General features: G+C 40.7%; 2 protein-coding genes and 2 long non-coding RNA genes across 6 annotated transcripts; 2 read left to right on the top strand and 2 right to left on the bottom strand.

Moving 5' to 3' along the window:
• Positions 1 to 25,779: 25,779 nt before the first annotated feature.
• ntng1a (netrin g1a) lies at positions 25,780 to 158,015 on the bottom strand. Of its 3 annotated transcripts, XM_080865753.1 has the most exons (9): positions 157,882 to 158,015; positions 142,491 to 143,162; positions 91,232 to 91,875; positions 61,564 to 61,736; positions 46,431 to 46,457; positions 42,141 to 42,185; positions 39,325 to 39,492; positions 35,665 to 35,799; positions 25,780 to 27,553 (listed from the first exon to the last, which is right to left on the bottom strand). In XM_080865753.1, the coding sequence occupies exons 2-9, from the start codon at positions 142,740 to 142,742 to the stop codon at positions 27,297 to 27,299; spliced, it is 1,701 nt and encodes a 566-aa protein (XP_080721879.1). In that variant the 5' UTR covers positions 142,743 to 143,162; positions 157,882 to 158,015; the 3' UTR covers positions 25,780 to 27,296. The 3 variants fall into 3 exon arrangements, with proteins under 3 accessions (XP_080721879.1, XP_080721877.1, XP_080721878.1); XM_080865751.1 differs by lacking the exons at positions 39,325 to 39,492; positions 157,882 to 158,015 and adding an exon at positions 155,331 to 156,053; XM_080865752.1 differs by lacking the exons at positions 35,665 to 35,799; positions 39,325 to 39,492.
• LOC308385535 lies at positions 114,560 to 120,253 on the top strand. Its single transcript, XR_013969542.1, has 5 exons — positions 114,560 to 114,611; positions 115,939 to 116,201; positions 116,295 to 116,466; positions 116,851 to 116,971; positions 117,276 to 120,253. It is a non-coding gene; the product is annotated as an uncharacterized lncRNA (long non-coding RNA).
• Positions 158,016 to 167,477: 9,462 nt separating the features above from the next.
• On the bottom strand, positions 167,478 to 172,973 carry prmt6 (protein arginine methyltransferase 6). Its single transcript, XM_080864313.1, has one exon. It carries the CDS (start codon positions 171,973 to 171,975, stop codon positions 170,920 to 170,922), a length of 1,056 nt encoding a protein of 351 aa, XP_080720439.1. The 5' UTR covers positions 171,976 to 172,973; the 3' UTR covers positions 167,478 to 170,919.
• Positions 172,974 to 221,331: 48,358 nt separating this feature from the next.
• Positions 221,332 to 223,427, top strand: LOC308386154. Its single transcript, XR_013969736.1, has 3 exons — positions 221,332 to 221,404; positions 221,571 to 221,747; positions 222,560 to 223,427. It is a non-coding gene; the product is annotated as an uncharacterized lncRNA (long non-coding RNA).
• Positions 223,428 to 229,833: the final 6,406 nt, after the last annotated feature.

Raw genomic sequence — 229,833 nt, 5'->3', positions numbered from 1 at the left:
GTTGGAAGCAGCCATGAAAGCTCATGTAACATCATATTTAGGAGCTATTACTATCTGTGTGATGCACTCATACAGTCTGGATGCACATATCTATTGACGCTTGCTAGCACTAGCTGATAACTTAGCACTCCACCTTTTTTTTGGCTCCAAAGAAACAACATGACGCTGGCAAAACTTAAGTCTTCAACACAGGAGTTCACAGAGCGACGGGTGACATCACACTAGCTTTGCCCATCCTTTGTACACAGTCTGCTTAGCAGTCTGCCTAATTTAGCAACATAAGTCACAGCCGTGTTGAAAAAGTGTTAAAAGTTGTAAGTTCCTACATGATTCTCAATCATACTGCTGCACTGGAACTGAAGTATTTTTACTGAAGTATTTCCATCGAAAATAATATACACAAATCAAACCTTCTGTATATTACCACTTCTACTAATGCAAGCTTTTTTGGCGGACTTTCTCTTGTTTTCCATCGTGATATTTGTACATTAACAGGCAACCTCATGGCCACATACAAGCAAATAAAAGCAAAGAAGGCTGAGCAAACATAAAACCTGCATGAGTTATATTTATTAAATGAAAAAAGTGAATCATGTTGGTTGAATATATTTTTATCATACCTAAGAAGCACAATTATAGACATAACTTTTAATGAAGACTTGGATGAATAATTTGGAGTTGGTGAATTTTCAGATAAATTGGACCCTGAAAAAAATATTCAAGGTTAAGGCACACATTACAATTGTGAATATTGGTGTTATTAGTGGGAAACTGCTTAACTACGTGCTGGGTCACACTGTGCTCATTAGCTGACACGTTTAACTCTTTTAATCTTGCAAAATAATGAATAAACGAGGACATGAAACATCCTGTGAACTTCACTATGGTCAGTTTCATCTTTGTTAACTCAGTCAGCCTGGAAGTGACTTTTTTCTTGAAATTAGGAGCTTAAATTGCGCAGCTCCCATGCTGTCACTGACGCATTCTGTTGCTGTTTCCTCCACAGGACTTAAATAACCTGCAGCCAGTGGGGTGCTGTTTCTCACCAGCGTATTGGCTAATAAGTGTGAATGAATGTGGGGATAAACAGTGGGTCTTGTTGCTGTGATCATGCTGATAATTATGAACCGACTTCTAAAGCCTCTACTTCTAAAAATAGTAATAAATGAATACAAAAAAGGTAAACACTACCAGTACTGTGACTGTGCAAAAACACGCAGTGAATAGTTGTATTGGTGTCAAAAACAAAAAAAAAAAATGTGTACAAAAGTTGTGTGTACAAGCCACAGACCATATGCTTGCTGTGGCTTCTATGTAAAAGTGATCTGAATCAGGTCTTGTTTATTTGGTTGTGCATATGTGGGTGCCCGTGTGTGGGCGGTGGTCTCTTTGGCCATCTGGTGCCTGGTTACCTGCCACTGCTGCTCGGTCTCCAAATGGATCAATAGTGGCGGGCTGTAACAGCCAGTGCCCTTGGCACTGCAGGGGTAGAGAGTGAAGCTGTACTAAATGCCCACCAGGTGGGCTTCGCCTTGGCTGGGCCAGTCTGGATCACGCCGGTCCACTTCCAGCTGAGGTTTAGACCACCAGTGTGACAGATGGCTGCATGACATCACCCTTCTTCGCCACTCTGAAAGAATGTTAGGCCCAACTCTTGGACTGCTGTAGTCGTGCTTGATATGATATTTTAAAGATGAGCAAATATTTGTTTTATGTGCTGCAGGAAACAGGGTGGACTCATTTCTGTCAAAGATAAGACCCAAAGATGCCTGCTCAGTGGAAGTCCATCTTATCCTTTAGAGAGAAATGTTACTTCTCATTTATAATATTAATCCTTTTTGCTGTGTTAGGTTAACACAATGAGGACCAGCCATTCAAAACTCTGCTCAACTACCTGAACTGGTTTCACTTTAGCACTGCAGCCATTTTTCTTTTCTTTTCTTTTTTCAAATCCTTCATAAGAGCTGCCGTGTTTTGACTTCTTCGACTGCACTCCACATATCCCGCTCTATTTCTCACTCTGCCTCGCTCATGCTTTCTCTGGGTTTATTGCTGTCTTTTGGGGCCATGAGGGAGCCATCATCATTGCCAGACGGTATGGCTGCTGTGTATAAATATCAAGCAGCACTCTTTCCCCAATGTTTTCCTGGAGACTATCAGCACTGCATAAACATTGAGGTGCTGTCTACAGAACACACTCAGACAGCTCATCACCATAAAACCACACATACACCTGTCCATTCAGAAAAAAACAGAGCCACACAAACACACGCATGCTTGCTTTCCTTACTGGTTGGAGCCAGTACATTATTGTAGCCTCTAGCTTATTTTCTTACAAATGTTATGTATGCAGTGTTTTTTAAGGAAACACTGCATACATATGTCTGCTGTAGCCCTGCTTGCATGTTAACATGGCTCGGCATTGCTCAGAAACAAAAGCGATTGCATTTATTCCATCTGACACCTGCACGAAATACACTCATGCATACTGTAGTGCACTTTTCAGAGCCTCACTTCTCAGTCTTCGCTGTTATTCACACATGCAATCACAAACAATCTATAGCGCGTGTCCCCCAACGCACACGGCGGTGACAGATGGTAGCGAAAAACTGCCTTTAATAATAACCGCCGTTACAAAACGGTTAAAAATGTATCCTTTCGTCAGCTCAGAGACTCCCTCCAAAATGTATTCGCCACATTACACTTGCTGCATTTAACAGGTTCAGCTCTTTTCTTCTCCGAGCCTCCTTAGAGTCGTAGAGGTGTTTGTCCTTCCAGATCTACGTTCAAGGTCAACCTGAAAGCTTCCCGCGTAGCCGGGAGTGTGGATGTAAATGTACTGAAACACAAATACGAACCTGATAATAAGAATCTTAAGCTGATGCATGCCGTTATATTCTAATACATGTGTCATCACACTCAAGTATTTACAGTGTGATGACGCCCTTTAGTTCGTTCTCCAACATTTCTTTTTCATTGCAAGAAAAACAAGATGAAAACAAGAAAAGCCTGGGATGATTGTGTGTTTGTGTCTGCATGTGCACATGCATCACACCTGTGACCTATTCATGCTGTCTGGAGGTTGCTGTAATACAGAGGCAGAAGGTTATATATGATTATATATAGTCGCCTTGAGGTGACTGCTGTCATTGTTGGTCTTGTGCTGTATAAACAAACCTGAACTCAGTTGAATATTGGCCTTCTGTATTATTACAGTTAAAGTTATACTAACTCATTCCAGTGTGTTACCATGGCTACATGACAGCAAATTACCACAGAAAAGCACAATGCTTTTAAAAATATATAAATGAAAAATAAATAATACATGCATGCACTATGCATTTGTGTAAAATGTACTCGTGCACATTCTTGCAGAATACAATCGTTCTCGCCTCAGATCAGAGCAGATTCAGATACAGTCGTGAAAAAGTTTGGAGACTCTCAGCAACAGTACCCTGACTATTGTCAGTGGTCAGAATGTGTAGACACTTCCTGCAAAAAGAAGACATTGATGCCATTGACCGGCCCTTACATTCTCAGACCTGAATCCAATTGCGAACCTCTGGGACATTGCATATAACTGCATTTGACATCCCCTAATAGCACCACAGACTGTCCAGCAGCTCACTAATGATCTGATCTAGATCTGAGAGGAGATTCCTTCATCTACTTCCCTACTGTTTCATGCTATTAGTAGTAATAAGGACACTAGCAAAAAAAAAGCAAAACTCGAGAAAAATCGGTCTGGTGGGATAAGTAGAATTCAATTCAATGTATTTATATAGCACCAAATCACGACAACAGTTGCCTCAAGGCACTTGCTACTGTACAGTAAAGACCCTACAATAATACAGAGAAAACCCCAACAATCAAATGACCTGCTGTGAGGAAGCACTTGGCAATAAAGGGAAGAAAAAACTTCTTTTTAACAGGAAGAAACGTCCAGCAGAATCAGGCTCAGGGAGGGGCGGCAATCTGTCGCAACTGGCTGGGGCTGAGGGCAAGAAGAGGGGATGGTCTGTGGTCACCACCTGCAAAACCATTCAGTTATGAGGCTTTATGTGGCCTGCTGTCACTTTATTTAACGCTGAAGCCGATAATATAATTTCACAATGGTTTATGCTTCCTAACTGGACTGAATGATATCCCTGAAGTTTCACTGATTGTGCTAAACTGTGATGATCAAGTCATGTTTTAATGGGTTTTTTGAGCAGTGGATTACATTTTTCTCAGAAAAAGGCGAGCACATCCTGGATGAGCTGTAACACAGAGGACGTCAAGAAGTACAGTTTGGTGTCTTAAGAAGAAATTAGCTATAGAGAAATTAAATGTTTTTATGCCACGGTGTAAACGTGTAAATTTCACTATCAGAAATGGGTATTTTAGCATCTTTAAGGGTTGACTCAATTTGGAGGAAGCCTCTAGTGGCCATTTGTGTCCCTGCAGTTTTTGGAAGCGCTTTGCAACCTGACATCATTTCTTTCAATCATATAGTGCAACCTAACGTGTATGCAGAAAAATTGAGAATAAAATTGTAGTTTGGGTGGATTATATTCATGAAATTCCATTTTAATTATATATTTACAGTGACTGACTCATTTTTATTTGTACGTGATTTTAGAATTTTCTCATGCGATCACCTTTTGACCTTAGCACTTTCACTTACAACAATATAAGATCCCCTAAAACCGAAAACTTTCAATAATTTAGATGAGTAAGAACTTTATTTAAACTTTTATTAGGCTTTCAAAAGTTTTCAAAAATATCAAATAAAAATGTGGATTAAAGGGCAAATATAATTCAGTGCCTCATGCAGTGGCACTGACATAAAAAAAAACATGGGTGTCTTAGATTGGAATATTTACCTCACTACAAATGTGCTATTGCTTCAAGGCACCGCTGGGACACGCAGATACAGAATATATATGTGATGTTAGTTAACAGGCTAGAAAGGGTTGAAGCCGCCTCAGGGCGAATATAAGAGAAATATTAGGAACATTAATTTTAAAGTGTGTAAATGAACTCCAAGTAGCCTTTTATTTTCACTCCAGCGGATTTAAATTTTAAATCAGTGTTTTGACTCATGCACAAGTGCAAGTTCATCACAGCAGAGGTCTCCGGGAGATCCTGGAATTCTTCCGTCCCCTGTGATTTGTACCGGGAGGCTGGAGCTCACAATGATCCACTCCAATTTGGCAGAGGAGATGAGGGAAGGTCTCACTCTGCGTGGTAAGCTACTGTCTCGGTTACATTTCATTTGCCCCTGTCTTCCAACTGCATTAGCCCATCACGCCTTGTAATATTGAAGTGGGACTGGAAGGATTTTCCGGCAGCGTATAACTTGAGTTACAGGATCCTCACCGCTGTAATGAACGCTGCAGACGGGCAGTATGACATGCCATTTGCCTGACATCAATTATCTACATGACTATCACATTTCTAATTTGACATGTTAACCACTTGATTGCATTTACTCCACCGAGATGTTTGGTTCTGAGCAAGTGTGCTGTTTTAATGTGGGGACATTATGGCAGTATCATGAATAAATGTTCAGTTTTTTCCCCCTCCCTATGATTTAGATGCTGCAGAGACACAATTTACTGCTACACTTAGCTAATACCTTAATTCTGTAATGTACTTCTTCAATTACAGGGAAGAAGAAAGAGGATGAATTCAGCTATTTATAGTTGTGTTGTTTTTTTTTAATATGAAAAGCACAGAGCCCCGGAGGCCAAAACACTGTTAAAAACATGCTGGTTAACACTTGACACACAAACGCAGCACAAAGCCATCTGTTTCAAGTCACAGATATTTCAATCAACGCTTAAGAATAAGACGATGGGGAAAAAAAGTGATATGGGAGCAAAAAAGAAGTTTTCTGTACTTGAGATCCTCATACTGCAGCCGGTGCACCCAGTTCGATCTCTGATAACAAGAAGTCCCTGTTAGGGCTTTACTTTAGCAACGTTTCACATCTGTGCTGCTGCAAATAATGAAAGGACTCAAAAGCCAGGGAAGAAGGAGAAAAATCGTTTATTGAAAACAAATGTGGCTAATCAGCTAACATTAGAGAGCCGCTTTACATCAATCCATCAGATCATCTTATAACATCATACCAATCAAAGCCTACTTCTAGTGTCCGTTTAAACAGGAGTCACTGTTGAGAAGAAGGGATTGGCTGCTGGGCTTGCACATGCAGCTCTTTGCTTTGCTAGACGTTCATGAATGCAGCGTCAATACTGCTAATAAAATATTAAAAAGACATATAAACCCTTATTAAAGTTTTTAATTTGGTAAAACAGAAAAAAAAACCTTTAAATATACATCTTAGTTTTGTTTACGTGTATTTTGGCTTATATGACACAGCAGATAGTGAATATATTATAGCATATCTCTCTCAGATTGACTTCTCTTTTTATTGGCTCACTGTTATATCCAGAATTGAATTTAAAATTCTTCTTCTCACATACCAGGGCTTGAGTAATCAGACCACATTTCTTCTTAAACACCTCATAGTCACAGTTCCTATGGTTTAAAAGTAGAATTGGAGGCCGAGTCTTCAGCTTTTAGGCCCCTTTTCTGAGAAACAAGCTCCCAGTTTAGATTTAGGAGACAGACTACTTTTCTACTCATAAGATTAGCTCTAAAACTTTCCTTTTTGATAAAGTCTGTCGCTGGGGCTGGATCAGGTGACTCTGAATCCTCCCTCAGTTATGCTGCAATAGCTTTCTGGGAGGTGCTGCGCCCCCGCTACCCGGCCCTGGATAAGCGGAAGAAGATGGATGTATGGTGTTTATACACCACTCTGCATTTCATCATTAGTTATTATTAATCTCTGGCTCTCTCTCCCACAGTGTATTTTGTCTTGTCTCCCTCCCTTCACCCCCAGCTGGTTGTGACAGATGGCCGCCCTGGAACAGGAAAAAGAAAAACTCCCTCTTCCTGTCAAAAGGGAGTTTTTCCTTCACATTGTCGCCAAGGGCTTGCTCAGAAGGAATGTTGAATTGAACTATAGCATAAAGAAACATGAAAGTCTGAGGATCCTTGATGTTAGATGTAACTTTTAAATGCTCTTTGAGAATCAGTGAGGATGCGTCTTGTCTGACACGCGACTGTGGTTCAGGGTTGTTGATATGATGCACTTACACTTGGTAAGTATATATGTATGCAGACCCCTACCCCCACCTCCCCCACCCCCAAGCCCGTGTGGCAGAGGGATGATGGAGATGTGAGAGGCAGCGCTTCTATTTTGGGGTCTTTGAGTCTAGCTCACGCTTCGCTCTGCCTCTCTCCTTCCCCCCAAACCTCAACTGGCAATTGTGCCATTCACAGCGCACCCATTCCCCAGTGTCCCCTGAAGCACCTCCAGTTGTATTCAGCTCCCATTTGTCATTCCTGGGAATGTGGTGGCGTCAGCAGTTATGCCCCAACCTCAACTGACGGTACCACACCAACAGAACGGGAAAATTTCAGCCCCTGCCTAAGGTCACCCTACTCCCTTATTACAGTTTTATATCTTCAGAGTGATGGATAATGATGATGTTGTTGCCCTATTTCGTCTGCTGTGGTAACCAAGCTCACGCGTGAATTGCTCATTCAGTTGCATTTCATTTATGCGCTGGCTCACTGCTCACAGATGTGTTAGCTCCAGCGGTGCATTTAAAAGCAGACCCAAACTCTGCTTCATACCAATGTGGTTCTGCTAATTGTATGCAAATGTCAGGGCTACCGTCCGTGCATAATTTAAGACGTTTTGTGCACTACAGAGTTTTTAGCAGAAGACTTCTGAGTTAAAAATAGTACAGGTGTAATTAATAACAAGCTGTTTTAGTGAGGCAGCTAAATGGACACCCTACTCATTCAGTTTCTTTCTTCTTGAACTGAGACATGCATTCATTTGTTACTATAAAAATAAAAATGTTGATTAGATTAGGGGTAGACACATTGTAGTATATAATGTGCTTTGATATTGTATGTGTTTATTGTACAAGCTCTGATTGTAACAGGGGTGCAAGAACAGGAGGAAAAGCCAGTTAAGAAAAAATAAAAACAACAACTGCAGCAAAAAATGAGTCCAGACTAGAACAAAGAAAACAAAGTGGCTTTAGTTTAAATTAGAAAAACTATCTTCCTAATTACAAATATATAATAAGCAAAGCACTTAAAGAAAACACAGTTTAAAAGATCTGACAGCGGGCACTGCTTTGTGTACCAACACGGAGCCTCATGCGGCAAACTAAAGAGCTGTGGGAAAAAAAAGCTTAATATCTCAACATTTAGATATTGTTGTTGTAAGCAGGGAGCAGAAAATGGAAAAGCGGCTCAGATGGTCTGTGATAGGCTGCGCGATCCCAGATTCACCTGCCAACTGCATGAGGTAGGAGGATGACCTATAACTAGTGCCCACAGAGCCTGAGCAAGCACAGAGGAACAGAGCAGGGCGATGAAGTCGTTTTGGCCTGTTGTAGCCACACATGGTATACGCCGTTTGCTCACCATTTTCTTTCTTTTTTTTCACCCCCTATTTTTTGCCAAGCATTTGCCTCACTACACTAAATCCTCTTAAACACAACAGTGGGCGAGCGTGCCATCATTCATAACGCCCAGCCCTGATTCAGAGCGTTTCGAGCCCAAGCTGCCACATTTAGTTGAACTGTACGAAAACAGCCTATTAAAGAGCTGAAGCTCACAAGTTTGGCTGCAGATTTGGATGATAATTCTCTTGGTCCATCACAATGAGAGGCCCAAATTAGCATCTAATAAACAACAATCCTCCATCCATCTTTTCTATTTATCCAGGTCAGGGTCACAGGCGGGCTGGAGCCTGTCATATGGTGGTATAACCTGGACAGGTCACCAGTCTGTTGCAGGCTAAGATGGAAATGCAGACAATCATGCCTAACTCATTATGATTAAAGGAGGAACCCAGAGTTCCTGGAGAGAATTCAGTTACTTTTTATTGTCTCTATATTGTGCTAGATCACAGCAACAGTTGCCTCAATACTTTAAATATGGTAAGGTAAAGACTCTACAGCATTACAGAGAAAACACCAGCAATCAGACAGCACCCTATGAGCAAGCACTTGGCGACATGGAGGAGGAAAAACTCCCTTTTAACAGGAAGAACCCTCCAGCATCACAGATAGGTGTCCATCTTCTGTGATGGGTTGGGGGTGAGGGGAGGGAAGTAAGACCAAAGACACGATGTGGGGAAGAGCGAGAGATTAATAATAATAAATAATTAAAATGCACACAATATCTGCACAGGCTATTTAAACCCAGGTACTTCTTGCTGTGAGGCAGCGGCACTAATTGGCTCACCACCCTAAGCAACAACCAGATATGTTAAAAATTCACACACGAGAAGACGTTTTCCTTAACTGATTAGATTCTGCACACAAACAGTTAGACGTGAGGATCTCTGAATAATGGATCACGGTGGCTACAGAGACAAGATGCTGAGGCCTCCAGTAACTTGTTGAGCAGCTAACGGCGGCCCTCATTTAAAAGGTTGACAGCTCTGCTCTCATCCCTCGCAGCTACAGCGTTCACCTACAGAAACACAAAGGCCCAGCAGCAGCAGCACACACTGTCGACAATCTAATAAATTAAACTCAATTAATTACCGTATTTAGCATAACTCTGGAGTTTAACAAAGGTCTTTGTGGTAGATGTATACATTATAACAATTGTTCATTTTGATGAGCAGGGATTATAAATGAGGCAATTAACGTGCTGTCAGATCGGAGGGGAAAGGGCCTCGCTGCTCATTCTCTGAATCCTTCATTTTTTTTGCATGTAAACTTCAGCCTAGAGTGCAGCGGCGCCAGGCTGTCAGATGGGGGGGCAAGGTGGGGCGAGGGGTCAGCCGGGCGCTGGAGTGACTGGGACAGCAGTGGACGGTTGACCCCATCAGCTGAGATGCTTCGTCCTTCCATCTTCTCATGTTAACCTGATTTAACTGAACGACGCGCACACACTCGCACACACACTCGCACACACACACGCGCGCGCGCGCATGCAGGCTGCCAGCGAGTTAGGTCCCCAGGCGAGAACTGGGGCTGCAGAGAGGGGGAATACATTAGCCTAATAAGGGCCATCTGGTGGCCATTCATTAACTTGACCATCCTTGAAGTCCCCGACCCAAAATGTCATTTTTCACTTTGCAGAGAAATCCGTTAGGTGACAAGAAAGAACTTGGGCCAAATTACCGGAGATGGAAAACGGTAAGACAGAGAGCAGAAAAAGAGGTGGGACTGAGGAAGAGCGGCGGAGCCAGCCAGAGTTTGTGGGTAAAAAGAGAGTGACGGGGAGTGGGAGCTCAAGTGAGGCCAGAAAGGGAGGTTAATTAGCAGATACTGTGTACACTGTGGACTCATCCAAAGCATAGCATTAGTGGCACAGTGAAACACTTTCACACCATTAGCCGACTCTTTATTTTTATACATCCATTCAACTGTGCGGGTCTGAGCGGTCGACTTTTTTCTATACAAAAACACAGCGAAATGTACCAGTGAAAATAACACCATGTGAGATCCTGTGAAAAACAGCTTCTGGTGGAAATGTGTCTTTTTGTGGAAGGATTAATGTAAAGACACTGTGACAGATGACTTTGTAGTGTATCTCAGACCTTGACTGACACTCATTTGATATGATAAGTGATTTTTAAATGAGTGTACGCTCGCACTCGCGAGACGCAACGCCCTCGTGCAACGGGGGGTCTGCGCGGGTTTAATCAAGCTGTCTGAGTCGATGCCTGCGCGGAGAAGCGCCATTCATTCTCAAAGCAAAACATTCTGCAAGGTCATATGCAAATGCTCTTATTATTTCTCACATCTTAAAATGTTTTCAAGTGGTAACGTGAGTCATCTGTATCTTTTTTTTCTTTCCTTTTTAATCCACGGCGTTAGGCGGTCATTTCTTTTCTCTGCATTTCCCAGAGCAGATGCGTGTATTTATGTTCAAGGTTGTTGTTGGTCCTGCAGGTAATATTATGTTTGTAGTGGGACAGTTTCATTAGAGCACACCGAGAGCCTTATTGGAGTAAAGTGTTACACATCTCTTCTCTGAGACCTTCCCAGCATGCAAGGACACACAATCTGTCTGTTCAAAATGTCCTTACTGAATCATAATCTCAACACAACTGATGTTTACAGTAACAAATGGTGGGGAGGATAACATTACCCATCCCCGCTCAGCGCTGCTGTCAATACTCTATTATTACATTGTTGTGTACTTGAATGGTTGCTTGAGAGTCAGCTCTTTCTCTTGGCGATCATTATCTAACATTTCTTTAGTTCATGTTCTCAGTAACAGTCGAGCCTTCGCCCTTTTCCTCTGTGCATGTGTAGTGCACTTGTGGCTCCTCCTGGCTGCTTGAAATCCTCCACAGTTTCTGTATGAGTTTTGCTGAGGTCTGTATGGACTAGAGTTGCTACGGGCATCAATTAGCTTGTTAACAAGATCAGAACCACAACTTTCTTGACAATATAAAAGCAAATCAAGAAAGTTATCACAATGTGTCAGTAAGGAGGCATCAATGTGTGGTATTGCCAAATACAAAGACAGTGGGAAAGTATGTAAAATTAATTTAAAGGTCTGCGACAGCCTGGCAGCCCATCCAGCCCGCCTCTCGCCCTGTGACAGCTGGGATACGCTGCAGCCCTCTGCACTGGATAAACAGAATAAAATGAATGCATAGTTTAAAGTTTTGGAAACTCCAGGACAGTGCGTTGTCAGAAACAAAGTAACACATTACTGTAATCACATTACATTTTCCAGTGATGTGGTAATGTAACACATTACTGTACTGAATTCAGTAACAGTGTCCAACAAACATGTTTTTCCCCACACGTCACACACTGATAATCAGCTGATTTCAGTTCCAGTTTGGGAGGAGGAAAATGGTGGAGCGATACAGATTTAGAGGAGGGACATATGGACGTTACTTTTATTTTTTTTATTTTTTTATTTTTACTACACAAAAGGACAAGAGCACAATCAGGACAGAAACAGTTGCATTTCTCTGCTAACACAACTTCAGGTCTTTGAAAGCATCTGCACAGACAGCATGCTAACATAGTGAATTACTTTTAGGAAAAGTAATTTCTCTGTGAATTTCATATTCCCGTGGCAGCATGCTAGGTGCTTGCTCAGATTTTTATGTTTAATTTTTGACTATAGAAACAAGTTTTCGTCCCACACAGAGTGTTCAGCGGATGCTAATGTTTTTGTCACTTTTTAGGGACTCAAACTCAAAGTAATGTCAGTACTTCCAAGCTTTAAACCAGGGGTGGGGAACTCCAGGCCTCAAGGGCCGGTGTCCTGCAAGGTTTTAGATCTCACTCTGGGTCAACACACCTGAATCAAATGCTTAATTGGTTGCCAGGCCTCTGGAGAACTTCAAGACATTTTGAGACGGTAATTTAGGCATTTAAATCAGCTGTGTTGGATCAAGGACACATCTAAAACCTGCAGCACACCGGCCCTTGAGCCATGGAGTTCCCTCACCCCCGCTTTAAACGCTGCACGGTCGCACTCTCTCCCTCACTCCATATTATCCATTGTTGATCAACACACGTCTGTTGCTACCACGGACATCACATGCTTGTATGTCATTGTCATGAGACACTCTCACAACCAAAATCGCATTTAGTAACGTAGCAAGATAGTGTACTAACAGGAAAGGAACAGTAATCTAATTACATTTTTTGCAACAGTAATCCCTTACTTTACTTGTTACCAGAGATGGGCAGTAACACGTGACTTGTAACGTGATACTGCCCATCTCTGGTAATGTCCCCAGCACTAAATATGATAAACACAGCTAGTATGTTAGCAGTTTAAAGGTCTAGCAACCCATCCAGGGTGCAGCCCGTCTTGTGCCATATGACGACATGACATTGGTACCTGATTGGTGAGTAGTCGGGGTTAGTTGATTATATAGTAATAAGTAGGGGTGCAACGATACACAAAATTCACGGTTCGGTTCGGTTCGATACTTTGGTGTCACGGTTCGATATTTTTTCGATACAAAACAAAAATGTTCATGCCTAAAAAGGCATTTATTAAAATTATAAATATATATTTTGACTCAAAAGTACAGTTTTTAAATTTAATGTTGCTGAAACAACAAAGTAATAAAAATAAATAAATCTATCTGATCGAGAAATCGCTCATCTTTGGAAAAGAGAGTTTATTACAGAGGAATGGCTCTTTCCAAAATAAAAGCTATACTATCCGCTTCTTCTGGGCTATATTCTCAGCAGCATATTAAACATATCAGGTCCCCATGAGGAGAATCATGTGCTAACGGCTGTCTAAATGACTCGGGTAAAGTTTGTAGCATGCGTGCTTGTTGTTTTTGTCTGCTTCCACTTGTCTTTGCACTAGGATGATGTCGGCGTAAATGTGCAGTCATATTCGTTGTGTTCCCACTAGTGCTGTCAGCGTTAATCTCGTTGAAATGACGTTAACGCCACAACACGGCAAATCTCCGTTAATGAGCTACTGCGGATCGCCCCGTGCGTAGGGCTGGACGGCATCAACACATTAACGAGCTAACTGCGCTAATGCACTAGTTCCCACCAATGTAATTGAGCATTGAGTGGGACATCCGACATACTATTTTACTTTAGTCCATGACGCGCTTACCTTCAGGGTCATACGTCACATGAAAACCAAAATAGTTCCAAACGCCAGATCTGAATGAGGGTGGGGGAGGTTCAATTTGCAATTTGTTGCAAAGAGAGCTTAACTTCTGTCTCGCTAGCTTGCCCTGCGCTCAGTGAATCTGCGTTCGACTACTCCGCCTAGGCTGCACTGTCGAGCGCAGATCCACTGAGCGCTCAACACAGACAGCATCGTCAGAAGGAAAGTTGATAAAATAAATTAAAAATGTTGTATTGTTCGATACATATGCGTACCGAACCGAAAGCACTGTATCGAACGGTTCAATATCGATACGAGTATCGTTGCACCCCTAGTAATAAGGTATAGTTTGACTAGTCAAACTATACCCATATATATATACAGAGATGGGCAGTAACGCGTTACTTGTAACGCGTTACTGTAATCCGATTACTTTTTTCAAGTAACGAGTAAAGTAAGGGATTACTATTGCAAAAACGGTAATTAGATTACCGTTACTTTCCCGTAGGAACGCTGCGTTACTGCGTTACTAAAACCGTGATTTTTTTTGCGAGAATGTCTCACGACAGTGACGTAAGCGAGTGCGCTGTTAGTGACAACAGCTGTCTGCAGATCAACAATGGATCACAGAGTATGAGCGTGCAGTGTTTAAAGCGTGGAAGTACTGACCTTACTTTAAGTTTGATTCCATAAAAAGTGACAAAAACATTAGTGTCCATTGTGCGTGGGAAGAAAACTTCTTTTTACAGCGAAAAAAACCCCCTAAACTTCCAAGCAAGCACCGAGTGCGCAACGACGTAATGGGAAACTCACAGAGAAAGTCGCGGATTCTTCAACTGACCGCGGCACACCTGCACCAGGGTAAACCTCCGCCTACCCCCAGTCCTGCTTTACAGGTGAAAATAGAGCAACAGGACCGTTGAGTCTTTGACTTTATTTATTTTCTGCTGTGTTTTACTTGCATCTATTTGAAAGAGTGAGTGTAAACACAAAAAATATTTTATTTTATGTGCTGGAATGTGCAGAAAATAGCTTTAAATGTTAAACTAATTTATTCAAGTCAGAGAATGTTGCATATAATTAAACTTTTGCTTGATGCATAAAGTTAAAAGATTAAAACTGATAAAACAAGTTAAAAAAAGAGACTTTTCCATTTGATTACATTTTGTATGATGGAGTATGTAGAAAAAAGTAGAATTGGGCTGAAAAAGCTATCACTTTATCACCTCTTCAGGTTGTAAATCGTGTTTTTAAAAAGTAACTAAGTAACTGAGTAACTAAGTAATTAATTGCTTTTGAAAATAAGTAATCAGTAAAGTAACGGGATTACAAGTAATCAGTAATTAGTTACTGATTACTTTTTTCAAGTAACTTGACCAACACTGTATATATACATATATATATATATATATATATATATATATATATATATATATATATATAAACAATTTCCCCGCTCGCCCCTGTGGGCGGTCAATCCTCTACCAGAGGCCTGGGAGCTTGAGGGTCCTGCGCAGTATCTTAGCTGTTCCCAGGACTGCGCTCTTCTGGACAGAGATCTCCAATGTTGTTCCCGGGATCTGCTGGAGCCACTCGCCTAGCTTGGGAGTCACTGCACCTGGTGCTCCGATTACCACTGGGACCACCGTTACCTTCACCCTCCACATCTTCTCGAGCTCTTCTCTGAGCCCTCGGTATTTCTCGAGCTTCTTGTGTTCCTGATGTTGCTGTCATTCCGAACCGCTACATCGATCACTACGGCCGTCTTCCTCTGTTTGTCTACCACCAGTATGTCCGGTTGGTTAGCCACCACCATTTTGTCTGTATCTGGAAGTCCCACAGGATCTTAGCACCACGACCCTTGGGGGCAGCTTTTGGGCATGTTTTGTTTTTCAGCAGGGCACTAATGTCATACCAAAAAGGGAAGACTTCAGTGCAAACTTGCCATGTGTGCCATTATTTCACTCATATGTTTGTGTCCTTGGGGATAAAAAACAGGAAAAAGGTATGTTCTGTTGCTTGCTAATGAAGCTCTTCCTAGGCAACAATCTCAGTTACTGAGTGCATTTGCTCATCAGTGAAACTTGACAAAGGAAAGATTCTCAGCTGGCTGGACACAACTTTTAGGTAACTGCAAGAAAAGGAAGCAAGTAAGATATTTTCCATGAACTTTAAATGAATTTTAAAGATCACAGTGTCCCTCTTATTCATGCTTCTCTGTCACCCGCCTAAACCTTTCAGTTTTCACCACCTACAACCTGCATTCATGGAAACATTTATCTCATATTTTTGCAGAAGTGTCCTGACTTTATTTTGAGCTGCACAGCCTAGTCCGTCATGTGAACACAGAGCAGATCCACTAAGGTTAGTGGGTTGCTCAAGGGCACTTTAATTCCAGTGGATGTGAAGCAGAGAGGGATGTTTTCATTTACTTTCCCTGGTTGTAGCAGCTGAGCTGCCAAATAACACACTGTACTATCCAAACCCTGGAGGTTGCCCAGCAGTCCAGTTGCCAGGCCAAGGGACCTTTAGCTATGTTTGTGTCTTTACCATCCAATAACCTGATTTTGTTTGTTTCATTGCCAGAACCTTTGCACGGATACTCCCATCTGTAATGCTGGACCACAATACAGATGATTATGCCATCCTTATTAAAGCTGCAGGGATGCCGACGGTGGAGCAAACTGTATTTACAGCCTCAGAGATGCTATTTTGCTCTCCCAGTAAAAAGAGGATACAGAAATGTTGCCTAATGATGGCACAGATGACCATCTTGGCCCTTATTTATGGTTATCAAGCTCCATGAGGCAACAATCTCTCCCTCAGATCGTTACCTTTTTACTCCCATCTTCCACTACATGGTGTACCTGCAGGAACATCAAAGATAGCTGGAATTAGCCCGCCTCTTTGAAGGCGAACAATACTACAGTCATGTTAATTCTCCTACCCCTGTCTCTTCTCTTTAAAGTGAAAGAAACTTCAGATAGAAATATCAGGATCTGTCAAGCATGGCCTCATTTTTCTCAGGTGCCAGAGAGGAGATAACTGAGCAAGCATGAACTTACATAAGGCATGAAAACATCAAGCCATGGCTGACAATTTCATTCACAAATTGAAACAAACTAAGAAGCAAACAAACAAACCCCCCCACAAAAACAAATAGCCGGTTCCGACACTTCTTTCTTTTCCCCAGCCAGTTTTCTCTTTCCCACTGTGGGATGTTAAAGCCAAAGCTGTGAGTCTCACATGTCTCAGTGTCTGCACATCAGGTGTCTTGCCATGAGCATGGCGCCGAATCAGTTCTATTTCTGATGAGACAGATGTCTCTGATCTTATTAGTGTGACACAGACAACACAGAACTCTGACATAACTGGCTTTAAGAGAAGACATGTGAATAATGCCGGTTGCACTGACAAATTACTGTCAAAACAAACCCACACTGAGTGACAGTATGACAAATGGCTTTTCACTTACATCTCTGATTCATTTACTTAGTTAGCTATTACACCCAACGATTCTTCTTCGTACGTATCGAGACAAAGATAAAAAAAATACAAACCGGCATGTGGGCTTTGTGACTTTCTGTTTGACCCCGCATTTGTTCAGTCTATCAGTATACATATATAGTGTTGATGCAGTGGTCGCACTTGCGACCACTTGTTTATCCACGGCACACACTACATCTGTGGAAAACAGCCAGTGTGTACTCAGGTTGATACTATACACACTGCAGGGAAGAGCATGACACAGAAAACAAACACAATCTGTTACGTCAAATCTCCGCACTTCTGTATTCAGTCATGTGCTTTATTTTTGACTTTGACACGAGGATACAGCTTAGTGAAGTGGGATGTGAGACTTTGCGCTCAAAAGACCTTATGTATTTGTAGGGGAGTTGTACGACTCCTAAAAACATACAGTGATAATGACGCGTGCTTCTCTCAGTATGGCTGAAGAAATGTAATGTTTTTCAAAAAACATTCACAGGACAAACGTCTGTTTTATTTTATTTTTTTCTTTTATTGCAGTGGGTTGGGACAGTATTCACAGTGGTCACAACTGAAGAAAGAGTCAAGCTAAGAATCTAGGTGAAAAATAATAAAAATAACTGGGAATATCAAACTAACCTTCATATTTGCGGAAACATCGCTGCACTGGGCTATACCCTATTTTAGTTTGGCCCCTGGCAATACAGCTAGCTTAGCCTGCGTTTCATTGTGTTGCCCAAAACACAGTGAAACTTCAAAAGAGCTGCAGCTGCTGCCCAGAGTCAGTTGCTCCTTACACTACAGGAAACAACAATTAAGCACTAAAGTGATTTACAGCAATCCATAGTATTTTACTCCAAAGACAACGATAACAACAGAAAAGACAGTGAACTTGATCTCAAACAGTTTACAATCAGCACACTCTCCAAACATCAGAAAAAAGTCCCCATCCTTCATACCACACTTGGTACATCCCCCCAGGAACTGAGCTATAAAAGGAGCCCAAAATGGCCTGGACTGGTCTGGCACTTCCTGTGTCCAAACCAAAAAAAGGCTGTGGGTCCAACTGAAAAGCCGCTGTTTCCCAAGCTTCCTTTAACTTGACATGAATGGAAAATGTATTTAATTTAAGGAAATTTGTGAAAGAGATTTTTACAAGGTGAATTGTGACTGTGGGTATTTGCTGTATCGAAAACTCCATACCCCTGGATGCAGAAACGATACCAATAAATACTAAAACTACCATGACAGACATAATGATTGCAAGCTGAATCATGGTCAACTTTGATCGTTAAATCTTTTTTTAAGTTTTTACAAAACCCAACACCTTAACAAGAAGCAGATTTTATCACAGCAGCCTAACCTTCACTGCTCAGCTGAGGATTTACTCTAACAAAGCCTGTTGTTGAAGATTCAAAGCATATCAGCAGGTTGTGTCATCAAATGAGACACTCATTAATGAATATTCACATGCACTTTGTTGATTGTTTTCAATGACGCCTGGATATCATAGTTCTTTCCTCGTCGCTTCTCCTTTGATAAAGGATGGTCTTATTACAGCTGTCTCACTGATACACTATATGAAGAAAGATGCAAATATTCGTGACAGAATGGGTCGCTCTGAAGAGTTCCACGAGTTCCAGCACCAGGCTGTAACCGACTGTAATTGCTGCTTCAAGTCATTGTACTGAAAAGTGGAAGCGATCATTTAAAGTTAGAAAGCAAATTCACAGAGTGCAAAAAAAGTCACCAGTGACTCAAAATGTGCAGAGCAAACCTCCTCTGGCATTAACATCAGCACAGCACTGTGTGCCAGGAGCGTCATGGCACTGTTTTTAATGGCTGAGCACCTCCTGTAGTTGTAATGTGTAGTGGCCCAGTACTTTTGTCTGTATCCACGTACTTCTGAGTCACTTCACTTAGTTGTGAACCATCCTAAACAAGTGTGACTGTTCGACCGCACCCTAAGAGCAGTCACTACATCTCTACTAAGAGATAACAAGCACAGACAATGTATAGGTGTCTGCAGCACTGCCTACTCTACCTTTATTTCCATTCATGCCCAAGGTGCCGAAATGACATAAACAGCCTCAGTGTGCGTAAAATAAAGTCCTTCTTGTGTTTTTTTTAATGTACAACTAATATGCAGAAAAAATTACACATTACTGTGATTTGGATTTTTGTGTCTCCTCTCATCATAATGTGTACGTGTACTTTAGAATTATTGGTTTCTAGAAATTGAACCGCATTTACCATAATACTCCAGTCTTCATTAATATTCATTTAAAATGAGCCCCAGGCATTCTGTGTTGCCCTCTGATTTTTTTTTTTTTTTTTTTTTTTTTGCCTGTCCCGTTTGGCTCTTTTGCCATCAGAATTGTTGTCTAAAGGCAAAGAAAGATGCCCAACGGATTTACTTTACCAAATTGACCATCCCAGCCTTGCCGTAATGGTCCATTTGATTCACCTTTTATTGTTTATTTTATTTTCACTTGCTGAATACGGGACAGACTTGACTGGGGGAAAGAAGGGGAGAAAGAAAGAGGGAAAGAGAAACAGCTGAGAAGAGGGACGGGGGAGAAGGGCAAAAGACAAAAACCAACAGAACGGGCAGAGAAAAAAAATGCATATATCAATCACCTGGATCACCTGCTGAGAAAGAAAAAAGAAAACAAGCAGAAGAGAACAAGAGTAATAGAATAAACAGCATCACAATGATATATGGGAATATGACAGTAAATACTAAATATTAAACATTATTGTGCAGCACATAAGATCAACAGAACACAGTGTGCTTTGAGGTAGGAGCCAAAAAGGGTGTAGTTTGTGGGTGTGAGCACCCGTGTGTACACCTGTGAGCATGGACACGCTTGTTTTTTTAAAAGGTTCCTTCATGTAATGATCTGCTAGAGGGTGTGGGGGGGGCCACAGCCCCGTCCTCCAGGGCATGAAGCAGGTATGGAGGAGATCAAAACTCCAGACATCCAGAGGCCCCCAGAACACAACAGACCAAGGAAGACCAACAGAGGGGCAGCCGCGCCACTGTCCCGGAAAGAGCTGAGGAGAGTCCCAGATGAGGGCTCACTCAGCAGCCGCGGAGCAGAAGCCAGGGGGAGTTGCAGTGACGCGCCCGTGAGCTCCGCCGGCAGCCAGCTGTGCCTGAGTGACCGAGCCCCAGGCCGAGAGGCCGGGGGCACCCCACCTCCGAAGTGGCCCGAGCGAGCCCCAGGCTCCAGGCCCCGATAAGCGGCCGCCAAGGAGTGAGCCGGTGTGCACCTGGACGCCCATCCCAGGACACAAAGAACCACCAACGCACCCTCTGATATTTGTATATGCACCCATAACATTAGCGAGGCATTTCCGGCAGATCCGGGTACATACAGACGATTATTCCTTAGGTGTATTGGAATTCCATTCATGGAATCCCAAGCTATATCTGGCTGTGGTTTCCATTTCCAGGTGCAACCATTCACAGTGCAGAAGAAGCCTGTCACTGCAACATCAAACCTGCTCTAACCATGTGATGGTGGCTTGTGTCACTTCCCCTTCACTCCAGACTCTCCCTGCCATTAGAGCCGTATTTGACATCCATCAACTGTGTTGAGCCACAATGGGAATTCACTCTTTACATTTCAAACACTTCCCCGCGAAAACACATCAGGGGTGTCAAGAATTTTAAAGTTGTGGGAAAAAGTATGAAAAAATAAAAAGTTCCAACCCCGATGGCTTTTCTCCATGCAAAATTCTCACTGCAAGTCGCAATCTCACTTCTCAGTGACTTTGTGTAACATGTGCTGTGTCCCTTTCACAATGAGGGGCCCAAACTAAATTAACTGAGTGGACTGACTGCATATAATTCACAAGACAATGAAGTGAATAACTTTCTTTTTTAGAAGTGCAAAGTGACTTAGTTGTGTTCCTATTGTAGCAAGGGATAAAAATCAGTAAAGCACAATACCACAGATACTAAGACTATACTAATTCAAAACCAGGCTTTTGGTACTGCTGGTTGCACTGGTTCAAAAATATCACTGAATGTGTCGTTCCTCAATCTCTGGCACTCTTCCACAGTGTGTCTTTGACCTGTCTTCCCCCAACTGGTTGTGGCAGATGGCTTCCACTTCCTAAGCTTGGTTTGGTCAGAGGTTTTTCCTGTTAAAAGGGAGTTTTTCCTTCACTGTCACCAAGGCGCTTGCTCAAAGGGGTAAGTTGACTGTTGGGGTTTTGCCTGTTTGTATCTGGGTCTTCAGCTTGCAATATAAAGCACGTCGAGACAACTCTCGTTATGATTTGGTGATATATCAATAAAATTGAATTGAATGGAATTATGACAGTAAAACATTTCCCCGAAGAAAAAAATGGACACAACACTAATACACTGCAGCTATTAAAAATCCTAGATGTGTAACACTTAATCACCAGAAGGGAGACATATTGCTGTGGTAACATCACCGTGGAAACTCTCAGGTGCCCTGGCCTCCAAAGGCATCTGTAGCTTTGAAAAATGGAGCCTTGAAAGTATTCATTAGTCAGCCAAGCAGTGAGATTACCCTGCTAATGCCAGTGTGATTCAGAAATAAATTAAAAAAAAAGATGTGGGACAAAGAAAAAAAAGTTTTCAGCTGTTCAAAAGAATTATTTCTAAAGGAAAATATGGGTATGGAAGACTTTCAGTCCCGTTCTGCAAAGGCCTCCAGCTGAGTAGCAGCTTAGTATCCATTAATGGTCTCACTGTGGAGAAAACCGGGCAATGGAAAAAAAGCAGCGGCCACTCAGCACCCACACTGTAGAAAAAAGAAACACTGATCAATAAGTGCTGCGTGCGGTTCGATAAGTGCATTGATCATCGCGCAAACAAACACATCACAACCATAGCGGGAATAATAGTGCTGGGGCAAAGTAAATTCTTTTCAGCCCGACCTAATGTGAGTGTACTTAGGCTTGTGTTCACCCGCCCTCCAAGCATCAGTCAATGAACATTTGAAGTACAGACACTGATGCTAAAATACACTGAAAAGAAACCAGTTTGACATGTGTGATGTTTCTGTTGATGCCTGCAGGTACTATTCTTTTATCTTAAACAATGTCACGATGCAGTGTTTTTTCTTTTACTGTTAGAAGTCTGCTAGCTAGAGAAACATGCACAGTGCAGTAGTCTCTATGATTATTGTCTAAATATGAATGAATACAAGGTTCTCAGACCTGAGCAACACTTTTTGCTCATTATCTTGGCTCGGCCTTCAGCTTTGGTTTTGTTCAGTCTTACTGCTCTGCAGTTTGCAGCTTTGCATTTCTAAAAACTGACTGTAGGCTGTACTGCTTATCCAACTCCAAACAGCAGAGAAGTTAACAACTAGCTTTAAAACATTGCAAAGCTTTTAGGATTTAATGCATTTTCCTGAAGAATTGGGCCAAAATCCAAAGGAAAACAGCATTTTTTTCTGGCCACATGCTACTTTATGAATGGATGTTCAAAGCTACAAGCTATGGCTTGCTGCAGCTCGGGAGGACAAGCGGGTTATCTGCTAATTTGGAGGCTGGCAGTTTGATTCTTCGTTACTCCAGTTGCATGCCAAAGGAACCCCCAAGTTGCTCCCCGATGCATCCAATGGAGGGTGAATATGTGCAAATGTTAGATAAAAAAGTGCATGGGTGAATCAGACATGTTGTATAAAGTGCATTGAGTGCTCCAGTAGTGTAGAAAAGTGCTGTATAAGAACCAGTAAATTTATAATGTTTGCTGTATTGTTTTAAAAGGAGTAGTATGGTTGTACAGGAAATACAGTTAAATGCATAATTATCTGGACAATTTTCAGAGGTTTTAAAGAAAAGACAACATAGGATTTGATTTTCAAACTGATATATATTATGATGTAATCAATGCAACGGTGTGGTGTTTACTAAAACTCTCGGATGAGTTTGAAGCTTTGTGATTTACACCTCAAGGTCAAGGTCAGAGGTCAGAAGTCAAGTTTTCTGAAAATCGTGTGAATGCAATAACTTGAGGATGAAGTCACCTAGGATTTTCAAGTTGATACCAAAATCTCAGATTAGTTTAAAAGTCTGTGACATTGACTGCAAGGCCAGAAGTCAGAGTTCAAGTTTTCTGAAAATACATTTTTTTCAGAGGATCAAAGGTACTTGGACACACTTTCTGTAATTTCAAATATATATATAAATCGTTTTTAATACATTAAAATCTTTTGTTAGTTAGCTATTGAGATGCTCGGCCTGGGCTTTACTTCTACCTTCAGGTGCTGCTTGTGTGGGGCTCTCTCTGCATTTGGTTTTACTTTACTGGGTTGAGATCAGAGACTAAGGCACTGAAGAATATCTGATTTCTTTGAGTCTGCCTTGTTGCACCGAGACACCTTGAAAAGTCCTTGAAGTTTTGATTTGACACTCACCTTTTTATCTTCGAAAATGTGACAAAAAGGCTCGTCCCCTCTGAGCGTCGGTGGCCTGTGAGTGACACCAGTGGATGTTATATGACAGGAGAATTCTACCTAATTACAGCACTTTCAAAGACATCTATTGCCGTTGCAGCTGAAATGCCTTCGCTGAGTCACAGATTCCCCATAGATAAATTCCACGCTGTTTTTGCTACAGGGCAGAAATAAAAAAAATAACACACCCGTGGCCCCTTTAAACACGTTTTACCAGTCGTTTCCACAAAGCACGTTACAGGGGGAGATAATCCAGTGGCGGTAGATGGCTCGCTTCGAGGTATTTCGGCGATGCTTCATGGTTGGGTCAGGCAACAGCTGCTGGAGGTGAGATATCTAGGATGAAGTCCTCTCCCCAAACGACATCAACTCTATTTTAATTCTCCACGCAGCATGGTGCATTGACACCTGGGCTGAACACATGGTTAAAATTAGGGCCGCTGTAGGAGACCTTGACAAACAAGTGACTTTGACTGAATTCATCAGGGCATCCCTGGAGTCACAAAAGTGTTTTAGGAAAGTTGTATTAGTTTTAATTGTCCATATGGCCTTATTTCAGTTTTTCAGATTTCCCTAAAATGGTCTTCCTCATTGTCACATATTGTGCCATCTATAGCGTATTTTATGGTAGCGTCATTGTCTCTAATGTGTTAAACTGAGCTAGATTTGTCTGTGTCTGGAAGGAGCTCAGTGTTTTTAAAAATTCATGCTTTGGAAAAGTAAAATATCACAGCTTAAATAGTGTCTTTTTTATTATATTTTCACAAAGAAATCCCAGCACCCGAACGTAAAAGTTAAAAAAGGCATAAAAGGCTTCACTTTTTCATTTCACTAGATAAAACCACGTTTCGCAGAATAAAAGGTTGTGAATGGAATTTATTCTTGGGATTTGGATGTGAGTTGGTGGCTGTGAGCAAAATCGGAATCAATTAATCGGGCATATACGAGCCAACTTGCCAGGAAGCAAGTATCTGTTGTTTTTGTTATTGATGCATTAGCAGAACAATCAGTGGCCCTAAGTTCTTTTCCTCCCTTTGAGTTAAACTTGGAAAAGAAAAGGAAAGCAAAAAAAAAAAAAAAAGCTGGAGCAATGGCTTGAATATTTTAGGTTATGGATGAACTGTCGAGTGTCTGACAAGACCCACTATATAAACTTTGAACACAGGCTCTCCGGGACACATCGATAGTTGTAAATATTTAATTTGGTGCCTCCGACAATGCATGCCCACTGAAACAAATCTTTACCAGATTGAATTCAAGATAAATAGCACGGAAATATCGCAAAAGCTGATACACAGACTTTTATGCTATCATTTTGTCAGGTTTGCCTCTTTGGGGCTTTCGCTTCACGTATCGCATATTAATTTATTTGAAGTGTCAGCAATTTTAAGAAGTAACAGAAGCTGCGTGCCCCTTTATACTGCGTGTGCAGTTCTAATTAAGATGGGAATGCATTCATGGACATCATAAACACATATTTCTAGTGGTTAAGTTTGACTTTATTTGTATATTACAAAAAGGCAGATTAGTGCGAGACTGTGAATGCATGGATTATAAAAGCAGCCATTATAAAGTACATGAAAGCTTTAAGTGAAAGGCATGATCTATTGTCATGATATCTTTTTGGATTATAAGGCATTTGTGCATGAATAGGTTCTAATCGAACAGCTGCTTTTGTGAAAAAGCAGAACTACACAATATTACTATGTATGCTATATGTACACATCCACACAAACATGTCTCTGTGCAGATTATTATACAGTTGTTCTATGCAGGCTGTGCTCTCTTGCAGTCTGGACTGAAATGACTTTACTGCATTTTATTGAAATGTTAATGTAGTCTCAGTATGATTTTTCCAGCTATAATAGAAATTGTGTTTTCTAAAGACCTTCTTTTTAATATATACAGACATCATTTATAGCGAAAAAATAAGAAAACTTGCATATTCCATTTGTCACTTTGATAAAGTCATTAAAGCTAAAATTGTTGTGTTTGTTTGCTGATATTTCTACAATGTGGTTAATTGTCATTATTTCAATTTCCAAACAGCTACTAAATTTGAATGGATGATTTCTGCAGCGATGCTCTTATGATGTGGAAAAAAACAGCGATCGCATCTTTTCTTTCTTAGCATGAACAAAAGATCAACACGGGCTTAATTTTTTAACCTTTTATTCATTTAAATTCTCAAGTGTTAAAGCAAGAACAAAACATTTATAATGTCCTTTGGTGGGATTTTATTACACTTTATTAATACTGTATATGTAAACTGATATTCTTTGATGCCAGCACGTTGCCAATACAAAGGAAAATCAACTGCACAACGAAAAGTAATAAACAGAAAAGGTGAAAAAGGAAGTGAAAATAAAAGAGAAAGAGAGAGAAAAAACAACCCAACTGCTTCTGCATTTGAATGACTTAAATAGATACAGGTTGCCTTTTTTTCAATCACAGTTCGGCAAAGATACAAAAGGACTACATGACTCTCTTTTTTTGTTGTTTTTTTGTTGTTTTGTTTGATCTGTTGAGAAAAGAACTTGCAAATACACTGATGGTTTTCTATGCACTTCTCGTCTGCTCAGGTGAATACTATCCCCTGACCATGACAGTAGGGAGAGTGGTGGCTCTAAGATAGAAAAAGAATCAGACAGCTTCACTGGAGTATCTTTTCGGAAGAGAGGAAAGGGGGACGAGGGATGGGACGGGGGATTCTTACATGTGCATCACTAACATTGGACAAAAGAATCTTTCAACCAACAAGGGTTTTACAGAGTAACGTTCACGAAAGCACAGGTCAGTGGCGGCGTCTGGGGGTGGAACTAGGATCGGAGGGAAGGGAGGGGGATGAACGAGAGGATGAGGCCGAGCTCGAAGGAGAGACAGAAAGATAGAGACAGAGAGGGATCAACGTGGGCAAGGTTTTGTGTCACAATGTGGCAGTCCGGACAGATTTCCTTCTATCCACAATGCACTGACAGCAAAGAATGCGTCCTGGGGTTTTTCACCTCTTTCTGTTTGTTATCACGCTGAAGTGTAACGGGTTTGTTTCTGAGGCCAGTCTTTGCCATTCAGCGGGGACAAGTTTGCTTTTTTTTGTTGTTGTTGTTTGTTTTTTTTTTCTTCGGCATCAGTCCAGCCAACATTAACAACGCACAGAAGCATCCCAAAGGGGTCGGCGGCCACCGTCGGCTTGTGCGAGAGCTGATTGGTCGCAGCTGTTGTTGCCGTGGCAATATGAGAAGAAGTGAACGAGTCTGTCATCTTTAGTTATCTCCTCTCAAAATCGAAGGGGGCTCGTGTACTGTACCTGGTATGGCTTTTGGGGGGAGGGAGAGAGGTAGGGTAGGGGTCGGGGTGGGACTCACCATTCTCTGCTCATTTTACTTTTGTTAGGCAAACCCTCAGTTACTCATATTTCTAATAATATCTGTATTTTTTTTAGAAGTATAGTTTTTCTTTTTAATTATTTCTATATATTCTTTGAAATTAAATGAAAAGCTTCTGCACTCATTTGACTGGCACATTCCCTTTATTGTCAGTGCGAGTGTCCATTGAGTCTGGAGGCGGAGAAGCTCAGAACATTACAGTCCAGAAAGCTCATGGTTGTTCTTTTTTAAATGGTTGTTGATTATCTGAAAGGGGAGGGGGATGAGCTTGGGTTAAGGTGGAGAAGGTGGGAAGTGTGCGACTCCCACCAGGTAATGGGTCACTTTAGAGCACAGCGGGCCGGCAGGAGACCCCTCTCAGCAGAACCGAGCCTAGCAGCAGGAGCAGCAGCAGCCTGGAGGTGGATGGAGGTGTCAGGTGAGCCTGGCCTGAATCTGGGCCCCCACAGCCTCCCAGCTCTGACTCGCAGCGGCGCTTCTCACACAGCAAACCCGTATAGCCCGTTGGACAGCTGCAGCGGACGTTGCTGATACACGTCCCACCATTTTGGCAGCGCAGGAGTTCGTTGTCACACACCCGGGCTGCGGTGGAAGCAATGTAAAGACAGGAAAGACGTGTGAGAATTTAACACACAAACACGTGTTTGGGTGACACTTTACTTGAAGTGTGTTCTGGTGCATGAAGGAGATTCTCTTCTCATTAGCTCCCATTATCAAACATCACAGCAGAAGCTTTAAAGATGGCCAATTATGGAATCAAAGACTGACAAAAAGTGTTCTTCAAGTAAAGCGTTGCCACATTTTATTCCATTTTTGATGTCTATGAAATCTTAAATTTGAAAATATGCTTATTTATGGTCTTGATAGTTACAGTACAGTAAATATGGAGACAAGGCTTAGCCCAAAGACTGGGAATTGGGTTATACTGTCCTAATTGTGTAGTCTATAATTTCATGGGTGGTTATTTGCCCATAATCTATACACCAACACATGCTGCCATTAAATTACAGTAAAGTAAATGTAGTTAGATTCGGTAGCCTAAAACCATTAATCTTCCATGTAGCTAGCATGATCTACAACAGTGTACCTATATGAAACTGCATTCCTCATGAGGGGCTTGGTCTTTATAGCCTCACATATCTAACCCACATTTAAGTTCTTGTTTTATACGGGAACGCTGCCGTATTAAGCATTTTGAGAACCATGCTAGCTGCTGTGCTGGTGGCTACTGCACGGCTAAAACTCATCACTGTTCTTGACAACAAAAACAAGTCTAAAAGCAACCTAACAGAATTTACAATCAGTACACTGCTGAATTAATCACTAACTCATCAACATCCCCTCAAGTCTTTGCATAAGAGAAACTACTGACAATCTGTGCAACCAAATAGTTTTTAAGCTAACTGCGTACTAAATGAAGTAGGGCAACATAACTTCCCTTAATGAATTGTGGGTCGACTCAAGCAAAAGAGTCAGATTTCTTCCACTATGGCCACTCAGACACTAAACATCTCTCACAATGGCCTCCATCTACATTTGCATGTACCAAATCCTGACACTACATGACCCCACACTGGCAAAGCGTGTAGTTTTAGGGAAATGGCTTCTATAACAACTGAAATGCATAATAATTTTAAGTTGTAACATCACCCCTTAATAAGTAAGTTTCATGGGTGCTGGTGGGCAATGCTCTTTGTCTTTGAAACCTTTGAGCACATTCAGATTAGCTGGCACAGCCTGGTTTTGATCTATTTAATGTGCAGAGGCTTAGATCTCTTAATAAACTCAAGAAATCAAATAAGCATATTTTCCAACATGTTCAAGTATTGCTTCAACATTTGGCACATTTTGGATTGTAAAATGCATGAAATATAGATTATATGTCATATCTAATAATTAAATCTAGTAAAATTATAAAATTAAATTAAAGTATTAAATGAAATTGACTATTTTATATAGGAAAATAATTAAATGTGATGTAAAATTTGAACAAAACACGTTTGTAAGACAGCGAAAATGTTGTGTAATGTTGTTGCTTCGAGCTGTGGTAAAGATGTACTGTACACAGAGGCTGAGATTAATCTTAGGCGCTATACAAGTGCTATTAAACTCTAATGAATATATACACATGTAATTAAAAGGTGGTGAACACTGGCTTTATCTTTTAATCACCTCTTAAAGAGTATAATGCCACTCGAAATTAATTTCACAGTCTTTTTTCATCATTATTACTTAAATGACTCTGAAACATTTCATATATTCCCCATCAGTTTAACTTTACAGCCTCTAATCTTTAAATAACACCAAATTTCAGATTTCAGGACATTTTTTCAGCATCTAAAAAGACGCGTCTATTTGTTTAATACCAAAACCTTATTCAAGCCCCATCAAATCAGCTACGTTACAGCACAGAAATCCACACTTTCCTCAAAGCCTGCGAGGCTTTCCCCAAACACCACTGACTTTAGACAAACTGAACGTCAGGTGAAAATTGGTGTATATTTAGAGCTGGGACACCGAGGCCACTCTATTCCCAGCGGAGGCAAGCTGTCAAACAAGCTGGAGGCAAACAAAGCTGCGCTGCACAAACTAATAAACCAACAGAGACAAATAAACACTGATAAACACAGGGGCCACTTCTGCCCATTTCAGTCCTTTATAGGAGTGGAAAACAATGCGGTGAGCAATCTATGAACTCTATGGGACATAAATATCACAAACAAATATAAGACCTCTCTCCTAATAATCAGGATTGGATGCATGCTGTCTCACAGGAATAGCCAAATAGAGCTTTGATGGGAGCCTTGTTAAGAAACATTGACTGTGCGAATCCTATTTGTGTTTCGTGGGAGAAAAGAGAGCTGCTGTTTGGCTCAGTAAGTTTCGCTCCAGGCCACAGCTCACCAATTACTATGCACAACTACATCCAAATAAGACATCTGAACTCTATCTTTGTTCCCCCTGTTTTGTTTTTTTCATCTGACATATCAATTGCATGACCACCTCAACCACTCAGGAGAAACTACAGTAATGAGTCAATATGAGACTGCAAAACAGACTCTATGGAAAGCCTTTGTTCACTTTGATTGCTCTCTGTGATGAGGCAGCGGCTAAACTTGGTAATTAGATTGTCTCCTCGAGATGACAAGGAAGAGCGATCAAATGTATTAATTAAAGAATCATGAGGCCTTGATATGATCAGTACACAGGAGAGACTCCTTTAATTAGACAATAACCTTTCGTCTCGTCTATCTTATCCTTCCTTGCTGTCACAATAGAATGATAACGTGAATTTCTAAGAATATTCAGACTGGCTTTTATTCAGAATGTGCTCTAAATTGATTAGAAAAATAATTGGAAAAAAGACATCGGACACGGTTGTGAATGCCCACTTTTTTGGACTAAAAATCTCAAACTATCCTAGTCTGATAAGATATGATCACGTCTTTAAAAAGGCACATCTTTAAGGCCAAATCAGACTTGCTATTTGATATAAGCAACGTCGGATTTAGTCTATGTTCAGGAAAGTAATCCATACTTACAGACAACCACTTCCTAACTTGTTGATTAAAGCTTGGAACATTTTGAAGGTGAGATTCGATTAATTTGTCTAAATTTGAGGTAAAAACTACATTTTCAGCAATTTGATTGGTTGTTGATAGGTTAGGCTTCAGTCACACTGGACTTTAGACTAGTCAGTGACCCCCATTGGAAAAATGTGTATCCCTGCTCCAATCAACATGTTTGAAAACATACAGCGTTTACTTACTAAGACAAATAGTCTCTGATTTCACTGTTTCAATTCAGTGTAATTCAGTTGTATTTTTATAGCTTCAAATCACAACAGCAGTTACCTCAAGGTGCTTTATATTGTAAGGAAAAGACCCTATCACCATATAGAGAAAGCCCCCAAAATCAGATGATCGCCCATGAGCAAGGTGACAGTGGGAAGGAAACATTCCCAGGCTCAAGGATGGGAAGTCATCTGCAGCTGCCAGCTGGGGGTGAATGGAAAGGAGGACAGCAGAAAGACTGCTTAGCAAGAAGCTGGCAAGTGTTTGCAGACACCTTTCTCACTCATGTGTTAATAGACCTCTCTGCATTGAATTGTACTTGTTATTAATCTCTGGCTCTCTTCCACAGCTTGTCTTTATCCTGTCTCATGTCTTCCTTCTCTCACCCCAACCGGTTGCGGCAGATGGCCCCACCCTTTCCTGAGCCTGGTTCTTCTGGAGGTTTCTTCCTGTTAAAAGGGAGTTTTTCCTTCCCACTGTCGCCAAAGTGCTTGCTCATAGGGGGTCATGTGATTGGATTGTTGTTTTTTTCTCTGGATGCATTATTGTAGATTCTACCTTACAATATAAAGCGCTTTGAGGCGACTGTTGTTGTGATTGAAAAATTGAATCCAAAACTGAAAATATCATATAGAAGTGCAGCACTGTATACCTCTTTGTGACTGATTTGCGACAGCCAGCAACCTCCCTCACCAACAGGCTGACAAATACATATTGTTGCCTAGCAACCAGCTGGGTACAGAGGGGGAGGCCTGCCTGAATGGGGTTTTTTACAGCAACTACCACCAACCTCCAGCAACCACAAATTTCTCCATAGTGACTGGTGGTTGCTAAGTGTTTTTTTTCTTATTTTCAGAATAATCCCATTAAAATAATTTTAAGAATCTTTCTGTTCAAAGGAAATTTTAGTTCATTCTAAAGGAAATTTTAGGTCATGGCTATTCCCTGGAAGCAGAGTGATTCATCAGCTGAAGGGACTATAAAGACAAATAGATAGTGATGACTTAAAAAAAAACAAAAAAAGGAAAAAAGATCAATAAAATCATCAAGATATAAAAAAAATAATGACAAACAAGAACGATCACGTTCAGTGTTGTAAGATTGAAAACACAGCAGAAGTAGGAACTTCTTGTCCCGCACCTTTATCTGATTTCATTTTCTCACATTAACCATTTTGCATTACTGCACATAAACAGAGCCGGCACAGGCAGTAAAAGACAAGATTTGTTGTGTTTGCTTTTGATATGAGTGATAATATTTAGAGAAGGGGCCGCTGAACTAGGTGCGCCTGTCTGGGAAAGTGATGTGTTTGACGAGAGATTTAAGTTTTAATTGCATTTTTTTCCCCGCTCTGCATGCAGACAGCGTCTCGTCAACGCACAGAACTCCTGCAGCAGCAGCGGGGATGCAGAAGAAGGTCGAGTTTTCCCATTTCAGCCATAGAATCACTCAGTGGTTTTGGACTGACATTATTCTGGGGGTTTCTCGTTCTCTTTCCTACTTTAGAGGACATTTTGTGAAGTGAAAGCACTGCTATGGGTGCTTTTGTGGCTCATTTGTTGTTGGGGCGATGAATCAAACTCCAGTGAAAAACTTCACATTTGTGTTACTGCCAGAGCAGAAGAGCCTGGAATTTTTTTCAGTGACCAAACAAACAAACAAACAAACAAACAAACAAACAAACAAACAAACAAACAAACAAACAAACAAACAAACAAACAAACAAACAAACAAACAAACAAACAAACAAACAAACAAACAAACAAAACAAAACAAACAACCCAAAAAAGAAGAAGAAGAAGAAGAAAAATCAATCTCTAGGGGAAAAAATCTGTAGTCAGGAATATAGCAATACTATGCTATTCTTTTTCTCGATATGAGCATACTAATACAGCCTCTATGACATTTACAGCTAAAAGATCCCCCTTCTTTGGATGTTGCATTCTTTGAAATGCCACCAATACTTTGATCAATGTAGAAAAGTCAGTGCACAAGCAGTAAATTACAACCTCAATACAAAGGAACCTCTTTGCCTTTTATTTGTAGGCAAAAGATATTAAAGCAATCAAAGTATGTTTGTGCTGAAAACATTGAGATATTTGACCTTTTCGGAGACTGTCTTCAAATTCATGTGATGAGAATGTCTCTGAGCTGTTGTTTGAGTGATGTAGGAGAAATTTTATACCAAGTAGTTAAATCTTAAAGACCAAAAAATATTTACATGTTAAGACATTCTGGATTTTTTTGTGTTACTATTTTAATCAGGGAGAAGGTGTAGATGTAATTGAACTTCTTTTCAGACCCACATTACTATGCAAATCCCAGTATTATACCTTTCATCGTGTCTGGAGCGGATCTTTAACTTTAGCAGCTTTTTAAGTGAAGTATTACTCAGACCTCTTGGATATAGAGTTTGAAGTTTTGAGAGCATACAAACACTTCAAACAGTAATGTTTGTGGATTTTCTGATCACTGCTTCATCTGACAAATACAAACTGATCTGCTCCGTGCTCACTCCCGCTGTGTGTGGCTTCCCATCTGTTTACCTTGGCGCCGCCTCTCTACGAAAAACATTCTTCCGCCGTTTTAAACATTTTCACGTTAATTGCTTTTTTCTGCTTTTGTACCACTCAGCGTTCTCGGTACATCATTAGGTTCGGGTTGTGCGCCTCACGTTGCAGGTCATGCTAGGACGCCTGTCTCTCACCTTTTGTTTGAAGCAGATTTTTTCATGCTGACAGTGCCTTTGCGCTGTACACACAGAATATATTAGTACAGTCACAAAAAACAGCGAATTTTAATGAATGTCTTTCTGTGTCGAGAACTACTAAAAAAAGCAAGTGACTCATTTTACACTGAATTTAAATCACAATGCAGCAGACTTTAAAGCATTCGTTTTCTTAAGTTGGACGCTAACAAACACAGTATAAGCAGCGGGGGTGTCGCTAATTCGCTGTATACTCAATGGGAAACGCTTCTATCTGCTCGTGTTGTATTGATACAGTTCGCATAATGAAATCGTGAAACTTAGTGCATCTCAGAAAGTCGTGACGAGTGCTGTACGTGGCTCCTTCGGTGAAGCCCTTTACTTTAACCAATCTCATCTCCGTCCACAGCACCACAGATAAAACGGAACATACTGAGCGCACATTGCCTGCCTTGCATGTTGAGTTTGCTGTTGTGAAAAAAGTGATACTTTTCCTTATATGGAATCGATTTTTCTCTGTGCTGTTTCAGTTACTCTAACATTATTGTAGGGTCTTTACTTTAAAATATGAAGCACCTTGAGGTAACTGTTGTTGTAACGTGAATATTAAGCCATGTGTTTTAAACATGTTCACAATGATATACCTTCTTTTGTTTTTTCACAAAGTTTACACTGTTTATTTATTGGGTGTTTCCCAATAAATTCACTAATTGATAACACGAGATTACACTCTACTTATGCCGATGATCACTTAATATCCACATGAAGAAGCACAGGAATCAGCTTCAGGTCATAAATGTTTTTTTTCCCTGCACTTTAATGTTTTAGAATGATATATATTCAGAGATTGACACTTAAACTTTCTAAAATAGTGAAACTATAGTTTCTTATATTTTTCTCTCCAGTCAGTAAAACTCAGACATCAGCCAATCCTAGTCCAAATATTTCGGATACACGAGAATGATGTTGAAACCTGAAGCAAACAGTGGCAATGTAATTCACAGAATTAATATCTAGCGATCAAACTTGTCTAAAAAAGAAAGCTAGAATAAATTACACTACCAAAAATTAATTCTTTAAATTAAAATTTTCCCTTTTTTTGGCTTTTCTGTAGGATGTAATAAAAGTGTGGAGTCGCTGTTTAATCTCAAAATCACGTCCTCGTACTCTATTGAAGTGCCTCGTTTAGGACGCCTTTGTTAGTCGGGACAGAGATTAATGTTGAGCTGCAGGAGGCGGGCAAATAGATGTCACTGTCGTGTTGAAAAGGCCTATTAATCTGAGGTAACTTGATACAAAGATGGGTCGCGGTGGGAGAGCGCCAATTAGAAGCAATTATCACCTGTTCTGACAAAAAAAATTGACGCGAGCCTTTTTAAACCAGCGCTCGACTAGTCAGATAGATCCAAAGAGGCCTAGTAATGCGTGCCTGGAGCATAAACAGTGTTAGCAATGATGTTTTCAGTCTTTAAAGTTCTTTGTCAGAGAGTTAAAATCCATCATCCTGAAGTGTTTACTCTATTTTGTCTACCTCTTGCAGGTTTGTCACTGAGATTTGACTTGAAGGAAACTATGAAAAATTGGTGACATTTGAAAAAAAAAAAAATACATAGGGCATGCACTGCAAAATGAGCAGGGGAAATATAAAGTGTAGACAGTAATAAATGGGCTGGAACTCAAAACGAGAAAATGTTGATGTTGGATGACATTGTCCTGTTGTGGACTGTGAAGGGGTGATGGCTACTCAAACAGATCACAGGCAGCCTGTCAAGCAGTCAATATTGACTCAGCTGTTGTGTTGCTGGTGTGCGACACGCCTGAATAACTGAGTTACCGAGCAGCATGCATCCCGTCATTCCACTGCTTTCTCTCTATTTGAGCCATAAACGGCGCCTGCTGATTCGACGCTGGTAATGCAGCCACAGCGAGTGTGAAATGCAGGTGCAGGCTATGAAAGGAATGGCTTCGTATATATCGGGTTAGGTGGTGTTATGTGTTAGCTCTGTGTTTGTCAAGGCAGCTGGGCAGTCTTGCACGTGTGCAGTGTTTTTTTTTTTGTTTCTTTTTCTTCCAGCCAAAGCTTCAGGAATCACGCAGAGAGAAAAGACATCAGAGAGAGAATAGAAGAGAAAGACACAGCTGAGGGGGAGAACAGTCAGGAGCTGCACGGGGAGGGTTACGGTTCTACTTACATTTGCAGCCATTGTCCCACAAATAGCCGGGCAGACACTCCTGACACTTAGGCCCTGTAGTGCCCTCCTTACATATACAAAATCCTGTGCCATTACAGCGATCATTGACTGAGCCATAGGGATTACAATTACATTCTGGAAAAACAAAACACACATACACACACAGGCTGGAGAAAAAAAGGGTAGTGCTTTGACTTCCCAGCACAAGTCTAGGATTTTCACAGCGTGGTCTGCGGTCCTCGAGCTCTAGCTTAAGAAGGTGCTTGATTATTATAACTGGTAAAAGAATGGGAATAGATTTAAAGACTCATACAGGGAAAAATGCTACCATTTCAACTGTAATGGAGACAGAATGAGTGAGAATGAAGCTGGCTCTAGATACATGAACATTTTCTATTCATTACAACATACTTGTAATTAATATAGCATTAATTAAGGCTGTTTTAAAGAACACAGCGTGCAATGAGCAGATATGCAAAGCACTATCAGTAGCTTTGATTTTTTCTTTTTAGATGGACAAAGTGAGCCTATCTGAACATGCTCTTCCAAAATCTGAGTCATTCAAACAGGTAGAGGTAGCAAAAGATGGCAAGAGAAGACAGGAAATGTGATGAGAAGGTAGAGATGGATAATGATATGAAACAAAGATAAAGACTGAATGTTCCAGAGGAATGAGAGAGTACATTGAAATGGGCATTGTAGTAATATGTTCTTTAATTCCCTCTAATTTTTAAATGGCTCTGTAGACTTATTGTTATCCTTTGATAAGAATTTGGCTTCATCTTTAATTGCCTATTACAAACAGAAGACAGCGGTGCTCTGGCTGCAATTTGAACATAAAGCGCTTCATGAAAGCAACACGCCCAGTCTCTAGTGCCTCACACTCAACTGACCTTCCCACTTTTCAGAGCACCTGGAACACTCTGCAGTCAAAGTGACACTTATTTTGACAGTCCCTGACCATCACATTGCACCTTCTGTGTCTGTGCTGGCTGCACGCGGCTGCGCCTGAGTGACATCCAAGGGTCAGGCAAGAGGAGAGAGGTTACAGCAAGTGACAAAGTGGGGGGTCAGCGAGAGAGAGGCAGGGTGACGGCGAGTTTGGCACGCAGTAACGCCTCGGCGACTTTTAATGCCTTGTGACAGGTTTCAGCTGCTGCTCCTGAGGCCATTTCATGTATATGACATATGCACTTGTGTGGCACCTCTGACTGGTGGTGTGACTTCGCTGCAACATTTCCCTCAGAACTCTTGTTGCTTGTCAGAATCCCCCCTCAGGACTCACAAATGCACCTGGCACTGAGCGCTGTGAATTCACACTACATGTGCTAGCTAAAAAATTCAATGGGGAACCGAGATACTGCCCTAGGAACCGTAGGAAACGCAATTTTTACACATAGACAAAGTAGATAATGCATTTTATGAATGCCTGCGTAAAAGTCATGAACAAAATAACAGGAACACCAAGTGGAAATGGCCTTTTACCTCAGACATAACCATAAAGGTGGCATTTGCTTCACCAGCAAGTATTTTGGCAATACTGAATACATTTGCTTGTAAGTTCCACCACCAATTTTATGTAGCCTACAGTACTGTGCGAAAGTCACAAGTCACCTCCAAATTTTTTTAATATTTTGCTAGGAAAATGGAGAATAGGTGCAGTGATTATTCAAACATGTAATCATACATGGGAATGAGTATATGGTATAACCATCTTTATTCTTCAACACAGCCTGAACTCTGTTCAGCAATAGTTCTCCAGACTTCCTGAAGGAAATTCAAAGCTCTTCTTTGGAAGTTTGCTAACTTCTATTTCCTTCTCTGTCAAGATGATCCCACGCTGCTTCAATAATGTTGACGTCCGGGGAGGCCAATCCATGACTGATAGCCTCCCACTGCGTGCTTTTTCTATCCAGGCATGCTGTCAGTGTGTTTGGGATCATTGTCATGCTGGAAATTCTTTCTTTCCAGATGCTATTGCATGATGGATCAAAATCTGCTGGAACTTTTCTGCAATTTTTTCAAGATCCCAGACACCACTGGCTGAAATGCAGCTCCAAACCACGACAGAGCTTCTACCATGTTCACAGATGGCTGTAGACATTCAATTTTGTACCACACTCCTGGCCTCCTTCATACATATTGATGATGTCCAAAATTTTTAATTTGGATTCAAGACTGCATCCAACCTGTAGCCACTGATTTTCCGTCCAGTTCTTGTATAATTTGGCAGAACCTCAGCTCCCCCCTTATTATTTACCTTGCTTGATAATGACTTGTTGACAGCCACTTTTCCACTAAGACAAGTTGCGGGTTTGGTCATCAGCAGATCAACTAAAGAGCCAAATCTATCTCTCAGGTCCTGTGTCAGGTGTTTGCTGGAATTGTTTCTTATTTCCTAAGGACATGACTTTCAGATACTGTTCATCTGCTGCAAATAGTTTTTTTGTAAGTTCTGCCGCTTCTTATATTGTCCTGCTTTCCTAAGATTTTATAAGGGTACACATGATGCACAGACATGCCAAGCTTTTAGCTAATAGCTCTTTGAGAATCTACCTGTTGGTGCAAAAATACTATTTGATATCTGTTAAATTATGTTGTCCTTGGCATTTTATTTTATTTTTTTGTAGATTCCACAACTGGCATCTACTAAGAAAGTGCCTAAAACACAATTTAAATTTGGTTCTTTCCCATTTGTCTGTAATGTTGGACACAACAGTGATTCATCCTGTAGGTTAGGTGCCTTTGAGTGATTCACATGTGTTAAGTGGCTTAACAAAAAAACACTCCTGCGTTTTGCTCACTATTGCTCAAGACCACTTTAAACATAAGAAAATCTGACTCCTGGGAAGCAAAATATTAAAAAATGAGGGGTCACTCAACACTTTGTGGTCTATATGTCATGTCATACAAGGTTTCGAAGGTTACCTTTGGACAAAGCAAGACTAAATGTTATCCTTAATCTATAATGTCCTAAGCTAAGGCAACATGCTTCTGTCTGTACCTTAATAATAAACATAAAGACATAACAGTGCTCTCAGTTTTCTTATCTAACTCAGCTATATCCTAACATTTGAACTGTTTCTCCTTAATGACAGAATTTGTACAGAAAATTGTGACAAGGCACAAACCTGCTAACGTTTCAGATGTAGCTGTTGTGACCATTTCACACTAACCAATTTCTAATCACCATGCAGCTATTCAGGAGGACATTTATTCCTCAAATTATAGTTTTCTCACCTCGCCCACATGCTAAACCTTGAGAATAGGATCATTTTGGCTTCAATATACACCTTTCAAATAAAACCTAGCTAGCAGCAAGAGATTACAATAAAACACAATATATGAGAGCTAGTAGGTAAAAATAAAGGTATATTTAATAAATGGTAAACTGCTAATTTTAATATGATGCTAAAGACTCCCTTAAGCATCACCTGCTAACACCCAGGCTAACAAGGAGATTTATGAGCAACAACCTTGTGTGAAAGCAGAAGAAGCAAAAGAGGAAGATGACTGGACATGGAAACAGGAGAGTGTATGAGTGATGACGTGTTGGGGATGAAACTGACAATTTCTCTAATGAGGAGTCAGAGACAGGAGGTGAGGTGAAGAGAGTGTGAAAGCGTGGTGGTGGTGAAGGGGCCCGGATGGGGGACTGACCTATGCACACATTTTCATCGTCCAGTTCTGCTGAGGCATTGCGGTAGTAGCCCAGCTTGCATAGCTGGCAGTGCTGGCCCCTAGTGTTGTGCTTACAGCTCACGCAAATGACGGTGTTTAGCAGCTCGATATAGCTGCATCGGTTGGAGTGGCCGAAGCATTCGCAGTCTTGCAAAGAGAGAGCAAGTGTGAAGTGAGGAGAGGGGAGGAGGAGAGAAAAGAAGGAGAAAGAGACGCGGGCGAGAGCGTTGGAATTGTTGCTTTTGCAGCGAGTGCTACGGCGGTGGGGTTAGCAAGTCTGATGGAGGCTCCGTGGCATGCGAGGTTAAAAATGGAGATGGTTTGAGGAGAAGATGTTGGGGGGAATGACAGGTAAGGTTGGTCGTGATTAGTCTCGCATGGGCATGGCCAGAGTTAGAAAAAAACAGAAGTTTCACATAAAACACCACGGCGTTAGTAGAGAGGTCACATCACTTCAAGCACACCACAGCACGAGGCGACAAAGGCTCTGAAATGACAGCACAGAGACACGATCACATCAGGAGCACCGCGCAGCATGAGGCAGGTCAAACCATGAATGAAATGGATGTCTCAGCCGCTGAGAATGGCGTGTGAGGGAATTTAGAGGTTTTTGTGTAAGTCTTAATGTCAGCGGTTATCTGGTCTGAAGAGAGGATGAGATGAAACCTTTGTGTTTTCTTTTAAAACCCTTTGCAATGACTGATGTATTACTTATCTTTAAAACCCTTAATTCATCCAACAAACATTTCTTTAGTTGTTTTTTAGTCCGACCCAACTGAGTTTTCAACAAGCAATCAGCGAGGCAAGTGAGTGTGTGGTGAATTGCAGCTGGGTGGGAAAGTGACATTGCCTACTATGCAGTCATGCTTAATTAGATAAAGCTATATTGAGTCGAAGCTGCTACAATCCATGATACTCACTGGCAGTCCTGCCCTAAGGCTTGCAGGATGGGGCGTGTCCGGCCCCAGCTCTGTTCCAGTGAGGATCAGCCCGTCACTCCGAGTGACCACTGACACCATGTGTCACAGCACAGACAGATGTGACCCTTAAGCCACACTGGCAGCTGCTTGGACAGAATGCCCACTCACAGCTCCACGATAAAGTGGTTAGTGCAGGAGGCTTTTGTCCAAGGGATTGTGTTTATTAAGAATCTGTATTGAGGTCAGTTCTCTCTGTCCAGACACTAATAAACTCGGCACGTCTCGGAAACGAAGGTACAGCAAGTCCAGTTCACACTACCTTTCACCTAAATCAGCAAGTCTTATCCAAATGTAAGCTAAGGTCCTCTACGTTAGATGCCTCCCTCTTGCAGGCATACTCTCAGAAGACAAATAATCTCTCCTTTCTAGAAATAGGCTAAGGTTATAAATCATGCACGGCGCGCACAGGGAATAAAAAGTCTCAGGTACATGTTCCCCCCCAAAATAGTTGTGGCCTCAAACACCCACTTTATTTTCAGTGAAAAAAGAAATGATTCCAAGGGACTTTTATAGTGTTTAGAATACGATTCCATAGATGAATGAGTCGTCCAGTGAAAGCCATCAGTCTAGCTCTGAGCTGGAGATACGGATACAGAGTGCTCTAGCACTGGGGTAGTGTCACAAGGGTTGGGGAGGGTTGGCGGGGGGGGGGGGGGGGGGGGGGGGGGTAGCTCACAGGTTAGCAGAAACATCAGTTCATACAGGAAGAAGGCTTTGGGTGTCATCTGGGATTGGGTGGGGACAATGTGGGAATTCCAGAGCTCCTACCTCGCTTGCTGTTTGCAACGTGGACAGAAGGGGCAGTGGACAATGCAACTTGAGGAGCTACTAGACAAATTAAAAGAAACAAACAAACAAACAAACAAACAAAAAAACCCCATGATATTGCAATTCAACATAACACATGTAATGCCAGAGAATTAAGGATACCAAGCATCACGCCTAATAAAAATATAACAATAAAAAAAAAGAAAAGAAAGGAAACATACGCAATAAAGATGAATGATGGCATTGAGAAATAAGGAGTGACATTGCCAAGTGAAGCTGGCTGCGTGTAGCAGCATCTGTTACAAATGCCTTCGATTCAACAATTCAAATATTATGGACCCTCTTTTACGCTTCATTTCATTAACAAGTGCTTAGTATAATTCAAAACTGTCTGTGTATGTTTCCCCAGACAGAAACTATACCCTGACAAACTACTCTCCACCTCGGTGGAGGCCAGCCAAGAATTTTCACACTATAAATTTGTGCACAGCTGCGTGGGTAAGGAAACTGGCTAGCAGTGAACACATCAATCCCTCCATTCTTTTACGGCTATAAAGCAAACAGTGGGGAAAAGGAAATAATGGGCCCGGCCTCTGCCATTGTACCAGGTGACATAAGCCCTTGCCACATACATTGTGAGCGCTTGGCTGCAGTCATGGAAACACAGAGCTGAGCGGTTGTGCGCTAGTTGTGAGGTGGCTGAACACGGCATCTACATGATGGATTAAGCTAAGTTGAGCCCAACACTTTCAAAAAAAGACAAAAGTGAAACCTCTCCTGCTTTTCTATCTAATGAGCTAACACGGTCCTGAGAGCTGAGCACCTAACTGAAACAGTGTTAATGTATAAATCAGAGCTGCAGCAACCTCTTGAGCCTCCAGGGTGCGACAGGCTGACTTATAATGTTTTTGGGCTTTTCAAGAAGCCAGGAAAAAGGGAAGGATAGTTTGGGCTACCAAAGAGTCATTTTTGACAACTATACAAACACCTGAAGTAAATGAATCTGCAAAACAAAAACATAATTGTTGCATAATCTTAGATGCCTACCTTCTTTTCGGTTAGCGACACCTAGGGATGACACATTCGGCCGAACTGCGTGCAATTGAGAGAAATCAGGAGTTAATGATGTGTCCTCGTGGGATGCACTTTACAGATCATCTAAAGAGGGGAGACTATGTGGTAGTGGACACAGACAACTGGAGATATGAACATGTCCAGCATGACTCAGATCTGTAAATCAGGAAACAGCACGATGGGGCAGGGCTGACATGGACGGGCAGAGAATGCATCCAAAGAGCCATTAAAAGGACGTCGGAGAGACGTTGTATGTAATTTGTGTGACGTCCATTACCTTGCTGTGCAACTGTATGTTTATGGCAATGGCAATGATGAGTGGGAAAAAAAACTGAAGACAAAAGATCAAGAAAAAAACCCAAACTCAGTTAAACTTAGTATTTAGCTCATGATTTATGCAAGGGACTCTATGTATAGCAAATGAAGACGTTAGGGGGCATTTTGTTTAATTCATCACATTGACTGAGTAATCAATATCTAATTACAGTGTATTTCTGGTGGAGGAATAACAATGAATAAATAATGGCAGGTGTTGGGACTTGGAATGACGGACTGCTGTGGGTAGCATAACCTCATAATTACATACAAGTCAGTATTTCCGTGTCAGGGAAATACTTTGCGGTTGGAAATGGAGAGGACTCAAGCAAAGGGAGGAATACGGATAAGTTTCCTCATCGTGCCCCTTCATCTCTTCACTTGATCTTTCTGTCCTTTCGCTATTGACTCCATGAATCATGCAATCTTGGGTAATTAACATCCAGCGGTGTCTTGGCAAGAAGCCACTTACTCTAACTATGTGTGAATAGAGAATATGACTGCTGTTCACCAAGTGCAATCTTTTAAATAATGACTTTTTTCCCTTGTGAAATAATGGTTTCGAATCTTTTTTCTTTTTTTTTGTAAGTGGGCTGGATTTCAATAAAACATTAGTTTTGAGGTTTGTATGTCTTTACAGAGTGACAGTCGCTTTAAATACCCTCAGTGCTGATTTCAAAACTGCTCGAACAAAAGAAGAATTTGATTCTTCGTGGGGATTCTGGCATCGGTGACGACTTTGACGTCTCCGCTGGGTCTGAGTCACACGAGTCACAGAATGAAATGCTGTTTGAAAATGAGATATTAACAAATAAAGAGCTTTTAAAAAAAAGCTCTTTTTTGAAATCTACTTTGAAATACTTTGTTCGTGTGATAATCACTTAGCAGTGAAACCGTTTGGTCAAAACAGCTGCAAAAAAAAAAGGCTCTGCCAGGAACATTTGGAGGGGAAAAAAGGTGAGAACGCTGCACTGTCTAGATCTGTCGAACAGCTGATCTAATTGCTAAAGTATGATGATATTTAATCACAACCTGTTTCCAAAAAAAGTTGTGGTGCTGTGTGAAATGTGTTTCAACATAAAGCACAATCCTTGTCAAATCGTTTACCTGAAAACGGCACAAAGACATTAAAAAAAAATCCAGGTTTGATCATTTTAAATTTGCTGCCAGCATCAAGTAAAGAAGGCTGAGTAAACAAAAGCCTGGAACCTGTGTAGCATCAAAAATAAAACAAAGTAAGACAAAAATATTAAACAACTGTTGAAACATCTCCTAACTAATTGGTTATATTAGCATAAGGTCAGTAACACGACCGATTATCAAAAAGAGCAAGAAAGCCTCTCAGAGGTAGCGATGGAGAGGCGTCTGCTCCTCTGTGTATTACTGGGTGTGCAAACAGTTCAACAACGATTCTCTGTGCTAAATTTGAAAGGGATTTAATAATACACGGTACATAATATCATCAGTAGATTCAGAGAATATTGAGACATCTCTTTACATAATGAACAAGGCTGCGATCTTCTTGGGCCTTCGAACGGCACATTTGGTTCTGGAAATCACTGCATGAGCTCAGGAACACTCAGCAAACACAGTTCAAAGCTGCAAATACAAAAGAGCCACGCTAAAGGAGAAGACAACAAGAAGTAAAGAAAACTGCCCTTTTCTGAACCTGAGCTCATTTAAGATGAGCTGAGGTCAGGCATTTAATGTTATCTGTGCACAGTCCAAAATCCAGCCTTCATGCTGGTAAATGGCTGCTTTGGTGTACACTGGGTACTTTGCAAATTTATAAAGTAATGCTATAAATGTTAAACAATACATATAGGTTCTTAAGCAACAATGCTGGCATTTTTTTTTCTTTAGAGACGGTTTTGCTCATTTCATGAAGGTAATACAGCTGCAGAAAGTCTCAATGTATTGTCTTTGTACCACTTTCAGTGAAATACAGTTTCAAATCATAACAATAATTTTATTTTCATTTTACACATTTCCCAAACTTGCATTCTTTTGGAAACAGGGTTTCTGTGTTGGCAACTGACGGGATGTAATGCACATCTAGGTTCCATTAATTATTTTGTTATGGGGAATATTCAGGAGTGAAATGAGTGGTGACGGATTTTAATCAATGCCATACTTATAATGAAATGCAATCTTGCAGAGCCAGAATTGTTTTTTAAAATATTAATTTCACTTTAATGGTCTGCATTAGGCAATTCTGCCTGGCTTAATAAACTTGAAATAGAATTGAGGAAAGTCAATAAGGAATTCAATTACCTTCAAAAAACAACATAAAAAGTGCAGGGCTTTGTTTTTTCTCCCCCAAACAGTAGCTTTGTTTCCAATCCTTAAAAAAACAAACCTCAAGGACATCATAACCTTTTCCCCCCTTAGCCTGTTCTTACTTTATTAATAATGCGACTTAACGTTGGTTTGTGTTTGCGCTGAAAATGGCCTCATCCTCTTCAGTGTGCTTAAAAAATAAGACAGTCAGCATGTTTCATTTTTTTGTGTTTTGTTGGTTCTGTGGAAGGCTGCTGCAACAAGACAGCCACTCGTGAGAAATCTAAATCCCCGTGGGCCAATCTGGATGAGAAACGAAGACTTTGGTTTGTCAGAGTGTCCTTTCTACATCGCCCATCCTCCCTCCCCAAAACACACACACGTACACACACACGCACTTATCAGCATGCACACCCGCCCTGTAAAGGATTTGAGGACAGCCGTTGGACATGGTCTGGCCTGGCATTTTGGAAGGGACGGAGAGGATGGATGTGCAGCAGTGAATATGTACGTGTACACAGCATGTATGAAGAGCATGCCCACACACACTAAGCACTAATAATGCCGTGCATGAAGACGAAGCACAATTCGGAGGCAAGCAGTGGAAGACTGTAGTTGGGTTAGGGGGGGGGGTGAAATTGGTCGTCTTGGCCACATGTCCATTTCTGACTCATGACGTCATAGCATCAGACTTTATAACAAGTGTTCACTTACTGAGTAAGCTACCACACTAAAGCCTGATTAATAACCACCCGGGAACAATCCCTACGTCGCTCGCAGCACGTTTTAGGAAACTTGCCCAGAAGTCGTCTTAGCCTTTAAATGATAAAAACAAGACAAGCACGCATGTGTCCTTTGGGGAACCTTGGGTTGGCTTGAGCACACAATTGGATATTAAATGAAAACAATTTACTACTGAGCTTAAAAAGAGCTCACAAATAATTGGAAATATTGAAAAATGCTGTTGATCTTAATTTAACAGGTAACTTCATCAGGAGGAAGCAATTTATTAATCGATCCACTGCCCCGGGAATAGAGGATACTCATGAAGAACAGGGCGATGGGGAAAAAAAAGAAAAAAGATTAAGGCGAACTGAGCCAGGCTGTGAATGCACTTTGACTTGTTCAATACAGTCCTATGTTTCCTGCATCACACAGCCTTCCAGGCAGCGGTAACTTGAGACATGGCACCTCTCTTCCTCCTCCTCCTCCTCCTGAGGGGCTACTGTTTGACGAAGATAATACCAGCCGAGGCGCTTGCGGCTTATATTAAAATGACCTCCTGTGACATTACACTGTCAGAGAGGTCTTGGCACTTTAATAAAGTCTAGATGCCATTTATTTATAATGCATGGGAGAGAAGGAGGGGGGAAAAAAAACAAATGACATTTGCCATGCAGAGCCAGGCAAGTATTATCTGGTCGAGTTGAATCAGGATAAAGTAAATTAATATGCCCACATTATGACAATATAGCCCCCAGCTATGGCTTATCCCTCCCCCTAACCAAAAAAAAAAGGTTAGTCGACAATTGCTGAGTGATTTTTCATAAGATTGGAATCAGAAATGAACACCTGGCAATGGGTTTAGGGGTGTACGGTGAAGAGTGGGACAGTAGGCAAAGCAAAGCATCAAGCAGTCATATTGTTTACTTGTAACTGTTTACTTACTAACTGGACCAATGTTACTAGGAATACCTGCAAGAGAGGAAGAGAAAACAACAATGAATATTAAGGCACATAACACAGACATTAGAAAAAGTTACTTTTGCCATCCGTCCTCACGGGGGACTGACTTCCAGCAGCAACATCCGTGATTCATGCTGCTGAACTCTACCCCTGAAACCATGACATCTAAAGCAATGCCAGCAGTGTGCACCGTGATTTAACGGCATTGCCTGTACCCGTTTATCCTTACGTCTGCTTGGTGTCTCGTGGTTTTCCTCTGTTATTTGTCTTTTGATGTCTTCTGCTGTTGGCAGTGTCAGATAAGGTCACTGCTGCCCTCTCCCACAGCTAAAGGTGCACACCCCTAAATGTCACAAAAATCACTGGAAAACTCATGTCAGGCTCATGACAGTCATGGGATACTTTTGTGATTAGTGAACAGTGCCTGTTTTCATGAGAATTAAGTTGTCAGCACGTATTCCAACACACGCAAATATCAAATGGCATCAACTCAGTCTCTGACACCAAAGGAGGACATATCTTATCCTGTTGCCTAACTGCCCATCCCTCCGCCGAGCAATCTCTTGAGCCAGGCGGCCGCTGAGCAGATAATACAGTCTGTCTCATGCCCACGGTGACCAGATCTCTCCCACACCAGGACACTGGCTGGCTGTGGATCTGAGCACGCTAAGACGTTCACAGGCTTCTTCCGCCGAACCAGCCGCTATCATCTTGGTTTGGGTTTTAATTAGGACCTCAGGACCGAGTGACGCACATTTGTGGCCGCATCAGACAGCACGAAGCAAAGATGATGTCAGACAAAGTGCCGAGGACTCTGCCACGTTTCTCAGTTTGCATCGGTATTCCTCAAAGGCACGTGAATGCACCGGCTGTGTATTTTTGGTCAGCGTTTGTCTTCAGAGGAATTTGCTCTCAACTCTACTTTTTCTAATCATCCCTTTAAGGCGAGGCCCTCCCTCCCATTCGCTCTACCCCCTGCCCTCATTAAGGCAGTCTATCCACCAAAACAAACAACCTGCTCGCCATGAAAAGAGAAGCATGCTGTGCAAGAGTACCCATACTTCTTCTAAACAGTAGAAACAGAAATGAAATAAGAAGAGATCTCACTCTCCCTCCAGCTCACATCTCTCCTATTAAAGAAACTGATGGACATTATGGACAATGCCAGGCATCCTCTGCACACGGCCATTAACAACCAGAAGAGTCTGTTCAGTGACAGGTTGCTTCTCCCAAAGACAAGAACTAACAGACTTAAAAACTCCTTTGTCCCACACGCCATCAGACTGTTTAACTCCTCTCTGGAGGGGAGAGGGAGGGGAAACAGGAGGACAAAGGAGGGAACAACTAAGCTGTAGTGCCTCTTCACCTCACTGTGCAATACCTTTGTAAATAGTCAACGGTGCAATAGACTCAATACTTGAAATATGCAATTCACTTGTATTTTTATTTTTATTCCTATTTATTCTATTTATCCCCTTCGTATATTTTATTTATATTGTCTCTGTATTTATATATATGTGTGTGTGTATAACTCTGTAACTTCTGTCGGTGCTGTGCTTTTTTGGAAATCGAATTTCCCAGAGGAACCCACCCGAGGGATTAATAAAGTTCTATCTTATCTTATCTTATCTTATCATTCGCTCGCTATCACACCTGCTGCTGAAGAAGCTGAGAAGGCACATGTGCAGGATTTTTGGTGGGGTCTTTCATCTAATGGAGCCGTCACGAAATATCTCCAAGTACTCAGGGGAAACGAGGGTTTCCCGAGTGTGTGTGTTTGTGTTCGTGCACTTTGATCAAACTGCTGTCATTCAATCACTCTTCCTCTGATCTCTGCCTGCCGGTTGTATTTAGGAGCCAAAGCTATGACCTGCTTGATAACCGTGAAGTACAAAAGTCTATGCTGACACATGGAGACAGAGTGTAATGGGTGTCAGACCTCAAGGGGGTGGACAGATGCTAACCCTGAGACAGGAAGGATGAGGCAGAAACCATCAGGATCCCAGTCATTTTCATTGTCACACTCGGATTTGGGAAGTTGGGCTGGATATAATCATTTGCAAATGAAAGCTGCCACCTCACAAAACAGTGCAACAGAAAAAAATAGTTTTTTTTGTTTTTGTTTTTCCTAAATAGAGGCCAACAAGTATGAAAAAATTGTTGGGAGACGGGCATGCCAGAGGCAGTGTTTCATTAGTCTTCTTTTCACACAGGTCCTGGTTGATCGCTAATCAAAGCCACAGAGAGCAACAGATATGCTGCACATATGTTCATGATACCTAATGTGCAGTGCATGAACAGAGAGCATCACAATGAAGTTATCATATTTTTTTGTACATAGAGATATCCATTAAAATCCACTGCCCCTGTGAAATAAATGTGCATGTAATGAAACCGGATATTCACGAAGAATTTTAGGTCCTTAACTGAACTGTAAAAAAAAAAAAAAAAGGGGGGGGGGGGGCTGGTTAAGTAGCTGACAGAGCAATAATACACAAACGTTATCTGCATCTAGTGTGAAAGATTAGCAGGGGGACCCACTGTTTAATGGAAAAGGATATAAATAAAGAAGCAGAGCTGGTGTGTGTGTGTGTGTGTGTGTGTGTGTGTGTGTGTGTGTGTGTGTGTGTGTGTGTGTGTGTGTGAGAGAGAGAGAGAGAGAGAGAGAGAGATCACTAGGTCTTGTTATTACTGTACAGACTTTCATTAGAGTGCACCACAGAAAGTTTACAATTTAAGTAGAGATATTCTTCATAACAGAGAAAATATTCACTATGAGCTCCACTGTACCAGCTACACAAATGCCAAACAGATCACAGCGGTCTAAAAGCCATGTGTTCATTATGCAGCGCGGTCTCTCCTCCACCCATCCTCAGGTTAAATGTATCTATAAAAACTGTATAAATCATGTTTCGTACAAAGACGTGGTTCACAGTGATCACTCATTTGACAAATTACACTTTGCCACTTCACTGGGCTCAAGGCCATAGAACTTTTTCTCTCAGGTCATAATCTCAGACACCAGTGGCCCGTCATTACAATTATTCAGTGCTTTAGGCACAGCCTGTGGGGTCCTAGCAGATCCATGGATCTGAAGTCAGGTCACTGAAATGATTTTTAACCGCCATCGTTTCCAATTCCCCTTCACCTGCCTGGCCTCGCCATTATGGGCCACTGGCTCCAATCTAATTTTGTCTTATCGCACAGGAAGAGCATTAGGAGCCGCATTTGTTGACTCCATTGATTTTTATGTGTTGCGCAGAGATCGCAGTTCTGAGCTGCTAGGCTGGTGAACATGATCTCCTCGGGCCGTGTGATTCACCGCACATTTGGGGTCAGCACATATGACGCATGTGCAGATCGGTGCATTACAATACAGTGCAGGCCGACTCATGTGGGGCATCAACCGATTTGCAACAAATCTCACTTCACAGTGTGGTTAGAAGTCTCATTGCTTGATGTTTACTCTATATCGGATGGTTTCCAGCTATGCTGTCAAGCATCCAAGATCTCACTAATGGATTATCAGAAACCCATAATAAAATGTTCTCCCATGGATATTCAGCCTTTAAATCTTTGGCATGCATTCTGTTGCATCACTGAACTGGCTCGTCTGTCATTTATTCAGTGTGTCTGCACATGTGCAGAAAGGGCACTCATCTTAGGAAAATTTCTGCATGCTTTCTAGATTTTACTGTCAAGAGCGTTCGTTAGCATGGGGCTCAGCTGGTGTGTGCTTGCGCGTGTATGACCGTGCGTGTCGCTGTGTTGTTTCTGTCTGTATCACTTCTGTTCTGACCTTCAATGTGTCTCACCTGTTTGCTTTGGCAATACCTGGACTTCCCTGGAAAGGCGCTTATCAGCTGAATTTCCACCGCAGGCAAAGTTGGTAATTACTTTCCGAGGCTGCCATCGTTTTATAGCAATCCATCATCATCTAGAGCTCTTTGGCTATATAGAGCTCAGTGGTGGTGACAGGCATTGCTAACTGGTTAGCAGCGGAAAGACTGCCAAAACACAAGCATACAGCATGCAAGCTGATTGAATTCTTCAGGAGCAAAATTACGTCTTGCTCGGCTTCCCTGCTACGTCTTAAAGCCTTGAAGTCCCCAAGAGCCAAGATGGACAAAGCACAGTTAAGATTTCAGGGATGGAACGAGGTGTGCATCAGTGGCAGCACGAAAAGTGAGAAGGAGGGGGGGAAATCTGGAGATGGAAGAAACAAATATTTGAAAGAAAGATTACCGTCACAGCTGCACAGAGCCGAGATGTGGAAAAGACAGAGTAAACAAGCTTGGTCTCTGGGGTGGTTGGGGGTGTTGTGGGGGAGAAAAAGAAAGAAAGGGAGAAAGACAGAGTGAGCATGAAACAAAAGAAAGAGATGGAGCGAGCACAGGCAGAGGCAAGAAGAAGAAGGAGGAGAGAAAAAGGTAGCGGGGAAGATGGGCAGCAGGAGAAGCAGAATGACAGGATGCAAAACAACAGCCAATAAGTTTTAAAGAGAACAAAGAAGGAGAATGGGGGTAAAATGAAAATTCAAATGAGTGGGTGTTATACATGAGAGCAAAGCTCCTGAATGAATGTGTGTAGATGCATAAACATATGACACTAATTGAAATCACAGTAGAGCTCAGAGATGATGAAAAACCCACATTTAAAACATTTATTGGACCTCACTTAAATTCAAAAGGAAATGACAGACCTTCCTTTTTATCGAGCCACGAAGCTAAACAAAAGAAGAAAACACTAAGCGCTAATTTTCTTTAAATGATATCTTTAACAAATGTACTGTGTGGATTGGTTAGTAAAGCAAAGTCTTACTACTGCAGTTGGTAAAACATCACACAGGATTCATTTTAATGCTTTTTGCAAAAGAACCATTTTTTAAGACGGGTGTTTATATCTGCCCAAATCTGCCCAAGTACAGTAATTGTAAGAAAGAGTGAGCTTTATTCCACGGTGGCACCATCAGTTCCTGAGGGATTTGGTCTTGCTGCTGAAACACATAAATCTCACAAAAGGAGGAAGATCGATCAGGCAACCTAAATATGTGTGTGCGCGTGTGTGTGTTTGTTCACATTCCTATGATCAGCTCCCTCAAGTTGGCACTCATTATAGAAAAACCACACAAGGAAAAAATTAACATGCTATGTGTAAGTCCAATGAAATAATACTTGATATTGTCACTGCCGGCTCCAGATATCACAGCGCTTCTCATCATGCTAATGTGGAACGTGGGAGAGGCAAGGTGTTCTGCGTGAGTGGGATGCTGAGGGTTGGGGGTGGATCTTCTCTTCCAGCTGGGGGTGGGGAATGAATCCTGCTGGAGAAATCCACTGCATGTTCGCGCCTTTCACTGCTTTGATCAAAGGGGATCCATAAACTCCGAGGCTGGCTTTAGCTAAATCTGAACAAGTGCCTCTTAATCCTTCTCTGATAAGCCAATCTATTCATTCATTCATTCAGAGAGCAGAATGAACAAATCGGGACTTAATTAATCTGAACGTTAGGCGTCGTTGGATGAAAATAACATTCTCTGAGTGCAAGGAAGTTGCAAAAGTTTAAAAGAAAAGAAGAAAAACTATATCATTTCCTCCTTAATACGGCCATTAAAATGTCTAGACACTCGCACCAAAGACTTTCAATTAGCAGTGTCAGTCAAACACATCACACGATGAAAAACCTGCACGCCGGCCCCTCGATAAACCAAAGCATACATGTGTGCCGTGCAACAGTGTGATCGTCATAAAAAGGTAATAGCTACAGGTGACTGGTAGGATATGTTATTATGGCTGCCATAACAGCTATCATCAAACTCAATGACTGAACTTTTACAAGGCTGTCACAGTGCAGCAGAGCCATGCTCCCCTCATAACTTCACTGCTTACATCCCCGTGCTGACACTGGTCACAACCTTCAAAAGCCTTTCTCTTTCCTGTCCCACCAGCTTGTCTTTCACTGGTGATGTTCATCGTTTCTTCCATCTGCATTCGATGAAGACAGAATACACCTATACATGCATGAGTGCATATACTGTAAGGAGATATGAAAGCAATTTGAAATGGATTTGAAGGCAGTGTGAGTAGTGACGCACAAGTACAAAGCTGGTCTTATTTTAAATCTTAAGGAAATTCATATTTGTTTGTGCGACTTCACAGACTACCCGCTTCCTATTGTTCTACTTCCCCATGCTGTCTGCAACAGCTCATTCACTGCTGAACATGTAGCAGCTAAGGATGTATGCTTTTATTTTTAAAAGTGGTTTAGTAATATCCTAAAACAGGTCAGCACTGCAGCCTATCCCAGCTCGTATGTTGTTTCTCTCCAAGTTAAAACTGAGATTAAAACATCTCTTTTTCCAAGCGTGACCTGACCAAGAGAGCAGAAAATATTTTTTTACAGATACAGACACAAACAATATAAGGAGACAAATACAAAACTCACAGCTGCCAGAACTTCCTTCCTGTTAAAAGGGAGTTTTTCCTTCCCACATTCACCATGTGCTTGCTCATAGAGGGTCGTGTTACTGTTGGGGCTTTAACTTAGAATAGAAAATTTGGCGCTATATAAATAAAAATGAATTGAACTGATTTGGAGTATAAATGAGTGTTTAGGTGTTAGTTTAGCTACTGAGAAGAAAATATTGATCACTAAACATATTAACTCAGTTTCTCTTAACTTTCTTTTCACACATGCACAGCTTTGTTTTAATCTAACCACATATATGGATATGTGAGCTTCATGTTAGTTACTTTTAAAAAGTCAGGTCAACAAGCAGTCTTACTAGGTTGGACCTACAGCATGCAGAGTGCACCCAGCCCCATTAGGGTAGACAGAAGGTGACTACTGCACATTTCTCTCATGTGTCTTTGTGAGTTGCTTAGCTCACCGAAAGGGACGGATGTACTGAAGAAATTGCTCAATTATGCATTTTTGCAAATGAGATCGCTCCTTCTCTCCCACTTTGTGCCTATGTGTGATGGGTGGGGGCAGCTGTCTTTCTCACCGTGCAGCACACTTGCACACAGAGAAGCCGTGCTCTTAGCGACATCGGTAGAGTGAACTAAATGTTCAAAAGTGCGATTACACTTCGCTAAAGCTGACGTGCAAGAAGTGCTTTACACATATGGTAAAAGTCACATGTGCACCATGGATCTCTCCATCACTGCTGTGGGTGCGTCTGAATGAAGTGCTGAGGAGCATTAACTGAAAAGTGAGTTACATCAGAATAACAGACTGCTGCCACTTTAACAGACTGATGAAGTCAGGAATGTTACCTACAGATGACCCTGAAACCCTGAAAGTATTTTTTAAACAGAGCAAGGTATTTTCAACATAGAAGTTCTAAACATGCCAATTTCCTTTAGAGATCATAAATCATATCATAAAATTCGCACACAATAACAGAATAATAAAAACAATTGACCAGGTTCGATGTTATTAGCCTACTGAAAACAGATCTTTTTGTAGACCGATAGCACAAACCAGTGCTGTGAAAACATGTGTTTTAACTTTGTAATGCTTGAAGCTGGTAAAACTGAGGGTTATCTTCCCATTTACATACAGTACAAAAACTTAAGCAGGGGTTTGAGCTGACACTGTCACTGAGAAAGCATTATGCCAATAACTAAAGTTGGGAATTGTAGTCTCAAAGAAGACAGTCACTGGGACCCTGCACGGGAATGAACTGCGAGGTTGCAGACCAAGAAAAACTTCACCTCTGCAGAAAAGTTGCCTTCAAGCCAGACTCAAGCAAGCTAATGACAACCTGCAGACAGATTATGCATACTGAGATGAAACCGTTTGGAGAAAGAAGGGAGAGGCATACAACCCAAAGAACATACCCACAGTGAAGCATGGTGGTGGGAGTATTTTGCTGTGGGGATGCTTCAGTATATCTGGAACTGGGAATCATCAAGACCGAAGAAATTACAAAAAAGAATATGTGAAGATTTTGAAAGGAAACCTCAAGCACTCAACAGCAAAATGGTTCTGTCTCATCACTTCCAATGCGACAGCGACCCAAAACATAGATCGGTCCTGGCAAAGTACTACCTTCAGAAGACCAAAGCAAACATTATTGACTGGCCTCCCAAAACCCTGACTTGAATCACAATGAAAATCTTTGGGGTGAACTGTAGGCCAAGATCCAAGCCAGAAGACCATCAAATCTGAGGGAGATTAAGAGATTTGCCAGAGAAGAAAGGGCTGAGGTTGCTCAGGAGACGTGTGTGAGACTTACCGAAGTCTGCAACAATGACTGCAGGCTGCTATCCAGCAAACAGGATACACAGTTTACTATTAACATCAGGGAGGCTAATAATTCTATCCATCTGTATTCCATGTGTGAAAAGAAGTTATCAGGTTTATGTGTTTCTTTCAAAAAAAATTCGAAAAACTTGTATTTTTGACTTCTCAAGTTTATCTTAGATGCATGTACTTTCTCACTGTTTCCCAATATTGTACATACTCTGTATCATACGTTCTCTAAATCAAGAGATCCAGTCTGTAAAGTGACAACAAAATGTGAAGAGTTTTGAAGAAGATGATGCTTCATGAGCATAGAACCATATCACCCCATGAGAGCACTTCGCTCTCACATGCACTAAAGCATATAGTTAGGGCTGGATCAGGTGACCCTGAATCCTCCCTTAGTTATGCTGCAATAGGTGTAGGCTGCTGGGCGATTGCCATGATGCATTGAGTTTTTCCTTTTCAGTCACCTTTCTCACTCACTATGTGTTAATAGACCTCTGCACTGAATCACACGCTCTCTTCCACAGCATGTGTTTATCCTGTCTTCCTTCTCAAACCCCAGCCAGTCTTGGCAGATGGCCCCGTCCCTTCCTGATCCTGGTTCTGCCGGAGGTTTCTTCCTGTTTAAAGAGAGTTTTTCCTTCCCACTGTTGCCAAAGTGCTTCCTCATAGGGGGGTCATGTGATTGTTGGGTTTTTCTCTGTATGTATTATTGTAGGCTCTACCTTACAATATAAAGCGCTCTGAGGCAACTGTTGTTGTGATTTGGCGCTGTATCATTTTTTTTATTGAACCGAATTGAAATTGAATGAATGGATCTTTGCATACTGACATCATACACATGCAGTACTTGAACTAACTCATTTCTTTAGCACACAAACTGCACAGAGAAACATGGGTTCTCTAAATCAAGTCATCCATTTGAAGTGCATACACAGATTCTGGGTTTAATATAACACAGAGGATATATTTTTACAATCTGAATTCAACTTTTCAGAGGCCACCAGTTTTCTGCCCCCTCCACCGCCAGCTTCTATTTCCCTCAGTGTCCTCAGCCCTACAGTGAAATGAACTGCCATGGTTAATTCTCCAACTGATCTCTCTCCTTCTGTCTCCACAGAGGAAGGAAGCAAGAATGAGTGAGGATGAGAGAAGCATGGGTGGGGTGGCTGGGTGGGTGGGTGTGTGTGAGGGGCTGAGGGGGTGAGAGACGCAGATGAAAAGAGCGAGAAAGACAGAGCCACCCCAGAAGGCTGAGTTAGCTGTGACAGAGAGCGATGCCCACTTCCCCTCCTTCTATCCTTGCCATTCCTTTTTTCATCACTTTCTAAATCCCGCTCTTCTTCTGCGCTCTCAACACAGAGCCATTGTAAGACGACATATCAACGACCCCCCAACCCCACCACCCACACACACACTGCACCCCTCCCCACACCCAGACTCCACACCCTCTCTGAATGATGATTCATCGAGCTCCTTATCGCATCAGACTACTTGATGGGCATAGTAAAAAGAAATTAAATCTTAATTAAATTTTCATCTTTGACAAATTTGTCTCTGCAGAGCTGCCATATGCTCGCTGGGTTTGGGGGAAAACATTGAGAGGGAAGGAGACTTTTGGAATTGGTGTTGAATGGGCTTGAAAATTACAAAACAGCACAAGGTGCATTTTTCTGTCAGCCTTGAGCATTTTCTTTTCTATTCAGGAGGGATAACCTTGCATTCCTATAGATTTTTCACAGCGTTATTACATTATGGATTTTTCTTCCTCCAAAGTATAATAACGCACTTTATACTCGGACTGTTTTTCATCACTTGCAGGGCAAAGGGAGCATGTGTGCGTGAGTGTGTCCTTGTGTAGTTATGAATGTGTGTATGTTTGTGTGCATGCAGGTCTGGATGATCACCTGTGTGTGTGTGAGTGTCACCTTTTTTAATAATGTGCTGTCAATCTGGGCTCTGGGAATGGGCATTTCACTAACCCTCCCTAAGTCTCATAACGTGGATCCTCTGGGAGGTAGAATAAGTCATCAGTGGCCGGCGGCCGGGAGCCCTCGAGCGCCGCAAAGAAAGGCAGAAATCACAGCGGATGCAATAAGGAGACAGGGTGGAATAAAAGTTGGGCTTTCATATTAATGCCACGGCACTCAAAGTTATAGCCCTGCTGCTCATCACTCTTTCTGGAAATGATGTAAGGGAGTAGTAGTGGCTGCTCTGGAGCCTGTGTTCACGAGGGGCAGTTGATACTCACTGTTTTTGTGCTAATTGTTTTGTTAAATACACTCACAGATCCATCGCCTATTTACACACTGAAGTCTGCTAACAGCAGAAAGTCTAAAGGTGAGACGCAGTACCCGGATCATCTCCCAGCCCCTCATTTCAATGACACTAAACTGCTGTATGAACAGAGTACTTCCCATATTGTGTGTGTACCCCAGGAAGAACACATATTCCTGCCTTTCAGTTTAGGAACAAAATAAACAGCGAGCAGTAAAAGTCTGGGGGGAAAGAGGCCATGAAATGATAATATATTCCATATTTCTCAAGCTCATAGACTGCTGTATTTCTCCTTCTTGGCAAGGGAAGTTTTACTGTAAATTCCAATATTACAAACAGTTGCCTTCATGCAGTTGTATACTTCTTTCCCTGAGGTTTGCTCAGGGCTGCAAGTGAGATTCAACAAACTTTCTTAAACTCACATTTTTAAAATCAATTAATTATGATTAATGTGATGAAGGTGATGATGATCATTTGGCTGCTGGGGGGCAGCGGGAGCAAGCTGAGAACAAAGCATTTTCATTTCATCACCTTACACAGCAAGGAGAGCTTTCAAATGAAGTCATGACTCTGGCCACCTGGTGAACCCAGGACTAATTTTCACTCCTCATTGTTATTTTGTTCCCTTGTCTGCACTGTGGTTTGTTACCAACTGCCGAGGTTTGATGTCAGTTCACTAGTTGAACTCTCTCTGCTTGGTTCATCCACAAAACTGCATTTGAAAAGCAAAACAAAAAGTATTCAAAAGTGTAAAACAAAGAATTCCTTGTTGTCCTTGCATTAAGTCAGATATAAAACATGGGTCCACACCAGCAAATGTTCTTCAGGCTCTGTGAGAAGAAGATGTGATGTGACGTCATGCCAACGCATTAGACAAAAGGAGGTTGGCCCACTTACTTCAGCTCGAGCAGGAGTAATTGCCTCTGTTCTACATTAGCATCGCAGCTGCAGCTTAACAACATTATTTATTAACTGTAATCTGTGTCGTTTATTAGTGGAAAGCTCGAGCCCACTTCAAAATATAACAATATGAGATTATGCAGTCTGGATGCACAATTTCCCCATTGGCGACATTTGTTAGCATTCTACTTTTTAATTGTGACATTCCTTTGTGTTTCCGAAAACACCTCGGGATCAAAAGTAGAGAAGCCTTCTGCTAAATGCGCATTTCAAAATCGCAGAGAGCCGCCCCAACCTTCGTCCCCCTGATCAACGCCTCCAGCGCTTCCGGTGGATAGCGAGGTTTTCCCAACCCGTTTGAGAGTCACAGTCTCTCCAGCGTATCCTCAGTCTGCTCAAAACATCTCACCTTTGAGACGCCCAGGAGGCATCCCTAGCGAGACGCATTAAAAGTAGCCAGTGGCTACCCCATTGGCTACTTTTAATGCAGAGCAGCAGCGGCTTTACTCTGAGCTCCCCATGAATGACTAAGCTCCTCATCCAATCTCCAAAAATTCCTACCTTACAATGGTGAAGAGGTCTGTATGCCTGAGTGATCCCAGGAGCTGTGCTGTCAGGTCCAACTGGGCCCTACAGTCCTGGTTAAAGGGCCAAACTAATGCGGTCCTACTGACCACTATGAACTCCTTGCATCTTTTGAGCAGGACTGAACAACACAATGCAGCCAAGATGTAATTTTTCAAAAGCATGAAAAAGTAAAGGAGCACACGTGTGTGTTGGTTTGTATTTAGCCTAACGTTACATAACTTTGTAAGCAGCCTGTTCTATTGCAACTTCTCGAAATTCCTGTTTAGTAGAAATAAAAGTTTATAACTAATAAAGTTGTAATGCAGTTTAGAATTTTAAGCAAAATAATCATGTGGTTGCTGAACCTCCCACAGATTTATATAATCAAGAAAAATTAATTTTGCCTGAAGGATGGAAAGAAGTATGAAAAAGGGCACACACTGTTAACGGGAAAACTACAGGCCCGTAAGTCTGACATCTACAGAGGCGATGCAAAACCTCATCAGTACCTTTATTGTTGACAATGCGCCACGTAGAATTTCATCAGCGAGCAGGTGCATTTAGTTTCTTAGGTACACCTGTTTACCTGACAGTAAATCTCTAATTAGCCAATCACATGGTAGCAATTGAGTGCAAGCAGACATGGTCAAATATCAAACTGAGCGTTGGGAATATTGAAGAAAGGTGATTTAAGTGTCTCTGAAAGTGACAGGTTTTTTACTTACCGCCCTGGGCTGGTTGCTAGTTTAGTTTCGTTCTTAAATTAAAGCAAAAAAAGTGATAGAAAACGAGTTTACACAAGAGCTACTAAACTAATCCAAGTGTCAAAGGGCTGTCACCTGTGGACAGGTTAAGAAAGGTTCACAGATACCAGATGATACCACAGTTAAACCTGTGATCCTCTTTTGGAACAACATAGAAGATTTAACATCCTTTAAATAAATTCCACTAATATTGTCCAGTAGTACTTAATAATATGGCCCACGACTAAGAGTGCTGTAATTACATGAAATTTCAATGTATTTTATTGGAAATTACATTGTAATTAATTTACGCGTGGATAGTTAAAGGTAGGCACACTAGAATAAGGAGATAATAAGAAATAATTGCACTGTTAATATTTTATTAGTAATTTTAGGTAGTGCATGAGTAGTTTTAAGTACTGGAACTTCAAGTTTTTTGGGGGGGTTGTTTTTTTGTTTTGTTTTGTTTTTGTTTTTGTTTTTTACTTTTTGTAAAAAAGTAGGAGACACAAATTACTCTATAAGTAATTTTAAGTGCTGCATAATTTGTTTGGAGTGACTTAACTTTGCTTAAACTTCCAGGTATTTTACAGGAAAGCAGACAATACTTCCCTCAACACTGCTTTTCAAAGTTATGCTTGGACAGTGATGATAAAAGACAACAAAGTTGACTCCATCATTTAAAGATCACACAGTCCTGCAAAGTCTGTTTGTTGTTGCTTTCTTTTTCTTGTAAGTTAGTAAGGGAAAACGGCCCTTATCACATTTATGTGGTAAAATACAAGTTAAATAATAGAGCACCATCATGCATAATGAATATTATATAAAGATGTATACATATTCAAAAAACATACTTGTTAAGTGTTGAGTGTGCTTGCAATATAAGCTGGAGAAATACTGTTTGTTTCTCTGCAAAATTACCAAGAAACTACACAGTACTTCAATTTACTTAAGCAGTAGTTAAACAGTATTATTTGTGTCTCCTGTGAAGCTGGCAGAATTATTGGAACAAGTCTGCCAGAGATCAGTAATATCTTCCCCACTCGCTGTCTGAGGAGGGTGCACAGTATCCTGCGGGACCAACATCACCCTGCGCGCCACCTTTTCCATCTGCTGCCCTCAGGGAGAAGGTACAGGTCTATACAGGCCAGAACATCCAGACTGGCCAACAGCCTGTATCCACAGGCTGTGAGGCTCCTGAACTCTCTGCCCCCCTCTCACGGACAATAACCATATCCAACTTCTTAATAGCAATGAACTGGTCTGCATTGGTGCATCATATCTTTATTCTCTTCCCCCTCCTGCCCCCCCCCCCCCCCTCTTTCTTAAATAGATAACTATCATATCTGATATCATATCTCACAGTACAATAATATTGAATGGGTTGCATTGTTGTATTTTGTCATGTTTCTCAGGTCTTTGTCTGAATTTCTACGAACATTATTGCTAAGGATTGTCTTATTGCATTGGAGTCACACTGGGTTAAATATGTACACTTGGGTTTTAAGGGGTATTTATTATTTTCTTCTTTTTTTTGGGTTGTATGGAAGCCCCAAACGCAATTTCATTGTTCTTGACAATGACAATAAATAAATAAATACTTAAATACTTAAATACTCCTTTCCTGTAAAATACCTAAAGTTACACACTACTTATATTTACCTACAGTATAATTATTTCTTTGTTTCCTGTAAAAACCTGACTTATTATTCCCTTGTTCTAATGTACCTAGCTTTAAATATCTGTAGGTAACTAAAATTACATTGTAATTTCAAGTGTTAATTACAGGGGACTTACACTAGTTTGCTAAAGTGCTACCCACGTTTCTCTAAAAAAAGGGAGAAAAATGATTCTTTTTTTGCACAGGCTGCATCAGCGTATAACGAGCTTCCAGAGGACGTAGTGCAGGTTCTTTCACTTCACTCTAATTAGAGTGGTCGAGAAAAGGACATTTTCTAGAATACAGAGCTGTAGAAGAGAGAACAACATCCTATTTACACTGTGGTCTTTTAACTAGACTGCACTCTGGTCTGGAAACATTTGCTTCAACATAACATCACTAATCATACACACATCTTTTTTGCATGCTGTTAATTGCTTCACTTTGCTTTGAAACGCCACAGCTCAGCATCTCTGAATGCAACGACCGTCTGAACTCTCTAAAAGGACACACAGGATACTGATAATTAGGACTGGACTTTTATCACTTGTCGCTGTAGATGCATTTTTTTAAAAAACAAATTCAACAAATTTTCCATTATTTTGTTGAGATCTATAAGACCTCCTGAAAGTCCTACACTGCCATGTCATCCATCTTTTTAATTAGCCAACACGTCAGAGGTGTGCTTGTGTTCGAGTGTGCGTGTACTCACAGATATTTGCGGTGCCCTTGGGTATGGGCAGGTATGAGCCAGCACTCCACGCTCGCCCCTGGTAGTTCCTCTTACAGCGGCCGCAGTCGGGCCCAGTGGTGTTGTGTTCACACTCACAGCTCAACTTCTCTTTGTCATACACGCAGCTGTTGGCGTGAAGATTGCACTTGCACCTGTCAAAGCAGAGGAGGGGCAGGGTTGAAAGAGGACAGGCACGTCAACATGAGTGAATTTTCCGGTGCTGAATAGAGAACAGACGGCTTTTATTTTGTTGGACAATGCTGCTGAAGGGCAGCGTGTCCTTGAATAGCAGTAGCACTGGAACACAGGCAGAGCTGCTAAAACAGTCGCCTTCTCAACTTCAAGAACTGCTAGTTCAAAGAAGGCAGGCGACTGCACGAATGAATCCGGCATCATTATTTCCTCCGCTTTTTTTCTCCCCCTCTCCACTCGGGAAGGTAGCTCGGTTTTAATTGTCCCACTGGAGGATGCGTAATTGTTGTAAGGTCACAGCTGATGGACACGAGAAGATCGAGAGGGAGAGGGGGACAAAGAGGTGCAGGGAGGGCCGAGGAAAACAAGCTAAGTTAAATTGCGAAACAAGCACTTGGAGATTGAAGACGTCGAAAGGCTCACAGCTCCGAAAGATGACGAATACCGAGGAGTTAGCCAGAGGGCGGCGTGGAGCAACAGTATGACTACCTTCTCCATGACAAATTAATATGAGATGAGATCTCAGAAGCACATTTTCAGTTTGGAAAGAGGGACTCCCTCAAGGTGCACTAAATCCTCACTCACATCCTGCTCACTAGAACATCCATTTAACAATAAACTCAGCAGATTCATTTTCTGCTGTGGCTAGATGAGTATTGGGGGGGGGGTATCTGTTAATTTAATTTATGAGCTGCAGACAACAACATGACTGAATGTTTCCACATTTCTCAGAGATGAACTGTGAAAATTTGGTGACAATGCATTCTAACATAGTCTGATTTAAACATGAAGTAGGAGTAGGAGAATATTCCCTGCCCACAAGTAGATTAAAGGATTAAAAAAAAATCTTTTATACTCAATGGCTGTCTACATTTCTACTTTCAGGTTCCGCCAGTGTTATGTCGGTTGTTTTGTTATTTTGTCCATTTTCTTTATAGAATCACTACTTTTATTTTGACAGCTAATGCTGAAAAAGGTGGCGCGACACACTCCCCAAAATCATCACCGTCAAGCATAACCGTGTTGTTTTTAAAGAGTACCTGCCATAATCCCGAGCCACTGCCTGCACTGGCTGAAACAGGCATGACTCACCATAGATTAATGGTGTTGTATTTGTTTAGTTTGAGAGAGGAGGAAAAATGCTGAGAGTCAGGTAAAATGCCACTGTTCAAGCCTGTCTCAATCATTTTAAAGTGCAGTTTCATTCAGCATACTGGGAGTGCCTTACAAATGTCTTTTCTTTCTTCTTAAATCAAAGGAAATGTACACAAAAAGAAAGAAAATTTGTGTTTGGTCGATTATTCCTTTGTTGTAAGAACGCTTCTTGGTAATCAATCTTTTACTGTTGGAAAGCCTATTTATTGCTGTGAATGACCACAGCAGACCCGGTGACATCAACATGCTTTGCAGCATTCTTTATTAGCACACACGGTTGCTGTTCACAATGCACACAGTGCTGCAGCTCTCCCGCTGCTCAACATTACCACAACAACCCCAACCACAGGAGACAGTACAATATTTAAGTCGACGGGGCGTGATTGCAGATGCCGTACAGGTGCGTCCGCCTTCCCTGCACGGTACCGCAGGCCCTGCCCGACACAATTGCCCTTTACATGTTATCACATTTGTAAGGAAAATGCATTTGTGGGTTGAGCAACAGAGTTGAGTCGATGAGTTGTACCCATGAAAAACTTGCAAAATCTTCTCTGTCAATGCCAAACAACTTATTCTGATGTAGATGCTTGTTTGGTGTCATTTATTGGATGTCTGGATGATTGAAAGCTGATGAAACAGAGTGGCAGTTTAACAGCTTACTCATTTAATAAAGAGGGGCCTCAGTAACATGTGGAAGAACCACTAAATGCCCACAACAGCCTGGCGCCTCCTCTGCATGCTGGTCACACATTGCTGTGCGGTGGCCAGTGTTGGGAAGGTTACTTTTAAAATGTATTCCATTACAGATTACAGAATATATGCCCCAAAATGTATTCTGTAACGTATTCCGTTACGTTACTCAATGACAGTAACGTATTCTGAATACTTTGGATTACTTAATATATTATCATGCTTTTTACAACAACGTGAATGTACTATTGCTGTGATTTATTACTATTACTGAAGGTCCGCGACTCCGAACTGTAGTAAAGGGACCTCTGACTAATACGGCGGGGTCCCTGTCGGCTCGTAGTCGAAAAATAGCTTTACTTTGTTGTGTGGGTCAACTTTTCTTGCGAGAGACAGAGAGAGGCGTTGAAAGGCTGCTCCAACGGAACTTATTGTTTTCGGAGGAAAACACGAACACGGTGTACAGTCGAGTCTTAATAGCTTACTTACAACTGGGCTCGTCAGGCACTCTTCTTGGCTGCAGTGGTTATTATTATATTTACATGCTTCCAGCTCCCGTTTTTCCTCGATGACAACTCGTACCTTTCCACTCCCCTTTTTCTCCCTCCTCGCGCTCACAGACCCATAACGTGTATGGCAGTCCATTCTCCCTGCAACACGGACTACACTGCCCATGATGCTACATTCTTTAGAGCTATGCTTGTAGCATTCTGCCTGTTAGCTTAGCACAACAACAACAACAACAACGAAAAGGCGCTCTCTCACCCAGGAAACACAGTTGCAGAGAGAGAGAGAGAGAGAGTCACCCTGTAACCATGGCAACCGTAACGCTGCCGCCTGGAACAACAGAACGTAGCTGTCAAACAAAACCCAAACAGTCCTGACCCGTGACAATCCGGTTGTTCAGTCTGACGTCACTAGCTGTGTCTGGGTCTAAACTCCGCTGCCGGTCCATATATCAAACGATCACTATGGCATTACTGAGAGTTGAAAAACTGTCTAAAGTCTTTCATCTTTAATAAAATTATCAGCGTTCTGCTCTACCAGGTGTAACAATTGAGTTTAACATCCAGGCATCCATGAAAACGGAATTTATGACATTAAACGGAGTTAGAAGTTAGCAGGGAGTTAGCTCGCTAGCTTCTATCTAAATACAATATAGCATGTCCTGACTGCAGGGTTTTGGAAACAAATTAAAACGTACAGCTCTGCTATCACTTCCAGCATAAATGAAGACAGAAAACTAAACAGCAGTGACGTTTGTAGGGTTACTGAAGTTGGGCTAGCTGGTATATAATGATGTGCTACGTGACCGCTAGCGACACAGCTATGTTAGCATAATATAAACAAGCTAACTTTTTTTCCACTCGATAAAAGTTAACGTGAGTGTTCTCGGTGGTCAGAAACAAATGTAATCGCATGGCAGGATGCTGTAAAAGGACCAAACTTCAGCTAGGAGAACAACTGAGATAATCCATCCACAATACGAGGTTAGTCATTCATATACTGCTGCATGGGCTGGGCTGTAGTTACATCCTAAGGTTTTAAAAACTGAGCTTAAATAAATGATTAGCGGTAATAAAAGCCGAGGAGGTCAACAGGGATCACTGACTGTTTTAGGAGCTTTTTGAGATCAAATAGAAGAAAAATACATAACATTAAACATGTTAACAACACAAAAGCCATATTAAACGCAGACTACTTTAGACCCGGAAGTAGGATTCGTCGCGTCATCACTGAACAACCGGATATGAAACAGGAAAGTACCGCAGTGTAATCCATTTATTTCAACAAAGTAACTGTATTCTGAAGACCACCTTTTTAAATGGTAACTGTAACGGAATACAGTTATTCATATTTTGTATTTTAAATACATAACGGCGGTACATGTATTCCGTTACTCCCCAACACTGGCGGTGGCATTACATTCTTCAACCAGCATTTGTTGCAAGTGATGTGGTTGTGTTGGTCACACAATAAGCTGTTTGGCATTGGCAGAGAAGATCTAGCATGTTTTTTAATGGGTACCACTCATCGACTCAACTCTGCTGCTCAACATACTAAAACATTTTCCTTACAAATGTGGCAAAATTTAAGGGGAAATAAACTGGCCTTTTATCTGTTAGTGAGAAACGTCAGTACCAGCTGGCCTCTCTCACCCTGCCCATCCTGCTTTGCCACATCATGACTCATAAATAAACACAATAACTCCTAAAAGTTTTAAATCACACACTGTCTCTGACCCTGGAAATACACCAACCTGCTGTTCACACCCCTAAATGAAATGCTGCAGAGCTAATGAAGGTATTTAAGACAAACTGCCAAGAACCCCGCGTTTCACTTATAAATGTCACCAGCTGCAAATTATATCATTTACAGCTAATTACCATGAAGTCTGTAAATAATAAGCCAGCATTGTTATTTGGCTATTTTGTTTTTTTGGGGGTTTTTTGTGGCTAGCTCGCTTCACTTTTTAACACCATTCCAAGAACACGAGGAGCACACTGTGTGCTTTTGTAATTTAGCAACACTAGCGTAGTCACATTCATTTCAAATATTCCATGCATATCGTATCATTTTAAATCACACAAAAGTTCTGATGTGGGACATCTGTTGTTTTGAGCAAGTGGCACAGAAACTAAAAGGTGTGAAAAAGCTTTCTCGATAAGTAATGCTACGGCTTTTATTTCTCGTGATGTCAGGCATATTTTTAATAAGCCGCTGCTACCTTATGCTGGTTGTCTCATTTTCAGGTTACACTGTAGCAAAAGGCTGTGCATAATAATTAGGCTGACACCTACAACTTTAGTGTTTCTAAGACAACAAAAGCTTATTTCATGGATCTCCCTATACTTTTTTTTAAACTACAAATGTGAAAGCTCATCCAAAATGGATATGATTAACTGGAAGCATTCAGATCTGACATGCATTACAACCACGTGAAATGAGTCTATTTATTTCCGCCTGATAAATGGGTGCACAATACTATTAATGCTATTAACCCAGGAGTCACCCCTACTGGTGTGCCTAATATAAACCTTCTCGACTTTACTTTCAATCCAGAGGAGTGGTGGCTTCACTCTGACCTTTTCTGGAAAAACTAAGCTCCTCATCATGTCTCCAAAATCATGACCACACAATGATGGAGGTGAAAGGACTATCGAGTCAGGAAAAAGTAAATAAGATATCCAGCTAACTCACCACGAGCAGTGATACCAAACTCCTCAATGCATTTAGAGCCCCAGTGGGGAATAAGCTGCATGAGGAACAGTGGGGGTCTATTGCTTTGTGGACTGGGAAACAATGGCTTGGTGTTGGCACGCTTTTCTTAGTTTTTGTGATATTTTCCTGAATTTTTACTCATGCAATGCATCTGTCAGAAAGCTTTCTGTTGTCTCGGTTCTGTGTTACAGATTAAAAAAGCGTTAAAAAAGAAATAAGAGCAGAAACTCTGTCATTTCACAGTCACCATGTGAGGCCCGTCTAAGAGTCCACTTTGAGCTTTGAGCTTTGAGCTTGACTGGGAAATTCTTTTGTTACACTGGCTTAAACGTATCACAGCGTTACCCGGTCGACACTGAGACGTAGCAAAATTGATTGAGAAAAAGTGCCTCGAGTTGAGTTGACGTGCACGCGCAGCTAAAAATCAAGACAAGATCAGAATCGGGTCCCACGGAGTGTTGCTCAGCGCAGCTGCTCCCCACTCTGTTATAAAAATCTGATTTTTACAGTGCGTGTATGTGGAGTGGATAGGCAATGTGGTGTGAAATGACTTCACACAGAGCCCTTTGCGGTTTAACCTTCAGCTTCTTTTAACATCTGCAACATTTTAATCAGCATCCAGAAGTGATAGTGCCGTCGGCATAATGATGGAGGCCGCCAGTGAGGCCCGCAGGGCCTCATACCCGCCAGTGCTGTTGTGCTTCCAATCAACATCGGCTCCTGAATGTGAACACCAGGGGACTCTCCCTCACTGCTGCACTAGCAACAACATCTTCAGAGAAAGAGCCAAGTAAAATTGTATTTAACAGCAATTTAATAGCAAATCTCCTCCAGGGTTTCCCACGAGTTCGATGTTGTGTCTTCGTTTCCTGTTGGCCCCGCTTTACTTTGAAAGCTCTGTGGCATGTTTTCTCCTACCTTATCATTCTCCTCATTTCTCTCTCCTCCCTCCACCTATTAGTCTGTCATTTTTTTACTTAGCTCCAGTCTCCCCCAATAATAAATATTCATGGACCTAAGGCATCTTTGTTTTTGTGTGGTGCTCTCGAAGTGATATTGCTCAAGGCATTATTGAGTGTACCAGCCACCTGTGAGCTAAAGGTCCTGATATGTATTCACGAAATAACCCATGAGGCTGTGAGCTCAAATTGCTGGACTGGCAAAAAAGAAGAAGAAAAAAAAACAGGATGGAAAAAAACTTTGAAGTTTTGATTCCATTTTGTCCAAGAGAAAGGAGCGAGCATATATTCTATCTGAGCAGGGTTTAAAGTTTTCCTTGAAATGTTGGAAATAGAAGATACTGTTGGGCACAAATGTATTTTTTCCCCTTTATTCCGGTGCAGCAGAGCAGCCCGCTGAGACTTAACTTTCCTGCAGCAGCTTGTCCATGACCTCTGCAGTAATGGGATTCTGATTGACACTGGGGGTGCCGACGACATATTGGAGCCTTTCCATTGATGACAGCAGCAACAACAAACATAAACAAGGCGAAAAACACCCTTATCCCTTCCATTGGTTCAGCCACTATCCGCGTAATTCCTTTTAGCCGAGTTCATTCCCAGCCATCGCTCCATTTTGCTCGTTGCGGCATCAAAGCCAAAAGTATCAGCCACTAATTAATAGTAATTATCCACAATCCAAGCAACAACATCCCTGATGCACAAAGCTGCTGATCCCAACAAATTGAGCAGACTAAACTCAACACGGCCCTTAAGTGGGTTAACTAAGTGAAGCAATTAAATTTCAATCAAACGGCCAGGTGTTTTCATACTCAAGCCAACTGGGTCAAATGCTCGGTTAATAAATGCTTCTTTTAGCGCGTCTGCATTCAGTGTCTGCTGTACATGAGCGACAACACACCAGGGGTCGTAGGGGGGCAGGCGATAGGGTGAGGGGCAGCTGGATCAGAGAACAGTACAGCTTAATGATGTGTGATCAGAATGGAATTGAAAAACAGGAATGGCTGGGAGAAAAGGTCTTGGGGTGTGTGCTTAAGTGTGATTGGTAAATTGTACAATATATTTGTCCCGCATGATCTCATCCCACACACACACACACACACACACACACACACACACACACACACACACACACACACACACACACACACACACACACACACACACACACGTGCATCTATCGTAATATCCTGCATTGACATGTAAGCTTGCAGCTGCTGTCTGTAGCAAGTTAAAATGGATCAGCCTGCCTGCTAACGTGTTACCTGCTAATTGCCTCTTCTACCTCTTGCCCCCCTGTTCCCGGCCTGCGGTGCATTGTGGGAAGTGGAAGAAGTGAGATTTCAGCAACAGCTCTCCTGGGATGGACCTCAGCCCCCAACCTCCCCCCTAATTATATCCGCCTTCCCCATCGCTCCCTCTCTTCTCACTAGAAAGCAGACGGTTAGAGAAAAGTGCAGGCTGTGAGAAAAATCACGGCAGATTCACCGAACTCCTCGCCTCTTTCGGGTTTAACTTGCACGAGAGAATACATTTACACAGCCGATGAACGAGCAGACCTTACAGATCTGTTAAGTGAATACGTTCGCAGTTTAACCTTACAGGAGCGATGCTGAACATAAAATGCCTTCACACGTCGATTTGAATTCCTCAACACAATACCCAGCTTTAAACAACCCGAGTGCTTGTGACCTCCACGTTTCGATTTGGTGGAAATCTTTTTATTCTTATTTTCTAACATATTAAACATTTATTTCTGTTACCTTCTAGTCTGCTTTTAATTTATTCGCACAGCTGGCAGCAGGAGAGAGCAGGAGACAAAATATCAGTTTCAGAAAATGATGTGAGGCCAGAACGGGCAGTGCAAGCTACAGTCATAACAGCGAGTTGCACTGGCTGGCTGCGCGCCTTACGATAATAAATACTGGACAAGTGATACGCTTAAGGAGGCAATTAAGTCTTGAAGTGGCACACACAGTGGGGAGCCTGTGAACTTAAAATTTGCAGGACTTTTAATTATTTCAGTGCTTGTTTTGGTGAGTGGATGAGCAACTCTTGCTTTCTGTTGCGTAATACTCTCAACATTATTCACTCTAAATATGAAAAAACAACAAGATCTTGCCAGACTAACATAACCTTGACAATAAATACTTCTTTAAACCACTCAATCTATTACAATCCATATGACGCCTAGAAAACTTTACAGTATATTTTACAATTGCTGTGCAAACGTGGTTCTCCTTTTGTCTCATCCACTGAAAATGCAGAAAAGTGTAAATGCGGAGCCTGCCTGCATCAATCAGCCCGAGTCATCCATCTATCGAATCCTCAGCATTACTAATGTATGGGGTTGGACATGCTATCCAAGCAGGAGTCAATCAAGAGGTCTTTACTGCCTGTGACACGCCAGGCCAGTTCAATAGAATCGACATGCTGGGCCTCAGTGATACTGCGCTCAGCTAAAGACTACTGGCTGTGGACCCAGCGACAGCAAACGCACCGCAGAGGCATGAGAAAGCTCCATCATAGGGAAGACACACAGTTTGAGGTGAGGCCAGGTGGAGAAGCGACATTAGCTGATCCTATCATTTCATTGGAGACATTGAAGCCCTGGACAGAAGTAACTCCCTAAAGACGCTGCAGCATTGATCAGTTTGGGTCCGCAGACTGCGAGGGGTGACTGCTTTTGTTTGTGTGTGTGTGTGTGTGTGTCAGAGAGAGAGAAAGAGAGAGACAGAGAGGAAGCAAGCATTTGTAACGATGATTTGTAGTGATATAGAGTCAATCTGCAACCATACAACTAAAAAAAAAGCATCAAAAAATAATAAAACACCCCACTTTTCCTTGTTTAGTCTTATCTCACTGCTTCCTACTAACATCACTATCCATTAAACTTTGGCAACACTCTTCTTTGTTATTTAATCCCGGTGTCTGGAGCAGACACTTCACACGGCTACACCCACTAGGGGCCATAATCTGAAACCAGGGTAAGACCCAAAGAGCAGGTGTAATTACAGAAAATGTTGACAGTTTTCCAGAGGGGTTAAGTCTTAGTACACTTTGCTCCTTATCCGGGGTGAGGGTCATTAGTAGCTCAGGTGGTTACTATGTTCGCTTCTTAAAAAAGAAAATCCCCTGAAAGACCTGTAGCGCAATCATCTACAGTGAGCGAAATGAGGGATCGCAGGGCTTCCCGAATGAGCCGGAAGTATAAGAACAAAGTGGGTGTGAGGAGGAGATAATTTGAGCCATACATCAAAATATAACTATCTGACTGACTCTGCTTTGTGATTGCAAATCTACACACAAGGACACTGTATTAGAAGGTATTTCTAGATAAAACTAAAAAAGAAATGAAAGTAGAAAGGGACATTTTTACAAACAACAGCTGAACAGCACAAGCAAAATGCTATTAGGATCACTTTATGGGAGCTGTCCGTTCAGCACCACAGACACACAACCAATGACAACATGAGCTGAAATCTGTAATCGCTCTTTGGTCAGTGGAAATCATGCCAAAGTCGGACTCGAAAAAAATACTCAGAATATTCACAAAAATCTTGCACAATATTATTGTTATAACTATTAGTATTTATTTATTTATTTAGGATTTTTTTTTCTGATAATAATTAATTTACATGGAAAAAATGTGCAGAAATGTATAAAATTAGATCCAAAAGTAAAAAAACAACAACACCTTTTTTTTTGTCATTTTGCCTCTGTACATTGCACTTGGAATTGTGAGCTGTTTCTCTCCTTCTCCATACTTTATTCTTTCCATCATTCCCATCAACCAGGTTCATCTAGGTTTCATATGTCCAAAGAATCTTTCTCAGAGCTGTGGAGGCTCTTTTAGGTGTCGAACCTTGAGTGTAACCACTGGTCTCCACCTTGTTGTAAACCATCTGTACAGTATTTACATTCATGAAGAAATCGCTTGATACACCTACCACATGAAGGACGTTGATTGCATTGGTGTGGTCTGACCTTCTTTTTTATTTGGGAGGCATGGTGTGGCTAGTACACCTTCCCACTGTGTGCTGTCCACACTTCCATGTGTGTGCGTGCAGAGTTGGAAGTGGGGAAAGCAGCCACAAACCCCAGCACGGAACAGATTCGGCACCATTGACAATAGATAGGGCATCTATTAAGCCAGACATGATTGAAAAAGCTAGAATGGAAGTGGGTTGCAAAGTGGCTTGTAGATGTGTTGACACTGTGGGCAGTCTAATGTAGCTTAAACAGCTATTGGTTTGCCAATGGTGTACTTGCTGGTGTGGGCTGGCACTGATATAAGAGACCTGCTGGGACTTGGACTACTTGAACTATCTATTAACTACAGTAGCAATCTTGGTTTTCTTTAATTCTGTTATATTTGAAATCTATAAATGGTTTTCACATTCAGATATCCAATCAACCAGTTCTTAAACACACACAATAAATACAGTATATGTTTATAACTTTAAACAGAGTGTTAATTATTATTCATTTCCAAATTATCTCAACTGCTCTAAAAGCGAAATCATTTACCAGAGATAAAAGAATATTTATGCTGCCATGGTGGTAATCAGCTGAGAAATAAAATATAAAATATGCTTTGTCTCTAACCCCCATCACCTAACATCACAGTCACCTTCAATCACAGCTGTTAGCCCAAACCATCACTCAGTCATTACCTTGCAAAAAGTTACAGTACCTTCCTAAAGAACTGAAATCTGGAACTTTCCATATGACACTTTTTCTTTGTTTGAATGCATTCTCCTCCTCCTTTGTTAGTTGCAGCTCTATTGTGCATTCCCATTCTGCTTGAAGGCTAAAGCACCATCAGATGGCAATACATAATGAGCACCTACATTCACTGGCCTCCGCAAAAGATAACTCGCTCAGAATGGCTTTTCATGTTTCAATGATCCCATTATCAGGCAGTTTTTATTCATCACTCCCTGTCGTCTTCAGATCAGAATCAAATATCTTGCTTGGGGAGGTTTTGGATCTTACCACAGAAATGCACACGCCGCTGTTGCTGTGTGTATTTATTTGCGATCGAGGTGATTTTGACAAACAGAAACAGTATGACGACGCTTGTGAGGGGGAAATACAGCCATATGGTGTTTTCTTCACTGACGAGGCTCTCTTCTCATGTCGCCTATGCCGATATGGCTAGCTCGGTGGGAGGTCTGACTGATAAAATGAAGCAAAACTCTTTTTGCTATTTCAGATTATGTACCACTGTAGAACTAATCATCACATTCTTTCAATGAGGTCATAATGAGCGTCTCAGTCGCCTTTAAGTTCTTAGTTTATTAGCATGTTTGTTGCATAGTCTCACATTTGCTATTTTCAAGTCAGAAAGTCATTATAACAATAACTCTGAGAGACTATTTGGGACTGTCATGTAGCTGTAAGTAGGCGCTGTCTTACAATGATGTGTGGATACTGTTTAAAAGTGCTGCTTTGTGAGCCAACCCTACCAGACAAAACAGTATCTTAGTCCATCCACTTACACCCTGAAAAAAATGTTTTTTGAAATACTTTATTTTTTTAATGTCTTCTGGAAGGATTTTAAAATTCAATACATGCTGCCACTGCATGCATGCGGCATCCCTGCTGCTTGGCCAATCACGCACTAAACATTACTGTTGAGCAGCAACTCAGGTAACGCATCGAGTCGATATGAATGTATTTCCTAGAGATATGGGGATAAACTGAGATGGGGACGGGGATAAATGGAAACAGGGTGAATTTAATTCAGTGCCAATGAAATTAATTTTTGCAGAGTCGCTTGCAGATAGTGGGAGGAATGGCATAAAAAATAACCTCTAACACATTCACGTTAAAGCAACACAGTGAGTGTTACGAAGCACAAACGGTCAAGGGCTGTGGTTTTAAGTTTTAGACTTGATGGCCCAGCACAGGCCTTTATAACACATAAAATCTGGTCACATCAAATCTAAATTAATTTTTTAAACCATCTAACACAACTACATTTTCTGCACATGCCTGCATGATGATTTACAGTTAAACACAGAAGTGTATTTAAACTTGCCCTTTATTTTTTTCCGAATGTTTTTCCTGATGCAAGTGTCAATAACTGCCCTGTCAATAGCTTCAAAGCGGTTACTGAATCATCAGTGTGGTGGAGGTGGCTGCGAGTGAACGAGAGGTCAATGAGCAGATTAGTCATGAAACCCCGACAGGAGGGCCGATTATGAGGACGACTGCAGCCGAAGAAGAAGGGGAGGAGACATGGTGAAAAAGGCTCTCTCCATTAATGAAATGGGTCACCGCATGAATGTTGAATGCGCTCGGTGGACGGTGTGGAAGAGAAAAATGTCTCTGATATGCCTGGTTTCTGCACTAAGATCCCTTTTCTAGGAAAAAAAAACCTGGCTTGAGGATAAGATGGTTTTATGAGAAATCAGATTGAAAAATGTCTGACTGCACACTCAATGACAGTGTCGAGATTTTAATGTAACGCCCGTAAACCCTTTGAGTTTATCATCTGTATGGGAGTATTTATATTTATTCATCAGGCTGGGATTAAAAAATGACTGCATTATCTCTCTTGATATGTGTGCGTGTGTGTATGTGTGTGAATTAGGTAAAATTCCCATTGAACTAGATTTGGATTTACGCAGAACAATAACGGAGAGCTATTGCCTGGCACATTTGCTCACACAAATGCACACGCATATGTATGAAAGACACACCTGGTCTTAATAGTAGAAATCCTGCAAGTGCTGCAATATAAAGAGTACACTATTTGTAAAGACATATATTTTTCAGTCAAAAAAAATCAGTTTTATATATACGCACGGAAATTAACACACGATCCATTTTGTATGACGTGTTAATGTCATCTTTCAAAGTAAAAAAATGAATGTGGCTGCATCCCTGAGAACGAGAAAAGGATTTGTCGAGGCGAGGTGCCTCCTGTCCTCTGTTCTGCTGATATAATCTTTCATGTCACTTGTCGCTTTGCTCCTCATATCTGTGGACTTGGTTGATTTCTCTGGCCTGTGATAAAAAGAACGGATTGGCTCGTGCACCTTCTGTGGGTTCAGTGTCAGTGAAACGGTGGCTTAGCTCTTGATTTTTTTGTGCAAGAAGCTTTGAGTGTACTTCATCCTGTAGTTGGACAGAACTGTGCTCTGCTATTAAATCCGTTGTTTCTACAATTTGTTTTGGTATGCATATAGTAAATATGAGCATCAGCTGTTTTTAGTAAGAAAGAGAATATGTTGATATACACTCACGGGACAATTCATTAAGTGCACCATGCTAAAAGGGGATGGACCCCCTTTTGCTTCATGGCAAACAGATTGAACAAAGTCCTGGAAACAATGAGAGATTTTGGTCCATACTGACTGAAATGAGCACAGAGGTTGCACTGATCATGTCTACATGACTAAATGAACTGACTTGCTGCCATGTGATTGGCTGGTAAGAAATTCATATTAATGAGTGGTCGGACACGTGTACCTAATGAAGTGGTCATTGTGCATATGTTCTAATTCTGACCACTGTGGAAGCTAAATAAGCTAAAAGCTGACTTGACTAAAATGAAATATAATTATCATAAGAAACTGTTTTGCAAAAGTAATGCACTCCCCATGACTGTTCAGAGGTTTGAATGATGTCCTTTGTAGTTTGTTTAAAACCTGAATTACATTTTATGCTTGTGTATTTTATGTATGTCACTACCAGCTGACCCGGGAAAGATTTTTTCATTATAGCAATCCGCTTCAAACATCAGCAATAATTTGAAAGCACTATCTCAAAAGCAAAGATTGCACTTTCACCTGACTGACTCTCCTCACACAAACTACACCTACAGAGATTTCTATAGGCTGCCCTCTTTTTAAATTCTGCTTAAGCTGCAACAACTTCAGATGGGGAACAACAGAAGGCAAACACTTTGCTGTTTGTGTTATTAAAAAAATAAAATAAAAAAGGGGTCTTATGAAAGTCCAGTACAATAGGTTTAAGCTGGATTGTCTTTGGAAAGGGGCTATTCAGCAAACAGAGACTAAGCAGTCAAAATCCATCCTTCTTTCATCCAGTTATTTGTATGTGCAAGTGGTAGGCACTGAAGGGAGAAGACAGAGGAGGTTTGAAAGGGAGTGAAAAGAAGCTGTACTTGGTAAAAGACACTTTACACGTGGAAATGTTGTGGTCCCACCTGTGCTCCTGATGTCCCAGTGTTTCTGCGGTTTTACCTTTCACTGTGTTTCTTCTCGGTCGCCCGTTTGTCCGCTCTCTCACGGCCCCCCATTTCTCTCCTGCTCCCGACTCACCTGCACACCTGTGACTCATCTACCAGTCAGGCTCCTGCAGTACATATATCACAACTCCACACTCTATTTTCCACCCCATTGTTCAATCGTCCACGTGTTCCTAATGGCCAAACTGTGACTTTTGTTCAGTCTCGCCTCAGATTGTTTAAGCTATGCTGTGCTTACATGTGCTGTATGCCCAGTCTCCCAGTGTTCCCCGTGTCCTGTCTCAACCTGTGAGCTCTAGGCTTCCCCATACCACCCTCCTTTCATTCACAAACAAAACTGTATTAAAGTGTTTTCAAATTTTGCCCGAATGCTGCTTTTAACCCCAAAAGTGTACATACACACAATAGATACAGTTTTTCCTTTTTTCACTTTTCAAGGTCTTTGTAACTGATGTGATTTTTCTGGACTAAGGGATCCAGCAAAAAAATTAAAAAAAAAAATATATATATAGAAAGAAAACCAGTAACTGCTTCAGTAAGGTGATACAGTGGGGCAAAAAAGTATTTAGTCAGCCACCGATTGTGCAAGTTCCCCCACTTAAAATAATGACAGAGGTCAGTAATTTGCACCAGAGGTACACTTCAACTGTGAGAGACAGAATGTGAAAAAAAAATCCATGAATTCACATGGTAGGATTTGTAAAGAATTTATTCGTAAATCAGGGTGGAAAATAAGTATTTGGTCACCTCAAACATGGAAAATCTCTGGCTCTCACAGACCTGTAACGTCTTCTGTAAGAAGCTTTTCTGTCCCCCACTCGTTACCTGTATGAATGGCACCTGTTTGAACTCATCATCTGTATAAAAGACACCTGTCCACAGCCTCAAACAGTCAGACTCCAAACTCCGCCATGGCCAAGACCAAGGAGCTTTCGAAGGACACCAGGAAAAGTATTGTAGACCTGCACCAGACTGGGAAGAGTGAATCTACAATAGGCAAGCAGCTTGGTGTGAAAAAATCAACTGTGGGAGCAATCATCAGAAAATGGAAGACATACAAGACCACTGATAATCTCCCTTGATCTGGGGCTCCACGCAAGATCTCATCCCGTGGGGTCAAAATGATCATGAGAACGGTGAGCAAAGATCCCAGAACCACACGGGGGGACCTGGTGAATGACCTGCAGAGAGCTGGGACCAAAGTAACAAAGGTCACCATCAGTAACACACTACAACGGCAGGGAATCAAATCCCGCAGTGCCAGACGTGTTCCGCTGCTGAAGCCAGTGCATGTCCAGGCCCATCTGAAGTTTGCCAGAGAGCACATGGATGATACAGCAGAGGATTGGGAGAATGTCATGTGGTCAGATGAAACCAAAGTAGAACTTTTTGGTATAAACTCAACTCGTCGTGTTTGGAGGAAGAAGAATACTGAGTTGCATCCCAAGAACACCATACCTACTGTGAAGCATGGGGGTGGAAACATCATGCTATGGGGCTGTTTTTCTGCCAAGGGGACAGGACGACTGATCCGTGTTAAGGACAGAATGAATGGGGCCATGTATCGTGAGATTTTGAGCCAAAACCTCCTTCCATCAGTGAGAACTTTGAAGATGAAACGAGGCTGGGTCTTCCAACATGACAATGATCCAAAACACACCGCCCGGGCAACAAAGGAGTGGCTCCGTAAGAAGCATTTGAAAGTCCTGGAGTGGCCTAGCCAGTCTCCAGACCTCAACCCCATAGAAAATCTGTGGCGGGAGTTGAAAGTCCGTGTTGCTCGGCGACAGCCCCAAAACATCACTGCTCTCGAGAAGATCTGCATGGAGGAATGGGCCAAAATACCAGCTACTGTGTGTGCAAACCTGGTAAAGACCTATGGTAAACGTTTGACCTCTGTTATTGCCAACAAAGGTTATGTTACAAAGTATTGAGTTGTATTTTTGTTATTGACCAAATACTAATTTTCCAGCCTGATTTACGAATAAATTCTTTACAAATCCTACCATGTGAATTCATGGATTTTTTTTTCACATTCTGTCTCTCACAGTTGAAGTGTACCTCTGGTGCAAATTACTGACCTCTGTCATCATTTTAGGTGGGGGAACTTGCACAATCGGTGGCTGACTAAATACTTTTTTGCCCCACTGTATGGTGGTATTCAGGGTGGGGCATCTTACTAGCATGGTTTAAAGGAATGACAGCTGTAAATCATTAGAAAGATCACCTTTTTGGAGGACGACAAAGCCCCTGTCCTCAGGGCACTGAATGGTTTGATGAGTATGAAAATTATATGGATATGGCCTTCATACTCACCATCGGTCCCTGGGTGGACAGCTCAAACACTTGGTGCCTGCATAATGTAAAACCTTACTGCTCGGTGTGTTTATCAGAGTGTGTGGAGCCTGTGCCAGTGTTGATCCTTTTTTAAATCTAGTGTTTCATTGGAGGACTGTATTCGTGATTTGATCTCTTTGTTACTCAAATAGTAAATCTGGTGATCTGTGTTGTTGTTGAGTTTTTCCTCCCTGTGTGCTTTGACATTGGTCTGCAGTCTAATCCTCAGTCTGTCCTCTCCTGAGGGGTGTAGCATGAGCTTTAGTGAGAGATACTGAGTCTAAGAGTGTGCAGTGTTATAAAGGTGCCCCCTCATTTTTAATTTGTAATTTTTAAGTTGGATGGAAGAGTCATCTTTTCACTTCACTGTCATCTTTATTTACAGCCCACTTCAAGTTCACCATTTAGGAAATTTGTATGAACCAAATCTATATAAACATATCTAGGTTTATCTAGGTAACTTATTAAGCTGTACATCAGCTCTAAAATTACAACAGCATAAAATGCATGTAGTGCATTGTCACTGGAATTTGCACTCAGCTGATTGTGTAAGAAATGTAAAAATGTCATCTTGCTTATTTCTAATCTGCTCTAAATACTTTTTTTTCACACTGCTGGTATTGCAGCTACATGGACACAGATTAGAAAATTGATCAGCTACATTTCTCTGCTATTTATCACTGAGAATACCTCGTCAATCAATAAAATTAATTCCACTTTGATCTCGTGACAACCTAAAGCGATTCCCGCGCCTCCTTCGTTACTCTGTGGGGCAGTGTCAGAGCTGAACATTGTGTCTAACCTTTAACATATCAGGACAAGGATACAGGGCTGTGTGCACCTGTCATGTTAGAAATGCACTGAAATAAATCTGTGAATATGAGTTAGGGTATTTATTTTTCTCCTTTTGAAGGCAGACTCTCAAGATTCGGTGGTCAGTTGAATCATTTTGTGCTGAAAGAAAAGACTCAAAAGATGTCAAATCCCCCCTTTTGCGTAAGTGTGCAGTGATCCTGCAGCAGAAAGCCCGAGTTCACAGGAAGTTAATAACCACTGTTTTGATACCTGTTATCTCAGAATTGGGGGTTTCGGTGGTTTTAGGTTACATCCTAAACGTCTTAAATAGGTGAATATGAATGGAATGAGCATGTAATGCTAAAGGTTTTATTCATGGGAAAAATGACTGCTTTGGTAGAGACAAGGTGTTTCATTAAATGCTGCGCTATAGTTCAGATAACATGACATTACTCTCATTAGAAAAATGTATTTTTTAATAATTACATTTACCTTGTAACTGTTATATTGTTACACTTGTTACATTGTAACTGACGTCTTTATTGTAAAGGCAGCAGCTTCCTTTGTCGCCTCCAGAGTTCTGTGACTTGCAGTAATCATCCATCCTTGCTCTCACTAACAGTAACTACAGGTGTCAACAAATCAACCAGGAATGAATTCCTTAAAAAAAACTGAAAATAAGTTAAAATAAAAAAGAATAAAAATGAAAAATGTACCAAGTGCCTTTTATAGCAGTTAATTAAGGCAGCCTTGATTGACGGGGTACATTACTCCTCACAACACTTTGGTCTCACCATCCAAGAATAATCTCCATTTTTGTCCACTGTCACAGAGAACACAGATGTGGTGACACTTTGCCACTAGCTGTATACAGATGACTTCACACAGCTGTGGCCTCTAAATACGATGCACTATGCTCTGCTGTTGCTACCGCGATATGTTTTCTTCCTGTGGCCTGTGCACTGCCGAATCCTTCAAACTTGCTCTTTCCCTTCTCTGTTTTACCTTCACGGTTCATATGTGTAGTGTTTGGGCAAGTTTTTGCATTTGGGAATATCAGATTAATTGGATGGGAGGTAACTTTCTATATTAATAGTGCTCACAGGGGAACACACCAACGACAGCTGGCTTCAGACTGGTACATGTTAGGTACTGGACCGTCAATACTAAATGCTCCACTCAAGTAGTATTGCTTTCATTACTGACGTTAACAAGAGGTTTAAAAATGGAGATGTCACAGCATGAGCTGCAAGAGAAGAAGACGAGGAATCTGTTGAGTTTTTAAATACTTTACAGGGACAGGTGGCGCTAATAAATCATACCAGGATTTAGTTTGTGCAGGCGTATGTGAGTGTTTGCCTGCTTGCCTCCACCTCTCTGCAGCTGCAGGTTGGTACCAAAGACTCAGATGCTCTTGTCCAAACAACCTTACATCTAGTATGCACAATTTTCAAAGCTCTTACAGCCTTCTGAAGCAGATTCTTCCAGCACAGTAAAGTTTCTGCTCCAACTGATAAAAATTTCTTTTGAGCTCCTCAACCTGGCAATCTCAAGCTGGGAGGGTGTCAGCTAGAGATGAACTAAAGGAGGAGGATCAAAGACACGGAGGTAAAGAAATGGCTAAGACATGAAGTCTGGAGCAACAGGTGATTTGGTGTTGATGGACGGAGGAAGCGAGAGACATAAAGAGGCAACGGCGGCTGTGTGGTAGCTAGCTGAGGGAACACAGATGCGAGATAATAATGTGAGCGAAAGAGGCTTTCTGAGATAAATGAAGGCCCATCAAAAGCATAGCATTTCCTCATGGCTGTCAACCAAGATGTCAATATCTATTTTCCTTTAAGCTATGAAGTGGATCTCAGTCCTCACACCAGAAGTAAACTGTCATGGTCCTGGGTCGTGCGACCCAGTGTTTTGTGTTTTAGCCTATTTTGATGTTTATTCTTTGTTTAGGGTCACTAAGGCAGTCCAGCCATTTGTACATACTACCCGTGTATTAAGTCTCCCTTGCCCTTCGTGTGGTTATGTCATCTCCCCTGTACTACGTCTCCCCGGTTCATGTGTCTTGTCTAATCTCCATGTTTCCTGTTTTACTTTGAAAGTCTGTATTCACGGTCAGTGTATTCAGTTTCACTCCTTCTGTCCTGTCGTTAAGTTCATGTGTGTCAGCTGTGTTCCCATGTGTGGCCACTTCCCCTGATCATCCCTCATGTGTATTTAGTCTCTGTGTTTCATACAGTCTGTCTCGCGTCGTCTGTGTTATCTCCCCTACCCCTTGTCATAGTATCCCAGCCATAGTTTGTATTTTGCAGTCTAAATCTCATTAGAGTCATAGTTTCCCAGTCTATGTTCAGGTTTTCCCTCAGTTACTTTGTTGTTCTTTTCCATGAGTTTTTCAGCCATAATAAAAGGCTCGTTTTGGTTGGAATCCACTCCCGCATCCTCGTTTGTGTTCGCACCTGGGTCCACCACACACCTTTCCGCACGGTCTGCCTCCGCAGACCTTGACATAAACTCGTTGTACTGTAGAGCCATTTAAAGCAGGCTAAAGCTGGGCCAAATAGAAAAAACAAAAATGTCTCCAGAGTGGTGACTATGAACTATCGAGAAGAGGTATGAGTTCATCTGAAAACTTGGGGTCAGTAGGTCAATATTTTACTAGTTACTTTTCAGATTATTTCGATCCCTTAACTCTGTTAAAATAAACCATCTCATAAGTCATTACTTTTTTGTGCTGTCTCCTCCCTTCACCCTCAGCCAGTTGCATCTGGTTTTGTCAGAGGTTTCTTCCTGGTAAAAGGGAGTTTTTTCCTTCCCACTGTCACCAAGTGCTTGCTTAAAGGTCATCTGATTGTTGGGGTTTTCTCCATATTATTGTACCGTCTCTAACTTACATATAAAGCACCTTGAGGTGACTGTTGTTGTGATATGTTGTTTGATAAATCAAACCTAATTTAACTGAATTCTATTGAACTTTTCCTATAATGTGTTTATTCATCATATAAGGAATTCGCCAGTGTGTGGGATAAAAAAATCTGTGGCATGCTTGGTTTCCTAGCAACATGTATCTGTTATACACATTTTTATTATGTAGTGTGCCACAGCTAGGGAGGTGCGATTGGTAGATGAATATATAGGAGACTGCAGTTAGATAAAAAAATGAATAATTACTGCAGGGCTGAGTGGGTCATGGATGGATGTTGTGGGTCAGGGTGGGTCAGTGTGTGATGGAAGGTGTGGAGAACTGGTGTGTTGCTGGCTGTGTTGTTGGCACAGGAAGTGTAGCTGAACTGAACACAGAGTCCAGAGTGTGGTGAACAAATGAAGAGTGAAATCTGGAGCAGAGTAGCCAGATTTTACAGTATTTCAGGCGTGAGGAGCAGAGGAGGTGGAGGGCTGGAGACTGAGGCAGGGCAGTGTGGACGGTGGATGAGAGAGACTGCAGGTCTTCTACAATAATTAAATTATTACAATGCGTTGTGCTCTCTTGTATCGTTCTACCCATTGTTTATTAGTGTATTTTAAAATATATTTTACCTTTACAATGAACAATGAAAATATCTAAGTTATTTGTAGGACTAATAAAACCACTAATGCCTCATCTTTAATGCTTACTTTGTTAAATCTTTCTTTCAAAATGCCCCCAACTATTAAAGATTTTTTTTTCTGATAAAAAAATATTTTTCTCTCATGCCTTGATGAAGGTCAATAGGACATGTTTGTTGTTAACATGGTTGCAATAAATTGATGAACCTGAGATGTGTCAATTTTTTCTGAATGTGTTTTTTGTGTGCTATTTATTTACTTTTGTGTATTTAACAATAAAAATGAGGCTTCTTCCAAAAACTCTTCTTCTTTGTTTCCTTTATTCTGCTTCTTTTTTATTTCAGATTAAATCGAAACACCTCAAATGTATCTTGTGAGTACAACACTGTATATGAAACAGTTAAACTGAGCCGCATCCCAAGCTGCTGCAAGAGTCTGCATTAATATGCTGCAGATTAGTTGAAAATAAAAATAATCAATAGCTTGGAATGAATGAGATGGGCCTATATGTGGAAATAATTTAAATTTAGACACCACAGTATCTTGTAAATGTAACTGAATTGGGTCTATGATTACACTATTTTCTCAGCTCTGGCCTTTGAGTGACAGCCACATCATACTTCCCTTGTCTCTCTTTGATGAGTCTCCCTCCACCGTCATGGACAGAGACATACTCGTACACTAGATATTTTGTCTTACAGCCTCATTACCTCTTGAAATGGCTCACTTAACACATCGTTCTCAACCAACAAAAGGCCGTTGGGTCATTTGATTGCAGCCATCAAACTAACATGTGGTGTGATTTTTTAACAGATGGTGCAAAGTTATCTGGTCCAGTCTCTTGGCCTGTCCTACAAACATGGCATTCTCCCACACAGTGACTAATGTAGAATGCTGGTAAAAAAAAAAAATGGATGAAATGCAGAGCACAGCTAGATGTAAATAGATGCTCATGGCGGCAGAGAGTGAGGAAAAGAGACAGAGAGAGACTAAAGAGGGTAGACAAGTGAAATGACTTATTTAAGGGGGAAGTGGGCAGTAAGAAACATGAAATTAGCACAAATAGATTATCTGTCGACTACAGGCAGGCCTAAGAGCAAGCCAAGCACTGTGGAGGGAGAAGGAGCGAGAGAGAGAGCGAAAAAAAAAAAAGCAGATCGACTTCTTGTTTATTCCTGCCTCAGGGGAGTTTCGATGGAGCCATCACTCACCAAATTGCTGATCTGTAGTTGGAACAGCTGTATCCATAGCACACACGGACTGAACTATACTGCAATTATAATGCAGCAATAGTGCGACCTATGGTCTGTAGGAGAGATGAAGTGTTTAATCCCTTACAGATGGTGTGTTTCTGCATTCCACAGATGAAAAGCTTTCCTTTCATTGCCATTTTTTTGTAGTATTGTGGATTTGAGCCAAAAAGATAATACAGTAATGACACCGCTATAGCAGCGACAACTCACTCTAAGTGATGTACAATTATTGCAAAACGTGCAGCAATGCAGATTTACAGTGGTTTCAAAGCAATTCATCAAACACAAACAATGCCAAAAACACACACATATTCCTTTGGGTGGGTGGGAATGAAGACTAAATTGTGAAGGCATGATGACGTGATTATATTCTGTGGGCAGTGAGAATGGGCACAGTAATACGATTGCTACAGATCAATTTCATGCCAGTTTTGTTAAAAAAAAAATCAATTTTCAGATATGATTTAATATAAGATCAGAAATGATTATAATCCAAATTTTCTTTATTTGGAGTGGAGTGTATTCTTTGCTTATTAATGTAAACTTAAGAATGAACAACCTATTTTTTTAACCCAGGTAAATGAAATGAGAAAATAGCACAAGTGTAAAGGACACAGTATACATTAGCCTAATGACTCATACACAGAGCTGAAATGAGACTGTGCTGTTATTTTACAAAGTTTGGATCTGTAATTAATGTCGGCAGACACCCAAAACAATAATATCAATATTGTGTTGAAGCTAAAAGTTGGATCATTGCATCACAAGAAATAATCTTTATCAAAAATATCTTCAGTAGACTTAGTTTATGCAGTATTTGTTTTGAATAGCACTATGTAAATTAGTATACTCACTTACTTATTCACTGATTGTTTACTTGTTACCTTTATTACATGGTGACAGTGTAAGATGGCAGGTGAATTTCAAACTGCAGCATGTATTTGATGTGGTCATGTGGTTTGTTCATCAACAGTACCGCACGGCTATCAGTTTGCTCGTTGTACTGATTTATTCAAATTGAATGACTCACTGCAGTAAAATCTAACTATTTCCCAAATGCTGCTTAATTTTGGAGAGAGAAGAGAGAGAAGGATCTACTCCGGCTTCCTCCCACAGTCCAAAGACATGCAGTTAGTGGGGATAGGGTAATTGGTTACTCTAAATTGCCCATAGGTGTGAATGTGAGTGTGAATGGTTGCCTGTCTCTATGTATTAGCCCTGCGGCAGACTGGCGACCTGTCCAGGGTGTACTCTGCCTAATCGCCCTAAGACAGCTGGGATAGGCTATAGCCCCCTCGCAACTCTGACAAGGATAAGTGGAAGAGAATGGATGGATGGATGTTTAATTTTGGACACCGAAACCAAATGTTGGTTGTCCAAACTATTGGTCCGTCCCCTGAGCAATCCCACCCAATTCTTCCCAGGTGAATCTCTCAAGGTCTTTCAGAGTTGATGATCTTCTGGCGTGAAATCCTGGTCCTCAGTTCACTTCACAGAATTTCATTGTGATTTAAGTGAGGGCTCCGTGCAGGTCAGTCATGTTTGGTCTTTTGGAGGTAGTTCTTCACCAGGAATGATGTGTGTTTTGGTTCGCTGTAGTGTTGGGAGACTCAGGATGACCTGGATCCAGTGTTGTTGCTGACTGCTTGAGGTTTACTTTTAATATCTTCCCATATCCTTCTTCCTTTGGTGATTCCTTCCATCTTGACGAGATTCCCAGTTCCAGACGTCATGAAGCATAATACTCCCACCACCATGTTTTACGAGGCGGTGTTTTCTGGGTTGTATGCCTCTCCTGTGTCTCTCCAAACAGCATCTCTGTGGCTATAGAGTTTTAGTTTAGTCTCATCTATTCTAAGGATGCACTTCCCTCACCATACCTCACTGTGGCCTGAAGTCATGTCTTCTGCAGAAGAGGAGTTTTTCTTGTTCCACAGCCCGGCAGTCCATTCCTGTGCAGACTTCTGGGCCTGTCATCTTTGAGACTACAGTTCTAGACTTGGATAAGCCATTCATTCGTGTCTTGGCAGTTGTTCAGTGGTCATTAGACACACCTCTCACTAATTTATTTTTAAAGTCTTTTGCTTTCTACCACTGTCAGATTTGTTCTGGACGGTGGTGCTCTCTTTATAATTCTTGATAATACTTCAGTCCTGTTGATGACACTGTGACATCTGAAAAGCTGTAATAAATTTATATATCCATGTCCTGCTTTATGAGCATCAAAACTGATTTCTTTAGTTTTTAGCTTGATCCCTTCTTAAGTGACAACTCAAAGCCTAAGCCAATTTATTTATAGTGTGTAAATTAGAAGATAAACCTCACTTTTGGTGCGATTTTACAAGCTTTGAACAAGTTAAAGCAGGTCATTGCACAGGAGTGGTTTGTGCTATGGGTCACTGAAAAATATCAGATTTTCAGTAAGCTAATAATATTGACCCCGCGTTTTTTTTTTCCTTAATTAATTCTGAATAATGAATGATTTGTAAAGAAAACTAAACTAATATGTTTAAAAATTCAAGGTTCTACTGTTAAAAAATCCTTTTGTCCTTATTTTAACTGAACATATTCATCAATAAGTGTACAATGAAAATGATTTTTAGGTAATTCATAGTTTAGGGTCATATGTTAAATGGTTTAAAAAGTAAAAACAAATATATTAAAAATGTAAAAAATCCAATGATCCATGATATTTCCATTTCTGCACATATATGCCAGGGCTCTAGACTAACTTTTTGACATGGGCGCACCGGTACGCCTAACTTTAAAAATTTAGGCGTACCGGCACAAAAGTTAGGCGCACTCAAATTTTTCAACCGCATCGCTTAACACCGCAGTTTTACATGTGCACTTTCTTTGGGGGGGGAAGTCCATACAGACAATATTAATTTCTAAATTATTAACTAACAAACTTGTGCTTAAAGTGCTTTGTCAATATTGTAGAAAATGTTAAAAACGTAATCATCATCTTGGCCTCCTCTGACGACCTGTTTGCTGCTGTCTGCTGCTGAAAGGCCGTGGGGAGAGGGGACACTTGGGCAGTGCATTTACTGCAGCATATAATGTGTTTTCTGGATACACTGTGCTTTTTCAGCATTCAAATATTGATGGCACCGTGTCAGAGCACTGGCTATGAATTTCAGACAGATCAGGCCTTAACTTAACAAAAAAGTTATCAATCGTTCTTTTCATCTTTTCTTATTACCCACAGCTACATCCACTTCTCTCAGGCCTAGGCTGCTCACTAGGGCTGAGTATCATCACTGATTTCTATAATCCATTCAATTCCGGTTCTCAAAGTCCTGATTTGATTCAATTTAGCCTCAGACAGTCAGAAATATTATAATTCTGATCATTTATCAGTACTGATACACATGAGACTTCATCAGAATTGTGAAAATCACAGCAGATGCCTTTGTGTGAAAGTAACTGAGAATAAAACACAGGAAAACATGAAGGAGATTTTCCTGGTCTGGCTTTTTATAGCAGATAACCTTAAAAATATTCTGCAATTTTGCATAATTTTAAGAAATTTAAATTTCTTCAGTATTGAACAGCAGAAATTAGGCTTTCTTGTCCGAGGTCATTTAAGTGAAAAAAGAAAAAGCGCTGTAAACAACGCTAGACTGGTGGGTAATAAGCGAATGAATAATGCAGAAAACAGATTTGAGACGGGAAACTGTTCCTGAAGTACAGAGAGAGAGAGAGCTGTGCAGGAAGTGTGATTTTTATCGTGGTGGAAGCAAAACAGCAAAAGTCAGAGGGAATTCATGACGACATTGATCAAATGTGAAGCGCAGTTTGCGGCTTCTTTTGCTGCAGGCTCGGTGAATTTTGGTTGGAGAGAGGCAAAACCTGCAGCTCAGAATCAGCGCAAAAAGACGTAAACACAGCGCGGACCCGAAGAATCGCTAAGCTCCGACAGCGTGTCCGTGTTCAGGCCGTCGGGTGAGAAAGCCGAGAAAGACGAAGCTGATTCTGATGTGTTGGGTCCGCTCCGTGTTTAGGTCTTTGTGTGGAATCCGTTAATGAATTGATATCGCTTTATTCAAGCTACTCACCTCTCTCTTCCACCTGCACTTTCAACTGGACCACGGCCAATCAGAGAGGTCCCGCCCCTGACTATCTCTGATTGGTTTAGTCCACGATAGGGGCATTATGTGTGTCTGTTGTTGACCACACGGAGAGTTACAGAGATTTTTTTTTTGTTACCGGAACAGTTGGTCGCACCTGTGCGACCAAATATTTATTTTTAGTCACACCACTGAAAAATTTGGTCGCATTTGCGACCAAATTGGTCGCACTCTAGAGCCCTGTATGCTCTGGAAATTGAATCACAACTTCCAGGCAGAGGGATAAATTGTTAAAACAAACTTTCTCTTCACTTATCAAATCATTTGCTTAACACAAGCAGGTTGGAAACAGGCTGGAAAAGTAGTTCATGATGGTTCTTAAATGATATTTTATGCACTGACAGTGGGAAAAAGGTTTGTAACAATCTGTTGCCAGATTGGGAGGTTATTTAAATCTCTGGCCTAAAAGGATTGTCCTGGTAGATTTTGGCAATTAAAAACCGTGACGGTGATTAAAAAGAGAAGTGCCAGAAATCCCACCTACAGTTCTTCCTATTAGCTGTATTTTTCTTGATTTGATAGTGGGAAGTGCTTTTGTGGGTATGTGATTGGCACACACACACAAACACACACAAATATATATAAAACTGTTTGATGTATACAGGCCTGAAACAGAAAAACCGATAGCCAGAAAGAGATCTTTTAGTAGCCTGAATCTTCTCCAGCTTTAATTACACTATATTGATCAGAAGCAGGAGGAAGGAAAAGGAAGGGGAGATCGAGTGAAGAGAGGGAGACAGTTGGTGAAACTGTCTCTCTGGCTACGGCTGTAGTTACTGTAAAGCTTGTAAAAAAAGGAGGGGGGCAGGGTGTTTGAGCAATTACTCCAAAGTCATACAGTAGATAATTAGAAAATTCCCCCTAACCCACCACAGTGTCTCTCTGCATACATCCATTTAGCTTAGCTGATACAATGAAACAGTGAGGGTGTCAAATTCATTTAAGTCACCAGCCAAAATGCATTGTTCACATCCATCTCGCAGCTTCATGCTTGGTTTGATTTGAAATTCTCAGCATTGATTTTTCGGTCCCTTGTGCCTTTGGTCTGTTTCTTTCTTGTAATCAGCTATAATAGAATGGTCATGCATGACACTCCTGGCTTCCCTGTAACAACTTTAGCTATATGTTAAAGATGCAAAGAGGACTGCTTCTGCAAAACTGCGCTTCTTCTCTCATTTTTAGGTTGACCTACTTTGGCAAAGAGCTTAGGTTCCTTCCTTTGTTTCTCGCACTGTTGTGGCAAGGGCAGAAAATCTGCAAACTCTCCTACTGTATTTTCCTCCACACCCACTCCTGCTTCTGATCCAGGCGGATGGTAGATGAGTCCAGCACAGTAAAATATGCCAGATTCAACCTCACTGCCCCAGCGAAAACTTTCCTGGCGCGTCTCACAGAACTGTATTCTGGGGGTTAAGGAGCTTATGTCTAGTATACGGCGCATGGAGAAAGGAGCTGAGCAGTGATTCGCCATGGGGGGGGGGGCGAGCAGAGTGAAGCCTCTCTGTGTAGAGTGTATCTCATTATGGCTGAACTGTGTGTTACCTTTGGTAAACAGTGGGGAATATTTCTTAGTCGAGCGTCACTCTAAAAGCAGCAGGCTGGTAAACGACCACGGCCCAACGGTGCCGCAATGCCATTGCTCAAATATACAGCCCCATAGCGATGTATGAGTTCGGTCATGATTAGTCAGATAGAATAAATAATCTGCTCTTATGACAGCCCTCTTCATTTCACCGTGTGTTAAATGGATGCCACGTCCAACTCTTTTGTGTTAGTAAATTCCCTCCAGTTATTTTTGCTGAATGACCTTCTCAATCACGAGAAAAGTCAAAAATTCAATTTCTGAGAGAAGCATTCATTATCATAGCCTTTGTGCTGAAGGGTACCTGCCCATTTACTGTGCATTAGAGCGATCCATAGTATATTTGTAGGCAATTTCAATAGCATATTAAGCAAATCAACAAATTAGAGAATCATAAGGCATTTGGCAATATAACGTGAATACTATCAGAGCCACACAAACATGCAATGCCACGAGTATGATGAGAATGACGCCATTTCTAAATTCCTATCAAGTGTTGATGCTCATATTCAGAACTTTTGATTTACTTTTCCCCAACAACTACACTGGCTCAAACAATTATTTGATGAGACTGAACAGGACACTGCTGATGTTTATATTTCTAGTCCTCTTTCCAAGTCTGTCTTGAGGCTGAGAAAAGCTGCAACACACGCACTGCTGTGTGCCAGCCCGACTTCAACACTTCCACATATTTCCTCTAATTGTTGTGACGTTCTGCACACTGTGCTTCTGTACAGCTGAGTCTCTCACATGTGAAGAGCAAAACATGAGTAATTAAATCTTCATTCCTCCACCCACACTACCGCATTCACGTCTGTTAAATTGAAAAACTACACGGTGTAAAACAGATCCACTTAAGTCGACGCCTCACTGACTCTTGTAGTATAGCGTCACGAAGCGGGGGAAGCTTTCGTTAACCTTTGCGCTAACACTACAGCGGAGTCTTGTTTTGATGTTATATGACCCTCCAGAGACTTTGTAAATCAAACACTAATTACAGCGTACAGTGACCTGATGGCTGAAATGTTACATCTGATGTGCTCCGTGGGCTAAAAGACAGCTGAGTGAATTCTTGTCTAAAGTAGAGTGCTTCAGCAAACTGTAAGCTGCTTGGTTAATTAAGACATGCTGACAACTGGTGAACTCTGCACAACATTATAGATCCACTGCCTAATTGGAAAGAATGGACAACAGTCAACACATTTTCTTCACTTCTTGGCAGCTGCACTGTAGTTGTAATAATGAATATAGAAAATATAGAAAAAAAATGAAACAGTCGATTCTAAAAGGATCCTTACAATGAATGAGTCAACTCATTGTTAGATTAACCTATATGGGCACCTTTTTTGTTACGCCCCTGCTGGCCGATAACTGATTCACTGCCAATTTATATGAAAATTTGAACTGACTCACTTATCAAAGTTAAGACAAACACTGGACCTAGCTTTTTTAAAGTCCCTTGCAGTCTGAGGCTCATGGGTTGGAACCCCCTTTTCGTTTTTGGTAATCCAGCCTTGAATCCATCAAACAGTATTTGTACAGATTATTTTATGTCTTACCTGCCCTGAACTTTGATGTCAGAAATGGCATAGAAGTATCTGGACAGGTTGTTCTCGTCCACCATCGTTGCTCCTGTGGCAGGCCGGAGCAGGCGGATTCTCAGATCAGTAATGGTAAAGAAGTCCCTCAGCTTCTTGGTCGTGTCTAGCTGGCCGTAAAGTGAGGCCATGTTGTGGAGCCGGGGTCCAGCAAACAGTGCAAATCGGTCCTTGATCTCAAAGCGTACAGTTTTGTCGTTCTTCCACACGTACCCTCGTGAGTAGTCCTCGGTGCAGATAATGTCCAGCAGGGTATGCTGAGTTAGGTCTTGTACCGTCTTGGGCTCCATGGTGAAGGCGTCCAAGCAATCAGTGGCGTAGAACTGGTAGGGCTGCCAGGTTCGTCCATAATCTAGTGATTTTTCTAGGACCATCTGTTCGGGTCGGCCTGACTCAAAGGTGAGGACAATGTCTTCAGTCAGCTCAATGGTTTTGTTCCAAGATAGAGTGATGTTGACCAGTAGGGGTTTTGGGTACTTCTTCCAGGAGGTGGACTGCCAGAAGGTTGTGGGGTTGCGGCCCTCAGTGTCGAACATCAGCCCTGGGGGGTGGGCGAGCTCTTCAGTGGTGGCGTCACATTCATTGTTACACATGTAAGGGTTTTCCTACATAAGGGGAACAGAGGAAACAAAGAGCAGAAGAGAAAGCAATAAAAATGTTGCTCACAACAACAACTAACAAGAACAAATCAGGCCATTGTCAGAGTTGATTATTCAGAAAACTTTATATAATAGTTGAATTGTAAATGTCATGCAACACCAAGATATTTGGCGATTTTTGAAGACATGAGCTATTCATGAAAGGCAAGCAGGAAAAGAGTGAGGTTGTCTCAGTAGTGGGCATACAATTAGAAGCAGTCAAAGACACACTGATTTGTGTTGCACATTTATCATTTAAGAGTCTGCCAACAACCTATTGCCAGGTGGAACAAAGAGGTGGCCACTAAAATTTGATCACTTGGCAAACCAAATTGTGAAGCTTGTGTAAATAATTAGGTGCATCAAGTAACTACTATTTTTCTCACTGAACCCTTACTATGGCCATTGTTCCCACACAAATATTTAAACATTAAAAAAACACATCCCTTTAATGACATTATGGGCAAAAACAAAAACTATAGCAAGGATTCTAGACTATTTTCCTCAAATAAGGATTTAAGTCCCTGAAGCATGCTTATCAGGGGTTAAAGCAACCCGATATCATGCAAAGTGTATAACAGGCACGCTGGTCCACCGTGTCCATCACGCTATGCCTCTACAAAACGTGAAATGTCCCGCTTGCAGAAGTTGCAGTAAGGTGCAGTAACAGCAGAGGGAAATATTTTAATTCAAGCCAACACGAAAATAATCAAAGGAAAGCATTTAAACAGACATTACATGTATATATATGTATATATTAGGGGTGCAACGATATTCGTATCGATATTGAACCGTTCGATACAGTGCTTTCGGTTCGGTATGCATATGTATCGAACAATACAAAATTTGTAATTTATTTTATCAACTTTCCTTCTGACGATGCTGTCTGTGTTGAGCGCTCAGTGAATCTGCGTTCGACTACTCCGCCTAGGCTGCACTGTCGAGCGCAGATCCACTGAGCGCTCAACACAGACAGCATAGTCAGAAGGAAGAGCGCAGGGCAAGCTAGCGAGACAGAAGTTAAGCTCTCCTTGCAACATGGCAAATTGAACCTCCCCCACCCTCATTCAGATGTGGCGTTTGGAACTATTTTGGTTTTCATGTGACGTATGACCCTGAAGGTAAGCGAGTCATGGACAAAAGTAAAACAGTATGTTGGATGTGCCATGCAATGCTCAATTACATGGGTGGGAACTAGTGTGTTAGCGCAGTTAGATCGTTAACGTGTTGGCCGTCTAGCCCCATGCACGGGGCGATCAGGGGTAGCTCGTTAATGGAGATTTGCCGTGTTGTGGCGTTAAGGTCATTTCAACGAGATTAACCTGAAAGCACTAGTGGGAACACAACGAATATGACTGCACATTTACGCCGACATCATCCTAGTGCAAAGACAAGTGGAAGCAGACAAAAACGACAAGCATGCTACAAACTTTACCCGAGTCATTTAGACAGCCGTTAGCACATGATTCTCCTTATGGGGACCTGATATGTTTAATATGCTGCTGAGAATATAGCCCAGAAGAAGCGTATAGTATAGCTTTTATTTTGGAAAGAGCCATTTCTCTGTAATAAACTCTCTTTTCCAAAGATGAGTGATTCCTCAATCAGATACAGGGCTCGCAATATCGCTAGCCCGACGTCCTGGGGATAGCGATTTTTCCAGTCGGGCTACCAAAATCTATCTCTGCCCTGCCCTTCGGGCTATTGTAGGAAGGAAAAATATATGTCAATGCTTTTGCATTCTTTCGGAAATGTAGCTGGGTAATTATGTCATTGGCATCGGTGAGCCACTGTCAATATGTGGCATATTGAAATCGCGTTTGAATTTGCGCTTGTTTTTTGCTTTCACTTTGCAATAGCGCGAACTGTGTATAGAGAGCGACAGCACTGATTGGTGAGTGATGATAATTTGTGCACCAATTCCTCTGACATCGTCTTATCAATCGTTAGCTTACTATGCAAACATGACAAGTGAAATCTCCCGCAGCAAGCTTAAACATGTAAGAGGATGCAGAGAATCGCTGAGCGTTATGTGAGTGCGTGTGTAAAAGCAGCAGGATATATATTTGACTACGATGACCTGGATGACTGAGAACCTTCACAGACAGATATATATTTTTGTTCTGCTGAGCCAAATAAGACGGGTCAGGGTGAAGAAGTGACAGCCAAAGAAAAGCTTACCACAAAACGGAAAAGTTATGACAAATCAGACTATAAGGCAAAAAGAAAGTGCAGCTTTATGGTTTCATGGACAAAAGAATTTCTGTGGCTGCGATATGATGAGCTAAATAACCAGGGCTGCACATAAGTGGTCCGCAGGTGCGCATTCGCTGTCAAAATAAAAAACACGCACAAGGGTTAGGGTTAAATTTAAAAACTGTACTTTTGAGTTAAAATATATATTTATAATTTTAATAAATGACAAATTAAAAAGGTATGAACATTTTTTTTTGTATCGAAAAAATATCGAACCGTGACACCAAAGTATCGAACCGAACCGTGAATTTTGTGTATCGTTGCACCCCTAGTATATATATATATATATATATATATATATATATATATATATATATATATATATATATATATATATATATATATATATATATATATATATGCCTAGCCTGCCTAGCTTAATCGTTTCCAGCAATTAAGGACCCTGCAATGTATTTCATACATTTTCTGCACTTCAGCTTCTTGGCTTTAAATATATTATCTCCTTCTGCCGGTAATGCAACTTCTGCATGGGTGTACATTTCAAATTTTGAATAGCCAAATGGACAAGTGACATGAACACGGTGGACTGGCGTGTCTATACACATCTGTACACAGTATGTTGTGATACTGGGTTGGTTAATGTGGACCAGAATTATCCAGAACAGCACCTTTGATTAATTGGTAACAAAATTTCATTAAGCTAGCTAACCTAGCTTAATACATAGTACTGTAAAGAGAGTTCATTTTTTGAGTGCTGCTGTCTGGCATTGTTTCCAGTTGATGTCATGGAGATACTTGCATAGTACTAAGTATGACAACCCATGCTTTTCTTTTGTTTTTGTTTTTTTTGTCACTGTGATTTCATGATTTCATGTCAATAAAGTTGTACTTGTGGAACTTTGTCCTTTAGCTGAGGGCTTTGGCTAACACTAGATCAGCAAGCATATCTGAGAAACATTTAAATTGGCAGGTAACTATAAATTTTTCAAACAACTCAACAAATACTTCTAAACACCAAATGTTTCTGTGCAGTCTGGACCACAGTGTGTCTGCAAACACTGTATTTCCCAGGGAGAAAACAAAATAACAATGTGTGATCAGTTCAGTCTAAGAGATGGAGAAAGACGTCAGTAAGAGAGGACAGGAGAGGAAGAAGAGATTATTTTCAAAGATAAAAACAGCACAGTGACATTTGATAAGTCAGACAGCGTCTATGATGTTTTGCAGAAGTTATATTTTTTTACATTCTGAAAAAACTTGAAAGATAAATTGAAGGGTCCTTGAGTACTCCTTGATGGAGGCTAAATTAATTCGTTTGCAGTACTGTGTAAGGTTTACAATGCTGGGTTGGAGTGGTGCAGAGCAGGCTGTGGTGTTCATGGTCAATGTTATGTTATATTGAAAGCAGCAGACATTTAAGTTTGATCTGATTGGGCTGCTTATATATGTCATTTAATTCAATTAAATCTACAAGAAGCAGGAGACTTTAGAGCAGCAGCATCCAAGGTCAGCTGATCACATCCTGTATGCAAAGAAAACAAATCTACTTGGAGTTCACTATGCAAATTTGCATTTTTATGTGATTCTTTTCCCTGTGCTGCACCACCACATGGCTATAGCAGATCTTAGGATTCTCCCTGGCAAATGCCACTTTAACCCCTGCTTATATATGGCAGCCATGCCTGGATAAGCTAATGATAAGCTGGGCCATGAAAAATTATTCTTCAGTCTGTAGTGATATGTGGGGAAAATGATCTTGTTCTGTTTTTAACATATAAGAGTTTATGTAAAGATAACAAAATTATATGATAAAAGAAATATCTCCTAAAAAGTGACTTTCTTTTCAGTTTCCTTTGGCCTTCATATTTGTCTGACTTTATTTTTCATTTTCTTTAAAAGATTCATTAAAATCTTGTGGGCAGTTGAATCACTTTTATCAACTTCATTCAAAAAAAAAAAAATTATGCACACATAACATATAATTTTCACATCAGAAATTTCTCTTGAGGTTTCCAGAGTTTCTTCACATTCTTTAAATTCATCAAGCTCCTTGCTTGAAAGAGGTCTCTCCAAAAACATTTGTCCGATTTACCACAAATCATTACCAGGCAATGTTCTCTCTCCTTGCTCCCTGGGGGCTCGATCTAGCTGTCAGGGGGAGGAGGCACTCTTCCAAGAGGACCTTTCAAGTGTTACAAGCTCCAATTTATCAGGACAAGATAATCCACTACTTGATTAGGTGGGAGATGTCACCCTGTGTGTGTGAGTGCGTGTGGAAGTGAGTGTGGCGATGTGGTGAGGAAACAGGGACAGGAGCGGGTCTCTGATGTAAGACAGTCTAATGAAGCGGCGAGGCAGAGATCGAGTAAGTTAGAGTGAGAAACAGCTCTATTCACCTAATAAGCTTTGCAAGTTTTCCTCGTCCTCCAAGGCAAGGTGACAATGAAACAGGGCTCTGTCAGGCCTTCTGACTTTTGGAGGGACCCATTAATATCCTGTCTGGGCTATCCCCTACAGGCTTCTCCCAGTACTGGACAGCGGTGACAGAGGAAGGCAGGCTGGCAGTGGAAAATTCCACTTGGGTTTTATTATACCGACTTAATGGCGGAAGGTTAGGTGTGGCATTAACTGCAGCATCTGGTGCACCGTGCAGCCACAGACAGATGTGTAATAAGTCACATGTGACAGTTATGCATGATTAGGGGGTGGGGGAAGTCTCTAAAAACATACTTGGCATGCAGAATAGTTGTGTTTCTATGGCTTGTTGGGAATGTGTATTTATTGAGAGAGACCTAAAACTGAGCTCATATAAGATTCAAGAAGGAAGAAAATTTGGATTTATTGTTGTAGATTTTCCCGCTGTTTCTAACATAGCAACTAAACTATTTATGCTATTTCCTATTAAATTATGTTTTTAGTTATAATGAATGCTGCTGTTGACATCATACTATGCATTCTTACACTGAGTCATTATCTACTTGCTTTCCTGCAGAATTTAGTTTTGTAATTAGCTCATTGTAGTAAATAGACTCCATCAGACGTGAATGTCATTCTGAACCGAATTCAACACATCAGTCAAGTAAAGACATATTATCAGCAGGATTTTGTACTGAATCTCATCCACACTACGTCACTTTTTAAACCTTTCACATTGACATTACCTTATAGCCAATCCTTTCTCCTTTTTTCTAAGTGCTCACATAAATAATAATGAATTAATTTGAATTGAATCTATGTAGATATGAGGGTGAAGTGTTCAGCACGGTGGATCTCCAGACACTATGGTGGTCTGGACACTAGAAAAGACCTGAGCATAGACTTCTTGGATGGTCTGTTAGCAAAATTAAGTATGAAGCAAGCCATCATGACTAATCAGTGACTCAAGTCAACTTAGATGAATTGTGTGGCTCATTGCGACCACCCAGTAACAATGGTTATATTTGAGTGTTAGTGGAGATCAAACAGCTATAGAGACCAAAAATGCTGGTTGGCTGTGAATTTGTTCATTTCTGGCATCTGCTCAGTAATGAACTCTGGCTTTGGCACTTTTACATTGGAGTTTGAGGTTTTTGGGGGTGTTTTTCAGCCCCAAAGCTGCCAGTTGATCTTCCCTAGTGTACCAAAATGGCTAGAGCAGGATTTGGCTTTAATACGTCTGAAGAAGCAAATTTCTCATGAATGCCCATCAGCTTATAGTATGCCATGCTATACAAAGTTGAAAGGCACTTGTTTTGGGGTCACATCTGTGACTTACTTGCTTAGGCCAGTGGCTGAAGTAAACAGTCTTAGGATGTCTCTGTGGGAGCAACTATATCATCTCTGAGGTCAACCCTATTTATTCCTTTAAGTCTAAATAATGCTGATCCAATGATCAGCTATTACTGTAACATCCAAACACACACACACCCAGGCTACTCACACAAAGTGCCGGTACATCACAGTAATCAGACAAAGATGTATCCCTATCGATCCCTGTGGCCGTGCAGCTGAAAATCTGCTGCATGTAGCACCTTGCAGCCCTGACCAGTGGTCCTGCGATCCCCTGAACACGCAGGTTAAAAACCTTTCATTACTGTCTCCTCCGCTTCTCGCCTAACGACAAAATACTGCCTTTATGAAGCTCAATAACCACACTGGTCTACCAGAGAAGAGCAAGGAGATAAAATGCTGAGTATACGCCTTTATGAAGATCAATACTAGATTTCTGTGTTTTACTGTGGGGTAGTGCTAAGGCCTTTACTAGTGAATTAATGGTTTGGCACGCGTTTAACCATCTGACAGGACCCGGCACGACAACAGCAGCATTTTTGTAATTACAAAAGATGTTTCTATTAATCCCAGTGTGATGATAAGTGGCCAAGATGGGGGGCAGCCAGCGGAGATTACAAAGCCAGCGCTGAGATAGCAAGAGCGGAAAGGTCATGCCAAATTGGCACTAATAGAGATGCAGTCAACCCACCCAAAACACACTGGATTATTAGCACTGTGATGCAGTGATATAGTGTGAGAGAGCAGTGGTGTGCATGTGAGTGTGTTTGTGTTTGCAGGTGGGTGTTCATATACCACCAAGTATGTGGTTGTGGGTGGATAATATCAGGAAGCTGCTCTAAATTCCTTTGGTGTTGTCCCCATTATAGTCAAACTGTTCAGGCTAATTTAACCAACCGGCTAGAGGAATAAAAATCAGCAGTGCTGCAACACAGTGGGTAATGAATTAGACTCATCTCATTCAGCTGCACTCAACAGACCAGCGTTATTTGTAGCGTTTAGGTCACAGGGAAGTGTTTGCCTATTTGTTTACAGGCAAAAGGCTTTTAGATATGTTTAAGCAATTTGCCTGTTGTACTCACAGAAGTAACACAAGACACCATTTTGGCTTCAAATTACAGATCCTGGATCTTTTATTGTGACTCAGTAACTGCTACGATTTAGTGAACAATCATCAGGAATTTAAGCAGCTGCAGTTAAAACGTCCTATTAAACTTAACAAAACCAATTATCCTAGAAAAAATAAATATATTCTTACTTTTATGCAAATTCTCCATGTGTATCTATGCTGTACTATAGTGGAAAAAACAGCATGCTGTTATGATCTCCTGTTAGCATTTTCTCATCACCTGTACAACAAAGGGTCGCATTAACCTTATTTCAAAGGGATCTTTGACCCAAACAGTTGGATACAGAGGCTTCAGCGGATGCATGATGAGCAGACGGGCGAATTCATACACAAAAGAAGAGAAGAGCAGATAAGTTACTGAGGTTTAAAATAAGATATGACCATGCTGGCTGACAGCCTTGGCCTGGCCACACAGTAACCACTGATGGAGGATGGGACCTGAGGGAATATAAATTTACTAACTGCAGACAAGCCATCTTGATAGATGGGCTCACACCAATCAAACCAATCCGCTTGTGTGACAGATGTCTTGGACGTGGAACCCAGATAGCAAATTGAATTCACACTCCATCGATTCGTCTTTCTAACTCGCTCCCTTTTTCTTTTGCTTCCTGTTCTTTGTTTCATGTTCTAAGAAATCTCATTTCAGAGTGGGATCAGTGTTTAAATATAAGAGAAATAAATCAATTTTAATATGTGGCCTGATCTTTTTTTTCTTACTCTTTTAAGAGGAACTTACTGGAGCAGGACCTGTACTACTTCTAATGAAGTAGTACAGAAAAATAAAGCATATTAAATCGATGGGGGGACTTTTCATCAGGTGATCACTGCATATCAGTGTTATTAATCAGTGAATATCTTACAGTTTAGGCGGTACACCTCCAGTGACCTTGCTGATGAAATCACTCCACTCTGAAACCATGCTCTGGTGTGGATACTGTGTCACAGACTTCACGCATCATATCAGTGTAATATCCATGTGTAATTTAGTGTTATAGATGATGGCAGATATGGCAGACATCTATCTAACCAAAACACACGAGCAATCCTTCCTTGCGGGTTCTTGTAACAAACAACAGAGACAAAGACAGATGATGAGTGGCTGCAGTTTATCACTAAGCACACATCAATACCACATCTTCAGAACGCCTGTTTATTTCACTGACCCGCCCTCCAGCCTCTGCAGATTTGATCAAAGGAACCAAAAATGATTTGAAACATTTCTGGACATTAACCATCCATCTGTGGTTTGTATTAGAAAACAGGATATTATATAGCAACGGGATAGTCAAAAACAGTATTGGTGTGGTTGTACTGCCATTTTTCAAGGAATCTAAACATTGTTCTTCTGCATATTCTGCAAAAAATCATGCAGAAATGGAAAAGATGCACCATCATTCTGTATGTGGCAATAAATCTACAATAAAACAAGTAGAGTGGGGCATCAGTTTTACATGAATCAAGAAGCTCCTGTGATTTCTGTGTTAAATGTCTCTAACTTTGTACCATTTGTGGAAATCTTTTTTTTTGTTGTTGACAGTGTAGAATTCCTCCCACCTCCGCTGCAGAAATCTATAATCCCTTCCTTATATATATATAAATCTATTTCTCTTCCATGTTTGTACCTCTCTCTCCTCAGCCAGGTGTGTGTATAAGTGTGTATGTGCATGTGTGTAGGATGTGGGGGTTGGGGGTTAAAGCTATCCCTGCTGCATTAATGAGACCTTGTGTTCCACAATAGATTTCTTCACCCCAACCCAGTGGCTTGATTGAAGCATTGCTCTCTCAATTTCAGTCTCTTTCGCTCTCTCTCTCTCGCTTTCTCTCGCTCTCTCTAGTCATGCCAACACCTTCAGTGGATCCCTCCTCTCCCTCTCCCCGTCTCCCATGGTGATGGGTGGTGCAGACAGAAAGAGGAGCTTAACCTGGACGTGGAATGAATATTGGATGCCAGTGTGACAGATTACAGTGGTAATAGACACCCTGGTCAAATCCTCACAAGGATTACAATCATATTTTCAAATGGCTCAGGGTCGGCCGGAGGTCGTCCAGCCTGGACTGTGGTCAACAACCCAGAGGGAGCCCTAAAATCCCACACTTACACATGCTGAGACAGGTTCCTCTGCCAATTGTGTGTGTAAAGCATGGTTTTGCATATAATGTTAGCTCTGATGTTAATATAAACACTTTTTACTAAACCAGTGCAGCTACTGGTCATTAATCATGCAAAACAAGGAAGATGAAGGCCTTAAACTCTGGAACAATTAAGGAAAATAAAATAATACATCATAAAGTTTTAGAATAATATATCAAAGCAATAATAGTCAATACACTTCTCGCTTATTTGCTCTTTTTGCTGAGACACTTTTTGGAGTTGGAGCTAGCCGCCGGTTAGCTAAGTTGACCGTAAAGACTGTCAAAATGTGTCTATATGAACCACTAACCTGTATGTGACTATCATATACAACCATCATATACCAGCATACTGAGCTTAGACTCAGCATGAAATGTGCTGAAGCCCTACACAAGCACTGACTGCAGACCACCAGCTCAAAGGGTCCGATAGATGAAATGTGCTGTTTTGTAGCACCACTGGGGGAAATCCAATAGTGATCCAAAAGGCAGTGAGCTGCACCATTCAGCCACCTTAAGCACCACAGCATGGGCCGTCCAGTCGACTGTGGAGGGGTTATGAGGTGAGACGATGTGTAAATGTTCTCCTGTTTCATTCATCGTGATCACTGGCAGCGATTTAGAAGATTCATGAGCCTTAAAACAATAGCGGGGAAAGCCTTCAGCATGCGGCCTCTGCACATTCAGAGGATATAAAAACAATTTTATATTCCATTATCTTTTATATGGCAATGCGGGCCCTACAGGGTGCCACTGCGATATGGTTTGGAGGACAGGACAACACCTCCTGCTTAAAAGATGTTATATTTGTGAGAGCGAGGTAAGTACACCCATTGAGAGCAAGAGCCAAGGAGTGTTTGATGGCTGTAGGTGTACCTTTAACAGAGACAGGTTAATGGCCCGCTACAGTGTATTGGCATTGTATTCTGGCACATTTAACACCAAATTAAGAAAATTTATTCATGCAGCACATGAATGTATAGTTCACTGCTTCCTTCCTGTACAGTGAACATGCATTTGAGGAAATTAAGAAGTTGTGCAACATGCAAAAACCAGTTTGCATGTTGCAAAGACAGTTTGTCTCCAGTGCACACGAGGTTACCCCAGGAGTAGCCAACAGTTGCTCCAGCAGGAAACCACTTATGTAGAAGACTTTTAGAATAATTACATATCTGTGAGGTCTTTTCAAAGAGGACCCAGTGGTAACGGCTGTGTGCTGAAATGTAAAAAGAAAAAAGTATGCATCATTTCAAAGCCTAAGCCTTTTCCCCCCAAGTCTATAAAGTGTAATGGAGCATTAATAATGCACAAGTAACTTAACCAAAAATAAGTTTCAAACTTTTTCTGTTTAACTTCTGTCTGGAGCTGGTTAGATTTTATAGATTATATATTATTCCTGGCATATCAAAGTGTGGCTCATGGAGGGAAAACTCTATACAGTGCTGTAGATTTGGTTCTTTTGTAGTAAAAAACTACTAAAAAAATGTTTTGGATGACTGCATTGCTGCCTGCACCAAATCGCAAATGGAGGAAGGTTATTTTTCACTGTCATTCTCGTCTCTTCTTTCATTAAGATGACATTTCTGCAGTGAACTAATACACGAGGGTATAATCGATCCGCTGGCTGCTGCAGTGCTACATCTCTCAATCAAACTGTCTTGTCAGATAAAACGAAGACTTTGGAATTTTTCACGACACATTAGGACCAGAAACCTGTAGACATGATCACCCCTTAACTTCTAGCTGTGAAATCCCTCACGGCTTGACAACACGAAGCTGAGGCTACATCAAAAGCTGTCTACCCCACTCCATCGCCTGTCGCCATTCTTTCTCTCTTGCCATCTCTCAATCTACTGGTATTTTTAGTGTTATAATAGTGCTACACATCCTACATGGAGGCCCTCCAGAGAGACATGGATCACTGTCACCTTGACCAAGCTAAGAGTCTAAAGCCCAGCACAGGGAGCTGCCCTGGCTTCCTCCCCGTGGACACGAACCCTGCCTGACTGCAACAATAAGCCTACCTTACAAATTAATTCCAGATCATTTGCCAAAGGCGAATGAGTGGAAAACACAAAGGAATATTTGAGCTATATAGAAAGGCACTGACGTCAGTTACTATTGGTATGGCAAAGAAAAGCATGGGAATTTAGTTTTTGCATCAGCAAATTGTATCACAATGTGTGCTTTAAGTGCATTATTTTAAAGTACACAGAGCTTTTACAGCCATGGAGAAAGTTTAGTAGGATGTGCTACGACGTGATAAGATGAAGTAATTCTTTCATCTTATCGATAAATTGTAGCAGAATTTAGACAACAAACAGAGCACATATAGGTAAAATCCACTCAGAACCAGGAGGTTAAAGAGACGTAAAGCCTCACATCAGGGCCTCGTGTGCACAGTGCGGCCAATTCAATTAACAGGAAATAAAAACCTCACGCAAGCTCTGATCTTCCTCCACCACTGCTGCTGTGGCGCTCCTGCTCAGTCCCCGGTCGAGGTGTGTTGCGTGGGTTGCAGCTTAATGCTGTTGCTTTGTTTGCCCATCCAGATTGCAGACTTTTAAATACATTTCAGACCAATGCTTTCCGCCTGCTCCCCTGCTGCTCTGTTAATATGCCCTCAGAGGAAGCTTAAAGGTACAGAAGCTGGTGGGTGACATTGCTGTTTGAAGCAAGTTTCCTGCTGGAGATAATCACTGTGTAATTTCGGAACAGTCCCTGCCAAGCCAGAACACTCACACAAGATTGTGTGAACGTTTGGGGCTCTCAAGGTATCCTCTTTACGAGAGTTGACTTAATATTGTTAGAAAAAAATGTGACAACCGTAGCCGGTCCTTTTATGGAAGAGATTTCCTTTGCTGCTTTGTTAGCCTGTCATTCAGTTTTCTCTCAGTTTTATTGTGCTACATAGTGTTTTTGTCGCTACTCCCACGTTACTCTTTGACACTAAGTTGGTTGCGTCTGTAATTCTTAATTACTGTGTAATTACTAACCGGGAGGTGCTATTTACACAATATCATTGTAATCTACTGTAGTTCTTGTTTTCAGTTCACTTTCAGTACAATTCTCGATGTTTTTCGTTCATATATTTTACTTCTGTCCTTTAAGTTTTTTTCATGTAGACAATTTATGGTTTCATTTCCCTTTTTTAACATCAAATTAAGTGAAGCTTTACGCTTGTTTGGTTTCTCTTGCCTGTGTTGGGGGAACCCTCCTGTGTGTTTTTGTGTGGTTGCTTGGTTGATTGTAAGACCTGCAAAACGACCTGGTCAAGCCCTTTTGCCAGCAAAGTCGCACAATTATTAGCAATAAAATGGAGCAGAAAAAAGGTTATCAGAGCAATACGATCACAGTTGTGGTCAGAAGTTTACATACACTCATCATGGAGATGAATGTCACTGTAATTTGGGGCTTTTAATTAATTCTTTGTTCTTTTGTAAGGTGGGATGATTGCACAGGATACATCTTTAACAGCTACTTCACAAGTTAATCTTTTAATAAGTAGTGCTTAAGGTTCTATAATGTGTTTTAAATTGACAAGACTCAACTTATGAACTTCTCAGTCATGATCATGATCAACTGGTACATATAGGATTTGTCTGATAGCACGCATTGGATTGATCAGTACTTAAAAATTGAAAAAGTGCAATATCGCTTTAAGCTTCTGGAATGACCTTCCTGACCTCAACCCTGTTGAGAACTTGTGGTCTATGTTTAAAAGGCCGGTTTGTGATAAGATAACAAGAAATTTAAATAAACTTTGTCTGTTTTGTCAAGAAAAGTGGTCAAATACAGTGGGGCAAAAAAGTATTTAGTCAGCCACCGATTGTGCAAGTTCCCCCACTTAAAATGATGACAGAGGTCAGTAATTTGCACCAGAGGTACACTTCAACTGTGAGAGACAGAATGTGAAAAAAAAATCCATGAATTCACATGCTAGGATTTGTAAAGAATTTATTCGTAAATTAGGGTGGAAAATAAGTATTTGGTCACCTCAAACAAGGAAAATCTCTGGCTCTCACAGACCTGTAACGTCTTCTGGAAGAAGCTTTTCTGTCCCCCACTTGTATGAATGGCACCTGTTTGAACTCATCATCTGTATAAAAGACACCTGTCCACAGCCTCAAACAGTCAGACTCCAAACTCCGCCATGGCCAAGACCAAAGAGCTTTGGAAGGACACCAGGAAAAGTATTGTAGACCTGCACCAGACTGGGAAGAGTGAATCTACAATAGGCAAGCAGCTTGGTGTGAAAAAATCAACTGTGGGAGCAATCATCAGAAAATGGAAGACATACAAGACCACTGATAATCTCCCTCGATCTGGGGCTCCACGCAAGATCTCATCCCGTGGGGTCAAAATGATCATGAGAACGGTGAGCAAAGATCCCAGAACCACACGGGGGGACCTGGTGAATGACCTGCAGAGAGCTGGGACCAAAGTAACAAAGGTCACCATCAGTAACACACTACAACGGCAGGGAATCAAATCCCGCAGTGCCAGACGTGTTCCGCTGCTGAAGCCAGTGCATGTCCAGGCCCGTCTGAAGTTTGCCAGAGAGCACATGGATGATACAGCAGAGGATTGGGAGAATGTCATGTGGTCAGATGAAACCAAAGTAGAACTTTTTGGTATAAACTCAACTCGTCGTGTTTGGAGGAAGAAGAATACTGAGTTGCATCCCAAGAACACCATACCTACTGTGAAGCATGGGGGTGGAAACATCATGCTATGGGGCTGTTTTTCTGCCAAGGGGACAGGACGACTGATCCGTGTTAAGGACAGAATGAATGGGGCCATGTATCGTGAGATTTTGAGCCAAAACCTCCTTCCATCAGTGAGAACTTTGAAGATGAAACGAGGCTGGGTCTTCCAACATGACAATGATCCAAAACACACCGCCCGGGCAACAAAGGAGTGGCTCCGTAAGAAGCATTTGAAAGTCCTGGAGTGGCCTAGCCAGTCTCCAGACCTCAACCCCATAGAAAATCTGTGGCGGGAGTTGAAAGTCCGTGTTGCTCGGCGACAGCCCCAAAACATCACTGCTCTCGAGAAGATCTGCATGGAGGAATGGGCCAAAATACCAGCTACTGTGTGTGCAAACCTGGTAAAGACCTATGGTAAACGTTTGACCTCTGTTATTGCCAACAAAGGTTATGTTACAAAGTATTGAGTTGTATTTTTGTTATTGACCAAATACTGATTTTCCACCCTGATTTACGAATAAATTCTTTACAAATCCTACCATGTGGATTCATGGATTTTTTTTTCACATTCTGTCTCTCACAGTTGAAGTGTACCTCTGGTGCAAATTACTGACCTCTGTCATCATTTTAGGTGGGGGAACTTGCACAATCGGTGGCTGACTAAATACTTTTTTGCCCCACTGTATCCACCCAGAATCATGCCAGAATCTTGTTGATGGATATCAAAATGTGTGGTCGAAGTGCAAATCTGCTAAAAGACATTTAAGAAAACAATAGTGGGGTGTATATATACATATCTGAGCCATTAGAGAAAATTAACCAAATTCTTGCTTTTTAAAGCCATTAAAGAAGTTTGCTGTACAGTCATTCTTCAATAAAAAAATTCAAAGAAATGATTAAAAGCCCAAAATCACGGTGACATCACGCTGATAACAAGGTATGAAAACTTCTGACCACAGCGTGTGCGTGTGCTTTTTTCTCCCATTGAGTATAAATGTTGTAGAACAAATGTTTACTGTTCTATCATGTGATTAAAAATGACCAGGCTATTGTGTTTACATCGCTATATTTATTTTACCTTTATAGTTCATTCATGCTATCACTGATTTCTACCACTTTAGTCCAGCATAAAATATTTCCACAACTCCTAAATGAAAGGTCACGACACTGTGGCCAGTTGTGACCTTCATATGATGATGGATGCCTAATGGCTATAGGCCGATCTCTGACTTTTGCATCCAGCATCACTATTTATTTTCTTTCACTTATCCAGTAAAAATATGTCCACCTCGACTAGACAGACTGCTACAAACATACATTTGCAGTTACTAGATTATGAATTTGGAGCAGCCCATGTTTTCCTCTGGTGACATTTGAGTCAATGACCTTTGGAAAATTTTGTACCGACACAGATGTGTATGTCAGGATAACCTTTTTGATCTCTGCTTTGAAAATTTGTGTTTACTGTTTCACCGTATTTGTGCAAGGAAATATTTAAGCATAACATATACAGTTGTGGTCAAAAGTTTACATACACTTGTAAAGAATATAATATAATGGCTCTACCGAGTGTCCCGTTATTTCTAAAACTCTAATTTTTCTCTGATAGAGTGATTGGAACAGATACTTCTTTGTCACAAAAAACATTCATGAAGTTTGGTTCTTTTATGACTTTATTATGGGTTAACAGAAAAAAGTGATCACATCTGCTGGGTCAAAAATATACATACAGCAGTGCTAATATTTGGTTACATGTCCCTTAGCCATTTTCACTTCAATTAGGCGCTTTTGGTAGCCATCCACAAGCTTCTGGTTGAATCTTTGACCACTCCTCTTGACAGAATTAGTGCAGTTCAGTTAAATTTGATGGCTTTCTGACATGGACTTGTTTCTTCAGCATTGTCCACATGTTTTCAATGGGGTTTAAGTCAGGACTTTGGGAAGGCCATTCTAAAACCCTTATTCTAGCCTGACTTAGCCATTCCTTTACCACTTTTGATGTGTGTTTGGGATCATTGTCCTGTTGGAACACCCAACTGTGCCCAAGACCCAACCTTCGTGCTGATGATTTTAGGTTATGTTGAAGAATGTGAAGGTAATCCTCCTTCTTCATTGTCCCATTTACTCTCTGTAAAGCACCAGTTCCATTGGCAGCAAAACAGCCCCACAGCATAATACTCCCACCACCATGCTTGATTGTAGGCATGGTGTTCTTGGGGTTAAAGGCCTCACCTTTTCTCCTCCAAACATATCGCTGGGCATTGTGGCCAAAAAGCTCAATTTTTGTTTCGTCTGACCACAGAACTTTCCTCCAGAAGGTCTTATCTTTGTCCATGTGATCAGCAGCAAACTTCAGTCGAACCTTAAGGTGCCGCTTTTGGAACTAGGGCTTCCTTCTTGCACGGCAGCCTCTCAGTCCATGGAGATGCAAAACACGTATGACTGTGGACAATAACACCTGTGTTCCAGCAGCTTCTAATTCTTGGCAGATCTGCTTTTTGGTGATTCTTGGTTGACTCTTCACCCTCCTGACCAATTTTCTCTCAGCAGCAGGTGATAGCTTGCATTCTCTTCCTGATCTTGGCAGTGACGAAACAGTGCCATGCACTTTATACTTACAAACAATTGTTTGCACTGTTGCTCTTGGGACATGCAGCTGCTTTGAAATGGCCCCAAGTGACTTTCCTGACTTGTTCAAGTTAATAATTCGCTTTTTCAGATCCATGCTAAGCTCCTTTGACTTTCCCATTGTAGCGTTTGTGGGCGTTTGTATCCAATGAGCCCTATTTAACTGGCCTAAGAGAAGTCAGCAGCTGTAGTCACTCATAATCACTCACAAGAAGTTAAGAGGCCATGCTATGAAGCTCAGTTCACTGACAACTTTGTAAGTCACCAAAATTGCTAATTCATGTTGCTGTATGTATATTTTTGACCCAGCAAATGTGATCACTTTTTTCTGTTAACCCATAATAAAGTCATTAAAGAACCAAACTTCATGAATGTTTTTTGTGACAAAGAAGTATCTGTTCCAATCACTCTATCAGAGAAAAATCAGAGTTTTAGAAATAACGGGACACTCGGTAGAGCCATTATATTATATTCTTTACAAGTGTATGTAAACTTTTGACCACAACTGTATTTGGTGAGAGTATTTCCTTATATTTTTCTTGTCACGGCGTGTGACTTGCTTCCAGATGTGGCAAATGGAGAGGTAGAATTTTAACGTGAAGTGTTTACATGATGTTACATACACATGTTTCTTAATGTTTCTGAGCTGACTCAACCAGTAATACAGAGTCGTGTGAACCTTACAGTAAGCTAAGCTAATTTATTAAAGAGTTACTGAGAATAAGTCATTTGTTGTAACGACCTGCCCCTTGGCTGTACCGACTAATTTACGAGGCTTTAACAAGGTTAAAATCATGGCTATCTGATAGATCATGATTGTTTACACAAAAGCTACCAACATATTTTAGCAAATCATTGGGCAGTTCATAATCGTCTCTAATGGAATTAATAGCTCACTGTTTAATGAGTGCAGATAAACTCTGATCCAAACACTGAGTGACACAAATCAGTAACTTCTAATCAATTACTGATTACTTACCCTGTAGTTGCTTTCCCTTTAACTTTAGGATCACGTCACCATTCACTACTGCGTCTGTGTCCAATCAAGTAAAGTAAACCATCAAAACCGCTATTTGCTCAGTAGCTCCTTTTAAGCATATTGATACTTTGCTATTGCTTACCATTAATAATGTCCTGGATGAGTAATTATTAGTTTCTGATAAATGACTCATTAACTGTTCGGCTGCTTCTGATTTATTTTACATTAATTTTCTATTAGCCAAGCAAGTCCCTGTGTCTGTAAGTGTAAGGTATTGTAAAGTCACATTGGTTATGGATAGAAATAAGTTATGATAATGTAAATGATATGAGTTATTAACATGTTAGCATTGTTTTTAGTCTATTAAGAGGTTTGGAGTCTTGTGTGGCATACAGAGGTTTTTCACTGACACACCTCGTGACGTTGGGTTAAAAGACTGTAAGAAAATCAGGGTTTGGAGTGTTTTCAATTAATTGATATTTGATTCCCCTGCAAATGGCTGCTCTGACCCTCAGACCAAAAACGAGATATTGGCTCTTGGATATATGCCAGAGTTCCCCCCCCCCCCCAGTTCTGTTTTGGAAGTGTTGAAAAAAAAACATTTTCTCCTTATAAAGCTCAAAAACACGAGCGGTGATGAAAACGAACACTGTCAGGGGAAATAGCTTCGCGTCTGGCTTGCTGCCATCGAAGAATAAGCAGAGCAGCGTATTGTCCGTCACATGATTTTTGCTCTGAAAGCTCTTACAGTCGTATAAGTGCCATCACATTTCACTTCTAGTGGAGGCTTTTCAATCAAGCTTCACCCCTCATTAGTGGCTCTACAGACAGCCACGAGAACGTCAAGAATCTATTCCCCTTAATGAGCACTTCTGTGACTCGGTCAGCAGCAGCCAGAGCAGGAGGTAAATTTAGGTCCTTATAATTATCTCAAAAGTGGTCTGAGAATGTTCGAGATGTCAAAAATATTTCAATCAGTCATCATCTTACGGATTCACAAGATCTCTTTTCCATTTCTTTCTTTTTTTGCTCAGGCCTTTAGGGTCTCCTATTTTATTTATTTCTTAAAAGTCTGAGCTTTTAAAAGGATGATTAAAATCAATAGCGTGGTAAAGCTCAGCATTCCCAGCGCGGATATTTAACTGTGCAGAGCAGAGCGTAGTTGGGATGCAGCTCCAGGCCTGTGTGTCAGATCACTGAAGGTCTATTTAGTCATTCTACGGGGATACTTTCTTCTTTTTCTTTTCCCCCTTTATTCTCCTTTCTCAGTCTCTTACCCTTCCCGCCATTTTTTTTCTTACCGCAGAATCTCAGAAAATGATTGGCAGATGACTCTTGGGAAAAAGAACTTGGGCCTTTTCCTCTCTCACGGCTCACAGGATCACGACACTCAAACGCACTGACAGGCAAAGTGCGTACACACACACACATGCGCGCGCACACACACAAACGCGCTCTTTTTGAAGGCAAGTCACACAGAACATTGCAGAAAAAAGTAGTGACACACATAAGCACACAGTGGAATTGACTTGGCACTATTCCTATGATCTTTGACAGCTTAGGATATTTGCAAATATGAAAGAAAGTCTTACACTAGACTAAGAATTAATATTTCTGGACAAATCATTTTTATCCTTAATCACAAATTAGTGTGAGCAGTTGTAACCACTAAAAATGTCCGTGCCCCTTTGTAGTCAGCACTTTCAACTTTTGCCATGGGGCTGTTTTTGTAGATGTGGTCTCAGTAGTATGCTATCATGACAAATTCCTCTTTCACAACTATAGAAAACAGCTGTGAACTGTCAACAATAAAAAAGACAGCCACCAGAAACCCCATAAATAACAAATCAAACACCAAAACATGTAGTTGTCCATCATCATACATCATTAAAACAAAATTAAAAGAACCCTTCAGTACTACAAGCAGCAGTGCACCCATGCAAAAGGATCAAGTCTCTAGAAACTTTGCCATACAGAAGTATGGCTCCCTCATCACCATATGAGCTAATAAAAGGCAGCAGTCCATAAAATAAATACATTTAAAAAGTTGAAGGAGAAATGTGAAGGCGTGCAGCCAGCAACAATGAAACACGAGTGTATCCACTTAATTCCACGACCGCAACTTCAAGCACCCATCGCCATTGTAATCACAACCATCAAAAAGGAGTCAAGGGTGCTCTGCCTGCTGATTGTCTCTGAGCTCCTGATGAGCTGCCATTATAAAAGATGAGAGAGACGCTGCAGTGGGTGGAGGGTAGCAGGGTAAGAAAAAAAATCAGAAAAGGAAATCAAAAACTTGAGGGAAATACTACACTAATCAACTCCACTCTGCTGAAATTATAGATGAATTAAGCTCTCTACTAGTGATTAATTAAACCAAGAGATTCAAACTAATGAGACCATACAGAGATATGGGTGTGCTGCATGCATGCTTGTGTGTCTGTAACTGGTGGTATGGCTGGGTGAGGGGGGGGGGGGTGGCCTGTTAAATTTTCTTGTGTACATTTCTGGTACCAAACACTGCAGAAGCACACAGGTTTCAGGCTGCAACCCACTTTGAAGAGGGATTAGCTGCAGTGGCTGATCTTGTGATCGCTGCACACAGGGTGTGCTCATTAAGTAGCCAAAAAACAGGCTTAGAAATATCTGAGAGAAAGGGATATCTGCAAGTAGTGTTTGGGCTTCAGGGAGGAGAAACTCTTTGTTTACACTCAGAGGACATTAAAATGTAAATCTGCTGTATTTTAACAAAAGATTCCTCATAAACGCAAATATTTACTGTTCATGTTGTCCCTAAAAAAGGAAAGAGATTTGATTGAAGAGTAAATTATGTGGTTAGCAGAAGGGGCAATTTCATTTTTTTATGTGAATTGATGGGAAAGCTTTTATATTGATGGCATTTCTTGCATTACATGATAAAAATGTTAAATACTAAACGCACATTTGGGGTGTAATGCAATCCTTCTAGTGGTTAAGTAAATTTAGCAATTATGCATAAACTTATGCGACAGTATCTAACTTCAGCTCATTAGTTTCTCATTTGCTGTCAAGTCCTAGATTAAGGGAGGATAAGTAAATGGAAAAAAAAAACACCTTTGCAAAACAGCTCAGGCTTAAACCCCCGCTGCCCATCAAATCAATGATCCATAATGACCTCCACAAAAGTCTGAGTGTTAAATTTAATGGTTTTTTTCTGATCTCTCGTCTAAAAAAATGTAAAAATCGGAAAAAAACTTTACCATCTGTAGGTGTTGATGTCCAAATAACGTATTCGTATTCATTTAAATATCAAAAAGTTAAAACTGAACATTGACAGGCGTTTTGCTTCTGCTTCTTCTGAGGTGCTTTTTTAAACTTAGCACAAGTGGAGTATAAGCAGCTTCTCCGCTAATGAGCTGCTTCTCTGATTGGCAGCCCTACAGGGGAAGAGTCACACTAAGTTAGAGCTGATTGGTAGACTTCAGACAAGTCTACTGTCTGACAGATGCTAGAACAAAGTCAAAGTATGTGTATTTATTTAGTACGTGTGTGTGTCTGTCTGTGTGTGCATGTGTTTTAATATAATCCCTAACTCTGTGGGAATTGTGTAACAAACACCATTCAGATTTTCACTAACTGTCCTGGGAATCTGTCACCATCAGCTTTTAGTCCATTTCTTTAGCTCTTTTAAATACAGTAACTGCTAAATTCTTACAGTGTACAATCTGATCTGGGACATAGAATAAAGTAATCTCCCCCAGCTCTACCGTTCCTTGTTTGTAAAGGTGTTAGAAGCAGGTTTTTGTAGACTGGGGTTGTAATATGAAAGAACAGTGCTGACTGCAGGCTCCCATGCCCTATTTTGGTCCTTGACTATTTATGAAATCCTACAGAAATGTAAGCAATCAAAACTGCATTTGTGCAACCACAGACAGATTTCAACGTATATTTTTAAATTCTGAGGATGCCCATTAAAGAAGATGCCGAGGAAATATTTGTGCTGGAGGAATATTTCTTTACTTGGGTTAGAAACACATATGTTGATGTTAAGAAGTTGGATTCCTACATGCACAATATGGCATTTTACCCAAAGCACCACACGTGTGCATTTGCAAGTGACTCATAAATTACTAGGTACAGCCACAAAGAGGGTCATTAATTAATGAAATCAAGCGTATGTGAATGACAGCCTCGAACCTCACATATAATTCATGTGCGCAATTACTTCTAGCATGGGCTTTGATTTATACATTTCTCCTGTGCGTCACAGTGTGTGTACACCAACAAACCCTGGTGGTGCACAGGTGTAATCACAGGTAACACAGAACACCCCAAACCCTTTCTCTCCAAACAAAATAAGCCCTCGATTAACTGCATAACTGAACACCTGTAGCTACAAGTAAAAGATCAAGAGGATCTGTAAATGACTTTCAAATTCTAATAAAGGTTCATTGTATTGTTCTGTCGAGTTAAGTCACACACGAATATTTTGCTATGCTTAATTAAAAAGCTAATTTGTATTTTATGAGCTACACTTGACAGATTGTGTGCCCGGTGTCTATGACTTGACTGTCACTAGAATGAAATCCCAATACAGTGATGATCTCCAGGTCTCAGCTACTGACCATATATTACCATCTGTGGTGTTCTATGTGTAAATGAGGCTGTCTGTGTAGAATAACATGGATGGTGAGATGAACAGGTGAGGTTTATTTTGATAAATACTACAAAACTATCAAATATAGGCGTGCTTCAATGCTGAAATCCTCTTGCTCATCATGGGGAGAAGTAGATTTTCAGAATCAATGTTCTACTTCAGCCCACAGGCTCTATGCTTCCTTATTTTTCTCTGTTCTCCAAAGAAGCCAGGATGGAGACAAATATATGTGGTCTTTGTGGGAACCGACTGCAAGGCATTCTACACAGCAAAAATGCCAGTGTTGATTTTTCAGTGTTAGTAGATTTCAACAGAGTTCCGAGTTAGTTCAACACTTAATCGAGTTAAAATAACACATCGGGAGTTGATTCCTGAAAAGTGTAAGTGTAGATTTTAGTCGTTACTGCATTTTAACACTGTGGGTGTTAAATTAGACCACACCTTCATTTCCTGTGGAGCTTCAAAATCCAGAATCTTCGGTCGCCATTTTTTCTTGCTGATGCGGTAAGTTTTATTTGGTTAAATATTAAGTTTTAGATTGATGTTAGAACAAGTAACATGATAACTAGTAAAAGAAATAGTATTTATATCAAAATACATCATCTTTAAGTGTCATATTTGAATTTTAACTGTTTTTGTTAAGCTGGGCTACTGCTAGCTAGAACTCTGCAAAGTACCAGTTTCTTTCCTAATATTCATTTAGCATAATCTGGCTATTGGCAGACTGTAATGAATATTACATGTTAATATATTTCAGTTTTTATTAAATGCCTTTTATTTATTTTCGAATTAAACTGCCAAAGCCTTAGGGTCAGTGGTCTCAAACTCGCGGCCCAGAGGCCACTCGTGGCCCAAAGGCCACTTGCGGCCCACGTCAGGTGAGGTGAAGAAGTATAATGCAATTTGGCCCTTAAAGTGACTTTTTTTTGTCATTAGCCAAAAATGATTTAATATAAAGGCAATGAGGGCAGAGTGTTACCGGCCCTCATGGGTAGTGTAGTCCGTGCTGCGGGGAGAACGTGTGGAACTGCCCCTCCCATTGTGTGTTTGAGCGCGAGAGAGGGAGAAAGTAAGAGCTGTTACCGATGAGAAATGGAAGAAGAGAGCATGTAAATATAATAATAACCACTGCCGCCAAAATGAGTGCCTGGTTGTAAGAAAGCTGTTAAGATTCGACTGTACACTGTGTTCGCTGACAGTAAAGCTACAAGCCCGACAACCCAGCGTATTGGCCAGAGGTGTCATTACCACGGTTCAGAGCCGCGGACCTGGCCGAGGTAACAAGAGAGTACAAACATGTGGAGGGATTGGCTTTGTTAGTTCAGTGAGAGTCAAAAACTAATGTGTACACTTATTTCTGCATTTTTATTTTGTTAAATATGAATAAAATTACAGCAGAAGTGCTGCAAAGTGTCTGACCAGAAAGAGAGGACCATTGTGTTAATTTGGTAGTTCAATTAAAGGCATCGGTTAGTTAAGAGGGAGAGGGGGGGATGCGTTCATATTTGCAGTTTTGTCTTGTTATACAATATTTGAAATTTAAAAACGAACAAACCAAACGCTACATTGTCAGGAATATTTGTGGGGAGGGTTTTTATCGCTTAAAATATATAAAAAATAATAAAATAGAAATATGGTTCCTACTAACCCCTGTGATAGTTGAGAGAATACTGTATTGCAGTCATGTTACACAGCTTGTACTACTTAAAAAATGGATCAAGGATGTTTTTCTTAACAAAATTAATTTTAACTCAGTCTAAAGGGACTAGACATGCTAGATATTTTGCAAAGAAATGGTGTTATATGCTGGACCTTATTTTACTCTTGGCAGGTGGTGATATGCTGGTTCCCGAGAAGAGATGAACTAATCAAAGTCAGCTTTTCAAGACAGCCCCAAGACTCTTCGCAACTTGTGTTCAAATGTGAGGCCGTTGTCAGGTGATAAATGCAAGGAAGAGGCACTCAACTGACATGAAACATGTCAAAGACAACATGAAGGTGACATTTCAACATAGGCAAAAAGTGGTTCAAGAACCTGCCATAGCTTCTACTGTCCTGGACCTTTTCCCAAGATTTCTGGATACACCTGGCTTGGTAAGGCATAAAATAATTTAATGACTGCTTTGTGGTTCCTTTGTTTGTTTTCTTGTTAATGTGTTGTTTCTGTTGTTACACTTTGTGTTTAAGATTGACCAAGACTTCACAATGCTGTTTTTTGGGGAGGAAGTGTCTGGTAAGTTCCTTGCAAAGTGGCCAACATTCTTCAAGCCAAGGATCATCAAAGATGGCAAAAATCTGTCCCAGAGTACAGAATTGGATGAGCTGCTCATTTCTGCACAGCGTTACTCTAACGAGGCTGGTAAGTGTAAGTTGGAAATGGTAGATTTTGCATGCCTTTACAGCATTTGCTTAATTCCCACAACACAATATATCACTCATTTCTGTATGGTATGAAAACAAGCTTACAAACATGTTAAACCTGAAATGACATTTAATGTAGTTTGAACACAAAAAAAGTTACATAATCTTACTATTGTTATGACTCGATATCTACTTCACTTGGTGGCCAGAAGATTTTAAGTCTCTAGAAATGAATTTTTATACCAAGGCGCTGGAAAACTGCCTTATTAGAAAAATTATCAGGTGTCTAAAATGTCATCATGGTATTACATAACGTGGAAAAATGACTGCTGTGGTCCTTTAAATGACAGTAATTGTGATGATCTTAATTTCTATTCTGTAGTTTGGGACTGCGAGGCGGCTGCCATCTTTTGCTGCTTCACTTCACTCCAACATCTAAGGGAAGGACGTCTTCAAAGATTAGCACATCAGATGCTGCTCACCACCTAATGAAATTCATCAAGGTATGCTTTTTAGAATTGTATATTTCTCTTTTGATGAGAACAGATGCAAATTATCAACGGCTGATATTTTAAGATGGCAAGGTGATCCAACCTGCAGCAGATGTATCTATCCCAGACAAGCTTGGTGTTGCAGGACTGACATGTCATTGTTTCTATTAAAACTAAATGTACACATTGAAACAAAAATAATTGTGCGCGCGGAGTGAAACATTTTAATATTGTCATAATTTCAAACAGCAATGCCTCAACATCAGATTATCAATTTTGTTTAATGTGAATCACTTGGTTTCTTTCTCTCCCTCAGGTGGGAGGTAGCACAGAGGCTTTTCTTAAGGCTGGCCCCACTCAGCCATTCGTCCTGTGGGTTGGAGAAAGAAAGAACATCATCCAAAGTTTCTACCCAAAGTTTCTACATTGTCCTAGATCAAAAGGTCATTCCCTGTGTGACACAGATGGGAGATGCAGGTTTTGACAAGGCAAAACTTTTCAAGGCACATTTTTTAATTTGCCGTGTCCTTTGATAAGGCATTGGACAACTTCTACACATTCATCCAGACCATCAAGTGTATGGCATTGATGTTGGCAGCGTGAAGGACAGTCCTCGGGTCAATGAAACAAGAGGAAGTCTTCACTGTACGGTTTAAAGATATCCACTATTCAGCACTTTGACTGGAAATGTTCATCTGTTACATTTGCAAGATACACCACACAAGTTGCTCAGTGTTATTTAGACATTTGAAGTTCCAGCATGGTTTGTACCCAGGAAAGTTTTTACGTTTGACCTGTGGAGAGCCTGGATGTTCATTTATCTTTCACACGTACTCTGGTTACAAGCGGCAATTATTCCGAGCACATGGAGACTGCGTTCACTCTGAGGTCATCAACAATTTTGAGCCTGTACCTAACGATGGAACCTCTGTTTCACAGCCTGTAAATGTGGCTCATCCCATGACAATAACTACACCGGTTCCAGTTGAAAAAAGGCAAATACTGAACATGTGCAGCTCTGTTATTGCTCAAGTACAATCATCAGGAGTTCCTGAAAGTACTGTACAGTGTTTAGTTGGTTCATTGGAGGAACTGGTTAATGACATCCATGCACATGCAAAACAATCTGTTGTCGACTGTTTGTCAACTGATACATCAAGAGAAACCTTAGAAAAAGTTGAGGATTGCTTTGATCAGCTTGAAAATCCATTTTCATGTCTTAACACAGAATCTAAAAGGATAAGATATTTTGAGCAAAAATGGAAAATAGTTGAACCCATAGAGCATGTTCTTGGTGTGCGTTTTGATGTACGCAAAGATAGAACAACAGGGACATACAGGCAAGTTCCTGTCAATGATAAATTCATGTACGTTCCTATCATGGGATCCCTTTCATCTATGTTTCGAAACAGTGAACTTTGTAGCAGTTTCCAGAAAAAAAAACTAAACATGGAGGGATTGTACAGAGATTTAAATGACGGCTCCTACTTCAAAAATCACAGTTTATTCTCACAACAAGAACATGCTCTCCAGATCCAGCTCTACTATGACGATTTTGAAACTGCTAATCCTTTAGGCTCAAAAAAGGGGGTGCACAAACTTGGTTGTATTTATTTTGTTTTGAGAAATTTGCCACCAGAGTTAAATTCTGTGTTGATGAACATTCATCTTGTAGCCCTTTTTCATTCAGAAGACTTAAAAAAATATGGGTTTGATCCTATCCTAAAGCCACTTGTTGATGATCTAAAGATTTTAGAGACTGAAGGAATGCAAGTGCCCTTTTCAGCCACACCTGTGAGAGGTTCGCTTTTTCAGATTACAGGTGACAACTTGGCTTTACATAGCATTTTTGGTTTTGTTGAATCATTTAGTGCAAACTATTGTTGTAGATTTTGTTTAACTGATAAGACAGAGTTGCAGTCAGTTTTTAGTGAAGATCATGTAGGCTTAACACTGCGTTCCAAAGAACTTCATTACAAACACTGTGGTGCCATTCAACAAAATCCTGCTTTGGCCTCAACATTTGGTGTAAAAAGAAATTGTTTACTCAATTCACTTCGGCTGTTCCATATTTCAGACAACTATGCTGTAGACATAATGCATGATCTACTAGAGGGAGTGGTGCAGTATGAGTTAAAGCTTGTGTTTCAGTACTTGATTAAGACCTCTTTGATATCCTTGAATTCATTGTCACAGAGAATTATAAGCTTTAACTACGGATATGCACAGAGAAGGAACAGGCCAGGTGGGCTAAAACTGGATGACAACAGCAAAGATCTTGGGCTTAATGCTGTGCAGTCATGGTGTCTTTTGCGGAATAGCCCATTGATTTTTGGAGATATCGTTTGCAGAAATGATGGACATTGGAACTTGCTACTTTTGTTAGTTCAAATTGTGAACATTGTTTTTTCACCCATTATAACTCATGGCATGACTTGCTATTTGAAACATCTGATTGCCGATCATCACAAGGCTTTCAAATCTCTCTTTCCAGAACGGAATTTGATTCCAAAGCACCACCTAATGATCCATTACCCACGCTGCATTAGAAAAATTGGGCCACTCATACATATGTGGTGCATGAGATTTGAAGCAAAGCACAAGTTCTTCAAAAGATCTGTAAAGAACTTTAAAAATATCACAAAAACACTAGTAAAAAAACATCAGAATCAATTAGCCTTTCATTTTGAAAATTTTTATTTTAAAAGATTACAGTTCGGCCCCATTAATGAAGTCTTGGCCAGCAGCTTAAAAGGCAGTGAAGCACTGAATAAAATGTTTGATGTTTCTTCTATTGTTTCTACAACTTCCTGGGTCAAAAGTTATGGTACAGAATATCAAGTTGGGATGTATGTTTGTTCTGGTGTTGAAAATGAGATGCCTTTGTTCAGTAAGATTGTCAGTATAATTGTTAGCGATTTCAATACTTCTAACTTGTAAGGTCTCAACAGTATATTTCAATGATCACTTAAATGCATTTGTTATTGAGGATGGATTAGATGTCTTTGCACTGATCTCTGTAGATGATCTGGTGTACTATAGACCTTATGATAGGCAATTTTCAAATGGCACTGATGACAAAATGTACATTGTCCCATACTGTAATTTTGTATGACTTGTTTACTTGTGGTGTATCTGAATACAAAGTATTTTGGAACGTTAATGTCTTGTATTTCTTTGTAATGGGTGGATGTTGGGGGTTAATTGTAGCAGTAGAGATATCAGAGATTAATGGGAGTTTATTGTAATCTGGTGGTATTAATGATTTGACTGACACTAGTGTTAGTGTTAGAAAATTAACACTATTCAGAGTTGAATTTTTTAACACCAGGGCTAGTGTAAAGTACCACCAACACTATTCGGTGTTAATTTTTAACACTTAACACCAGTGTAGAATATTTTTGACACTGGTCAGTGTTACTCAGTGTTAATTTTTAACTCTGTGCAGTGTTAAAATAACACTAGCTCGTTGTTAAAAATATAACACTTTGAAAAGTGTTAATTTAACACTCACAGTGTCAATTTAACACTGGCGATTTTGCTGTGTAGTTGGGGGATTTTTCTCCTTTTGAGCAATAAAGGCTAACAAAGTCCTTTTCCTCTGTTTTTGCTGTTTACCTGTTTTAACAATAACTGTGCATTTCCAGCACACAGACAGCAAACTTTTGTAACACACCTCAGTGGTCTGCTATTTTCATTCAGGACAGTATCTATAAACACCGTGGTTGTTTAATTCCCATGCACTTAACGCACAACCACCGTTTCCCTTCTCAGTGTGCTTTTCCTGTTTATTCTCACCCTTGGATTCCTGTTCAGGTATTCTGCACTTCCCTCCACGTCCACACACACCCGGGGCACAAGTAAGATTTTATTTTATTTTTTGCTTGTGACTGACAACAATAATAATACATAGTGAAACTGGGGTGCAGTGTTTTCATCGCCAGCATCTCCTCGCTAAGCAGAAAAATATCCTGCTCTGACTCCTCTATGTGCCTCCTCCCCTTCCCTCCTCCACCACCTCTTCTTTTACCTCTCTCCTCTCTGAAAGTTGATTTCATCTGACGTGACAGAGTTGTGGAAGCCATGGGCGGAGGTGTTACAAATGCTCTGTCACAACGCTAAACATGGCAGGAAGCGAACGCCTCGACAGCTCTCGGATGCAACTTGGGAAACAAGCGACGATGCTCTGCCTTGCCACCGCCTGTTTGACTTCAGCCTTTATCTCTCATTTCAACTACACCGGCAAACTGCTCTGTGCCTACTCTCTTCGGCTGGCCTAGTTTTGTTACTGGCGAGGGAGAACATGCTGGCAGGGAAGAGGTGGCAATGAAAAAGGCAATGGATGCCGAAGGGAAAAATTCCTAGTTCAAATGATGCATACAAGAAGTAAACATAGTTTACTATTAGGCTGAACAGACTATTTGAATGTTTGAAACAATGTTTGTACTAAAACACCATCGACAATTAAGACACATTATCGGATGCAGTGTGCAGAGCAAAGCAAATAACAGCAGATTTTTTATGAGAGAGGGGGGATTGACAGTGTCAACACCACTCAACCTGGCATTTCTTTCAACATAAACAAGGTGTCAGTGGTGCAGTGCAAAACAGAAGATAATGTATATCACGAAGGAAGATCAAACTTCAAGCTTTCCTCTGACTCAACAGTATTGATGGGAATGAGCGCTGGCTGTAATTCAGCCTTCCCTATGGATTTAATCTCTTGGGCGCTGTCATCCCACTGCCTGGATGTGTGGGTTTGTAGATTTGGTGTACTGTGTGTACTCACATCAATAATGAGTCAGATTTGGTGATACTGATGATGATATGTAAGTTCCTATTATATCACATTATCATCAGCTGGGGCTAGTGTAAAACCTTTACACACATTTGTATGTGGACATATGATGTTAATGTCCATATGGTCATATATATATATGGAGAAATCTTTTGGCTGGATTTACTAAACAGGGCAAATTAGCATGTGGGTACAATCTTGCTGATTACAGGTGACTAACAAATATTTTGCTGTTTTTTAAACAAAGGTGCAGTCAGTTCATTTCAATGTCACGAGTCCAACCTGCCAACAGTTATGCAATTTTGAGCAAGGTCACAGAGTAAGCGGTGGTGCCTCCAGAAATTTTTCATATGGGTGGCCATATGGGAACTACTGAAAATATTGGGGTGACACACCAACAGAACAAAAACAGAATTTTTTCTTTTATTGTGCTGTTGTCAAATATAGATTACTTGAAAAATATGTCAAAAAGAAAGAGAGAAAAGAATTATATGTCTAAATAATTCCCTGCTAGTTAATATCACTGAAAATAGGTACATATGAAAACCAAATACATTTTGAAATCCATAATAATCTGTTTTAAGCAGGAATAAATATCAAGTTTGTGTTTCAACTCGATGCCTTCCACAGTCTTGTGCTCACATCTATTTGGATTATTTCCAACATAGGACAGTCTTGTTGGGGGGAGGGCCAGAGGGCCAGTGCCCCCTCTGGCCCTCCCCTTGGTGGAATATCAAAGATGATATTCAGCTGTTGTTTTTTTAAGGTATGCTAACAGGATAGGCACAGTGTGAATTATAATTAGAAAAGCATAAAAATGTAGGCCATAGATGTATATGTTAAATGTAGTCCTGTGGCAGTGACAGACAGAGTAGTTATAATGAAAACAGGCTTCAGTAATTAACAGCCTCTGATCTACGTCTGACTGTGAACCATGCAGAGTCTGTAGCAGTCTTGTATTAAGACAACTATAATCCCTTTAAGGGGAAAAAACAGAAACAAAACATACATGCCTGATTGACAAAAGTTTATTTCTACACTCTGCGGCTGGTGGTGTTAACAGTGTGTGTGTGTGTGTGTGTGTGTGTGTGTGTGTGTGTGTGTGTGTGTGTGTGTGTGTGTGATCTAACATACTGCTGAATATGTGTAGGTCCACCAGTTGAAACCTGTTATGTGCTACAGCACAACTCATGGCATCACAATGAAACCCACATGCTCTGTCCATGGTCCTGAAACTATAACAGTCTAATTAGTTCAATATTTCACAGTTAATTTGAGTGTAATAGAATGTTATGAAGGAAAAAAATATGCACTCAACTATAAGAAAGCCTTTTTTTTCTTCTTTCAACCAGACAGTGACACTCTGCTCAAAGTAAGGGCCACAAAGGCATTTCTCTCCAGTGGAGAATCATCTGGCAGAGTTAGGCCTAAAGCTCTGATCACATATCAGACCTTTAGGCCTATCACATGTGATGCTCTGTTCTGATCCGCACAACCCTGCATGCAAGCTGACAGGTTGCTGCTTTGCAGTAGGATAATGTGACATATTTTGGACAGTGTGTTTCACTATTCCCACAGGCACGCTAATAAAATCTCCTCAGTCAAACATGAACAAAGGTAACCTGTGGCCTTCAAACCTACAGGGGCAAACTGAACACTCAGTGAAATAATAATAATAATACTAATAAAAAAAAAATGTTTCATTTCAATTTTCTTAGGGAAGTTTACACACATCAAAATACTTTGAGCATTTGGTGACATTTACATAGAAGCTTCCAAAGCCAACACCCAGACCTTCTCATTTTAGGCACGTTATCATTGCCAACAGGTTTTCAGTATTATGTAAACTCAGTGACTGTGGAGCACAAAATCAAATTTGTCTTGTAGCATTTGGATGAAGATACAAAATAACAAAAAACAAATCACTGACAGCTAGCAGAAATCTTGGTGTTTTCATATATTACTTAATCCACAAAAAGAAGCCACAGCACACGAGGCTACTTGCACTGACACGCACACTGAAAGCTGTTTCGTTTCACTGGCTCTGCACTGTGTTTCAGTGTGTGTGTCTGCCTGCAGTTCCAGACTGAAACCCTTGGAGAGAGTCTGTTGGCAGCTAGAATGAACGGCCAAGCCAAACCTCCTCCCAAATTTAACTTCTTAATAGGAACGTGGCAGCCAATCTATGTGAATTAATAAATCTCCCAAATATCAAGAAAGTCTTGAAAATTAGCCGTGGCACGTGGAAAGAAATGAAAACTGAACTGTTCATGTTCTGGCAGGGGACGTCAACGCATACTGTAGGATCTCCAAGTGGGCAACACAGTTTTCCATAGATCCAACTTTCTCCCAACAATGAAACCCTTTATTTACACTGAATGACCAAAGAATTATCAAATAAAAACATACAAATTTCAAGTCTGATATTTTTGGATTGTAAACTTTCAAAAACTCAAACACTTGGTGACGTTTTTACACTTTACAGGTTCATGAATTGGATGTTTTAAGTGTAAGAGTTTATTCTGATGCTTAACAGACTAGAAGATGGAAAACTATGCTGAGCTGTGCAGAAGCATAGAAAGCAGGCATGCAAAGGATGCTCTATAGAAGTGGTGTGCAGTCCATATATAATACACAGTCAGTGCCATTTACAAAAAGCTTAATGTGCAGTCTCCACACAGATCTATGTGTATGCTAAGTGCTGCCTTTTTTGTTGGATTTTTGTGTATTTTCAGATTAGAAACAAGCTTTTTTTAATAAACCAAAATCAAAGACAATTGGGAAACACACTTTTTTCATTTGCAGGACGTGTAATACACATTTATTGCCACAAAAATAAATCTAAAATCTAATCCTAAAATATGATCAGTTTAATGACAAGACATACAGTTAGCAATGCAGACAATGCATATGACAATACAAAATGTTGATAATTTTGTTCTTTCTTTTTGTTTTCCTCAGTGATGCTGACACAAGCTGGAGAGACCGGACAGATGGCCTGATTCTTAACCCTCGCTCTCCTGCGAGGGATGCTGAGTTATTCATCCAGATATTCAGATGTGGAGTAAAAAAAGAAAGACTTGTGGCTTTATTTTGTGAATTCTGTTACTAAAGGTTTGCAGTTTGTACATCACAGCCTTGATTCAGACATATGTGAGGCTGCATTAAATGAGCTGGAAGCATAGACTCCATTGTAAATCAGGTAAGGAAGAGAAAAAAATGTTTTGTAAAGCAGATGTTTGCAAGAAAAAAGAAAAAGATTAAAATTGTGAATAAAATCAAAAGAGTCTAACAGCTTTATTAAGGAAAGACGAACCAGTGAACAAAAACGACACAGTGAAAGAGAGCGATGAAGAGGAGCGCTACAGAGAAATCCTGGTGTTTTTACCCAAACCTGTAGCTCCTCACAGCAGGATCTCTCTACCAGGGGAGTAGGAAGGGTGTGATCAGCAGCCAGGCTGGCTGTCAATAATTCAGGGTAGTCTGCTCCTCACCTCAGCGTGCTTCACACGAGCCAACTCACATCCAGATCTCAGCTTTAGATCTCTACCTTCAAGAGACTCTGTGAAATTGAGTACATCTATTTAGCCCTCAGCACAGGACCTCTGCACACATCCAAAACACAAGGCACAGGTCACGAACACTGGTTCATCTCCTGCAGGTATGGTCTATGGCTAATGGGAGAGTCCAGTGTTTACAGGTTGGTCTGCCTCAGCCCTCCACGTCTTTCAGCAGAATAAAATATTACTGTTTGGCTGTTTCAGAACATTAGCTGATAACTCCACAGGCTCCACTTACGCTGCGTTTTATGGCCAACAATGAGCCTAAATCACTGCCGTAATGCTGGTGTGATTTAACATAATGATTCTTTTGCTATTTTGCATGCAGCTGAGGTCTACAAGCGTTTTGATGCTTAACAGAAATTGATATGACACCCAGCAGCTATGCTGACAGCTCAACTAAGTCCAAATTACTGCATAGTTGTCTTCGCCTTTTTTTAAACTCTGAGATTAAGCACTGTTCATACGCAGCAAATCCAAACCGAAATACTCAGAACTTTGTTAATGGTGGCAGTAAACTGCTGCAAATGTCAAATCAAACTGCCTGTCAATTTTCAGCAACGCGAACACAACTCGCGCCATGCCTGGCTGCATTCCCTCAGGGTGTACTTTTTTCTTTTTCAGCAGAGGAAAAACAAAGACCATTGTGAGAATATCCACTCGCTAATTTAAAAAGCGAACTAAACAGTGAACATGGCTGACTTGATGACAGCTGTCAGCACGACAAGAGGTATTATCAGGTGGGATTTAAATTGTTGTGCTGGAGGCAGCCAGGCGGTGTCCAGAAGGGATTTGTTTGGGGTGTTTAGTGGCTGTCACTCAAACCTATATCATACTTCTACTAGCCCTTCAAGTAAAAGTTTCTCTTCTGAATATTCATAAAAAAATTATTTTATCATCCATCAAAACTGCTAAAGAAAACACAAAAACCATGCTACAACAAAGTCAACACTGGATTGGTGAAAACTAGCCAAAAATAGAGTAAAGTTTAGTTTTCATGTGTACTGTAATTCTTTCAGGTAGCATTCATGGTGGTCACAGAGGGTTAACTAGATTTGTTATGTTAGTTTAACATGTTAAAGTGTAAAGGCGACAACTGGGATCCTCTACCCATAGCACCAAAAAGTGTTGTTTTTAAGTGGAACTAGCAGTTAGAAAGGTGTGCTGTAGCAACATTTGGACAAAGTGATGAAAAATAAAAACCACTAAGGAGTATGTGAGTAGCTGCGGGGCTGCTGCACACTGCTGGAGTAGCTTCAGTGTGCTGGCAGTGAGTCTAAGGCTCTCCTGGTTGAGACATCATGCCGCCAAAACAACATTCCCTTATTTGGTGTTTTGATGATGGTTGTGAAGAGCTCTGGAAACCCCAGCATATGGGTTACATCATTTTCACACTTCATAATTCAGCGACTTAGGAAATTTGGCATCTAAAATCTAAAAGGCAAAGACACCAAAACGCAGACAAGACTGCACTAAATCACATAAAGGCAACATTTCCTGTTAACCAATCACCCCTTTTCTTCAATTAGACAGCTCCTCCTTTTCTCCAGCTATATCCAGATACACCCATTAATCCAGCTGGTAACCCTTAATATAGAAGAAGTCTATATTTAGCAAATGAAAGATTAGTCTAAAAATATTGGAATTAATTGCTGGATAATTTTGGTAAATGACTGGCATGACACTGCGTGCTCACTGACCCTGCTGCCTAACAATATAAGAACCTGAAAATTATCTCAGTTCTGCACACACGAAACAAGCTAAAAAGGCGGCCTAACAAGGGTAAGCACTGGTGAGCACCATCAACCATATGCCAGCTTCCACCTCCACTTCCCAGCAGGCACTCCCCTCTTGTTGCCGACCCGTTTGCTGACTGCTGCCAACATTTCACTGGCAGAAATCTTCTGCAAGGCATGCATCCAGTCAGCACAACAGTCTAACACCTTTACTTCAGGAGCCAGTCTCCCCCTTTTTTCCCCTCTCTGTACTGATCTAAAATAACAGATTAAACAGTATCTATCACACGGCCGAGCTGGAATGAAATAAGGTGCTTAGGTTTAAAGTACTTTCATAATTAAAACAATTAGACCTACCTATTACACGCTAATATCCCAAACCGCCATGTGAAGCTGTCCTCGATGCACAATGATTTAACAACCCTACCATTTCTTGCCATGGCAGGATTTAACTGCTTTTTTAACTGCTCTCAAGTGCTTTGTCATTGATAATGTATTTCAAATAGCTTCTTGCGCTGAACATATACAGTACATAAAGTCAATATGGCACTCTGCAAGAACTGTCACATTAGAAATAGAGCAGCCCTACAACTTCCAACAAAGAAGATTCAGAGGTGAAATCCAGTAGGCTGGCGCAGCGAGCAGCTTACCCTGTGTTCTTATCTCTTGGCAGAGCAAAGCCGAGTCGCTCAGTGCCACATGGCACCCGGATACACAGTGAGACGCAGCCACACACATCAACAAACACACAAACACACGTTGGCTTTTATGATCTATTCCCCCAAAGCACTTCCGCAGGTTCAAAAGCATCGCTAGCAATAAATCAGGAGCTTGAGCCAGGTTTTGCTTAGTTATATCATTAACATGAGGAGAAAAGCTGTAAATATGGATGTCTTGGTTTTTTGTTTCACCATCAGTTGTGCTTCTTCTTTGTGAGGATCATTTTGATACTTCCTCAACTTAATCATTATTCTATTTCTAGCTCAGACTTAAGACAATGAAGTACTATGATGGATTTAATTTCTCACGACAGCTGCTAAAATTTGGCAACAATAATGTTGCAGAAGAATTCTTGGGCAAAGCTCAAAATACAGGAACCCATACTCACGGCCAATCTTCCATACACTGCCTGATACCGATCCTGATTATAAATCAAATGTTTGCTGTTTAGGAAATTTGGCATCTAAAATCTAAAATGTAAGCAATATTCTCCTAAGGGTTAACGGCTATTAATACCTTGTCTCCAATAATCAAGCAAAAACTGCTTGGTCTTAAACTGGTTTGGGTTAGACTACTTAAGGATGATAAAATACCAACAACAGAATGTAAAATCCTGTATGGTTATCATGTAATATTTGCTAGTTATTGATAAGCACAAAGTCTGGTGGAATTACATGTATTTGCATGTATTTTTCCAGAAACCAAAAATACTGATAAAGTTTTTTTTAAAACTAAAAGATCAATACACTCTTTCAGTTTTTCATTATGGACCTGAATAGATGCACCACATTATCCACAAATTAATATAGTAGTTATAGTATTAGTAGTATATAGAAGAGAATTAAGTCACAACCACAAACCTCCAAATCGCATGGTGGCACCAGATCACAGGTACGGCCTGCAGAACATGCATGCCAGAGGGGCGAGTTAGGCTGCCCACCGTTTGGCAGTGCAAAATGTGAAAAGTAATTATTATTACTAAATATAAAATATCTGGATACATTTTTATAATCATACAATGTAAGTTGTTTACTTATAAAAATGTTACATTTGCTGTTTGTCAAAATTGCAAGATATCTCATGCAGTTCATCATCTGGTTTGTAAACAGGTTAAATTAAATGCTACTTTTCACACAGTTTATTACACCATAGATTTACTGGTCCAGCCTGTCTGAGATCAATTTGAGCTGTACGTCTCCCATGAGCTATGAGTTTCACAACTCTGCACAACACAAGAAGTCAAAGGTTCACCAATATCACTTTCCTCTGCTGCAAACTATTGTGGTGCAGCTCTAACTCAAGGCAATCCATCAAGGCAAACTAAAGTCACACAGCATTTCTGCAAGTGCATATTTACTGTTCACAAACATAATATAATAATAAACGGTAAAACTATATCTCATTTTGTGAGGTAAAATAAGGTTATAAAGTTCTTATTGTGCTAAATACGAGTTTCAACAGCAACACTTTTACCTCTTGTAGTGGCTGAAACTCTTCATCAGGCAGACAGATTAGAGGTAGTGGCTGAATAGGTTCCAACCTCAATTGCACACCAGAGGGAGTATTTAGAGGAGTGTGTAGGGTGGGCGGGGGTACATTAGGGGAGCTAATTAGGATTATTAGCACGGACGTATTTTATTCAGCTGGGACTAAAACAAATTGCTCAGTCGTTGCAGAGCTAAATTGAAAATGACTTCAGAATTACTGACAGCCAAAGTGCACACTCAATTTTTAGAAAAAGAGGGGGGAAAAGCCACAGTGTGAGACACAATGTTGCTACACGCCTGACATGGTGGGAATCGGTGACACTAGCGATGCCATGTGTTAGTCAAAGTGACTGTTATGAAGTCTAGTCAGCAGCTCTAACATGAAAAACAATGATCTTCCAATGAATAAAACATTTTGTGGGACTCCACTAGTGTCGCCCTTATTTAACTTAAACTGACCTCACAATTCATCCACCATCTGAAATGAGCTGTTGTAACTCCTCTCCCTTTCCAAGTCCAGTTTCTACTGACCGGTTTCCAGTTTTTAAGCTAAGCTAAGCTAACCTATGTAGAGCTGTGGAAGTTAAGCACACAGATATGGGAGGTTTCATTCTTATCTATCATGAAATGTAGAGTTTAATCAAAGTTGTCATTTGGCTCAAGCAGTTTATGAAGACATTGTTCAATTAAAATTCTCTAGGATCAGAAAAGGCAAATATGCATGTATGCTAACTCAGTGACGCTAGAGTTAGCATACAGTCAGCAATGCAGTAACGTAAGAAGGAAAACAGATCTTGTAACTACATAGAAAAAAAATATTAATGTACTGAAAACTAATTTGTAATTGTCTACTTCTCAGTATCTTTTTACTCTCTAAAGTGACAATGGTGATGGCAAGCCAGAAAGCCAGCTAATAATACAGGTAGAAGAAAACCCTTGATGAAATCCAAGGGAATTCAGGCAAGGAGGGGTACTGCAGTCATATCAAACACCAATGCGCCCCGCCACTGTGTTTGCAGCTTGGCGTATTGCCCTCGTGTTTACGGTGGGGGAATAATCTGAAGGGGCGCTGACTGTCGTTGAAAGAGAGCCTTCAATGTGACAACAATGTGTGTCCCAGAGTAACAGTTAATGGCTGGCACCTCTAACTGAATCATTTCATTTAGAGCCTCTGATGTGCAGACAGAGGGGATGTAAAATGCATTTCCATGCCAGCCACTCAATCGCTCACTATCCTTGTGAACATAATGAACAGATTACCGTTTGCACCCTTGTCACATCATGCCTCTGTGACAAGTGTCTGACACCTTGAGGGAGATGCTTTGAATGCATGTCCTCGCAATGCAGATGGCAAGGCCTGAAAAAAAAAAAAGTCAGGAAACTAGTTTGGTAGCCACAGGAAATAAAACAACTTGCTAATTAGAGGAGCAATGGACTGAGGCAGACGGTATTGCCTAAGTTTGAGATGGCTTGGGAGATGGATAGGGTGAAATACCAAGTGTCTATATCCCAGCACCCTTAGGCCAAAGTCCTAGAGACAGCGCAAGTCTACACCCAATTTACCACTTGCTCTCTCTGTCCTGACTCGGGTTAATAAAATGCTAACCATCTCAATATCCGTGACGACATTTTGCTAACTACGTCCCCTCTAGTTAAATTCAGCCTCTCTTGTCCTTTTCTCTCCCACAGAAATATACTCCTGCCTGGGCTTAATCAGGAGGATTGCTTATTAAGGAAAAGCTCTCGGGTACTTCCTAAATTGGGGAGAGAACAGTCTCGCCAGTGCGATAACTGCAGATTTATGTCAGAATTAGGTGTAAATAGCTGCACTGGTTATTCCCCTTCTTTAATTAAGCAAGCACATTTTCCAGGTCTTTGTCTTGTGCGCTGACCACTCCAGTTCCCTCTGCGGGGCAGATGCTAGCTTACAAAGCAACTCGGTCATGTGTAGGAGAGTGCACAGACAAGCCATTATAATGTGCTCCCAAAAGTTCAAATGGCTAAAAACTCCATGACAGCTCATATAGTTTCTTTTTTGGTATTTTTTTTATCATTCTTATATATGTGCTTTTATGGGTCTGATAAGAGAGTTCATAGCCCAGTCGTCACTTCATGTTTCTTACTTTGTTCTCTGTCGTGGTTTCGAACTAGTACTCCAGCCTGATTGAAACTACCAACGGGTAGTTATCCAAAATGATACATGGCGGTAACTGTCAAATTACTTTTCGGAGTCAGATCAAGCTGAGTGCACAAGAAAATAAGGTGAGTGGAATAACACTTTAAAAGACTGCCGACTCTGTACTTTGAAAACAATTCCATCCATTTCTGCTCATCTCTCTGAGTTCTATCTTTATGCTCCACTCTTAATATATGTTCCAACAACCTTTACACTTTCTCTTAGCTGCGACTGTGCTCACATCTGCCAGTGAGAAATATAACTGAGACGAGCACTGGAAAAATGCTCTTATGCAGTTCATGAGGGGGTACTCATCGTTCAGATTCCGCATTCAATTTCCATCACTGATAGTGTTGCTATTGATCTAGAGTTTGCCCTGTGCTCAGTGCGGGCCAGACATAACAGATTTTATGGTTTGGGATCTGTCACTCAATGTAATCCAGGGGTCTTTTTCAAAGCCTGTCCAGGGTGAAGTGCACCGACTCACATTTCCCTCGAACAAGGAGAATGACACTGTTGGCCTAAAAGCTGTCTGAGAAGAGAGAAGTGTTTCATAGGGCGAGTCTAAACAAGCAAGTAGAACTTTGAAAGTGCATAAAATATATCCCCCTTCTTTTTTCTGAGTTAAACAATAACGAATTCTCTTTAATGCATTTTGACTAGATGATGTTATATCAGCCCCTTGTGTTAGCAGATGACTCGGCTTCAATATGCTTTACAACTCCTTATTGCATGTGTTTATACTACAGCTACACTTTGCATGGTTTCTATCCCCATCCATCCATCCATCCATCCATCCATCCATCCATCCATCCATCCATCCATCCATCCATTTCCTTCTTGTATCATAAGGAAATTATTGAGAGTTAAGTTTTCAGAATGAATGAGTGACCTGTATTATTTCAGATGTGCATCTCTTATATTACATTTCCATTAAAATAAACCGTGACACCAAATACAGGACATTGCACCTCAATTTCATTTTTGTGTTAACACAGCGAGAAAACGTTAATCCCCATCTTTTCACCAGTCATTAGTCCAATTAAGAATGAAACAGTGTGGTTTACTAAGGTGTGGTGACAGTATGCCCTCCATCAACTCCATCCACCTCCAAATGACTCTGAGACATGTCCTAATACACAGTAGTGCATTATAGAAAAGACATTACAAGCCAATAAAGGTTAAATAAAGACCTACATAACTGAGGATATAACTTTTAGATTGTGCAACTAAACTACAATCAGTGTTGCTATGATGATGCTAATGGTGTTAGTGCAATGGTAGCATAGGAATTTGGCTGAGGGACAAAATTATGTTGCATATAGGTGGAAATTAATCATTTCTGACATGTTGCAGACATGTTGTACTGCTTTTTTAAAACACATATCACTTTGCATTAGTATAGTATACAGCAGCATACATCCCAAAATAGATAGAAAAGCCTTCTGAAATAGTACAATGTGAACTGCAGTTCAAAATTTAGCAAAGTGTGTCTGTACGTACAGACACAAATAGAAGCAAAGTGGCACACACACATACACTAGTCACACAACACAAGGTATTCATTGTGCTGATAAGGGATGGGAGGCCCTGCTGCTTTGAAATGCTGAGTAGAGGAGGGAGAGCGTCTGCCACAACTGTAGGAAGATCTGACCCCCCACGACGGGTAAAAATGAGGGATGGGATCACTGGGACTGCTCTATTCAGAACACACCCCCTTATCTGCTGCAATTAACATTAAAACCCCCCCGAACACAGCTAAATGAAAACATGAGTGCCTCAAAATATGAATGCTACCATATGCCATGCTCGGGGCTCTGTAAACTTCTCTCTATCGGCCTGTGCTCGTGAATGCCATTTGTTATTCAGTTCCCAAAGAGGGAAGGGGGATATTTAGAAAATCAGTGTTCAACCAAGTGAGCTCCGAGGGGAAAGCCACACTAGAGGGTCAAAGAGTCATTTAAAGTCAACGGATCTCTGCAGAAGCCAACCACTGTATCTCCATATATATTCTCCAACCCCTCGCGCACAAAGGAGGAGGAAGAACAGGGACGGCTATAGGACAGGAGGGGGTGTGTGGATGTTCCAGACCATAATTTTCCTCAACTGATGAACTGTGAAATGCAACAAAAGCCCCCATTACCACAAGAGGGATTTTGAGTCCATGGAGCTATAGGAGAGAAAAGAGGGTTAAAAAAAATGCCTTTGTTAAATAAAATACACGGAGAAAGAAAAGAAAAACGTTCCCGTGTAGCAGAAATCAGACTGTGAGGGCCAACATGGTTGGTATATATTATTTGTGAGGTCTCCGGTCCCTAGAGTATGGTGACCACTTAACTGTGAGAAAACGTGATATTTCTGGGTGACTTGTAGTCAATAGCAAGAACTTTTAAAGATATTCAGAGGCTAAATCTGAGCTATGAGAGATCATCCCTTCCTTGACTTATATTCAATAGCAATTTTCTCGGAATATATCATTTCAGTATCTGGAAACCAAAGCTGAACGAGAGGGAAATATAATGTTTTTGCTTCCCCGGATGAAACGTTAGCCCTTTTCCTATTGACTTTGTTTTATACATGTAAGAGAATATGTTCTGATTTGCTCTTTCACAGTCCAACATGTGAGTTCACATTTAAACACAATAACGATCCTTCAGCTTCTCCGAGGTTCCTTGCCATAGTTTATGGTGAAGGAGGAAATGTTCTGCTTCAAATTTAAAATAAAAAAATCTACAGAAAACCCTGTGGGAGGCTGGAGCCGAGGGGGCCCCCCGTCATCCTGTGATGGCAGTGTAAATGGTGAAGCAACACCGAACGCCTTGATGGAGCCCAGATTTACAAGTCATACACTCACACAGCACAACATCACAGAGCAACACCTGATGTTTTCTGCATACCAACTTTTCGCTAACTTCACTTTGCCAAACTTTTTTCCCCCCTCTCTGGGAGTAGACATTTCCTCCTCTTCACACTTTCAAAAAGTCCTCCCATTTCATTCATGTACAACCAAAAGAAACAAAAACAAAAATAAACAATGACACATTGTGATGATAGGAGGTGGTGTAATATGCCATTGCTCACATTGATCACTAAACCACACCCCCTCAAGTGTTGCTACATCTGCAAAGTTTTCCATTTTCCCATGACACATGCTCAGTTTGTAATAATATTTGCAGCTCTGCTACTTAAAATTCTTGGTAAACAAAACAAAGTCTTTCATTTATTGCGGGTGGCCGTTGTTATGCCTGCTGAAAGTAAAAATATTTTCCGCATACCATGAGGTATGCGGAAAATTAAAAGGAAAAAAAGGAAAAAAAATCATTATTTTCTGTCACATGAATTATTCTGCAGTAGTAGACGCTCATAGTAAACATCGCAAAAGTTTTTGAGTAATGGGTGCGTGTACGTGCAATCCAAACGCTCTGGCTTCTGTTTGCTCTAAATACTCAGTTTCAAATAGCTTTTTTTTTATACTCTTGGCTTTGATGATGTCAACAAGAGCAGATCTCCCTATTATGGTCATGTCATGCTCACAGCTCTGGCTGTGAGCTCAGGAGCCTTGCCCACCTGCTGTCCCCACCTTCTGTTAGTTAGAGGCAGCCAATCAGAAAAATGTGGGCTTAGAGGGAGGAGGAAGAAGCTTATTTTAGATGGAGGATGAACTGAGCAGCTGCACTGAGGGCCAGGATTATTTTCAAGTGTGAATCATGCAAAGCTCCTCTAGCAGAGCTCCAGATCAAAAATATGTTAGTAGAAATGAGGATAATAGGTCCCATTTAATATTTCCAAGTGAATGACTGTGAAACAATTTGAGAGTCTGATCAAAGACTGTATCCATAATCAAACCTGGTGCACCTTCCATTGTGTTTTAGTGTCTGCTAGAAAGTACATGAAAATATTCACAATGAAAGAATATATAATAACTATAATAACTTAAAACTAGGTTTGAAAACTCCAAAGATGTTTTTCCATAGCAACTCTGAATTTCTGCTATCAACAGTATCTCCCATTTCAAACATGTCAACTCAGTTTGCAGAACGGCTGGAAATGCACCTCTTCAGGGAATTACAGCATAATAAAATCAACGCTAATCCAATTGATTTGGAAATATTACAGAAGGTACTGTTTGTGTTGTATGTGCGGTTTCACTTGGCAACAAACTCAAACAAATGCATAGCACAACAAAGTAAGTGAATTTAGGCTCTGTATCCAGTGTGAATACAAGGTTCGCACTGCGGTTAACTGGTTACATCAGAAAATTAGCTGTTCTTATTCTTTTGCTAGCCTGCTGTTTCCTGACTCTAGTAATTGCTACTTACATGAGAGGAAACACACTTTGCTGTTGTGTCTTTGTGTCTGGATCCTTGATCATAGCACAAAGATGATGTGGCAACCATACACTCAAAACTCCATGAATTCATATCAGAAACTGAAATTTAAAACAAAAGTACTGCTATACAAGGCTGAGCCACAACATGCCCATAACAGGAAGTGGGATGTTCTGCCAACACCTGTTTAATGGACTTCTCTTGAGCCTGGTCTGGGCTGGCTGACAAGCCCATGTTCATATTGGTGCTCGAAGGCTCGGGAGAAGGAGCGCTTGGAAATAAGAAAATGATAAAAATTCAGCCGGTGCCCGACGCTCATGCAAAGTTTATAGCACAGGATGTGTCGGACAGAATATGATGAGATCCTCCCCTCACTGCGGTATCTGTAACCTTCACACTGGTCAGCTACAGTGTGGGTGTCTAACAGTTATCTGCTGTCTTAGACAATATTAGATCTATTCTCGCCGTGCCGGCAGTTGAATTCATCAAGCTACAAAATTAAAGATTGAAAGGTTCATATTTGGAGAACACGGGGGAAAAGTGTGCAGGCTGTAGGTTTCAACTCATTAAATATGAATGTTAACACTACATGACTGACATTATAGAAACCCATCTGTTAGTCTGTATAATAACTAAACAGTTCTGTTTACTTAATATCACCCTTTGTAAATAAGGAAGCAGCCAAAAGCAGCTTCTTCATTAGTAAATCCAATTTGTATTTTTCATTATTTATTTATTTATTTTTTAATTATTGTTGCCAGAGAGTCTGGACCGTGCAGCGATTTTGCACTCTGGTCACAGTGGCGGCTCAAATCCTTAAAAAAGGAAAACAAAATCATTTTCTCACAAAAATAAAATACAGTAAAATTTAAAATTTCCTGATTTCTCTGCATAATTGGAGAAATTAGCAATTTTGTCTTTTTCTATGCTCAGACAATGTGAAATCACACAAAGCAGAGATGCTGACAGTCCAAAAGCTTTAAGAAGGGAACAAAAAGTAGGGAACTAAACAAACAAATGTATTTAACACAGTAGTAGCTTGATGGTTTGTTTGAGTTATTCTGGGTTTGACAGTTTCAATATACAATGTATGAAATTATATATTCAAATAAATATGTGTTTTGTTAAACACATGTCTGCCAAAGAGTAATCAAGCTGTGTCATTAAAGTTACAGTGTTAAACAGTAGCCCGGTGTTGTTAAAATCAGTGTGCATGACATTATGTTGCTGATAGAATAATTCAGTTTTTTTTAAATAATGAATGACCTCATGTTATGAGTGTAAAATATTTTTATAGTAACTTTTGGAAGCCTGGCCCACTTGTTATGGAGGATATATCGAGTACATACTTACATACATAAGTATTACTTTACCTACTGATTATATAGAGAATTTCATCTATTTTTTTAGTTGCAGATAAAACAAAAAACTAAATTGAAAAAATATTGAATCTGGTGATTTTCAGTTTACAATGCATCAGTTCATCATATTTCATTAAAGCAATAAATCTAAGCATCAAAATTGATGCAAATGGACTAATTAAAGCACAGTGTATTTAGCAGGCATGTCTGTGGGAATGTGGCTTCAGCTTGTAGCTTGTTGAAACAATAAAGTAAATTTTATGGCTCTTATGTGATGAAAACCGCTCTGCCCATAAAGGAGAGTGTTTGAAGTGTGTCACGTTAAGAAAAAAAATGAATACGCACTATACTGAGTACAACCTTCGCCTCAACTTGTTTGCTGAGGGTTGATTAGGCTAATTAAATCACAGAAAAGAGACAGAATTCCCTTGAGCGCAGATTAAAATCAGCTGTGAAAAATTCGCCTGCTGGGTAATTATACAAAAATAATAACTCAGGCTTTGTTTGCCACTCCAGATAGCTATCAGTAATCAAACAATGAAACAAAAAGCTATGCTGAAAGAATCTGTGGATTATCCACAGATTTTTTTTTACTCCTATTAGCTTGTTTTGGCAAAAAATTCAAAAAATGCAATAAATGTTTGCCCCTGTTTGGCAAAGATGAAAGACAATACATAAAGTGGATCACACTGATTTAGTCCTCCAGTGTTAAACAGTTCTACTGAATAGAAAATGTTTTTTATTCGTGTTTAATTGTAACAATGTTCCTGATATCTGACCTTTTTTATACCAATCAGTGCATCTGAAATTCCATCTTTGTGCTTGTTTTTGCAATCTCACCTCACAAAAAAATCCAATATAAACTGTTTATGAGACAGACACAGACAACACTGTAGCCCTGTGAAAAAGCAGCTGTCTCTTTTCTCTCGATATCATCCTCCTCTAACCCTTGCATTGAGCGTTGCAGTATGAAATGAGACATATTGCTGCTGACAGCGCACTCGTTTTCTCAAGGAAATGTCAACGTGGAGCCCGTTGGCGGAGTGGGATGGTTGAGGCATGGGAGAGTTAAAACGCTTTGGCTGTCTCAAACCTTTAATCGGGATCAGCTTAGGAAGAGGGGAGATTTGTATACCTCTGAGTAAATCTATGGGGGCTCACAACAACCTTGCCTCCCATTCACTGGTTAATACATCTAGAAAACCTCATCTAAAAGGATGACCAAGATGCAACATCGAATAGCAGGTTATAATGGGAAAAAAAGAGTCGTTGTTACAGAAAAATGAAAGCCTTCCTAGTACTGGCTATAAGCACAAACAAATACTCCTAAGCAGGTTTTGTTCAAGATAACAAATCAATAAGTATAAAAGCACCAACTACTGACCAATCAATTCTCTTGGAAATTGGCAGCGCCATTTGTAGAAGATGTTGCAACGCTCGGTGTTCGGATCATGAGGGTCTCTTAGGAGGGCAAGAGTGTTCAGAGAAGGTCTAAACCCTCTGGCTTTCCCTGATGAGCATCAATAAGAGAGCTATAGATTCTCAGCAGAGGGAATTGCCTTTTCATTGTTCTGTAGGTCTTTGTATAGCAATATAATCCTACAACAGAGACTGATTAAAGTACTAGTAAAGTCTTGTATTTTATGTCCTTGAGAGTAAGCCTACTAACCGGGTTGAATTATGTGTTTATATATGCTCTTTTTTTTTACTGGGATTTAAACATGTACACAATAAGTCAAACTTTGATTAAAAAAAATAAATATATATCTTGCATATTTGCAGCTTAAGGGGGAAAAAATAAAATACGACATGCTATGAAAAGCTTGATATGGGTATGTTTGCAGGCTTAGAAATGGCAATGGTTAACAAAGTTCACATTTTAAAGCCTATATCAGTTTCTAATGAATTATCCAAATTAGTTACAACGCCATGTGTGGTATACTGTCCTCTGACACAGCATTACAGTCCTTTGATTGAGGCTGAAATGGGGTAAAAAGGCACACACTGCACCACCTCCTAACAATCCCCATAGCTTCCTCATTTAGATGTGATTGGCTATGAAATGTACTGGCCTGCAGGACTCAGGTTTCAGCATTCATCAGCACTTCCTGGTTGTAAATTGATGGCACCGAGAGAAGCATCCAGTACTTGCACGGGAATGCAGAAGGACATCAATGCATGCAAGAGCATGGTTTCCAAACACAGTTTAATTTATATATCCACACCTACTGAGTAGACTCATTTATGTTTAATGCCACGTGCATCAAAGAAGAACAAAACTGTGCGTTACGCTGAACGATCATTTTATAGCCCAAAAAGCTCTGCGGCGAGGTAAATGAAACGCTGATAATTCCCTTGAGTGCTCTTGACTGTGATGCGGCGGCTAGACATAGAGGAAACGCAGCTACTTCTCGGTTTAATCAACCTGTACTGGGAAACAAAGACGTGTCTAAATGCAACATAATTACTTCCATTGGTTTTATAAATATGCAGCTTTTTTATGTTTTTAAGGTTTTCCAAATACACAATCATCAAAGTTAATTGTTTTGCACAAGAACTGGCTTTTTTGGAGATTGCACATTAATTTTGTATGAGCTCAAAGATGCCCTCGTGAACGCTGCACAAACCCGACCATCAGGCTGAGGCTGTGGGAGCCGTCCAGGCTTTTAAAGGCCAGTCTGAGTCTAACTGGAGGGGACCGTGAAAACTCATATGATGGCAGATTCATGTGCCGGAGTTCAGTGAATGCCAGCTTATTGCTAAGGAAAAGGTCACTGGGCTAGAAGGAGAATTAAAAAGTCTTTACTGGGGAGGGTGGTGTGTGTGATGTTGTCTTCCCTTATCTGTGACCCTGGGATGAAAGCCGCAACCCGAGATAACCACGCTCATATAAGCAGCACGCCCTCAAGCTACTGCATCTCTTTCCGTCTCGGTCTCCTCTCGTCAGGCTTCGGTGTCTGTTACCTTCAGCACTCCAGGAAGCAGACACAACGCTTTAAAATACACCCGCCTCTACGAGCGCAAAATCAATTACCAGAGAGATGGAATTCTCCGATAATGCAGCATAATGATAATTGCCCTGGATCTGCCGTGATTTGACTTATGATACAAACCACTATTGGCATTGTAGCAGCGTATTGGCAGCCAGAGTAGCTGAAATATCAATGATAATTGTTCCAATGTTGATTCGGAGCCACGTTACTGCCTGGGGTAAACATAAACCAATTGCACAGAATTGGACTCCATGGTAAGCAGCAGGGGTCATATTTCATTGATGTTTGTGTGATTTGCGATCAGCACAGTGCAGCAAGAGAGAGGAAATGGTTATGTGGGAGCTAACCGCTGCCTGTTTAATTGAAGCACTCCTATCACATCGACTGCCGGAGACACGAGGGCGACAGCGTGGCACAAACTCGCGCTAATTCAATAAGCAATAATCACACTGTTGTTAAGAGGCTGGCATTAATAATCACAAACTCCCTCTCAGTGAGTCTAGAAATAGAACATAGATCAAAAACGGATGGCTGCTCGTCCAGGATTCAGCCAGTTTATCCACAGCATAGCCGCGGCAGGCCGCACAGATACTACGACGCGCTTCAGACTCAGATGTGGATCGCTCGGAGGTCAGGGAGTCACCCGGAGGGGAAAGAAAAGCAGAGGGTGGCTGCATTTTGACAATGACCTCGCAGATATGGAATCCCATGCCCTCTAACTCACTTTGCCTTCAACCAACCTTGGAGTCAGCCAATCACAGGAGTCAGCATTTTTCAAAAGTGCCTCAGAGATGTCGGGCTGAATAATGTGTCCTATGAATAAAACACATTAGCTACAAAACATGCTGAATTATTCACATTTCAGAGCCTCCTTGCCTCCCTACACTCGAGATATTAGTTCTTCAGTCATCATATGCTTCGCACACGGTCCTCGGAGTCTCTGTCTCCCTCACGTTCACTCCTTCTCACTTCTCCGTTGATCATTCTCACTGCCTTTGTCATCTGTGTTTTGTTAATCCCTCTCTGTTTCTCTGTCTCTCCCCTCAGCTGACGTTCTGCTGATGGCGAGTGTCTATTTATACTCCCAAAGTTACTACTTTTCCTGGAACATCTCACTATTTATCTAAAGAGCTCTTGAAGCCGTTGAGGAGTACATTTGTTCTGAGAGAATCTTTGATGATTTGGTAACACACGGTGGCCCAAAATGGATTCATCATTCAGCGCTAATCTGAGGCGACCAGCTGTGAGCTTCAGAGCTAAAAGGACCTGAAATAAGGAGGAGGGTGTTTTGCTAATTAAATACTTGACCTAATATGAATCTTTTGCTCATTTCACTTTCAGCTCCATCAGGAATTTGTAATTTTCATGATTGCGATATAATTTGCAGAATCAACACCATCGCTGACACTTGAAAGGGTAAACCAATCAACCAGTCGCTGCTTTGAATTATACTTTTTTAAATCAGTCTGATCCCGCAAAACATCCCCATCATTTGCTGGGTAGTTCCTTGTTGAATTTGTTGTGATATTAAATGCTCGTTGGATAATTTTCTAAAATGTGTTTAATTATTTTATTTATTCCAACTCCACTTTAAAGTGTTTTTTGATCATAAAACTGAAAATAAATACAGTAAGAAATCCTGCTGATGCGTACAGTTTGGCCCTGCAGGTCACAGCATTAAAATGTTTATATATGAGAAAACATTTTCCTCACAGAAGAACATCTAACATCTTTTTTCAGAGCTTCCCAAAAAAATAACAAAAGAATAATAAGGAATGCTGTGTGACTGATTAATATGTCTGAACACTGCATGGGTAAAAACATTGTGCATATACCATCATGCACCACACTGTTATATTTTTAGTCCACCTGTGCACTATTTCACCCACCCAGAAACTGTTTGAATTTTTAAGCCACTCACTCATCCACAAACATGGGTGCAACAGCAAAGCTGTGCTGGGACGTCTCTTTACTCTGAAAGCAGAACGACTGAGGAAGCTGTATTTCTATATGAGGCTTTTGTGTGTGCAGAGAAAGAGGTGAGCGCTTGTGTTTTCATTGAAAAGTCACATTATACTGTGTTTTCTGCCGTGTCAACAGCACATCAGACAGTGTTTGCAGTGCACACCAAGAAGCAGCTCTCTAAACAGCAGAACATGACGTCAATGGGCACAAGCCTCTATTTCTTCAGCCACAGTAAGGTATCTGAGTCACACAGGCTTTTGAAAGTGTCTGTCATGGCTGTGGGGTTGAACAAGCCGAGAAGCAACTTGATACACAGGAACAGATAAGAAAGACGCCTTAGGTTGTCTTTTTTTCCCCTACTAGGTGTACAACTTAAAAAAAAAAGTTTCACTTTTCAGCGTACTCACCAGGGCACAGTACGTCTCTGGAGGGTCTCCACAAGTGATGTTGGGAGGATCTAGAGTCACCTTTAGGTACTGGGTCATATCTGCTGCCTCGGGTTGGCAGGCCATGTAGTCCCAGGTTAAGCCTTCATCTGAATAAACCTGGGACTTGCACACATCGTAATGTCCCCATGCTGCAGCAGGGTAGTGCTGCATGGCTGCCTGGCAAACACCAGTCCACAGTGCCTGCAGCGTCAGTGCAAAGTGGAAACGCATGACTGGCCCTTTCTCAGCTCCTTGTTAAGGAGCCGTATCTCCTTCTGAAGGGTGTACAAACAAGGGATCGCTCTTCGACTTCCACTTACTAAACTTCACTCAAGAAGAGTGAGGAGGCATGCCAAACTCCCTTTCGGTGGAGCACGGGTTGCTTTACAAGTGTTTTTCAGTACAATTTCTGTCTCTTTCAGGTTTTCGAGGGGCGGTGGATGATTTGAGGGATGGTGAGGCTACCAGCCCATTGAGAAGATAAGACAGGACCGAGGGAGGGAGGAGGATGGTGGAGGAGAGAAGGAAGAGGAAGAGGGGGGAGGCAAGACGGAGATAGCCCTCTGACACGCTGATAGGAAGATGAGTGACGGGTCTCCTCAGCTTGCCTGGCTGTCAATCATGGTACTCGTCCTGCGTGACGATCTGGCACTGCAGAGAAACAGGAGAAGGAGAAGAAGAGGCGGGGTGAATATACCTCACTTATGGGAATAGGATTTGACAGTGAGAGAACATTAGCTGGGGCCACGTCATGAGTAAAAGGTGTACGTGTGAAAAGAAAGTTGGATGGGTGCGAGAAAAAGGTGCCGTGCTGGTGTTGGTTGTCGATCAAAACACAGAAAATCAGTAAGCGAGGCCACCGGGGTAAACTGGATCCTGCTGCTTTCACGCCAAACCCTCATCACACTCAGCGGTATTAAGCCTACAGTGTTACAGCTTTCCCACAACCACACTCACCTTACACCTCAGTCAACTCAAACACCATACAATGCATGGGAAAAAAGGACAAATAGCATGCAGAACATAACAAAATTTCATGTGTTGTTCATTCATGGAAACCATTCACCTCAGTGCTGCTTTAATCATAAATACTGGACAGTACTCTAAATGGCTGCTTAATGGTTTAAGCTAAATGCAAATTTCAGCTTCTCTTTTTGGTTAGCGCCACTTTGTATCAGTGCTTTATGGGATAATACAGCAAAAAATCAAGTTACAGCAGGGAAAATGTGCAAAAACCTCACATCTATAAAACACAGACATGCGTGTGCACTTTTGTATTGGTGCATATACATGTGCAAACACACCAAAGTTCATATGAAAACAAAAATACCAATAAGTACCAATCGGTTCAGTGTATTGATGCTAAATTTGATCTTACAGATAAAACATTTTGTCCGAGGTATCAAGGACTTGTACTGTGTCAGCTGCACAGGGGGATGGAAAAAATGATATTGTACAGTTGAAATCAATTGTGTAGTGAAAAACCCTGAAGTATGTTAAGGTTCAAAATTGAGGAGGGAGAGTACAAACCACCCATGGTCCAGAGGATCTTGGTCCAACAATGATTTTAATGAATACACGCGTGGGAAGACACTCTGTACGCAGACAGCCAGTAGTCCTCGACTTAATCAAAGCATGAACAGATATTTTATAGCATCAGGGTTTGATTTACTGACGCCCCTTCATGCGTCACAGATACATTTTATACATAGATCAGATCAACACCACAATGGCTTTTCACCTAGAAGATCATCTTCTATTTTCATGGCTGGTACTTTCCGTTATCTTAAAGTGAATTGTTCCTCTTTCTTGTCGAGACATCACTAATCTCTCCTCTAAATAAATTTAACTCATGTGTGTGTGTCACGACCTCACATGCTCTTTCTCAATTCACCTGTTGCACTTCTGACCTTTCACCAGGACAGAGGCTCACTGAGACTATGTGTATGTCTTCTACTAAATAAATGTTTTAACCAAGAACCTCTACTAAAAGCTTAATATAAAATGATCTGATATATAAGTGTTTTGTAAGCATGTATTGCAATTCCTTCTATGGCTCCAAGTCACTTGCACAATAGATTGTCCGAACATCGCGCCGAACAAAGCTTCCGACCCCCAATTAATTGACCGAGCTCCAACTCTTTAATAAGCACAGATATGCATTGTGTATAAAATAGTCATAACTGCTTAAGGCCTTCTTAAAGCTATCTGTTACATTGTTAAAGCCTCGTCTTAGCCTGCTGCTCAAAATAACTTCCACTTCTGCAAAACTCTCCAAGCCTGTTTCCTGTCAGCCTGTGACTTTTAGCTTTTCTGAAAGACACACACTGTTCAACCCCTGAATGCAATATAAACTCCAGATTATATTATTAATGCAATGGTAATGATGACAATTATTTAACAATAGCAGTAAAATAATTTCCCTGCTCCACAAGTACTTCAAAAATAAAAGTTGGCAACATCGGGAGTATTATGATACTTTAACAGCTATCATGAGCACTGGAGTCGATGATCCAACAGGGAGTCATGGGAGGCTTTTATGTCCGTGTTGTCATTAATAATATATAAATATTGTTTTTTTCCAGTTCAAGTTTAAGTTCTTGATTAAATGTACTCAAACAGAGATTGATTGATTTTTTTTTCACTTGCAGGCAATGGTAAGACACATTTTGACTCCCTGATAAAGCTGATGTAACATTTGTAGAAACTGTGAAGGGTGTGAAGGACACAGAGAATAAAGAGGTAATATTATTTATTATCTACCTGATTAATGAAAATCCATTAAAGAAAAAACAAAGAGCCCCATCAAATGCTCCATTAAATGCTCCACTATCTTCACCTGGGAGAGCTCTCCTAGTTGTTACAATCGAGCATAGCATCCGGGGGTCCATAAAAAGCTAGCTCGTCCGGCCCACCATCCATCACTATTCAAAGGTTAGTGTAATGTGTGAAGTACGTGGGAACATTTTCTTGACAATAGCTGGCTGCACTACACAAACGAATGAGAATTAAAAATCCACTGAAAAAAGGTAAAAGTGACCTTGACCTTGAGCACAATTTGGATGAAGACCCATTGTGTGTAACTTTGATTAAATTCTGATTGGAGCAGCAATTCTTTCAAATTATGGAGAGATGGGCAGACGACAGACATCTCACCACCCTGTAAGCTCATCTGACTGATGCAGCAGAGTTAGAGGTAAAACGGTACGCTTTCTAGCTAGTGCTAAGTCTAAGTATACTACTGTATATGTAAGAATTCTGGGTAATTTGTACGCAGAACATTGCACTCTCTGTTACTACGTTTTTTGTTTGTGGAAGTTTGTTAGCAGATATACCAACTTGTGACCGATCATTAGAAGCCACCGCAATACAAAAACACTATAGGAAGTTAAAATGTTCTCAGTAAAGGTGCAGCCCCTGTGTGTGTGATCCAATAATTCCAAACATCCTATGGCAAGAATAAAGAGACAAAACTGTTTTCAACATTACAGGTTAGTAATTAATGATGACTGGGTAATGAGTCATGGAGCTCCAAAATACTGTATTCATGACATATCACACTTAATCAAGACAACATCCTCAGCCAGGTAGTAGAGGCTTTGACCCAGAAACAGGGTTGCTAAATCTTTATGTAACAAGTGCACAGATGAAAAGATGAGATGAAGAGATACTCATGAGATTTGTGAGAATGAATCAAAGCAGTGAAATCAAGACAATGAGCGGAAAGACAGTGAAATACTCATGTGTACTCCAAATTCCTTTCTATGGGTTTGTCTATGCAACCAGAATATTACAAATAAATGTAACAGTTATCTGATCCATACTGATATAAACCAAGTGATTAAAGCTGCCTTAAATGAAGGACGGAGTGAACCGTACTCCACAAAAATGAAGTGGCCACTTTTGAGATTGTCCCACATTTCAGCATTACTAGTTCATGACTGTTCACAAGTTTTAAAGGAGTCTCGCAGATGGTGGATTGTCCATTGCAGGAGCCACAGTCCTATATCACATACAGTGATTTACTTCATAGCGTCTATAGGATCCATTTATAACTGCCAACCATTGTGGGCTATGGCCTCGTTTTTTCTTCTGTCTTCAGCCTTCTCTTATTTATTTTTTTCCACATACGCTTTTTATTCCAGTTTTTGTGAATTTAGGTTTCTTTTTTACTTATTTAAAACATCTTTGAAGTAAAGATGTCTCCGACCCACATTTATCTTTATATTTCAAAAAGCAAGCCAGATGACCAAGGTCGTAGGTTATGTGAACATTTCCTGCTTCCTGCCTTCAAGCAGCAGCCCAACTGAGAGTGATTGATGGAGAGCAGACTTGGAGACTGAAGGCTCCTTCTCTGGTCTCTGTTGTGCTGCTTTTTTGCAGTATGTGTGCAGCAACAAAACACAGTTTGTAGTCATGCCTGATCACTTTCACCTAACAGACACTAAATTAGGTCTAAGCGATCTCTGATGTTCACTGATGGTGTAGTATTGTTTTAATTGCTAACTTTAATTGCAATTAATTGCAATTAACACAGCCATGTTTAATAAACCCTAAGGGCAATACTATGGGTAAAATTGGATCATGTTATCATACTACAGACACACACACACACATATAGATACACATATATATTTATTTATTTATTTAAGGAGAAGTTGAATAAAAACTAAAGCTCAGAATTATCAAAATGTGCTAAGAAGCAGCTGAGCACAAGCTGTGACAGGATTATAAAAGGAAGTGTAGTGTGAGAGTATGAGAAAGTCAGTATGTGGAAAGAAATAATACACTTCTATAGAAGCTGAAGTCACATTTAATGGTCTACCTGAAGCCTAAAGATGTGTTCAAATGAGTAGATGAGCATAAGCATAATAGAGACGGAGATGAATGCCCAGATGAAGGGAGTCCACTAAGGACAATGTAAAGACATATTTAGTTCTATTTCACATGCAAATGTAGCAATAAGGCTATTTTTATTTGCCTCTTAAAATGTAAATTGGACGCATTGTACCAAAGTAGGGTAGATATGTGATGCTTCTGTGTTTCACACTGTGGCATTTGGAGTCATTTCAATCCGACTGAATGTAAATCATAATTTTTAGAAACAGTCAAGGTCAGGGGCAAAGACTCAGTAGCATATAAATACACTGTGCAAAGCAGCAGAGGCACAAAGTGGGAAAACATCCATTAATAATGTTGGAAGCCAGATGATATAAGCAGAAATGCAAGGTACCTAAAAACAGGGCAAGATAAGATGAAAAAAATAACTCCAATTGATCACTAAAGCACATATCCCGAGCTTTAGCATTCATTCTAAAAAAAAAAAAAAAAATCCATTCAAGAATCCAAGAATTAGTGGAAAGAATTTAATTTTGCAGGTAAAATAAGCGAGAAATACAATGTGAAATATAGAGTAAAGTATTGCAGGTCAGTGGGCAGAGGAGGGAGGAAGAGATTTGGGGGGGGGGGGGGGGGGGGGGCAGAACTGAAGCACCTTAAATGTAAAATGTAAGAATGTCAATGGGGGAGATGTCAGCAGGTGAGGAAGCAGCCAATTATCCAGACGAACTCTTGGCACAGAGCTCCCTGTTCCCATTAAGAGACATAATATTACCGTGTTAAGAAGGAGACTAAAGAGATGGCTGGAAAGTGTCCGTGTGTGTAATAGCGTGTGTGTAATAGCGTGTGCGCACGCCTCACGTGCAACCTCTGGATAAAAAGTGGTTCGAGTCATGGGTAATGAGACAACAAGCACGGGCGAGGGCTTCGATAACAAGCAATAGAGATCACAAAAGCTGGGTCATTATTACTCCACTAGCCTGGACACAGCAGCCCCTTCCTCTCATTACTCCCTGCTTATAACCCTCTGTCGCTCCAAGCAGACGAGGTGAGAGCGAGAAAAGGAGAGCAGATGGAAGAAGTGTGGATGTGCATCTTAAGTGAGAAAATGGTTTATTTTAGGGCAGGCTGCTTCCTCCAACCATCGATCAAGGTCTAAGGACATCAGAGGAGGTGCGCTCGGAGGAAGCCTGAAAATTCTTCCACGTATAGGAATATATACTGCATCGTATGCACACGGCAAGTAACAGTGGGAGGTCGCTGAATATGAGAGAGGAGCAGACGTAGAAAAAAAAAGTATTATTTTAAAACTCTTTAAAAATAGCTTTTCTCTTTCAACAGAACTGCATATTGCTCAATTGCCTAGTCATTCAGAAATATGGGATTTAACTACTTTTTAAAAATGTTATTACACTGATGTATTAAGTTGTAATGTACGTTAAAAAAACAATCAAGTCATTAGAAAAAGTTTAAATACGTCACAAGACCTGTCCCAGTTGATGAAAAAATATATTCAGTATGATAAAGAAAAGCCCCACAGCATTTCTTCTGTTAGACGTGGAAACACAAACAGATATGTTATAAATGAGGCTATAACTAATAAAAGTTTGGATCTCACATCTTTATCCTGTTAACAAATGTCTGAAACAATGATCATTTTTAAGGTTTTCAGTCATTAATCGTTACTTTTTATTTTCAGTCACAAAAAATACAGTCATGGAAATATAAATTCCTATGATCTCATATTGGGAAGAAAGAGTTGCTTTAATTTTTTATTGATTTAATTATGATATTTCTAATTATTAGAGTATTATAAAACCTTTAAATGCAGCTTCATGGAAAAATGGTAAGAACTACAGCTCCATGTCTGTGGGTGCCCCTCAGGTTGCTATGGTATTTATGGGTATGCCTATTTTTATATTATTATCTTTGACATGTATTTTATGTCTATTCTGTGTCATAAAAACAAATATCATATTTTCTATTCAAAAATGTCAAGTGGATGCTGATGTTTACCAAAATAAGATAAAAAAATCTCCACAGTCTGCGATGGGAGTTTACAAACAAAAAATCAACTGAAAAGATAAAAAGGGAAAGATTACAACCAAAAAAATGGAATAACAGGCACTTCAGGTAAGTTTGGACAAGTACTGAAAATAAACCAGTGCACACTGGCTGTAGGGATACAAAGCTACCAACAGAGCACCTTCACACGCTGTAGATGTGCGACACCAAATATGTGCATCATGTTCTTTTCTAGGCTTGAGAGGCAATGCTGAATTCACAGAGTGAATTGGTTTTGGAGTTTTAAACATTTAAACAATCGCACTAATTAGCTTTACCTCCAGATCCTTGACTCTGGCATTGTTGTGACTGAAGGCAAATTGGATTTGTTTCTCAGATCAGGTCTTAAGGGCAGACTGCTGACTTTCGTATTTGCCAGTGATCGGATCAGATTTGCGTATCCAGACAGTACCAGAACCAATCTGCATGAGCTGCTGCGGTAACAACACAAGTGTCAGTAACTGCATTGCTCCACTTGTGACGCAGCTTTCTAAGAAGCCTTCCCTAACAAAGTAGCAGCATATAATTTGCTTTGGCATCTGTTATTCTCCATGTTGCTCTCTATAGCGCTCTGCAAGTGGCAGCATGAATTACACTCAAACTTACATTTCTCATAATTTTTTTTATTTTTTTCCACAATTCCTAAAATCAATCCAAATAAAATAAAATCTCGATATGGCGAGAAACAGATTTGGGCTGACAAGTCTGACAGTTACGTAGTTGCACATACTTGTATCGCACATTTCTTTTTTTCGTCTAGATTTGTGTCACATTATCATTTTAAACACATTATTAGCTGATCGGAATACAATTCTACGCAAACCCAAACTCCATCTACATCTCTCATTATTTCTTTCTGCTCTGGAAAACCTTTTTTTTTAGAATGTATTGTCCTTTCATCGTTCTGGTCATTAAGAGCATACATTTTTAAAACTTTAATCATAGGAAACCATATTTCCACGAGTGCTTTTGCTTTTTTAAAGTTAAGAAACCCTGCCACTGTAGCCTCGCACTTTTCATCAGTGTGAAAGAATTGATCAAATTCCAGCATCAACATAAATGGGTTAAACCGAGTTGAAATGAGCATAAAGAAACTTTCAAAAGGTAAAAATATAAACAGCACACACACACACGCACGCACTGTGAAATATACTGAAGGCAAAACATCCTAGTAAAGCAGTGACAAATGGAGCACGTTTTGAATAGCAGTAAGCTTAAAAACATGAACATTAGATTGAGAAATTGAATTATTAAGATTTTTACACATACAGCCATACATTATTTTGCTTCTGCTCTGTTTTGTTAAGTTAAAATAACTGTTTCTTTGTTTCTTCAGCAGGGACGTTGTTTCGATATGACTGTATGTGCAAAAGACCTACTGTGTGGGTCGGAGTGGAGTTGCCATTTAGACTGAAGGTAGACTTTTTAGTGAACATGAGGGGTTTAGGGCAGACCGTGCAAAATAATAAGTCTCAAAAATCTTACATAAGGATTTAAAGAAGTTTTCATTTTCTGAAAAGCAGATTTGTACGGGAGAATGACGCAAAGACCCCAGTAGACTGGAGAGCACAAGTCTGGGAGCTGAACAGATCTTAATTTGCATGCTGAAGAAAAACCCTTTATGACTGTGCAGTTAGTCAAGAAGGTACTCCAGCATGTGTGTGCACAGGTTGCAGTGTCAACAATCAAGAGAAGACTTCTTGCAGATGCTCAGAGGACCTGCTGCAAGATGCAAAACCACGGTAAGCCTCAAAAGCAGAAAGGCCACCTGCAGCTCACATAAACATCCAAAAAGAAAGTTTTGGAGCACAAGCGTATGAAATGAGGGAGCAAGTTTTGTCTAAACGTAGAAAGAAGAAAGACAGGAAAACTAAAAAAATAAGCAGCTCCACCCAGAGCATCAAACATGGAAGTTGCAGCTATTTTGTCTTAAAATGCTTCCGGTGGAACTGATTGTTTCACACATGACACGATGCAGAGGTGCACAAATTCAACTGATGGGTTAAACCTAACTGGAAAATTTGTCATCATCCAGCAAGACTGTTTTCCTAAACAACCAAAGAACATTTTAGAGTAAAGACGAGGTATTTCCTCCACTGGCTGAGAGCAGACACCCCACAGAACCCACGAGCTCAAGGAGATTACAGTGAAGCCCGGAGAGAGCATCAAGCATCTGCTGCTATCTGCGAGACAAAGACTTCAGGCCATCATTTACTGCAAAAGTTTTCACCAAAATGTTATATGTGAGGATTTGCTTTGTCCAAATGAATCCCTGCGCTGTGTCTCCACTCAGTTGTTTCCATAATGACACAAACCCGATGAAATTAAACATATTTAAGGTGTTGGTGCTTTAATGCACAGTTACTATATGTCAACCTGAATGGGTTGAACACAGAGCCTGGAGAACAACAGATGCTTACTACTGGATTGTAAAGAAAAATTACTTCAAGACGTTAAAGCAGTGATTTTAAGGTGGGGCAGAGGAAATAAAAAGCAGCTTTAACTTCTATTAAAGGTCTTTACAGAAGTGTGAGTGTGATTAAAAAAAAATCTTAGAAACAAAAAGTGTTAGTCACTCCGGGGAAAATAGCAACGTATTCAAGAGCCTTGTTCAGGCAGTGTCATAAACCACATACAGTAGAGCAGTTCCTCACAGCCTGTCTGAAACATCAGGGGACTGTAGACATCAACCCGCCAGGCTGCAACCTGCAAGCTTTTATATTTAGACACATGAATCTTTCACAAGGCCCCGTAGAACTGGGATGGGGTTGTTCGGTTGGTGAGGTCACCACCCATCAAAAGCAGCCTTTTCACCCAACTGAACACCTCTCTCTGGGGCTGAGAAACGGCCCTCTGCGTCCTCTTCCATTTCATCCCAGAGGAGCACACGAGCACTGACTGTTTATCCTCATCACAAGGAAAAAGTTACGTGCATGTCCCCAGAGCTGCACTTCACTACTAGTGGGAGTAACTTGTAAACCATGCACATTGTCAAATAAACTAATGAAAGGACGACTCCTTATCAGTTTGTAGTTCTTCCTTTTTTCTCACTCTAGCCCTAAATGTGTACGTCTGAATCTAAATCCAGTGCTTTTGTCCCACTTTAATTCCCCATTCTTCCACTTTCTAATTTCTGTTTATATTGAAAATTCATTTCTGTTGACCAGTGGTTTGTGTGGGTTCAGCATTTTCTCCTGCGATTGACTGCCAACATTCTCCACTGCTTCGGACAGCATTTCTTTTATTTTTTTTAGTCCGCCTGTGAACAAAAGAGGCCATTTTGTCACCCAACCAAAAAGAACTATCAGGTCATAATCGCTTCCAAACCATCTACAATGGCCCACAGGGGGCAGTACTTACACACCTGCCACATTATAAAGCAATTTGATGAGTAATAATGTCCCAAAATGTAAAAAGTGTCCACTTTAGCTCTAAAGGGTGCACTCAGGACAAGGTGCGGTGGAAAAATTACGAGCTTACAGCTGATATTTGAGCTATTTTCCTGCCTTTCATTTTTAATTTCACACATTTTATGCACTTTCAAGGGCAATTTCTGACCCTGCTTCTGTCCTGTCGCTACCTGCTTTCATCTTTTCTGACTCCACCTGTTTCATATTCCCTACCAGTGCCTTACTATAAGAGAAACAAGAACGCAGGAGTGAGAAGGGGAGAAAGACAGGATGGCAGACAGTCGGAAACAGATGAAAGATAGATAAAGATAGAAGCTGGCTAGGCTTCAGGAAAGAAAAAACCCTCCTGCCTGCTCTCTGCGCGCCGCTCACCAGATTTCTCTGCCTGCTTTTTTTCAGAATCCCTAATCTTGCCTGTTAACAACCTGCCAATAGGGCCACTGTCCTCATGAATAAACATACGGAGAGTGGAGCATGGCCCTGAAAACATGACAACCAGCGCTCATGTGAGCACGCCTATAATGCGAGTGAGCTTGCCTGCGACTCAGTCCATCACTTAGCACTTTTTTTCCACTTCTGAAAATGTCGCCACCTTCAATTGGCAGGCTTATGATCTTTTAATATGAAGAGACTGTGTGGTGGAGATGAGTGGGCTGACTCACAAGAGCTCAGAGTTAAAGCTCCGCTGCGGGGTTAGACAAATAATTTGCCTGTTTTTGTTAACTGGGCTTGCACTGGCCCTTGTTTTCCTCTCCTGGTGTGATAAATGTCTGACGGAACCAGATGCAATAAAAGAACAGAGCCACGAGTTCTGTCAACCTGATGTTCATTCGTTAAGAATTTCAGTTGCTCTTCTCCGAGAAGCTTTCCCACCCTCAGGATAAAAAAAGTGAAAAATGGACAAGATAATAGGCAGTGAAAACTGGATAGTGCTGGCTATCAAAAAGCCATGCTGGAACTCTAAGGTAATCATTCCTTAAACAGGATGTGGCTGCAGTCTGTCTTTGAATCAAGCATCTACTGGAGCCAGACAGGTCAGGCCTCTGAAGGCGCACAAATCCCTGACGGCCAAAGAAGACGTGCTTCACTTGCCTCCACCAGCTGTATCCGCCACCGTCCTCCATCACTCCCTCTTTCCATCCACCCCCACCCCTTCCTCTGAGCTGCTCAAGCTGCCTTGTGTGCTCTGTGTGTGCGGGAGCAGCACTTTTGACAGGGTGACTGTGGCGATGCTGACCCAAGTCGAGCTGAACGCCCTCGGGCGTCAGTTACTCCAGCTGCACATATAGAGCAGCGCGTGGGGCACCCGATGAGACAGTGAGACAAGATCACTCCTACTTGCTCCCTCCCTCCCTCCTCCTTTTCTCTGCTTCCCCTCGCCACCGAGCATGCTTCTCTTTGCGACACAGGAACACCTTATGCATTATTAAAGACACTTTTCCTAAAAAGGCTGCTAGCACATTATTCTGCAACCACAGTGACATGTCTCGATGCTCAAAATGTCCACTTTAGCTCTGAAGAATGTGCTCACCCAGGTAGCTCTCTCAAGCTGACAGTATTGTGAAAAGGTTGGAATAGTCACACAGTTTAAAGCGACAGACGCTTGGAGCACACAAATGATGGCTCAGTGTTACCTACGAGTTTTTGATAGCATTAGATATAAATGACAAAGCACATAAAGCACAAAGTGACTTCAAATCTGATATCAGTCACTCATTTATGCCAAAAACAAGTGTAGCTGATGCTGTGTATGAAGTGTAAACTAAATCCAGAAACCCTCCAATGCACACTGTGATCCTCCAGTCAGAATTTGGATGGAGCCTGAACCAAAGAGCGCTCATGTTTAATGATAATGGTTAAAGGCATCTGCTTAAAACAGCAAGGGTTTTTTTTTAGACTAATTCAAGGTGAAGCCATTCTAGTCTTGAAGATTATAACTATTATTTTAAAAAAAATAGCATAACTGTACTGCCACATACTGCTTTGTGACAGACCTGGTGTCACTCATTGGGCTAGGAAGCATCTTTAAATCACACCAGGAGCTACCAAATGTGCAAAAGTGACCAACACCTAAACCAAATATACCAAAAAAGCTTCTAAATGCAAGAGACAACACAAGGATGCATTAAAGGTGGAGTAACTGCTTGCAGCGTGACACTAATATAATTATACATGGCAGTGAAGCAAGGACGTTGTAATAAGTTCCACAAGGGGGCGCCTCTAAAAAATGACCTGAGGAAATTGTGTCATGTTTTTGGATGAATTCAAGGGCACCTTATTTCTACATGTTAACACGTCTTCTTTGCTTTAAACTTTGTCAAGCTGTCCAGAAACCAAAGCCCAACAGCTGCCTGCCCCATCCTTAGCTGTTTATTGCTGGAGATAAATGCATATAAACCAGACTCACCAACTTCCAGCAATGTTAGAATTTATTAACCGGAGTGTAAAAATTATTCCTCAACGCACAAAAGAAAAAGTAAACTTCACAAGCAAATGGAAAACTCACATTTCTTTGAGTGCCTCTCTGGGAGTCCCGCTGCTCTTTAACGCCGCTCAACAAGTTCAGAGCAGCAGAATGAACATGAACGAAGAATGAAGCTCTTTAAGACGCGCTCCTTAACGGGAACGTGATGAGTACGCACGTCAGTCTCCGAGGAATCGCTGCGCGCACCATCTCTCGCTCTTGTTTCAATCAAGAGGAGGATTTTCCTCCCACTTCAAAACAAATGACTGATCACCGTCCTGAGGGCTCGGTCAGCACCGCGCCTGCTGGAAACGCGGGGGATCTCTGAGCAAGACTCCGGTGCCAAAGTGTCCATCATCCTCTTTTCTGGTGTCATTCCATCACGGTGTCAAACCTGAAGCACAATGATGTCCACGGAAAAGGGAACCCCCCACCCCATCCCATACACACAAACGCACACACACGCAGTACCGCGAAAGAAACTTTGACCTGCTGGCGCGCTTTCCTCCTCTCTGCGATCTGCTTCCTATATTTCCAAAGACTGCTGAGAGCGGATCTCTGCGCGGATCCCGTCCCCACTCTCCCCTTTCTCTCCTTCTCCCTGGCTATGAATAGGTTTCAGCCACTCAACAGGGACATGAATCACAGACAATTAGTCTCGGCTGCTGAGAATATCCGCTCGCATCAACGCATCTTCTCCTGGCCGTTTCCCCAGCAAGGCGCAGCACCAACCGCACAGACGGAGATGACGGGGAAGATAATGCGTTCCGAGGCTCTATTAGATGAGACGCACACTCAGCGTGTTTCCCCCCCCCCCACACACGCATACCTATGGTTTTTCTCCACACCCCTCCAGCCCTTCTCCACTTCGACATACTCCTCCACCCCCCACCCACACCCCTTCTTCACAGACATCAACACGCACAATCCTCTTTCGGGACCCGTTAGAAACTCAGAAGGGAGGGGGATTGTCTGTAGTTGAACCTTGTTTGGTTGAGTTCACACGAGTCGGCTGATCGAGTTAAATTATCCAACAAATGTGGGCGTGAATATAGTCTCAAAGGAATGATTGCATCCGGGCAAAATAGAGGGGGGGATCATACTCTTGGTGATTACTACTTAACAGCCATCCGAGCATGTGAGAGGAAAAAAATAGAAGAAAAAAACAATATTTGTGCTTTTGATTTCACATGCAAAGCCATTGTGAAGTGTGAACGTGTTGAAATGCCAGGATCTTATTTATAATTAGATTTATTAGCTATAGTTCTAGTAAAGCGAATTTAATGTGTGTTGTAACTATTCAAAATGGTGCGTAATTGCTCCAAAATCCCTCTGACGCAAATAAAAACAGTGGTACCATACGTTCACTGGTCCCGCCTCGTTAAACGGGCTGTTTTAATTCCAAATACGTGTAAATTGGGACAGATTAGCATAATATAACCAAGACTGAAAAAAAATGGAAATGAACAAATAAGGGCGAAGGCTCCACTGAAAGTGTCTATTTTAAAATTTTAAAACTCAGTTACTGTGGGTGAATACGTCCGTGGGATTACTTAGATATAAATAATACAAAAATCTGTTTATCAGAGTTTAACATTCGAAGTTTAACACCTGTGGGTGAAGAAGCAACGTTGTTTATATTAATTTAAGGATCTCATAACCTACTTTTTAAAAAAAATTATAATAATAATTATTATTATTTAGTTAGCGCCCAGTGTGTTCTGTATTATCACCCCTTAACACAAGGAGCAAGAGAAGACGGGATGTTAAGGAGTCAGGTCATGACACTTGGCGCGCAGGTTAACCTCACAGTAGCTTGACAGCCTTACAGTTGAACGAGTGTCTACAGTCTATCTAGTCTCTAAAGGCCAAGACAGGCCCCTAGTCACCCCCTACCCGAAACCAACCTGTGTTAAGGCTGGTGATGTTCAAGGATGTGGTTAAAAGGAAAGAACAGACACACAGACTTCATAGAAAACGTTCGTTGGGCTTTTTTCTTCTTTTTTAAAATATCGATCAAAGAGCCTGAGAGAAAAAAAAAGTATTTGATGACAAGTGTCTGCCAAGCGTTATTGTAATTTTTAGTTTGACTTTAAAGTGGGAATATCGGCACGCAGCAGTGCTGATTCGTTTCGAGTTAGACGTGGAAATGCTTCCTGCTTTGGTTCTGTGCACCTACAGCGCATCCACGTGTCCTTTAAACAACGTATACAAGTGATTTGGAGCAAGATTTTAAGATAAATCTTTCTGTTCAAAGAAAGTGTGAAACAGCACTTTCTTAGTAGGACAGCGGCATTCAGGCTACACCTGATCTCATACTGGATGTACCACAGAAAAGGTACCGCTTTTTATTAGAGCATCTCTCCGCACGGGAGAGTGTGGTGCCGAATGAAAGCACAGCAAAGAGAACCTGAAAGGTAAAAAAAAAAAAATAGCATGTGATCTCAAAATAGTCGCCTTACTTTCTCTTATCACGACGCACCTTTTGGTTGCCCACTTGGCGCGCGTCGTAGCGAAGCTTCAAAAGTTTATGCGCCCCTCCATCCAGCTGGACATCAATTAAAGAAATAAATCGGCTGCCTGAGCCTCTCACCTTGGGCTTCGGTGGTTCATTCCGTCGGTAGCAGCCGGTAATGTAGCCTGTTGCAGACAAATAAATCCGCTTTAAAACGGGACATCTTAGCACGGCGCGAGAACGGCACACTCCGCGACCCGCTTGTCTCTGCCGCTCCCGGGGAATGGAGAGGAGCTCCCTGCACCGACGCAACGTCACTTAGACCTGGACACACAGGTGGAGATTTTTCCAGGAGAAAATCCCACAAAGTAATTGTATCTTTAAATCGTTTGGTTATTAAAAAAAAGAAAAAGAAAGAAAGAAAGATTTAAAAAAAAAAAAAAGGAGAGACACTGAGATACCTCGAGTGGCCCCTTAAAAAAAGAAAGAAAAAAAAAGAAGATCCTCGGAGACGGCAGAGTGGCCAGACCCACTGCTCTCAGACACAATGAGGTGGTGAGGCTTTGACAACTGGCTTTCACCTGAAGTTTAATTCTACTGAGTGCAACCATGAACAGAAATATACATATTCTTTAATTTTTAATTTTCTTTTAAATTTTTTTTTTTTTTTTTTACAATTATATGGCTTTAAGTAGGAAATGCACTGTCTAAATATGTGACAGCATTAAAACTTTGGAAACAGGAGCATCGCTACTGAGTGGGAAAAGAAAAAAGCTCTATGGAAAAACGGCTGGCAGTAATTCTGTTAGTCTTCATTTCGAGCAGCTGCTTCCAGAGAGGTGTTTTGTTTGCTTAAAGTCACGTTGTTAAAAGTCAAAGGTGTACCGTCTGAGTAGACAAACATGTAAAACTTATACTGCTATGCAAAGAGCTGGAACAATGGATTATATAAGCTGTGAATGACAACATATTGCAACACTAGAGGGGTTAAGCAAGTCAATCAACTGATAAATCAAACAGAAGCATGCCGTGAAACAACTTTTGCCTGATTTGTTTTTTTTACTTTTCAAATTGGAGAATATTACATTATTTGCTCACTTGTCTTGCATCTTTAGCAGTTACAGCTGAGGGAGTGGGCTTCCAAGGCAGCATATGAGTCAGAAACAGAGTTTTCAAGGCTAGAAATCTCAACAATAAGTCAGTTGAGTCACTAATCAATAAACCCTATCAAATCCAGTACTCTAACATGGCCCACGAAACATTTTGTTTCATGGGACCGTTCCAGTGTCAATTAATTCATCTCTCACTTTACTCGTGTCACTGTGGAAAGGTTAAGGATACAGTGTTGACCATCTGAGCTGAGAAGACAGCTCTTCATGCAGCTGCCTCTCTCTTTTTCCCTCTCTTCTGTGAGCCCAAGGGCAACTTGCCTGACATGAACCTCTTTTTCTAATTCACTCAGCGACAAGAAAGAGGAGAGCGCAGAGGAAAGCTACCAAAGAGCACATTAAATTCCCACTTATTGACTCAATACAAAGACACCATATAAAATGTGGACTCACAATACATTTCTGAAGCTCATCTACAGACTGTTAAGCCCTATTCTGTCTTTTATTCAAGGCCTAAAAACACTAAGCTCACGCAGACTGGGTTTGAACAGGGATTCTGTAAATGAAGCCATTCGCCAATAAAAGGCTAAAGTACAGTTGTGGTCAAAAGTTTACATACACTTGTAAAGAATATAATATAATGGCTCTACCGAGTGTCCCGTTATTTCTAAAACTCTGATTTTTCTCTGATAGAGTGATTGGAACAGATACTTCTTTGTCACAAAAAACATTCATGAAGTTTGGTTCTTTTATGACTTTATTATGGGTTAACAGAAAAAAGTGATCACATTTGCTGGGTCAAAAATATACATACAGCAACATGAATTAGCAATTTTGGTGACTTACAAAGTTGTCAGTGAACTGAGCTTCATAGCATGGCCTCTTAACTTCTTGTGAGTGATTATGAGTGACTACAGCTGCTGACTTCTCTTAGGCCAGTTAAATAGGGCTCATTGGATACAAACGCCCACAAACGCTACAATGGGAAAGTCAAAGGAGCTTAGCATGGATCTGAAAAAGCGAATTATTAACTTGAACAAGTCAGGAAAGTCACTTGGGGCCATTTCAAAGCAGCTGCATGTCCCAAGAGCAACAGTGCAAACAATTGTTTGTAAGTATAAAGTGCATGGCACTGTTTCGTCACTGCCAAGATCAGGAAGAAAACGCAAGCTATCACCTGCTGCTGAGAGAAAATTGGTCAGGAGGGTGAAGAGTCAACCAAGAATCACCAAAAAGCAGATCTGCCAAGAATTAGAAGCTGCTGGAACACAGGTGTTATTGTCCACAGTCATACGTGTTTTGCATCTCCATGGACTGAGAGGCTGCCGTGCAAGAAGGAAGCCCTAGTTCCAAAAGCGGCACCTTAAGGTTCGACTGAAGTTTGCTGCTGATCACATGGACAAAGATAAGACCTTCTGGAGGAAAGTTCTGTGGTCAGACGAAACAAAAATCGAGCTTTTTGGCCACAATGCCCAGCGATATGTTTGGAGGAGAAAAGGTGAGGCCTTTAACCCCAAGAACACCATGCCTACAATCAAGCATGGTGGTGGGAGTATTATGCTGTGGGGCTGTTTTGCTGCCAATGGAACTGGTGCTTTACAGAGAGTAAATGGGACAATGAAGAAGGAGGATTACCTTCACATTCTTCAACATAACCTAAAATCATCAGCACGAAGGTTGGGTCTTGGGCACAGTTGGGTGTTCCAACAGGACAATGATCCCAAACACACATCAAAAGTGGTAAAGGAATGGCTAAGTCAGGCTAGAATAAGGGTTTTAGAATGGCCTTCCCAAAGTCCTGACTTAAACCCCATTGAAAACATGTGGACAATGCTGAAGAAACAAGTCCATGTCAGAAAGCCATCAAATTTAACTGAACTGCACTAATTCTGTCAAGAGGAGTGGTCAAAGATTCAACCAGAAGCTTGTGGATGGCTACCAAAAGCGCCTAATTGAAGTGAAAATGGCTAAGGGACATGTAACCAAATATTAGCACTGCTGTATGTATATTTTTGACCCAGCAGATGTGATCACTTTTTTCTGTTAACCCATAATAAAGTCATAAAAGAACCAAACTTCATGAATGTTTTTTGTGACAAAGAAGTATCTGTTCCAATCACTCTATCAGAGAAAAATTAGAGTTTTAGAAATAACGGGACACTCGGTAGAGCCATTATATTATATTCTTTACAAGTGTATGTAAACTTTTGACCACAACTGTAGCTGAATACTAAGAGATAACCCCGTGTATGTTAACATGTTAAGGTAAGGCTGTGACGAACAAGACGCACTAAAGGTCAGCAAGGGAAATGAAAGGAGGGTGTGTTTGAATGTGGAGGAGTATTATTATTCAAGGACAAAATGACCATGTGCCATCAAATCCATCAGTGGGTTCAATAGATGGCTCTTTACTTAAGAGACCAATAATCACGAGGCCCACTCTTCCAGTATCTCACCACTTCACTTATGTGCTGTTAAGTTTTGTTTTCCTTTTCCTCTTCTTCTTCTTCATGATGGTTATTAGTAAATTGATGAGTTACGCTGTTTTTGCACATCCCTGTCTGGCGGATGCCAGGGACGGATGTATTGAATTTTTTGCACCTGTTGAATGGACGGTAATGTTGCCGGTATCCAGAAGAGTCTGTCCGTTAGTCAATGGGGTGGAAGGAGGAGAGGAAGGCAGGTTATTAATACAGGAATAGTGCAAGTAATAGTAAAAGTTAAAGAGAGGGCATGCTAGGGCAGAAAGTAAACCAAAGGGTTAAATAATCAGTAACCCAGAAGCACAAGGAGATCACAGAGGGTATGCACAGGGAGGCCAAACAGAAACATAACAATGCAGCTGACAAACAGTCTGACAAGGACAAAGAGGAAGAAGGGACTATTTAAACACACTGGGCAGGTTGGGAGCACAAAAGAGGGGGGAATGAGACACAGGTGCAATGAAATTACACACAGGTGAAAACAATCAGGATAATCACACAGCAGCAAGTAAAACTAACACAAGATGTGAAAGAAATCACACCTTCAAAGTAAAACAGGAAACAAACCAAATGCAAATGGTTAACACAGAAGCAAAAAGACTTGCGCTACATATGACAGAGACAGTGGAACAATGCTAACAGATGAGACAGAGCAGACACATAAAACTGCAACTAATAAAAACAAGACTAAAAATTAATTTAGAATACAAAATCTTCAAAATGACACAAACCAGTCAAATTGTGTCAGAAAGATAGTGGCAGAAGTATTCTGAACATGAACAAGAATGAAAACATCTTACACACTTTTCTGCAATTCATACTTACAGACACTGAAAGTGCTGTCGTAGATTGTGCCACTGACAAATACATGAGGCGCTACAATGTTTTTAAATGCAATAACGGCAGTGGGTAAAGTACCAAAGCTGATTAATGTTTAACTCAACACAACACTGTTGCATTGCTTTAAATATCACAAATCTCCACATTCCTTCAGAGTTGTGTGGAGACTGGGTGAGTTCATATTGTTTGGTTATAAAACATTCAAAAAGTTGAGGAAGGAAATTTAGGGAATCTCATTTTAATCACTATTATTCAAGTTTTAATCACCTTTTAGTGATGACAGGGAGTCATAGCTTGCTATGTAAAGCATCTATGTGTCTCTTTGGAGGTGAGACAGTGAGTAAGTGTCAGGACCAACACAGGGCTCACGTCACCGGGTGGGATGCGTTTGGAAAAGACTGAATCAGGTCAGCCTCACCACTATTATGCACCTGCTCCATTCGGACTTTGTGTCAAACGTTTATCGTGCTCCTTTCAGTCGGGCACTAACCCTCCGCTCCAATCTGCTGCCTGCAGACCTCTGCTGCTTATCCAATCCTGCACGGTGTCCTAAACCCATAACCCAACTCACCCAAATTGAAATATCATATTAAGTTATAAAACAATACCTGAGAAGAATTACAGAAAAGCATAATCCAAAAAGTGCATGATTGAAAACTGATTAGTGGGGAACAAGAGGGGGAGGAGGATGTGGCCACACAGTTTGGTGGATTTGTACTTTGCTCACAGGCAAAGAGCCGCCTGCCTCGGGCTGATTGTGAATCAGGGCCATCCCGTTCAGATTTATGTGCCCCTGCGAGTGATTTGGGATTTACTTTCTTAACAGGCGCCATCCAGATCTGTCCTTGTTGTGCGGTGTGTGTCCGTCCATGAAGTCATGCCTCAGTGCCTACAGCTGGATGCTTTTCTGATAGGCAGTCGCTTTCTCTGCTGAGATTTGCAGCTCAGGGGCAGAATAAATACTGTTTCTCATTTAAATAAGTCTACGGTTTTATTACTGTTGAGGAAAAAAATATGTGGACGTGGAACAGCACAGTTATTTTGGGGTTTAGCAGTAGGCACATGGGTCAACGACCCCAGAAAAATGTGGCAGGGGATCAATCACATTACCGACTACAGAAGCAATAACCAGGCAACATCTAGGACTGATGCCTCACTGGCTGAGGATCTAAACCGTTTCTTCGCCCGCTTTGAGACGACCAAGCCCTCAGCTGCCACACCACTTCCACCCGCCCCCAGCACTGGCACACTAACACTTAGGGAGCACCAAGTGAGGTGTGTTCTAAGGTCAGTGAATCCCAGGAAGGCGGCAGGTCCTGATGGAATACATGGAAAGGTTCTCAGAGCATGTGCTGACGAACTGACCGGAGTCTTCACTAAAATCTTCAACCTTTCCTTGTCATCAAACACCGTCCCGCCCTGCCTCAAAACCTCCACCATCATCCCCATCGCCAAGAAGACAGCTGTGGCCAGCCCAAATGACTACAGGCCTGTTGCACTTACGCCTGTAGTGATGAAGTGCTTTGAGAGACTGGTCTGTCAGCACATCAGGGCCGGTCTGCCTCCCACTCTGGACCCCCACCAATTTGCCTACAGGAAAAATCGTTCCACCGAGGACGCTATCACCATAGCGCTCCACACTGCGCTGAGTCACCTGGAGCACCGAGGAAGCTATGTGAGAATGCTCTTTCTGGACTTCAGCTCAGCATTCAATCATATCATCCCAGAGATCCTGGTCCAGAAACTGTCTCACCTGGGACTCTCCACCCCCATCTGCCTCTGGATCAAGGACTTCCTGACAAATAGACCACAGTCTGTCAGACTCGGCCCCCACCGGTCCAGCACCATCACACTCAGCACCGGGTCTCCACAAGGATGTGTTTTGAGTCCCCTCCTGTTTACGCTCTACACATCCGACTGCTCCCCTACCCATCTCTCAAACACCATCATAAAGTTCGCGGATGACACCACAGTGGTTGGACTCATCTCAAGGGGGGATGAGTCGGACTACAGAGATGAGGTCAACAGACTGACTGAGTGGTGTTCAGTTAACAACCTCCAACTGAACACCACGAAAACTAAAGAACTTATCTTGGACTTCAGGAAGTGCAGAGCAGACCCGGCCCCACTTTACATTCACGGGAGCTGTGTGGAGAGGGTACACTCCATGAGGTTTCTGGGCGTGCAGATCTCTGATGACCTCTCCTGGACTGCAAATACTACAGCGGTGGTTAAAAAGGCCCAGCAGCGTCTCCACTTTCTGAGAGTGCTCAGGAGGAACAACCTGGAGGAGAGGCTGCTGGTGACATTTTACAGAGCCACCATTGAGAGCATCCTAACGTACGGCATAACAACATGGTATGCAGGGTGCTCAGCTGCGGACAGGAAAGTACTGCAGAGGGTCATCAACACAGCCCAGAAGATCACTGGCTGCTCTCTGCCCAGACTGGAGGTCACTGCAAACTCTCGGTACCTCAGCAGAGCTGGCAATATCATCAAGGACCACTCTCACCCCAGCAACCAACTGTTTGAACTATTACCGTCAGGCCGACGGTACAGGTCACATAAAACCAGGACAAACAGATTCAGGGATAGCTTCTTTCCCAGAGCTATCACCGTAGTAAATAAGCACAAAAACAATTGAACCTATTCCATACCGTCACTGTCATTATATTATGCTGCTATTCATACTGTCATTATATTAATGCTGCTATCCTGTATATATTGTACATACTATTGTTTGAGTACTTACGATTGTTTTTTTTGTACTTTTTATATTTTACATTTATATTTATTATTGAAACTTGCACCAAGGGAGTGGCACTCCAATTTCGTTGTACTCTGTACAATGACAATAAAGGCTATTCTATTCTATTCTATTCTATTCTATTCTATTCTATTCAGTTCCTGTTGCTAATGATAATGATGACAAATGGTCTGGCCTGCTGGGCCCCAGAGAAATGAAGTCCACCACTCTGAGGGCTCTTGCACCAAATTAGCTTTCGTCAATACCATGCTCCCAATTTGTCCTCACAGGATATGCTGACAGAAATATTGGTTACAGTAACCGACTGTGGGAATCGAATCCCATTGGCTTATTCACGGTGTCATTAGCATATCAGGATGAATGAGCAGCTACAATAAGATATCGTGTGCCACCAGAATCCAGCTCTGAAATACACAGTCAGTGATTTTCCACTTTTTATAGGATTAAATGTAGGATCCACGCTGAACTATAAAGACTGTTTTGATATGCATGTTAATCTGATCATTAAAAACATCAACAGGGAAAAATTACTTTCTTCCAACACTGACAATTATCTCGAATCAAACCAGATTACTTTACGCAGATTTACATTTTTCTATTTAAGTTTCAAAATGCATAATTCATACTTGTTGATCTCTCAGAGTCGCAGTGAAATGTTGAATATGGAGGTGAGCTATTGCCTAGCTTAAGATCCATCACATTTCGAATAGTATTTTATAAAGTGTGAACTGGTTTTACAGATTTCCATTGCGGGTTCTGGTGAAAAGCCTTTTTTATCAAAGTTATTCTGTACGGTTAGGTTAGGTTTCTTTCTTCAGCTGGATTGCTGTTAATACAGATGTCAAACAAAATATATTAATTTTCAGGGTAATAAGAGCATTGTAAACTGAGCTGAGTGGCTCAGATGTGAGGAACTGTACACTGTGTTCTTTCTACAGGCTGACAACTCAAGGACAAAGCCACCATATCACCATAATAACATGTAACATGAAAACCCGTTATATATAATGGGTTCATATATATATATATATATATATATATATATATATATATATATATATATATGTATATATATATATATCCTACTATGCTCTCTTCTACCTCTATATATTTTAAACTTACAATCTAGCAGGGTAGTTTTGCATGATTCACTGTTCAAAAATGTAATAATGCATCATGTGTTGGACCTTAGTGGAACCTCAGTTTATTGCCTCTCCCTTTAAGGTTACAGCTCCAAATAGGTCCATTTTTGTGCGATTGGCTGCCCCTCACAAACAGCTGGTCCGAGGGCCTGCTGAGCTCGCAACCACAACTCTGTACCTGAGGACCATCGTAAAGGATATCCTCTCTGTATGACATCAGAAAGAGGCAAAGATAGAAAAAAACAACAACTTTAGAACTTGAATTTTTAAAGCAGTCTGAAGCCTGAGATTTTGGCACTGTTAGACAGTAGAAAGGCATAATAGTTCCACTTATACAAGATGGTATACTGCATGAGTGCTCTGCATCATGAATCAATTCATGACATGTCCTCAACGGTAGTGGCTACTGGAGTCTATTAAAAAGTATTACTAGTTTGAAGGTGTTTAAATCATCAAATATTTCCAGAATTCCCTTTTTGATGATGCACTATATATGTTTTTAACTAATATCATACATTTGTTGCACTAATTACAGAGTATAAGTCTAATTGTACGTCCTTTCCCCGTCTCTTTCTACCCTCACCCCCAAACTATAGAGACATTTGAAAACTGTATATTCATAGTCTGTAGGAACACAGTTGGCTTTGACATTAATACACTGAGGGTTTCTTTGCAAACTGTAGACACAGTCAGGAAAGATTCAATAAAGGACCATTTGCTGACAACAGTCAGAGTTTGTTAAAAGGCAGATAGAGGAAACACAATTTTCATCTAATTTTATGGAGAGATGAAATCAAAAATAGACTTGCAAGTTTCAGTGTCGGCGGCATCATAGCACGACACAGGACAGCTCTTTGGCATGAACTGGGAGAGTTTTGGCAACAGAGGAAAGAAGGAACTGAAGCTGCTGGAGAATGCCAAAAAGCTCAGACTGGGTGTTAGAACACGACCTGGGGCATAGAGGCCGGCCAAATCAGCTTTGGAAAAGCTACAAAACAAGAATGAGGATATCTTGCTTGAATCATACAGAAAGATTAGCTGTGATAAATTGTTGTTGATCACAGATGTTTTCTGTCCAACTTAAAGAGGCTCGAGCCAATCCAATTGCAGGGTTGGGAGAAAATCCCAAAATTTCTAATCTGTGTGCCAAACTATTAAATTTGGCTTCTAATAGAGCCAGTGAGTTAATAAAATATATTTCTGGTCTTTTTTGAATCCATATGTAAAAGGCTGTGAGCGTTCTTACAGTTTTGTGTTGGGACATTTTGTTTAAAGCAGTACATTTCAATATTATGACCTCACTGTTTGAACTCTGCACAGTGATTCAACATGGTTTAAGTCTTTTAGATTAAAATAAAGACAGAATTTTTATACTGTGAAATTTTATTATTACAAGAAATAAATCTGTACTAGATTCCTGCATTTTCATTTGCTCATCTTTACAGTGAATAACTGTATCCTGCATTTTAGTAGTACTGATGATTTTGCTACAAAAGTAAACATTTTCATTTCAACACAAATAATTTTGAATACACAGTAATATAATGCTATACGCTAATAACATCACATTTATAGTTAGATAAAATTAAATCTAAAGATGGCTTCATGTTGTGATTCCAGTTCAGCAAGTCCCACTCTGTCCTGTCTCCGTCTCACTCACCAGACCTCCAGTGAACAATGAGTCTTGAAATCTGTTAGATTAAGCACATTGTCTATTGATTGGCTCCTAAATTGCTGTGCGATGCAACCCAAATAATCCCATTTCGAGTTTCAACACTTGTTTCTAATGGTTTCCAAATCATTTCAGGCAGGAATGGATCACAATTAGTTTAGCATTTAGCAGCCGAGAGTGGCCGTGCATGCAAGAGTGCGATTCTGGGCTTAACGGCGGCTGCCTGCGCTGCATTTGACATTTCTATTCTCTGGACACCCTCCTTTGTTCTGCCTCAGGGCTTTTTTTTCAGCTACCTGTGGAAGTCAAGAAGAGAGTGAGTCTCTGTGGGTGTGCATTAGGACAGGTGCAAAAGAAGAATTAAATTTGTGTGGAAAGTGTATGGACACAAATGTAGTTTTTGTGCTGCAAAACCACTCACAAAGACCCACCCAGCTCGCTACCTGTGGTAGAACACAGCCCGTCACAGTGGAAACCCCATCTGACATTTGACTACAATGACCTGATGTGGTCATAACTAAGCCCGCATTTTCTGAAACCAATTTAAGTATAAAATATTACATTTTATACTTAAAATTCTATAAATTAACAGAATCAGATTAGGCTGAATTTTAATTTAAAGAGACTATACAAGACAACAAAGTGTACAAACTTGAGATAGTATCCATCCATCCATCTTCTTGAACAATTCTTTTAAAAATTGCACCACTGCCCATCGCATTTCACCGTGTTTTGTTTCTGATTGCAAACAACCCTTTTGTGACCCTTTTATAGCAGTAATATAAAAGTTTGCCAGTAAAGCAAATGACTGATAAAAGAGCTTAACCAGGTTTGGCCCAGCTCCTATCCACAGACATCAATTTACAACTACAGTATAAAAACTATTTCTTTGCCTGGTTCTGCTTGTAAAGCACATTTGGCAGTAAATACAAATATTAATTCTAATTCTGGATATCTATTTATTAAAGTGCCGTTGCACACTTCATCTTTAGACTTTAACTGACACGGCTTGTTTTTATAAAGCTCGTACATCTAACTGACCATAAGCTCAGTATGTTACCTTAGTTACATTTCAAGCTGCTCATATCAGTAACTGGATATTATAAATGATGTTTCTGCATCTGCTTCTCCTTTTGTAAAACACACTAAGCAGTCGATTGGAGAAATGATTGAATGTCAGTAAGTTGTCAGACAGAAGATTTTTCCATTGTTATAAAACTGCATATAAGTTTGGCCCAAAATGGGTTGCAAAGAAGAACTGCATATAGCAATATATACAAGATATTAAAATATAAATACAAAAGGACAGCAGGTATTTAGCTACAGCGATTCGGCCTTTTCACTTCTTTTTGAATTGATACACAATGGGATTGATTTGCAGACACTACAGCTCATGATTAATTTTACATACGCTCATTAGACAATGGGTAATGTTTGTATTGATGATGCAGAAACACATGAATGCCAGGTGATAATAGGGCCTGAAAGAACAATCATCAGTGAACACTGTCAGGAATCTGTATTTAACTGTTGCATCAGAGAGGCTGCATGCTCTTACTCCACAAGCTTTGGCTTTAAGTCTTTACAAAAGGTTTAATCAACACATTGTCTCTGATTCAAAGCACCTACAGAAACAGCAGCTCGCCTTTCCAATAATGAGTAGGTGTCATTCCTGCTCCTTGGGCACAGAACCTCTGCCTGTGTCCACTGGTGTCTGGCATGGAGCAGTCTGCATTCATTTGGGAACTTTGGGATATGGATGCAACATGTCCCAGCATCTCCTGTAGAGTTCTGATCGGATGGGGATACGGGAGGTTTAAAAGTCAAGCCAATGCTTTGGGGTCTTTGTCGTGTCTCGCGAGGAGGTATTTTTTCTCTTTAGCACAGCAGCGGGGCACTTTGTTCTGCTGAAGGGAGCTACCCCATTCTGGAGTGTCGTTGCTAAGAACTGCCGTTGTTCAGCAGTGTTAAGGTGAGTGGTGTGTGTCGTGATTGAATGCAATAAAGTTTTTGAAAAAGGACTGAGACCCACAAATTAAGAACAAATGAATCTTTTCTCTAAATCTGATTCTGGCCCACTAATCAAAGTTTTGCATTATACCTGAAAACAAGCACTGCAAACTCCGACATAAACAGATGACTTTTTTCTTTCTTCAGTCAATAAATAAGTTACTTTTTGAAACTCCTGCCTGGTAAAGTTTATAAAACTATCATTTCAAACTGTTCAAAAACAGGTATACTGGCAAGATATCTTGTGCTTTTTTATGTAGAATGCTTTAGTAGAATTATAAGTTTTTATTAGGCTGGTGTTTTCTATCAACAGATGACAGTGCAGCCTAGTTTTAAACCAAAATAATGAGCCAATTTGGTACTTCATTAAAAAGTAACTGAACAGCAGCCAAAGTCATGTAGGATGCAGCCTCCTGCCTGACTGCAGCTAGTCCAAGTCAATATATTGGTCTGATGCTCATTTGAATGCAGAATTTTGATGAGATTCCACACAATATAAATGGCCGAGTTTATCAGAATATCAGATGCCTGCAGCATGGTGTTGAATTTAACATTTTATAAACCTGCCTCAGAGCGACTGATTACAAGCAGCTACAAATTCACCTCAAACTCTTCTTTTAGCCAGACTTTCTGAAGGTTTCTTCCTAGTACACACTGATGTATCAAAACTTTTAAATCATCTTAAACATATTGATAAACAACTAATTTTTGAAGGTGTTTTCTACTAAGACAAGAAAAACAAGACATTTGAAGATGTGGGCATAAACAGGCTGTTTTCCTTTTGTATTTCAGGGGCTATTTCATGAATGATTCAATCAATTAATGAATTGTAAAAGAACTAATCAAACATACAAAATTAAAACCCAAACACTAAATAAAGAAAATGTGCTTTTACTTTTTAGACATGCACATGCACAAAAAGGTTAAATTCCTTGGCCAATCTTTATTCTGTGTCTTAATCTGCAGCTGTCCATTCATTTGCTGGGGAGGCCTACTGTGATATTATATTTTTGCCAATATATTATAAAGTGACACCACTGCCTCATTTTCCCAGGAATTTTAAGATCCATGGATAACCATGACACAATAAGAGGACTCGGGCATACAGGTGTGACACATGGTGAATGAAGTGCATTTTGGTGTTGATGGCACGCTATGGCTGAGCCTCAGAGCTCCAATCAGGGATGGAAAAAGTCTTGGACTGTCGCTTCTGCTCTCCTATAGAGTAGTCCACGTGGATACATATATGCCTGGCGTTTTCCTCTGAGGGATACATTCTAACTTCTCCAGTAATCGGTGTGTCCTGCACCACTTCCACCGGAGCGTCCAGGTACAGCACCGCTTGCTTCCAGTGTGTCTCTGGTTTGCACGGAGACGTGGAGAGAACGAGGGGAGCCGTGCTATCCGGGCACGGGAAAGTCACCGTGAAATAAACACAGAATGCGTTCACTGCCGACGAGCCGAACGACTCGCACCTGAACTGGCCCTTCACGGACCGCAGCTCCTCCGGGGTGACCGAGTGCAGGTCGAGCTCGGCGAAGCGGGCCGGGTGGGAGAGTACATCCTCGCAGGTCACAGAGCTAACAGTGATGTCTGAGTTCATGATACATTTCCGGGCGAAGCCGGACATGCAGGACATGTCCACTCCATACTGGTCTTTGACTGTGTACCAGAAGTGCAGGCGGTCCTCCACCACCGGGTCAATAACAGGTGTGATGTAGAGTTCGGCTTTGCTCGGCAGAATGATGCCGCCCGGCTTCAGCCACTTGTCGCGTGCATAGAGGACCGAGTTGAGCATGGACTCGTGCAGAAGGGCATAACCCATCCACTCGCTCACTATCACGTCCACGGTCTCCGGCAGGTCCACCGTCTCCACTGTTCCTCGAATGACTTCAATTCTGTCCTCCATGTTGTTGTGTTTGACTGTTATCTGGGCTTGCTCCGCTATTGAGCAGGCCTCCACGGCGTACACCTTTTTAGCTCCAGCCTGAGCACAGAAGATGCTCAAAACGCCGGTTCCTGCCCCGACGTCCAGAACAACTTTACCCCGAACTGACTCACTGTTCTTCAGTATCGCCGTCCGGTACGTGTTGGTTCGGACGTGGTCTGCTATCATTTCCTCGTGGATAGTCACATCGGAATAGCTGTCAAAATAAAGCCTATCCTGTCGGATTTCGTCCAGTTTTCTCTTTTTAACAACACGCGACATCTTCTCTGCCGTGTTGTGCTGTAGCCTAGCCGTGTTTTGTCTCGCTATTTCCGCCTTAAACAATCTGGGACTTGTAGTTTCGCCTGGCACGTCACAACGAAGGGCTCAAGCAAATCAGACTACAATTCCCACAAGCAAACCTCGGCCATGCCGTGTTGCCTTCGCTGTCAGGTGAAAGGTGGTACACGTGAGCTTCTAAAAACTAAAGTGTCGGAGAGAGAAACAGCGCCTTCTGCACTGTCATATCTGCACGCGTTAGTGATATTTCCATGGCACTGACTAGTATAATAATTATGAGGGTTATCAACATTTTAACCATGTGCAACATACAATTAACTGCTTCATTTTGACTGTATGATTATTTCTGGAGAAAATGTTAGTTTTTCCTTTCTTATAAAGGACAAGATAAAGACATAAGGAATAACTCCAGTCCAGGTGATACCTGACAGTGGATACTTATATAGATGTTGCAGTTTTTTGATAAAACTATTTACTGTGTCAGTTAAAACGTTACTGTTTGGATTATGAAAATGCTTCGATACAGTAAAAGTAACAGTAGTATGACTGTAATACTACATTTCAAATGAAAAAAATGCTGCTGATTTCAGTACAACTAATAGTTTAGTTAGATGTATTTGCAGGAGGAGGACGGAGCACTACTGGATGATTTTGTGGAGCGGTCTGGAAGAACTCCTCTGTTTCTTAAAACCAGAGAGATGTTGATCGAGTTGAGAAGGAAGAGGACGGCTACATGCTGAGCTAGGATGTTGATGTGGTGGTGGAGTACAAATACCTGGTTGTCTGCACAGCAGGCTGAACTGAGAGATCAACATACAAGAAGAGGATGGGCAGATTCTCTTTTTTACTAAAGAAGATGGAATACTTCAGTGTGTTTGCAGTTAAATGTTAAACGTTTTCTAGTGGTCATTTGTGAGTGCAGTGTGCTTTGCTGGGTCTGCTGGGGGAGCAGCAGTGTGTTGTGACACCAACAGACTGAATAAAATGAAGGCTGGCTCTGTGATTGGCTGCAGACGGGACACATGTGAAGTTTTGGTGAAGAGAAAGTCACTGAACAAACTGTTATGCATCATGAATAATCCTGACCACCCTCTATACCACTTACCGGACAGGTAGTGGAGCACCTTCTCAAAAAGACTGATTCAGCTCAGCTGTACAAGAACAGAAAGAGGAAATCTTTCATACCAAATACTATATTTTGCTAAACTATTATGTATCTAGTAGAAAGGCCTCTGCCACATATTATTATTATTTCATCATCATTTCAACAGCTGTGACAAAAGAGCCTCCTAAATATGGGATGATAAAGTATTTATCATCTCATCACCATCATCATCACATAAATCATGTGACAAATGACTAGCATTATTCAACACATCATTTGACCGTGCTGTATCAATCTGGACTCTCATGTTCCTGAAACAAAAGTGTAAAATTCTTATAATTTATTTTACACTTTGTCAAATTAAGGGTAGCTTTATTTTGGTACCATCATCATCATGGTGCCTCGGTCAGGATTACAGCAGATAAGTCCTCCTCAGTCTGTTCAGAAATCCTACAAAGGGGTTTGCTTGATGGCAAGCCCCCTTATGATACAGTGGTTTCAGTTAGTATAAGCCACCACATGTTTTCAGTCATAACATAGATGGTTGTTTGTAATTATTAATTACAAGCATTTCTGTTCAGGAAGCTGAAGTCATGTGAAGCCTAGCAATAACCTAATAATTTGGGCTTACCGATACACAAACTACTTTTATGTGTATCAGGCTGTGTAGCTTTAAGGTTAGAGAGACCATATAAACACAGTACGCCGCAAGACGTCTAAGAAGCATGATAACATTCTTTAGGTAGCTTCTTCTCGTCATATTGCCTTTGCAGGGTTTTACAATCAAAGCAATAAATTGCTGGCAGCATTTCACTGTTTATAATTAGTACAGAGCCTAATCTTCTATAGCACATCTACAGTGTCTGCAGAATACAGCGTGGCCATTACCACTTCAGAGCCTTCCCCAAAGTTATGGCAGGCAGAGTATACCTGCTTTTGGCTGAGCTCTTCTCTCTTCTAGACAGTCCTGTGGGACCCTCTCCACTCTGTTTCAGAGATCTTTGGCAAAAAGATGCTGGACAAATGAGCAGGAGCTGTATCCCATTTCACAAAGATGAAAAGCAAGAGAAGGAAGCTGTGGTTTGTGCACAGCAAGATGTCGGGTAGTTTGTTGTTTTCAAGACAGCACATTGTAATGCAGGAATGGGGAAATAATAGCATCGCAACATAAGAAAAAAATACATTATATGGGAATTTGTGTGTGCATGCGTGTGGGTAGATCGGTGGGTGTTTGTGCGTGCAGGCACATTTAAAAGCTTCTTCTAAATTTATATCCAGTGCTGTTTTTAAAGCACAGATGCTCATGGGGAAATGTGTGCATTTAATTATTCAATCTTTTCAAAAGTATATGAAGAATAAATCAAGGAAAGGATTCTACATTAAATTATATGTTTGCAGCTTATATCAAGGGGAAGTAAGACCCATCTTTGGAGTAAACACTGATTTTATATTCAGAGCTGCAGTTCGTCTTCGTGGGTGCCTTTATGATAAATCACAAACAAAATTAACACTAAATATTTACTTGTAGTGTAAGCCTTAACTAATCCAACTATAGAGGCTGGCCTCCCACATCTGACTGGTCAGATTCAAAGTTGGACGAGGCGCAAAGGAGGAATGGCAGTAAACAATAGGATAGATTACTGGACTGTGAAATACAGACTGAAGCATTCAGACTGTGATTCTACATACTTGGCAGGCAAGTTTGCATGCGTTGTCGCCAGTAGACAGAACAGACAGACAAGCAGCTGCTGGATGTGTTCTGCTCTCAAGCTTTAGGTAGAAGCACTGCCAGGTCCAGACACAGCCAACACCTAGCGCCCAAGGAAATGGCTACCGTGGTTTACCTTTATCCTTAAAGTAAGTGTCTATATTGTGCAGGATGTATTCAGGCCCACAGAAGTTTGTTGCCGTCTCAGTATTTGGGTCACAAATGGTAAGGTCGTACTGTGACTGTGTTAGAGCCACCTTGTAAGATCATACACTGTGAGAAACCACATTAATATGTCTTTTTTTTTCCCATCCAGTTTCTGTATTAAGAATATATATGCTTTTTCCATTTCTTTTGCCTACTGCTCTGCTTACTAGTATGTATGTTTTGGGCCTGCAAAAGCATTTAGTTTTAATGAGAAAAAAATAAATACATTTTGATTTACATTTTTTAAACAATCAAATGACACCATATTAAGTAAAGGTAAATCTGGTTAGGAGTCATTTGTATCGGCCAACAAATTGTTTTAATTACAAGCAGGCTTGTTATGTCTTTCATCTATGGTGTGATCATATCCACGGAAGAAAAATCAAAAACTTGAACTGATTTAACTTCTTCCTCACCCTTTAAAGTTATCTCTGGACCTCTACACTGAGATGATTTTTAGATTCTTCCATGCAAGTCCCACTCCATCCCCTTGTGTTGGTGCCTTCTTGATGCATGCTAGATCACCTCCATTGTGTCAAAACAGGGAAAATTGAACGTGAATGTTGGGGAAGCAGACCAAGTTGGAAAAGACAAATCTGGGAAGTAGGGTGGGTGGTGAGCAACAATTATGTTGGTATGCCTGCTGCCTTTTGAATGTGCTGTGTGCAAGCATGCATTTGCACACTGGCATGAGCAGCAGTTTGGCTATTTCTGTTGAATGTTCTCCCTCAGATGCCACAGAGCATTACACTGTAAAACTGACAGTCTGAACTTTACATTCCCAGTGCAAAGACCTTGTGAATGTACAAAGAAATGACCAGCATACTCCTGGTTGCTTGGTGACAATGTGTAATATAATGCCACCTCCATTATTATTAATACTAGCAAACACCAGGACTGTGGCGCTTTTTCAGCTTCTTTATCCTGTATTTAGTGGTGATATGATAAAAATTCCTTCACTGATACGAATTTTGGTGACTGCGAAGTTATGTACGCACAATGTGGGATGAGCATGACAAGTGAAATAAATACTAATGGAAAATGTAACATCGCATTCACAGGAAGATGAGAAATATGAAAATCAGAAGAATTCAGATTTATAATAAATCTTCTTTCAAAACAGATAAATGTTAATAATCATGGAGCCTTCAGCTCCACATACAACTGTGTATGGGGAGCAATAAAAGGAGATCCACTAAGACTGAGAGGAGGAGAGAAACTAGTATTACTGTAAAAAACATCAATATTCAACAACCTATGACTTTCATGCTGAACTGACAGGAATGAAGAGTTCAGATAATGTATAGGCTATATTAAGAAATACAAATTTGCAAACACATAGACATACACAGGCCAGTCCTACCAGTGGCTGGATGAAGCTGGAGTGGAGGGTGAAGGCAACAGTGTTCCCAGTGCTAATCAGAGCACTGGGGGAGTGGCTGCAGCCTAGGAATATCATCAGAGATCTCTGTCCAGAAGAGCACAGTCCTAGGAACAACAGAGATATTGTGCAGCACCCTCCCAGGCCTCTCTTGAAGGATAAAGATATTAGAGATTAGCCCAAGAACAGTGTGTCGAGAGCTTCATGGAATGGATTTCCACGGCCAAGCAGCTGCATCTGAGCCTTACATCACCAAGCACAATGCAAAGCATCAGAGGCAGTGGTTTAAAGTACTCTAGCTGAAGCTGTCACTCAAGTTCATATGAGTGTGAAGGTAGACGAGCAAATACTTATGGCAACATAGTGAATAAAGATGAAACTGACTGTTTCTGAATAATGTTTGATCTGATACAATTTCTGATAAAGTTATGAAGCACAATTACGGTATGCTGAGTTAAGCATTTTCAGTAGATCTTTATTTCAGAATTTTTCAAAATTTGAAATTTTCAAAGGCTAAAATACCTGGGGTAGCAGCTCAGGAAGTAAAACAGGTCTGTTAATTGGAAGGTTGGTGGTTCAATCCCTGGCTGACCCAGTCTGCATCACAAAGTATCTGTGGGTAAATGGGTGAATGAGACGTGTATAAAGCGCTTTTAATGGTCAAGTAGAATAGATGCGCTATTCAGTTTATGTATTAATTTTATTTTTTTCATATTATAATGAAAAAGGTCCAGCAAAATGCATTATTACATGAGAACAGCAAAATAAATCCTTTGTAATGTCACTGATTTACATTTTGACAGTAGAATGAAAGTCATGATTTTACAAACCTTGGATTATGTCCACTGTAGACACCTTAAAAAAAATATTGCTTCCCATTAAAGCAATTACAAATTAAATAGCCAAGATGCAACAGTCTGGGTTGATAAATGAAACCAAATAATTACAACAGCAGACTGTTCAGAAAGTCTGTGCATTTTACTCTTCATATATTAGCTAGCAAGCTGGATCACTCTATTACAAACCCTTCACTCTTACCTTAATTCAAACCCAAGTCAAATCTTCTAAATCAAGGCTATTTGTGTCTAACACTGGCAGTCAGTCAAGACGTCAGTCACTCTGTGCAATACAGCCAAACGGTCCATGAATGCAGCTTGATAACGAAGCTTGCTAGCATTAGCTGATGAATTAGCAATTTAGCTTTTCATGCAGAAATCTTAATGTCTGGCTCCAAAAACCTGATGCTTCAAAACAAAACCTCACCAATGTTGTATCTCTTCACTGGCTGTAATACACTGTTCATTTGCATTTGACCATTTATGAGTTATACACTTGAAAAACAACTCAAATATGGACACACACTTTCACAGATGCATGTAAACCTTATACTACTGATCAGTTTTAAACTCTAACTATAAAACCATTCTGCCTAGCATTCACTTCTTTTCTCAAATGAGTGCAGCATCCTAAAAACACACATATTTGCAGAGACATGCAACATTATCCTCTTAATTAAACTGGGCCAAGTCCTGTTTGCACACCTAGTCCCACATACAACTGACTGAGCAGGTGTAAGAAAAGGCAGAGCATTTATATTGTATGCACTCTTTGTGACTTAAACATTTTCAGAAAATCCAGGGAGGAGATGCTGGGAAAGACCGAGTTGGTCAAGCATGGTGGTGCCAATGGCAGATCACTTTGGACAATGAGGGGTGTCGTGGAAAAATCAATAACTGGCTTTCTGTCTCCCCTGTTCTTCTCCTTCCTCAGGCTTCAGCTGTGTGTTGTTGTGTGTGGAGAATCACAGAATTCATTGCATGTGTATGAGTGTGTGTCACTTCAGTTTATAGACAGAATGTTTTTACATCAAGAAAAAGCAAACTACCATTTTGCTTTTTAATGAAATTCAAATAAACAATTAGTAAAAGAGTAAGTGAACATATAAATAAAGAAGGATGGAGAGATAAAAGGCGAGGCTCAGTGTGGGCTCTTTGTACTGGAAGCTCATCAGCAGCTGTTCTTTTTCTCGACCAGCTGCTGTCAGCATGCACGGCCTCGTGGGAGTTGCCTGCATCCTGTCACTATTACAGGACCTGTCAGCTTCTGCAGTAAACACACACGTGCAATGAAACAACATGCCACATCCAGGTATGTACACACTCATACACAGAAAGCATAACAAAGCTGCTTTAAAACTATCCCACAGTAAACTTGTACACATGAACACTGAATATATACAAGCATCCACACACAGCCATCAGTTGTGGTGTCATGATCACAGATTTTAGAGGAAGGCAGACTGCTGAGCAACAAATACTAAGGTGCAATGGCTTCATATTGATTGTTCCCAGGAATCAATACCAAGCTACTTTGATATCTCACTCTCAGAGAAAGAGCCCCACCATCTGTAAATGCTGGTGTGTCATAACACATCTCTTCTTCAACTCTTTATTCACCCGTTTCTTACAGCAAACATAATTCATCTCACCCAAAAGACTGTTTCACGCATGAATCCTTCTGGATGCCTTTTCCAAGTGTGTGTTATCTAGTTCCATGCTTTGACATCTCCCTATACGGACACAGTGCGCACTTATCAGTGGAAAAGTTATAACAGTGGCTAGAGCAAAATTTCCACCCCAGGCATTTTCATTCCTCGTGTTTGTACAGTCCACAAATCATCACACGTACACACACGATTCCCCAGCTTGCCTCCTTTCTATACCTCCAACCAATCACTTTGCAGGACCTCGGCCTGTCAACACAGAACACCGGTAATCAACTCATTAATTACGTCCGTGTTTTGTGGAGACTCACTTCCTTTGTGCCACACTGGTATCAGTTACATTACACTGCAATTATATTGAATTACTAAGCACAATCTGCATGCGACAGCTGTTATGGCTAAATTATGCTGACTCCAAGACAAACCCTCTGTGCAATTTGGAAAATGGAAATATTGTCTGTTTGTTAATGGGGGTTATTTGATAAGAAAATGAGGAAGCACTGCATTAGTCCTGTTAGTACTCTTCAAAACATTCAGAGATTATACCACTTAAAAATATGATTTTTTTTTCAATAGTCTACATTAAAAAACTGTGCTGATAGTCAATAGTTCAAGAGTTTGACATTTAGGAAAATGCACTGAAACACTTTGGATGTGTTGGATGTATTATGACTATTAATATATGAAATATAACACAGATCACATGTATGTGTGTTGAATCTACACACACCGGGGGAAAAAGACAAAACTTAGACTAAATGTTACATTTTTATATACCAATAAGACTTACTGACATATCAGTGTCTGGCAAGATAACAGAAAGAACTAAACATCAACATAAAATGTTATGTTTGACAATAAATCAAGAAAATGAATACTTCTATGGATAAATTACAGTAAGAGAGTTAAAAGTCTTAATTTCCTTACATGGATACACAGAGTAGGTGGCTGATAATAATGTAAAAACAATGGAAACAGCCAAGTTAGATATATCACCTGCTTCCAGTCTTTATAATAATCTATCATTTGATAGCCAGCTTCACTTTTTCTTTTCAAATTTTTAATCATGTTCATTTTCTATTTTTTGTTTTTAATTTTCTGTAATTTTTTTTCATTTAAATTTGTTTTTACATATTTATTCTTCTGTGCAGCTCATTGGTTCATTGTGGTTGTTTTTAAAGTGTTTTACACATTAGGCTGGTATGGTATGCTAACAGTATTACTTCCCAATCTGTGAGTAGATTGGGAGGTAATCTATAGTTTTATAGTCTAGTACTATAAATAGTGCTTGAAAAGCAATATCTTAGAAGCAGTTGTGGAATTTTTCATGATTTATCTGCTTTTTCCAGGTTTTAAGACAACTACAGCAACTACCGTGATGCTGCAGTCACTCGTTATAATTGTAAAGATTCTCAATAACTCGTGCATTTAAACAAAGTACAGACAAAAATTTTCACCTGATGGTGTCACGAGAATTATCAGGGAAAATCTGTATGGTTCAGTCATGAAAGCCTGTCATGGCAATTATGCCTCCTTTAAGGACAATAATCAACTGAAGTAAGTTTATAAATTCAGTAGTAACAACAAAAATCTCTGCTCATACAAATCTCCTGAGTCATCACTTTTACAACTTTTTCATTTGAAGTGAATTATAATCCGATATGAGGCCAAAAATAGACAAATGAGACTCTGGTGGGACTAATGCATTCACACAGGTTTGTGGTTAAATGTGGGGCCATTGCTAAACTGCAACTAGTGTTCTGTGAACAGCAGGGTTACCCGATAACCTTGCCTTACACATGAGACGTGGAGTTTGATGTTATACTGCCACAGTAACATCAGGACCAGCACTATAAATCACCACTGATCCCAAACCATATACAAACCACGAAAAATCAATTCAGCCTTCACTCCTTTGCCAAGAAGCCTATAATTCACTTGTGATGCAAAACAAGCACGCGAGGCAAAGGGTAGAGGAAGAGTTGAGAATACTGTTAACTACATGCAAATGCATGCTGCGTTTGCCATGATAGGATCAACCCACTTGGGAAGAGCGGATGACATACTGCATAATGCTAGCTGCTTTCACATGATTACACATGATATGAAAAATTTCAAGTTGTAAAGGCCCTTTGTTGTCACAGTGGTGAGAGCAGATGAAAACACCCAATAGTGTCAAACTCCCAGGGGGATTAACAGTTATGGTTATTAAGAGATTTTTACCAGTAACTCCATTAGAGAAATAGTTTGACAAATTATGAATGCCTTCTTTTAGCTGCCTCACTGATTTTGATGAGACAATGTGAGTACAGAAAACACAAAGCCTCTGTTAACAATTTGAAAGAGTGAGGTATATTAGCAAAGCCGAGCTCTGTGCAGTGACATCTTGGATTGTCGTTGCAGTGATAAAAGAACATTACATTACTTTTAAGTATATCCAGACCAGCTTTTCCCCCTTGATTGTGTTTATATGCTAAACTAAGCTGGCTGCTGCCTGCAGTACACACACCATACTGGTATCACGCATCTGCAAAAAAGCAACTAGGCATATTTTACAAAACACCAACTATTACTTTTATGACCTACTCTAGATGTACTTTGCAACAAAGTACTGTAGAGTGTATCTCCAGTTTAGATTTATTTAATTCCTCCATCATTTACTATGTGTGTGGAAAAAAACCCATAACATGGATTTTGGGGATTCTACTCACGCACCACGAGCACATTAATAACTTGACTTACTGAAATGAAAGAATAAAGCTGATTGATAGTAATAAAGACGCATTTGGATGTGTCATGGGGGATTTCCAAAAAAAACCCAACCCAGCCCTGGAATGAGAGTGTTTGTGTTTGGAAAATGTGCCTTCTTCATTTAGTCTTTGATGGAGCCATACCTGCTGTGTTGTGCTGTCAGGTCTAGTTCTTCTCATACATTTTGAGCCAGGTTTAAGTCATTCACTGGGAAAGAATTAATTTGAAAGCGCCGTCATCTGCAATGATTAGTCCCATTACTTGTTTTCTGCCTCCGAGGCTACGCATGTCTTGTCTTTTGCAGTTAAAGTATGATATCCCAAACAACCAAGAAAATGCTAAAGACACAGAGCAAGATCTGAAATGTTCCAACACTTCGAACTTTAAACACCTCAAAGTTGAAACATTGCTGTATTTGTACATGCAAGGTCAAAGTAAGTCAGCCAGCTGTGTTCTCAACTTCATTTGTGTGCATTTTCCCTTCAATAAATAGACCGAGAGGAAGGCCTGTACTTCTAAGGTGATAAGATCCTCCCAGCTTGTTCTTCACGCTGACCTTGGGTGCCGCAAAGTAAAAATCAATGCTTTTTTTTCCCAGAAGGACAGAAGGCAGTATTCACTTTCTGGTAAGGTACTGTGCATCTTCCATGCAAGACCAAACAGTGGACGAGAGAACCTGTTAGTCAGTGCAAGAGTGTGGAGTGTTTATTTAAACAGGCAGATGCACACACACATGCATGCACACACACACACACACGGTAGTATAGGTATTAAGCGATAAGGTAAGACTATAAGTCACCAATAGCGGCGTATTAGGTTTACATTAAATCAAATCAGCCTCCAGAAGCCACTCACACATATGAAATTCCTTTCATAGCACACTTTTAAAGCTGCTAAAATTGATATTCTTATAATACTAATGATCATATGATCAAATATGCATGGTATTAAATTGACTAATGATTTTAATTAAATGATAAACATTTCTCTGCAAGCAGAAGTAAAAAAATGTGCTTTCATCTTTCTTTTTTATGCAGTATCATGACAGAAGGAGCTGTATCAACCGCACTGGAGAGCTACACAGATACTTCTAAAAGGAAACTTTCGTTGTGTTGTTATTCTTGTTGTGATTAATAATACAGTAACTGATAAATGCTGAATGTTCTGTTTTTGTCATGATCCTCTCAAAAGTTCTAGAAAAATGCATCACTTGACCTGCTATAGCCGTCCTAAATCAGGACGTGACACACCGTCTGTACGCTCACCGTAAATGACTCTGGTACCTCAAATATAATTCCGTTGACCATCTGTATGCTTTCAGGAAGCAAAGCATTAAACTATACTCCCATCCCAGCAGTGTATTTGTCTCTGTTGTGCCTTTTGTATTGTGCGGTAATCGGTAATCACAAAGTGGTACTGTTAGTGGACACAAGTGTGTTATATGCAGCTTGATGACTGACGCATGAACGATACAAAAAAGACTCGGGAACACTATTTGAGGAATTCAGCCTTCACTGCAAAAATAGTTTTTCCATTAAAATGCTGTGAAAAATGTAAAATCCACCTTTGCGTTTAGAGATACAATCATTTCTGGAGAGAGGTAAGAGGTACAGGTGCTTCACTCTTCTCTGACTGTATACTGTCAGGGGCATGCTGACTGGGGACAGATAGCCAAAGATTTAGCTGTACCGTATTGCTTTCCTCCAACCAAATCGGAAAATCCATTCAAGCACATTAGCACTACTGCTAATTGCTGGGCTGTGTGTGTCTAATTGCACACATTGATCTGTTCGCAACCTCCCTCAGTTGAAATGGAATTGTGAAATTAAAGACCTTAAGTGGACAGAAAGCACTGTGCGCCACATTCAGACATATGATTCAGATATTTTGGATAAAAGTGTTTGTTATGAGTATGTTTTGTGCATGTACAGTGGTGGATTGGAGCAGCTGCGTTCAGGCTTCTTTAGCTGAGAATGACACGTCTAAGACTTTATTATGCCCGCACAAAACACTGCACAGCAAACATAATAAGTAATGCAATATGCAAGTGGTATTTTGAACATCCTGTTCTGTAACCTTGCTGAAATAAAGTAGAAGCCACTGTCCACAAGCCCAAAATAACCTGGAACAAATCAGTTAATTCAGCATGACTGATCCCCTTTTTACATTTGCTTTTCAAATTCAGCACAAACTGTTTGGAAATGTATGGTAAATGTTGCTATATCACTGCACTGCCTAAACAAGTCCAGTCAGCTCGGTGAATGTCCCGTCAGTGAGTGTGTCCAGTGACACCAAAACTACAAATTTAATCAGCATGTGAGAAGTCAGTCATCATATTTGATTTTAGCAGATAGTTTGACTACAGGACACATTTCAACCTCAAGCATGAAGCTGAAATAGAGAGTAAAAGCGTACATTTAAAAAACAAACCCCTTTAAAGGAATAAAAACTCAACAAAAATGAACAATACACAAGAAATACAATTTATGAATGAAAATGCAAAACCACCACAGCATCACTCTGCTGAATCAAACAGTATTATCAAATGAGAGTCAAATCATTTTGGAAGTTACACCAGCAGCATTGCTGCATTGCTATCGATTCACTGATCCACACTACCAGGCTATACAGCAATGACATTGGAATGTCGTTCGGACTGGAGAAGTGTAGTCGGATGGTAAAAAAGAGAGGGAAGGTAGTCAGAACTGAGGGGATTGAACTACCAGAAGGCAACATTGCAGACATAGAGGACAGTTACAAGTACCTGGGGATCCCGCAGGCAAATGGGAACCATGAAGAGGCTGCTAGAAAGGCTGCAACCACCAAGTACCTGCAGAGGGTCAGGCAAGTCCTGAGGAGTCAGCTGAATGGTAAGAACAAGATCCGGGCCATCAACACGTACGCCCTGCCCGTGATCAGGTACCCTGCTGGGGTAATAGGCTGGCCAAAGGAGGAGATAGAAGCCACTGACATAAAGACAAGAAAGCTCCTTACCATGCATGGAGGGTTTCACCCCAAGTCCAGCACCCTGAGGCTGTACGCTAAGCGGAAGGAAGGGGGCCGGGGACTGGTGAGTGTCAGCACCACAGTCCAGGATGAGACAAGGAACATCCAAGAATACATTGGGAAGATGGCCCCAACTGACCAAGTGCTCAGTGAATACCTCAGGCAGCAGAAACCCAAGAAAGAGGAGGGAGACGAGGAACCATCATGGAAGGACAGGCCCCTGCACGGTATATTACCACCGGCAGATAGAGGAGGTGGCTGATATCCAGAAATCCTACCAGTGGCTGGACAAAGCTGGACTGAAAGACAGCACAGAGGCACTAATCATGGCAGCACAAGAACAAGCTCTGAGTACAAGATCCATAGAGGCTGGGGTGTAAAGATGCCCCAGAGACAATCCAGCACATAACAGCAGGGTGCAAGATGCTAGCAGGCAAGGCATACATGGAACGCCATAACATCTGTGCCGAGTATAACCTGGAAGTCCCGAGGTCAAAATGGGAGATGCCCCCAAGGGTGGTGGAGAATGACCGAGCTAAGATCCTGTGGGACTTCCAGATACAGACGGACAAAATGGTGGTGGCTAACCAACCGGACATAGTGGTGGTAGACAAACAGAAGCAGACGGCCGTCGTGATCGATGTAGCGGTTCCGAATGACAGCAATATCAGGAAGAAGGAACACGAGAAGCCGGAGAAATACCAAGGGCTCAGAGAAGAGCTCGAGAGGATGTGGAGGGTGAAGGTAACGGTGGTCCCCGTGGTAATCGGAGCACTAGGTGCGGTGACTCCCAAGCTAGGCGAGTGGCTCCAGCAGATCCCGGGAATAACATCGGAGATCTCTGTACAGAAGAGCGCAGTCCTGGGAACAGCTAAGATACTGCGCAGGACCCTCAAGCTCCCAGGCCTCTGGTAGAGGACCCGAGCTTGAAGGATAAACCGCCCGCAGGGGCGTGCTGGGTGTTTTTTATATACACATATATGTAGATATATATATATGTAGATATATATATATATAGGTATTTGTTTTTACCTTGCACTTCCATACGGTGGCCCCTAGAGACAAAGCATGTATAAACTCCAAAACACTTACAAATTCCAAATAGCACGCACAAACTCCTCAACACATACAAAATCCAAAACACATGCAAACTCCAAAACACATGCAAAATCCAAAACACGTACAAAATCCAAGACACGTACAAGCTCCAAAACACATACAAAATCCAAAACACGTACAAAATCCAAAACACGTGCAAAATCCAAAACACGTGCAAAATCCAAAACACGTGCAAACTCCAAAACACGTGCAAACTCCAAAACACATACAAAATCCAAAACACGTGCAAAATCCAAAACACGTGCAAAATTCAAAACACGTGCAAACTCCAAAACACATACAAAATCCAAAACACGTACAAAATTCAAAACACGTGCAAACTCCAAAACACATACAAAATCCAAAACACGTGCAAAATCCAAAACACGTACGAAATCCAAAACACATACAAAATCCAAAACACGTGCAAAATCCAAAACACGTACAAAATTCAAAACACGTGCAAACTCCAAAACACGTACAAAATTCAAAACACGTACAAAATTCAAAACACATGCAAACTCCAAAACACATACAAAATCCAAAACACATGCAAAATCCAAAACACATGCAAAATCCAAAACACGTACAAAATCCAAAACACGTGCAAAATCCAAAACACATGCAAAATTCAAAACACATGCAAAATACAAAACACGTACAAAATCCAAAACACGTACAAAATCCAAAACACATGCAAAATCCAAAACACGTACAAAATCCAAAACACGTGCAAAATCCAAAACACGTACAAAATTCAAAACACATGCAAACTCCAAATCACAACGGAAGTGCTCCAGGACGCTAGGGGCAGTGTTGAGCTCGATTTGTAAAATAAACGGCAAGTTTGTTGCAAACACATGGGCTCTAGTCTCCGTTGCGCTTCCCAGGTTGCCTAGCAACTATGATACTAACAGCTGGAAACGTGTCATACAACTTTTTTTGACAGAAATGAAGGAGAACATATTTTTTTTCATTTGTTTGTTTGTTTCTACAAGAGCTTTGTGTGATTTGATAAGTATCTGAGGCTGAGACCACAGGACAGTAAAACATGATTTTTGGGCTTCATTTCTGTACTGAACAGTCATTTAAGATTAGCTAGTAAATAACAATTAGCTAATGTTGTTCATGAGACTAAAGTCATATCACTTTGGTAATGTAAATATAATATGGACAATATTATGGTTATTATATTAGTCATTATTAGGTATTACAGCAGTGAACATGAACTCTTTGTCAAATACTGAGCTTCAGTACAGATTCAAGTTGCAGTTATTTACATGTCTTACCACCTTAAATCTTCACTCAAAGACAAGTATATAGGAATGACTGCCAAATTTATTTGCCACTGAAGCCGAAGGATGGCATCTGAATAAAACCTCTCTTGACATGCCTAGTAGATGACATTAAAGCTTGGTTGGCTCTAAACTTTTTAAATTTGAATGAAAAGAAAACAGATTTGTTGGTGTTTGGACCCAGTGGCCCCTGTGAGTCCTCTTCTTTTCATTTGGAACCCCTGGAGGTTTATTTTAAACCTGTTGTTACTGCCCTTGGTTTTAAGTTGGACCAGTCCATTTTTATCATTTAAGGCGACTGGCAAGAGTGAAATCGTTTCTTTCTAGGCAGCACTTTGAAACCGTGATCCATGCTTTTATTTCTTCCCCTGTGGACTACTGTAACGCACTTTATGTGGGGGTCAGTCAGTTGTTACTCTGACATCTGCAGCTGGTTCAAAATGTATATTGACAGTGCATATATAGGTGTATCATATATAAGAGACAAATGTTGTTCCCTTCAGTATGTTGGCATTACTAAATTTGGCTCAAATGCTTACATACATGTGTAAAAAGAAAATGTACAAGCTGTGAGCTGTTTCAAATCAAATCACTTTTATTGTCACATCACATGTGCAGGTACATTGGTACAGCACATGTGAGTGAAATTCTTGTGTGCGAGCTTCACAAGCAACAGAGTTGTGCAAAATACAATAATGTAAACAAGCAAAATACAAGAATGGCTACATCTGAAACTAATAAATATATGTACAATATAAAATAGTATATATATGTTTCTGATAAAATGAAGAGTAGACTGATGTATTAAATATTCCTTTATTGGGTGAGAAAATCAGACCATGTCATAACTGCTTTAAGTCATACAGAATAGATATCAGAGCTTTAAACAGGCTGACGTCTGCTAAATGGGTCAAACTGGGCAGAAAGTATACAAACACATAACATCCTTATAGAATATGATGTAACACTATAGATCAACTTACCTCAGAATATATAAAGCATATAAACAATTACAGCAATATGATGCAACAAACACAGCAGTGCTACTGATCCAAAATACTCAAAGCTTCATAGAACTGAAACAAACATTTATTTTTAGTTCCATTCTGCTGCTGATACAGACTTTAGGTTTCTGAACATTAAACTTGTTGCTGCCTTTCATAGTGCGTAACTTGAAGGCCCTGAGTACTTTCTCCCACACTGGAAACACTGGAATGATAAAATTATTTGAACATTACCTAATAAGACTGATTCAGGACAGACAATTAGTTATTTTAAACTTTTCTAGCAGTCCTTCACAAACAGGGAACAGTCTGTCTATTCTCTCCATCTGTCAGCTGCTGCTGGCTCTTCCTCCTCCTCTTCCTCACATACTGCTGAGATTGTCCTGGTGGATCATCAGGGGTGCAAAGCCTCACAGATGATGTAATGCAGTGGGTCCCTCAGTCTGTTCTCACTCTGGACACTTGCAGGTGTCACACATAGAAATCAAATGTGTGATAAGCTGCAGGATTCAAACACAAGTGTGACTTATAAATACATGTTCATACTTTTATTCCACAATCAGAGAGAAAGAAACAGAGAGCGAGTGCAGGACAGACAGACAGGTGACAGTCTCAGGTGTACACACTGCTACAAAACAGCACCAGAGAAGGAGGATTTAGTGTTTGTGTCATTACGAGTGCTAAACAAGAAGAGTTCCCAGATGGTACAGTGGACACATGTGTGACTCCTGTGATTAAAGCATCTTTCTTTCAGCTTAAGGAGTGAACCGTCAGCTGACTGACATGACTGACTTTAATTACGCATAAAATCATCACATTCTCTGTAAGATTAAAGTCAGCTATTGAACGGCGAATATTTTGAAGTGAAGGCTTTAAAACCAAGTTAGTACAAACGTCGCTAATGTCACATAACTTTCCCGACATGTTGCCAACAGTAATGTTTTAATGTTCTTCATTATAAAAACATTTGCGCATAAATAAGTGACATAATATTCAGTACTTACTTCTGGAAGTTTACTCTTCGTCCGCTCCGCTTCCGCCGTTTTTTTTCGGCAAAATTATCCAAACCACCGCCGCGCTATGAAGTCTGGGATATGTTGGGCCATGAAGGCTACACAGACCCATCCTTAAAATTCAGGGAAATTAAGGACGCATTTGAGGGCCGCATTTCGAGCAGCCTTTGAATTGGGACAGTCTTTGTCGTGTCGCTGTGACATAATCGGCCTTAAAATGCGGCCTTTAAGGCTGCAGACCCCAAATCCTGTCATTGGTACTTCCTGGCTTGTGTAGTTACTAGGTAACAAAAGCTCAACATTGCCCCTAGCGTCCTGGAGCACTTCCGTTGTGTTTTGGATTTTGCATGTGTTTTGGAGTTTGCGCGTGTTTTGGGGTTTGCACGTGTTTTGGATTTTGCACGTGTTTTGTATTTTGCACGTGTTTTGTATTTTGCATGTGTTTTGTATTTTGCATGTGTTTTGTATTTTGCATGTGTTTTGGATTTTGCATGTGTTTTGGATTTTGCATGTGTTTTGGAGTTTGCACGTGTTTTGGATTTTGCACGTGTTTTGTATTTTGCACGTGTTTTGTATTTTGTACGTGTTTTGTATTTTGCATGTGTTTTGTATTTTGCACGTGTTTTGTATTTTGCATGTGTTTTGTATTTTGCATGTGTTTTGGAGTTTGCACGTGTTTTGTATTTTGTACGTGTTTTGGATTTTGCACGCGTTTTGTATTTTGTACGTGTTTTGTATTTTGTAAGTGTTTTGGAGTTTGCACGTGTTTTGTATTTTGCACGTGTTTTGTATATTGTACGTGTTTTGTATTTTGTACGTGTTTTGTATTTTGCATGTGTTTTGTATTTTGTACGTGTTTTGGAGTTTGCATGTGTTTTGTATTTTGTACGTGTTTTGGAGTTTGCACGTGTTTTGGATTTTGTAAGTGCTTTGGAGTTTGCATGTGTTTTGTATTTTGTACGTGTTTTGTCTTTTGCATGTGTTTTTTATTTTGTAAGTGTTTTGGAGTTTGCACGTGTTTTGGATTTTGTAAGTGCTTTGGAGTTTGCACGTGTTTTGTATTTTGTACGTGTTTTGTATTTTGCATGTTTTTTGTATTTTGTACATGTTTTGTCTTTTGCATGTGTTTTTTATTTTGTAAGTGTTTTGGAGCTTGCATGTGTTTTGGATTTTGCACGTGTTTTGGATTTTGTAAGTGTTTTGGAGTTTGTACGTGCTTTGTCTCTAGGGGCCACCGTACTTCCACTGAGCCATACCTCATCATTGTGGTCTGTGCTCATCCCCAAACAATGACATCATATATCTAAAGCAATGCTCTGTCCAAGTACCTCTATTCTCTATTCTGACCTCTAATTGGGGAGGTAGTATGTGCCAGAGGGAGCGTTCCACTGCATTCCTAAATGGCTACACTGGGCCACTGAACAGGACATTTAGTTAAAGTTGGTCATTCTCCATCCCTTGAGAGCCAGTAAAGAGTTTGCCACATTGCCTGGAAGAAAAGTGCAAAGACATACAATGTGCTGTAGATGACAGGTTTCTGCTGTGGGATCCCCAGATAGGAGTCAAGTTGGCAGGCCACACAGCATGGAACTAAGTAATGCCCCACTGTATCCTGCTAATAAGCTTTAAATAACCATCTGAGTCTCACTCTGCTCTTTTTTTTTTTATCTGTATTCTTTCTAATATAACAAGAACACATTCAGTTGGATCAAGCTTTTTTTAAAGGCACTGGGAAACGGTTCCCTCTGGAGTATCCCTTGTTTTCCAGCATTACCTTGGCAAAACATGGATGCAATTTACAGACAGGACTCGAACACACTCCCTATGAACCTTTGTTTTATGCAAGACATCAATGTGAACTCATGCTGGCATTTTCTTTTCAAAAACATTGTAATTGGATTTTTTTCCATCTTCCTGCCTTGCCTGTGATGCAAGTCCATATAGAATATTTTCATTCAATTATTTCATTCAATATGTGGGGAAAAAAAGAGGCTTTAATAACAGGGAACGCATTGTGTTTTCAATGTTATTGTCCTGAAACGGGTACACTAATTAGGAAGGAAAGCCAAACCAAAAAATATTAAGAATTAAAAGGGAAAAAAAAGTGTTAATCAGTGATAATGGCCTTCTTTGTCAGTCTCACTAGTATGGTAGAGGGACTGTAGCCTGTTATAAGTGCAAAGTGTTTGTTGAAAACAGAAATGTGAAGCATTTCCTAAATTAAACACCACAGGCTAAAGCTTTTGTTGTCTTCACTATGTTTTTAAGATAATTATTGTGCACTGTAGAGTGGGGATAGGAGCCAATGGTGTTTGATTTAAAATGCTCACACCATATGCAAACATCTACCGGCCTGGGTCATTAAAAGCAGTTTAGTAGCTGGTAACTTAACCCTAACTTTTCGGGACTCATGGCTAAAAAACTTTCTAGTTTTGATATTCATATTCAGCAGTTATGGATCTGGACAAACAAGCTGCATCATGATCACGCTAGACGGGGTTGTGTGAGTTGCAGAAGGTGTAGCTGCATTTATCTTATGGGAGTTATTCTGGGAATGAAATGTCACATACAGACATCACACAGTGGCTCCGGAAAAGGAAAGACTTTTATCCCTGTCAAAAATGGGACATTTATTTTCCTTTAGTTGAGAAGTTGATTCTCTTTGGGCTTCTCCTTTGAATATTCACCATAAAATGCCTTACCCTAGTGTATCACTGTAACCTTTGTGCTATTAATTCTTGTGTTATTCTCTTTACAGATGAAAAGGATAGCAAAAGTTAATAATTCTCATAAACACTTATTTGATTTCAGTCTCATTTGTCTTTTGTTTTCCAGTTTGCATGCTCTCACTGGGTGATTTTTTAGCATGCACAGGTTGAACGAAAGGCAGAGATATAGAAATAAAACAGTTTTTTAATTGTTTATTGTACTTTTTCTTCCTTACCACAACAGATTTCATCAAAGTTTACAACTGACATCGGCATGTGACTCCTGATTTTCCTGTTATCTTTGCTCTGCCGGACACTGGAACCACTGGTTGTGTTTGACTAATTGTGATACTATAACATTAAAGTAGCCTAATACTGTAATGCAGCCAAAAACCCAACTATGTTTTTCATAGGAGAACATGATGTGTCAATATGTCTATCCATTTAAACATGGTCAGATAAATGCTGCTAGACCATTAAGGGAAACAGTGTCCAGTAGGGACTAAGACTCCATGCTCTTTGGTTTAAGTGTGCAACAAGAAGTGGACAAATCTCTGCACCAGCATCTAGAAGTTTTGGGGTGGACGCTAAGATTATGTGGTCACAAGTAGAACGAGTTTGTGGCATTTAAAGATGCAAAATTATTTGATAATATTATCACAGCAGCCGCTTATTATGGGAAATTAGAAGAAAATAGTTCCCCCAAAATTGCAGTTTTCTTTCAATATATAGAGCATTTTGGGCTTCCTTTAGCACAGGGTTAACTTTACAGTCACCAATGTGATGGTTTCATTTGCTCACACTGTGCAGGATGACTTCAGTATGAATTCGAATAAAAAAAACAACAACTAGCTGATAAATGCAGAGGGCATTTAGCAATGATCATATATTTTGACATTTCCCTCTACAAATGGTAAAGGCTAAAAACAAAAATATGAAGGAGGTAAGAGTTCAAGAGATACAATTATAATATAGGAAAAACAGGAAAAGGGAAGGCAGCACCAGTGAATAATGGGTCCCAGCTAATTAACTCACAAAACAGTACACAGGGTGGACTATTATGGCATTTAATGAGATGTCACATCATTTGAATATTTACACATTTAAAAAACCTACAACAAAAAATAATTTGTTGTTGTTAAATGTTAATAACAAACATGCGCCATTTCATGGTCGTATTTATTTGTTAAAACCTTTATTTGTCTGTTTTCTGAGATTTTACAAAGAGGTTTGTACATAACTCAAAGCCTGCTTCATCCAAAACAGCCAAAAACTTTCACTCCAATATATCAACTGAATGAAACGAGAATTTTAGATCTGTTGTCATCCAATATTCAGAGCTGTATTCAAATTACAGATAATGACTCATTTCCATATTTAAAACTTGTAGCACAAAAATGATATTTATAATATAAGTCATCAACTGCAAATTTCATGATAATAATATCTTTAGATTTTTGTGATGGAATCCTCTCAGTTTTTAATGAGAAAAGCTCAAATTTTCACCTCAAATACACCAGAAAATACAAACAATGTTACATCCAAACCTCAACAAATACTTTATATCACATTAGTAAGTTGCATTATTGTAAAAACTTTACATTTTCAAAGAAAATCAATGTACAATTTTGAGGAACTCAATATTGTTAATAAATTTTAGTTCAAATTACAATTTTTCCATTCACAAAAAGACACTCTGTTTCCACAAGTTGCAGATAAAGATTTTTTTGCAGATGTTAGATCAGCTCTTTATTTATTATGTGTTATTTCAACCCCCCTGCAGTGTGCGACAAGTGCAAACACAATGGGCGCCTTCATCAGTAAAGCGTCCCTTGTTACCTGACATAATGAAACCTCACTAAAAACCGAATGAAGTGCTCATCTAATGAATCCTGAAACTGAAAAGACCCAGCGGCACCTACAATAGGAACAAATATACCAGACGTGACCTTTTCAACCCCTCACATATATATTTCCCCTCTGTATATTTTTTCTACAATACCATAGACAAGACCTTTAAGATGAGATTGCACAGGATTGTCTGCAAATTGAATGCTATCGCTATTAAAAGATGTTCAAAATGATCCAATCTCAAAAAGTGCCAGACTCATACTTTGCATTCTCTTCACTGTGTAGAAAGTATGAAGGATCACAGGCTCCGCAGAATTTCCTGCAGCGCTTGACAGTGATGTGTGAAATGGAACAAAAGAGTAGTTACATTTTCTTTAAGTTCCCCGCTGTTTTGTTGTCTACTTCTAAATGTAAACCAAAGCCTGTATTAATCATTTTAATCCTTTTTATTGTCATGGCCTAATTACACTTCTTAATTAGCAATTAAGCACCTCCTCCTCCTGTACTACACAACACATCTGTTCAAGGGTCTCTGCTTTTCTTCAAGGTGACTAATTTAATTTCCCTGATTTGACTGACCTTTGCCAGAGTTGTTTTGATGGCAATGATTTCCTGTCCCTTTGCTTCGGTTGCTGCAGCAAACAGAGCAAGTGTAACAGTCTGGTTTATGTTCCTGGCTCTCGGATTAAATGTGAAGTGAGCTGTAAAGAGATCCTTGTGTGGGACTGAGGGTCAATATGCAGAAACAAGTGAAGCTAAATAGCTTTTGAGACAATACATTAAACTGCCGCAAATTGCTTGTGTCAATGGGTTTGGTAATTGTGTGAAATTTTACAGAGATAATAAAAACTTTAAGAGATGTATTAAAAGGGTAATTCTTGATTTTGTTTGAAAAAAGTGTGACAGAAAAAATTAGAAACCAGCGTCAGGCACAACTAAAGTATATTTAAGAATTATGGATATCTAAATTCTTCAGTGTGTGGCTTCAAAATGAGAAGTCAAGCAATTACACACTGAAATAAAAATTAGACCGATGTCCTGCATGCATTGTGCACTTCATCTAACCTCATCTTACCTATACAGTCTGTCAGTACTGTTGAATGTAAGCAGTATACAGATAACCAGCACCACCCTTATTTCAGATTGTTAATGAAAAGGAGTTACGGAGTCAGAAAGCTATAACCAGTAACCAAGAAGTGGCTGCAAAGTAGTCCCATGGGGCAAATGTTGGGGTCAAAGTTTTTGCCACATACAAGCTAAAACAATTTTTCTTTTGATAATTTCTTGGGATCTTTGTTTAATGTTATCATACTCAGCTTCTGGGTGCACTGACATCAGGTCGACAAATAATTTTAGCCAAAGAGGAACTCCATTCTGTCTGCAGACACATTTGAAGTACTTCTTCTATTTTCTAGAAAAAAAAGCTCTGTGCTATCAGATTTCTTCCCACTTTTGACAGCCATAAATAGCTGCTATGGCATGCAGTCAGCATGGTCATTGCAAACACAATGGGCTACTGGGCACTGCACATGGACAGGAGTGCTTCCATCCATTCAGAGCACAATTAACCACGACTTTATTGTGTCCCTGCTCCTTCACTTTGTGAAGTGAAGCGTGCCATTTGCCATTGTGTTGCCACAATTCAGAAACGCACGACAACAAACCGCTGGTTTTTTGATCTTTCAGGTAAACTTCCCGTACTCCATCGACTCCACTCCTCCCCAGACAGCTTTATTCAACTTTTCATTCATGTTTACACCGATGTTTTCCTGCAATAAACTCACTCCCAGCATGATTTCAGAGCCAAACCTCTCTTTGAGGGAGACTTCTGTTACATGTTAGACAACTCTATCTCTGCAGGGATCCTTTTCATGAAGCTATCAGACACTTATAATAATCTGAGCCCACGAGAGGCAAAAACAAGCACTTTTATGAAGATAATTTCCTTGTGGGATTACATTGCAGCCATTCCACAGTTGCTATTTGAAGATCAGCTTTTTTGGTATTTTGAGCCTTTATTTGATACATACCCTCATGGTATGCTCCCTAATCAGTTGGCTATTGAATCAACCAGGGGTTATGTGATCTCACTAAGTAGTAGGCCATTTCAAACCCTTTGTTCCCATTTTGTGTAACCTCATAATTATATAAAGCATACGATGATACTTCTGTAACTTGGTACTGGAGTAAGTGAGCAGTCACTCACAAAGGCAATATTAAATTCCTGAAAGCTGTTATTTATTTATTTTTCACAGGAATCTTGCGAATGCAAAAGAGGCTTATTAACAAAGAAAAATGGCAGCTTACAGTTCTTTGTTGCACTTTCCTTTGCATTCAGTAAGATTCCTTCGGGCCTTGTTTAAGTGTACTACCCAAGGGAAGGGGGTCTTTAACAAAAGGTCTGTTTGTGACAATGGTCTGCATGGCAAGCAAGCTTATTTTTTTGCATTCGGAAAGGATTGGGATTTTAATGTCTGACAGCCTTCATATAAAACTCTAAACTATATCCATATGTACTTCTATCTGCCTTTTTTACTGATCTGAATCCACAACAGATAATAGTGACAGATGTTACTATTTGCTGGGCTTTAGCTCATTGGTGCCAAGTTGCTTCAGTTTTATATTTTCCCTCATGCGCTGCATAGCATCATGAGTCTGTAAATGTAGTATGTCCCATATATTGTAATGGTACATTGTCATTGACATCTTTAAGGATTTAAGACAGAATAATACAATCTGCTCCAAGTGAACCAACATTACTTTAACTAAAATGGAAATAGATGGAAGTAAAGACTGTTGACATAATGGAAACACTAGTATTAAATTGCAAATCCAGCAAATCCTCTGGAAGTATGATTGCAGAGTTTTAAATGGTACTTCTATGCATGTCAAAAGCTAAATCATCTTTCGTTGTGTATTACAGCTAATGGGCCATTTGTTTTGACAGTATAGTTTATTTGGATAATTATTTGGGCCAGTTATTTTGTGTATGATTTGTGCAGAGGAGAGGTAAGTTTTAAAACAGTTTTTTTAATCTACACAAATGTAACTAATTACAGTTATTCACAACCAGCTTGGTTGAGCTGTCAAACTATTTAATTGGGGGAAAGCCATTGTTTACTGTCTGGAATATGACTTGGTCTAAATCCATGCCGGATGAGACAGTTATGTCTCATGGTAAAATGTTGGATGTCTCATTATTGTAATATGCACTGTCTCCTAATATTTTCTTCCAGTGTCGTATTCTTTTTAAGATCAGGTACTCCATCCCTGTAGGCTTTAAATGTAGGCGTAACAGTTATCTGCTGACGTGAATTTAGTCTCCATAAAGATTGAAACTTTAAACTTGAATCGTGTGAAAATTCAATGCGAAGAACAGAAGATTTGCTTTTTTACTATACCTGCAAAAAGCTGTAGGAATTTAAATAACTTTTATTTGTCTTGTTCAGTTTTGATCAGTTTTTTACACTGTCAACTCTCTGAACTTTCACAGCTTAGTCAACTATAAATGCAAAATGGAAATACTCTAATTCTGAGTGACATTATGTAACTCTGAGCATAACTCCACCCAATGATGAGTTAATTACTTTGATCTAAATGTTTAGAGAAATTAAGAACATCAGTGAAAGTGATAGAATGAAAACTGAGCACCCGGACTACCTACCACAGGGACATGTGAGACATCCAAGTGTCTAGTCATGCATGGACATTGGAGTTCTTGATTGCATGGCTTTATCCGTAGTCCTAAGTGGAAAGTTCTAGTAAGATTTGTTGCCACACTAAATGCATAAATCCTTTACAAGGGAGAGGTTTACCACACAGGCCAGTGTTACAGCTGCACCTATAATATTAAAGCTTGTGTATCTATCTGCCTTTAAACTGCCAGTAGCATATTCTCTTAGCAGGACAAAACCTGTGAGTGACAGCTAAGTACATTATATTTTATGACCGGGCAGTGGAAACAGGGAGCGATAGGGCTCTAATCGGGGACAGGCAGTGGCATTCTTTTACATGGCGAGGAGCTGAGTCAATACAGGGATGCGCTGATAGCCATAATCTTTAATGGGGGGCATTTATTTCCAAGCTCCACTGGCCACAGCTGCAACAGTTGTTCATCTGGATAGTGATAAAGAGGCAGCAGCAAGGGGCGGTGAACCAATTTTAGAGGGTCGACACGGGTTAGGAAAGGCAAACTGAAAACAATATCTTTGCTCCTGTTATACAGGTCTGCAGACCATTAGGTCACTGTGCATGAAAGGACCAGCAAGTCTCAGGACACTACTTGCCTGGAGACTCAACATATCAGACTGCTTACCAGCATATTTAAAAATCTGATGCAGTTGCTGTTGCTTGTTTCATTGATGTACAGAAGAATACCTCCAGCGTTCTGGGGGGTGGCCTTTAGCAAAAGTAAAAAGTTTCCCAACAACACGAAATGGAAATGGGCTGTAAAAGTTGAGTGAATAGAAGCACAGTTGCTGATAAACCTGAATACTTCAAATGCTCTCTCCACACGGAGATATCTAATGTATCTAATGTGTCCCACTCATGAGATGCATAGCACCAGGTAATTTCCTTGCAGGATTTGCAGTCCTTGCTTCTACGCATCCAGCCTATCTCGGCATGCAATTAGGTGAGCTACCGCTTGATTTCTTCCATCTCCCTTAATGTTAGTTGCAGCGCCTTTAACAGTGCCGCTGCACTCTTATTGCCCTGACTCAAGTAATAAAGGGCTTTCTGATACTTTCAGCTGACTTAAATGTAGATTTACTATTTTATTTATCGCCCCCCATCACGAGATTGGTTTTGCTTGAGGCTATTATCACTGTGCGTGAACACCGATATAAAACGTTGAGGCTATCCTTCACTTAAATAAACTAGTTTAAGATTTACCACACAGCCTGATAATTTAAAGCGTAACAGAGCTGTTAATCGAAAGCCCGCATTTATTGTTTGTAGCTGCATATTACATTCCACAGAACACTGGCTCTCTTAACTCAGCTGTCATCTGCAGGAACTTTGACATCTAATTTAAAATCTTGTGATTTCACTTTAGCTGCGCTGTTTCTGCTGCTTTTTTCAGAACCACCTAGCACACCTACTTGTCAAGGTGAGTGAGTTTCTTCCCAAAGAGTTGCGCTCAAGTCCCTGGGAGTGTCAGTCGGCAGCTTATTAAAGCACTGTCAGACTGGAGGTTTCAGCCAGAGAGCTCATACCATTATGAGTTGCCCATGGCCCTGTGAATGGCTTAACCCAGTTGCCACAGAACGCCAGGTGATTTAATAAGACCTGAAGAAAGTGAGTGTTTATGGATAATCCTCCCTCGCTCACATGCATCAGTAGCTTCTCTGGATTTTTTTATGCTCTTAGCCTTCATTCGCTCAGCTGTTAGAGGGGTGGACTTCTGTTGGAAGAGTCAGTCTAGTGGCAACAGAAAAAGGGGCTTTAGTATGGATTTTTTCTCCTATCAGTGAGGCGTTGAAGCTAATATATTTATTTCATCAGTGGTTCTTGAGAAGCGAATACACTCAAAACACTTTAAATGGAAGGATATGTATGTGATGGCTTAGTGCTGTACACGGGAAAAAAATAAACATAAAATAAATACTGGATATCAGTCGGTGATCATCAAATATGACGAAGGCGAGTTTCTGATTTTCCTCAGCAGCTCCAGGGTTGTCAATAGTAAACATGTCCCTGTCTGTCCCCTGGGGGATTGCTGAGATAACAGGCCAAAGATTTCAGCCACAGCATGAACTGCAGCATCCCACTGGGCTGGGTCACATATGACCTCTCCGATGCTCTCCATCACAGTTCAAAAAACGTACATCTCTAAAATGTGACAGCATATTTATGCTCATGACCTGATAGCTGCAGTATGTGTTGTGATTTCCTCAGCAAGGTCTGGAACAATACTCTCTGCTTCAAGACTTCAAGATTTCAATGCTATGCTGTGAGGAGACAGATCATTGCAGGCACCTTTCATCCTCAACAAGGACTTTTAATTCTGTATAATATGATACAATAAAATTCCTTCACCTCTGGCATTTTTTAAAGTGTGGATTTTTTCTTCTTCTGCATTTATTGTACATTGCAGTGTAGAAATGAAATCGCCACAAAGAGCTAAAGCATCTTCACACTTGCAGAATGTACTTGGGAACAGTCAAGAAAGTAATCATTTTGTTTAAAAAAAAAAGTTTAAATCTTGGAAGCCAAGTGCCTCAGACGGGGAACATGAAGAATCAGCGTCCGAGGCACTTAAAGCTGCTATTATGATCTGATTCTGCTGGGTCCAGCAAGCCGGCGGGCTTTGGGACTCAGTCAGACTTTTGGCCTATGATCAGAGTTTTCCCTTAAGGGGCAGAGGAAGATAGATTTTAGTACTGAAAATGGACAGAACTGTCCATTAAGGAACAACCAAAGAAGAATTTAATTAGTTTCAGTGGAGAATTTGACTGTCACATCTTGGTCTACATGCTGTCTTAGAGGCTTTTTAAGAATGCCAAGAATAGAAATCAGGGAGGGAGAGTCCTTGAAAGCAACTGCCAGTTTTTTGGCTAACAAATAACAACTAACTGTTTTACAAAAGCTTCAGTTTAAAGAGTTTCTGGTGTTTGAACTCCAGTTTCCCTCATAAAGCTGTAACCACGTGCACAGATTGGTGATTGAACAGGGAATTCTACAAACATTAGAGAATGATGTGGAATTTAAGCCGAGGTGTAGCTTAACATGAGCACACTTCAAATATTGAAATCCCATGGGTGTAGTCGACGCATCCAAACAAAGTGACTTATAGTGAATTGTCAACAGAAACACTTGCAGTGATCAAAGCTCTGACCTCGTGGCTAAATAACAGCTTCGGTAAATGCAAGTTCACTTTGCCAACCAATTTGACTGAAATTATACAAAAAAGCCTGTGGGCCTGAGTGTGACTGTGAATATAAATCAAGAACATGCTTACATGAAGTCAGTCTCATGCTGCTGAATAGTAGCAGGCTGTTTATGCGTCCCTTATTAAATTGACATGGTGTGTGGACATAGGCAGGTGCTGCCAGCGGGACGAGCGTGTATAAATAGGGAAGAGAAGTCATTCAGAATGGCAAAAAGGTCTCAGGAACATGACTTGGCATCACATTAAATTCTCCTGTTAGGAATCTCCATCTAATAATACATTGCAAACCAGAAGTATCTTGAAGTGGGTTTGTGTCTGAATACTTATTTGTCTCGTTTCACTCCTCCTAACATCATCAGTACTTTTTCCACTTGTTTTGCAACTGATTTTGTAAAGGCATGTATATTACAGACAATATTGCCAGTACTCCTAAAAGCAAACTGCTTCCTTGATTTTAATTATATTAAAAATATATATATATATATATATAAAACATGGACATTCTCAAATAACACAATATCAGATACAATTCTACTCGCACCCCAGTAAAAAAAGTTAGATATACCACTTTAAAGATAGTGGGACTCTTTAAAATCAGCATGACCAGCCTCACTCCATCCTTCTTTACCCATGTATATATACAGTGTATGTACAACTTGCAGTCTTAATAATTAAAACGCTGTCTAAAATACATCTTTAGACTAATTGCAGCAGAGGAGTAAAAATTCAGGAACTTGCCAGTACCGGATGTTTCGCTGTCTTTCCCTTCAAACGATAATGGGTTTTCCTAAAAGCAGACCCTTTATCAGTCAGATGCAGACGGGGTGAACAGAGAGATGGCAAGGCACAAGGTGAAAAAGGCCAGAAACCTACACATTTTTGTTTTAGAACTGAACCTAAATAGGGCCGATATTCTGCTTAAACACCCTATGGTTCATTTTTTTTAAAACTAAACACTATTTACAAAATGTAATGTGGGTCTACTCAAGACACAATGTTTCAATATGTTAAAGGTGGCAATCCAGCTGCCTTGGCCTGAAAAGAATATAAGTTGAATTACATCTGGCCGGCTAGTTTAATCATTTCCTCATTGTTTTTTCTTTGTATTTGTGTTGATAGTGCAAAAAGCGAAACGAATCCCTTTTGAATTACTATAAAGTCTGGTTTATGCTGTTAATTCACTCCTATTTTCTGTATATGTGATATGGATGACTCGGGAAGAGAAATTACAGAAAGGTTTTATTTTCATCAGCTGCTTGTTTTTCACACTTCATATTCAGAGCAGAGGGTTGTCAGCACAAATCTGCTCCTGTACAGTTTGTCAAAGGATATCAATCATAAGCCTGATCTTTAATATCTATAAATAAATTGTTTCAAATGTAGGAACTGTCACTGTTCCTGATCATGGCAACCCCGATTCCTCAGAGGACCCCCTACATTACAAATCCCAGCATATCGCCTGGATATAACCAAGATAAGACTATAACAAGGCAACAAGTGTGTATGTTAACATAAGCACTGACATACTAGGGCAGGAGTTTTAGACCTTTTCCACTGACAAGTAGTTTTACAAAATAAATGTCAGTAAGAGCAACCCAGTCTTTACATATTCTATCAAAAAGAAAAAGAAAAGAAAATTCAGAATCTAATTTACTGGTTCAACTCATGTTCATTCATATGATGTTAATGTCAGAAAAAGCTAGACCCAAACAGAGCACAGCGTTTGAGGGTGCTTCGATACTTTTCATCAAATTTCAGAAATTCTTATGAAGTTGTGCATTTTAAATTTTGCCTGGGTATTGAATCTGCACATTGTTTCTGAGCATTATAAAGTTTACGTCCTCAGGAGTGTCACTGTCACCTGCTCTGACAATAATAATGGATTGCATTTATATAGCGCTTTTGAGACCCTCAAAGCGCTTTACAATTCCACTATTCATTCACACAGTGGCGGAGGCAAGCTACAGTTGTAGCCACAGCTGCCCTGGGGCAGACTGACAGAAGTGAGGCTGCCATATCGCACCATCGGCCCCTCTGGCCAACACCAGTAGGCGGCAGGTGAAGTGTCTTGCCCAAGGACACAATGACCGAGACTGTCCGAGCCGGGGCTCGAACCGGCAACCTTTCAATCATAAGACGAACTGCCAACTCTTGAGCAACGATCGCCTGCTCTGACAACTCTCTATTGTCGAATGCAGCGGGCAACATGGCATCCTAACAATACAACATAAAACTGTCACTACATGCTGTTCTTTCCAGAAACCACTTCTTCAGCTCTGATAGTTCCTGCTTTTTATTTGCTCACCTCTCATGTGTGGTCACTACAGTTCTGGGTGCAGGATCATCAATAAACTAGATTAACGTGCCGCAAACATCACTGCACTTCATCAGCACCGTGACTAAAGAAAATAAACTTGACAGCAGAGTAGCTCATTTTTCTGACACCTGATTGGCAAATAATGTTTAGGTGTTCGAGGTGGTTGAACTGTCCTTCTTGATTAGGCTGTAATCACAACAGACTGACAGAGTGAAGCTGTGTCGGTTTATGTTTGTATCATGTATGCACAGTTTGTAATCTTTGGACCTTAAAAACATGTGGTAAATTACTACTATGCCAATCCTTTGAAGAAATAAGATCACAGACTGTCCATTTATAGTATACCACTACTAACAGCAGCTGTTTCCCAGCAGGGAATGTAAATGAATATACACAGACACATTTGCCAATAAATTAAGGATAAACATGTCACTCGCCACCTCCACAGAGCAATCTCGTCTAAGGAAACATGCTGCTTCTGTAGTCATGTTTTCGAGGCTTTCCACGGCCTATATTTGACAGCTGTGACAGACCTGTCATATAAACAACTGTATATGATATAGTGGAACCAATGTGTTTTATAGCCAGTGGGTGATTACTTCAGTCTTATTAAGGACAGGTAAATGATTTCTTCTTTTCATTTCTCATAGAATGTGCAGTCAAGAAGCAGGAGGGCTTTAATCTGCACTAATTAGCTGTCATCCGCATTCATCTCAACAAGTCATTGTAGGGCTTAATATACTTAATAAGATTCAAGCTAAAGGTGAGTGAAATGTAAAGGAACTATGATCCTAGCAGAGTGAATTGAACATTGATTTGAGCACATTTAAAAGCATAAAGTGACCAGTTGCAATACTCCAACTTCTTCATGTGTCTCTAGTACATACTTTACAACGCATCTGCTCAGAGACACAGAGGAGTATCAAAGCTGTAAGGCGACAGGTTCAGAATGTTTTACAGTCACCTGTATGCCATTGAAAACACAGAATCAATCATAACAACTGAACTTATGAGCAAGGTTTCAAACAAAACAGCTGAATGCAACCTTTGCTACACATTGTCTTGTTTTTCCACGGATTAGAAAGCGCTCACAGTTAAGCACCCGATTCATTTTATGCTGAATTGTCAAAGTGAACCAAAGGGCAAAGGGAGCAACGGGAAACATGTTCATTTTGTAAAACCACATGTGAGCGCTGTGGGCACCAGCAGCCCCATTACAAGCTTATGTGAAGTATATTAAATCTGGTTAGAGGGTATTCTAAAGCAACTATAGAAGACACATAATTACTGTTCTGCTCTTGCAGACGTCCTCCAACAAATCTCATAAAACACTTTCCATTTAAACCATGTGATTTATGAACCTGTTGATTTTTCCCCTTTCTTTTCTGAAGCAAATTCATTGCAAATGTTTGAAGCTTTGTTATTTTGCTTTGCACTTCAGCACTGGCACTTCATGTTCTATTAATGCGGTCTTCAGTGTCACCTCATGCTTTCATAGTTCCTGACTTGATGATGTTACATCCTCAAATGAAAAAAAAAAAATGTCTAGCATCCTTGGCAGCTGAGGTTTACAAGCAAAAGTAAAACTGGTCATGAACTGGTTGTGAACTGAATTCCTGTTGTGTCGGTCAACAACAAGTGGCAGAAAAATGAACATTTCTGAAGATAAAAAATGCAGACCTTTTCTCAATGCGGAGCCGCTTTCAAGTACAGGCTAAAAATGCAAGACTATAAAAAAGAAACGCTGCATTTTTAAAGGCAACACACTCAACAACTAAAGCTGTATGCTCTAAAGTGACATTTTTTTTCTATAGTATTTTCATGCCTGCAAGTAATCAAGTGCATTCCAACATGTAAGGAAAGAGCTTTGGCTCTGACTGCAAAGAAGGTCGTCTCTATCTCCCCTTTCTGTGTATAAGCCACATAAATCATGTATGCACACACCCAGTTGAGCCCTGGCTCACCTGCACTGCACCCTAACACCAACCCCCCATGCAGCGGCCGAGATAAACACAGGCACAGATGAACTCTCCAGGTTATCCTCCTGATTCCCTTGGGTACACGTCAAGGAGATTAAACCATCAATGAATATGCAAACAGGGTCCAGGGAAAAGCGACAGGAATGTAGGAATGTACAGATAGCGAAGACTCGGCTAATATTTCAGCCCATAATGATGTCATCCCCATTGTTGATCACTTAACAAGTAGTTGCTGTTTATCTTTCCATTGAGGTCACATGCAATGGAACAGAAAGTGCAACACTGTTTGAATGGATTGTGGGGGAAAAAATCAAGACAAAGGATAGAGCAACCACTTAGAATAACTAACAAGTGAGTCTTTTAACTCTTCATTTAAAAGCCTCACAACTGTGATTGGACTGGTGCGGGTTAGGAGAGCTGGCAGGATAGACTACACAAACGAGTGCAGTGACGCCTAAGTACACCACTTCCAGTCTATACAGAGCCAAGGCATTGATCAAGCTCATGTCTGAATGAAGTGAAGGGAAGGCGACAGAGGTATCGCCTTTCTTCTCCAGAGTTAGACATAGACTCTAGACTCGTTGCTGTCTGTAGCTGCAAGGTCCTAACAGCAAGGGGGCTGGCTAATGGTAAAGATCCTACCCAGCACAGTTCCCTTCATCTGCTGCATGAAAACACCAAACACCACATGCTTCAGCAGCTGAACTCTACTGTATACTTTAATAGTATCAGGAAATTCTGATGCAGTGACTTTATGCAGCTCTTAAGTGGCATTAAGAATTGTAAACAGTAAACACTAAGGCTGAAAAACACAGCTACATTTCTCGTGAAAAATAATGTTTGTTTGCCTTTAATACTCCAAACCTACAGAAGGACATCTGCTGAAGTGATCACAGTTTCTTTGGCCTTGTGTATTAACCCTCTACACCCTGCTAATGCCTACCAAACATATGTGACCTGTCGCTAAGATAGATTCCCTCCATGATTAATCTGCACCCCTTGTCTTCTGGATTAGGAATCCAAAGGCCGTAGCGCTAACCATTATCCCCGGGCCATGTTCTAATATTGGACACTGAAAAATAGTTTTACTCAAATATTCTGCCTTTCTGTCTATTTCCCTTTATCTCTTGTACATAGACATATGCATACATCTACTGCATCTCTGTAAGGATATTGAGACCTAATCATAACTGCAAACTAACTCAGAAAATCTTATAGCAGTATTCTGGAAATCTAGTTATAATACTATACTGTACTGCTAGCAAATCTACTATAAAAATAAGTTTAAACCCTGATATTATTTGATTTTTACACTAGCCTTTTAAAGAGACAAGTTGATAGACGATAATGATGGAAAAGAAAAATATGCTCTTTAGTCATGGTGCTTAGTAATCTATTGTAGATATCCTGTATTATCAGAAGGGTATTCAATAAGATTTAACCACGTTTAGCTCAAAGATGTCTCAGATTAGTCTGACAAATATCAGTTTTGCTTCATAATTGGCATTTATTCATAGATATGTAAAATATGGAGGTTATTGAGAGGAAAATGGAGAATGCTGCCCTAATGCCTAATGCTTTTCTGATGCTTTTCTGTTCCATTGGGGATATTTAGAAAATCTATAAGGTTCAATAATTGTTGTGAGTTTTGCCATTTTTGTGTGAAGAACTGTGAAGAACTGTTGTGATGTGAACAGTTCTTCACCTATACTCCTGGTCAATGGTGAATGATATTTTCAACTATGTTAGCAACTCTGAATTTAATGAACATCATATTAGCAAGCTAACGTGCTAGCAATGATAAGGCTAAAGCTGGTGTTGTGGCCAAGCAGCGATAGCACGTTTACTGTCCGCTCCAATCCAGGGATGGCCACAGCACTACACTCAGTCTGTGGACCACTGCTGCTTATACTGTTGTTGTTCAGTCAGCTGCAGAGAAAAGTGACATTCTAACACACAAAGAGCTGAAGTCAAACCGAGTGCTAAAAACAATGAAAAATGTTCACTGCAACGACTCTCTGTGGTCTTCATGCGGTGGTTTTTTTTTTTTTTTTATCTCTGAAGTTTTTTTCGTGGTTCTTCTGTTCTGGTGAACTCCAACTGTCATTTGACAGTTGCTTAGATCATCCACTTCCACCCCAGACACACAGGTCCACAGTCCAAGCTTCTGACTGTGCATCGGTGTGTCTGGAGTGGGTGAATACCCCTCTCCGTCATCTTAACGAACGGAATTCTGTACGTGGAAAGACACAATTGCAGGATTTTAAAACCAGCTTAACACGCTGATGTTTATAAAGTATATTGTTTTCTCTGTTAACTTGTATTTAGGTTAGCATATTAGCAGGCTAGACTTATTAAATAGGGGTATGCACAAGATCACTGAGGTGAAAGGGAATGTCATTATATTTTGGTTTTTGTCATAAACCAAAGCGATGGAGAATTTTTACCAAGGGCATTAGCAGTCATTAGAAATTACCTTCTAAAATATGTATGTTTGCACCATATTTAATCACCTTCCATTACATCTCGACATTTTATTCTACACCAATCAGTCAACCAGCTCGCGCTTGTGCAGGTTTAGTTGGGGCATCTACTCAGTTATAAAAATTTGTCATCTGGGAACCACAAATGTCTTTGTGTTAATATACCTCATGATAAACATTCCATATGGTCAGTATTATTTTGAAAACAGGAAAGTCATTAGGGTTTATTTATTCATAGGGTCATAAATGTTACACACATACAATTGTAAATATTAAAATTGCTGAGCTTTGCAAGTGCTAGAGCCACTGACCAATTCCATTATATTGTTGCAAAAGATGTGACAGTGAGTACAATGTTTTTGTTATACATCAATTTAGCATTCTAGTCACAGTGGATATGACTTTACTGAAGTTGCAAAATACATTTTTATGCATTTGTTATTTTTTAGTTTCTTCTACTACTACTACTACTCAAGTGGCACACTGTAACTTTTGTAATCCTCTATGGTGTCTGCAAAAAATACTAGTTGTGGTTATTTGTTCGGCCTCTTGTCTTGCCTGAAAATGGAGACCCAGAAATGGAGAGAAAGTCAGAAGAGACTTCTGTCATTGTATCCGCTGGGTCCACCACCAAAAAAGTTGATTCTGTTCATCTGGATGTAGTGTTTTCAGTGGGCGCCGACTCCTTGCAACTTCAAAAGATTTCCAATTTGGGGACTAATTGCAAGTGGTTGCAATAACTTGTTTTGATGGCAAGGTCACCTGGTGGGAGGCAACACATCCAAAGGGTCATGTGCTGACTGACTGCAAATACTCTCAGACACATTGGCGAAGATGTACCATCTAATTTATAAAACAAGACAGATTATTAGAACTTTGCGATGATTAGTGCAACTCATCTGTGATGCATCACTTTCGGAGACTTAACTCAGCTATATTCCTATGTAAACCCAAGGCTGGTTAATGCCTTTAATTTGCAGTTAAATGGCCGTCGTGTGGTATCTTCAAATCTATAATTTCAAATCTGTGATGTCCTGGCTGGACACTGAATGTAACCCAGAATTAGTAAATTGGTATATTTAGTATGCAAACAGAAGTATAGATTATTTGTAATTGAGTTTCATAATATGTGCTACAGTCATTTAATTTTACCGTGATACCTCCAAAATATAAACGTGATGTTTCCTGTCATCATAAGAATCCTTGTGATGAAGCATCCAAACTGAATATGACTGAGGTTGTTTGAACCAAGATTTAACCTCTTTACAGTTGTATTCAAAATCACCCCCAAAGCTAATTTTTTGCAAATAACCTATAAACTCTTCATAGCCATGTATATCCAAAGAAGACAAATGACAACGACACCTCCCTTGAATGATAAACACATTCATGATTAGGCAGATACATCTCTAATTTTGTGTCAATATAGTCACATAAGAAAACAACTTTGAGTTCTTTTATGTAACAACAGCTATTTCTACAGTTATTTATGGAAACTACAGTTTGTTTTAATTCAAATTATTTTAAGACTTCAGTTTTTTAATATAAATTAAATAACTTTAAATAGCTTTGAGTGACCGGTGTGTGGTTCTTTTGTCTTGTTAAAAGTGTTTGTCCAGAATAACACCCTAAGGACTCAGCTCTTCAGTCTTACAGGTGTGTATGTGTTATATATATATAATCCCTGTCCCCAAGAAACCTAGGATCACTGGACTAAATGACTACAGACCCGTGGCTCTGACATCTGTGGTCATGAAGTCATTTGAGCGCCTAGTTCTCTCCCATCTCAAGACCCTCACGGCCCCCCTCCTGGACCCCCTGCAGTTTGCATACAGAGCCAACAGGTCTGTAGATGACGCCATCAACATGGCCCTACACTTCATCCTGCAGCATCTGGACTCCCCAGGAACCTACGCCAGGATCCTGTTTGTGGACTTCAGCTCTGCCTTCAACACCATCCTTCCAGACCATCTCCGAGGCAAGCTTTCCCAGATGAATGTGCCTGATCCCATCTGCCGGTGGATCACTGACTTCCTGACGGACAGGAAGCAGCACGTGAGGCTGGGGAAGAATGTCTCGGACTCCCGGACCATCAGCACCGGCTCCCCTCAGGGCTGTGTTCTTTCTCCTCTGCTCTTCTCCCTGTACACCAACTGCTGCACCTCCACCCACCAGTCTGTCAAGCTAATCAAGTTCGCAGATGACACCACCGTCATTGGGCTCATCTCTGACGGGGATGAGTCTGCCTACAGGAGGGAGGTTGAACGTCTGGTGTCTTGGTGCAGCCACAACAACCTGGTGCTGAATGCCCAGAAGACAGTGGAGATTATTGTGGACTTCAGGAAGCACACAGCCCCACTCCCCCCCATCATCCTGACTGACACCCCCATCACCTCTGTGGACTCATTCCACTTCCTGGGTACCACCATCACCCAGGACCTGAAGTGGGAGCCCACCATCACCTCCGTCATCAAGAAAGCCCAGCAGAGGATGTACTTCCTGAGGCAGCTGAAGAAATTCAACCTGCCAACACGGACGATGATGCAATTCTACACTGCAATCATCGAGTCCATCCTCACCTCCTCCATCACCGTGTGGTACGCTGGAGCCACTATCAGGGACAAACAGAGACTGCAGCGTGTTGTGCGCTCTGCTGAGAAGGTGATTGGCTGCAGACTCCCATCTCTGCAGGACCTGTACACCTCCAGGACACTGCGGCGTGCAGCCCGGATCTCAGCTGACCCTTCTCACCCTGGACACAGTCTGTTTGACCTGCTCCCCTCAGGCAGGAGGCTCCGGTCCATTCGCACCAGAACCTCTCGCCACAAGAACAGTTTCTTCCCCTCTGCTGTTGGACACATGAACAATAACCACATGACTGTCCCCGCCACTAACACATGACCCTACGCTGTGTCACTGCATCATTTCATGTCTGGCACTGATCACCACCTGCACTCATGTATATATCTTTCTACGTAGCACTCATAATTCTTATTCTCATGTATATATGTTTGGCACTGATCACCACCTGCACTCATGTATATATCTTTCTACGTAGCACTCATAATTCTTATTCTCATGTATATATCTCATGTATATCTCATGCACATATCTTTCTTTCTACATAGCACTTTAATTCTTATTGTCTGCACTGAAGCACCGCAGCAATTTCCTAATGTTGTAAACCTCAACATCTGGCAATAAACCCATTCTGATTCTGATTCTGATTCTGATTCTATTTTAAGCTTCTTTAAGTTAGCTAAATTTGTCATCCTATTTAACCTCCTAAGACCCGAACTCTTCCACGGCATGCATTTTTAATTTCTCTTTGATATTTGGGCTGATTGGGGCCCGATGAATGTAAAAACAAAGAATTACCAGATTTTTTTTTTACATTGTTTTTGTTTGTAAGACAAATAAGAGCCACATATGAGGATATTCGTTTAAAATTTTGATAGAACAGTAGCAGTATAATGTCCTCGTAAGTGGATATCAGGCCCTTGTAGAGCATAATTGAGTATTTTGGGCTAAATAACCCAAAACGTGATGTCCACATATGTGGACGCCAGGTCCTAGGAGGTTAATGACCTTTGCTAATCACACTAATCAGTCATTGTTGGGCTCAAGACAATCCAAATATAATGCTTTTTAAAAATACTTAAAATACTTTCTAAATGTGCCATAAACATATCTGGAGAAGCACACACTATCACATCTCAGCTGTTATGAAGGCATGAGGTCTCCTCTGCTACTATATTGCCCTTTAGAACTGTAACATTATTGCTTCTAATTGTGCTAACACCGCAGTGTTCTGACATTCAAGAGCAACATTATTACCCCATCGTCAGAATCTAGCTGCATCATGTTACATAAAAAATGAGGGTTTACAGATAAGTCAGCTTTAAATTTCCTGAGAATACAGTTTAGAATATACAGAGCTGATGATACATCTATGAAGCAGCTTTCAACAGATTCCAGTATTCTTTAAGACTGCTGTTGTACAAGAGGTTCATTTTGTCAGACTTCACATTCACCATAGCAGCTTTCCTCATATTACCAAGATTTGTGGTGTCGGATGTTTTGTAGTTTATTTTAAAAACTGCATCTGGTCATTACTATTAAAAGTAACTTAGTAAATATTTAATGATTTTCTAGTGCTATTGGCATAGTATATATAATATGGTTAAAGGTAGGGCAATGCCAGTCAGTTAGTTACACCGTCAAACTGAAATATTTCAACATTTGTTGGATAGATTATAACAAAAGGTAATCTCAGTATTCCAATCTATAATTACTGTGTACTTTTTATTAAGTGCTAAAAAGAAATTATTAGGGTTGTGGTAAATATTTTGTCAGTGCTGGCTTTTATTTCGAATGATCATTATAAAATGCTATCTTACATAGGCATTAAACAGAGGAAGAAATATGCCAGAGCATAGCAGCTATTAATGCTGTCATTTAATAGAAAAATTTTGAAACTTTGCAGAACTACATTTCTTCTATAATATGCTTAATAAAGTAGAAAAAAATGGAATACAATCTTAAAAATCTTAGGCCAATAAATCCTAAATAGGTTCAATAGAGTTTGTGACTATGTCACATTTAGACACTGAGCTCATGATAAATGTAAAGCAGAGCTGGTCAAACGGCTATTTGAGCACCTGAAGTTGGTCTTGATCTGTCCAGCAGCTTGGCTCATACAGTAGCATGCAAACTGTGGCCGCTCAGCATAATAAGCACAGTTAACAATGAATCTACAGAGTAGCTGAGGTGAATAATTGGAACGGAGGCTTTTTGTGTGTATATGTAGAACTGTATATATATCTGAAAGATGGTCCTTTTGAAATGTTCTTTTATTAAGAGCATGCAAAACTAATTTCAAGTATTCATATCTTAGTGCTTTAAGTTTCTTTTTTCTACAAATTTTTATAAACAAATAGAGCTAAAATGAAGCTGACTGAGCAGTTCAGAATGTAAGATGTGTGGTGTAACTCAAGCTTATGAGGTGTATTTAATTATACAAAAATATTACTGGATAATTATTGAGGCAAGCACAGATCATTCATAATTTAGAGAGTGCAAATGAACTTTTATTGATTATGGCTGTATACATGTCGGACGTATTAGTTAATCAATATCTTAATACTGTTGTGGATAGTAGTTTAAAATGTGGCTAATTAAGTTCATTAAATGTGACTAGCTAATTAGCTTTCTGAGAGAAGTTCAGGGTGGGTTTGAGAGAAATATCACTTCCTTTTGGTTTAATTGCTTTTTGAAAACTTGGGCTACCTGACCATGATGTAGTCACAAGTTAGCCCTTGAAATACTGTCAGTATATATATATATATATATATATTTGTGATTCAAGCTGCAATGGTTGCACGATATGTATATATATATATATATATATATATATATATATATATATATATATATATATATAAAACACCCAGCACGCCCCTGCGGGCGGTTTATCCTTCAAGCTCGGGTCCTCTACCAGAGGCCTGGGAGCTTGAGGGTCCTGCGCAGTATCTTAGCTGTTCCCAGGACTGCGCTCTTCTGGACAGAGATCTCCGATGTTGTTCCCGGGATCTGCTGGAGCCACTCGCCTAGCTTGGGAGTCACCGCACCTAGTGCTCCGATTACCACGGGGACCACTGTTACCTTCACCCTCCACATCCTCTCGAGCTCTTCTCTGAGCCCTTGGTATTTCTCCAGCTTCTCGTGTTCCTTCTTCCTGATATTGCTGTCATTCGGAACTGCTACATCGATCACGACGGCCGTCTGCTTCTGTTTGTCTACCACCACCATGTCCGGTTGGTTAGCCACCACCATTTTGTCCGTCTGTATCTGGAAGTCCCACAGGATCTTAGCTCGGTCATTCTCCACCACCCTTGGGGGCATCTCCCATTTTGACCTCGGGACTTCTAGGTTATACTCGGCACAGATGTTCCTGTACACTATGCCGGCCACTTGGTTATGGCGTTCCATGTATGCCTTGCCTGCTAGCATCTTGCACCCTGCTGTTATGTGCTGGATTGTTTCTGGGGCATCTTTACACAGCCTGCACCTGGGGTCTTGCCTGGTGTGATAGACCCCAGCCTCTATGGATCTTGTACTCAGAGCTTGTTCTTGTGCTGCCATGATTAGTGCCTCTGTGCTGTCTTTCAGTCCAGCTTTGTCCAGCCACTGGTAGGATTTCTGGATATCAGCCACCTCCTCTATCTGCCGGTGGTACATACCGTGCAGGGGCCTGTCCTTCCATGATGGTTCCTCGTCTCCCTCCTCTTTCTTGGGTTTCTGCTGCCTGAGGTATTCACTGAGCACTCGGTCAGTTGGGGCCATCTTCCCAATGTATTCTTGGATGTTCCTTGTCTCATCCTGGACTGTGGTGCTGACACTCACCAGTCCCCGGCCCCCTTCCTTCCGCTTAGCGTACAGCCTCAGGGTGCTGGACTTGGGGTGAAACCCTCCATGCATGGTCAGGAGCTTTCTTGTCTTTATGTCAGTGGCTTCTATCTCCTCCTTTGGCCAGCTTATTACCCCAGCAGGGTACCTGATCACGGGCAGGGCGTACGTGTTGATGGCCCGGATCTTGTTCTTACCATTCAGCTGACTCCTCAGGACTTGCCTGACCCTCTGCAGGTACTTGGTGGTTGCAGCCTTTCTAGCGGCCTCTTCATGGTTCCCATTTGCCTGCGGGATCCCCAGGTACTTGTAACTGTCCTCTATGTCTGCAATGTTGCCTTCTGGTAGTTCAATCCCCTCAGTTCTGACTACCTTCCCTCTCTTTGTTACCATCCGACTACACTTCTCCAGTCCGAACGACATTCCAATGTCATTGCTGTATAGCCTGGTAGTGTGGATCAGTGAATCGATGTCTCGTTCACTCTTGGCATACAGCTTGATGTCATCCATGTACAGGAGGTGGCTGACAACTGCTCCGTTCCGTAGTCGGTATCCGTAGCCAGTCTTGTTAATGATCTCACTGAGGGGGTTCAGGCCTATGCAGAACAGCAGTGGGGACAGAGCATCTCCTTGGTAGATCCCGCACTTGATGGTGACTTGTGCTATGGGCTTGGAGTTGGCCTCTAGTGTTGTACGCCACATCCCCATTGAGTTCCTGATGAAGGCTCTTAGGGTCCCATTGATCTTGTACAATTCTAGGCATTCCAGTATCCAGCTGTGGGGCATTGAGTCATAGGCCTTCTTGTAATCAATCCAGGCAGTGCACAGGTTGGTCAGTCTGGTCTTGCAGTCTCGGCTGATTGTTCTGTCTACCAGTAGCTGGTGTTTTGCACCTCTGGTATTCTTGCCAATTCCTTTCTGTGTCCCGCTCATGTATTGACCCATGTGCCTGTTCATCTTAGCCGATATGATGCCTGACAGGAGCTTCCATGTAGTACTGAGGCAGGTTATTGGTCGGTAGTTGGAGGGGACCGGTCCCTTCTTGGGGTCCTTGGGGATCAGGACCGTCCGGCCTTCAGTTAGCCATTCCGGGTGTCTTTCGTTAACTAGCAGCTGGTTCATTTGTGCTGCCAGACGCTCGTGGAGTGCAGTCAGCTTCTTCAGCCAGTAGGCGTGAACCATGTCGGGCCCTGGTGCTGTCCAACTCTTCATACTGGAGACCCTTTCTTGGATATCTGCCACTGTGATGGTTACTGGACCCTGTTCAGGGAGGTCGCTGTGGTCTGCCCTCAAATCCTCTAGCCACTGAGCATTGCCGTTATGGGTTGCATCCTTCTCCCATATGCTCTTCCAGTATTGCTCCGTCTCCAGCCTTGGTGGTGTTGTTCTCTTGCCACTGAGAGTACACCTTTGCTGGTTCTGTGGAGAACAGCTGGTTTATTCTCCTGCCTTCTATCTCTCTGGTGTACCTCCTCAAGCGGCTGGCCAAGGCTGTGAGTCTTTGCTTGGCAGTTTCCAAGGCCTCAGGTATGGACAGCTTGCTGTATTTCTTAGGCACCTTATTTGTCGCACCTTTCTGCAACTCCGTTAGTTGGCTAACCTCCCTCCGTGCTACTTTGATCTTGCCCTCTAGCCTCCTTCTCCATGGAGGGTACTGCCCCTTGTGGCTGTTCAACTTGTAGCCAAGCATCTCACTGATCACTGCTGCCGTATTGTAGATCAGCTTGTTAGTGTCGGTAATCGTGGTTGTAGGTATTGCCCGTAGTGCTGCATTAACATCATCTAACAGACCTTCTGAGGGTACTTCACGTAATCTTGGTAACCGGCTACGGGGGATCCAGGTTTCAAGCTTGGCCATGATCCTATTTTTCAGGTCAGTTCCTCTCGCACTCAACTCTCCTATCGCACTTGGGGCTATGTACCCAATCTCGGGTGGGGGTGATGATATCTCCCCCCTGACCTGGCGTCCTGACTCCTCCTTGCCGTAGCATTTGTGTTGTACCTCGTCAATCTCTAGCTGTGAGAGCAGTCCCTTCTTTCGAATGTTGGAACACTGAGCTACTAGTTGTTTCGCCGTCATTGTGGATGTTGGGTATCGAAGAATCCATAGGTCCCTCATCCTATTCATGTAGCCCCTTCCGCCGGGGTTACTTGCGTAGTAGCATTCCAACAACGCCCTGTTTTCATCCCTTGCCCACCGATGCCTTCTTGTTCCAGTAGCCCACTTTTCGTCAGGGTGCCCTGGTTCCTCAACACCTGACGCGGACCTTGTTGATCCGGGCGACGTCCGAGCCGGCATGCCTTCATATTTATCTGTCTCGCTCATGTCTGCGGTAGGCTTGCTTAGCATAGGGGGTCTAGCCTTAGGACCCTTACTGGATACAGACGCCCCAGGCAGGAATCGAACTTGCGATCCTCTGTTCCAAAGGCGTGTAGTTTAACCACTACGCTATCCAGCTATATATATATATATATAAGATAAGATAAGATAAGATAAGATAAGATAACCTTTATTAGTCCCACACGTGGGAAATTTGTTTTGTCACAGCAGGAAGTGGACAGTGCAAAAGTTATGAGGCAAAAATTAGAATACAATAAGAATAAATACAGTACACAACTGTACAGAATAGAATAAAATAAAATACTATATACAGTAGAATAAAATAAAATAAATATACAATAAGATAAAAATAGAATACAAATACAAATACTATATACAACTGAGTAAAAATACAACGATGACAGAAAGGATTATTGCACTTAGTATTATTGCATATGTATGGATGTGTGTGCTTGATCAGTTAAAGTCTTTATTATGGAGTCTGACAGCAGTGGGGAGGAAAGACCTGCGAAATCTCTCCGTCCCACACCGTGGGTGCCGCAGTCTCCCACTGAAGGAGCTGCTCAGTGCTGTCACAGTCTGCTGCATGGGGTGGGAGATGTTGTCCATCAGGGATGACAGCTTAGCCGCCGTTCTCCTGTCACTCACCACCTCCACTGGGTCCAGAGGGCATCCTAGAACAGAGCTGGCCCTTCGGATCACCCTGTTCAGTCTCTTCCTGTCCCCAGCAGATACATATATATATACTGGCTGAAGAAGCTGACTGCACTCCACGAGCGTCTGGCAGCACAAATGAACCAGCTGCTAGTTAACGAGAGACACCCGGAATGGCTAACTGAAGGCCGGACGGTCCTGATCCCCAAGGACCCCAAGAAGGGACCGGTCCCCTCCAACTACCGACCAATAACCTGCCTCAGTACTACATGGAAGCTCCTGTCAGGCATCATATCGGCTAAGATGAACAGGCACATGGGTCAATACATGAGCGGGACACAGAAAGGAATTGGCAAGAATACCAGAGGCGCAAAACACCAGCTACTGGTAGACAGAACAATCAGCCGAGACTGCAAGACCAGACTGACCAACCTGTGCACTGCCTGGATTGATTACAAGAAGGCCTATGACTCAATGCCCCACAGCTGGATACTGGAATGCCTAGAATTGTACAAGATCAATGGGACCCTAAGAGCCTTCATCAGGAACTCAATGGGGATGTGGCGTACAACACTAGAGGCCAACTCCAAGCCCATAGCACAAGTCACCATCAAGTGCGGGATCTACCAAGGAGATGCTCTGTCCCCACTGCTGTTCTGCATAGGCCTGAACCCCCTCAGTGAGATCATTAACAAGACTGGCTACGGATACCGACTACGGAACGGAGCAGTTGTCAGCCACCTCCTGTACATGGATGACATCGAGCTGTATGCCAAGAGTGAACGAGACATCGATTCACTGATCCACACTACCAGGCTATACAGCAATGACATTGGAATGTTGTTCGGACTGGAGAAGTGTAGTCGGATGGTAACAAAGAGAGGGAAGGTAGTCAGAACTGAGGGGATTGAACTACCAGAAGGCAACATTGCAGACATAGAGGACAGTTACAAGTACCTGGGGATCCCGCAGGCAAATGGGAACCATGAAGAGGCCGCTAGAAAAGCTGCAACCACCAAGTACCTGCAGAGGGTCAGGCAAGTCCTGAGGAGTCAGCTGAATGGTAAGAACAAGATCCGGGCCATCAACACGTACGCCCTGCCCGTGATCAGGTACCCTGCTGGGGTAATAGGCTGGCCAAAGGAGGAGATAGAAGCCACTGACATAAAGACAAGAAAGCTCCTTACCATGCATGGAGGGTTTCACCCCAAGTCCAGCACCCTGAGGCTGTACGCTAAGCGGAAGGAAGGGGGCCGGGGACTGGTGAGTGTCAGCACCACAGTCCAGGATGAGACAAGGAACATCCAAGAATACATTGGGAAGATGGCCCCAACTGACCGAGTGCTCAGTGAATACCTCAGGCAGCAGAAACCCAAGAAAGAGGAGGGAGACGAGGAACCATCATGGAAGGACAGGCCCCTGCACGGTATGTACCACCGGCAGATAGAGGAGGTGGCTGATATCCAGAAATCCTACCAGTGGCTGGACAAAGCTGGACTGAAAGACAGCACAGAGGCACTAATCATGGCAGCACAAGAACAAGCTCTGAGCACAAGGTCCATAGAGGCTGGGGTCTATCACACCAGGCAAGACCCCAGGTGCAGGCTGTGTAAAGATGCCCCAGAGACAATCCAGCACATAACAGCAGGGTGCAAGATGCTAGCAGGCAAGGCATACATGGAACGCCATAACCAAGTGGCCGGCATAGTGTACAGGAACATCTGTGCCGAGTATAACCTGGAAGTCCCGAGGTCAAAATGGGAGATGCCCCCAAGGGTGGTGGAGAATGACCGAGCTAAGATCCTGTGGGACTTCCAGATACAGACGGACAAAATGGTGGTGGCTAACCAACCGGACATGGTGGTGGTAGACAAACAGAAGAAGACGGCCGTAGTGATCGATGTAGCGGTTCCGAATGACAGCAATATCAGGAAGAAGGAACACGAGAAGCTGGAGAAATACCAAGGGCTCAGAGAAGAGCTCGAGAGGATGTGGAGGGTGAAGGTAACAGTGGTCCCCGTGGTAATCGGAGCACTAGGTGCGGTGACTCCCAAGCTAGGCGAGTGGCTCCAGCAGATCCCGGGAACAATATCGGAGATCTCTGTCCAGAAGAGCGCAGTCCTGGGAACAGCTAAGATACTGCGCAGGACCCTCAAGCTCCCAGGCCTCTGGTAGAGGACCCGAGCTTGAAGGATAAACCGCCCGCAGGGGCGTGCTGGGTGTTTTTTTTTATATTTATTTATTTATTTATTTATTTTACTTAATGATGATATGGTAAACCAGCAGCAGTAGCTTATGAGAACATGATCACATCTTATGAATTTTTTTTGGTACCACTTTACAATAAGGCTCCCCTTATAGATGCTAATAAATAGTTTATAGCTATATTATTAATTAATTTGTAAATGCTTTATAAACCATTATTAATGGTTTATTATGCATTAGTTAAGGGTGAGAAAGAGGAAAAAAACTGACCGGTTTCTTGCCAAATAGTGAGCCAAATGTGTTCACCTATATATTTCATCTAGAGTTGCTATATTAAACATTTCAGACTAAGTTACTATCCTGTAAGCACAATCAGCATTTGTAAACATATTTTTTATCATATAAAATTGTACTTCAGAAATGCATTATAAATATCCACAACTATCAATCGGAGCTTTGTAGTAAAGTGTAAAGCATAAAACCATTTATTAATCACTAATAAACATTTATAAATGACAAAAGATAGCTTTGTCGTAAAGTTTAAAACATGTCAACATTTATTAAGGACTAATAAACATTTATAAATGCCAAATGGGAGCCTTATTGTAAAGTGTAAAGCATAACACCATTTATTAATCACTAATAAACATTTATAAATGACAAAAGATAGCTTTGTCGTAAAGTTTAAAACATGTCAACATTTATTAATCACTAATAAACATTTATAATTGCCAAAAGTGAGTCTTAAATGTATAATGTCACCATTTATAACACTTAGACCTAAATTACAATCAGTGCTTGAAATAACATTTAACTACTGTCAAAAATGGCAATGTATTGTAAGTGTCACGGCGAGTGAGGTGAGCCGTGTGGAGGCAATGAAGGAGGATCCAAACGCAGGCAGTCGTGAAGGTGTGAAGGTGGTTTATTGAGCATGAAAGTAAATACAAACGGCAAAGGGAGCTATGACTAACTAGACTGGGAACAAACTAACTACAGAACACGAACCTGAACATGAGCAGAAACACTTGGCGGTTGACAGCAGGGAAACACACAGATGACGCAGGGTGGAATACACAGACGGACCAGCAACTACAATGACGGCAGACATGACTTAAATACACGGAGAATCACAGGGGAATTACACACAGGTGGTGGACACAGCTGGGAATGATCAACAAGACGAGACAAAGGTAAAACTGAACACACTCACATGAGACGCAGACCATCACAATAAAACAGGAACAAGAAACCATCACACTAAGACACAAACTCGACAGAGAGACAGACAGACAATGGCACATGGAGCTAGACAAATACTAAGCAGACACAACCGAAGAACAAATCCTAAACACCACAGAAACATGAAACTCAAATAATAAACATCATCATCATCAACACTACAAGAGAACAAGAAAACAATCCCTGATGCAAACTAAAACATAATAAAACTCAAACTACTGGGTCCAACGGACCCAGAACCGTGACAGTAAGAGTAACACATGTAACATTAAATGTGTTTTTTAAAACACCAAACAGTCACCCACTCCAAAAAAAGTTCATGCCAGACTGGTTCAAACTGGAAATATTTTTTGTATGTCCTTAAATAAGCGTCCCAGTGGTCCATCAGGGTGTCGCGCTCCAGTTCCTCCTTAAGAAAAGTCAGTTTCTCTCGCTCCTTGTTAAGAAGGGCAGTTGCAGTAGGGGCAGGATTAGAAGAAGAATCTAAAGAACAAACAATTATTAAATTACAATACTAAAATAATTTATAATCTAAACTTGGGAAACTCAAATAAAATATTGATTAAAAACGGTTACAACTTGAATTTATAAAAAGCCACTTTGTAAAAATTTTGTTATATACACATGTGGTGGTTCAGACATTTCTAAAACAAGGCAAATAATTCTTATGTGTACTGCCTTACCAGGGTGTTTAATATAAATTTAATGATGCACATAAACAAAACTAAAAATATACAACTAAGTGATATCAATCGTTTGGAATAACCAATAGTAATAGAGCTATTCACATGTTATGTGATGTTAGTTAGCCACTGTAGCTAGCAGCCAAATGGCTCGGTAGCTAGCTAGCTAGCATTATACTCACCTTCATGTCTAACTGCTGACGTCGTTGGCTTAGTGCAATCTAGATCATCCAGTCTCTGCTTTTTGTATCTCTTCGAACGTGTGCTAACTGTGTAAGTCGCAGACGCACACAAATTTTTATCTTCTGCTCCATCCATGGCGCAGCAACTTGAACGAGCGCCTTCAGTGTGTCTGTTCGTGCCCCTTTGGCTTGACCTTCCAGAGCGCTCCACTGCCTGTCACGCTCTGAGAGGAGGGGCTTTCCTTAATAAAGTTAACTGTGATTGGATGGTTGTATAAGCTCCTCTGCGTTTAAATTAAATTTGTTTTCCCTCCCTTTGGCAGCAGAACATATTTTTTTAGCATGAATCCAGCGGGTTAGATCTACATAACAAAGTCGGAGATACATTATAACAGGTGAGACAATCCTCTTTTTTGCGTGGGACTATTTTTGATTATAGGGCTTGTTTTATATAGCATGTGAAGTTCTTTAACTCTGAACCGATTTGCACTAGACTCCCGTAGAGTATTTTACGGTGTTTCGAGGTGATAATAAAATAAATTACTCATTTTTTTCCACCAGAATGTCTCTGGGAATGAGATTGCGCGCCAGAATAGAAGGAAAACAAACTAAATATAAGGCACTAAGGCTCATTAAATGGCTGCAGAAGAAACACCTGCTAAAAAAGAAGCTTAGATGTCCTGTTTGTCACCATAAGATGAAAATGATTTCCGTGGTGAAGAAAGACCAATATATGTGGTATGTATAATGCATGATAATGTAGTGCATGTAGTAAATATAACAAAATATTTCGGTTATCAATGCAAGAGGGAGCATTAACCTCTTTTCATTATTATTTTCTTCATACTTAATTTTGTGATTATCTTTTCAATTAATGCTCTTGTTTAAGGGTCCATTTCTTTACTTAACTCATTGATATGTTCTCAGGTGCTGCAAAAGAGCAAGTCATAGGAGAGTTTCCAGAACAATTAGAACTGGCTCCCTCTTTGAGAAATCAAAAACATCTCTTTTCAGTTGGATGAAGTTCATTTACAGGTATATGTAGATGTAGACATTAATAGCAATGCACCTTTCATAATTGAACACCAATACGAGACTTGTGAAATAAAATTAGGGCCTCAGTAAGTAATAATTGCCTCAATTTCTATCACAAATTTTCACAAGGGCTCAGGCTCAGACAAGTAGATATGATCGATGATGAAGTGGCTGGCAGCTCCAGAACACTAAGTAGCATGGCAAGACACATTCGACATGTTTGTATACGTGCAATTAAAAGACACAGAATAAACAATGGACACCGTCTTGGTGGTGACAGAGAATTTGTGGTTATAGATGAAAGCTGTCTCCGTCATCAGCGAAAGGTTGGTAAACTCTCAGACAGGTTTGTTAGAATCAATGCAGATCTGACTGTGTCCTCTAAACATGGAAACCTTTACCATAAGTAAAAAAAATTAGTAGAAGCAACCATCTTTTTGAATGTTTCTTTGTAGATATTTAATTTTATTCTTTTTCATTTTAATTCTGTTTAATTTTATTCTTTTTGTTTTCAGTATGCACGTGGACGCTTTGGAAATGCATGGAAAAGGAAGAAATGGGTATTTGGAATGATGGGAATTAAAGACAAAAGGCGAAGGCTCGTGTTAAAACTTGTTGAAAAACGATCAAGGCGCCACCTTGTTCCTCTGATCAGACAGCATGTTAAGTTGGGTAGTGCCATTATCAGTGATGAGTGGAGAGCCTAGAAAAATGTTTTGACAAACATAGGGTACAGACATTACACTGTAAATCACAGCAGGTGGTTTGTAGATCCTCAATCTGGCAGTCATACACAGCATATCGAAAGGGCTTGGATGACCATCAAAGGACATGTCCGTAGACTAAGAGGAAATCGCACTGAGAAGTTGCTGGAGGAACACCTGATGGTTCTTGAGTGGTCATCTTGGCTTGGTTCGCGACACCCTGATGGACCACTGGGACGCTTATTTAAGGACATACAAAAAATATTTCCAGTTTGAACCAGTCTGGCATGAACTTTTTTTGGAGTGGGTGACTGTTTGGTGTTTTAAAAAACACATTTAATGTTACATGTGTTACTCTTACAATACATTGCCATTTTTGACAGTAGTTAAATGTTATTTCAAGCACTGATTGTAATTTAGGTCTAAGTGTTATAAATGGTGACATTATACATTTAAGACTCACTTTTGGCAATTATAAATGTTTATTAGTGATTAATAAATGTTGACATGTTTTAAACTTTACGACAAAGCTATCTTTTGTCATTTATAAATGTTTATTAGTGATTAATAAATGGTGTTATGCTTTACACTTTACAATAAGGCTCCCATTTGGCATTTATAAATGTTTATTAGTCCTTAATAAATGTTGACATGTTTTAAACTTTACAACAAAACTCTCTTTTGTCATTTATAATGTTTAGTAGTCATTAATAAATGGTGTTATGCTTTACACTTTACAATAAGGCTCCCATTTGGCATTTATAAATGTTTATTAGTCCTTAATAAATGTTGACATGTTTTAAACTTTACAACAAAACTCTCTTTTGTCATTTATGTTTAGTAGTCATTAATAAATGGTGTTATGCTTTACACTTTACAATAAGGCTCCCGTTTGGCATTTATAAATGTTTATTAGTCATAAATAAATGGTGTCATGCTTTACACTTTACAATAAGGCTCCCATTTGGCATTTATAAATATTTATTATTCATTAATAAATGGTTTTATGCTTTACACTTTACAACAAAGCTCCGATTGATAGTTGTGGATATTTATAATGCATTTCTGAAGTACAATTTTATATGATAAAAAATATGTTTACAAATGCTGATTGTGCTTACAGGATAGTAACTTAGTCTGAAATGTTTAATATAGCAACTCTAGATGAAATATATAGGTGAACACATTTGGCTCACTATTTGGCAAGAAACCGGTCAGTTTTTTTCCTCTTTCTCACCCTTAACTAATGCATAATAAACCATTAATAATGGTTTATAAAGCATTTACAAATTAATTAATAATATAGCTATAAACTATTTATTAGCATCTATAAGGGGAGCCTTATTGTAAAGTGGTACCTTTTTTTTTTTTTTTACTTTCCCCCCTTTTCTTGCTGTTCCCCTTTGTTGGCACCTCAGAACAGCAGTAACATGGCTTTACTTCTGCAGCTTAAATAACACAAGCCAAATCATCATGGCTCAGACGGATTGTAAATAGTCGAGGGGGCGATAAATTTGTCACCGCTTGGACGGAGATAGGGCACATTACCTTCAGAGGAAGCATATTTCACCTTTCCCTGGGGCTGATGAAATGCGGAGCACAGGGGCAACACAGCATCTGTAAGTGAGGCTTTCTTTATGGCCTGATTAAGTCATCTGATGCTAGCTATATCCAGCTGTACAGCTTTATTTCACCTCCCACTGTGGCACTATTGTAATCATCCAGGAGGACTACAGAGGTAAAACACCATCGGAATAGCTCTTGTAATATGATGAGGACTCTCATTTCCCTTCTAGTTTTATGTCAGCTATTGTAATGTCTTATAAATTAATACTGCTTAGTAAGAGCATTTTCTCTGATTGTGTAAATGCTTAGCACTGCTGTGATTGCAGATTTGTAAATGTGTACAATGTTTAATTTATCTTTACTGGGGAACCATACAGTATCCTTAATTAAAAATGTGGCATTGAAGTGGAATTATATGGATGATAAAATGCTGTGCTGCTTTTTTTCTTTTAAGCAGAACTGCAGAAATTCTGACCCACTCTGACACATGAATGAAGTTTCATCTTTTGGCAAAGCTTTTCTGGCAAACAAAAGTTATGTTAGTGCTTTTCAATGAACTGCAATGTTTTTTTTCCCCTTGAGGCTTAATAAAAGTGTCAAGTGCATTTTCTGCCTTAGAAGTCGTGGGGAGCTTAATATTTTAGTATTTCAAAAACTGCATGCACTTGTTGATTTCACTAAAATATCTGCAGTTGGATTAAAACCAGAATGGGGTGTTACTTATGGCAGACGTTCTGAAACCTGTTGCTTCTCCTCGTGCATGCGAACAAATTAAAATGCCAAAAAAATATGCATTTGCTGTTATTCATTCATACTTCCAAAGCTACATGTAGAACCTTAAATAAAACCCTTGAAATAATTACCTTTGAAGTTGTACGCTCAGAGTAAGCAGAAACTTAAATGATTACAGAGTTATCTGCAACCATTTATTATAGTGCTCAGATTAGCAGGCATCATATTACTATAATGCACCTTCCTTTTATGAAACGTTAAAAATCAATAGTTTTTGAATGATACTGTGAGAGATATCGGGTTCTCCCACTGTACTCTACACAGTGTATGTGACCAAATCCGAGTGCACTTTACGTGCCACAGGGTTTTGCAAAAGAAATGTCTCTTTTAGAGAGAGAAGGTGTGTATGTGTGTGTAGGTGTGCACACATGTGTGTCCAAGCAGCATTAGCCAGCCAGTAGCACTTTGGGCTTCAGTCTCTGTGTCCAGACTCACAGGCTCCGGACAAGAAGGGGCCGGAGGGTGTATGATGCAAAAATACCAGCAAAGTATTTAGAGAGCATGCACTGTTAACCCTTTACTCAATGGTAATAATACAGCATGTGAAACACAGAACTGTCAAGGTTTAAATAAAAATACAGCCTATGTATTCCCTGATTTAACTCTTAGGATGAAGTCGCTAGGAGCCAATGCAGTTGACGTTGCAATAAACATCACAGTCATCTATTTTCTCTCTCTATAGACATCCATAGCCAGTGTCCCTATTATACTAAGAATGTATGAAGAATGCAAGTTATTACAGTGACATACACTTAAAGCTTGCTGTCTACATCATCTATGACATGCTTTAATAATCTGTAACAGCTCTAGATAGCAGACCTGCAAAAAAAGCAGCACAGGCCATCACCACAAAACAGTTATTAAGCTATTTTGACTGTTTCTAAGGTGATGCTAACTGCTTAAGGGCTGGTTTTGCTAGTGGCTAGGTCCGCAGCACAGAGACTAGCCCAAAGTAGACATTGGGAAACAAAGCAATGCATTTTAAGGTATGGTCTTTAATATGTAAGAAAGGTTCAGGAACAGTGAGGGATTATTAAAACGAAGCCGTAGAAAATGATTCAAACTGGAGAACAGGACAAGTAGTTGTAAGACTGTTTTAAAGGGGGAATCACTTGACACAGACACCATAGCTTCTGATGCTAACATGTGCTATTTATACGTTCAGACACTCTTCCTGCTGTGTGACAATTATCTTTGCAACAGGTGATCGCTGTAACTTCAGCGCGTCTAAATCTTGCTCAGTTGTGATCTCATAGATGAAAAGCAAGTCTGTAATGAAGTGTGCAAACCTGGGATGACCCAACCATCATCTGGAGGTTTCAGTGGTAGTCACAGCTGGGTCAACAACTATAACCCAGAAACCAAACAGCAGTCTTTGCTGTGGAACAGCCAACAGTCTCAAAGTCCAAAGAAGGGAAATCATTTTTGGAGTGTAATTATCTTTAACACCAAATTTTCCAAAGCGAATTAGACTTCCAAGCAGTTTTCCATGTGTTGGCAGTCTGCTATGCTATTAATTCCACTTTCAAAGAATATCTCTATTTCCTTTCTTTTCTTTTTTTGGCATTGTCAAAAATGGAAAATTGTACTTTATATTTATTGATGTAGTTAGTGTTTGTGTACCAGACTGACTTATATTTAAAAGCATTACCAAATATTGAATCTGTCTAGGGATGTTCAGATGGTAGGGTTATGTACTCATTTTAAGAACATAAACACTGCAACAATGTTTCCTAACTACATCACATCAAAAAGGGTTACACAGAAAAATATTGTTCAAATACATATTTTTTTTTCACACAATTGATTTTACTTGATGTACCCGGACATGTTTGTTTCCACATGTGCAGCTACCACCAAACTTTCTAAGGCCAATAATATTTCTGGATCAGAAATCTATTTATGTTCAAAAAGGTGAAGCATCGCTTGTACATTTTGGCAGGAGAGAACAGATGGTGAGGCAGAGCCATCTGACAGACCTGTTTGTGTTTTTCAAATCAGGAAATTCTATATAGCATGTCCCTTAATCATTTTATAACCGCCCCCTCTCTGTTTTCATCTGTTTTTGTCTCTCTCTTTTTCTCTCTCCATTCTCGCTCTCTCCCCTCACTTTCCAGCCTTGCTTATTATCATCTCAGTATGTGCCAGACTTTATCTAATCCTCGTGCCTCTCTTCTCTTTCCTTGTTTTAGCCCTCAATTAGCGGTGCTGTTTTCTCATGACACCTCAAATATGGAGGAAGAGAAGTTGGTTTTATATGCAATAACTGAGTGTATTTTACCCTGAACCACAACACGCTTTACGCCATTTTGTGGGGGTTTAAGAGTCCAAGAGAATGTTTTAGAAAGATCCATCATGTTGCAGGCAAGACGGTATCGTCGCTGTCCGGAAACACTATGTGTTTCGTATCCACGAGTTGAGAAATTTCTCCACACTGTTATGGTGGAGTCGATCCATAATCCTGCTTCTCGTGATTACTTTTATTCTTAAAAATATGAAGTGACAATGGACAGAAAAATCTCCTTAATCACCTCTCAATATTGGTGGGCTAATTGCTTTGCCAGTTTCCTGATTAGGTGAAGCAATTCTTGCCAGCAAATTTATCAGCTATTGCAATGAAGTGATAAAAGATATCAAAGACCGGTGCTATACTGTGTGTGATGGCAAATTAGTACCCTGCTGGTTGCCAATTTTCTGCTTTCAGGAACTTTTATAGTCGTGTGAATGTTATTAAACCAATGTTTGGTAGGTATTCTTGTAAAATTCCCAATAATAGAAGAATATTTGTCTTAAATGTTTCAGGTCTCCAGTAAATATTGTTTTGATGTACCACGTGGAAATACAATCTACTTTATTAAAAGTCATGTTACAAGCTTGATAAACAAAAATCAGAAAAACTGACAGAGACTGCAACGACAACATGAAGTCATGTGACTCAATATGATTCATATAGCAATTCAGAAATCATAATCTGAATTTCTTTTCTCAAATGTCCTTCATCTGCTGACAACAGCTTCTCCTGTACTTTCTCCAGACAATTTAACTTGACAAGAGGTAGAGAAATAGCAAATTGAAGCATAATCAAACAGAAAAAGAAATGTAAGCATCATGTTTTCAAGCGACAATATTAGGAAAATAAGAATAATGCTCTCAAGGTGGTGTACGTTCAAAGTTGTGGAAGTTTCAACACACCAGAGGAATCTTTGATATGATGGATGTTAAATATTGTGCCTAGTAAATTCATGGCCAATAAAAAAGTGAAGGGATTAAAATAGCTTTATTGATTCTTAAGTTATTATTTTATATTGTAGCTATGCTCAAGATTTGCCTTTGGTAACTGTCAGTCCTGTTGATGATCTGAGTGCATGAAGTCACAAGTTTTTGTGAGTTTTGTCAGTTTAAGCACAACAAAACAAAACTGCATCTATTATGGACGTGACATCTGACAAAGCCAGCCAAATCATGTGGGGGGACAAATAACAGATGTGTGAAAAATATTGTTTTTTCTTAAATCACATTTTTCGTGAACTACCCTTTCAGAGGAAAGCAATAACAGAAGCACTAGGAGCTCCAGATTTGTATGCTTAGCAATGCTTATTTCTCGCAGATGCAGTGCCGTATTAATGTCTTTGGCCTATGTTGCCATATCACAGTGAGCAGGAAATCTTTCCCTATTGCCTCTCCCCTGGTGGCCTGGTTGGCGGTTTAATTTTGTTGAAGTCTTGGCAGATTACCGCTACCTCGGTGCTGCTGTCATGGAGAATGCGGCCCAGGCAGGCAGTGAGCGGGAAGCCGGCACATCGATAAGGACAGCTGTTCTTGGGAGATTTCCCCGGGGAGAACAGTGAGACAGGGCCAGCAAAGACACGTTGGACGTCAGGTGAAAACACCAGGACCACCCTCATTGCAGCATACCGGCTGGTATTCAAGTCCTGCTTATTATCTGATAGGCAGCTTACAAGGTGGGAGACCATCAACTTTAGATGGTGGAATCAAGGGGCTTAAAGCTTGTATTCTGATTGGATTCACTGGCCCAGATGCAAAAAGATCAGAAAGCAGATTGATGAAAGAAAAAAAAGCACTTCCTCCACACAGTGGTTTTATTACAGGAACTATTTGAAGAAATTGTTCCCATTTCTCAGCAGCTTCTGAACTTCAAAAGGAAGGCAACAGGAACAACAGAACAAAAAGTTATTGACAACAATAAGCCTTTAGGATCAGCTTTACATGAGAAAACACATGTTTTAATGGGCTCATCAGGGAACGGTTTGTTCTTCAAATAAGGTGGTAAAAACTGCATTTATTTCACCAGGTTTGCTATTGAAAAAACTCCCTGAGGCACAGTGAATAGCTCCCACCATTTATCTTAAATTCTCATTCCATCTAAGTCCCTTTTTGTTTATTCAGGACAAAGACCTTAAAACAAAATGGAATTTCAATAAAACAGTGAGAAAGCCACTGTCCAGATGTTTGGTTTTTACAGCCAGGCAGCAACACAAACTTTCATTTGAGAGCCCTGCCGTTACTTTCTCCCAGGATCCCAATAGGTTACCTTTAAAGAAGTGTAGCGAGGAGTGACTTTGATGAGAAATGCTTTCCTGTCTAGGTGGGTGCTCAGAGGCAGTAGAATCACAATTGAATGTTTGTGTGCATGCACATAGAATATGTCAGTCTGAGGATGCACATTTCTAAACAGGCTGTCATTGAAAGATCGGTTCTGTCGTGAA

This window comes from Rhamphochromis sp. 'chilingali' (genome assembly GCF_963969265.1).
Source record: "Rhamphochromis sp. 'chilingali' genome assembly, chromosome: 18".
In the NCBI taxonomy this organism is placed as follows: domain Eukaryota; kingdom Metazoa; phylum Chordata; class Actinopteri; order Cichliformes; family Cichlidae; genus Rhamphochromis; species Rhamphochromis sp. 'chilingali'.
Note: the sequence above shows the minus strand (reverse complement) of the source record. Positions and strands in the feature narration are given on the sequence as shown.

Excerpts from the sequence above, each read along its gene's own strand:
- ntng1a (XM_080865753.1), bottom strand. The coding sequence starts at position 142,742 with ATGCGTTTCCACTTTGCACTGACGCTGCAGGCACTGTGGACTGGTGTT. Across the intron at positions 61,737-91,231 it reads GACATCAAAGTTCAGGGCAG|GTGCAAGTGCAATCTTCACG; the intron begins GTAAGACATAAA and ends CTGCTTTGACAG. Across the intron at positions 46,458-61,563 it reads CAAGGGCACCGCAAATATCT|GTATTCCTAGTAACATTGGT; the intron begins GTGAGTACACGC and ends CCTCTCTTGCAG.
- prmt6 (XM_080864313.1), bottom strand. The coding sequence starts at position 171,975 with ATGTCGCGTGTTGTTAAAAAGAGAAAACTGGACGAAATCCGACAGGAT.